Source organism: Panthera onca, chromosome E3, assembly GCF_046562875.1.
Source record: "Panthera onca isolate mPanOnc1 chromosome E3, mPanOnc1 haplotype 2, whole genome shotgun sequence".
Lineage (NCBI taxonomy): Eukaryota > Metazoa > Chordata > Mammalia > Carnivora > Felidae > Panthera > Panthera onca.
The window spans coordinates 9,937,659-10,218,105 of NC_138354.1; the positions used below are offsets into that span (position 1 = coordinate 9,937,659).

The window sequence follows — 280,447 nt, forward strand, 5'->3', positions numbered from 1 at the left end:
CCCTGCCTGGGAACCCCTGCCGGGGGTCCCTGGCTCCTTGCTTCCTCTCCGGGGGCAGCCCTGGGTGAGGGCAGGACCTGGGGAGACTGGGAGGCCCAAATCTTCAGTGGGTCCTGTTCTCTCTGGGGCCAAAAAAATTCGGGGGTGGGGGCTCAGCCTTCTGTTCTGCCCCTGCGGCCACACAGCAACTACGGCCATGGGGTTGGGGTTGGGGGCGGAAAGAAAACCCCAACACCCCGCTTTCCACCCCAGGCCCCAACTTCTCTGTATTTGTTTATTTACCTTGGAAAAGGCCCCACGGCCCAGGCAGGAAATGGGCCAATTCCAGGAGGCTCGGCCGGGCTGGGGAACAAGGAGCCACATTGTGCTCCGTGCCCGGCTGCTCCCCACCCTGGGCCTGCCGCGGGAGCCCAGAGAGGGGGATCTGCGTGGGGGCCCGGCAGGAAGGAGGCGTGGGGCTCCAAGCCAGCCGTCCATGAAAGGGCTTCTGTGCGGGGGCGGGATGGGGGCTGCCGTGTCCCCACCCCTCCTGGGAGCGGACGCAGCAAGGATGCGGGGCAGGGGGCGGCCCCTTGCTATGGCCTAGGGCCCTCCTGGCACCGACCCGCCAGGTCAGGCGAGACACCCAGGAGCCGCCTGGCCACGGCGCCCCCTCCCCTTCCCAAGCAGATGCCACCCCTCCGTGGTGGGGACGTCCTGCCCTTAGCCTCCCCTCCCTGGTCCCAATTCCTGCCAGGCAGCTGGCCCAACCTCAGGCCTCCCTGCGGAGAAGCCTGTAGGCTTCGGAGAGTCCTGTGGTCAGAGCCCTGCCCTGGCTGATGAGGGCCAAGCCGGTGTGGAGGTTGATGTCACCGTGGGGGCACTCGGGGAGGGCTGGCCCTTCCCCAGCTCTGGACTCTTCCCTACCAGCAGACTGTGTCCATGGGGGCTGATCGTTCATTCGTTCATTCACGTGGCTCCCTGTCTGTAGCCACACACTCCCTTCCTCCCTATTCGTGCAGCCCTGACAGGCCACAGCCACCTCCCCCAGGTCCCAGAGTGCCGGTCTGAGAATGGCACCCCATCTCTACGGTCTTCTGCAGAGGCTTCCCACTACTTTCTGGGTCAAGACACTCAGGGCCCTGCACACTCGGCCCCACCTGCCCTTAGGCCCCAGCACACCAATGATGGGATGTGGGGAGACAAGGGATGTGGGGGGACCTCCCCGTCTCAGCACTCAGTGGGGCTTTTGGATGAACATGTCCTTCAATCTGGAAGAGAGTCTGAGGGGGCTCAGAATTGGGATAAAGACCTGGGACAAGAAATGCATGCAGGAGTCACCTAGGACTGCCCCTCCCAGCTAAGTTACCACCCTCCACCCTGCCACTCAGGGCATGGCTCTGTGCCCCCACACCTGCAGGCCCTCACAGCCCCACATCACCCAGCATGTGTGTGTGTGTGTGTGTGTGTGTGTGTGTGTGTGTGTGTGTCTGTGTGTGTGTGTGCACGCGCGTGTACCCATCTGCACTAATCTCCGAATGGATCATCAGCCTTTCCGGCCGGGACTGGGTCTGTGTCCTCACTGTGTCCCCAGATGTGGGCCATAGCAGGTGCTCAGTAAATGTGTATGGGATGAAGGAAGCAGGAGAGGAAGGGAGGAACGAAGGAAGGAACAGACCTGAATATAAAGAGAGATAATCTGCTTCCAGATGGGTGGGCTCGATATTGTAAAAGCGTGAGTTTCCCCAAATTAATCTATAACTTCAATAAAGTAATCTCTAAATCCAATAGGACTACTTAAGGAAGTAGAAGACACAGTTCTTCTAGAAGAGAAAGTGAGCAAGAAGGAGCCAAGACGATGATCCAGAGGAAAAAAGACGAGGACCTGCCCTTCTAGCTATTAAAGCAAATGACACGTTCTCAATCATTCAAACCAACGAGTCCTACGCAGCCGATGCTGGGGGCACGGACGTGTGTCCCACACCGTTAGGAGCGGCTCTTCCTGTATGGACTCATCTGAACCTCAAGTTAATCTCCTTTCACAGCTCCTGTCATTTCCAGGTAAGGAAACTGAGGAAACACCCCACGCAGTGGGTACTATTACTCATCCAGTCCAGCTAGAATATTTTCATGCTGTGTGAAATGCTGAGCCACGGTTACTCAGGGGGCAGACTGAGCTTTGAAAGGGCCCAAGACCCATCCAGTGAAAAAAAGCTGCAGAATGGTACATACATCTTTGAAGGGGAACACAAGAAAACACCCGTTGTTCTGTATACACGTGCATGGAGGGAGGTGAGTGCATAGAAGTTTCCGGAAGGAAACAGAGTGAGACCCACCATCTCAACCCTGCAGGGGGGAGAGGGATGGGGACTTTTGGATTTCCCTTCATATACTTCTCGTGCCTCTTTCCTTCTTCCGTGGGAAAACCTAACACACAGAAACGTGCCCCAAATGTAGGTGTTCGCACTGAAACTTGTTATCAGATGAGCACCTGTGTGACGCCACCCGGCCAAGAGAGGGACACTCACTGCCAGTCCCAGAGCCCCTTCCTGCCCTTCCCAAACATAACCAACTCCCGGTCCCTGCATGACTGCCACATCTACTTACCAATTATGATGTCACCTGCTTTGCATTTCTGTAACGTTTATCAAAAATAGCAAACCGGGGCACCTGGGTGGCTCAGTCGGTTAAGCATCTGACTTCAGCTCAGGTCATGACCTTACGGTTCGTGGGTTCCCCCCGCATCAAGCTCTGTGCTGGCAGCTCAGAGCCTGGAGCCTGCCTCAGATTCTCCCTCTCTCTCTCTCTCTCTCTCTCTCTCTCTCTCTCTGCCCTCCCCGTCTCTGTCTCTCAAAAATGAATAAGTATTGAAAAAAAATTGTTTTAAATAGCAATCTAATTTACTTTCGCCTGTTTCCAGGCTTTGTCTAAACGAACAGTAGGTATTCTGCTGGCCCTGGCTTCTTTCAGCCTTACGATTTAAGATTCACCACGTTGGTGCACGTAGCTTGTATAAAGACGCTAGTCTCAGGACGCCTGGCTGGCTCAGTGAGAAGAGTGAGCGGCTCTTGATCTCAGGGTCGTGAGTTCAAGCCCCACATTGGCTGTAGAGATTACTTAAACAAACAAACAAAAATCATGCTAGTGTCACTCATGGGGCTCCACCCTCATGACCTGTCAGCTGCCAAAGACCCCACCTCGTTACGTTACCTGCACACAGAGGGTTGGATTTTGGCCCAGGAATTTGGGGGAACACAGACACTCAGTCTATAAGATGTACGTGCCATCTATAAGCAAGCCCCAAACTGGAGACGGCCCAGATGTCCGTCACCAGAACAAACTGTGTCACGTCCATACAGCGGAGCCCCACTCGGCAATAAGAGCAAACAAATCACAGAGACTCACAATGACACAGAGGAGTCGCATAGACACCACGCCGAGCGCAAGAAGCCAGACACAAAGAGCAAATACCGTAGGATCCCATTTATAAGACGGTCCAGAACAGGTGCAGCAGAGCTGAGACACAAGCAACAAGAACAGCAGAGCGTCTGGCTGGAAGGGGACATGAAGCAGCCCTTGGTGGGGGGGGGGGGGGGGGGGGGCCTGGGGGGCGGCGGGGAGGGGGGGGAGCGCACATGCTCTGTTTCTTGATCTGGGTGGTGGTCACAGGGCCGTGTTCACTTTGGGATTTTTTTGTTTTTTAATTTTTTTATTTTTGAGTGAGAGCACGCGAGCAGGGGAGAGGGGCAGAGGGAGAGAGAATCTTAAGCAGGCTCTGTGCTGAGTGTGGGGCTCGAGCCCACAACCCTGGGATAGTGACCTGACCTAAAATCAAGAGTCAGATGCTCAACCGACTGAGCCACCCAGGCGCCCCCATATTCACTTTGTTACTAATTGGTCAAGCTGAACACGCAAGACTTGTGCATCTGAACATAAATTATATCTCAGTTAAAAAAACACACAAAAAACAACTATATGCATGTATCACTTTAATTACAAAAGTATTGGGGCACCTGGCTGGCTTAGTTGGAGGAACATGTGACTCTTGATCTCGGGGTCATGAGTTCCAGCCCCATGCTGGATGTGGCGATTACTTAAAAATAAAAATCATTTAAAAAATTACAAAAGTGAGGTGCCTAGATGGCTCAGTCGGTTAAGAGTCTGACTCGTAATTTCAGCTCAGGTCATGATATCGTGGTTTGTGGGTTCGAGCCCTGTGTTAGGCTCTGCCCTGGCAGTGCAGAGTCTGCTTGGGATTCTCTCTCCCTCTATCTCTGCCCCTCCCATGCGCTCTCTTTCTCTCTCAAAATAAATAAATAAATTTTTAAAATGCTACCTTTTAAAAAAAATTACAAAAGTATTATAAGTAAACAAAAGCATCCCAATTTTACTCACCTGTAAGAATGTCTTTGAGTCTGGATAGACACACCTCCCACTGCCAACAGGGAACCTTCCAGAGAGGGGAAGAGAAGGCATGAAGAATGTGAATTTTCACTTTTTTAAAAAATGTTTTAATGTTTATTTTTGAGAGAAAGAGAGAGCATGAGCTGGGGAGGGACAGAGAGAGAGGGAGACACAGAATCCGAAGCAGGCTCCGGGCTCCGAGCTGTCAGCACAGAGCCCAATGTGGGGTTCGAACCCACGAACCATGAGATCATGACCTGAGCCGAAGTCGGACGCTTAACCAATGAGCCACCCAGGCGCCCCTGGATTTTCACTTTTTTTTTTTAAATTTTTTTTTAACGTTTATTTATTTTTGAGACAGAGAGAGACAGAGCATGAATGGGGGAGGGCCAGAGAGAGGGAGACACAGAATCCGAAGCAGGCTCCGGGCTCCGAGCTGTCAGCACAGAGCCCAATGTGGGGTTCGAACCCACGAACCATGAGATCATGACCTGAGCCGAAGTCGGACGCTTAACCAATGAGCCACCCAGGCGCCCCTGGATTTTCACTTTTTTTTTTTAAATTTTTTTTTAACGTTTATTTATTTTTGAGACAGAGAGAGACAGAGCATGAATGGGGGAGGGCCAGAGAGAGGGAGACACAGAATCTGAAACAGGCTCCAGGCTCCGAGATGTCAGCACAGAGACCGATGCGGGGCTTGAACCCACGGACCGCGAGATCATGACCTGAGCCAAAGTCGGCTGCCCAACCTACTGAGCCACCCAGGCGCCCCTGGATTTTCACTTTTTTTTTAAAGTTTATTTATTTGTAATCTCTACCCCCAAGATGGGGCTCAAACTCACGACCCCGAGATCAAGAGTCTCACGGTCTGCCAACTGAGCCAGCCAGGCACCCCATTTCACTTTCTATTGAGTAAACTCGAAAGTGTGCACAGAACATAATGCTAGTTTTTAAAATATGTGTGATTATAAATTATATATATTCTGTTTCTTTCTCTTTAAAAAGAATAATCAGAAAGCAATGGCGATGAAGAGTCCACAGTCAGCAGAGGGTTGTCCTGAGCCAAGATGTGGCCCAAGCCCAGGGAGGCGGCACAGATTAGCTAAGAGGACAGGTGCAGAGCACGGTTTGAACCCAGGCAGCTGAATCCAGAAACTGTGTCCTGAACCAGCCTGCGTGGGGCCTAGAGGCGTCAAAGATCCACGTGTGGTTTGCCCCAGGGGGGTGGGGATGCCTGCCGAAATGGTAGTACAGGCCACAGGAGAAGACGTATGGGAAGGGGGCTTCTGTCCTTCTCGTGGGATAACGCTCCCCTTGCCTCTCCCCAGAGCACACCCAGGAAGGACAAGCAACCGGCGAGGACCAGGGAGGGACCAAGATGGAGGGACATCCTCCCTGCCTGTGCCGCAGCTGGGAGAGACACAATGACGGGGCCATGGACGCGGGGACTCCCTGGTGGGATGACCTAAGGCAGAGAGGTAAGGCAGGGCATAGGCCAAGTGTCTGGCCCAAGGTCCAGCTGACCACTCAGCCTCAGTTTCCTCATCTGTAAAATGGGACAAATAAGGTCATGGGTATGAAAGGGCCTCACAGGACACAGGGAGTGGTTGGGACCATAATCTGAAAGAGTTGGAGCCTGGAAGGGGAGGCGGTCTGGGCTGTGAAGCAGTGGGAGGCCCTCCCTGGGCCGTACGGTGGGGGGGGCCTGGGGGCAGCGTCCACACCTTTTCCTCCACACGTCCGTCCCTGGCTGAGGGAGGCCACGGTCCGGAGTGGCTAAAGGTCATGCTTCTGCATCTGACAGGCCTTGTCAGGCTTCTGCCCTCACACCTTGAGAGGCCAGTGTGGCCTAGAGCCAGGCTCCTATGCTGGCTGCCCTGGAGGTGGGGGCTGGGGCGGGGCAGGAGGAAGGCTCCAGAACACGTTCAGGAGCTCAGGACCGTCCAGCCTGGAGCCTCCCCAGGCAGGGGCGGAGTAAGGAGGTGAGACCCTTGGTGGTCAGGGCCCACTTGCCCCACAGGCAGGTGACTTTCCCTGGGGAAGCCCCAGAGGCCAGCCCTGCAGACCGCAGCTTCAGAAGGGGGGTGGTCCCGGGCCCTGGAGCCAAGGGAGACCCGGGCTGGGGAGCACGAGGCCCGTCCGCTGCCGGGACAGCCTATGGGCCTGGACCCGAGGCCCCCGGCTGCACTGGGCAGGGCGGCAGAGGCGGCAGGGGCCGGGCTGGGGCCTCCTTCCTCCCTGCTCGGCAGCTGAGGTTATTTTTTTCCCCTCCGCTGCTGCTGAATTTCCCTTCAAGTTGGATAAATAAGCAGCAGGTTCCAACGTCAACGAAACAGGAGCTGGAGCTGCCGCACAAAAGCGGCTTTCAGTAGCCGCGGGCGCCTCCCGGCCGCCCTGGCCCCAGGGTGGCTGCAGTAGCCCCAGCAGGGCTTGGGGCTGGACACAGGACGAGGGGCTCCCCAGAGGAGGGGTGCCTCTTCCCGGCAGCAACCCCAGAGTCCCTGCGCTGAGAGGGCCTGCTTCCTGCTCATAGCTCTGCAACCCTCTGCCTCAAATACCTCTCCCCTTCCCTTGGCCTGGTGAGAGCACCTTCCTCTCCAACACTCACGCACTCGCACTCGTCACCTCTTTGGGTCCCTGCCTGCACCCGCCCCCTGCCGCAGAGCCCACGCTTGTCCTTTGCCCCCCATAGCATGCCCTCCCTTAAAATCTTCCCAGGCTCCCCGTTGCCCAACGGTAAATCCCAGATTTCCAGCCTCCACTACGGACCCTGGCAGGCTGCTGCCTTTTTCTCTCCAAAGCTTTTGCAAAGGCTGTGCCCTCTGTCTAGAACACCCTTCCCTCTCTTCTACCTGGCTCCCACTTAGCTTTGAGACCCAGCTCATGTATCACCTTCTGACACGCACCCTGGCGTCTCTCTAACCGCAGCAATCGGCTGACACCACAGTGGTGGCTCTCCCATCTACGACTCGGGCTGTCCCTGGGCCGCCAGAGAGCAGGCGGCCAGGCCAGCCCTGCCTGTGCTGTGTGAGCAAAGGCTCCCGGCGCAAAGGAGGTGCTCAGTTAACATTTGCTGCCAAAAGATGTGATTCCTACAAAATCACATTAACATTCCGCTCATGTAAACTAAATGCAAACCAAACTGCACTGACCGCAGTCCAGCACCTGGGAAGGGGAGAGAAGGTACAAGACAACTTTTGGGGGTGAAGAATATATTCACGATTATTATTTTTTAATCCTGGCACTATTGCTTGCCCTTAGGCCAGTAGTTTTAACTCTCCCTAAGCCCATGAAAACTAAAATAAGAGCCATCTCATAAGGTGTTAAGAGGACCAAATAAGATATAAATCAAGGGTGCCAAGCTGGCTCAGTTGGTAGAACATGCGACTCCTGATCATCTCCGGGTCCTGAGTTCGAGCCCCACATCGGGCACAGAGCTCACCAAAAAAAAAAAAAAAAAAAGGTAAATGAATACTTAAAATATGGTACTTTTTTTTTAAGTTTATTTACTTAGGGGTGCCTGGGTGGCTCAGTCGGTTAAGTGTCTGACTTTGGCTCAGGTCATGATCTCATGGTTTGTGAGTTCGAGCCCCGCGTCGGGCTCTCTGCTGTCAGCGCAGAGCCTGCTTGGGATCCTCTGTCCCCCTCTGTCACTGCCCCTCCCCTGCTCGCTCTCTCTCTCTCTCTCAAAAATAAATACACTTTTTTTTAAAAAGTGTACTTATTTATATTGAGAAAAGGAGAGTGGGGAGGGGCAGAGAGAGAGAGGGAGAGAGAGAATCCCAAGCAGGCTCTGACCACAGCCCAACGCAGGGCTTGATCCCATGAACCCTGAGATCATGACCTGAGCCAAAACCAAGAGTGGGATGCTCAACCAACTGAGCCCCCCGGGCGCCCCAGGACTTATTTTTAAGTTCGTTTCACACTATACTGGCCAGTTATTGTATCTAACAGTTATGTACCAGTTATTAACATTTTAATGTGCTAGTGCCTGGCAAGATAGTTGCATTTTAACCAGAAGATACTCATTATCTGCCTCGATTGTGGTGATGATTCCACAAGTATATCCATACGTCAAAAGTCATCAAATTGTACACTTTATTTTTTTTAAGATTTTATTTAAGTCATCTCTACACCCAAGGTGGGGCTCAAACTCACAACACCGAGATCAAGAGTTGCACACTCTACCGACTGAGCCAGCCAGATGCCCCAAAATTGTACACTTTAAATATGTGAATTGCACATCAATAATGTACCTCAATGATGCTGTAAAAAAAACTCATATACCCGTTGATCTAACAAGTTCTCAGACTCTATGCTATAAAAATAAAAGCACAAGTACATTCAGCATTTGACAAACATTTTCTATAAAGGGCCAAATAGTAACTATTTTCTGCTTTGTGGGCCATGTAGTCTCTATCACAACTCCCTCTGCTATCGTAGCTCAAAGACTGCAGATTCTGTGTCAACCAGTGAGCATGACTTTGTTCCAGTAAAACTTTATTCACAAAAACAGGCAGCGGGTCCAGATTTGGCCCGTGGACCACATTTTGCAGACCCTGAATATAGATACATATATTCATTTATCTGCATGGTAATAGAAATCATAACAGAAACCACCTAAATGTCTATCTAAAGGGGATTAGCTAAATAATTTATAATAATTCCACACAGTGACAGAGTGACAGTTAAGAAGAATGGGTTAAGGGCACCTGGGTGGCTCAGTCAGTTGAGTGTCTGACTTCAGCTCAGGTCATGATCTCACGGTCCGTGAGTTTGAGCCCCGAGTCGGGTCTGAGCCTGCTTCGGGATTCTGTGTCTCCTTCTCTCTCTGCCCCTCCCCGGCTCGTGCTCTGTTTCTCTCTCAAAAATAAAAATTTTAAAAAATTTAAAAAAAGAAGAAGAATGGGTAATGGGTTGGATCCTGTGTATCGACACAGGAAGACATTCGTGACAGATTATTTTCAAATAGTTTATTATGAGACTTTAAAATGAACAGAAAGTTGAACCAAGAATGTAGATTCCACCATCGACATTGTGCTATGCTTATATTAATCATCTATCCATCCATCTATCTGTATCCATGATAAATTTTTAGGTGAGGAAAATGAGGTGTAAAATGTAGAATATTCATTCCATTTCAGTAAAACAAAAGCTAAGAAAAGACTAAACTATGCATGTATGTGTTTGCAAAGTAAGAAAGTATCAGAAGAGGTGTCTGAACTTTTTAAAAAAAATTTTTAATGTTTATTTATTTTTGAGAGAGAGAGAGAGAGTACAAGCGGGGGCGGGGCAGAGAGAGAGGGAGACACAGAATCTAAAACAGGCTCCAGGCTCGGAGCTGTCAGCACAGAGCCTGACGTGGGGCTCAAACTCACCAACCGCAAGATCATGACCTAAGCCAAAGTCGGATGCTTATCCGACTGAGCCACCCAGGCACCCTGAGAAGTGCCTGAACTCTTAATGTTGGTTGTCTGAGGGCTGGGTTTGTAAAGAGAGGGGAAAGGATTACTTCTCTCCTCACCTCTAATGCTGATCAGTTGTGAAAACTGGAAATGCCCTAATAAGGAGTTTTTTAAATGCTTCTTTAGTAAGAATAGAACAGTCCAGGCCAGCCCTGGACACCCCCATAAAGGGAAATCGAGTCAGAACCAGGGTTCAGGGAGGTGGGCCCATTCCCTGAGCACCACCGAGCATGTCAGCTGGCCCTGCCCCGTGCACAGGCACGCGTGCACACACACACAAGCAACCAGGCCCCTGCATGTCCCTGTGCAAATGCACACACTTACCTCGCCCCTGCCTCCCCTGTCCCAGCACTGCCCACCTCTGCCTGCCCAGACTGTGGCATCACTCTGCACCTGCCCCTGCCCAGGAACAGGGGCATCGTTGTAGCTTGGCGGGCCCTCCCCAACCAGCGACAGCCCCCCTGAAGGGTGTCCTGGCACCTGGGCACCCGGAGAAGGTGTGGGATGGGCCTGCTTACTCCCACAAACACCTCTGTGCTCCAGGGCCCAATCAATACCCTTCCCCCGCCCTCAGGCTCCATTTGCATTCAGGCTCTTCCAGAAAGATCTCCGACCCCCTCCTCATTACAACATGCTTTTCATTCAACAAACTTTGATGGGAGCTTGTCCAGGCCAGGCACCCAAGACACCCAGGCTGGTGGGGAAGAGGGCACAGCTACAGGCACCAGGGCCATCCAGCAGGGTAGTGTCCTGGAGGAGGCAGGGTCAGAGCCAAGCTGGGGAAGGGCAGGGCAGCAAGTGTCCAGTGGGAGTGATATGTGGCCATAGTCAGGGAGACCGTGGGAAGAAGGGCCTCTGGGAGTGCAGGCGAGGGTGACAAAAGGGGCGTGGGGGACACAGGTGGGGAGGTGTCCCTTCCCACGTGTGCAGGACCCCCAGGAAGGAAGGCCTCTCCCGGGAGGAGCTGAGAGAGGGTTCCACTACCCCCTCGCCCCTGTCTCCGGCCCCTCTGCCCAGTGAAGCAGGAATGGGGGTGGGCACTGATGGTAATCCCCCTCCTCCCAGTCCATAGTCTCCCTTTCAGGGAGCCCTCGGGTATTGTTCTGCCTTTGTAAAGAGGGAGATCGAGTGACAAAGCCGGGTGGGTGGGCAGGCGGCCCAAGAGGCCTCTTCTCTCCAGGCAGCATCTGCATGGGGGAGGGGCCCTTCCACACCCCCACCTCTGGCTTCCCAGGAGCAGCTGTTGCCATGGTGAGAGTCCAGGCATCCCCCAGCTCCTGGGGCGCCCTCTCCCCCATTGCTACATAGGAAGGGCCCCCAGACTCCTCTCCGCCCTGCTGGGGGACAGGAGCACAAAAAACCTGGCTCCCAGGCCAGGGCTGGTGGTGGGAAAAGCCTGCACTGGCCTCAGCCTCCCCGCCCGGCTGCCAGCAGAGGGGCACCTCTGGAGCCCCCACCTCCTACACACACCCTGACGCGGGGCCCCCGCTATCATTCATGCACCTCTGCCTCCTGGAGGCCAGACACACAGAGAAATAAAATGTTCCCAAGGTCCTCGAGCAGCTGCTGGTATTAGGGTGGAGTGGGGATGGATGGAGGGCTAACTGTGAGTGCACAATGCGGGGACAAGGACCCTGGGCCCACAGAGCAGACCCTCCAGCCCCATCTAGGAGAGCTGGGCTGGGGGACTGCCCCTGCGAGGTGATGCTGGAGGCTGGTTGTGCCAAGCAGGGCAGGAGAGAAAAGGCCTCCTGGTCTGGGGAGATTGGAGGCATGATGGCAGGATGTGGCTTGGTGCTTCCATTGAGGGGGTGGGGAAGTGGGGGGGATACAGTGGGGGGGGGGGGGAAGTCATGGCAGGAAATGAAGAGGCGAGTTGGGTGGGGGCTGTGCCTGGAAGGGCTTCATCCCCAGGAGCATGGGCTTCACCCTGGGCAATGGGAAGCTGCTGCTGACATTTTGGGAAACTGTTATCCTTGACCAGGGGGTCAATGCCAGGTCCTTTTTTTGCAAGATACCCTACCTCCTTGGGAAGGTCGGGAGCTTGTAGCCGCACCCGTCGTGGCTCAGGTGGGCTGAGTGCACGCTATGCGCTGGCCACAAGGCTGTATGCCCCTCCACGGATGCCCAATCTCACGGGGCCACTCCGAGAGCATGAGGCTGGGTGCACACCCAATACAGAGCGCCCCCCACCTTTCCTTCTCCCTTCCCTGCAGGCAAGTCTCTACATGGTGTGAGTGCACCAGCCTGAGTCTCCACCACGTGCCACAAGGGGCAGGTGCCCTTCCTCTGCTGGTGACAGGCAGCCTCATGCCGTGGAAGAGCCTGAACGCCCACCCTGATCCTTCCGAGCTGTGTAATCCCAGCAAATTATCTGGGGTTTCCTGTGCCTCAATTCCTCGTCTGTAAAATGGTTACAGAAGTCCTTGCAAGACTGTTAGGAGGGTTAGAAAGGCCACTGTGTGAAGTGCCTGGCCCAGGGCCTGCTTCGTTCACGGGAGGTCCTGGGCCCCTCTCCCAGCCCCCCTGCAGGGCAGGTCTCTCCCTCAGCCTATCTCTCAGCACCCTGAGCAGCTGCTAGTGCGTCTGGACCTGTGGAGTCTGAGTTTTCCAGGTACGTCTAAGTCAAGGGGGTGGGGACAGACGGGGCAGGGCCTGGGGTGGGGGTGGGACCATAGTCTCTAAGTGAGTCCCAGACCAGAGCAGAGCCCTGTGGGTGGTCTGCTGGGTGGCATTTGTGTTTCCCTGCAGAGCTTCTCTGGGAGCCATGGTGGGAAGCTGGCAGGGCAGACACAGGTGCTCTGGGACTCCAAGTGGCCCCCAACAACCCCAGGCAGGGTGGGGCGGGGTAGGCCACTCAGGGGTCGCCATTCCAGATCTCACTCATTGTCACGGGCGGACTGAGCCACACCCGTAGGGGGTCACAGATACCGCACTGTGCACTGGTGAATCCATCTGTACCACGAGGACAGTCCTCCTCGCTCCCCGTGGTTGAGGAGCTGCCCATGGAAGCAGGGGGGTAACAGTCTCATGTCATCCTGATGGCTCTCAGGTTTAGGTGAGGAGGGTATGAGGTGGACTCCTAAGGTACCCGTGGGACGTTGCTGTGTATCGCCCCTCTGCTCTGCAGGCACAGGAAGGAGAACAGGGCTCTGCCGGGGACTGGCGGGTGGTGGGGAGTGAATCTTGGAAGTTCTCATCACTGGTGAAAAAAAATGTGTAACTGTGTACCATGCCAGATGGTGACCACTTGACATGGGGGCTGATTATTTCCCAATGTGCGCAAACAGCGAGTCATGCTGTGCATGTGAAACTAATATGAGGTTATGTGTCAATTATACTTTGATTTAAAAAGCCCAGAGTCCATGGAGCACCTCGGTGGCGCTCTGGGGGGTCTGTTGAGCCTCCAACTTCGGCTCAGGTCATGATCTTGCAGATCGTGAGTTCGAGCCCCACATCGGGCTTGCTGCTGTCAGCCACAGAGCCACTTTGGATCTTCTGTCCCCTTCTCTCTGCCCCTCCCCTGCTTGTCTTCTCCCAAAAATAAATTTTAAAAAATAATAAAAAGCCCAGTCTTTCAGCTCTAAGGGAAGCACTTTCTAAGGGTGTCCCAGAGGTGGCAAGGTGGCACCCGGGGGGGGGGGGGGGGGGGCGGAGCCTGTGTCCCCCAGGGGAGAGCAGCAACCTTATGAAACCAGTACGGGGGTGGGGAGAGCGCCTGGCTGGTGCAATTGGTAGAGCATATGAGTCTTGATCTCGGGGTTGTAAGTTCGGACCTTACTCATTTAAGATTACTTAAAAAAATTAATATCTTAAAAACAACAAGAAAACAAAACAAGAAAAATAAGTTCGGAGACAGTAACAAATGCAACACCTAATAGCTTCATACCCGTGGGTATGTCACTCCTCTGAGCCTCAGTTTCCCCACCTGGATTGAGGAGTAGAGACCAATGAAGTCAAGTGTGCAGCGTGACCCATAAGCAGCATGTGTGCTTGTTTTTACAGGATTATCTATCTGCCTGTTTTACAGAAAAGGAAACTGAGGCTGAGGGAGAAGAGCCCAAACTCACATACAACTGGTGAAGGCACAGGAAGCACTGGAATACAAGCCACTGGAATACAAGCCGGAGGCTTCCCAACGCGTGGAGGCCTCTAACAATGGTCTGCCGCCTGGGGTAAAGAGAAGCGACCCGGGGTGGAGGGCGGGGGAGTCTTCGATTGTCATGTCGCTGGGAGAGAGCGGGGAAAGCAAGGGAAGGGGAAGCACCGAGTGCGAGCGCGCGGGTCCAGGACGCACGTGCAGCCCATACCGCCGGAACTCGCCTATGCGGATGCCCCGGCGCGGCGGCGAGACGCGGCGCCTTTAAAGCCCGGTGGGGGGCGTGCCCAGCGCGCGGAGGGCCCGCCTCTGGGCGTGTCCGCCAGGCGCCCCGCCCCGAGGCTTGTAGCGGCGGCCCCGGGAGGCGGCGCCCGCTCTGGCTCCGCGGCCGCTCAAGTGGCAGCGGCTGTGGCGGCTCAGCGGGCTCGGTGCCTCCTCTCCCTCGGGCGGCTTCCCTGCGCGCTGCCGGGGCGCCCGGACGCACGAGGGCGGCTCGGCGATGGCCAGCGCCCTGCGACGTGGCGGGCGGGCACGGGGGCGCCGGACGGCGCGGCCCGAGTGAGCCGGGGCCGCCCTCCCGCCCTCGGCCGGGGCCGCCCGGGATGGCCGTGCCGCCGCTCCGCCGGGCGCTGCTGCTGTGGCAGCTGCTGGCGGCGGGCGGCGCGGCGCTGGAGATCGGCCGTTTCGATCCGGAGCGCGGGCGAGGGCCGGCGCCCTGCCAGGCGGTGGAGATCCCCATGTGCCGCGGCATCGGCTACAACCTGACCCGCATGCCCAACCTGCTGGGCCACACGTCGCAGGGTGAGGCGGCCGCCGAGCTGGCCGAGTTCGCGCCGCTCGTGCAGTACGGCTGCCACAGCCACCTGCGCTTCTTCCTGTGCTCGCTGTACGCGCCCATGTGCACGGACCAGGTCTCGACGCCCATCCCCGCCTGCCGGCCCATGTGCGAGCAGGCGCGCCTGCGCTGCGCGCCCATCATGGAGCAGTTCAACTTCGGCTGGCCGGACTCGCTGGACTGCGCCCGGCTGCCCACGCGCAACGACCCGCACGCGCTCTGCATGGAGGCGCCCGAGAACGCCACCGCCGGCCCTGCGGAGCCCCACAAGGGCCTGGGCATGCTGCCCGTGGCGCCCCGGCCCGCGAGGCCCCCCGGCGACCCCGCCTCTGGCCCGGGCGGCGGCGGCACCTGCGAGAACCCAGAGAAGTTCCAGTACGTGGAGAAGAGCCGCTCGTGCGCGCCGCGCTGCGGGCCGGGCGTCGAGGTGTTCTGGTCGCGGCGCGACAAGGACTTCGCGCTCGTCTGGATGGCCGTGTGGTCGGCGCTGTGCTTCTTCTCCACGGCCTTCACCGTGCTCACCTTCCTGCTGGAGCCCCACCGCTTCCAGTACCCTGAGCGCCCCATCATCTTCCTGTCCATGTGCTACAACGTCTACTCGCTGGCCTTCCTCATCCGCGCGGTGGCCGGCGCTCAGAGCGTGGCGTGCGACCAGGAGGCAGGAGCACTGTACGTGATCCAGGAGGGGCTGGAGAACACGGGCTGCACGCTCGTCTTCCTGCTGCTCTACTACTTCGGCATGGCCAGCTCGCTGTGGTGGGTGGTGCTGACACTCACCTGGTTCCTGGCAGCGGGCAAGAAGTGGGGCCACGAGGCCATCGAGGCCCATGGCAGCTACTTCCACATGGCGGCCTGGGGCCTGCCGGCCCTCAAGACCATCATTATCCTGACCTTGCGCAAGGTGGCGGGCGACGAGCTGACCGGGCTCTGCTACGTGGCCAGCATGGATGCGGCCGCCCTGACGGGCTTTGTGCTGGTTCCCCTCTCCTGCTACCTGGTGCTGGGCACCAGCTTCCTCCTGACTGGCTTCGTGGCCCTCTTCCACATCCGCAAGATCATGAAGACAGGCGGCACCAACACGGAGAAGCTGGAGAAGCTCATGGTCAAGATTGGGGTCTTCTCCATCCTCTACACGGTGCCTGCCACCTGCGTCATTGTGTGCTATGTCTATGAACGCCTCAACATGGACTTCTGGCGCCTTCGGGCCACAGAGCAGCCCTGCCTGGCAGCCGCCATGCCCGGGGGCCGGAGGGACTGCTCACTACAAGGGGGGTCGGTGCCCACCGTGGCTGTCTTTATGCTCAAGATCTTCATGTCGCTGGTGGTGGGCATCACCAGCGGGGTCTGGGTGTGGAGCTCCAAGACTTTCCAGACCTGGCAGAGCCTGTGCCACCGCAAGATGGCAGCTGGCCGGGCCCGGGCAAAGGCCTGCCGGGCTCCCGGGGGCTATGGCCGTGGCACCCATTGCCACTATAAGGCCCCCACCGTGGTCTTGCACATGACTAAGACGGACCCTTCTCTGGAGAACCCCACGCACCTCTAGGGACACAGGCCTGTGTGGGGCGGCTGTTGCCCCCTCCTGCCCCTCCCCCCCCCGGAGGAGACAGCTGACTAGCAGCTGCCCAGCTGTCAAGGTCAGGCAAGTGAGTGCGAGGGGCCGAGGACCAGGGCGTGGAGCCTCTCCTTCCACCCTCATTCACGGAGACCCAGTGAGGCTCACTCCCCTGTGGCCCAGTGGAGGGGGCGGGCCTGGCCAGGTCCCCACAGGGTCCTGGGGGAGCAGGTGGAGAGGAGGAGGGGCAGAAGGGGGCGTGGTCCAGCAGGGAGTTTATTTAATGATGTAATTTATTGTTGAGTTTCTCTGGAAGCTGTGACTGGAATAAACCCCCGTGTGGCACTGCTGAGTCCTCTGTGGGCTGGGAAGGGGGTAAGGTCAGAGAGTGAGGGTCCTGTAGGAGTCCCTCTGGTGGGGTGAGCTGGGTGGCTGCTGGCCTCATGGCCCCGGCCCCATTCTCTGCCTCCCTGCCGGTCAGGAGGACGTCCCTGTGGAGCAGCTGTCTTTGCAGGAGTCCCAGATTCTGTGTGTGTGCGTTGTCCCTTCTCACCAGTCTTTGCCCTTTGCCCGAGTCCTGGGTTCCCGCTTCCCAAAGTGTAACCAGGATGCCTGCCAGGATACTCAGGAATCCCCTGAGAGGACACCTCTGGCCCTGGGGACTCTAGACTGTTTGGTGGCCCTGGGAAAGACTGCTTTCTTCATTTGTATAGAAAACGAGGGCATCAGCCTATCTCCAAAGTTCCCTTGGGGGCTCAGGACCTGCTCCCGCTGTCTCCTATAGGCTGTCCTACTGTCCCTTCCCTGGGGCCTAAGGGCTAAGGCTGGAGTGACTGTCCTCATTGCCTTCCAAGATTGCTGGTGTGTCCACCTCTCTCCTTGGGCTCCTAGTCAGGACACCCCACGGCATCCCTTCATCTTACCAGGTGGAGTGGAGATGGGGCAGGACTGGCTGGTATAGGGGCATCTTGGTGGCACAGACACAGGGGATGGTGAAACCCTTGAGCAGCTCCGGAAGGGCTGCCGAAGGACTTGGGGTGCTGGGCACCGTGTGAGAAATGGGGCAGGTGCGGGGGCATATGCGTGGCTGCTCCAGGCCAGCTTACACACTCATATGCCCAGGGACAGGAAAAGGTACCTGTGTATCCGTGCGCCGGGCTTCGTCATCTCTGCCCACTGTAAGGAGTGTGTGGCTGTCCCAGAGACGCCCATCGGCTTGGGGCAGGAGGTCAGACCCCAGAGCCCCATCTTGGCCTCTGCTTTGGCCACTGTGACTCCAGCCAGGTGTATCGGTCATTGTCCTGGGTGCATGATACAGAGCCGGCATTCAGTGTCACTGCCAAGAGGCTCCAAGGGTCCAGCCTCACTTCAGAACCAAGGGGAGGCTCAAGGCCGACTGCTTCCTGTGAAGCAGGGCTGAGTGCCTAAACCCAGGGCCTCTCAGGCCAGAGCTCTTTGCCCTGCACCAGCCACCAAGCTCTGCGGGACAAGAAGGAAGCCAAATGGAGCCCCAACAGGCTGTGTCAGACTCCCATCAGGAGCTAAGAATTAAGGGCTGTCCCTCAGCACAAGCAGCAGCCCAGAGCCCCCAGGAGAACTCTGCCGCCTCGGCACCTTGGGCTTATGCATTTCATGCACGGGACGGCCCAGCCCATCCAAATCTTTCCTTCTCAGAGCACACAGGAGGCCCTCTTGCCTTCTCTACAGCAAAGCCAAGTGACCCTAACACCTTGTAACTCCCTAGGAGGGTCCTTGACTGACAGATTGTGCCTCCTGAATGTGACAGGGGCCCAGGTTGGAAGGGGAGACGGTGGCTGCGTGGATTGGGCTTGCAGGCCAGGTCTGCAGGGAGTGGCCCCAGTTCACCCCTGTCCCTTGCCAGTCAGCGGCCCTGGGAGAGATGATGCTTGACTAAGTCCCACCCAGCGGAAAAAATTTGGGCTCCCAGGACAACTGGGAGGGGGGTGATGGAGGGTTAAGGGGCTCTGCCAGCAGCCTCTCGGCACTTGGGGACACTGGAAGGTCCCAGACCCCGGGAGAGAAGGAAGGAATCGTTTATTAAAGACCTTTTACAGAAGTCCTCCATTAGATCCTTCTCTCCCCATTTTCCAGATGGGAAGTGTGGAGTGCTTGGCTGGCTCAAGGTCACACAGCCAGGTAGCGTGCAGCCTCCAGAGCCTTTGATTTCCACCGCGCCACGGATTCCACCTGGGTGGGCAAGGGATGGCGGGTGTTATAACCTAGGGTGGTTTTGTCCAGAGAAACACCCCCCCACCAGCCCCCAAAAGGAAATTCCAGAGCCCAAGGGAAGTGTCTCAGAAAGCAACACCTGCTGGCCAGTCACTGTGTGTCCCCGGCCCCTCCCTGCCAGCCTTGTGCGTGGGAGACCCAAGTTAAGGGAACTCCTTAGCCCTGACCTATTAGTTCCAAGGAAATGATTCAAAGTTCACAGGAATCGGTGGCAGTGATCTTGACCAAGGTCAGCCTGAGGAGAGGCCCCAGAGTGTCAGTGGCTGCTCACGGCCACACCCCGGAGGCAGAAACTCCAGGACTGCCCTGAGTGTGAAAAGGTCTGAAGGCTCCGGGCAGGGGCAGTGGTGGAAACTTCTCTTCCCACCCGGTTGGAGTTTCTCAATATCCTGCTAAGGAGGCCCTGGCTCCCGGCAATCCAGATACCACCTCACTGCCACACACCGCCCCCCCCCCCTTCCCCAGACACCGCAGCAAACCCCCCATCCCCTGGGGACACTGCCACCCCACACACACACCTGCAGCACCCTCCCCCATCCTCTGGGTACGGGGTCTGAGGAGAAAGCCCAGGCAGGACAGGGGAGAGGTCTCCGTTGATTCCCAGGAACAATGCCTCAGACCCGGTCCTCAGGAGGAAAAGTTCTCTTGTCCCCTCTTGCAGTAGTCAACGGAAGTTAGGCGGCTCCCCGAGGTCGCGCCCACAGCAGGGAGGATGGGCTGATGGTTTAACAGGACCAGGGTGCTGACCTCAAGAAGACGTGGCCCCCGGAACACCATCCTAGGGGAGCCTGAGAAGCCCACTGAGGAGAGGACATCACAGAAGTGGCCGAGCCCCCGAGTCCTGCTGTGACTGTGTAGGAAATGCACAGAGGCCCACAGCTCCCTTCCCCAGAGTGTGAGCACTCGTCAGACCGGAGCTGACCTTGGGGCAAACTGCTCACTCAAGCCAGGGGCCCGGCTCGGAGCTCACACTCCCCGAGCGTGGACTCCACAGAGCAACCCAGGGTTTTGGTTTCTCCTTTTTCTGCCCATTTTACCCAACGCTGCCCCAGGTTCAGGTGGTCAGGAGTCGGCAGTGTCCCTTCTTGGTCAAGGGGCTCACAGAGTGTGCTCTGCAAAATCTTTGAATTCCAGAAGCAGATTGCCACCTAGCAGTGACCTACTGAACCAACCACTCTGACTTGATAAAAACGCCCAGCATAAAAAATAAATGGAGACATAAATAAAATTGCTTACGTGGTAGAACTGATGAAGCAGAGTACAAGGGAATTCATATTTTCACTCTTTTTGCGTTATGTTTGAAATTTTCCTGGAAAAGAAGTGTTTTAAAATGTCTGGGATGCCTGGGTGGCTCAGTTGGTTGAGCGTCCGACTTCGGCTAAGGTCATGATCTCACAGCTTGTGAGTTAGAGCCCCGTGTCGGGCTCTGTGCTGACAGCTTGGAGCCTGCTTTGGAGTCTGTGTCTCCCTCTCTCTCTGCCCCTCCCCCGCTCATGCTCGGTCTCTGTCAAAAATAAATAAATATTAAAAAAAATTTTTTTTAATGTCAGCAATTACCCCTAAATTAATTCTTCCAGCCCCATACAAATTCCCAGCTAAGCCTTTAGAAATATTTGTCCCTAATTACTAGAAAAATGTTTTTAAAGTTTGTTTTGAGAGAGAGAGAGAGAGAGAGAGAGAGCGAGCGCACGCTGGGGCAGGGGGGCAGGGATGAGGGCAGAGACAGGGAGAGAGGGAGAATCCCAAGCAGGCTCCGCGCAGTCAGAACACAGAGCCTGATGCGGGGCTCGAAATCACAAAACCATGAGATCATGACCTGAGCCAAAATCAAGAGTCAGAAGCTTAACCAATTGAGCCACCCATGCGCCCCCCCCCCACCCCCCCCACCCCGCCCCGGCCGGAAATTTCCAATGACAATTTTGGGGGTTTCAAGAGACCAGGCCAGAAGCTTGAAAGTCACGCTCTGATTACTGGGCACCAGAAATCTCTCCAGGAAGCAAAGAAATGCAAATGGATGTGGCCTGTGGTTAAAAAGATGGTCAGAAGTCCTCTCAGCTCCGGGAAAGAGCCCTGGGGGCCAGGTGAGCCACTACCGCCCCCACAAACACAAAGAAAGATTCACCAGAACTGCTGCTTCTTTATAAACACAAGTACATAATGTTTATTTGAAATTCCAATTTATTACAAGTTTACCCTTGAACGGGGCCCTTCCTCCTTAAAGACAATTAAAAAAAAAAAAAACAACAACAAACAATTCAGGTGTCACTGAAGTGGGAACACAGGATTCTCACTGTTAACAAGAACAGACTGGCTCTAGGGTAAGAGGCAGGGGGAGGTGTTGGTGGCTGGGATCACGGAACTGTAGCGTCAGTGCTAACTCCGAACCTGTGGGAGAAGGGACAGTAAACCTATCCAGCAGCCACTGGAGCAAATCCCCCCCGGTCTCTGGGCAGGGTAGGCGGGGCGAGACAGGGAACACACCTTGAAATTCAGTATTAAGAGGCTTTATTCTCAAGTTCTAGGAGCTGCAATCCCCTTGGTGGACATGTTTTCCCTTAACTTAAATAGTTACAGAAGAGCTGAGGTGCTCACATTTGCTAAATTCAAAGCTGGTAGAAAAGAAAATTAAACCCTGTTTTGCATTTTATCAAAATCTGCCATAAAAGGGAAAGAAGACTAGGAAGTCCTGCCCAACCAGAGCCACTAACGCCAGACTCCTTGCGGAAGGGCCGGCAGAGCTCCTCCACACCCCCCCACTCCCACCCGACACGCAGCTGGCGGACCGGCAAGATTCAGCTTCGTGGGGACACGGTGGGGGGAGGCGGGAGGTGGCGGCTGTAGATGGAGGCGGCAGAATCGGCGGTCGGGGCAGGCAGAGGGACAGCCCTTCCCCCCCAGGTCCCACCACCTGCCCTGATGACCCTCCAGCCTGGCTTCTCTGAAGGAGAGAGGATGGGCTGAGGGAGGAGACGGGGCAAAGTAAAGCGAACACGTTATCATATAAACTGTACTGTACATGTGCCAAAGCAAGATGACAGAAATATCTTACAAGATGTTCTTTATACAATATCACTGCTGAAACAAGCAACTTTTAATAACTAGAAAAGTCAATTAAAAAAAATTAAACATTTAAATTCTTCCTGCTTTTCTTCTCCCCTAAGAGCTTGTCTGGTACGTGGGTGGGCTGGGCTCCAACACCCCTCTGGCCAGACCCATCGAAGTAAAGGTTATACGCATGATTATAAGCAGGACTCCAGTCTCTAAGTGAAGTGCCTTAGGTTTTTTGTGGGGTTTTTTTTAGTTTTTTTTTTTAAGTGTTTTTTTTTTTTTTTTTTTTTTTTTCCTGAGGGGGTGAGGTGGGGTGGGGTGGGAGCAGGGAGAGAGCGATCACAAAGAGGGGGAGGGGTTAGATTCAGGAATGGCTCCGGGACGTGTCCCTTTACTCTGCCAAGAGCAACTCAAAGGAGCACAAGTGTCTCATGATGCTGGTGAATACAGAACGTGGTGTGGCACTCACTGATAGCGTCACCTGAGGGAGGGGGAGCGAGACACAGAGGACGGGCTTGAAGAAACAAGACTGGGTGTAAATACAGATTAAAAAAAATCAACACCACCTCCCCAGTTGGCCTGATTACCCCCGATCCTTCTATGTAATGCAGTAACCCCTCCCCTAGAGACCAGAGGCTTGGCACTGTTGTGGTGGCCAAAGCGAGAGGGACCCCGGGAAAGAAGGTTAAAGGACGGGGGCTCACGACAAGGGCTGCACCCCCAGCCCCTCCCTGGACACTTTCAGGGCCAAGGCCCTCGTCTACCACCCGCCGTGTCTCTGGGCAGAGACCACCCAAGAGCAGGTTCTCCAAAGAGCTCTGCGTGCGGAGGGCCCTCTGGAGAGCTGGGAAGGGCGGCAGAAGCTCAGGATGACGGGCACTTCGGGACTCCCCGTGACTCCCTCCCTTCCACACTCCTGTCCGCCTTCCTCTCCCGCCCCCCGCTCACCCTCCCCAGCTCTCTCCATTCCCCCCACCTCAGCTCCCTTACCAGGGCCCTGCCTCTCTATTTCTTCTGCCTTCGTCCCCTGGACTGTCCGATGGGCTCTGACTCACTGTCCCCTTCATCTTCAGCAAGCCGATCGGGAAACTTCTTGCGTTTCCTGCGGACATATGGGTGGCCAGGAAGGTGTTTATGCAACAGAGCCACCAGACACTGTTCTGTCTTCACCATACAGTTTAGCACATGGCTGCCCCGGCAGTTGTAGAGCTCAGCATTGGTAAACACTTGCTTCATGTCAGTAAGAAACTCCTGCACAGAGCGGTAGCTCCCACAGGAACATTTGTTCTGCATTGTCTGGAAGTCCATGGGGTGGGTGATGACATCATAGTAATCCTCGGCCTCGTCTCTGGTCACGGGCTCCCTGTGGAAGAGAACCAAACGGAGATGTGAACGTGGCCTCGAGAACAGACACAAACCTTGTTATCAAACCACCGCTCCCAGAACGCCCGCCCCTGCGGAGATCGGCCAGCTGGCAGGCGGAGAAGAGGTGCGTCCACCTTGTACAAAGTGCTCTCCCTTACCAGTTTGGGAAGCTAACTCCTCCACCACTCACACATGTCCTAAACGAAGGGATCGGGGGTGGATCCCATGGCCTCCGCTCAGCACGCCCCGGGCCAGCTGCCTATCTGCACGCTCTGAGAACCCACAAGGTGGGTCCTGCTTCCCTGTGCTGGAGACACAAAGCCCACCTGAAAGGCCAGCTGAAGCGGTACTTCACGATCTTGTGGAGGATCTCTTCACACTTCTGCAACTCCAGGCTTTGCCTCCGGGAGCTCCGCTTGGTCTGGAGTACCTGGCACCAAAAAAGAGAGACATGTTATTACAGGTCCAAGAGAAGAGTGGACGGAACAGAAAATGTGTGTATCTGTTTTTAAAAAAAAAAAAAAAAAAAAAAAAGAAAGAAAAAAAAAGGAGTTCAACCATTTTCTTGGAGCAGAGATAGTCAACATCATCCGACATTCAAGTCAGGGAGTGCGCTCAGCCAGGGGGCAGGCGTCTTCCCATCAGCCCACTTGCCTCCTCCCGGCAAAGGGAGCAGCAGAGGGCAGGCAGCAGTTGCCGTATTACAGCCGTCCTGCTGGAGGTCAGCTAGAGAGGCCACTGTCACCAGGACGGCGGCCTGAGAGCAGATGGACCTGGGATTATGTGCACACCATGGAGGGGTATAAAACAGCAAGTGCGGAGAGCAGGACTGGTTACAGGGACCACTGGCGGCTAACTCTGGGGGGGTGGAGGGCCTGAGGGAAGAAAAGCGAGAGGCACGACTCCTTTCCTGGGCTCTCCTGCTGCAGGCATGTGGGAGCTAAGTGGCTGAGGAGGAAAGGGCGGGTGTCCCCTCCAGGGAGTTATCACTGCTGCGGCTCACAGTGGTCAGAGCCACGGGCTTGAAGAGTTAGTTAGAGTCGGGCCAGCAGAAGGATCTCACAATGCCCCCGAGCTCCCTAGAGGCTCGCTTTATGCCCCCAACCCCAATTTGCTCTGTCAGAATAAGTTAATTTTCAAGAGCCTCTTTATTGTTCTTGGAAGCTCAAGTAAAATCTGAAGTAAAACCACTAAAATTACATTGGTTGGGGGAGCAGAGGGGAGGGTAACACCCCTCCACGACAACTGTCGGCAAAAGACTCAAGAGTGAGTGAGGCTCCAACATTGCTGACATTCCCACAATGGAGACCCAGCCCCTCTGAGCCACTGGAGACACATGGATACTATTTTAAAATCCCTAACAAGTCACAGGCTGCCTATTAACTAGGGGAGACGATATCTGCAGGCTACAGCAGGGGAATGCCGGACATAGCTGCTCCCGGAGGGCCTGCTGCCTCCAGGCCCACCCATCTGCCACACGCAGCAGCCTGCAAAGTTGGGGAGGGGGGCGCCAGGGGGAGGCTTCCACCTGTTGCACACTGGCGGGGGGGGGGGGGGGGGGGGGAGGAGGGGAAGCGTTAGAGGGAAGGGGAGAAATCACTTACCAGCTCCTCCACCTCAGCGTCGTCCACAGGTGGTACCTTCGGCCGAGACTTCCTCGCAGGATGAGGCTTCTTGCCTGGCCGTCGTCCTGGCCTCGCTGCAGGAGGGATGACACCGTGCTTGCCCCGGACAGTCTTTCGAGGTCTCACTGAAATAGAAAACATGGATTTGGAGTCGAACAGCTGAGGAAGAAGGGAACACATCTATGGAATGGGAAGAGCACCCAGTCGAGCAAAGCAACGGCTCCCCGTGGTTGTAAGGAGCTCTTACAGTTTCTCTCTTGCCTTACCTAACAGGACACTTTAAAGGTAGAGAAGGAGATGAACGGATAGCTTTCATCAACTGCCAAAGACCTGCTAAGAGTCTCTTCGGCAGGCTCTCTTCAGAACGGCTCTCTCTGCCCCACTCACTGTTCACAGTCACTCCTGGGAACGAACGAGTCAGTGGTGAGCTGACTCACCCAGGAGGAGAGGCCGTCTGCTAACAGGTCTGCCCGGAATTCCCACAGCCCCAGCTCAGCCTGTCAACGTACGTCCTTACGTGGAGGGGGACTCTGAACGTAGAACACTTCCTAGTTCCCCAAGGAATCCTACATTCACCACAACCTTCTCAGAGAAAAGCAGATACCTATGCAAAGTCTCCCTCATCGAATCCAATTTCTGGCTTACCCTAGTCCAGCTTTCTCGCATTTCTGAAAACCACAGACAGTGGACCAGGCCACTTCCACACGAGCCCTTGCCCACAACCCCGAAAGGAACAATAAAGAATACAAAGACCCCCAAGATGACCTGTGTCTCAGGTTTACAACAGGTGGTCAATGTCAGACAAACCAACATTTCTCAATATGTCCTCCAGGAGCGATGCTCCATAAGGATTAGCTCAAAGCTTCTCCACTGAACACAGGGAGGTGACATGTGGACAGAGACGGGGGTATACACAGTCAGTGACACAAAGAATCAATAAACAGTGTTTTACATTCACTTCTGGACCCTGATAACCCTTCATAAGCTATTTTAAGGTATCTAAGCTCAAGACCAGGCTTGAAAGAGAGAATAAAAAACTGACACCAAGGATGAAACTCAAAATGCTAGACACAGCCACCAACCCGGGCCTCGAGCTGTACTAAGGAACACATCTTTGGTGGCCTAAAAGGTGCAGCAGACAAAGGGCTCAGAGGTATACTAATATTTCCTAGACCCTTTTGGCAGACAAGAACTTAGAAACCTGGAGAGAGAACAATTCCTTGGAAAGAGAAGATAACTCACAAGTGAAAGCATCCACTACTCCGAAAACAAAACCAAATGAGTACACTGTTACATTCAGAATCTATTCCCAGACAACCGTGCATCTGAACTGCACTCTCTAGCCAGCAGATGAAGTCTCTTCCTGTAAGGGACTACGTGTCTCCTTACCCTGGATAACTGGAAAATTATGCCTGGGGAATAAATTAAAAAAAAAAAAAAAACAACCCTATAGGAATGAGAGAAATTAATGGGTCTCAAATTAGAGCCCTGCAGGACTGGGAAGATGGGGGCAGGCGGGCACACCCAAACCTCTCAAGGTTTTAGAAGCACCACCGCCAGAAGACTGGTCACACCAAACACCTTCTCAGACTCTATACCAAGATGTGAATGTTCAGAGTGCTGTGATCTTGGGAACTGTATCATCTGTTCAAAAGCTCATCAAAATCTTGACTTGTGGTCTCTTTTCTACCAGCCTACAAGGAAGGGTATATACTCTGCAAAGGAGAAGGCTGTTGAAAGTCTAGACTGCAGGACTTTAGGCTTAATCATGAAAAGGACTCATGAAAAATGACCATCACAGAAGTGACAGAGTCAACGAAGTAAAGTATAAATGATGAGGCCTCCCCAACCCTGGCTCCTGCTGGCATCTAGTGAGAAACAGATCTGAACCTTCCAAACAACCACCCTAACCCACGAGAAAACAAGTCTTCTCTTTTTAAAACCAGCAAACCTATAGACCTGCATGCCACATAAATGAGAAAAATCACTGTAACCAGAAAAAAAATCACTTCTCTGACAGCAGCACTGCACCAGAGGCTAAAACAACCATTAAGAGATGACAATGGGCCTAGACCTTCCTTACCCATTGTCCCCACTGTCCCCATACACTGAGAGGTTTGAATCAGGAGACATGTCATCAACACACTTGGGGGCTCGAATTCCACTCAATCTTGGACCAATTGGACCTACCATAGGGCTGATCCAACCTCCCACTAGGAAAGTGGTTAAATGGCATCTTGAAAGCCCATTTGAAACCATGGCAGTGGAGTCACCCACCCCACAGCCACAACATGTGAGAGCAATGCTGGGTGGGGGTCTGCTGCCAACGCAGTCTTCCTAAGGCAGCCTGGAAAACTGTGAGGTCAACTATGAAGGCAAACTGAATACTTACATCGCAAACCAGCCACCTCATAATCTTCTTCCTCCTCCTCCTCCTCCTCTTCTTCCTCCTCTTCATTGCTCTCATCATCTTCACTGTCCTCAGAGGCAGACTCTTCAGTGTAATTCCTGTGGGGAGGGAAAAGCACGTAGGGAAGGACCGTGGTTCTAGGCCTGAGCGCCCGAGGAAGGATGAATTCCCACACCCCTGTAGCTTTCTCCTCTTCACCAACTAGGCAGGTTTGATGACAAGGCCAGGACACGGGAAGCAGAACGAAAGCCTAAGCTTCAACAGCATCTCTCCCCAACCAGGCCATAAATGCTTTGGATGAGACACCAACAGCACCAGAAATCAAGCCCAAAATACAACCCCACCTCTCCTCACATAAAACAACACAAAACCTGTTTCTTTTGTCTCAACAGAATCAGCCAGGTAACGTAACATTTCAGATATGAAAAGTTGCTCCCGACCTTGGGGCAGACTGAACGAACGAGCAGCCCGGACAGGTGTTACTCCACCTTGACGGCCCCCTTCCAGGAGTGGGACAGCTTACAGATGACCACGACATCAAAGCAATGCTAATCCCGGCTCTGAACAGCTGGTCTAAAGCCCCGCCATTTCAGAGGAGTGTGCCTTACTCGGCTCTCAGTGTGGCTGGAGCGGAGTGAGAAGTAACTGAGTAACGCCGTCACGTGGGGTCAGGATCAAACAGCTCTGCCCTCTCGGAGACCAAGCCAGAGCACCCAGAAGCTGCCCTTTCACAACCTCCAACTGCAATGTGGGAAACGGGATTAACGTGGCCAGTATGAAGGCATCTCCTCTTTACAAGGCCCCAGTGTTCGGCCTTGTGGGGGTCAGGGTGGTGAACAAAGCACCACCTCCACTCTCGGGGCAACAGCAATCTCCTGGAAGACAGTCACTTGTAAGCCTAACCACGGAGGCACGATGCACCAAAGACCGCGAGACTGGATGCTCATTTGGAACACAGAGGAGGAACAGCTAATTTTACGAATACAAAAACACTTCAAAAAAGTGAAATTTTAGGTAGGCCATAGGCAGTTCCCTCAGTACTGGGGAGAGGGAATATTCCCAGCTAGGAGGAACACGCAGAGGCAAGGCTACCCAATGAATAGTCTGTAACAAGCACACAAAATGGGAATAAGGGCTCATAAAAACAGACCGGGGAGGGGCCCCGCGTCAGGCTCTCAGCTGTCAGCACGGAGCCTGGAGCCTGGAGCCTGCTTTGGATTCTCTGCCTCCTTTTCCTCTCTCTGCCCCTCCCCTGGTCATGTTCTCTCTCTCGTTCTCAAAAATAAATAAATGTTAAAAAAAAAATTTTTTTAACACAGACTGGGGGCACCTAGAGCTCAGTCAGTTAAGTGTCCAACTATTGGGTTCAGCTCAAGTCATGATCTCACGGTTTCATGAGTTTCAGCCCTGCATTGGGCTCTGTGCTGACAGTGTGGAGCCTGCTTGGGATTCCCTCTCCCTTTCTCTCTCTGCCCCTGCCCTACTTGTGCTGTCTCTGTCTCTCTCAAAATAAATAAACAACAACAACAACAACGACGACGACAACAAAGACCAGCATTCTATAACAATCTCAAAAATTAGGCCCAGGAATTTGGACTGTATTTTCTAGAAGCAGTGGAAAAATTAAGGTTTTTAAACAGGAGAGTAACACGAACAGATAGATCTCTGCCTTATGTAAACTGTTCTGGTATCACCATAAAAGCTGGACGAATAAGAGGGGGAAAGATTGGAGGTAAGGAATTAAGAAGCCACTGGAGGAGCCCAGATGAGAGAGACAGGAGGGCCAAATGACAGCAGGGACCATGGAGAGTACACAGCAGATGACTGATTTTGTAAGACGTCTGGACACACAGATAATGTCTGGCAAATGAGCATGGAAATTGAGAGAGAGGACGACTTTCAAGTTGACAGCAAAGTTGTAATCGTGATCGGGCAGGAAAACAACAGGTATGCGTAAGGAAGGTCAGAAGTTTCGGGGTTTTTAGTGGTGGGTGGTTGCAGAAGTGATCGCAAATCAAGAAGTGGCCCAAGTGGAAGTAAAAGGCAAAAGGAGACATACTGCTAGGCAGGATCAAGAAGACACAGAACGTGTCTCACAATGAAGATGAGAAATGTCAACATTAAGCTAAAGTGAAATCAGAGTCCTTTGAGCTCTTACTGTAATACCTCAAATGATCAGGCTCCATACGCAAAAGATGAACTTACAGCTCCTTAGAATAATTCAGTTTGAATAACTAAAGCTTAATTATAAACCAGCCATTTCATCTGTTTTGAAAAGAAGAAATTCTCACCTGCCACGGGAGTTGCGCCTGGCAGTAGCAGGCTGGCAAGCGGGGCACTGCCACTCACCATCTGGCACCTCATAGAGGGCTGGCCTCAGACAAAACAGGTGGAAGGCTTTGTTACATTCATCACACAAGATCAGTTTGTCATCCTCACCTGCAAGGAGATAAACCTGTAGAGCACTGTCGGGAGCACAGCAATGGTTGGCAAGCTGTAACAAAGAGCCACTCACCCTCCATTAACGCCATAGGGGAGCCAAGAGTCTAGCAAACTGTTATCCCTTTTTAGAAAAAATGCAGTCATTTCTGAGAAGAAATGAAGCATAACTACACTACTGGTAATTTAACACTCAGGTCTTCTGACTTCTATCCCCAAATCCAACTCCATCTAGGAGAGGACAGTTAAAACATTTACAAAGTGACAGCAAATACCAAGTCCTAGCAGGAAATGTCACTGCTCCTCTCCCACTAAGAAACAAATCCCCCATGAAGTATTAACATTTCCTATCCATCCTCTTCCTCGATACCCTCCCCCACTCTTCCCAACTCCTATCTGATATCGTTCTCTTAAATCACTCGATTTCAAAATATATGAAATCAACCTGACATGGTCATTTCCCTCTAGAACGTTTATTCTAAAACAATGTTGAGAGCAACTGATGGGTTTTACACAGGATCTTTTCATCCTTGGGAAGGGAATTAAATCCTAACCTAGTTCACAAAATAACTTCAGCCACTGAGAAGGCAATCACTTGAGGGCTATTAGTCATTAAGTTCCTTTTACACGGGCTCTGAAAGCTAAAAGCATTAAAGAGTCCCAAACGCCTTGCTCTGTAGGACTGTGACGGTTGGCCCAAACCTGAGTATTCTTCCCAATGCACAAATACTGCCCTCTGCTGGTAGAATATCTTACTTCATGGATGACTAAAAACTCAGATTTAAAATTGTAGGTTAATTTTGTTCCCTGTAGAAAATTTAAAGATTGGCAAGATAAACCGCTCTTATATTCAAAACTGAGGAACAAAGGGTTTGCTCTGATTTGCTGTCATGTTACTTCAAAGGGCAGCATTTTACAGATCTCTAGAAAAAGGCAAATTCTGTTCCATTACACTTGAAAGTTGTGCACAGAAATCTTCAGGGGGGGAAATATCTTTGGAATGGAAGCCCCAGTCCCTATTACACTCAGACACACAACACTGATTTAAATATACCTTTCTTTCGACAAACTTTGCATCTAGCATTTTCTGCTGACATATCCCACTTGATACAGGCATCAAGCATCCCAAGTAGAACATGCATTCTGGAAAAAGTCTGAGCTTCACGGATTGCTGTCTTCCATTTCTCCAGAGCAGACGCAACCTAAACAGAGACCACATCAGGTCAGCGCCGCCACAGCGACCTCAAGGACATGACATGCAGACTGTTGGCGAAATGCTGCCGGAGAGCATGAACTGACGGCATCAGGAACAGGTGGAGGGGTGAGAGAAGGCTGGATACATTTATCTCCTACCCAGGAGATAGGAGGCTTTTCCAGTCTCACCCGTTTAGTTTATAGAAGAAATCAAGGCTCTGAAGAGTGGAAAAAACTTACCAAAGGTTACATAAAGAATTAAGGCAGGGGGTGGGGAGCGGGGGAGGGTGATCAGACACCTGTCTCTTCCAGTGAAATCCACTTAAAGATTGAGTGTCATTTAAAAGCACGAACACTTGTGTACACGCTAAGCGTGCAGTGACGTCATGGAGCTACCGCAACTCTGGTCAACAAGATGATCGGTTTCTGCGTTATGTGCCACAACCCCAGTTTACAGGGCCTGGAAATTATAGTAAATACTCTCCATGAAACATTCTACAACACTTAAAAAATATTTTAATTTTTTTTAAATGTTTATTCATTTTGGAGAGAGAGAGTGTGAGCAGAGGAGGGACAGAGAGGGAGACACAGAATCCGAAGCAGACTTCAGGTTCTGAGCTGTCAGCACAGAGCCCGATGCAGACCCAAACCCACAAACTGAGATCATGACCTGAGCCGAAGTCAGCCACGTAACCGACTGAGCCACCCAAGCGCCCCAACACTTAAAAATACTATGCACTGGGGGCGCCTGGGTGGCGCAGTCGGTTAAGCGTCCGACTTCAGCCAGGTCACGATCTCGCGGTCCGTGAGTTCGAGCCCCGCGTCGGGCTCTGGGCTGATGGCTCAGAGCCTGGAGCCTGTTTCCGATTCTGTGTCTCCCTCTCTCTGCCCCTCCCCCGTTCATGCTCTGTCTGTCTCTCTCTGTCCCAAAAATAAATAAAAAACGTTGAAAAAAAAAAAATTAAAAAAAAAAATACTATGCACTGATCTGAAGTATTCCTCTTGACTTTATCACCAACTTGTAAGTGAAAATTTCAGAGGCCCAGGGCTCAGACTCACTTCTTCCCGGGAGTTACTCTCAGCATAATAAGCACTGCCTCTTCCCATCTTCAGAAAATGCAAATTAATTCAGAATAAGCCAGGGAAAACAGTTAGGAAGGGGGAGGAGGGATTAAAACTCTCAACGACAGGGGCACCTGGGTGGCTCAGTCGGTTAAGTGTCCCAACTCTCGACTCGATTTCAGCTCAGGTCACGATCTAAGGTTCATGAGATTGGGCCTGCATTGGGCTCTGCGCTGACGGTGTGGAGCCTGCTTGGGATTCTTGCTCTCCCTCTCCTTCTGTCCCTCTCTCACTAGCACGCATGTGTGCCCTCTCTCAAAATAAATAAACTTAAAAAAAAATTCAATGATAAACACAACCCTCTCTCCTATAAAATATACATTCTAAGGAAAACCAGAAATGCCATTTTTGGATAATTCCTTTATTTGTATTACTGTTTCATTAATCAAAAGGTGTTTATATCTTCAAAACATTTCTTACCTCAATGATGAGGTAAGCATCTGCATGAACAAATGCCTCTAAAGGGATTATCATTCTCAGACAGTCAGAAAACACAGCAGCGATGGACGAGGGAAAGCTTGGGAGCTACACCGGAAGCTGAGAGATTAGGTCATCCTACTGTCATCCACCTTGTGGGGATCGTATTGCTTAACCCGGCCAACCTGGCCGTAACTGAACTCAAATTCAAGGAGCGATGCCTGCTGCTTTTACAACTTGGCTACCAGGCCTAGCTGACTAACAATACCACTGCTGCACATCTCTGCTCTACCCTAGGCAGAGGTCTATTTTAAGTAACATAGTCTTTATCTTATAGGAAAGGCTAGTTATCCTGGAAGCCCACAGGCTTTAAAATAGAGCTGCCAAGGGACAAAGACCGTTGAGCTACTTCTGAAGCTGTGGTGTGAGGTTTGAGAGTGGGGAACAAAGGCTGCCCTTTCTCTTTCTTATGGAAACAGAGAACCACAGAGAGCCCTGTGTGTATCAATTCATGAATAACAAGAATACGTAATATAAATACAACAAAAAGTCTATTTAAGGGGCAGCTAAAATTCTAGTAGAATCTGGCTCATTCCTTACTCCAACCTCCACTGCAGATAATTTCAACATCTGCCTTCAAAATACAGTACAATTTCCTTCCTTCCCTCCTCAGAGCTCCTCAGTAAAATGTGAAGTCCACAATCGCAGCTTGCCTCGCTGAGCTGTTCCCATGATGCCAGGGAGAGCTGACCTATGGTACACAGATTCTTGTAGCATGGTAACAACCCACATGCCTTCAATGGAATACAAATTTAAGAATTTTAGGTTCAGGGGCACCTGGGTGGCCCAGTCGGTTAAGCATCTGACTTTGGCTCAGGTCATGATCGTGCAGTTCCTGAGTTTGAGCCCCGCGTCATACTCGGTGCTGACAGCTCAGAGCCTGAAGCCTGCTTCAGATTCTGTCTTCCTCGCTCTCTGCCCCTCCCCCGCTCATGTTCGGTCTCTCTCTCAAAAATAAGTAAACATTAAAAAAAAAAAAAAAAAGATTCAGTCCTTAAAAAGAGTGCCCTAACAGACAGAAATGGCTCAAATGGGCTTTGCTGTCCTCTAGTGGACAGACGCACGGAGAGCATTCAAGAGTCCTATTAGCATATAGTACCCTCTCTGTTTTTTTTTTTTTTTTTTTTTTTTTACTATTTCCTATGAATTAAAGATTTGAGTACTCAATAGCACATCTGGCCTCATTAAAATAAAAAAAATTTTTTGGAAGATCCTGGAAATAGGCTTACTTAACCTCATTTTAATACAGACTTGAGACATAATTTATGTCAACAAGTTCACCTGTAAAGAAAACAATGGTTTTTCATGTATTTGCAGAGCTGTACAACTAGCGACATAATCTTAATTCTAGAACATTTGCAGCACCCCCGAAAGAACCCCTGCACCCACTAGTAGCCACTCCACATCCTCCACCCTAACCCACCACTTCCCCAGACCTAGGCAACCACTAATTCACTTTTGGTCTAGAGATTCTCTTATTCTGGACATTCTGTATACCTTTTGTGTGGCCTTTTGTGACTGACTTCTTTTACTGAGCATAATTTTTCTAGGTCCATCCACATCGTAGCATATAACAATACTTCATTCCATTTTAACTGCTGAATAATAACCACTGAATGGATAATTCACATTTTGTCTATCCATTCATCAGTTGAGGGACATCTGGGGTATTTCCATTTTGGGGCTATTATAAATAATACTGCTATGAACATATGTGCACATTTGTATAATCTTCATTTACTATTTTTGCCCGAAGTCTCATAGCAATTTGGGGCCAGGTCTCCTTCACATTTCTAGATCCCCAATCCCAGTGCTCTTGACATCATAGATACTGGATAATCACTAGCATCCTGTTAAACCCACTGAGTTATCCACTTAGACCAGCCTACATTCCAACCAACCTCTAATTTTGAGGGCAAAACATTAGGCATTCAAGATTTGAAAGACCATCCTGTTCTCCTGTCATTGTAAAAACTTCCAAACAGTCCAGCACATTAAAACAAAAACCCCACACCATATTCAACACACTGGGTTTTTTGTTTTGCTTTTAAAGACACTGTTTTCAAAACAGATATACAGTGGCAACAAAGTTTTGACATTCGACACTGGTGGTATCCAGGAAATCCTCTAGGTCTTACAATGCTGCTGGAGGCTAAACACATTATTCTGATGGAAAATTCAAATCTCTAGCATGTTTAAATAAAATTGGTCCCTAGGTAGAAGTGGATGTAACAGAATCAAGGGGAAGCCAGCTTACCTGCAAAGTTCCCATTAATCCTTTCACTAACAGTAAAAAGGCAATATCCTATCTTGGCTAGGATATGACAAGGTTTTCAACCATATTCTTCCACAAAAGAACATTTAAAATGGAAAAACAGATAATCAAGTTTAGGGACAAATACATCCAAAGTAAATAGCCTTAAAAGAACTCAGGATTTTGCCAATTTATACAACGGCTTTCCCACTTAATGCAAAAAAAAAAATTAAATAAACATTAAATATCTGAAATCATCAACTATTACGAAAAGGGATTCGAGAAACCATCTACTTTTATAAGTAAGGAAACTGAAGACTGATATTTTAAAGACTGATATTAGTTCAAGCAACCACCTAGTGCCAGCTGAAAAACCCTAGCCTGTGCTAAGTGGAAACCTTCAAAGCAAAGGGCAGTGGAAAATTTCAGAGCTGTGGCAAAGCTGACCTTTGGTCGGGAACTGCAGGCAGGGCATAATGCCATTTTAATGGAGAACATTGTTGAACTACTTAGTAGGCAACCTAATTGATTTTCCAAGAAACTCTTCCATGCTTTCCATTTGTGCACCATGTGTCTGGGCCCCAAGGTTAAACCAGCAAAACGCTCATATTTTCCTCCCCGATCAAGTTAAGAATGAAGTCTCATATGACAAGCTAAAAAGAGGTTACTTTGCTATGGGGAGGAATATTAAAAAAGAACTTTTGACAAGAATTCTATAGCTACTGCTGCGCAATGAGAAACTGTTACTGGCAAAGAAATGTCAAGGGAACATCACGTCAAGAAAGAGACTCTTCTGGATACAGTTAAAAATAAAGCCCATGCAGTACTCAGCAAGGCTAAAACTGAGGCCTAATGAGAAAAGACTTAGCAAAGGAGACTATTAACCATCTAACATCTTAGACTTCATCTAGAAGCTTACCTGAATGCCGTGCCACCATCAAAAGAGAACAGAGAAGTGGGAACGAAATCCCAGGAAGATACCAACATGTGTGGAGTATTTGAATCTAAGTCATGAATTAATAGTTAAACCTTTATTGGGGTGCCTGGGTGGCTCAGTCTGTTAAGCATCCGACTGCGGCTCAAGTCAAGATCTCACAGTTCATGGGTTTGAGCCCCGTGTCGGGCACTGTGCTGACAGCCTAGAGCCTGCTTCAGATTCTGTGTCTCCCTCCCTCTCTGCCCCTCCCCACTCGCGCGGTCTGTCTCTCTCTCTCTCTCAAAAATAAATAAAAACATTAAAAAAAAATAGTTAAACCTTTATCGGACTGAATCTTAGTTCTCTGCTCTGCTTACCTCCTTCCCAAAAGCATCCTTTTATCATGCTTCACCCTTGGCCTGAGGAAGAAATGGAGGGTAACTTGACAACAGTGTACAAATACCTGAGGAGCTTTAGAGAGTAAACTCATTCTGTGTTCTGTATCAATTTGGAGGGAAAACAAGGACCGGCTGGCCCGTGAGGAGAAAGCCAATGTCAGCTCAATCTAACGAAGCCTATGTGCCCTTCCACGACTGGATTAACTCCTACTTATTCTTCAAAACCCAGCTGACATGGCCTCTCCTCCTGCCCCGCTTTGCCCTAGGTACCCCTCACAGGCAGGCTGGCTCCCGAACTTTCTCATCAGCGCTCGGATGCCACCAAGACCATCCTTCCCATGCCAGCGGGACTCCTTGAGGGCAAGGACTTCTGGCTTCTACTCATCACCATGACCTCCAGACTTCCCACACGACTGGCACAAGGCAAGTCTTTACCAGATGTTTGTGAACAGAAGGAAATGAGGGAGTGGAGAAAAATCAAAAACAGGGAAAAGTGTTCTTCTATGGGATAATGCCTGGGACCACTCCCTTCATGTAGTGTTTTCAAATTCTTTTCTTCCTAAGTAATCTTAAGCAGAAATCTAATAGACAAAACAAAAAAATGGAGCTGATTATTCTAATAAAGAAAAACCAGAGACATTTCATCAGTAAGGAATTAAGATACTGAGAAAACAGTGTCACGTGGATCTACACGGACTGAAAGGAGACAGAGATTATGCTGAGGGGTGAAAAATCGCAGAACATGATGCAGAGGACTCCATTCTGTCCAACTGCCATAAAACTAGCTTCATATGTATACAGAAAACACACCAAAGTACTAAAGACTGATATCCTTGGGGAGCAACACCAGGACAGGAGTGGTTTCATGTTTCACGTACCTCTCACACTGGATTTACTTACAATGAGCATGTTACTTCTAAAACTTAAAAACCAAAAAAACTGGATATCCACATGCAAAAAACGGAGGTTAGACCCTTACTCTGCAAAAATTAACTCAATATGAATAAAAAATTCATTTAATTAATTTTTTTGAGAGAGAGAGAGAGCACGCGCGCACACACACCCGTGTGCACAAGCTAGGGAGGGGCAGAGAGAGGGGGAGAGACTCCACGCTGTCAGCACAGAGCCCAACGCGGGGCTCGAACCCATGAACCACGATATCATGACCTGAGCCGAAATCAAGAGTCAGGTGCTTAACTGACTGAGCCCCCCCAGGTGCACTTGGATCAAAGATTTAAGTGTAAGAGCTCAAACTCTAAAACCTGTAGAAGAAAACAGAGGGGAAGGACACTGGATTTGCGGACACTGGATTTGGCAATATTTCCTGGATGTGACACTAAAAGCAGAAGCAGCAAAAGAAACAACAGGTAAGGTGAATTTTGTCAAACTTTAAAACTTTCACACATCAATGGACATCACCAAGAGAAGTAAAAGGCAGCGCACAGGATGCGAGAATATATTAGCAAATCACACATGTGATAAAGGATTAATACCCAGAACATATAAAGAACCTACATAACTCAACAGTGAAAAATATACAACCCAATTAAAAAGCAGCCAAAGGACTCAAAGCAACATTTCCCCCAAGAAGACAGACAAAAGGCCAACAAAGACATTGCTCAACATCACTAATCATTAGGGGAATGCAAATCAAAACCACAAGAGATCACTTCACACCCATCAGGATGACTGCAACCAAAGAAACAGAAAATACCAAGTGTTGGCAAGAATGCAGAGAAATCAGAGCCCTTGTGCACTGCTGATGGGCATGTAAAATGGTGCAGCTTCTATGGAAAACACGACCGTTCTTGAAAAAATTAACCAGAATTACTATAATGATGCAGCAATTATACTTCTAGGTATACAGCCAAAAGAACTGAAAGTAAGAACTAACAGATAACTGTATACTGGTGTTTAAAGCAGCATTACTGGATGTGAGGGCCACCGGCTGCAATATCTGTCATGCCAGTTCTCCAGGATGGATCTGGCACATGTGGTGGGCTAGCTGAATGTATCCTTCCTCCCTCACTGTCCAGCCCTCCTGAACCTTCCCCCATAGAGCAGGACCATTCTTCAGTCAAGGGTATACAGTGGCACTCCCCTGCTAGAGGCTCCCAGCAAGCTCTCAAGGCCCACAGCAGCATCACCCACTAGAGCCAAAAGGTGGAAGTTACCCAAGTGTGCCTGGACGGATGAATATGGAATGTGGTATATACACAGAATGGACTATTACTCAGTCTTAAAAGGGAAATTCTGGCACATAATATAACACAGATGAGCTTTGAAGACGTTATGCTAAGTTAAATACACCAGTCGCAGAAGGACAAATAGCATGATTCCACTTCTATGTAACGGTGCTCAGACTAGTTGAATTCAGACACAGAAAGAAAGTGGTGGTTGTCAGGGATTGAGGGGAGAGTGAAATGGGTAGTTCAGTCTTTAAGGGGCAGAGTGTCAGCTTGCAAAGGTAAAAAGGTTCTGGAGATGGATAGGGGAGATGGCTACATAATACCGTAGGCACTCGACACACAACTGACAAAGAGCATAGAAACGGCTAAAATGACTAAGTGCTCATTACGAGTATTTTACCATTTTTGAAAACTTAAAAACTGCTACCACCTTTTAAAAAGAAATCAGCTCTGGCAAAAGGGGCTGGGGACACTCTGAGCCATTATCCAGCTCTGCTCCACAGACGAATCTGAAAACCACAAAATTTAGTGAAAGTGATAAAAATGGACCACTGGTGCAGGAACAGTGCTTACAGAAGGTAAAATCACAGGGTCAGACCATTTTGAAACCAGACCGCACTCTTCCACAGTCATGAAACTGCATCTTCATGAACAAAATACCTTTGCTTCCTCTGCCATTTTCTTCTCTTCATCCACCTCTTCTGTCTTTGCTGAATCTTCGCTTTGGAGTTTTCTTCTCTTTTGTTTGGGAGCCATGAAGCCTTGGAGAAACTTCTTTATGACACTGGCTTGTAGGGCAATCACACACTCACCAAAATCCTTCAGTTTCTCTAATGAGATCACCTACAGGAAATGATGGAAACACCAGAATGAATGAAAGGTCAAGATGGAAACACCAGAATGAATGAAAGGCCAAGATGCGAGGAGACTATCCTCAACTAAATTAAAATCAACCTGGGCCCCAAATGGGTCACATAGCATGAATTTACCTCGGTGCCTCAGTTCAGTGGGTGGTTTATACATTGAAAAGCAACTTATTACTTTCCATTTCCCTGGCAATGGGACCCACGGGATGCTGAAACTTGCTCCACTCAAGAAGTCATTCATTCACTCAGCAGCTGAGTACCTACTATGTACAAACTGCAGTCTCAAGGCAGAGAGAAAATGAGAAGGAAAATAAACATTACCTGACCCACCGGCTTACAAACTATACAAGCCAGGTAAATATGCTTTCCATACTTTTTCACCTAAGCCTCTCATTTATGTCCTGGATAAGGAAATCATTTTGATTCAAAGCATGCACTTAAGTGAACACTACCTTCTCAGTCACACAAAACATGTCAATTAGAGATAGCATTTTAGAACAACAAAGAAATAAAGATGAATGATGGCAACCCGATGTTAGCAAGGTGTGAGCCTGGGTCTGGCACAAAGCAGGCAATGGATAAATATATGCTAAATAAACAAAAAAGTATATGTTGATTTTGAAACTGGCAAAATCCTTTAGGGTGAAGAATTCTTTAAAAACATCATTAAGAACAACAAAGATGTTTAAATCCTTTTTCTCAGGAAATGTGCCACGCATTCATAACCAAATTACAGAGAAAAGGCTGGGGGTGCCTGGCTGGCTCAGTCAGTGGAGCAAAAGACTCTGGATTTTAGGATGGGGAGTGTGAGCCCCACAATGGGCATGGAGATTACTTTAAAAAATAAATAAATAAATAAATAAATAAATAAATAAATAAATAAATAAAGGAGAGAAAGCTGCATATATGTTTTACTAATTCTAATAGCAAAGACACAGAAATATGGAAGTCTGGCTGTAAGACATCTACCCTATCAACTCCTACCATTATTATGTACCCCAAAGTAATATAAAGACTGAGAACAATGGAATGTATTTGTAAATTAGGAAAAATGGGGAGAAAAGATGCAACTGCTCATAAAAAAATCACACAATACATGTTTAATGCATACGTATAATTTGAAAAGACCCACAAGTGTTATTACCTTTGGAGTTATATGGACTTTATCATTTAAAATCAGTAAAAAGCACTTTACAACAACTGATGGATAGTATTTTCCAATCTTCTCTCAGGCTGTGGTATCTAAACCTACCTCACGTGGAACATGAGGTCTCCTGAACTGGTTCATCCACAGCACGTGACAGTCTTTTGGAGCAGTAAATGACAAGACCGTAAATGGGCCTTGAAATGTATCCATTCACCAGCACCAGTGCTACCCAACATTAAGCAAACCCTTCTGAGCCAATCAGTGACAAGGATGGACAAATGGGAATACACAAACATGTTTCAGACCTTAAAGCATAGGCACCAATTACATGGGAATGTTAAATAACAGATACGTTAAGCAATGTTCCAGAACTGTGACTCCAAAACCAGTTTTCTATTCAACTTAATAGAAAAGAGATTTTTGGAGAGCTTGGCTCAGTTGGTGGAGTGTCTGACTCTTGATCTCGGGGTTGTGGATTCAAGACCCACAATGGGTGTAGAGATTAAAAATAACATCTTTAAAAAAAAAAAAAAAAAATAGAAAAACTCTTTTTGAACAAAGGATCTAAGTGTATGATGAGATTTTCCAGATATCAAAGGAAAAATACCACATGTACACAGAGAATTTTTGGTTCCACAGGTCTTTCAGGACAAACCCACATGTGATTTCCGGGGTCATCTGGGGAAGTCAAGAACATCAGGGCACAATTCCGAATTGAGTTTACATAAGTAACAGATTTCATTGGGTGTTTATGTTCTTACCCGAGCTTCAAATTCTGATGTTTCTTCCACATAACCAAGTCCCCCCTTTTGTAACCTTGTTGCAACTTCAATGAGATCACTACGAAGAAAGTTTAAAAGCTCCTGGTTGCCATCACAGGATTTTAGACCCAAATTTGGCTTCCGGGCCAGATGAATAGAATGAATAATGTCCTGGTACCTAGAAAAGTTGGAGTAGAGGGAAGGGGAAATAAAGGAACATTTCAAAACGGTCTATAAATTTCAACGATTTGAATGGCAGGTCTCATTTCTAGAAGACTTACTCAGACTGTTTTCATCTTTCCTGGGTGTTTCTTCAGACTCACGGTTTCTTGCACAAATTCTCAAATTTTTCTTACTCATTTTAAAAACACCTTTCTTTTATTCTGTATTTGATAATCCCAGTATCTGAAGTGGAGTGCTTTACCTGGCTCTCATTCACATTTCCTGGTCTGGTTTTGTTTTGACCTTTTTACCTTGAGTTTCTTGGATTTCTATCTGTGGAAATTCTTTGAGGCCTGGTTTGAAGCTTACTTCTCCACAAAGAATGTGCACTTGCTCATGTCAGCTGCCAGGAATTGCTACCAACCTGAGATAACTTTAAATCACCTGCCTGGAATTCCTTACAACATAGAAAAAAACATGAAACTGAGCAGAGACCCTACAGAAGGACCTTCAAGTTCACTCTCACACTACAGATTAACCTGCTGAAGTCCCAGCAGCAGACTCTCTTCTCTGTTGGCTTCTTACAACAAAATGAAAACTAAAGCTCAAGGTCATCTCCGTTGAGTTAGACTAAGTTTCCATTTCGTTCATTCCAAGCACTTTTAATATTATTTTCCTCTGAATACAACCTTCACTGTATCCCATGGGTTTTCTTACAAAGGACTTCCCTTTCCTTGCTTTCATTCTAGAATTCCCTTTTATTTTCTTCTTTGATACATTATCTAGGAATACATTTAATTTTCAGTTAAGATCCTTTGGTTATCTTTAAAGAATTTATTTCTAACTTTATCATAATCTGATCAGAGAATGTATCCTGAAATTACTTTTTAAAAAAATTTTTTAATGTTTATTTTTGAGACAGGGAGAGGGAGAGGGAGAGACAGAACATGAACGGGTAGGGGCACAGAGACGGAGACACAGAATCTGAAGCAGCCTCCAGGCTCTGAGCTGTGAGCACAGTGCCTGATGCCGGGCTTGAACTCACAAACTGTGAGATCATGACCTGAGCCAAAGTCAGACGCTTAACCAACTGAGCCACCCAGGCACCCCTTACATCTGTTGAGATTGCTTTTGTGGCTGAGTATATGATTATCTTTTATAAATGTTGACGGATATAACAAAAAAACTTCACTTCTGTTTCCAGTTGGCCTGGTATCTATCATTTTGTTTTTAAATTCCTTTTTTATTGAGATAATTGAGTGCACACTCTATATCCTCCATCACTTATTTTCTTGAAAAGAGCATATACATTTTTGTTTTATAAATTTGAACCTCAAATGGTTTGTGATACATTATCCTATCCTTATCCCCTTGGCCATCCCAAAGGAAACTCAAATAACCACCAACAAAAGAACAGATAAATTAGATTCACAAAGATTACACAAATTCACAGAATCATATATAGAAAGGAAAATGATGGGAGTTCAGTTATAAAAATCACGGATGGAACCTGAAACTAGTATATTGTATATCAACTATACTTCACTTAAACACAATGATTTTTTAGTATAAGAATGCTAACTAAAAAACATTAAATCTCAAAGACCACATATGCTTGATAGCCTTTAAAAAGTTCAAAATCAGCAAAACAAGATAGGTGAGATTTTTTTTTAATGTTCAACAGAAGAAAAAAGTTTAAGTTTTGTTTTTAATTCCAACTATCAAAAATACTTTACCCAAACAGAAGGAAAGTCACAGAACTATATTCCTTTGTGATTCTATGTATTGACATTTTTCCTTGTCTTTCTTAATTTGCCTGGTCATATCTACATTAAAACACCATGATTCAGAATGCAATTTTAATCTCCACATTAAGTAGGAGACTAAAACTAGTATACTGTACCCACCATCACTCACAAAAGTCTGGAGAACTTGCAACGTACTGAATGGTATTTTCCTTCTCTCTTCAACCAAACCTAAATTAAACCATGAAAGCGTGCACTTGATACTAAAGGCAGCCTTAAGCCAAAACTTTGCCCTGTCTTTGACAGGAACAATGGCTAGAGCAGGACGGACACTAGCAAATCCCAGATGTAGACAGTTTTTGTTTTGAGGGGCTTTTTAAGACAGAATTCACATTAACATTAAACTCACCATTTTAAAGCATACACTTCAGTGGCTTTTATGTTGTGGAACCACCAAAACTACCTAATTCCGAGACTTCCATCACCTCAGGAAGAAATCCCACACCTGTGAGCAGTCACTCCCAATTCTCCCCGTCCCCCACCCACTGGAAAGCACCTGTATATTTTCTGTCTCTGTGGAGTTGTCTATTCTGAAAGTCTTACACAAATGAATCCTAAAACATGTGTCTGTTTACCTAGCTTCTTTGACTCCACCGTTTCAGCCATGTCGTAGCATGTACCAGTACTTTCTTTTGTTGCTCAATTTACGGCGATGCTACATTTTGTTCATCTGTCAGCTGAAGGACATTTAGGTTGTTTGCATTTTGGGGCTATTTTCAATATTGACAGAATACTTCCGAATGCCAACTGATGTGGCACTGACCTTGCAAAGATGCCTAACCACAATGAGGACCTCAGCTCGCTGCACGGCACACACTAATCAACAAATAACCCTGCCACCCTGTACGTACGTTAAAGTTTAAAAGCAGACTTTTCCAAATAAGCAGGAGTCAAGAAAATACCAAGCAACAAGGACATTAAAGGGTTACAGACACTTTTAAAAAATGTATTTTAATAGCTTTTATGAATAAACAAAGATCCCCTAAGATATTTAAATGCTGAAGAGAAGCCGTGAGGAGCAAGATGAAAGTCCTTACCTCTTCTCCAGTCTCTCTTTAAGCTGACTTTCTCTTATTCCCTGAGGGTGAAGGCAGTTTAGCAACTCATCCAGTTCCTTCTGACTATCACATAAAAACCTGTAAGGAGCAAAACAGACCTAGTGACTCTGAAAAACAATCAAATACTAAGAAAGAGATCTACAGAGATCTAGGGTTGTTGGTGGGAGTTGGGAGAGAATTCCAAACTTGCTCACAAGTAGAATAATTTACTATTTCCATGAAGTGTAATGTTAAGTTTACCCTAGAATATTGAAGCCAAGGTTTCCTACTAAAATAGACAAATTTTATAAAGTTAATAAGCACAGTTGTCACACACCTTCAAAAGAGTAAACTTATGTACAAAACTAAAAGATAAAAGGTCATTAAACCAAAAGGTGGATCAGAGGTGGAACAGTTAATGCAATCACAAAGTGAAAGGGACCCTCTCAAAACCTAGCTCCCTGCCTGAAAGAGAACTGACACAAAAGATTATTACTATGTACACAATATTTTATTCTTTAGTTAATAAAGATGAAAATCCTAAATCTATTCCCAGAATTAAAAGCACTGCCAACGTAATGTAAGATCTATTATAGAACATACACAGTTACTTTATAAGGGGGAAATAAAATTCCAAAGCTTAGAAAAAATATATTATTATCAAAAAAAAAAAGTGTGCTTTTAAAGCAATGAGTTTACATATTCAAGAAATCAAAGTCATACAAAATGATCTTATTTAATAATCACTGGTATCACTATATTAAATATTTTCCTTCTTTTTCTTAATTTATTATCTTGGGAGAGAGTGTGAAGATGTGCACACAGGCGTGTGATCAGGGAAGGAGCAGAGAAGGAGGGAGAGAGAATCCCAAGCAGGCTCCACGCTGTCAGTGCGGAGCCTGACACAGGGCCCGATCTCACCAATCGAACTGTGAGATCATGACCTGACCCAAAATCAAGTCAGAAGCTCAACCGACTGAGCCACCTAGGTGTCCCTAAAATATTTTAACGTGAAAAAAGAAAAAATAGAGCAACCAGACAAATGCTCACATTACCATAGATTCTGTCCTTGTTTGGGTATGGTGGTCTCCACAGCAACTTCTGCTGATGGGCCAGGTTGTACGTTCATGCTTACGTTTTTGCCTAGGTTTGCTTTCTTACCTAAAAAAAATGAAAACATTTGGTTGAATATAGTAAATACCCAATTCCTACTTTCAAACCTCAGTGGGACACAGTGCCAAGGCCAACAACTAATAACACAGATGCTGCGTATTGAATATAGCCAATGTACAGCAGGTGCTAGTTTCTCTTAAACACCTTATGTACAGCACATCATGAGATAATTGCTCTCTATGCAGCTGAACAGCTGCACAGTCCAAGGTTCAGAGTGTGGCAACTTAGAATGGAATGGGAGCACTGAATAACTATCAAACAATTTACTTCTTGTACATCTGTAGTGAAGTAGAGACAACTGAAACATATAAAACCATAAACTTACCCCTGGAGGCTTCAAATGTCAAACATGATTAACTTTTTTGTAAACCAGCTCCTATCTACCATTAGGACATGAATACAGACAGATCTTAAGCCAAGGTGAAACCTGTACTAATACTCTCATGGCTCCTGTCCCTTGCTCCCATTCTGCCCTCTTTACCCTGCGGGCACTTTCCCTGCAATAGAACACATGACCCTGTAGTCTTGAGTCAAGTGACTCTGAAGTGACCTTGCCATGCCTGAATGAGGGAACATGAAGCAACAACATCCGCCAGGATGCGCTGGAAGTGAAGGGACTGATGTCCATCCTCTCTTGAGAGCTAGAACTACGGAAACCTGATTTCTAAAGACAGCCATTAAGCTTTTGAACATCATAAAATCAGTCTCTCCTCCTGCTGGAAACTCTCCCCCCAGATCTGAAGATCCGGACTTCACATTTACTGCTCTCACATACAACTGCCCTCATGTGGGTATTTACAAAGTTTACTAAAACTAGATCTTTCTACTAAGTACTACAATCTAACACTTAATACAATGCGCAATATGAAAATACCTGTGAAACTCTGAGCTATATATTAATTTCTTTAACAATTTTGAGTTTTAAGTTTGGGTTAAGAGTTTCTCTAAAATGAAGGAAAACTGCATTTTACAAAAATCTCTCCAAGAAATATAATGATCTAATATTTGAGAAGTAATTTGCATCAGGTCGTAGAAAGTAGAGCTAGAAGGAAGTTTGCAGATCATTTAACCCAGGGGTTCTCAATTGGGAGCCAGGCTGCCTCCCAGAAGCCATGTGGCAATGTCTAGGGACATATTTGGCTGTCACTATTGCATCTAGTCCACGGAGGCCAGGGATGCTGCTAAATATCCTACAATACACAGGAATGACCCCCAACTACAAAGAATTATCTCACCCAAAATGTCAGTAAGGTTGAGAAATCCTGACTTAACCTCACCATTTGGTTTCTTTCATTAAAAATTTTTTCTTTTAATTTCTTTCTTGAAATATTATACATATTATATATGTAAATGTTGTTATATATAATATATATTCAATATATACCTCAAGAAAAAAAGTGCTCCTCTGTATTTATTTTACAAACTGAATAGACCCGTGTAACTAGAACCCAGATCAAGAAAATGAACATCAGTATCCCTTTATGACCCTTTCTCCGTCACTTATTTTTAGTTATTTGCTGTTTCCCCTCACTAGAATTTTAGTTAAATGACATTCAGGACCTTATCTGTCTTGTTTGCTATCTTGTAGCAAAACATGAAAAGTTGGTTGGCACACACAAGATGCTCTATAAATACTGAATAAATAAGTTTTGGAAGATGTGTAACTGCCTTCTTAGCCCCTTCACCTCAATTCCAGCCATTAAGGTTCCTACAAAGAGACTTTTAAGGAACAAAGTTTGAAGACTACTTGTATAAAATCTAATACCCAAATATCCTAATATTCAAGCTCTTTTCACACTATACCTGGAACAAAATTGGTAATCATATGTTAGTTTCCTTCCTTCTTCCGTGCATTTCACATTCTCCCATCCCACTCAAATACATCTACCTAAGAAGACAATAAAGAATTCTTTCAAATGGAAAAAGTGACAGAGAAAATACAGTCCTTATTAATGACCCTACCCAAGCAAGGTAAAAGAACTGGTAGATATATACATACTTCGGGGACAGTAATCCTCATCAGGAGAGTCTGCACGGTCTTTGCGGTGATTGAATCGGTAGTCGATGCTGTCATGTACCCAGCCTTTTTCAATGAACAATCCTGGAACTTCATCTGAGAAGAGCCAGTACCTATAAATCACAACCATATATTAATAAGATAACGACAGATTATGAGCATGACTGTTAGTGGAGATGATCACACAATATCACTGAGAATTCAGATAGATACAAATGATAAAGTAAGGCACAGAATACCAACATTTTTGAAATTTGAGATTCACAGCTGTAATTTTTATAACTTCTAATATTTCTGTTTAGGTTCCACACAATGTACACATGCAAAATGTATCGCTATTTTTAATAAACTCTATTTGAATTACATTTCGCAAATCACAATAATTTAAGTTTCATATTTGTAGTATCTTCAAGAACAGGGTCATGTCTTACTTAACTTTGTAACTAGCATGTGGCACAGAAAATATTCAATAAATGTGTGAAGAGCAATTGTTTCTGACATCCATAAATAGGGAAGCCTGTCTATTCTTGGTACTTTAGGCAGTTTCATAACTAGGAACAATATAACAGCTCTAGAAGATAACAAAAATTAAGTTTAGTAACTTACCTGTTATGGTTTCGATCTGTACCAATAGGAGTCCTGCGCATGACCAGCTTTGCCTTGGCAATTCCTTCCTGGAAAGCCTTCTCGGCAGCTGCTTTGTGCTTTCGTATTCGTTCTTCTTCAGCTTCACGTTCTAGTTTCACTGTTACAGATAAAAAGAATCAACTAGATTTTTTCCCCTAATAAATTCCATCCTTACAAATTAAGTAGAATACAGAGTAGAAAGTATAAAGTCGATTTTCCATCAAACCTTATTAGTTTCCTTCTCCTGATTCTGATCTGTTATAAGAAATGATGTGCTATAAGGCTGGTTGCCCTATGTCCTTTGAATTCTCATGATACCGCAACCACCGACTCAATGCAAAATCTTTTCTCTTCAAAATCTAACTTCTTACTAATTTTAATAATCAAATTAGATTAATTCTATTAATAATTTAAAATGGAACATTAAAACAGTCCCTAAAGGGAATTAATTGATCCTCAAAATTATGAGAATGAATAAAACCAGAATAGTTATTTTGAAAACATATTTTGGTACTGAGGAAGCTGATTATTATTCAGCTTATTAGCCTTGGTGACAAGCAAAAAGAACTGAGAAATCAAGGGCGGGCAGGCAAGCACTTGTGGATAATAATCATCACTGCATACTGAATACCATTCGGGGGTTGGTTATTCAGCAAGTTACTACTGTTACAGATGAAAAAAAAGAAGTTTTACTCAATTTATTCCCGATCATTCATCCACCCAGAAATTTCTCTCAACAACAAAAGCAGCTCAGTAATCTTGTCTTTTTAGTTTTTCTATAACTGTCACAAATTTTGAAACAGTAAGTATACAGTGCTGCTATTTACAAGGCCAGAATTTGTAACACCGATCTTCTAATAATGACAGCCTCTACAGTATGATAAGAATCTGGAAAACACATCAATCTACAGGCATTACTTTAAACAAGACAAATCTCAGTTATTTAAAACCAACATGATACTTGTTACCTTTAACAAAGTTTGCTCTCCTAAATGGAACTATGTTTGCAACAAGGATTACAGTAAATATAAGTACAAAGGTAATGATAAAAACAGTAATGGCTTCATCACAATACAAGTTCTTTCTCCTATGGCCACAAATAAACAAAAAACTCAGGGCGAGTCATAAAAAGAAGACCAAATTTAGTTTCAGAGGCTATAGAACTGAAGGAGACACTGAAAGACCTGAATTCTAATTCAAGTACTGGCCTTGGCAAAATATTAACAGGCTTTGTCCCTTATTTCTCTACATCAATTAAGAGTGCCATAAATAAATAAATAAATAAATAAATAAATAAATAAATAAATAAATAAATAAATATCAACTGCCTTTCCTCTGTCCTGTGTTAAGATAAATATAACACACAGAAAGAAACACTTCAAAAACCCAAGAAGAGGGGCGCCAGGGTGGCGGTTTAAGCATCCGACTTTTTTTTTAATGCTTATTTTTGAGAGAGAGAGAGAGAGAGAGCGAGCGAGCACGTGAATGAGGGAGGGGCAGAGAGAGGGAGACACAGAATCTGAAGCAGGCTCCAGGCTCTGAGCTGTCAGCACAGAGCCTGACTTGGGGCTTGAAATCGTGGACCACGAGCTCATGACCTCAGCCAAAGTCGGGACACTTAACCTACTGAGCCACCCAGGCACCTCATGACTTTTGATTTTAGCTCAGATCATTATCTCATGGTTGGTGAGTTCTAGCCCAGCATTGGGCTCCATGCTGACAGTGCTGAGCCTGCTTGGGATTCTCCTTCCCTCTCTCTCTGCCCCTCCCTCAATTGCCCAGGCTCTACCTCTCTCAAAATAAATAAACTTAAAAAAAGAGGGGGGTGCATGGGTAGCTCAGTCAGTTAAGCATCCAACTTGAGCTCAGGTCATGATTTCATGGTTCATTAGTTCGAGCTCCATGTTGGGCTCTGTGCTGACAGCTCAGAGCCTGGAGCCTGGTTTAGATTCTGTGTCTCCCTCTTTCTCTGTCCCTCCCCTGTTCACACTCTGTCTCTCTCAAAAATTAACTAAAAATTTTTTTTTAACTTAAAAAACCATTAAAAAGAAAACTCAAGAAGAAATCATTACATTTCTGGTGAAACACAGCTAAAGTGTGATTACATATATATATGTGTGTATATATATACATATATATATATACACACATATACATATACATATATACACACACACACGTATACATACATGTATATAATAGTTATATATATACAATTATTACATATATAATATTACATACATATACACAATGACTATATATATAACTTTAAAACTGGAAAGTACACACATATAAATGCAATGTGTGTATCTATACATGTATATATATATACACATATATGTATGTGTGTATATATATGTAAAAACATTCCAGCGGCCTTACTTAGTATAAACTAAAACCTGTTTTTGGTTTTTTTTTTTTTAGGTTTTCTTTATTTACTTATTTTGACAGAGCACAAGCAGAGGAAAGGCAGAGAGAAAGGAAGAATCCCAAGCAGAATCTGTGCTGCCAGCACAGAGCCCAATGTGGGGCTCAAACTCACAAAATGTGAGATCATGACCTGAGCTGAAATCAAGAATCAGATGCTTAACCGACTGAGCCAGTCAGGAGCCCTTAAAATCTGTTTTAAAAGAAGTATTACATATACATGAAAGAACTACTGAAGTTATTTCTATGTATCTAATTCTTAGTATCCAACTTTGACAAATAAATGGTTTTTACCATCTTCGTTTCACAAGCTGGAAACTTTCCTAAGGTTGGTGATACTGTAACAGCGATCAAAATAGCTTAAAAATCAAAAAACCCCAATAAACATAGCAGGTTTACTGTGGGTAACAGCAACTATGAAACTTATTTTGTGTACATCATAAGACTGAGCAAATAAGTATACACTGATATTGATGGATACACTAAGGTTCTCATGATGTTATAAGAAGGGAGATACAAATACAGAATGAGGGATGGCAAACCGGAACCCTTGGGTGTCAAAATTTAGGAATAAATTTAACAAAGTACAAAAGGTATACTTTGAAAACTACAAAATATTTGTTGAAAGAAAGTAATGATCTAAATAAAGAAAGCATCTGATGTTCATGGATCAGAAGACAAAATATCATTAAGAGAGCAATACTCAAAACTGACCTATCTACAGGGACCTATCTACAGTCAGTTGAGCGTCAGGCTTCAGCTCAGGTCACGATCTCACAGTTCAGGAGTTTGTGTCCTGCACTGGGCTCGCTGCTGTCAGTGCAGAGTCTGCTTCAATCCTCTGCATGGCCCCCCCCCACCCCTGCTCCTTCCCTGCTTGTATTCTCTCAAAAATAAAACATTTTTAAAAATTTGTTTTTTTAACGTTTATTTATTTCTGAGAGAGAGACAGAGCATGAGTGGGGGAGGGGCAGAGAGAGAGGGAGACACAGAATCCGAAGCAGGCTCCAGGCTCTGAGCTGTCAGCACAGAGCCCGACGCGGGGCTCGAACTCACAAACCACGAGATCGTGACCTGACCCGAAGTCGGTCACTCAACCGACTGCGCCACCCAGGCACCCCAGAAAGAAAACATTTTTTAAAAAAAGGAACTGAGGGGTGCCTGGGTGGCTCAGTTGGTTGAGCGTCCGACTTCGGCTCAGGTCACGATCTCACAGTCCGTGAGTTCGAGCCCCGCGTCAGGCTCTGGGCTGATGGCTTGGAGCCTGGAGCCTGCTTCCGATTCTGTGTCTCCCTCTCTCTCTGCCCCTCCCCCGTTCATGCTCTGTCTCTCTCTGTCTCAAAAATAAATAAATGTTAAAAAAATTAAAAAAAAAAAAAAAAAAAAGGAACTGATAAGGGCGCCTGGGTGGCTCAGTTGGTTGAGCGACTTCAGCTCAGGTCATGATCTTGCGGTTTTTGAGTTCGAGCCCCGCATCGGGCTCTGTGCTGACAGCTCAGAGCCTGGAGCCTGCTTCCAATTCTGTGTCTCCTTCTCTCTCTGCCCCTCCCCCACTTGTGCTCTGTCCCTCTCTCAAAAATAAATGTAAAAAAAAATTTTTTTTAAAGGAACTGATCTATAGATTCAACACAATCTCTATCAGAATCCTAGCTTTCTTTGCAGAAAGTAACTGATTCTAAAACCACGGTGGAATAAGGGACCCAGAACATATAAAACGATCTTGAAAAAGAACAAATTAGAAAATTCACACTTCTCCAATTCCGAACTTATTACGAAGCAACAAGAATCTAGACAGAACTTATTACAAAGCAACAAGAATTTAGACACCGTGGTACTGGTGCTAAGGACAGACAGATCAATACAACAGAACTGAGAGTCCGGAAATAAAAACAACGTGTCTATAGTCAAATGATGTGGTTTTTTTTTAAGTTTATTCATTTATTTTGAGAGAGCACAAGCGAGAGCAAGAGTGAGGGAGGGCAGAGAGAATTAGAATCCCAAGCAGGCTCCACACTGTCAGCACAGAGCCAACCCGGAGCTTGAACTCACAAACAGTGAGATCATGAACTGAGCCAAAATCAAGAGTTGGATGCTGTAGCCAACTGAACCACCAAGGTGTTCCACAGTCAAATGATTTTTGACAAGGGTATCAAAATCATTCAGTGGGGAAAGAGCAGTCATTTGAATAAATGATATTACACCACATGCAAAAGAATAAGGTTGGGTCCCTACCCTCATACCATATACAAAAATTAACTCAGAATGAACCAAAGACCTAAATGTAAGAGTTAAAGACCTTGGATTTGGCAACAGATTCTTAGATATGACACTAAAACTAAGAACAACCAAAGAAAAAATAGATAAATTGGACTTTCAAACTTAAAATTTGGGCTTCAAAGGATACTATCAAGAAAGTAAAAAGACAACACAAAAGCTGGGTGAAAATATCTGCAGATCATAGATCTGATAAGGGATTTATATCTAGAAAATATAAAGATCTCATGGGCGCCTGGGTGGCGCAGTCGGTTAAGCGTCCGACTTCAGCCAGGTCACGATCTCGCGGTCCGTGAGTTCTAGCCCCGCGTCAAGGCTCTGGGCTGATGGCTCGGAGCCTGGAGCCTGTTTTTGATTCTTTGTCTTCCTCTCTCTCTGCCCCTCCCCCGTTCATGCTCTGTCTCTCTCTGTCCCAAAAAAATAAATAAAAAACGTTGAAAAAAAAAAAAATAAAAAAAAAAAAAAAAGATCTCTTACAATTTAATAATAAAAAGACAACCCAATTTGAAAACGGACAAAAGATTGGAATATTCCTGCAAAGAAACACAAATGACCAAGAGGCACATATGGAGATGCCTGATATCATTAGTCATCAAGGAAACGCATATCAAAACCACAGTGACATACTAATTCACAACCACTAGAATCAAGGAGTCATTTAATAACAAGTGTTGTTGATGCAGAAAAATTAGAATTCTCGTACACTACAGGTACATCTGTATGTAAAATTGTGCACCCACTTTGGAAAATGTCTAGCAGTTCCTCCAAATAGTTGAGGATAGCGAACATATGACCCAGCAATTCAATTCTGATATATACCTAAGAGAAACGACAACGTCCACACAAGAACTTATATACCAATGCTTATAGCAGTCTTCATAGTAGCCAAAAGGTGGAAACAAATCAAACATCCATCAACTAATGAATGGATAAACAAAATGTGGTATATCCAAACAACGGAGTATCATTCAGCCATAGAAGAAATGAAAACTGATAACTACCACAACATGGATGAACCCTGACAACATTATGCTGAGTGAAAGAAACCAGACATAAAAGACCATGCATTCATTATAGGATTTCATTTATATATGTCAGAAAAGGTAAGTCTGGATGGACAGGGTGATGATAGCTAAAGAGTATAGGGTTTCTTTCTGAGATGAGTATGTTCTAAAATTATGATGAAAGTTACACATATAAGGGGGAGGGGGTGCCAGGGTGGTTCAGTTGGTTAAGTGTCCGACTCTTGGTTTCAGCTCAGGTCATGATCTCAGTTTGTGAGTTTCAGCCCCACGTCGGGCTCTGTGCTGACAATGCAGAGACTGTTTGGGATTCTCTCTCTCCTCCTCTCTCTGACCCTCCCCTACTCGCACTCTCTCTCTCTCAAGATAAACTTTCAAGTTTATTAAAAAAACACTCAGGACGCCTGGGTGGCTCAGTCGGTTAAACATCCGACTCAGCTCAGGTCATGATCTCGTGGTTCAGGAGTTCGAGCCCCATGTCCGGCTGGTGCCTGCTTCAGATTCTGTGTCCCCTCTCTCTCTGCCCCTACCCCTCCCCTGCTGGCAATCTGTATCTTTCTCAAAAATAAAAGAAAACATTAATAAAAAAAATTTAACACATTAAAAAAAACAACTATGAGTTATTCACTTAATGGACAAGTTGTATGGTATGTGAACTATTTAATAAAGCTGTTTACAAAAATGTTCAAGTGTGCCTGGGTGGCTCAGTCGGCTTAGCATCTGACTTTGGCTCAGATCATGATTTCATGGTTCGTGAGTTCAAGCCCCACAATGGGCTCACTGCTGTTGGTGCAGAGCCTGCTTCAGTTCCTCTGTTTCCCTCCCCCCTCTACCCCACCCCTGCTCACAAGCATGGGTGCGCTCTCTCTCTCTCTCTCTCTCTCTCTCTCTCTCTCTCAAAATACTGAACATTAAAAAAAATGTTCAGGGGCGCCTGGGTGGCGCAGTCGGTTAAGCATCCGACTTCAGTCAGGTCACGATCTCGCGGTCCGTGAGTTCGAGCCCCGCGTCAGGCTCTGGGCTGATGGCTCGGAGCCTGGAGCCTGTTTCCGATTCTGTGTTTCCCTCTCTCTCTGCCCCTCCCCTGTTCATGCTCTGTCTCTCTCTGTCCCAAAAATAAATTAAAAACGTTGAAAAAAAAAAAAAAAAAAATTTAAAAAAAATGTTCAGGTTTGACAGAGTTATCAAAGTCCCAAATTTTTACATTCTTAAACCTTAACAAGGGAAAGATTAATACCTGAGTTGGCAACTGTGCTGAGGGCTTCAAAGACCCTGCCATTCAATTGTTGTAACAATCTTAACAAGCATGTTAAGGGAACTGAGGCATGAATAAGTAACTTGCCCAAAGGGAATACAGCTAAGTCAGAGGTAAGGTCTGAAACCAGGCCAGCGATTCCCAAGTTATAGGTTATTTCCACTATGGCCATTTGTGATTTTGGTCCTTTACTAAATCCAGAAGAGATGCCAATGTCACATTAATCTCAAACCATCCCTCACTGCAGAATGCCAGGATGAACACGCCTGCCAGAATATTGCCTAAGTGGGGTCTGGGTTACTGCATACAGAAATAACCGAACAACTGTGACAGAGAGAGACTGTACCCTGGCAATTTCCTTCCTTCTACTACCTTCTAAAGGGTTTCCCTTCTGCTCCCAACACAAGGCTTTCTTTACCTTTCATTTCTCTCTCCTGGATCTCCCGCTCCTTCTTGGCCTGGATGGCGAGCAGCCGCCTGCTCTTCACCGCGCTAATCATGTCTTCAGCTCCCACATCTACCTGGGGTTCAAACTTCACAACCTCTTTTTTCCTATCAGTTTTGCCCAGCCCATTCTCCTCTTTTCCATTTTCCTTGTTTCTGGCTTCCATTTCTTTCCTTTTCTGTTTCTCTGCTCTCTTCTTATCATTCTCCTCCTTCAGTACAGCAAGCCGCTCTTTCCACAACTCTGCAGACATCTGCTGTCTGGTTTCCATGTGGTCTTGCACCGAGTACGTCATGAGGATGCGGTGGCAGAGGGCCGTCAAGATCTGGAGCTTCTCTTCTGACGTCAGTTCAAAAAACTCCGAGGTCTCCAGCTTCTCTAGGAACTCATCTTGTACTTCATTATCCTCAAATGGTGCTGAATCTTTATTGTCGTCCGTGTCTGAGCCCTCGCTTTCTTCCTGAACGTCAGATTTGCGCAAGCAGAGCCGCACCAGCTCCGAGACAGAATGTAGGGTCAGAGGGATTTCTGACAGCTTCATTCCCAATTCACCATAGTCTTCTGCTATTTCATCTTGCAATAAGGTCTGTAAGAGGATGACCAACACTCTATTCAGATATAAAAAGCCACCTTTTTCTGCACTCAAGGCTTCCATGAGGGACACAGCAGTAATAGGATACTGAGCATCTGGTAAGAGGAGCCCGGAGTAACAGCTCAGGAACTCCACCACCATGGCCACGTCCCCAAACAGTGTGTTGGGCAGCCCTTCGGGGGTATCCACCAACCTAAACGCCGGAAGGCTTTTGCCAGTTAACTCTTGGTCCTCGTACCTCTTCTGCTTTTCTAGTTTCTCAAGCATTTCTTTCTCTCTCCTCTCCTTGGCTTTCTCCTTCAACTTTTCTTTCAGCTCCTCTCGTTTCTTTTTCAAATATTCTTTGCGCTGCTCTTCAGACATAGAGGCCCACCGCTTTTTATGTTCTAGAAGCTCAAAGCGTTTTTGAACAATACTTCGCAGCTCTTCTGGGAGACGAGCTCTATCTTCACTGGAGAGCAGACGAGCTGTTTTGGAGATAACACAGGACAGGGCACTCTTCTTGTCCTCCCTGTCTTTGTTTTCTTTGTAGTAGGCAATAAGGTGTAGGGCAGCAGGAGGCAGATGTTTATGGGGTTTACTAGAAGACCTGGGTGTACCCCCAGAATTCCGTGGGGCTCGGGTCATCTTCTGAGTGCCTTTGGCCATATCCAACAAAGTCATCTGCTTCATTTTGGTTTTAGGAGTCTTCAAGCCCTTTTTAGGAGATTTGGAATTACCTGTGGATTTCTGTCCATTAAGGATGCCTTTGCTTCTACCCTTCACTTTCAAAGGTTTGTCACTATGCTTCCCTGATTTCTTGGCAGGTGGGCCTTTCTTAGGAATGTGAAAGTTGGCGTGTAGCTTGTTGGGTGACATCATCTTCATCACTTCTTCCAGATGTTCTTCTGGAGACTTGGAATTCTTTGAGTTCTTCACTTTGAGTGGTGAGCCATTCAAGGATTTCTTCAAATGTACGTGACACCATAACTTGGGATTTAGTGGTGAGCTCAGAGAAGAGTTGTCTGTCTTGGATTTTTTTGAAGGCTTCCTATCTGGGGATCCAGTATTCTTCCTCTTAGTAGAAGGGTTGAGAGTCATGTACTAGAATTTAAGGACAGGAGCAAAATTAATTTTAAAAACTAATTTAAAGAAGCAACACTTAAGCATCATAAAGGCCCTCTTCCCTAGCTATCCAGGTAAAGATACATATTCATTTCTGTTCAAAGACACCATGTCCCTAAACAAAGACATGAATGTTAGTTGATGTTTTGGCCCTATCAATACAAAACTGATAGCCAGACTTAAAAATCTATACTCTTAAACATTTTTGCTATGTAGCTATATGTGTTCTGTTTATATATGGTGCTAGCAATTCTTAGATATTTTAATGACATCTGTGAGCCCTTTCCCCAGAAGCAACATGATAATTCTGCATTCTATTTCAGAATCCATCTGTGGATCCCAGACCGAGGATACCTGATTTAGATAATGGCAACATCTAAAGAGTCAATAAAGTATTACTCTGGATCTCTTATCCTTTAAACCTCTGTTCCCACTAGGAACATTCTATGCTTTTAAGTAGAAAAATTTAAGTATTTTTGTCTAAATGCAGAAGCAGATTTTCTTACTTACAATACCACAACAAAAATCACTGCTCATAAACAGGGAGCCCTCCCGCCCCTGGTTCCTCACACTCCACTCTGTCCTGTCGCCACACATCGAGAACTCATTCCCATGAATACATTACTACCTATAAGCCCTCTATATTCTCAACCTCGTACAATCCCCTCATGTCCTTCAAATTCACTCCCTCTAGTAGCCCAACTCTGCAATCCTTTAATCCCTGCCAGGACCTTAAATCCATTAGTTCTACCAAACTTTCTGCACACTCGCTTCCTTGTTCTTCTTACCCACATTAAATTCCGGTCAGTTGCTATAATCAATCTTGCACGAACCTCTGGTTCCCTGGCCTCTCTGCTCTACTACACCTACTTCCCCGGCCCATACATGTTCAGCTTACACAGGCATGGAATTAAAGATACAAACGCAGTGTGTGGTCTCACTTTAAATTCAGAACCAGGTACCTCAAATGCATCCTGAATACCACCCTTAATATATTCCTTATCGATTTAACATATTCCTTTAGTCCATTCACTTCCCTCTCCCCTGGACACATATCTATCTCCTATCTCCTCAAACCACCATATCCCCTTCACAGAGAATTAGTTAATAGGTTAGAACCCAGTCAACTTGTCATAATACCATGGTTTCTGTTTAACAGTGGATTTAAAAAAAAAAAAAAAAAAAAAAAAAAGCTGTGGATTTTCAAACTTTAAATTTTTTTTTTAACATTTATTCATTTTTGAGAGTGAGAGAGACCGAGCATGAGCGGGGGAGGGGCAGACAGAGAGGTAGACACAGAATCCGAAGCAGGCTCCAGGCTCTGAGCTGTCAGCACAGAGCCTGAGTGGGGCCCAAACTCACGAACCGTGAAATCATGACCTGAGCTGCAGTTGGACGCTTAACCGACTGAGCCACCCAGACGCCCTGATTTTCAAACTTTAAAGAATGTAATTACAAAGAAAAAAGCTTGGCAGCTAAACCGTAAACTAAATGAAATAATAACCAAGCAAAGTAAAAGAGCCACTTTCAAAAAAATTCTAGTGACTAGGAGAAAGATTAGAAAACCTTTAGAATATTTGATTTCTGTTACCAAAAAGCAACTAAGCACAGAGGGCACTCAGAGACCTGAGCCTAACTCAAAGTTTCTGAGTGGGAAGGACGAACTTGACAGAAGCTGCATATAGACAGCAGCCTGGAGGCAGCTGGTAAGACAGGCCCACAGGAGAGGAGACTGCAGGTGAGGAAGCAGCTAAACACTATGGAACATGAAATGATGAGCTCCTTTAAAAAGGCGAGAAGGAAGTGCTACGAGGAGTACACCCCAGAGATGATAGGAAAGAACACCCATGTTCTTGTCAGGAGTAAACAGGTACAGTAAAATTTAATAAGCTGTACTGCAACACCAGGTAAGATTTAAACATTATGGATCTAATCACCAGAGAAACAAACTCACAGAACCAAGGCAGCACAAGTAGGAGAAATATGGTCTGCAATGAATGAGTGGACTACACCTAACATCCTCCTTTTGATTAAGTCCCCAGCTTCAAGGATTTTATTTTTTTAAGTAATCTCTACACCCAACATGGGTTTAAACTCACAACCCCAAGATCAAAAGTCGCACACTCCACCAACTGAGCCAGCCAGGCGCCCCAAGTCTCCAACTTTTGCCTTTTACGGACAACAGGCAATTACAGATTATTGTTCCTCTAGCGGGCTGTTTTTGTTGCCTGACTAAAACTATAAGTTTTGTTCCCCAATTATCATCCTCCATATCAGCTGACAAAGAGGTTTCATAGTTTATAGAACATAAACAATATCTATCTGTAACTCAGGGGATATTTTCTCCAGAAGCAGAATTTCCCAGTCCTAGTTCCCCAGAACTAGATTTCAAAATGTTAACAAGAGTGAGCAAAGATCGCTTATGTGAGACTCCACTCTCCGCTTGGACAGTAATAGTACCAATACTCCAAAGACCACCCTACAAATCACAGACTAAGGCCCAAAACTACTCTGGCAGGAACTAAAGACAAATGTGTTAACTAAAGACAAGTTAACCATCCTCTTCAACCAGCCTTGGAAAATCTTCAGAGTACAGACATAACAGATGGATACTTTTTCTAATGCTCAGGATAACAGGCTATATTTAAAGTCATTCTAAAATGAAATTTATCACTAAAAAGGAGACTAGCGTGAGACTGTTTCATTTTTACCATTTCAAATAGGTATCATTTAATAGGGCCTATTATAATTTGGCCACTTCTTAATTTACTGATTAATTTTCTATTTAAAAAGTCACTCAAATGTTCATAAGGTTCTTTAAATTTCTTCTATTTAGAAGCATTATACTATGCAGAATTGATGTAAGAGCTGGGATGGCTTAGCCATGAGAGGGTCCAGCAACCCATTTATTTTTATTTATAAGGTGTGTTTTTTGGCCAAATCACACCATATAATTTTTTTTCTTAAAAATGAAAGAAATTAACTCACCCAACCCCCTCCCAACAGGCCGGCTCCCCGCGTGAGCAGTCCTTCAGTAACTGGATCATCTCAGCATAGGGCATGCTGGGCAGTCACAGCCACATGGGAGCCGGCATGGCTGGACTCAGGGGGATCTGAAAAAGTATAAAACCACTTATGTGCTAAGGGTCTCCCTATCCCCCATTCAGCATAAGTAATCTACCAGAATAGTGCACAGAGAGGGAGAAAAGAATGGACACCCAGAATAGCAGAATTACAGGTTTTAGGCAAGGCCCTTTCTAAGTGCTAAACAGGAACGCAATACTGATGAATGTCTCACAATGTGAAAGCCTTTAAGAAAAAGTGTATACAATTCTATACCTGCTCCCTGTCAAGTGAAACAAACCACCACCCCAAATAAGAAAATCTATTAAATAAGATAAAAATGAAGAAACTTTATTTATAGCAGCTCACTCTGATGCTAAATTTAACTTGATAGTAAGTGGCCAAGAGCCCTGCACTGGAAAACTCCAGCAATCTGTATTCTAACATTTACTTCTCTCTACATTCACCCCAGGAGCTGTGGTAGGAGTTTCAAGGTAACACTCACACAATGGGCTCGCCTCAATCTCTAGATGTCTTTATCAGGAAATGTGCAAAATAGGTTACCATAAAATAGTCTTAAGTACTTCTAAAGTTAACTTATTTTTAAAGTGCTTCTGCTCTAGTCTCTAACTCAAACAGAAAATTCCAAAGGCAAATTTAAAGAAAAACATCAAAACCCTGAACATTTACTTGAAACATTAATTAGGAGAGATAAGAAACATCTTTAAAAATATATAATGTCATTAAGTAATGAGACAAAATTAAATTACATCAGGTGCCTTTTGATATAATTCACTCTAAGAGGCACACAACATCAATTTTGTGGTATCTCCACCAAAAACCCATAACCTGAATGTAATTATATGGAAATAACCCTGAATTGAGAAGAAGCATCATATAAAAATAACTGGCCTGTATCCTTATAAAATGTCAAAAGTTTCTGAAAGACAAAGAAAAGCTGAGAGACTGCTCCAGATCAGAGGAGACCTCAGTCTCCTAACAAGTCACAAAACAAGGAAACATAATACATGATACTACACTGGAGCCTGTGAAAACAAAAACAAAATTTAGCTAAGAAGACAATATTGGGACAAATTTCAAAACATGTGTAAGAACTGCAGATAACAGTATTGTTTCAATGCTAATTTCCTGATTTTGATACCTGTACTATACTTATGTTAGAAAATAGCCTTGTCAGGGCACCTGGGTGGTTCAGTCAGTTAAAAGTCTAACTTCGGCTCAGGTCATGATCTCACAGTTGGTGAGTTTGAGCCCCGCATCGGGCTCCGTGCTGACAGCTCAGAGCCTGGAGCCTGCTTTGGATTCTGTGTCTCCCTCTCTCACTCTCTCTCCCCCTCCCTCCCCCTCCCTCAAATAAATAAATAAATAAATAGATAGATAGATAGATAGACAGATAGATAGATAAATAAATGTTAAAAAAAAAAAAAAAAAAGTAGCATTTAGCCATTATATATTGATCCAAAAGCTTCCCTACTATGGGGTACCTGGGTGGCTCAGTGAGTTAAGCATCCAACTTTGGCTCAGATCATGATCTTGCAGTTCAGGAGTTTGAGCCCCCCGTTGGGCTCTGTGCTGACAGCTCAAAGCCTGCAGCCTGCTTCGGACTCTGTGTCTCCCTCTGTCTCTCTCTGCCCCTGCCCCTCCGGCTTGTGCTCTCCCTCGCTCTCAAAAATAAATATATAAACATTAAATTTTTTTTCTTAAACCAAAGCCTCCCTACTAGGATATACCAATCTAAAATAAGAGTAACAAACACTAGAGCTGCAATGTTATTACCAAAGGGCAATGAGCCAAGATAGCGGATTTCATCTTAGATGACTGGGATCACACAAATAAATGCCTTATAAATCACTCTCCCAAGTCATTATCCCTAAACTCAACTGTCCACTGCACTTTTTTTCAATGAATGGTACTTCTTAAAGAGATGACTTCACAAGCCACACACCTATTATACCTATACTAAATATCACAGAACATAAAATGAGTAAGATAGCTCTTCTATTCAGGTTTTATGTTCTAGAGTTTGTAGGACCACAAACACACTCTCATTATCACAATAGGCCCTATTCGGCTCACACTCCAAAATTCCATATCCCTAAATAACTTTTTCCTCTTTCCCACCTAAGCTCTCCCTGCTGGTCCTTTCCTCAAACTACTGCTCAGAACTTGCTTCCTCTCTCCAGGTCTCCTCTCTCTCCACAGTAGCTACATTCAGCAGCCTGGGAGAATATCAAGTTCTACAAAATCCAAAGAGAAGGCAAAGAGAGAAAAACAATTTTTTCAAGCTATTGACTTTGGAATAGGCAGATCATAGATCTGATCAACGTGAATCCTCAAGGCATTATTTAAAATCTCCTTTAGATGAAGAAAGAAAATCCAAAGCATTGTTTTATGGTCTACTTATCTATGTCTTTACTGTATTCTGTCCTGGCTGAGATGCTATAAGTTCCTTAAGAAAACTACAAATAGGAAAAACACAACTTATATGCAAAACTCAGGAGACAAAATCAGCGGCAGGTCAAATCGTACAGGGAGATAAGAATTACTGTGTAGAATGGTATTGTACAGGAGTCTCAATTTCTCTAAGCATAATCACTGACTTCAGGCAGCACTTTGTTCTAAACAAGCTTACAATTCCTAACCTCAATCTTAATTATAGCCAGGTTCTATTAAGTTAGTATCTTAAGACCTCATTAGAAAATTTGAGAATAGGTGATTTATTCATACACTCCTGGAATTCTAGTCTCTGGCTCCTACAGAAAGTGAGTTAAGCATCCACAGAAAGTGTGGATCGGCTTTTTTGTTCTTATTAGCCCAAAAGACCTTTTACCCATAAATAATACTTAGTCTTTCTTCTTCTTCGTTTTAAGTCTTTCTTTCATGTCATTCACATACTTAAACTAAACTAAAATACATAAAAGACAGCTGTTAAGATTTAACAAGAGGAAAATATTTAAGGACTCAAATGACCCAAGGGTCTAAAAACTCATTCAGAGATGATTTTATACAGGATTTTCATACAGTAATGACAGTAATCTTATGTTATAGCCACTGAAAGCCTTATCAGAATTCCAAAACTCTATAGCAATGAAATGACAAAGAATTAAAACTTCCCCTCAGTAAATAAAAAACTTTAGTACTGATCTAGAAAAAGCCAATTGGGGCGCCTGGGTGGCTCAGTCGGTTGAGCGTCCGACTTCAGCTCAGGTCATGATCTCGCGGTCTGTGAGTTCGAGCCCCGCGTCGGGCTCTGTGCTGACAGCTCAGAGCCTGGAGCCTGTTTCAGACTCTGTCTCCCTCTCTCTCTGACCCTCCCCCATTCATGCTCTGTCTCTCCCTGTCTCAAAAATAAATAAACGTTAAAAAAAAAAAAAATTTAGAAAAAGCCAATTAATTAATTTCTAATTTTCCTTTTTATGCAAATAATAAAAATTTAAAGAGCATAGGAAGAAAATGCTTGATCATGCCGGTCTGGAATAAGAAAACATGCTAAATATTAAACTATGGTTGGAGAAATAAAATTATTTCTCAATATAATTTTGTCAGCAAAATCAGTCTAAAATAATTGAAGTAATTTAATTGTATGCCTCAAGATGTGCTTCATTTTTCAAAATTGAAAGGAAGGGGAAAAATCTGTTTTAAATGGATCAGTAGCCCTCTGCCAGTCCTATCCTGGCCCAAAGACAAAGGTGAAATATCAGTATGCAAATCAGTGAAGTTGCCAACAAAAGACATATATACTCTCAAAACTTACATTAAAAAAAAATCTTATTGGAGGGGCACCTGGGTGGCTCAGTAGGTTTGAGCATCCAACTTCGGCTCAGGCCATGATCTCATAACTTGTGAGTTTGAGCCTCACATCGGGCTCTCTGCTGTCAGCATAGAGCCTTTTTCAGATCCTCTACCCCCTCTCTCTCTCCCCTGCTTGCATGCACATGCACATTCTCTCTCAAAAATAAACAAACATTAAAAAAAAAATCTTATTGGAGAAACCCTGAGATAGAAAAGACAATCAGAAATCTGAGGCCAAGGTCTTGGCTTTTGTCATTTTAGTTTCTGTTGGTTTTAATCAGACTAGCCTCAGTTCCTGCAACTGGAAAATAAGATTATGTGTATGTGTATGTAGGTATGTATGTGTGTATATGTATATAAAATACACATACACCCGACACAACATTATAAGAATTGTTTGGAAGATCAAACGAGTTGATTAAAGAAAACAAAAAACAAACAAAAAAAAACATTTTCAAGAGGGAAATGCTAGGTTTTCTACTAATCTGCCATACAAACCAATACCCATTCCAAGTCTTTTTCAAGGCTGCTGATGTGTTTATCTTATCTGATATACAAAATCAGTTTTCATTCTTAGGAATTAATTTGTAAAAAATTGTTTCCTATTTATATCATACCTCATTCCAAGAAGAATCTGAGGCAAAAAACCGTGTGTGTGTCTGTGTGTCTGTGTTTTAATCAACCATAGTAAAAAATAAATCAATCTAGGAGAGATTTTCAATATCAACCCCACATCATCATCTACATAAAACAGATGGATGTCAAAATTTCTGAATCCATTATCTGATGTTAAGAGCTCAAAATCTAATCTAACTGGAGCCACTGAAGAAAACGAACTCGTTTAAGGGTTCTACCTTGCTCTTCAAAAATTAATAGTGACCTTACCTTGTATGGATCAAGTAAAAAGTCACTGAACTTGCTAGGCAGGGAATATTTCTTCACCAATTCGTCTTCTACCACCCATGGTGCATTTTCACCAGTACCAGCCCGTAATGCGTTATGCCGTATAAAGTATCGAAGTATCTCCTTATTTGGTGGGCGTTCTGTACGAATCAAGCTGTCTGCTGGCACATTACTGATGATCTAGGTTAACAAATATAAATAACTTACCACTGGGGTTAAAAGCAATTAACCACTGAGAACAAAGATTTATGTTCTTTCCAGAAAAATCATAATTCCCTCTATAAAACAGGGCTATAAACTAGATGAAAGAAAAATAATTTTCAGAGACAGAATGTTAAACACATCCCTAGGCAATTTATCTGTATGTATCAAAGACCTAAAAATGTGCATACCCACTGAACCAGCAATTCCTCTTGTTAAGAATTTAGAAATAAACAGACTGTCAACTGCTAATAAAAGGAAGGGGGGGAAAAAGGGGAAAACTACATAAAGGTACATCAGTAAGGGATTCATTTTTTAAATTAGAATACATCCATACAATGAATGAATGCAACCATTATATGCATATAATATATACATGCATATAATTATGTATATTACATATAATATACACAACCATAGGGGGAAAATGTTAATCAGGACAAATTTATCAGAATCGTCTAAGGTGCAGATTCTTGGCCCCCAAACTTACTGAATGAGAAGAATCTCTGGCAGTAGAGGCTGGGAATCTAGATTTTTTTAATAAAACCCCCTGATGACTATCATACACACTACAATCTGAAAATACTGTTTTGGAAAAAAATTTAATGACATCACAGACGTTTACCATATAGTAAATGAAAAAAGCAAGTTACAAAATAGTATGTATAGAATCCTCTCTTCTTTCCCCCTAAAATTTTATTTTTAGGTAATCTCTATACCCAACATGTGACTCAAACTCATAACCCCAAGATCAAGTATCATACTTTACCAACTGAGCCAGCGAATGCCCCGACTCCTATTTTCAAAAGTCACTTAAAAGCTGGGGCACCTGGGTGGCTCAGGTCCTGATCCCAGGGTTGTGGGATGGAGCCCCGTGTTGGGCTCTGTGCTGAGCATGGAGGCTGTTCAAGATTCTCTTTCTCTCTCCCTCTGCCCCTCACCCCTACTCAATGTTCTAAAAAAAACAAACAAGCTAACCACCACTAACCACATCTATATTCACCAAATATCATCTCTGAGCACAGGATTAGAAATACCTTTTATCCTTATTTGTATATTCTATCTTCCTCTATTTACTACACGTAAACAAAGCAATTTACATTCTTCACACTCATCAGTAAGAATACAAACGATAATCAGGGAAGTGGATGAGACTCCCTAGTAATAATATTTTAATTAGCAACCCTGCTGAAGGTGAAGAAACTTAGTGAAAAACTGTATTTAACATCCAATATTCAAATATAAAGAAATCCTAACAATTTAACAATGCCTTCACATCAACTATAAAACAAATGGAGTCAAAGTGCTGGGGGCGATTAGATGACTCAGTCAGAAGAGCATTCGACTCTTATCTCAGGGTTGTAAGTTCAAGCCCCACTTGGGTATAGAAATTACTTAAAATTAAAATCTTCAAAAAAAAAAAAAAAGAGTCAAAATAGAATAAGACTTGTCAACTTTTTGAGGTGGGAAAAAAAATCCAACACGCTGAAGAGCCAAAAGAACTGGGTTATACTCCTTCCCACGCTCATTTACTAAATTAGGAACCTTGACAGAATTCTTCAACTTCTCAGGCCCTAGCTGTTTCTTCTATAAACAGTTGAACAGGAAGACAAATGCGCAGTTATCTTCCATATCCAGCAGCCCATCTTGTCTCTTTCTAAATACAAGATTTTACACATACAGGTATACAAGTACCTGAAACTAATATGCCATATTTCATGGATTCTAAGACACTATCAATGAAAAAACACAGTGTTTTATATGCCACTAAGAAAACAATTCTTGCCAATTCATTTAAGCAATGTCCTGACTCTGGACATATTAAAAACATTCAAACCTTAGAATCAATAAAACTTAGCACTAAGTTATTTTAAGGGTATTTACTGTTTTAGATTATTAGCTTCACAGATACCTTGTAAAAGTGCTGATGAGAACTGACTTGGTTTCTGAGTTTATTACAAATTGCTTTATTTTTAACTGGGAAGAGCTATTTCCTGGAGAAAGTCCGTAACTGCTGCAAACCGATTCTTATTTTTCAAATTGAGTTTGAAACTCAAATGCAAATTATTCTTAGACCCTAATAATTCTTATTAAAAGAAAACAGTATGCTATCTCCTAGGGGAAAAAAATACAATTTAACTTAAGGTCATAATTACAAAGACTACAAAAGCCTAGAATTTACCGTAGAAACACATTCATTCACATTTTTCTGTAGCACATTTTCTCCAAGAAAACTGGCCCTATGGTATTTTCTGAAATAGCATTTTTGACATTTAAGAGGTTTAATATAAAGTGCCAACTAACCTTATCTTCATTTTGTAATTTCACATCATATTTGTGAGGCAGAAATTTTGGCGGAGCCCATTTCCTTTCTCCTTTTTTTAACGAAGTAGGGAGTTTTCGTGGAGATCTACGTGCTCTGTCATCTAGTCAAATCAATAGAAAATTAGTGAAAAAAATACGTCTTTAACTTTATCCATTCATTTATTAATAATCTTATTGAACACCTACTCTGCACCAGGCACTGAGTGATGAGACACAAAGATGAATCATAAAGTCCTTACCTCAAGCAGATCAAGTCTGTGAGAGTCTACAAAACTTACAATATAGGGGCGCCTGGGTGGCTCAGTCGGTTAAATGTCCGACTTTGACTCAGGTCATGATCTTGCGGTCCGTGAGTTCAAGCCCCGCGTCAGGTTCTGTGCTGACAGCTCAGAGCCTGGAGCCTGTTTCACATTCTGTGTCTCCCTCTCTCTGACCCTCCCCCATTCATGCTCTGTCTCCCTCTGTCTCGAAAATAAATAAACATTAAAAAAAAAATTTTTTTTTAAATAAAACTTACAATATAATGTGGCAAAATACTGTAACAGAGATTGGGACAAAAAAAGTACTATGAGAACAGAGAGGAGCAACTCTAACTTGGTCTGGAAGACAGGCAAAGGAGAGGCCTAGAACGACTAGAACTTGTTCAGAGACTATAAGCCGTAAAATGAGTGAATATGATCTAGGCTATAGTAAAAACATCAGACTAAAGATATGTAGGAGCCAAATTATAAATAACACTGTACACCTTTTTAAAAAATTTTTTAAATGTTTATTTTTGAAAGAGGGAAAGTGTGAGCGGGGGAAGGACAGAGAGAGGGAGACAGGATCTGAAGCAGGTTCTGCGCTGACAGCAAAGAGCCCAATGTGGGGCCCAAACTCATAAACTGTGAGATCATTACCTGAACTGAAGTTGAACACTTAACCCACTGAGTCACCCAGGTACCCCCATTAATTTTTTTTTTTTTTTTAAGTAGGCTCCATGTCCAATGTCCAGCGTAGGGCTTGAACTCGAGACCCTAAGATCAAGAGTCACATGCTCTACCAACTGAGCCAGCAGCCAGGAGCCCTAACACTGTATACCCTTTAGAGACTAGAATTTGTCTCATGGGCACTAGGGAAACAAAGGATTTCTTGTCTAACTAACTAGATATAAATTTTGAAAGATTACTAGTCTGAAAAAAACTGAGAAAGAAAATAACACTTTTGGAAGTTAGAAAATGAGTAAAATGGCAAGGTGAGACTGAAGAATGGGGAAATCACAAGATGCAATACTAAACACCTGAATTAATGTAACTGGAATGGAGACTAAAAGAGTCAAGAGGTATTTAGAATACAAGACTTGGTAACCACCTAGATGGGGAAATGCTAACGGCTTCCAAGTTTTCTGCCTTAGGGACCAAGGAGACGACAGTGTCATTAACTGAGTAAAAGAATGCTGAAAGACTAGCAGGATTCTTGTTGACATGCCTTGGGAAGACAACATAAGCAAGACGATTAATTCAGCTTTACAGGTGTTAAATTTGAACTGCTTGGGACATGCATGTGAAGACTAGATCTAAAGTTTAGGAGTTAAACTGATGTGGTCCTGGAAATCGTCAGCCTTTATACAGATTAAGAATTTAAACTGTGGACGGAATGAAATGTAACAGTACACTTCTGCAAAAAAATAAAAAGGCAGCAAGGGTGCCTGGGTGGCTCAGTAGGTCAAGTGACCAACTCTTATTTTCGGCTCAGGTCACTATCTCATGGTTCATGAGTTTGAGCCCCATATTGGGCTCCTCACTGATAGCACAGAACCTGCTTGGGATTCTCTCTCCCATTCTCTCTCTCGGTCCATTTCCCAATCACATGCGTACACTCTCTCTCTCAAAATAAATAAATAAACTTTAAAAAAAAAAAAAAAGGCAGCAGGCAGCTCTTCCTGCCCACAGGCTTTATCCCCGTACTTTAATAAAATCACCTTTTTGCACCAAAAAAAAAGGGGGGGGGGGAAGCAGAAAATTCCTATGAAAAATAATTTAATGAGAAAAGGAGGTTTAAAAAAAAAAAAAACAGGAAAGTAGGGGTTCTTGGCTGGTTCAGTTGGAAAAGTATGTGACTCTTGATCTCAGGGTCATGAGTTCAAGTCCCATATTGGGTGCAGAAATTACTAAAAATAAAAATAAAACAGAAAAGTAGTTGGGAAACCTAAGAGACTATAGTACTAAATAAGCTGAAAGATATGAGAGTGACCAACAGTGTTAAATGGAACAGAAAAGTAAAAAAAACAAAGAAGAAATCAGTGAATTTTGCAATTAGGGGGTCACCTATAACCTTATTAGGAACAGTTTTAGGAATAAAGAGGCAGAAGTCACACTTATACATGACAGCGTAAGGAATAAACTCATGGTCAGAAAGCAGAGACAACATTCTCAAGAATCTTACCTTGAATGAATTAAGACAGAAACAGAACAACAGGATCAAGGGAGGATAGTTTTTGTTTTTAGAAAATGGGACTTTATTTATAAGTTAAGAATGATTAGAAAAAGGGTTTAAAACATTCTATAGTAGAGTAATAAGTTTACCTATTCCTTGAAAAACTAGGAGGGAATGGAATTCAAAGAACAAGTATCTTGGCCAATTGGAAAGAAAGACCACTCCCTTCTAAGATGGAGGAAGAATACAGAAATTGCTACCAGAGAGGTTAGGAACACAAAGCTGGTAAGTTCCTGCCCTAATACATTATTTCCGCCCCCCACAAAGTAAAAGGCAAGGTCACATGATGAGAACATATTTTTCATACTGGAATTTGCCTATCATATTTCTATGAAAATTCTAATCAATTTTTCCCTGAAGACATTCAGAGTACACCGTAACATTCTTTAGCTCACCTACGACGCGTAACAATATACTAGAAATGACATTATATCCCAATAATTAAAACCTGAACTAAGGCACAGGCTCTAAAAAATAGCCAAAGCCTAAAACCAGCAGTTCCTGGTACATGATGCTTAAGGTATAAAACTAACAACTATAACACATCATTGGTAAGCCAATGATTTGATTCTATAATAAAAGAAGTGTTAGAAGACCTAACAGCCAACACTTAACCAAAACACTTATCCTCCTCAAATCTTAGGATCTGTGAAAAACACACATATTATAAACCTCCAGTATCAAAAAGGAGAAAAACTGAAAAACACAGACATTAGCATTCATAGTACACAGTGGAAAACAAAACTAAAGTATCAACAACTGCGGGGGAGGGGGACAGCTACACAACAATCTTAGAAGCTGCCTTGGGAGTAGGTAAGGACATCCCTCTAAAACCATCTGCACATATCCAAAACATCTGGAGACACAAAACAGAAGGCAGACGGTGGAACATTCTAATGCAACATTCTAACTCGAACTTTATGACAGTTAAATAATGAAGTAAAATTACTGGATCCTCTAACAGTCACAGAGAGGGGATCAGTATACACAAACCCTCTTGAGTAATCCTATTTTTGGAAAAAGAAGGGATCCAAATAAATTCCTTATTTACACAAATTAAAAAAAAAAAAAAAAAAGAAGAAGGACTCAGAGACTAAAAGTCTCCCCGGTGAACAACATCTCTGTTTCTCAACTTTCAACACATCATGGTTAAGGTCTCCAGGCCCCCAAAATTTACTTTTAGAGTTTCACAATTCTGGCAATTCCTATCTGAGAGGGACCTGAATTTATGCAGATAAAATGAAATCTCTTAAAAGCACCGCAATGGCTTACAAAATGAAAAAAGAAAAAAAAAAAGAGCGGGACCCTTGGGTGGCTCAGTCGGTTAAGTGTCTGACTTCAGCTCAGATCATGATCTCACGGTTCAAGAGTTTGAGCCCGTCAGGCTCTGCACTGACAGCTCAGAGCCTGGAACCTGCTTCTGATTCTGTACCTCCCTCTCTCTCTGCCCCTCCCCTGCTTGTGCGCATGGGCTCTCTCTCCCTCTCAAAAATAAACCAATATACAAGAAAGAGAGAAAGAGAGAGAGGGAGGGAGGGAAAGAGAGAGAGAGAGCGAAAGAAAGAAAAAGAAAGAAAGAAAAGAAAAGAAAAGAAAAGAAAAGAAAAGAAAAGAAAAGAAAAGGATGGATTCGAATTAGCTCCTCCTATTCCAATCGCCCCCCTTCCACGCATCCTTACGGATGTCCAACTTGGAGAAAAGGAAAGCAAACTCTTTCCCATCCTGAGTAGGCAGGTATGTGCACACAGATTTCTAAGCAGCCAGAGGTAAGACTTCTCCCTGGTCTTAACTGTGTGGGGAGATTTAAATCTTGATTCCCTTAGTGGATATTTTAATTGTTTTCTGAATCATAAATGAACAAAAACGTATCTATTTATCTATAAAACTTAATTACAAATTTAATTGTTAGAACTCAAAAGATTTATGGAGGATAAAATAAACAGAGTAGCATAACTCACTAAGGAAAGCTAGCATCATACATACTAATACTCTCTCTCCTTCCTTCATCCTCTTTTACAATTGGCTCCTTCTTCTGATGATCCTGAGCAATTTGGCTAGAATTCTCTTTGTCACTTGAGGGAGAATCACAGGCACCGTCTGATTTCTTCTCAGTGGCCTCTTCATCCACTTTCTCCAAAGGATGAATCTTCACAATCCTCACCTTGAGCATTTTTTCCTTCCCAACCTATAAAGGAGACAAGAGAGAATCAAAGATAATAAAGAACCAAGAACCTAAAGATGTTTAGAATATATTATCCAATATATATCCCACTTCACCTGACAAAAAAAATCCACTGAAAAAGTAGCCAAGTTGTGATTTTTTTTCCCAACTTTGTTTCTCAGACTTCTAAACGGCAATAGGATACCTTAAAAAATAAAATGATCACAATCTAGTTCATAATTCATGTACTGATGTACTAAGGCTAAAAGGCCATCACTACACTAACCTGACATATGTGTAAACACAGTTCAAGAACTTCCATTTTGTTAAAAAATCAACTATGTAGGGGTGCCTGGCTCGCTCAGTCAGAATAGCATGCAACTCTTGATCCTGAGGTTGTAAGTTCCAACTCCACGTTGGGTGTAGAGACTACTTAAAAATAATATCTTTGATAAATATATAACTATACATACGAATATCCAATTATTTTAGAATCATCTGTTGAAAAGACTATCTTTTCTTCACTTAATCATCTAACTCTATCAAAAATGAGCAGCGTGTGTATGCATGGATGGACGTATAGGAGTCTATTTCTGGATGCTATTGTGTCCCAATGAATCTATTAGTCTATCTTTACAACAATTTCATATCACCTTAATACTTGAAAATAAGGCTCAAAATCAGACAGTATTATACCTCTAACTTGGTTGTTCTTTGTCAAAGTTCTTTGCATTTTCACATGAATTTTACAATCAGCTTGACAGTTCCTATAAAAAAGCTTCTGGGATTTTTTAAAATAATTTTTTAATTTGAGTATAGTTGAAAAGCTGCTAGGATTTTATAGCATTTGTGGTGTATCTACACATCACTTTGCGAAGAACTGCCATTTTAACAATACTGAGTTTTCTGACCCATGAAGACAATATCTCTCTCCATCATTTAAGATCTTGTTTAATTTCTCTCAGAAACATTTTATAATTTTTAGTGTCTAGGTCCTGTATGCCTCTTGTCAGATTTACTCCTAGAGCATAGCATATTTTTGATGTTATCATAAATGGTACTGATCTTTCTAAATTTCAATTTCCAATTGCATGTTGCTAACATTGGTTTTCGTATTATTTACCCTATATCCTGCTACCCTGCTAAACTCACTTGTTAGTTCTAAGAGGTTTTATGGGAGATTCCAGATTTTCTACATGGACAATCATGCTGTCTACACATAAAGATAACTATACTTCTTCCTTTACAATTTAGATGCCCTTTATTTCCTTTTCTTGACATACAACTAGCTAGAACCTCAAATACAATGTTAAATGGAGTGGGAGAGCAAGCATTCAGTCTTTTACCATTAGGTATAATGCTAGCTGGTGACTAATCTGTAAATATCCTTTATCAGGTTGAAGAAATTTTTTTTTTTTTTTTTTTTTTTAGGTTGAAGAAATTTCTATTTGCAGTTTGCTATAAGTTTTTATTAGGAACTAATGTCAGACTTTGTTGAATGCTTTCTTTGTGTAAACTGGAGATGACCATATAGTTTTTCTTGGTTGTTCTTAATTGAATTATAAATTTAAAAGAGCCCAAATGTCCATCAGCAGATGAATGGATAAAGATATGGTACATAAATATATACAATGGAGTACTACTCAGCAATCAAAAAGAACGAAATCTTGCCATTTATGACAATGTGGATGGAACCAGAGGGTATTATGCTAAGCAAAATTAGAGAAAGACAAGTATCGTATGACTTCACTCATATGAGGAATTTAAGATACGAAACAGATGAACATAAGGGGAAGGGAAGCAAAAATAACATAAAAAACAGGGAGGGGGACAAAACACAAAAGACTCTTAAATATAAAGAACAGAGGGTTACTAGAAGGATTGTGGGAGGAAGGTGGACTAAATGGGTAAGGGGCATTAAGGAATCTACTCCTGAAATCATTGTTGCACTACGTGCTAACAAATTTGGATGTAAATTTACAAATATATTTTAAAAAAGAATTATACATAAATTTATAACAACTTTGCATTTGGAGGATTAACCCCACTGGGTAATGATGAATTATCCTTCTCCTAAGGAAGTGTTGCATTTCATTTGCTAAAATTTTGATTAGAAAATTTTCCATCTATGGGTACCTGGGTGGCTCAGTCAGTTGAGCTTCTAACTCTTGATTTTGCCTCAGGTCATGATCCCAGGGTTGCGTGATCGAGCCCTGAGCTGGGTTCTGTGCTGAACGTGGAACCTGCTTGGGATTTTCTCTCTCCTTCTCTCTCTCTCTCCCCTCTGCCCCTCTCCCCTGATTGTGGTCTCTCTCTTGCTCTCTAAAAATAAAAACAATAAAAATAGGAGTGCCTGGGTGATTCAGCCAGTTAAGCATCCAACTTCAGCTCAGGTCATGATCTCACAGTTCATGGGTGGGAGCCCCACGTCAGCCTCTGTGCTGACAGCTCAGAACCTGGAGTCTGCTTCAGATTCTGTGTCTCCCTCTTCTCTCTCTGCCCCATCCCCACTTGCACTCTGTCTCTCTCAAAAATAAACATTAAAAAAATTTTTTTTTAATAAAAATAAAGAAATTTTGCATCTATGTTCACACAGGAGTTTTGTGAACACAGAAATTTTTTTTGCCTTAGTCCATAGTTTTTTTTTATAATGTGTTTATATGGTCTTAGTATTGGGGTAATACTGACCTCATACAATAATGTGCAAAGAATTCTCTCCTCCCTCCGCTCTTCTATTTTCTGGAAACGTCCGGATAGAATTGGTGCTATTTCTTCCTTAAATGTTTGGTAGAACTCACCAATGAAGACATTTGGGCCTGGAGTTTTGCCAGATAATTTTAACTACAAACTCATTTTCTTTAATAGATATAGGACTGTTAAGGTTTTTATTTCTTGCTGAATGCATTTTGATAGTATCTTTCAAGGAATTTGTCCATTTAAGTTGTCAAATTTATTGGCATAAAGATGCTCCTAACATTCTCTTATAATCCTGTCAATATATGTAGACTGTAGTGACATCATCTAATTCCTCATATTGGTTAATTTGTATCCTCTCTTTTTTTCCTGAGAGTTTGGCTAGAGGTTTATCAATTTCACTGATCTTTTCAAATTACCAGCTTTTGGTTGCACGACTTTCCTGTTTTCTATTTTACTGATTTTCACTTTGATCTAAACTTATTAAATCTTTTCTTCTTGTTTTCTTTGAATTTGAAAGCTCTTCTTTTTCTTAATTTCTTAAGGTAGAAGTCAATAATTTGAGAACTTTCTATTTTGTTTGTTTAAAGTTGCTTGGTTGTTTAGTGCTATACATTTCTCCTAAGCCCTACCATAAGCAACATCTCACAAATTCTAATATATTGTGTTTTCATTTTTTTTTTTAATGTTTATTTATTTTGAGAGAGAGAGAGACGCACATCCAAGCAGGGAGCGGGAGGGAGAGTGGGAGAGGGGAAGAGAGAGAGAGAGAATTTCCCAAGCATGCTTGATCTCAGGAACCGTGAGATCATCACCTGAGTCAAATGCTTAACCAACTGAGTCACCCAGATGCCTTCATTCACATTCAGTTCAAAACATTTTCTAATTTCCCTTTTGATTTTCCCTTAACTCTGAGTAAGTTAAAGGTATGTTATTTAGTTTCCAATTATTTGTAATTTCCAATTATTTGCAGTTTCCAGACAACTATTATTGATTTCTAATGTAATTCCATTTTCATCACAGTATATTCTCTGTAGGACTTGAATCCTTTTCAATTTATTTTATGGCCCAGAGTATGATCCACCTTGGTAAACTATACATTTGAGAGGAATGTCTCTTCTGTAGTTATCAGGTAGAGTATTTTATAAATGGTAATTAAGTCACATTGGTTGATAATGCTAACTCAAGTTTTCCATATTCTTGCTGACTTTCTGTCTCCATTTTCTATCAGTTACTGAGAAGAGAGGTGTTGAAAACTCCAACCATAACTATGATATCTATTTCTTCTTACAGCTCTATCCATTTGTTTCATATATCTTGAAAAACTCATTAGTAAATGCATAAACATTAAGGGCTGCTGTGTCTTCTTAAAAAAACTGACCCCTCTCATTATGAAATATTTCTTAACTAAAATTCAAATTAAAAAAAAAAAAATGTAGGGGCGCCTGGGTGGCTCAGTCTGTTAAGTGTTCAACTTCAGCTCAGGTCATGATCTTGCAGTTAGTTCTTGAGTTCAAGCCCCGCATCGGGCTCTGTGCTGACAGCTCAGAGCCTGGAGCCTGCTTCAGATTCTGTGTCTCCCTCTCTCTCTGCCCACCCTTGCTCACACACTCTCTCTCTCCCAAAAAAAACACTTAAAAAAAAAAAAAAAAAAAAAAAATTTTTTTTTTTAAATTTTACCTATGGTAATACTTTTTGCCCTGAAATCTACTTTGTCTTATATTTACATAGCCATTCCAGATTTCTTTCCTTTTTTGAGAGAGAGAAAGAACACACACAAGCAGGGAAGGAGGGGCAGAGGGAGAGGTAGAAAGAATCTCAAACAGGCTCCAAGCCCAACACAGAGCTCCACACCGGGCTCAATCTCAATCTCACAATTGCGAGATCATGACCTGAGCCAAAATCAAGAGTTGGGTGCTCAACCTACTGAGCCCCCCAGGCACCTTGACATTCCAGAATTCTTTTTTTTTTTTAAGTTTATGTATTTACTCTGAGAGAGAGTTGGGGGAAGGGGAAGAGACAGAGGGAGAGAGGGAAAATCCCAGGCAGGTTCCACACTCTCAGTGCAGAGCCCAATGCAGCGCTTGGACTCACAAACCATGAGATCATGACCTGAGCTGAAGTCAGCTTAAGTGACTGAGCCACCCAGGCGACCCCAGATTTCTTTTAATGTTAAGATGATATCTCTTTCTCCATCTTTTTACCATTATCCTATATGCATCGTATAGGCAGCATATAATTGCATCTTGCTTTTTTATCCAATCTGGCAATTTCTATCTTTTAACTTAAATGTTTAGATCATTTATATTAAATAATTACAAATACCACTAGGTACAGTTGCTTTCTATTCAGCATCACGAAAACTAAAAAAATTGTGCTCTTTAAAAGACACTGTTAAGAGAATCAAAACACAAGCCTCAACGGGCGACTGGGTGGCTCAGTAGGTTGAGTGTCTGACTTTTGGGTCAGGTCATGATCTCATGGTCCATGAGTTTGAGGCCCATGTCACGCTCTGTGCTGACAGCTCAGAGCCTGGAGCCTGCTTCGAGTTCTGTGTCCTCCTCTCTCTCTGCCCCTCCCCTGCTTGCACTCTCTCTCTCTCTCAAAAAAATAAACATTAAAAAACAAAAAACATGAAACACAAGCCCTAGTGGGGAGCAAATAAAGAACTTGTATCCAGATCTAATAAAGAACTTGTATCCAGAATAAAAAAGTCTCAAAACTCAAAAACAAGAAAACAATCCAATTTAAAAATGGACAAAGATTTTTTTTTTTATTTTTTTTTAATGTTTATTTATTTTTGAGACAGAGAGAGACGGAGCATGAATGGGAGAGGGTCAGAGAGAGAGGGAGACACAGAATCTGAAGCAGGCTCCAGGCTCTGAGCTGTCAGCACAGAGCCCGACGCGGGGCTCGAACTCACGGACCGTGAGATCATGACCTGAGCCGAAGTCAGACGCTTAACCGACTGAGCCACGCAGGCGCCCCAAAATGGACAAACATCTGAACAGACACTTCATCAAAAGAAATATATATAAAAGGATAGCAACAAAAATATGAGAAGATCTTCGACATTAGTTATTAAAATGATATTCAGGGACACCTAAGTGGCTCAGTCAGTTAAGCATCCAACTCTTGATTTTACCTCAGGTCAGGATCTCAGTTTTGTGAATTCAAGCCCTGTATTGGGTGCAAAGCCTGCTTGGAATTCTCTGCCTCCCTCTCTCTCTGCTCCTCCTCACTCCCACTCTCTCTCTCTCTCTCTCGCTCTCAAAAGTAAAATAAACATTTAAAAACACCAACAAAAAAAGGTATCTAAGAAAAAAATCCTTGGTCAAAAGGTATGTGCACATTCAATTGTCTTCAATAATGTTGAAGTGTTTATCAAAATAGTTCCACATTCTTGTCAAAACTTGGCATTATTTTTACTTTTTCTTATTTACTAATCTGATATGTATAAAATGGTCCTGCTATACTTTTTACTTGATTTCTTGGATCACTATGTTTTCATACGTTTTATGGGCATACAGATCTCCCCAATTTTAATTTCTCTCTCCCCCTTTGTCAAACTTTTCCTCTTTCACCTTCCAGATGTGTACAGCATATTTTCCTCGTGCCACTCCAAATCTGTCTCCATTCTGGTCTACCTTGCTCTGGGCTTATACAGGCTGATCTTTGTGGCCTACATCAAAGGGCTCCCTTGTCCTCTAGATTTTGGTGAGTTCAACCCATGGGAAACAAGAGCAGAAAATCAGATAGTGGAAGAAAAGTGATGTCGGGGTATTTACTCCCATCTCCCTGTGAAATGGGTCACACCTTACCACTGAAATACTCTTCTCTTCCACAACTACATTACTCTCTTCTTGTTCCAGTACCCACTCCCTCCTGTTTCTTACAATTTTCTTACAATGCTTATATAAGCATTTTCTCACTCTGAATACAGTCGTAAGTTCACAACCAAGAGGCACCAAAGCTAAGGACAAAACCAATACACTGAGAAGCCCAAAGCAGAAAGGCAGAAAGATACAAAGCATAGGTCCTTGACAATATTTCCCAACCTCTACGCCACATCTGGTGTCACCCACCTCGAAGACTTACATGAGATAACCAAATGTTTTCACTGCCTAAACCAATGCTATACTACTCAATGCTATCCACAGAGTATCATCATCATACCCTAGAGCTTGCATACTTTTAGGGCCTATCCTAGACCTTCTGAACCAAACTATCAGGGGATGGCACCCAAGAATGTATATTCAGAAGTCCTTTAAGTGATTCTATTTAGGCTAAAGCTTGAGAAGTACTGGCACTGTTAGTTAACTACTTCATTACATACAGACGAAATCACTCTTAACTGAAACATCAATATCAACAAGTTTTGTTTTGTATTTAATTTTCTTTTTTGAGTGATCTCTATACTCAATGTGGGGCCTGAACTCACAACCCCGGAGATCGAGAGTCACATGCTCCACCGACTGAGCCAGCCAAGCGCCTCTGAACATGCTATTTAAATATCTGAGTGAGTGAATGAGTGAGGAAGGGAGAGAGGGAAGGAAGAAAACAAAAGAGAGAAGGAAAGAAAGAAAGAAAGAAAGAAAGAAAGAAAGAAAGGTAGATAGATAGATAGATATTTGAGCCTATTTACTACTTCAACATTTCTGTGCATATTCTGCAAGACACTATGGTAAAGCAACCAGCCTAGTGTCCACTATAGATATTTAACAAATGTTAGTTCCCTTACTCCTGAATCTTACTTTAAGCTTTCAAAGGATTATACAGGGATTGCTTTAGTTTTAGGTTGTTATCACTTTAGTAATAGTTATCCTTGTGCTATCTGGGCTACAAAATTAAAAAACAAATATAGCAGGGGTGCCTGGGTGGCTCAGTCAGTTAAGCATCCGACTTAGGCTCAGGTCATGATCTCACAGTTCATGAGTTAGAGCCCCTCATCAGGCTCTGTGCAGTCAGCAAAGAGCCTGGAGACTGCTTCAGATTGTCTCTCCCTCTCTCTCTGCCCCTCCCATGCTCCTGCTCGGTCTCTCTCTCTCAAATAAAAACAAAAAAATTTAAAAAAACAAAAACAACAACAACAACAAAAAACAAATTTAGCAGAGAAAGAAAAAAGTCAACTTGCTCACTATTGTAGTGAAATGACATTCTTTGCTTTTGGTACCACAGATTTGGATTAAACATCTGAAAGTCTTTGAAACAAAGTATGAAAAAATTACACAACCAAAAAAAGTCAAGATAGCAGTTATCAAAAAGGGCTAAAACAAGGAAAACAAGGATGCAGCAGTACACAGTGTAACAATTTTTGTAATATTAACATAATGTTAAATATTCCCAACAATGATTATGGTTCTAAAATTTGACCCTTATAATATCTGACACTAAGCAAAGCAAACTTCAAATATAACACAATTTTGCACACAGAAATGTACTCTATAATCTATACTAGAAGCTCTAATCCTGACATATGGTTATGGAGTCAAATTGTACCAAAAAAGGGGGGAGCAGGTACTTACCTCAAAATCACACTCTTCTCCCACAGCATATTTGGTCATGATCTCCAACCAAGCAGTATCTACTAACTTCTCTAGAGAGGCTGTGTTATGGTGAACCATTTCCAGAACAAGTTTCTCGTACCAGGCAGGGAACTCTTCCTTCAAACTAAACAAACACATTATTAGTTACCAAGAAAATGCAGAAAAACCTATCTAGAGAATTAATTCAAATTCATTCAAACATTTCTTTAGCAAAGCTAAGTGAGGCACTGGGGAACACAAAGATTAAAAACCATGTGGCACACAGGACAAATAAGGAACTGGTAAAGAACTCTGTCAGATGGACCCATCCAGGTTAATTTTCTCTTCTGGAAAATAAGAGTAACAGGCACATCATCAGTAAGGCTGAACATTTTCCCATTTGTTTTTATAGTAGACTTCCTTTTTCAGGTATGAATTATTTATTCATACCCTTTGCCCATTTTTTGTTAGAAGACTAACTTGAGTCTATTTGTGTTACACCTTCATCAAGAAAATGCTTCCCTATGCATTCATTCAGTTAGTACCCACAATGCCTCAGGAGGGGTGTAGAATTTTGATTTTATGAGTAAGGAAAATAAATCAGGAAGGACTGGAACCATGACTTGAACTCCAAAGCTCTTGCAAAAGTGAAACAATTAAGTGCTACTTTCTACTTATTAAACTCACGAACATGCCCAGTATAAGCAAGGAAAGAGTGCAATGTGCATTCATGCACAGCTGACAGCCTAGGTTTCTACTCTTTTGGAAAGCAGTTTGACAATTATCAAAAGTGTCAACTTGGGGCGCCTGGGTGGCTCAGTCGGTTAAGCGTCCAACTTCAGCTTCATGATCTCACACTCCATGGGTTCGAGCCCCGCATCAGGACCTGTGCTAACAGCTCAGAGCCCGGAGCCTGCTTCAGATTCTGTGTCTCCCTCTCCCTCTGCCCCTCCCCTGCTCATGCTCTGTCTCTCTCACTCTCAAAAATGAATAAATGTTAAAAAAAAATTTTTTTTAAGTGTCAACATGTACACAAAGATGGTCATTGCTGGATTCTTCATGATAGCAGAAAATGGGAAGCAATCTAAATGGAAACTCATTAAGATCTCCAGTTCTGGGAGCGCCTGGGTGACTCAGTCGGTTGGGCGTCTGACTTTGGCTCAGGTCATGATCTCACAGTCCGTGAGTTCGAGCCCCGCGTCGGGCTCTGTGCTGACAGCTCAGAGCCTGGAGCCTGCTTCAGATTCTGTGTCTCCCTCTCTCTCTGACCCTCCCCCATTCATGCTCTGTCTCTCTCTGTCTCAAAAATAAATAAACATTAAAAAAAAAAAAATTTAAGATCTCCAGTTCTGGCCAGATCAATTAATATTTGTGTTGCAAGGCAAGGAAGGACCAGGCATGAGAACATTCATACACATCCAAGTATTAGGCTTACTATCATCATATTCCCACTCTGTTCATAACTAAAAATGTTCCTCCAACTGACTGCTAGATTTAAAATCTCTTACCATACTGCCTTAAAATTTACCTGAGTTATATCTGCTTTTCCCCAGTCCCAATCAATAAGCTTCTAGTCTCCCTGCCTTTGTTAAGGCTTTTACCTTTGTCCTCTCCCCACCATCCTCCCTCCCAGCTTAATCATCCTCCAAAGATGTCCTCAGACTTCCTTAACTCCATGAGGCCTTTCCTGGCCCCTATAAATGCTTAATAATAAGCCTCCCAGTCACCAAGCTTTTTAAAACTTCATTGTCCACAGCTACTTCTGGGGAGTGAGGATGGACGATGATGTTCAGATTCTTTTACTAACTCTGTAGTGTTTACATACTTAAACAAGTATGCATTACTTTTATAAACCAAAAAAAAAAAAAAAAAAAAAGATTTCTTCTTGAATAAAAATTGTATAATCATACTTTTTCAGTAATCCCTCTCATCATTCTCTATATTCTGTTCACTATCAAATCACATAAAACATTCCCCCATCTGTGTTCTTTAGAACTTCACTCTGCTGTAATGGCTTCTAAGATCAAGTAAGTTTGAGATCCACAAGGTTAAACCAAGCTACAGTTTCTTTACTGGAGGTCTTCTGAAAATCTTAAATACCCTAAGTATTATGACTTTTCAAGAAGTTTGTAGCAGTTTTCCAAAGTTATGGCCCAAAACCCTCTTTTCAGGAAGGATTACAGACTCCAACTCATTATTTCTATTCCCAATAATGCCATCACTCTCTACCTGAATACTATCCTAGCAAGCCCACATCAACTTCCCACCTGCTTTTCCTTCTTGAACTCTTCCTACACAGTTCCCAGATTAATCTCAAAGCCTAAACATCAATCACCAAATCCATCCCATGTTTCTCTCCTGTTCAAAAATTACTGCTGTCCTCCTATTGTTCACAGAATTAAATATGAATAGCTCATCTTGTCTTCCATAATCTGGTACAAACTATATTTCAAGTGTTACCTTCCTCATAGAGCCACATGAAGTTTTCCCTAACAATTCCAGGTTAGTCTCTACCCTCTAAATTCCCACTGCCTCTTTGTGTGGAGAAAAGCAATTTATTTATATTTTGAAACTGAATTCTCTTATTACTCCTAACAGTTTTTCATGGATTCTCTTTGGATTTTTCCCAAAGAGTAACAATAACTGATTTCCTCTTCAGTACTCTTCATACTCTTTGTTGTAGGTTAATGGTTACTATCTTTTATTTACATATAATTTTCACACACACAACTTTTTGTCTCAAAAAGATACCCAGAGAAGGCAACATTATCTCTATTTGCAAAAAGCAAACAGTAAGTGCTCATATAGTGCAGAGGATAGTGTCTCAGCACTGTAATCAATTCAAGAATAAGTCAAATATGAGACCTGCCCTCAAGAAGTCCACAAGCTAGGAAGGGGAAAAAGATACTTTCAAACAGAGACGGAGGCAAACCATAAGACACTCTTGAATACAGAGAATAAACTGCGGGTTAATGAGGGGCACAGGGGCAGGAAAAATGGTAATGGCACTGAGGAGGGCACTTGTGGGATGAACACCGGATGTACGTGATGAATCATGGGAATCTACTCACAAAGCCAAGAGCACACTGTACACACTGTATGTTGGCTAACTTGACAATAAATTGTATTTAAAAAATAATAATAAATAAATAAAAAGATTTTCTTCTTAAAGTCCACAAGCTACTGTAGGGGTCAGCAAAAGCCCAAGGGCCAAATTCAGCCGACCACCGGTTTTTGTAAATAAAATTTTCTTTTATTTACAGCCATTCACATTCATTTACATTTTACCTATAGCTGTTTTCACTGTACAATGTCACAGACAAATAACTGAGACAGAGACCCTAAAATATTTACTAAGTGACACTTTACAGATAAAGTTGCACAACTCCTGGTCTAGTACACTAAACAAGACACATATGTAATTAACACTAATCCAGGGTGTTAATCCAGGGTGCCTGAGTGACTCAGTCAGCAAAGCATCCAACTTTGGCTCAGGTCATAATCTCACGGTTTGTGGGTTCAAACCCCGCATCAGGGTCTGTGCGGACACCTCGGAGACTGGAGCCTGCTTTGGATTCTGTGTCTCCCTCTCTCTCTGCCCCTCCCCCTCTCGCACTCAGTCTCTCTCTCTCTCTCAAAAATAAATAAACATTAAAAAACAAATTTTTTTTTAGGGGGGCCTGGGTGGCTCAGTTAGTTAAGCAGCTGCATGACTCGGCTCAGGTCACGATCTCACTCACAGCTCTTGGGTTCGAGACTCGCATTGGGCTCTCTGCTGTCAGCACAGAGCCCACTTCAGATAGATCCTTGGTCTCCCTCTCTCTCTCAAAAATAAATAAACATTTAAAAACAATTTCTTTTAAAGTAATAACACTAACCCAAAATGGAACAATGTAAGACTCAACTAATTATTAGTCAGTGATGGAGCCACTACTAGAACTAGGTCTTAACTGCACCTAGTGTCATTACACCAGCAAAAAAGCAGAACAGTATTAGATTACTAAACTGTATGCTCTCTGCTTATCTGCTACCAACAGAAGTCAATGAAAAGTCCACAGAAAGTTTCTATTCCCAATTCCCAAAAGAGTTCTGTTTTATGATCACCCCTAGTTTCCATGTATCTTTTGCAAGCTCCTACTGCCCAAATTCTGAGTGTTTTCTGAGAGAATACCCATATGAGTAGGCACTTTCAACATACACAAGTGTTTTTTAAGTTTATGTATTTATTTTGAGAGAGAGAGAGAAGAGAGAGCAGGGGCAGGGCAGAGAGAGAGGGAAATAGAATCCAGAGTAGGCTCTGTACTGTCAGTGCAGAGCCCAATGCAGGGCTTGAACTCCCGAACCATGAAATCATGACCTGAACCAAAATCAGGAGTTGGATGCTTAACCGACTGACCCACTCAGGCACCCCAAACTGTGAATTTTTTTTTTGATAGCCGCTGTAAAGACTGTCCTAAATTTCAAATGACCACAAAATAAAGAAAATTTTCTAATTTGCTGCCTCTGTATTACTTCCAAATTGTGTCAGCTTCCTTTGCTTAGAACATTTCCAGGATATTTACAAGGTAAAACTATAGAGCAAGAACACTTAAAAGCCTGGTAAATACCCTAAATAAGTGTACATACAACGATATATTCCATGTACTTTGTTACCAGCAAAATGCCACTAGGCAAAGGGACTCAGATACCAATACATTATACTAATGTATTCTAACGTATGCCCATAAATTTAAATACAAATATTGCTTTACTGTTAACATTCCCTCTTTCCCAATAATTTGAAGATGGTGCTAGAAGGGCAATGCTTCTATTACTTACAGTTCAGCAACTTCCTGTTCCTCCTCCCAGGCTTCCTTGTGTGTTAGCTGACTGCTTCCGGTACTCTTACAGGTCCAAATGCGCTCACTGTACCTTTCCAGGCGGGCCTCATACTCTCTGTTAGCAGTCGCTCAGGAAAATAATAATCAAGCAACTGAGAAAACTCATCCACATCCACAGATTACTTACACAGAAAAAAGTCTATAATATGGCAACCTTTCTATATTGTACAGCTTAAGGTAAAATTGAAATCACAGTTTTCAAGTGGCAAATTCAAACAAAATTATTAAAGCCAAAGTATGATTCAAATGGTTTGTCATGTTTTTGTTTTACAAATAAAATATTACTATTTTAGTACAAATGTGATTTATTCAATTCACCTGTTTCAGATTCCCACAGCACTAAAAATTTGTAAGACAAAGTAAAGGTAAATTAAACACAGGTTGTAAGGAATAAGAATGCAAGGTACGTGGAATTGTTACCTAACTTAGATGGTCAGCAAGTTTAAGAATCTTCCATAGAAAGAGGAGAGGACTACCCCAGTCTCACAGGCAATTTGAATAGCCCTGTATACCAGCTAATGATCCACTTACTATAAGCTTCCAGCCTACTTTGGAAACACCTGTTGAGTTTAAAAAATAAATTCCATAAAGCCCTAAAAATAATTTGGATATCATATTTATCCAGCCTTTATGTCGCCTCCAATAATACTACACTCACAAGTCATTTACCAGACATTGTTCGGTCTTTGTAAGGCAGATGGAGGAAGAAAACATCCTACAAGTTAGTGCCATATAAATGGTAACTTTCCACATCGTCCCAACTGGAATTCACTATCAGCCAGACACATTCAAATTCAAATGACAAGTTAACTCATTTATTTTATGCACAGCAACAGATGCTACCCAAAAAAATAAACTGACACCACAACGAGAGAATTAGCTGCCGATCTCTGTACTTTCCAAGTGACACTTTTTATAGTAGTTGAAAGAAAAGTATTTAAGCAGCTCCCTCTGTAATACTACCTCACAACTCAACAAGTAATTCGTTTTAAATATACAGAGATTCTTTGAAATCAGTGCAAAGATAGATGACAGGGACAAATGCATAGATAACCCAAAATAGTAGTTTTAGCCAATAGTATGAGCACCTTCCCTTACTGTAGCATTCTCTGGATCTGCCAAAACCAAAACAGTTTAAGTCTATTTTCCTCACCAGAGAGGTGATACTAATATTTAAATGATTAAACAAAATAGAGTACCAGTAAAAACCAGGAGTCAAGCTTCCATATAAAGCTATATAAATTCAATCTCACTGAAAATTTATAAAAATTTATAGAGAAAAAAGGAAATAGCATGACTTCCAAAGTGACATTATCATAACTAATCAATAAGATAAATTATTATGTTTCTGTCTGTTTGCACGGGGAGGGGGGAGGTGAATCAGGACAGGAAGAATCAGGGGCGCCAGAGTGACTCAGTCAGTTAAGCGTCTTGATTTCGGCTCAGTTGATTTCGGTTCTCACGGTTGATGAGTTTGAACCCCACATCGAGCTCTGCATGGACTGCGGAGGCTGCTTGGGAGTCTGCCTCCCTCTCTCTCAAAATAAATAAAAATTAAATTAAAAAAAAAGAATCAGAAAGTGGATTTATTAAAGCATTTAAAGAGCTTGATAACATTCTAATACGTTATTTAGTTATACTGAAGAAATTCACTGTGTAATCAGAGAGAATGTGAGATAAAACAAATAGATCTTAAAGATTATTAAGTTTCTGTTATTAGCTGTTATTTTTAAAAGTAGGAGTCATGTGCCCGGTGATTCTCCTTTGATCTAGACCTATGCAGCCAACAACATACAACTCGGGTATATCACCTAGATGCTCAAATCCAACTTTTTCTAAACTCTTCTTTTTACCCCCTTCCCTTCCCTCCCCTCCTAAACTTGCTCCTTAGCAATTATTCCCAATCTCTCTTAATGGCCCTTGTGTCCAAGTCAGAAATGAGGGAAGCATACTCAGCTCTTCAGTCCCTAATTGCAACCACTTAGGTTTTTCTCAGTTCAGTCCTTCCTCTTCCACAACAGAGCCATTATTTAAATTTAGCCTCTGATCCTCCCTTCCCACCTAGCCATAACAGTTTTAAACATTTTAATTGACCTCACCGGTAATCCTCCTCAGGTCCTTTGTGCTTCTCACCCAAACATCCTTTTACTCAATCTTATTTGTTTTTAAACCCAGTTCTACAGTTTACTTTAAAATCTCATTTGCCCTCAGGCCCCTGAAATGCAAATACGTTCGCACTGGGAAGTAATCCTCTGGCTCCCACATTACTGAAAATCACTCAAGATTTTGTTGAGCTTTACTTAGTGGTTTTTATTCTTTCTTTCGTTTGTTTTTTTTTTTTTTTTTTTTTAAGTTTATTTTTGAGAGAGAGACACAGAGCACGAGCAGGAGAGGGGCAGAGATAGAAGGAGACACAAAAACCGAAGCAGGCTCCAGGCTCCGAGCTGTCAGCACAGAGCCCAATGCGGGGCTCAAACCCACCAACCAACCTTAAGATCACGACCTGAGACGAAGTCGGTCGCTTAACCGACTGAGCCACCCAGGTACTCCTATTCTTTTAAGAAGAAAAAAAGGGGGAAACTTTTTTTCTCAAATGATACATATTTAAATATTAAATTTTTTTGCTGATTATAGTTTTTCAAACAATACAAGACCCTTCTACCTGGATACATGGCTTTCCCACCATCCTTTGAAAATCACTATCAACATAACATTCTCATTCGCGGTGGCAGTATCAATGCCCGTAACTTCAATTACTATCTACATGCTAATAATTTCTAGCACCCAAACTAAACTTCCTATCTTCACCCCCCATTCCCAGTCAAAACAAAAAGAAAAAAAACACCAGATCCTCTTCCAGCGTTCTCTATTATCAGAGAATGACCAACTAACCAAGTGATAACCAAAATACAATCCTTGATTCCTCCCCAATCAATTACCAAATCCTGTCAAATCTACCAAATTTATTTCTGTAATCTATTGTACTTCTCAAGGGCTAGTACATTTGTTCAGATCACCATTACCTATTGCCTCGTTTATTTAGTAACTGCCTCACTAGTCTCAAGGCTACAGATTCTCAACACTGCAGCCACAGTGAGCTTTCAACCTAAAAGCCTGCTTCCATCCTGATTGAATTTTTCAAAGTTTATTTACTTTAAGAGAGAGAGAGAGAAAGAGGGAGGGGGCAGAGAGAGGGAAAGAATTTCAAGCAGTGCAGAGCCTGATGCAGGACCTGATCCCATGAATCATCACGACCTGACACAAATCGAGTCAAAAGACAAGAGTCAAAAGATGCTCAACCAACTGAACCACCCAAGCGCCTCCTGCTCCAATTTTTGAACAGCCTCCAATATATTTAAGGCAGAATCCAAACTCCTCAGCCTATCTCCCAAGGACTTATATGGTCCAGCCCCTTTGTGTATCTCACCACTAAGCAACTCTATCTCAATTCCCATTTCTTCACTCTAGCTATATAAAACTTCTTTCCATTAAAATTTAAGAATCTCCAAGTTCACAAACTCTTCTCTTCTTGATCTAACTACCCTAATCATACTTTAGATATGAACTTAAAAGTGACTTTCCCCTGAAACATTCCCTGAACCCTGAAACATAGGAGACTGTATTATTTACAAATATTCACCTCCCTTCCATAAAAGGATTCTACATCTCCACCCTCTGCCCTGTGGCTTGCAATGCCTCCTATGAAGAGTAATGCCCATTCCCTCTCCACTGATGTTAGCCTCGGTCACATGCCTTGTTTTGACCAACAGATGAAAAACATGACAGATGCCACTTCCAAGAAACTCAAAAAGCCACCATAGCATCCTCCAGATCTTTCTGCCACCAGAGGGGAGCCTGGGTGGCTCAGTCGGTTGAGTACCCAACTCTTGATTCTCAGCTCACGTCATGATCCCAGGGTTGTGGAACTGAGCCATGTGCATCAGGATCTGCACTGAACAAGGAGCCTGCTTGAGTTTCTCTCTCTCTGGGGGTGCCTGGGTGGCTCAGTCGGTTAAGCTGGAAAACATTTAATTACTTGTGGCTCACATTATATTTCTATTGGACAGCACTGTCTACCTAAGATTCACATCTAGGAATGCATGCCCTCTGACAATACATGAAAAATTTAACTAGTAATCTACGATTCATTCCGAAAATCAAAAACTTAAAGTCCTACAACCCAACATTGGATATTTTTAAGTTTATGTAACTCTGCTCTGGTTGTTACTTTGTCTTATGTTAAGAGAAAGAGAAAAAAATTAAAAAGAAGAGAAAAAAGCCCATTAGAAGGATACTGAGTCAGCTGCCTCTAAATCCTATTTCAGATTTTAGGTTACCAAAATAAGTCACTTACTCTCAAATAACTACTCAGAGCAAATGCCAATTGAGGTTTTTATGTTCCAGCCACTGTTGCACATATAATTGCAGACAAAATGTCAAAGCAATTCTCCAAAGGTTGTGTAAGTTATAAGTGACAAGATATTCTCAAATCCTATATATCTCATTATGCATCTACTTTTTCATGAGTTCAAGAGCTACCTCCTCACAATATGCTGCTTCATTGTTCTCTTTAGCCTTCTTTCAATAAAAGTACTTGATAGCCTGAAAGGAAGTGGCCCAGCAAAGTATGGAGGTTAAATAAGCATAACTATAACCCTAAGAGTTCTAAGTGAAATGACAAAGCACCAGCTCCAGATTTGCTTTTTATCCTATTTTCTGTCTCTGGAACAGTCTGTCATCAAGTTAAAAACAATTCTAATCTAGTTTAACTTCTCACTCTTAAGAAATTAAATTATAAAAACCAACCTAAGAAATCATTATTCCAACTGTCCAATAAAATCCTGGCTTGCAACTACAATTTAACTCCAGCTCTTACAACTTGGCTGTAGTCACTCTTGCCTAGAGCCTGATTAACTATGTTCTAATAGCCCCTCCTCATTATGCCATCTAAGAGCTCTCATAGGGGCGTCTGGGTGACTCAGTCGGCTAAGCTTCTGACTTCAAGGGCTCAGGCCACGATCTCACAATTCGTGGGGCTCATAGGTTCTAGCCCCCCCGACAGACTCTGTGCTGACAGCCCAGAGCCTGTCTCCCTCTCTCTGCCCCTCCCCCATCACGCTGCCTCTTTGTCTCTCAAAAATAAGTAAACATTAAGAAAAGAAAAAAATAAAATAAAAGCTCTCATATATTGATATTACAAGGTTATGAAGTAGATGTTCCCAAGCTTTACAAAGCAGGACAGTAAAGCAATACGACAAACATATTACCCTCAGCAGGCTGCTTGTAGCTTCAGTTTCTCCTTAAAACCCATCTGGACTTACTCACTGTATTATCCTATTGCCAGATAATAACATCAAGAACTGATTCTGATAATCTTTCCAAGGAAGATCTAGTGTATTGCCTTAGTATTAACCTAGGAAGTAACGTCCCATAGATTCAAACCTATAATACAAAAAACGTAATCATCAATATATAAAACCTAGTCATTAAACGTGTGCATCATTCACAACTACCACTGGAAGTTTAATGAAGAGGTACAATAAAGCCTTCAAGAACATACCATCACTTAAAGCTTTAAGTCAATAAAATGTTATACTGATTTGCTATTGCATATACATGCAATCGAAAGGCAGGTATTAGGAGAAAATTAAAGATCAAATCCTATTAAAAACATAATTGTAAATATTAAGAACTGGAAACAGTATACTTTAAATGCAGCTGTTAACCAACCACATACCTGTTCTCTATGAAATCACTAAGAGCCTAATAAAGAAATAGACCAACCTGCCAACCACACAGCACAATTGTTTAAAACCATCCTCAAAGAGCTTCCACTTGTAGAAATTCCCATGCAAGCAATTTCTCCCTCAATATGCAATGCAATGTAAGGACTCCTTTGTTAAAGGGGTTGGTTCTACATACTGGTATAGGAAATACTTAAAATGAAGAATTTTTAAAAATACCTAACATATAAAAGGTGCAGGTTTCAATTTTCAATTGTTCTCATTAAGAGAAATTCCTCATATATATCATTACATTTCACCTATTTCTGTAAACGATATGAAAAAGCCTGTACTGCCAATTCTAAAAAATTAGCTCTCTTTTAGCCATTTTTCACATGGCTCAACACCTATCACTGACTTGGAACTTGTCTCTATTGAGTGTGTCTTATGCTACACTCCAAGCAGACAGAAAAATAAACATCTGGTAATACTAGTGTGTGAGTATCCACCAACTGCTCAAAAAATGGTATTTGAATAACATTTGAAAAGGATATGGCAGATCCCCACAATAATTTTTTTTAACCCCACTGATGGGGCTAAATATTTTTTTTACAAAGTAGGACACCTTTAGAATAATGATGGATTTAGCGGTTGGAGTACTTCTCCAAAGCTTCCCAAAAGTCCTTACAAGACAAGAAAAAGAACCAGATTATCATGGAACCCCTCCCTAAAATGCACCTTATCTCATACCACTGACAGAGGTTGACTAACATGAAAAACCAAGCATTCCACCTTCTTTCCTGGATTTGCTTACAAGGATAAGGTAGAAAGGCACTGCATTCTCCTCCTAACTCTCATCATTTCAGAGTGTTTGACCTTTAACAAGTCCACCAACCCTCTGGGTTCACTTGGCAAATGAGGCTAGAGAATCCAACCATCCCCAAGATCCATTTCAGCCACAAGATGCTCTAGCTTTATTTCTCCAACAGCTTTCCTACAGCACAGGCTCACTTTCCAGGCCCCTTTGTATGTAAACACCCTACATCCACAAACTGCACTGGAACAAGAAACAGGCTATCCTGTAGAAGATCATATTATATCAAAGAGAGGATCAAAATGAAGTGAAATCAAATGATATCATCGCTCACATGGACACTTCCTCCCATACAGAAGCAAGCAAGCAAGCAAACAGAAACGAAGAAATCAAATCCTTCCAAAGGAAAAGAGCCGATAAAACTCAATATATTTAGCCTCCACTGCTGAAGAAAGCATTGGAGAAAGCAAGCAAGCAAACAGAAACTAAGAAATCAAGTCCTTCCAAAAGGAAAGGCTGATGAAACTCAATGTATTTAGCCTTCACTCCTAAAGAAAGCGTTGATTCCGAAATCTACTTCTTTTTTACACTTGTGCTTCCAAAAGGACTCATCCGGCATCCATAAAAAAAAGTAAATAAGAAGACTTCAAGCTTACACAAGAAACCTTAAACGATGATTAGAAAGGAGGATGCGTCTTATTTAAAACATCAGCCTCCTGTTCCTAAAATACAACATAAAACCGTTAAGTAGGTCTTGGTATTTTTTCTATGTTCATTTAAAGGCAGATACCGATCTCCTCCTAAATCGTCAACATTTCAAACCTGTGCATGCCGGGGAAGGCAGGCATCATCTCCTCCAAGATAACTTTTTCTTCCCCTTCCCCGGTCTGGAATTCGTTCCGGGGTATGTGCCTCACGATCCTGTCAGCTCACGACCAGCCTAAAGTCCACTCGGGAGGAGAAAAACCCAAGTGCCCCCGCGGAGATGGGGGGAAAAAACGCACACAAAAAATCTTGCACAAGCCGCATCACGAGGCCGCATGGGTACAATTTCAAAGACTTCAAGAGGAAGGTTTAATTTAAAAAGGAAAAGCAGCCAAGGACCCCCACCTCCCGTTCGTACTTAGGGCCTAATGCCACCCGGGGGAAAGGGGGGCCGCTCCTCGAAAACGAGGCCCGGGGACAAAGTGCGGAGCCGGGAAAGGATGGAGGGCACGGGGCCCCGGGCCGGCCCGCGCCCCCGCCCGCCCGCCCGCCCTCCCACCCCGCGGAACGGCGGGCTCGAGCTCCCCGCCCGGGGGTGCAGGCCCGCCGGCGCCGGGCGCGCTGACAGCTGCCACAGGGGCGGGCTGCGCGGCCCGCCGGGCCCGGCGAGCCCCCGGCCCACCCCGCCCCACCCCGCGGGCGGCCTGGCGGCCAGGCTGGAAAGGATACTCCCGGGTGCGGAAAGCCTCCTGAGTGTGCGCGATGGTGAAGAGCGGCTCTTCGCCGGGAAGCGGCTTCACCAGCGGGAAGGGCTTGCGGCCCAGGAGCGGCGCCATCGCGGCGGCGGCGGCGGCGGCCCGGAAGGCGGCGGCTCCTCGGCGAGCCCGCGGCGCAACACTAGGCCCCGCGGCCCGGAGCGAGCGCCTGGCTCCCGGGGGTGGGGTGGGGGAGGGGAGGGGTGAGAGGGCGGCGCGAACTCGGCTCCCTCAGTGCTGGCGCGGCCGCGCGAGGGCCATGCAACGGGACGCAGGGACACGGAACTCCCACGCACACCGCTGCGCCGCCCGGCGGCCTCCGGCCCAACCTTCGCTACGGGTCCCCGCGTTCGGCAGTCACGACTCCTCCTCAGCTGCACCGGAGGAAATTATTGAAAAATGGCGGGAGATTCCCCTCCTCCCCCCCGCCCGGTCAGCGCACACACTAACTTGCTCCCCTGTGGCGCCGGTGGCGAATGCTCCAATAGGCGGAGAGCCGATCAGCGCTCACGGTCTACTGGCTCACGGGAGCTGCCGCTCTGCGCTTGGGTCCCGCCCCCTTTCCGGGCCGCGTAGTTGGGTTGCAGCGCACCAGAGGGCAGTATGAAGGGGTGAAAGGTCACGTTATGTAAGCTCTGGTGACAGGCCTGCGGGCCTCCAGCGGCGGAGTTGAAAATGGGGGTCAGCGGGGGACCGAAAGGCCTGGAATTCAAAGAGGTCAGACCAGAGAAGCCCCTTAACATATACAGACACTGCGCCATCTGTCACCGACGGCGACACCGACATCCGGGCACCACTGTCCGTGTGGTGCGCCGGAGGGGGAGGGGGAGCGCGCGGCCAGGGGCTTTGTCTTTCCACCGTGCTCCGCCCCCTCCTTAAAGGCGCCGCGTTCGGCCACGCCCGGGGAGGCGCGGGTGGGGCGGAAAGAGAGGAGGGGTTGGCGGGAATAAGCCCCAAGATCCTACCCAAGCGAAGGTTCTCCTGAAGAACAGCTTGAGCCCCCAGTCTTGCTCACCCCAAAGTTAACTTCTGGAAGAGAGTGTGGTGGAGATGTGGATACTAGTATGATGCTTGTTTTTAGGGGCTTGGCGGAAAGGATCATACAGGAGCTTCTTTGGAAAAATATACTAAAAGACATACCTAGTAAAGATACATCCATTAATTCTAATAGTCTTTCGCAGCACCTCCAAAGTTGAGGGCTCTGGACTGGGAGCTTCAGAGGAAAAACAAAAAATAAGACCGAGACTGTTCTGAGAAAACAGGAGGCACGAATAATGCCAGTTCGGTGAAGAGTGCTGTCCGAAGTGCACAGTCCCAAGACAGCAGTAACTGCCTGGAGAGTGAGGCCATTTGAGCTGCTTCCCCGAGCACATTACACCCACATAGTCCAAACCATGTCCTATCCAGGACAAGCCGAAACACTCACGGATAATTCTCTCCCTAATTAAATTGTCCCCTTCCGTTCAAAGATCTTCACTGGCCTCAGAACATACCTCCCCAGCCTGTTCTTCAACAGGGCGGAGAAAGCGGTGGTGCGTGGCAGTGTCAGACCCTTTTCGTCTCATCTTGAGGTGAGAAGTCTCCCCCCAGGGAAGGGTAAGTACCAGGTCAGTCGCCATCCCAATGGAGCCTCCTCTGGTCACCTAGCAGAGATAGGACTGCATCCTCCTTCGGTAGCTATTTCTTCTAAAAGCATTATGAGCAACCTCGGAGGACAGGACATTTGAGTCGATTGTGAAAAGAGTGGCATTTCACTAAGCAGAGAAATGAGGGACGAACATTCTAGGCAGAAGGAGCCGCAGAGCCTTCTTGATAGATTCAGGACAGCACACCTTAAAACGTAGGGATTTTGAGGTGGAAAGTATCAACAGATGAGGGTGGCAATGGAAGCGATCATCCGGGCCACAGCGTGTGATGGCTAGAGTGACGTAGTTATTTGTGGCAGGGATACCAAGGGACCCAAATGTAACAAAATCAAGGGAGACAGGTGGACAGATTTGAGAGGCACAGACGAGGTGACTAATGGGACGGACATTTGCAGGACTAGATCCTCTGTAGCAGACTACACACAGGATAAGGACTCCAACAACATTAAGAGACAAATTTTGGAAAAATTGATTATTTCAAAATAGTGTCTAACTGCCCATGAGAGTGGGGACCATCATCATTTCAGCGCTTGGGGCCACTGTAAGCTGAATCCAGCCCTGGTGTTGGTAAAGCAGAGATCTAAAATGGGAGAATCAGCGGGGACCTGGGTGGCTCAGTGGGTCAAGTGTCCGACTTCGGCTCAGGTCATGGTCTTGCAGTTTGCGAGTTCGAGCCCCAAGTCGGGCTCTGTGCTGACAGCTCGGAGCCCTCTTGGGATTCTCTCTCACACTCGTTCTGCCCCAGCCCTGCTTGTGCCCACTCTCTCAAATTAAATAAATAAACTTAAAAAAAAAAATAGCAAACTTTAATGTGACTCTTGCTTGGTTGGTGTCCTCCACTTCTGTGGGTCAAATTTACAAATGATAAAGTTGATTAACATGAGATTTTACCATCTTGTCCTGAAGATGTTGAGGAAAAATATAGGGGGCGCCTGGCTGGCTCAGTCAGTGGAGTATGTGACTCTTGATCTCGGGATCATGAGTTCAAGCCCCATTTTGCATAAAGCTTACTCAAAAGAATAATAATAAATTTTAAAATTTTTTAAAGAAAGAAAAAAAATGGAAGAGACTGTTAATGTAACTATCAGTTTCCTGCTCTAATATTTTCATTGACTCTTGTTGCAGTCAAACTCTTTTTTTTTTTTTTAATTTTTATTTTTAACATGTATTTATTTTCGAGAGAGAGAGAGAGAGATTGTGGGCTGGGGAGGGGCAGAGAGAAGCGGAGACACAGAATCTGAAGCAGGCTCCAGGCTCTGAACTGTCAGCACAGAGCCTGATGCAGGGCTCAAACTCACAAGCCTCTTGAGATCATGACCTGAGCCTCTCAACCAACTGAGCCATCCAGGTGCCTCCTCAGTCCTCAGACTCTTAACCCAGCAAGCCCCTACTGGACTACTTCCTCCTAATTCCCAGAACTCATTAGCTTTATTCCTACCCACTGCTGGAAATGGACTTTTTTCTCCTCTGTGCATTTCAACCCAATACTTCCTTCCTAATGCCTTTTCCCAATTGTTCCAGCCCACATCCGCTTTTACTATACTCTCAAGGTTTTTTTTACCATAATTTTAGCAAAATTCATTGTTCAGTGTGTTTTCTTTCCTAACATTTGAATAAACAAGTTAATCCAAAAAGGAAGAGATTAAAATGTGTAGCTTCCAGGGATCTGCACCAAAGCTTCCATTGCTCCAAGTCGGCTATGGCTGCTTAGTCGCAGGAATAAGACTGTCCAAGGAAGTGTAGCCATTTCCCTACATGGATCTCCACTGGGTAGTTTTAGGACATGAGCTCAGTCAGCAAGATCTGTTTCTGTGGTCTGTATCATGTGGAGCTATGCCCTGCCACGTAGTCCTCGTTCATTGATGCAGGCACAGACCTTTGCTTAGACAGTTCCGGCTCCTGCCTGGGCTTTTCCTCCCTGTCCTGCTGGTTCCTTAAACTCAAAACATCCCAGAGCCACAATCTTACCGTCTTCCTTCCCTCCATCATCTGCTTTATCAGAATGGTTTTCATTTTTATTAACGGCCCACCTTCCTCACCACCTCGCGGGCTCAGGTTTGACCTCTCTTGAGCTCCACGGGCATAGGATCAACCAGACAATGTCAGTTCTTGAACTGTCCTTTTCCTGCCATCCCCACAGCATCCTATTTCAGGCCTCTATTATTTCTGGCCAAAACTACTACTATAATGCCTTTCTTCTTTTGAAATGTTTTAGGGGTGCCTCTCAATTGGTAGAGCATGCTACTCTCAATCTTAGGGTTGTGAATTCAAGCCCCACGTTGGGCATGGAACCTACTTACAAGTAAAAGTTTTAAACTCCATTAAAATTATGTCTTTTTTTATGGTAAAATGAACATAGTTCCCCAAAAGAAACATTTAAATGTACTTTAAAAAACAACAACAGGGGCGCCTAAGTGACTCAGTCAGGTAAGGTCCGACTTTAGCTCGGGTCATGCTCTCACAGTTCGTGAGTTCAAGGCCCACCTTGGGCTCTGTGCTGACAGCTCAGAGCCTAGAGCCTGCTTCAAATTCTGTGTCTCCCTCTCTCTGCCCCTCCCCCGCTCGTATACTGTCTCTCTTCTCTCTGTATCAAAAATAATAAACATTAAAAAATAAAAATAAAAAAACAACAGCAATAAAAAACATCAACAAACAGTTCTACAAAAATCAGCCCTAGAGCACTTTCCCCATCCACTTCCTGTTCCCTCAAGCACTCATTTTCAAATTGTTAAACTGTGTTAAATTGGTAAAAGGAAACTTCATTGTTTTTTATGTTTTATTTTTGAGAGAGAGAGAGCAAGAGAGAGTGTGAATGGGGGAGGGGCAGAGAGAGAGGAAGACACAATCCAAAGCGGGCTCCAGGATCTGAGCCGCCAGCACAGAGCCTGACCCAAGGCTCAAACTCCTGAACCACAAGATCATGGCCTGAGCCGAAGCCTGAGGCTTAACCAACTGAGCCACCCAGGCAACCCCCGGATTCCATTTTAATGAAGTTTCCTAGGGGCACCTAAATGTTTCAGTCAGTTAAGCGGAGGACTTCCGGCTCAGGTCATGATCTCACAGCTTGTGGTTCGAGCTCCACATGGGACTCTCAGCTGCCAGCTCAGAGCCTGGAGCCTGCCTCCGATTCTGTGTCTCCCTCGCTCTCTGCTCCTCCCCTAATCACACACTCTCTCTCAAAAATAAACATTCAAAAAAAAAAAAAATCTATGGAAGAAATTTCCAATTTCTTTTTTTTAAGTTTATTTATTTTTGAGAGAGAGACAGATTTCGAAATAACATATATGTTGCTATGTTTGTTTCTCAGTTTTAATGTTAGCTGTTGTCATTCTTCAATGGAAGATGAGGTCTCACCTCCCCCACAAATACCACACACATTCAATCATATTCCCCAAATAATTATTGCAATTGGTTAAATCCACATTCAGTGTAGAACTTATGATTATTATTCATAGATGATCCACATGGTGAACTGATTACATTTTTCTTTTGTTTTCACTGGTTTGCATCAGTCTATTTCCACTTCCTTTTCTAAGTACCTATCACTACTCTATCACTACTCTATCCCTCAACTGACACAACTCTAAGTCTCCTCTCAATACATGCAAACCTAGCAAGTCTTCCTATTTGTCCCCTGCCTCTTTCCTTTCCTAGGCATTTTGAACACAACCTCACTCCCCTGCTCTGGGCTTTCAATGGCTGGCTCCCTAAAGTCAACAAAGTAAAATCAAGCTGTTTAGTCTGGCCTTCCAGGCCCTCCACAATCTGTCCTCAGTCTTTTTCCTACTTCCCTCGAACCCCTTACTCTAGTAAACTAGGTTTATCTAGGTTTCTAAATACCATTCCCCACTAAAAGGATCCAGGGCTCCTGGGAAAAAGGAATGGGGCTAGCAAAGTTCAAGGTGAGTCAGGAACAACTTGTGCCTAAAAGTAAAGAAGTGCTCAAATAGAGATGGGGACATGTCAAAAGGACTCGGGAGCCAGCATGAAGGGATTCTAACTGACTAAATCTGGGACAATTTGAACAACAACAACAAAAAATGACAGCAACAGATTGTGGCACATTGAATGTAAGGGGAAACCATGAGCCATAGTAATATTCAGAGAGAAGATCGCTTCTAGGCCTTTTGGCTAAGATCAAGTGCAGAGAAAGGAGGGAGGGAGGGAGGGAAGGAAGGAAGGAAGGAAGGAAGGAATGGAGGGAGGAAGGGAGAAAGAGAGGAAAGAAAAGAAAGGGAGAAAGAAGAAAGAATAAGGAAAAGGAAGGAAGGAAGAAAGAAAAAGAAAAGAGGAAGGGCAATGTGCTATTTACAGAAGGCTGCCAGTGATTGAATGTGAAAAGAATGTTAGATTTAGAAAACTCACCATTTTGCAGACTCTAGTGAAGTAACTTGATTCAGAAATGGACCATCAATGGATACTAAAATCACTGGTCTAAGTGAATGGTCTAAGATTATCACCTGCCCCCCCGACCTACAAATTACTTATGTAAAAGTGCCCTGAAAATGGAAAGATCTGGCAGACACCTTAGCCAAGTGATCGATCTCAGCATTACCAATAATGAGACAAAAGAATGTTTCTCTTGATTCAAGGCAGTGAAAAATACATATCAACTCTGTAGCATTCTAACCAAAAACATTCCCCCTGAAATCCTTAGAAAATAGAAAAACCCAGTTTGTGGGACATTCTATGAATAACTGCCTAGACCCTTCAAAAATAACAATGACACAAGATACACCTATCCACCCACCTCCAACTTCTAAAAGGAAACTAAAGAGACATGAGAACTGTGTGTGCAGTGTGTGACCCTAGAGTTAGATCCTGGATCTGGGGACAGGGGCTAAAGAGAACTACTACCGTTATTGGAACAGTTGGGGCAATTTAAATATGTTCATATTAAATACTATTATTGTATCATTGTTAAGTTTCTTGGGTATGATCATGATACTCTGGTCATGTTGAGGAATGTCCTTGTTCTTGGGACATACAAGCTGAAGTATTCATGGCTAAAGTGCCAGAATGACAGCAACCGATTTCAAGTAATTCACCTTACACCCCCCACCCCCCAAAAAAATAAAGAAAAAAAATGGCAATGTGGCAAATGTTAGTAATTGGTGAATCTAAGTGAAGGGTACACATAGTTTATTGAACTATTTCTTTCAGCTCTCTGTAGCTTTGAAAAGTCTCAAAGAGCTGGAGAAAATAGAAACTCAATTCCCTGGTTACTGCTACCCATTAACCCCGTGCTTCACTGCCACCATTTGTCCGCATTAACCTGCCCACAAGTAGTCTTTCCTCATAAGCAGAGAAAAATGTCAAGGCCCAGCCCCGAATGCCACCTCTCCAAAAGCTTTCTGTGATCTCAAAGCCTCAAAGTTTTTCTCTGGACCCTGACAGTACTCTGCCTTCTCCACCCACCGTGGCACAGGTTGCTGCCTACCTTCTCCACCTCACCAGACTGGAAGCTCCTGCAAGGCAGAGACCTGTCTACCAATTGTAATTTATATAGAGAGAACCCAGAATGTGCTTTCAATATTTGTAAAATAAACGCCATTTTCCAAGATGACAAATACCTTAGGCATGTGGAAATCTGCTCCCAGGTGCTCAGCTTTTCCATGCTCCAAATTCTCTTGTGCAGAACCCATCAAGCTCTATTGATCTTTCTTTGGGCTTATTCATATTCAATGAATTTAGTTAGTGAGCTATCTATTTTTAAGAATTCAAGTGTGGGTTCCAGCAGTCCGCAAACTGTCATTGGCTCCACAGGGGAACGGGGGGGGGGGGGGGGGGGGGGCCCAGGCAAAAAAAAAAAAAAAAGAATTCAAGTGTGGGGGCACCTGGGTGGCTTAGTTGATTGAATGTACGACTCTGGGTTTCAGCTCAGGTCATGATCTCACAGTTTGTGAGATCGAGCCCTGCACCAGATTCTGCTCTGACAGCGTGGAACCTGCCTAGGATTCTTTCCCTCTCTCGCTGCCCCTCCCCTGCTTGCGTACTCTCTTAACTCTAAATAAACATTAAAAAAAAAAAAAGTTTTTTGGGGCTCCTGGGTGGCTTAGTCGGTTAAGCATCTGACTTCGTTCGGCTCAGGTCATGATCTTGCAGTTCGTGAGGTCAAGCCCTGCATCAGGCTCTGTGCTGACAGCTCAGAGCCTGGAACCTGCCTCAGATTCTGTGTCTCTCTCTCTCTCTCTCTCTTTGCCCCTCCCCCACTCACACTCTGTTTCTCTCTCAAAAATAAAGATTAAAAAAAAAAAGTATTCAGTATTTCAGTAAGTTTTCATTAAAAAAAAACTTGCAAAAAGTCAATGTAAAATTGGAAAAAAAAAAGTTTTCGAGTGTGCATATATACATTGGGCCTAATAATACCCAGAAGCATTTTTTGAGTTATTTGTGAGTAACTTGTGGTCATTGCTTGATGTTTCCTCTTCTCTTTTTCTTCTCCAACCCTTACCCCATCAACATTCTGGGACGGTGGTGGAGACTGCTAGCCTGATACCTTAGAGTATCAGTGAAGTGGTGCTAAGGTGATGTCAACAGAAGAGAATGGTTTCCATCTCACCTTTTCCATTATCCCACATGTTCCTTCGTGGACTCCACTCCACACCTGCTACAGTATGCTCTAGAAGGTTCTATGCAAAGGTCTATTCCCTAGCCAGGCTGTCTCCTGAGGGATAGGATTCCTGGCTTCCTGTGTTCCCAGTTCTAGCACTCGGTCACAGAGTAACTGAAAATGCCAACTGCTATCTCCTATTAGTTTTCTCTCCTGCTTTCCTCGTGTGCCACTTGATTTCAGTAATTGTCATTTACAGAAATGATTTGGTTCTTTTTCAAATCTTATTGGTCATTTTTTATGATCTCAGTACACTTTTAATAACTTCCTTTGTTTAAACACATTAAACTATACCTTAAAAAAAATTTTATGTTTATTTTTGAGAGAGAGAGAGATGCAAAGTATGAACGGGGGAGGGTAGAGAGAGGGAGATACAGAATCCAAAGCAGGCGCCAGGCTCTGAGCTGTCAGCACAGAGCCCGATGTGGGGCTCGAACTCACAAACCACGAAATCGTGACCTAAGCAGAAGTCAGACGCTTAACCAACTGAGCCACCCAGGTGCCCCTAGAATATACTTCTCTTATGTACCACTTACAATTCCCTCTCTGTGACATTCATTTGACAACTTAATAGTACATATTTCTTATGTACCCAGTTTACTTTTAAGTAAACTGTACCCTCAACAAGGGGTTCAAATTCACAATCCCAACATCAAGAGTTGCATGCTCTCTCAACTGAGCCCAGTTGGGAAAAAGAGAAAAAAGAGAGTAGGGATGACAAAACAGGGCAGCAAAACTTGGGATGCTGGTCTCATCCATGATACCTGGAAGCCCCTGAGAGAGATCAGACGAATTACTTTACGGAATACTGAAATGAAAATTCTTGAACATACAGAATATAGAATTCTTTTCCACTGTGACATGACTTTATTGGTTTCCTTAGGAATCAGGAGCACAAAAAGGAACTGGACGGAAAGCACATTGTGACTGCCAGAGCCTTGGGGGAGTGGCAAACACGGAGCACCTGCTAAACGGGTCCAAGGTCATGAAAAGTTTTGGAGAAAGCTAGCAATGGCCACACAGTGTTATGAATGTACTTATTACCACTAAGCGGTACCCTTTTAAATGGTTAAAATGGTAAATTTGATGTTATATGCACTTTACCATAATCTAAAAAAGTAAAAATGAAAGAAAAAAACCACTCATGAATGCCTCCTAAAGACCTGGAGCCATGGCAAACATACACTGGTTGCATTCAGCGTGCAGAGGGACGGAAGTGTAAATCAGACTACGTGACAACTTCAAGAGGGATCTCCAAATCGTTTCTATCAGAAAGCTCCTCTGTGGGAGTAATAAGACAATTCGCAGGCACTCAGCCACCACCCCACTAGGCCCTGCCCCCACAACCTCCAAGAAAGAAGCACTCAAATACCAACAAGACGTATTTCAAATAGTTTAATTTTAAAAATATTCTATTCAGTGCTAAAATATGTCTTCACTCACTGTTGCCCATTTCCATTTTCTTAAACTTTTTTGAACAAAAAATAAAATCACAAAGTTCAATTAAACATGCAGATTTCAAAGAAGAGGGAACTTTCTAGAAAGTCTGAGCTGAAGGAGTACTGTGGGGGATGGGTACTGTTGGCAGAACCTCAAATCCTTGCTGGGGCAGAGTCTGTGGCAAGAGGCAGGGGATGTTGGAATGAAACATACAGGTGAGACCAGGGAAAGCTGTGTGTGTATGTGTGTATGTGTGTCTGCGTGTCTGCGTGTGTCTGCGTGTGTGTTGGGGAAAGGGGGTGGTTGCAGCAGGGGACAAAGGACTGTCAGCAGCTGGAGAGCCCATGAGAGGCAGGATAACCTCAGGAATGGGCAGAAGTGTCAGGACAGAAATCTCTACAGACTTTTCCGCCCTCGTGCGCAGCCTTCCCTTCCCTCCAAAGTCTCTACCAGGCCTTCTCCAACAGCAGCTTACAGGCCCCTAGCCTGATAGGAAAGTCCATGAATCTACAGTCTCCATTCAAGTTCAAGTAACCCTGGGCACTCTCTTCTCTAGAGGGTGCCTTCCACATCTCCTTCCACATCCTCCTGTAGAAGGGCCAGCGGCTCAGTCCAGAGGTTCTGGAGCAGAGACTGCTACCTGGAGGTGACAGATGAACCTTGGGATGGCTGACGCCCCAGCCTACTTGGGGTGCAAAAAGAACAGGAGCGCTCCTCTTCTCAGGAGCAAGCAAACACAGGTGCCAGGGACGGGAAGATGATGCTATCACCCCAAGTCCTATGTCACCCTTCCAGCCCAGAAGGCTCCTATGTGCAAGCTCTGGAGCCCAGTGCTTGCCCTTACCCCAGCAACAAAGCACGGCCAGAACCAGAATGCAATAAATAGAGGCAGGGGGCCAGGAGGCGAAGGGCGCCAGGATGGTGCTAGCTTTCTGATGCTGTCTGCGGCACTGCGGGTTGGTCCACACAGAAGCGTTTCAGGGGTGGGGCACCTGAGTCTTCCTCTTCCTCAGCAATCTAGGAGCAGTCAGAGCATAAAATTATAGGACCATCCCTCTGTACCAGAACCTCCCCATCCACCCTAATTACAGCCCAGAAGCCCACCCCCAACCTTCTTGCCGATAAACAAACCTCTTCCCCTACCTTATAACCTGGAGACACCAGCTTCCCTTGCTGCCTCCCCACCCTGGTCATAGCACATCTGATGCTGTCAGCTCCAATTCGCATCAACAGAGTCCGGACTTGTTTTTAGAAATGGGGAAACCCAAAGTGGCTCCTTACCTGTGTCTCTAGTGGAACTGGTTCTTCCTTCGTGAGGGTGGGAGGTTCATCAGCAACTTCTGAGGCGGGCAGGGAGGGCTCTGAAAAAGCAGCAAGGTCAGTAAAACTGCAGGGCCTCCTGAGACAGGAGACTCCTGTGGAATCTCCCTCAAGCTGGGGGAGCTTCCCTAAGAGCTATGTGGAGACACCTTGGGGAAGAGCAACACTGGCCAGAGAATCAATATATGTCATCAGAAGAAATTTACAGGGTATAATGCAAAGAGCATAATCTCTGAAGTCAGAAGGAATGAAATTGGAGACATCCGGTTCCACCAGTTGCTAGCTATGTGATCTCAGACAAGCAGTTTACCCTTTCTAGGATTCTACTTTGTCATCTGTACATGGTAGAGATGACAGCTGCTATCTCATAGGAAAATTATACCAAGTATCAAACATGAAAAGTGCCTTACACAGAGCCTGGCACTCAATTGTGTTGCTTGTTTTCTTCTTTCATTCTGTGAGAGGGGAAAACACAACCCTTCCCCAAAACGGCTCAAACATTGACAAATGGCTCAAGGCTGCCAGGTCCATCTTCTCTAACCTCTTCCTCTAACGAACAGAAACATCAAGAGCACAGGCCCTTCCAAGATGCTCATCCTGGGCCAACTGCGACTCACCCTCGAGGATCTCCTGGCCCAGAGTAGGGGGCTGGGAGTCATCTGTGCGGAAGTCAGAGGTGTGTGCTGGGCTCAGGGACTCACTCTGCTGGGGGCTGGGGCTTGAGTTGGTGCTGCTGTCCACCTTGAGTTGATAGACGTCAGACACAGAACTCTGGTTGCTGTTTTCATCTGAAAACCAAACATGACAAAGGCAACAGCTGAGAGTAGTCATTTTTCTTGAGAGTAACGGTACAAGAGCCAAGAGCCTGGTGTCTCCTTAGACAGCCACGGGCACGACCAAACACAATGATCGCTGCTGCAGATGCCCCCGGAACCGAAGGCAAACAAACAAAGGTAGGGCAAATTATCCACAGTCTAGTAAGAGAGTTCATTTAAACATTTTCTGTTTCACAACATACAGTCTCAGTGCCAGATGCAGCCAAAATCTTTAAGTTCACGCAACATTTACATTTCAGGAAGGTCAGGGTATACTTAGTAATCCCTTCTTTCTTACTCACCAAGTATAGTTTGGACCGGGTATTTTCTCACTGTCCAGTGGAAAGGAGTGACGTAGCTGTGCCTCTCAACCTTCCTCACAACACGAGAGGTGTAGAAAATGCTAAAATCTGCCTGGCATTCTCGGCTATCTCAAGGAGCGTGGTGCTATCTAGAGGCGGTCACTCGGGCCCTTCAGTGGCCCAGGCTCCACTTGGCCACCTCAAGGACCAAGAAATTCTCATCTGGCATAGTCTGTCTGAAGGCTTAAAGTCACCACCTAAGTTAAAAACTAAGGAGTTAAAAGCTCCTTCCTTTCCCTCCCCTCCAGCAGCTGGTCACCAAATCTGGTCCGGCCTACCGCTCTGACATCCGTGGTGTTCATTCCTTCCTCTCCTGCCACCTTAGTTCAGGCCTCCTTGTCTCTGGCTTGGCCTCCTGCAACAGGCACCTGACTGCCCTTCCCTCAGTCTCCTGTACTCCAGCCCACACGTCACACCGTTGCCAGAGAGATCCCTCTAAATCCTTCAGCGGTTCTCTGCTGCACAAAGGATACAATTCAAACTCCAGGGCTACCCTGGGCAGGCACAGATAGCCCTATCACAACTTACAAAATCTTTTCTGACCTACAGGCTTACTGACGACTGTTCCTCCACACAGCAGGCTTCCACACTGCGGCCTCGGCTCCAGCGAAGCGGACTAACCTAAGGCCTGCTTCAAGCACAGGTGTCCGGTATGACCTGCTCTTTCTGGTCTTCCTGGAAGGTCCCGATACATGCCACCAATCGGCTCGAGCACCGCTTCCTCCGTGTCCCAGGTTCCTCTGGGTGACCACCCTATTATGCTCCTGTTGTACCCTGTGCACACCTACGTTTACTATTTTACACACCAATTTCCACTGTGCTCTGTGCAAGCAGGCTCGGGGGCTTACTTGTCCTGTCCTTGGATCTCCAGTGCAGTACCCGGTACCTGGCACACAGTAGGAGTTCAGCAAATGTTCACTGAATGAAAGGGATGCGATGTAGGCCAGATTGAGGAAACGGAGCCTCGGATGTCTCCCAGAGCTTTGTGATTATTGGCCACCCCACACATAACTAGAAAACTGTTCCCTCGTATTCTCCTTCCCCCACCATGCTCACTGACCTCGGGTGGCTGGGGGAGATGGGGAGAGGATCCCTGCACACTCCCAGCCTCGTTCCAAGCCCTTTCTAGTCTTTACTCCTACAAAGACCACGATCTTCTATGCTAAAACGGAAGCAACATTCTATTGTAAAAAGAATAAAGCTCTGTCACTTTTGAGCTTAGGCAAACACCTCTTCTCGGAGTATCGGCTTCCTTCAATAGGGATGATGATAACCGCTTACTTTAGGTCACAGGCCGAGGGGAAGAACAAAAATGAGAAGCTCAGTGCTTCTGAACAGCAGCCACCACACAGGTGTGAAGGCAGTACTGGGACCACAGTGCTGACACAGGCGGGACACTTACTGCAGGCTGGTTCCAGAGGCGGAACTTTTGCTGACAGTGGATGGGAGAGGCCCTGGCTTTGGGTGGCCTGGTCTAAGGCCATACATACAGTCTAAAGAAAAGAGCTTCTCATCCAGAGAACCAGAACCTGACACGAAGCCTGCCACTTACTAGTTATGTACCTCGAGATATGGAACTTCATCTCTCTGAGCCTCGGTTTCCCTACATGGAAAATGAAGCTGCTATCATCTACTTTGCAGGGTTGCTGTGAGGCTTAAATTAAAAGACTTGATGTAAAGTGCCAGCAAGATACCAACAAAACAGCAGGCACTGAAGTGACACGCAAAGCTATTCTTCTCATTATTAATGGGTTCATCTAAGTGCTGCTTTTCCTGCAAGGAAGACATACGGATGCAACTCACCCTGGAATTCAAGAAGGAGAGAGGAATTGGCTGAAGCATCAGAGGGAAAGCCATTAGGTTCCCGGGCTGCTGAACTGTTCGATTTTGACTTTTCTTTCTAGAAAAGGAAAAAAAGAGGAATATGACACAGCCAAGTGGGAGACCCACAGAGAGGGAGAAGGGTGCTAGTAAGACACCACAGAGGTCTGGATTACGACTGAACAGGAATAATGACAACAGTTTGAGAATCCAGGACCCAAGGAATCACAGAATCCTGGACAAGGTGTCCCCAAGTCTCAGTGTCTCTATGCTATAAAACGGACCCTTCCAGCACTAATATGACTCAAAAGTGAGAAACAGATACGTAGGCTTCCACTAGAGCTCCCTGCAGTTCTCTTCTGCTTCCTGCCCTGAGCGAATGCTCTATCCAACTTGTTCCCTGTGTGGATGGACAGGAAATACAGAGTACTGATTTGAGAAGGATTCTTGTTTGCGTAGCACAGCAGGAAAAAGTGAAAGAATGGACAAAGAAAGGAGTCGCTTTATATGTAATGCAAGCAGTGACGGGACAAAGGGGCCCCTCTAGTACGATTCCTGACAATCAACCCATCCACTCAAAATGATCACCCCATGTCTACCTCTGCCTAGAACATCATTTCCTTCGAGCAGGATGCAGGTTACACACATGGGTGACCACAGTGCGGAGGTAAGCACCAGCTTGCAACACAGGAGCCCACAGGAAAGGAAATAATCCATGCGAACATTTGCAAGTGAGAGCAGCCAAAGTTTAAATCTGGGTAATCTCAAATTTACTAATTTATACTTTTTATACAAGTCTATTTATTGCACATGCATTTAATATTTGGTAACAGCTCTCAATCCTCTCTCTGCAACGAGTCAACTGTACACACTCGTGCACGTCTTTCCCTTCATTCTTTCCACATGCAGACATAATTTTAAGGCAATTACACTTTACATTTCACCACATGAACTACAGAAACACAAATTTTACTAGCTGCATTATATTCCATAAACCGTAATTCACTTAATCGCTTCTTACCTATTGGTAATTTTTTATAAATGTTTATTTTGAGAGAGAGAGAGAGAGAGAGAGAGAATGAATCCCAAGCAGGCTCCACACTGTCAGCATGGAACACGACTCAGGGCTTGATCTCGCGAGCTGCAAAATCATGACCTGAGCTGAAATCAGGAGTCAAAATGCTTAACTGACTGAGCCACCCAGCTACCCCTCACCTATTGGCCATTTAGCTTTAACTTATTTCGGGTTGTTTTGTTTTGTGTTTTTTTTTCGGTTTGTGTTTATTTAATGCCACTAGGAATAAAGCCACAATGCTCAACTTTCACTTCTTCTCTGGGTCATTTTATTTTGATAAATTCACACACAAAATATTCCTTCTAGATCAAAAAGTATAAACATATGATGTTTCTTGAAATACACTGTACCTCATGACTCTCTAAAAGGATCATAGCAATGTATTTGGTACAGATGCCAACATCTGGCTTCATCATTTTTTCCTGATCTCTCATTTGTTTTAATTTTAACGATTCTGTGTTCTGTAAGATACGTATTCAGTTTGAAAATTCTGAAAATACAGAAAAAGGAAATCACCTGTACAGCCAACCTATCTATATATTTGTATGAAGACGGATCATGATATAATATTGCAACCTATTTCCCTCCCCCAATTATCTGTATTAAAAACATTTTCCAGGGCACATGGCTGGCTCGGTCAGTGGAGCGTGCGACTCTTGCTCTTGACGTTCTAAGTTTGAGCCCCATGCTGAATGGAGAGAGGACTTAAAAATAAAATCGTTAAGGGGCGCCTGGGTGGCTCAGTCAGTTAAGGGTCCAACTTCTGCTCAAGTCATGATCTCACGGTTTGTGGGTCTGAGTCCCGCATTGGGCTCTGTGCTGACAGCTCAGAGCCTGGAGCCTGCTTCAGATTCTGTGTCTCCCTCTCTCTCTGCCCCTCCCCCACTCACGTGCCCGCCCTCCCCCCAAAAAATAAAAACATCCAAAAAAATTTTTTTAATCTTTAAAAAATGTTTTCCCCTGTCACTTGAATACTCTTCTAGAACATCTTTTATAATGGTTACAAAGCTTTACAAGAGAACAGGTGCATGATAACTTAACGAATTCTCCACAATACAGTCTATTTTGTTTGCAATTCTTAAACACTCTGAACCATATTATAATGCTCAATGATGTAGATGTACCTTGTACACATCATGATTATCTCCTGAAAATAAGTTCCTAGAGATAAAACTTCTAGATCAAAGGGATAAACATTTTGAAAACGATCCCCCCTCCACTATACTGAGGTATAACTGACAACTAAACTGGTAAGGTATTTACAGTGCACACTGGGGACATGCCAGGCCATACACTGTGGAAGCGCTCCCGCCATCACTGAAAACTTTTCAATGTACATGTGAGAGCAGCCTAACCTGGGTAAAGTTTGTACCAATCTACTCTCGTCAATGGTGTCTCACTCCCTTGGATCCTTCCCACTTTCTCTTCACCAATTTGATCATCGTCTCCTATTTTGCCTAATGTAGCAGATATATACTAGTACCTTAGAAGATGGCACACCACTGTGAACCACTGGAGGACAGATAAACTGATGGACCTCAGCAAACACTGCGAGAAGCCCTTGGGAGACACAAAGGGAACCAGGTCCTAGGCAGGGAGAATGTGTTGTTGTTTTATTTTTTTTTTTTAATTTTTTTTTTTAACGTTTATTTATTTTTGAGAGAGAGAGAGACAGAGCATGAACGGGGGAGGGTCAGAGAGAGGGAGACACAGAATCTGAAACAGGCTCCAGGCTCTGAGCGGTCAGCACAGAGCCCGACGCGGGGCTCGAACTCACGGACCGCGAGATCGTGACCTGAGCTGAAGTCGGACGCCCAACCGACCGAGCCACCCAGGCGCCCCGTGTTGTTGTTGTTTTAAATGTTTATTAATCAATTCATCTATTTAGAGAGAGAGAGCCTAACAGACTAAGACACTCAGGTGCCCCTGGCAGGAGGAATCTGAATTAGGAAATATGTGAGAAATGCATTGGGGCAGGGAAGGGCTTTCTACCAGTGCACCCCCCTCTCCACATACCCAAGAGATTTAATTGTCTGACCTTCGACCCTTAGTGGGTAATGGCACCACTAGAGCCAGGGCTGGATGAAAAATAAAGGGTGGCTCCAGAGCTCCCCTAACTTTCACCCAGCAGCTCTCTGGGGCTGGCAATGACAAGGAAGGCTGGCGGCTCCCAGATAAAGTGGCATCTGGAAGACTGGTACCAGGGACTTCCCTGGGAGGCAGGGGAAGAGGGACAGGGGATAAGGGAAAGGCTGAATCCCAAGGCTCACACAATGGCCTAAATTCACTCAGAGGAAGGAAAACCAGAGCCTGGGCTTACATCCTCCCTCAGTTACACACTTCTAGCCATGGCAGCTCAGAGTCCCCTGGGAATAAAAACTGAGTGCACAGAAGAAACTAACCAGACTCGAGAGGAAACAAGCACCAGGAAAGACAAGAAACAGAACAAGCTATACCGGAAGAAGGACACTAACAGGACACGAGAATTTCAATAAAACACTGTAGGTCTCCTCAGAAAGAAGAGGATACTGGAAAGTTGTTCTGAAGAACCACCAACTTGAGGAAATTTGGTGTGAATGATGTAATTGTAATAACAGGACAAACATACAAAAAATAAGCAAGGATACAGAAAATTTGGGTAACATAATAAATACTTGTTTATTGTTTAATTTCGTACCTAGAGAGTATATTTGTTTTAATCACAAGTGAATGGTCCAAAAATCAATCACGTACTAGACCAGATAAAAAAAAGTCCCGATAATCCCAAAGAACGAATATCCTACCAATTCAATAAAATCAGAACACCACTTTTAAAAAGACAGCTAAAAAATAATCCCACACAGGGGCACCTGTGTGGCTCAGTCGGTTGAGCGTCCGACTTTGGCTCAGGTCATGATCTCACAGTTGGTGAGTTTGAGCCCCGTGTCGGGCTCTGTGCTGATGGCTCAAAGCCTGGGGCCTACTTTGGATTCTGTGTCTCCCTCTCTCTCTGCTCTTCCCCCACTCATGTTCTGTCTCTCTCTCCTTCAGAAATAAATAAACATTAAAAAAAATTCTTTTTTAAATCTCACATCTAGAAATTAAAAATCATCGTATTAAACTTTGGATTAGGGCGCCTGGGTGGCTCAGTCAGTTAAGGGTCCAACTTCGGTTCACGTTGCGATCTCATGGTTTGTGAGTTTGAGCCCCACTTCAGGCTCTGTGCTGACAGCTCAGAACCTGGAGCGTGCTTCGGATTCTGTGTCTCCCTCTCTCTCTCTGCCCCTCTGCTGCTTGTGCTCTCCCTCAAAAATAAATAACCATTAAAAAAATAATCAAAATAAAACAAACAAACTTTGGGTTAAAAAGGGAAACTAAAGAGGAATTTATAAAAAACTTAAAACAATTACACTATCGATGACATTTTGATATGCATATATGTCAAAATTTGGGAGACAACTAATGTGAAAAAAAAATTTGTTTTCAGTAATCTCTATGCCCAAGGCGGGGCTCAAACTCACAAGATCAAGAGTCGCATGCTCCACCGACTGAACCAGCTAGACATCCCTAAAGTGAAATGTATTTTTTTAAAAGAAAACAAAGCTGGAAAAAAAGTGCTAAGTTTAATACAAGGAGCTAGAAAAAGTACAACAGAGTAAACCCAATAAAACATAAAAGGAAAGAACAATGGCAACAACTAACGAAATAGAGAACAAAGCAAACAAAAGGTGAACAAAAATTACGAGATTTTTTTGATAAAGATTTTAGGAGAGACAATAAACTCGATCATATTATGGAAATATGAATATTATGAATAACTACATACCAATACATTTGAAAACTCTGATCAGTGTTCTTCAGCAGGGGTGTTGCTGGCATTTGAACAGGGCCAATTAATTCTTTATTATACAAGACTGAGTCATGAACTGCCAAAAGGTTAGCATTACTGGCCAACGGGGAAGTGCCCTGCCTCATTTCTACACACTTCTGGGGAAATGAAGAAAGGCGGAGGACCTAACACTGCACTCTCCTAAAGAACCAATTTCTGGGAAATACATAAAATGCAAAATAAATGCCAAAAAAAGAGAAAATCTAAATACACCAATCACCATTAAAGCCACCATAACAATCATCCCTCAACCAAAAGCCCAGAAAGTACTAAAAGTGAGTTCTACCAAACTTAATTTTGTTCTAGAAATCAAAAGAGAGGGGCAATTGCCTCATTTGTTTTAGGAGGCTAATGTAATCTTAATGCCATAACAAGGTAAGGATAATATATTAAAAGAAAATTATAGGCCAATTTCACTTATGACCCAGATGCAAGTACCTCAAATGAAGTATCTTAAATGTGAATTAAACACCAGGTTATATGTGGGGAAGCATATCCAAGTAGAATTTCTCTTAGGCATGTAAGAATGTAAAAGGGTCAACATCAGAAATTTTATTAATTCATCATACTAATACATTAAAGATTAGAGGAGGCAAATCACATGAACATTTCAGTAAACTCAGGAAAAGCAGCTGGATCAAGTCTAACATCTATTCATAATTTTTAATAAATCTTAGAAAGCTAAAAAGAGAAGGGAATATTTATTTTATTATTATTATCATTAATATTTCAGAGGTAGCACACACTAGCACGAGAGAGGGGCTGAGAGAGAGGGAGAGAGAGAATCCCAAGTAGATTCCATGCTCAGCGCTGAGCCCGATGTGGGCTTGATCCCGTGACCCTGGGACCATGACCTGAGCCGAAATCAAGAGTGGGATGCTCAACCAACTGAGCCATCCAGGCACCCTGGGAAGTTTTATTTTGATAAAGGCTATCTTCCCAATAAACCTACAGCAAGAGAGAAAACTCGCCCTACTTAATATTAATAAATACTAAAAACTGATGGTAAATAAAAATCATTCCAGTGCAGGAGATAAAATTACAACAAAACAGAATGGAGAGCTGAAAAACAGATCTAGATATGAATATGGCACACAACACAGATGACATCCCAAGTCAGCGGAGAAAGAATAGATTGTTTAGTAAACAGTATTAGGTGAAAAAGCTCTCTGTATGAAGGAAAATTAAAATTAGATCCAGATCTCCATCATTAAAAAACAACAATAGCCAAAAACCTAACAGGACCAACTCTTGATTTTGGCTCAGGTCACGATCTAACAGTTCATGAGTCTGAGCTCTGTGTCAGGCTGTGCACTGACAGTGCGGAGCCTGCTTGTGATTCTCTCTCTCCCTCTCTCTCTCTGCCCCTCCCTGGCTCACACTGTCTCTATCTCTCTCAAAATAAATAAAGAAACCTAAGAAAAAACCCAAAACCTAACAGAAGATGGAGATGTTCTTTATGACCATGCAGTGGAGAATAATTTTCAAACAAGATTCAAAAAGCAAAACCCGTATGAAAAAATTTGTTTGACACAAAATTAAAGGACATTATTGACAAAGTTCTCAGACAGGTGACATGTCAGACAGATGCCTGCAATGTACAAAAGTGACCAGAGTTTTCTGTAGCTACGGTATCAATGAATCCATGCAAATCAGAAAAGACAGGAAACCCAATACAAAAAATGCAAAAGAAATCAGAGAAGAGGTATTTAAATGGATAAAAGGAAGTATGAATGGAAACCTGAAGAGAGACAATTATCAACCTCCTGACTAATCAGAGAAATGCAAAATAAACAAAGAGCTTGAAGACTGGCAGGACTGGTTATATCCAATGCCATGAAGTTGTGGCAGTGTGAGCCCCCGGGTACCCCTGGGGAAGTGTACTAACTACGCTGGTGCAGCCCTTCTCGAGAGAGATTGGGCAGCAGTCAGTAAAAACAATTCGTGTGCACGCCCCGGGACAGCAATCCCACTCCTGGGCATCTGATCCACGAGTCCTCCAGAAGAATGGGACGGTTTAGGGGATGTCATCTGTGCTACCAAAAAGCTAGAGCTTTTGGTAGAAAGTACAGACACAGACCCATTATTTGGACACTTGAAATACGACAAAGGTGGCTCTACAGAGCAGGAGGAAAAGGACAATCTTTTCAATAACTGGTGCTGGGACAAATGCACATCCACGTGGAAAAAAAATGACATCAGGCCCTTACTTCAAAATACACAGAAATCAGTGCCAGGTGTGTTATAAATGGGAACTGAATAATGAACTTTTAGAAGACTACACGGAGATGATCTTTGTGGCCTCAAAGAAGGAAAAGGTAATTATTTAAAAAAAGATTAATTAATTCGCCTACATTAAAATTCAAAACTTTCAGGGGCCTGGCTGGCTCAGTCAGGATAGCATGTGACTCTTCATCTCAGGGTCGTGAGTTCAAGCCCCACCGTGGGTGTAGAGATTACTTAAACATAACACCTTTAAAAAAAAATTTTTTTTTAAAGTTATGTACTCAAGGCAGCCTAAAGAGAGTGCAAAGACAAGCCATGGAATGGAAAAAGGTATGAAAAGTATACAATCGATGAAGGCTTTGTGTCCAGAATATAGAAAATTCCTGTAAGTCACAAGGAAAAAAACAATCAAAGAGACTTAAAGAGCCACTTTCTGAAACAGGAAATCCAAAAGGTTCAGTCCTAAACATTAAAAACATGTTCAAACTCATTAGTTATTACATAAGTAGTCACCAAACTAAAATCACAACTTATCTTTACATATAAGTAACAATACCAACTGTTGAGGATTTGGTGCAATGAGAACTCTATTCCTGGTGGGAATGTAAATTGGTACAACCACTCTGAGAAACAGTTTAGCATTAGCTACTCTAGGTCAACATACGTACACTCTAAGACCCAGCAATTCCACTCATAAGAATATCTCCTAGGAAAACCCATGCACAGGCTGACCCATATACTGAATAAGAATGTTCACAGGAGCATTGTTTCTATTACCCCAAATGGGGAACAACCCAAAAAGCCATCTACAGGAGGATCAGAGAGGTAAATCAGGGCACGAGGCCTATAATAAAATTCCAAACAGTAATGAAAAGGGACAAATGGCTCCAAAGATAACATGGGTGAATGTTACCAACCTAACGCCGAGCACAAAAAGCAAGACACAGGAAAACAGACACTTCATGATGCTGTTTATATAAACTTAAAAATGTTTACAAAGGACTAGAGAAGTGGTAAGAAAAGCAAAAGTAGGAAAGAGAGGGGCGCCTGGGTGGCTCAGTCGGTTAAGTGCCGGACTTCCCCTCAGGTCATGATCTCACGGTTCGTGGGTTCGAGCCCCGCGTCGGGCTCTGTGCTGGCAGCTCAGAGCCTGGAGCCTGCTTCAGATTCTGTGTCTCCCTCTCTCTCTGCCCCTCCCCCGCTCGCCCTCTGTCTCTCTGTCTCTCAAAAGTAAATAAACATTAAAAAAAAAAATTTAAAAAAAAAAATTAAAAAAAAAAAAAGTAGGAAAGAGAATTCTAGCGGGGGAGGGGACACCATCAAGAGTCAAACACAGGCCTCTGGGGAAGTTGGCAATGCTCTGTTTGTTGACCTGGGTTGTTTTTACAAGGGTACTAGTTTTATGTTTTTTCATTATACTGACCGTACATTTATGTTTTATATACTGTCTGTATGTGTTTGATATTTGAGCTTTTTAAAAACAATTAGAGAAGAAAAGTTGGAGACAATCTACATGTTTGTCACTTAGGGAAAGTAGATAAATGTGGTCATTGCATATAAGAAAATACAATGCAAGATTCGAAGTTAATAATTCTATTCACGGCTACAGAAAGCACAGTGCTCTATAAATTTTAAAATATGAACATGATACAATGCTGTGTATTTTTCAAGAATACACAGCTATGCACATAAACCCATGGAAGAGGAATTTAAAAAGTATATATATATATTTAAAACACATATAATGTACTATAACGGACAGCTATTTGGCTAAGAGCAAGAGTCAGCAAACTTCTTACAAGGCCATGTAAGAAATATTTAGACTTTGCAGGTTTTTAGGTCTTATGGCAATTACTCAACTCTGCCATTTGAACTCAAAAGCGGCCACAGACAATAAGGAAATCAACAGGCATGGCTGTGTACTAATTAAACCATACTATCACAGGGAGCAGGCTGAGGGTGTGGTTCATCGAGCCTTGAAAAAGAGGAATGGGTTAAGGAAAGGAAATAAAAGGGGGTAAAGAAAGAGAGACTTTCCATGGATCAACCACAGAGGGTGCCCCTGATGTACTTGCAGCTCAATTCTGGGGAAATAAATTCCTTTATAATTAAGAGACAATCAAGGAAAGAAAGGAAGGAAGTAAATGGTACCTTTTTGTTGTTTTGATTTTCTTCCACACTTACCTCCTTGCTGTCTGTTACAGGAACCCATTTAAATATCCTAAGGGATGTGTCACCCACAGTCACCCACTTTTTCTCCCTGAAAGAAAGACACTTCTTAAAACCGATAAATAATGAAACAGATTTTCTGTTCATAATGTGATTTTATACTTCTCAGCAACTTACTCCTTCAATCTTTTACAAATAACTTTTTTTAATGTTTATTTAATTTTGAGGGGGGGGTGGATCTGAAGCAGGCTCCACGCTGACAGCAGAGAGCATGACAAAGAGCTCAAACTCACCAACCGGGATGTCAGGACCTCAGCCCAAGTCAGACGCTTAACTGACTGAACCACCCAGATGCCCTCCCACCAATTTTTAAATTTATTTTAGTAACCTCTGCACCCAACATGCACTCAAACTCATGACCCTGACATCAAGAGTCACATGCTCTTCCAACTGAGCCAGCCAGGCACCCCACATTCCTTCGATCTTAAATGCCTTCCAAACTTCCTCTCCATCAAATTATACTTTACCTTTTGATGCAAAATCAACCCTTCCAAAAAGACGTCTCTGTCAAATTCCTTTGGGTCCAAACCCTCTACTTGCCTTTCCTCGTGTGCAGTGTACCAAAGCCCTTCTTACCTCACTGACTACACCAAGTACTGGCACATTTTCACACTCTGGTATCTACCTGGCATTACTTCTTTATTTTCCAAAAATGAATTCAATTCCACTGATGTTTACAAAGCCCTATTATACAAGACCCTGCAGAAGACAAAGGATGTGTTAAGATACGGTCCTGACCTCGGGAGCACAAAGAAATAACAAGTCAAGTAAGGAAATCAGTGTAACACATGAAGGTGATAAGGAAGTTGAGAAGGCTGCAAGACGGTTGAGATGAGGACATCACCTGGCAAGGGGAACTCCTAGGACCCCTGTGGAACTCTAGGTTGAAACACGATTCTGTTTCAAAATAATCTCAGGAACAGGACAGGATGCTTCCAAGTCTTACACTGGTTTCTGAAAGAGGTGAAGACTAAGCCACAAAAAGACTGCTTTAAGGTTTTATCTTACAAAGGAAGTTACTTAAAAAAGGAGCAGTTTTTCCCCCATTCTTGAATAAGGACGAGATTATGGACAAGCAGAGTTGGGGAGCCTGAAGTATGACTTCTGAAAATTTCAAGTCCAAATGTGAGGTTACAAAAAAAGCAAAAAAAGTAACTGTTGTGCCTGCTGATATTGAGAATGCTGTTCAGCAAATAGAAAGAAGAATGAACTACATACTTAAGACACTGAAATTAATTCCTATACAGAGCACTCCACTTTCTCATTTATTCAATAAATATTTGCTACACATGACCCTGTGCTAAACCCTGGGCACACAGGGAGCAAGATATACGGTCCCTAGCCTCACAGAGCCTCCATTTCAATTGGAAACAGATACCAAACAACTCATTTCACAGTCGCTTAATCATTAGGTTTAACCACATCAAATTTCCACTTGTGTTAAGTTGAAAAGTCAAATATAGGAAATATCTTACAATTCAACCTAATACAATTGAGGAAAGTACTATGAAAGGGACCTGATTTAGACTGGGGATTTTGAAAGGTGTCCCTTGAGAAAGCAATTAAAAAAAAATTTTTTTTTAAATGTTTATTTATTTTTGAAAGAGAGAGACAGAGTGTGAGTTGGGGAGGGGCAGAGAGAGGGGGAGACACAGAATCCAAAGAGGGCTCTAGGCTCTGAGCTGTCAGCACAGAGCCTGACAAGGGGCTTGAACCCATGAGCCATGAGATCATGACCTGAGCCAAAGTCAGATGCTTAACTGACTGAGCCACCCAGGTGCCCCGAGAAAGCAATTTTTGAGCAGATCTAGTAGTTAACTAGGCAAGGAGGAAGAGAGGGTAGAGAAGGATGCCTGGCAGGACATGGCTCCAGCTGAAAGATGGCCATCAACCCCCCCAGGAAAAGAGGGCAGTTTGAACCAGGTGGGTAAGGTAGGAAGGATCATCTTTGATCTTTGGTCTTTAACCTAAGAGCAAGAAGGGTTCACTGAAGCGTTGTTTCTTAAGCGGGGGAGTGCTATGATAATATTTACACTGGAAAGAAAGTGAAATCACTCTGACTGCAACGTGATGAATGGACTGAGTAATGAGGAAGAATTGAAGCAAGGAGACCATAGAAGCTAAGAGTTCCAGGTGAGAGGATGGTCATCTGGCCTAAACTGCAGGTAGGAACAGAAACAGCCAGAAGACAAAGATGTGCCGATTCTTAGGTTTCACCAAAAAACCCCAGGATTAGATTTGGAGGGGAAAAGAAATCATTGTTTAACTAGTATGTATGAGTCCCAACTACAATAAAGACTTTACATATAAAGAGATAAGGAACTTAAACTTGAGTAGAAATGAATAAACACGCAAAAGAAAAAAAAATTCCAAGGTAACAACGCCTCTAAAAGGGGGTGGAGGACGAAGGGCTGGAAGTCTCCCGCTGAGGGAGTTAACCCCTACTTGGGCTTTAAAACTATTACTAGCTGTCAGCTAGAGAAAAGGGCTCATGAACTTGGTGCAACAGTTGTCTGTTAAAGTTTAATGTGAAAATACATCAAAGTTCCTAATACAAAATAGGCGGTTTGGGGTGCTTGAGTGCTCGGTTGAGCCACCGACTGTTGATTTCGGATCAGATCATGATCCCCCTGTCTGGCTCTGCGCTGAGTGTGGAGACTGCTTGGGATTCTGTCTACCCCTCTGTCCTTCTCCCCCACTCGCTAGCTCTCTCTAAAAAAAACAAAACAAAACAAAAAAAAAAACAAAATAGGCGGTCAACCGGCCCTGCAATGAACATTACACCAGCCGTTTCCAAATGAGGGTGGGGTCTCAACTGCTTAACCAACAGCTGGCAGCACCAAGGAAAAAACGCCTACCCAGTTGGCTGCGTGTGGACCGGTATCAGGAGAAAGAGAGGGAGTTTGATTCCGATGACCACGCCTGTTCTCGTGACAGGTAGGTTCAGCGTGAGCTCTCACCAAACTTACAGCGAGTTACTACGCAGAGCGCTCGGTCTGGCCGGCGGGGACCCCCCAGGGATTGTTAGAGATATTATTTGGGGCAGTTAAGAACGCAAAAGGCTCCTGAAGCAGGCGGGCGCAGGGACAGAACCGCGGAGCCCGGCGTCCAAAAGAGGTCCCGCGGCCCCAGCGCGGCCGGAAGTCGGCAGACCCTCTGGGAGACGCGCGACCCTTGGGCAGGTGGGCGGGCCTCGCGAGCCGGGCGACCCGCTGATTGGTGGCAGCCGCGCGCCCTCTGACCTCACGCCGACGCGAGCTGCACCCTCCTCCCGCCTTCTCCCGCTCCCCCCCTCCCCCCAAGCGCCTGCCGGTCGGCTCCCACCCTGCCAGCTGGTACCGCGCTCCTCTGGGCCAGGGCCGGCGACTACCACCGGCACTCTCTGCCCCAGCCCCTCACCATTTCCGCACTTTCTCGATGGCCGCCATCACCTTCTTGATGTCGTCCTTGGCCCGACTGCGGGTCTCGGCCCGGACCGACCGGCCCGACATGGCGGCAGCGGGAGCGGCGGGGGCTGGGGCACTGCTCCCAAGACACGGGGAATCGCGCGCCTCACGCGCCGCCGCCCGCCCGCCGCAGCAGCGTCACGGCGGCAGTCTCCCCCTCCGTGCGCGCGTGCGCGAGGAAGCGCGCGCACCCACCCGCCTCTTGGGGCTCAAGGCCTCAGCGCGCCTGCGCGCCCCGCCCCGGGCGTCCCTCCCTAGGCGCCCCGGGAGTCCCCTCGGCCCCCACGCAGGCCGGGATGCGCGGCGGCCAGGCGGCACGTGCTGTTGGCAAGGCGAGGTGCGAGGCGCAACCGGTGGGGTCCCTGGCTGTCAAGTGGTTTGGATGTAGGCACCTTTGTCCTCTGGCCCGGGTTGCTGCCATTACCTATGCTTTATGCACTTGACCCTGACGGGTGCGGGGTCCTGTTACCTCTCCAGTGCCCTCGCTTTCCAGTTATACTGCGGTGCTCTAACCACAGAATTTCACACCTTTCTTCAGGATGCCTTCTGACTTTTGCACACACCTGTTCCCTACTTGGAAGTTTCTCATTGCTTTACCTGATTAACTACTTACTCGTTTAACCTCCAGCTCAAACTCAGGGAAACCTTCCCCGATATTCTCGGGTTTCACCTAGCATGCCACATCACTGCCTTATTTAATTCTGCAATCATTAACTGAATGGTGCCTGCCTTGTACAGGGCTCTGTGCTCAATGCAGAGAACGAAAATCTGGGGTTTTGCCTTCAGAGCTTCCAGTTTAGAAAAACCCGTAGACCGGAAAGCAGTCATTTCAAATGTCATTTTATAAATGATAGGCTTAAGGAAGTTCAAGATGCTATAACAGCCCTAATCTACAGGAAGGGTGTCTAGAGGCTTCTGGGAAAATATAACCTTGAAGCTGACCTCTGGAAATAGGGTACATGCAATTGCTCCGAGGCCTGTGTCCACAGACATTGTAGAACATGTTCAATAAGTTCGGGTGAATGTTTAGTTTTGAGTATAGCTCCCTTGCTCTCCCTACCCCACCCCCCAACAGGCATTTATTGATGCCTGCAGTATTAATGGGAGGGTCCTATAGTAGCTGCCTCAGGAGACATGAAGGAAGCAGGTGACCGTTTGAGTTGATTGGTTGGTAGTGGCTACTTCTCTCACCGCTAAAGAAACTTCCTTCTGTGTGCCCCAGAGAAATGCCTCGCTAACTCTGAACTTGACACAGCCTGACTATGTTCAGCCTTTCATGATCAACTAACATCATGGCTTGATAAGCATATGCTGTCTTGCTAATGAGAAGCCCACGAATAACGGCTGCCTGACTGAGGAGTGGAAGAGCTGAAGCAGCATGTGAAGGGAAGGGATGATTCTAGAACTAGTGGAATGAAAGGTGGCACATCTGTTTCTCAAGCCCAAATGATCCAAAATAATTCAATCTAAGTGCTGCCTGAGCACCTGTTATATGCCCTATGGCATATAGGACACTGTGATGCCAAGATGAGTAAGACACACTCGCTGCCCTTGAGGTGAGGATAAGGAAAGCGGTAAGAACATAAAACGAGGCAGAGCATGGCAAGTGCCGTGGAAGAGGACAGCTCCCTAGAATTCTCCAATCCCGTTCGGAGGTCCCCCTGGTCTAAACACACAGCTCAACTCCTGACAGTCATGTCTAACTCCTCTCTCACCCTTGTCCAAGTCCTGGCCAGTCTTCCAGCTGACGTTTCTCACCTATTGCTTCTCTCCACTCCAAGGCTGCTACTCCCTCTAGCAGCTCTAGCCTTCTGTGCCCCTCTCTCCTCCAGCCCCCCCTGCCAGTCCGCCACCTTCCTCAGGCCATCCCCTGCTCCGAAGACCCAGTGAGCTCCCTTTTCCTGCCCACATTTGTGCACCTAGCCCTACATTCCCCCACCTCATCTCCACTGGGACTCTTCCTGCATAAGAGGATGATTAAAGTGAGTACCTACCAACTACTCCCCACAGGCCACACAAATGCCCTCTGTTGACATCCTTTTCTAAAAAAAAAAAAAAAAAATCACACATTGACATTTTTTAGGTGCAAGCCCTGTGCCAGCTGCTGAGGAGGATGCAGAGATGAGTCAGCCCAGACCTCTGCCTTGGGCAACTTGCATTCAAGACAGTGACTTCCTCTCTCAGAGTAAAAGCCACTACGGTGGCCTGCAATGCCCCATCTGTCCCCAGGCCTCCTCTCACTAACTCTCTGACTTCCTCTCCTATAATTCTACCCTTTGCTGTCTCTGCTCCAACGACACTGGCCTTCTTTGCTCATCTGAAAACATCCAGCAAAGTTCCTGCCTCAGGGCCTTTGCACTGCAGGTCCCTTTACCTGAAACACCCATACCATATATATTTCATGGCTCATTCTCCCACATCCTTCAGTTCTTTACTCAAATGTTATCTTCTCCATGCAGCCTTTCTTAGCCACCTGTGGAAGAATGCAGTATCCATTCCCCTGGCACACTCTGTATCCCCCTTCCACAATTGGTTTTTCTCCAGAGCATGCATCACCACCTGAAACACTATTTTACTTGTCTATCTTGCTTATTATCTATCCTTCCTTTCAGTAGTTCTGTGAAGGTAGCAACATGGTCTGTTTTGTTATGTTCACTGATTACCCCTAGTAGCATCTAAAACAAGAGACTGAGGGCACTTGGCTGACTCAGTCGGTACGGCATGCGAGTCTTGATCTTGGGGTCATGAGTTCGAGCCCCATGTTGGGTGTAGAGATTACTTAAAAATAAAATCTTTTTTAAAAAAAAGAATAAAATAAAATGAAACAGAGCCTGGGACTCAGTAGGTGCTCATTACATATTTGTTGAATGAATACCCCACCTCAATGCATCCTCTTCCATGAAGCCTTCCCCAGGTCACTCTGAGTAGGAGGAAGGATGCCTCCCTTCCCTGAATCCCCGCAGGACCCTGAATACAGTCTGCATTACACTCAGCAGCAGGGACTTCCAGGACAGGCAAGAGAAGCCACCCTGAGGACCACAGGACACTGGGTGTACGTCATCCCTCATATGTTCCCAAAGATCCTATGCTTAACCACAATTTGAAGTTCTTGTTCATTTGGTCTTTATTTACTTTTTAAACATTTATTCATTTTTGAGAGAGATGGAGCAAGAGAAAGAGAGAGAGCAGGGGAGGGGCAGAGAGAGAGAGGCAGACACAGCATCTGAAGCAGGCTCCAGGCTCTGAGCTGTCAGCACAGTCTGACACGGGACTCGAACTCATGAACTGTGAGATCATGACCTGAACCGAAGTCAGATGCTTAGCTGACTGAGCCACCCAGGTGCCCCTCATTTGCTCTTTATTATCTGCTATCCCCTGGAGCATCAGCCCTGTGAGGGTGGGGACCCCATGCTCAAGTCCACCATTACATCCCTAATGCCTAGCACGACACTTATGACAGGAGATGTACTTACTAAAGAGTGATGGAGAATGAATGAATGAATGAATGAATGAATGAATGAATGAATGCCATTCTTTCCCAGCAGACTCTCTTCAGGGCCCACCATCCACCATGTCCTCCCTCTCTGCCCTGTCCACGTGACCTGTAGAGCACCCCACTTTCCCTGTCAGAGTGACATAGCCCCACCGCAGCACTCAGGCTCCCTCAACCAGCACACGTACCTACGGCCCAGCACACTCGCGACGACTGTGGCTCTTCTAAAATCCTTTCTGTGGCTCCCCATTGCCTCAGTGCAAACTTACACTGTGGCATTACTCAGGCCCCCCGATATGACCTTGGTCACAGGGAAACAAGAATGCTAGGAGAGAGAAGCTGGGGCCAGAATCCCAGCTCAGCCACACACTTGTGTCATGGCTTTGCCATAGTCACCTAACCACTCTGAATCCCAGTTTCGTCCGAGTTTTTGTTTTACTTTTCTGTGAAGTGAGTTCGCTAACGACGGCTCTGTACCTCACAGGGTTGTACTGAGGATCTGGTGAGGTGGGAGAGTGGATGAACTTGGGAAAGTACAAAGTGCCTTGCAGGCAGAGATGCTTTTCAGTTTCCAGTGCCACTGCTCTGCCTGTACTTAGTTCCAGCTAAACAAGACGTGTTCCCCGTTCCCTGCACAGACGTCGCACATTCCCAGCTCTGTGCGATGACTCACACCGCCTCTCCCCTGAGCAAGGTCGCTCTCTCTCTCTCTCTGAACCTGCTTACCGCCCTCCTTTTGAAATGCCCACCTCTCAAGACTCACCTCCTCCACTGTGGTCCTCGAAGCATGTAATCCCACCCTTTCTCGGACCCCGAGGGCACTGGGTTCACCTCTGTCGGCCCCCTCCTTTTATTTTACCTTCTGGAAAGCTGAGATCCTCACCAGGCTGCTTCAGTGGAGGACAGGGCCCGAGGAACCTGGTGATGCCCATGGTTCCAGCCTAGAACCCTGAGTGCCCATCTCCCATGCTGGTATCTGCGAGAACCTGTTTGAAGACAGGCCTCGAGGAGGAAGAGCCTGAACTATGCTGGAGTTCTTCTCCCTTCCCTCCATCTTGGGTTGTGTTAAAAGCCCTGTTGAGAGAGAAGACAGAGGACCAGGATCAGGGTGGTCTTTCTGTGAAAGGCACTTTGCAGCTGTACTCCCCTACAAGGCCACAGAGGCCCAAGAACCAGTCCTGAGGCATAAGGGAAACCTAGGAGTGCTTGTGAAGGACTCCCCATGCCTTTGTAAGCTGGGACAGTGAACTGGAATTCCTTGAGAGGTTGTATGGGCTAAAAATGGAAGGTTCAAGAAGGACTTTAAAATATTCACAGGCGGTGGGTCCCTCATGCATTGCTAACGAGCAGTGCCAGGAAGTGAGAAACAAGAGTACAGCCAGCAGTGAGGAGCTTCGCACCGTGGGAGCGCTCTCCTTTCTCTCTCCCGGCCATCCTGGTGGCGGCTCTTGGTTGGGGCCGGCCGCACCTAAGGCAGGAAGACGGTGGCTGCAAAGGAGATGAAAAAGTCACTGGAGTCAATCAGCTCTAGGCTCCAGCTCGTTATGGAAAGTGGAATGTACTTGCCAGGGTACGAGCTGACCGAAAATGATCAGGCATGGCGAAGTGGAACTGGTCACCCTCGCCAACAACTGCCCAGCCTTGAGGAAACCTGAAAAAGAACACTGTGCCACGTTGGCCAAAACGACGGCGGCAACAATGCTGAGTTGGGCACGGCTTGTGGGAAATACGGGAGCTTGCACGCTGGCTATCACTGATCCAGGTGATTCTGACATCATTAGAAGCATGCCAGAAGGGACTGGTGAAAAGCCAATCACACAAAATTTCTCTTTAATAAAACCGGCCAGGGCGCCTGGGTGGCTCAGTGGTTACGCGCCTGACTCTTGGTTTCGGCTCAGGTCACGACCTGGCGGTTTGTGGGCTTGAGCCCCACGTCGGGCTCTGCGTCGACACTGCAGAGCCTGCTTGGGATTTTCTCTCGCCCTCTCTGCCCCTTCCCTGCTTGTGTGTATGCATGTGAGCTCTCTCTCTCTCTCTCAAAATAAACAGATACTAAAAAAAAAAAAAACAAAAAACTGGCCAGAGCCCATTAAAAAAAAAAAAAAAAAACAGAAAAGAAAAAAGAATACAGCCAGTGAGGGCTAGACAGAGGCAGAGAGGGTCCAGTGCTGCCCCCAACTGTGATGACTACTCCTCCCCTCCCCCCTCTCAAGAAACTTGTTAAAATGCAGATCCCTGGACCCTGTCCCCAAGGTTTTAATCTCCGTAGTTCTGTGATACAGCTTGGGTACATGTATTTTATTCTCATTATATTTATCTTAATATATAACACATCCACCTGCTGGAAAATTAAAAGGTTACAATGATGTTAGTAATTTTGAAGCTGGGTGATGGGTACGTGGGGTTCGTGATCCTGTTCTCCCTCCTTTCATTATACTCTGAAACTGTCTATAATAAAACATTTTTGTAAACATATGCAGTGAAGTTCAAAGGTTAAAACAATAAAGCAAGCCCCTCCCTTCCTACAGTCACCTTGTGGTCACCCTGTTCCTCACTGCCTCACCTTCCAGAGACAGTCTACACCCATGGTCTCAACCTGGATGCACCTGGGAAGTTTCAACATGTATTGAAGCCTACTCTCCACACACACACACCCCAGTCCCCACCCCCCCTCCAGAGATACTGATTTGAGAGTCTGCAGCCTGGACATCGGGGCTTGTTTGGTAAGCTTTCCAGATCCCTCTAAAGTATGGCCAAGATTGAGAGCTACTGGTCCACACAGTTATGAACACACATACAAAAATACATATTCCTTTGTTTTTCCACACAAATTATAGCACACTCTATGCATTATATTCTACTTTGATTTGATTTTACCTAATATACCATTGTATTTGTTTTCTGTTGCAGTGGTGGCAAATGACAACAAACTTCCTGGCTTAAATAGCGTAAGTGTATTGTCTTTTCTTTTTCCCCCATGATAAGTGTATTCGTTAATCCCCATCATCTACTTCACCCATCCCCTACCAACCTCCCTTCTGGTAACCAGCAGTTTGTCCCCCCATAGTTAAGAACCTGTTTCTTGGTTTGTCTCTCTTTTCCCTTTGTTCACTTGCTTTCCTAAATTCCACCTGTGAGTAAAATCATTTGGTATTTGTCTTTCTCTGACGGAGTTATTTTGCTTAACATTATACTCTAGCTCCATCCATGTCATTACAAATGGCAAGACTTCTTTCTTTTTTATAGCTGAATAATATTCCATTATATATATGATATATATCATATATATATATGTATGATATATATATGTACGTGTATGATATATATACATATACATATATAGCATCTTCTTTATTCATTCGTCAATCAGTGGACACTTGGGCTTCTTCCATATCTTGGCTATATGTAAATAATGATGCTATAAACATCAAGGTGCATGTGTCCCTTTGAATTAGTGTTTTTGTATTGTTTGGGTAAATACCCAGTTGTGTGATTACTGGATCACAGGGTAGTTCTATTTTTCATTTTTTGAGGAACATCTGTATTATTTTCCAGAATGGCTGCACCAGTTTCTATTCCCACCAATAATGTGCAAGAGTTCCTTTTTCTCCACATCCTTGCCAACACCTGTTGTTTCTTGTGTTGTTGATTTTGGCCATTCTGACAGGTGTGAGGTGACATCTCATTGTAGTTTTGACTTACATTTCCCTGATGATGAGTGATGTTGGCCATCTGTATGTCTTCTTTGGAGAAATGTCTGCTCACGTCTCCTGCCTATTTTAAAATTGGATTACTTGGTTCTTTATGCATTTTGGATACTAACCCTTTATCAGATGTGTCATTTGCAAATATTTTCTCCCATTCAGTAGGTTGTCTTTTAGTTTTGTTGTTTCCTTTGTTGTGCAGAAGCTTCTTATTTTGATGTAGTCCCAATAGTTTATTTTTGCTTTTATTTCCTTTGCCTAAGGAGACATACCTAGAAAAATGTTGCTGTAGCTTATGTCAGAGAGATCACAGCCTGTGCTCTCTTCAAGGATTTTTTTTTTTTTTTTGAAAATTGTTTAAAGTTTATTGATTTGTTGTGTGAGAGACACAGCGGGGGCTGGGGGGCAGAGAGGGAGAGAATCCCAAGCAGGCTCCACCCTGTCAGCACAGAACCTGACATGGGGCTCGAACCCATGAATCGTGAGATCATGACCCAAGCCTAAATCAAGAGTCTGATGCTTAACCAACTGAGCCATCCAGGCATGCCTCTCTTCAAGGATTTTTATAGTTTCAGGTTTCAATCCATTTTGAGTTTACTTTTGTTTGATTTTTTAAATGTTTATTTATTATTTTGAGAGACAGAGAGAGACAGAGTATGAGCAGGGGAGGGGCAGAGAGAGAGGAAGACACAGAATCTGAAGCAGGCTCCAGGCTCTGAGCTGTCAGCACAGAGCCTAACGAAGGGCTGGAACTCACAAACTGTGAGATCATGACCTGAGCCGAAGTCAGAGACTTACCTGACTGAGCCACCCAGGTGCCCCAATTCTGAGTTTATTTTTGGTGTAAGAAAGTGGTCCAATTTCATTCTTTTTCATGTAGCTGTCTAGTTTTTCCAACACTATTTGTTGAAGAGATTGTCTTTTTCCCACTGCATATTCTTGACTCTTTTGTTGAAGATTAATTGACCATATAATTGTGGGTTTGTTTCTGGACTTTCTATCTTGTTCCATTGATCTATGTGTCCATTTCTGTGCCAACACCATACTGTTTTCATTGCTGCAGCTTTGTAGTATAACTTGAAATTTGGAATTGTGATACCTCCAGCTTCGTTTCTTTTTCAAGATTGTTTGGCTATTTGGAGTCTCTTGTGGTACCATACAAATTGTACGATTATTCTAGTTCTGTGAAAAATGCTGTCGGTATTTTGATAGGAATTACATTAAATCTGTAGATTTCTTTAAAAAAAATTTTAATGTTTATTTATATTTGAGAGAGAGAGAGAGAGTGTGTGAGCTGGGGAAGGGCAGAGAGAGTGGGAGACACAGAATCCAAAGCAGGCTCCAGGCTCTGAGCTGTCAGCACAGAGACCAACGCAGGGCTCAAATTTGTGAACTGTGAGATCATGATCTGAGCCAAAGTCAGACACTTAAAGGAGTGAGCCATCCAGGCACCCCTAAATCTGTACAATTCTTTAGGTAGATGTACATTTTAACAATATTTGTTCTTCCAATACATGAGTATGGAATATCTTTCCATTTTTTAAATGTTTATTTATTTTTGAGAGAAAGAGAGAGCAGGGGAGGGGCAGAGAGAGAAGGAGACACAGAATTTGAAGCAGGCTTCTGGCTCTGAGCTGTCAGCATAGCTGACAACGCCTGGTCTGAACCCATGAACAGCAAGATCATGACCTGAGCCAAAGTCGGACACTTAACTAACTGAGTCACCCAGGTGCCCCTATCTTTCCATTTTTGTGTGTGTGTTATCTTCAATTTCTTTCATCAGTGTTTTATAATTTTCAGAATACAGGTCTTTAACCTTCTTGGTTAAGTTTATTTCTATGTGTGTGATTATTTTCAGTGCAATTGTAAATGGGATTGCTTTCTTAATTTCCCTTTCTATTGCTTTATTATTAGTGTATAGAAATGCAATGGAATTCTGTACACTGATTTTGTATCCTGTGACCTTACTGAATTCATTTATCCGTTCTAATAGTTGTTTTTTTTTTTTTTTTTTTTTTTTTTTGGAGTCAAGTTTTCTACATATAGTATCATATCATCTGCAAACAGTGAAGTTTTGCTTCTTCCTTGCCCATTTGGATGCTTTTTATTTCTTTTTCTTGTCTGATTGCTGTGGCTAGGACTTCCAGTACTATGTTGAATGAAAGTGGTGAGAGTGGACACCCCTGTCTTATTCCTGATCTTAGGGGGATAGCTCTCAGGTTTTCACCATTGAGTATGATGTCCTCTGTGGGTTTTTCATATGTGGCCTTTATTATGTTGAGGTGTTCCCTTTATTTTTTTTTTTTAACGTTTATTTATTTTTGAGACAGAGAGAGACAGAGCATGAACGGGGGAGGGTCAGAGAGAGGGAGACACAGAATCTGAAACAGGCTCCAGGCTCTGAGCAGTCAGCACAGAGCCCGACGCGGGGCTCGAACTCATGGACCGCGAGATCGTGACCTGAGCTGAAGTCGGCCGCTCAACCGACTGAGCCACCCAGGCGCCCCGAGGTATGTTCCCTTTAGACCTGCTTTGCTGAAGGCTTTTGTCATAAATGGATGTTATACTTTGTCAAATGCTTTTTCTGCATATATTTAAATTATCATATGGTGTCTATCCTTTCTCTTGTTGTGATGTATCACATTGGTTGATTTGCAAATATTGAACTACCCTTGCACTCTGGGAATAAATCCCACTTAATCATGGTGAATGATTTTTTTTTTTTAATGTATTGTTCAATTTGGTTTGCTAACGTTTTGTTGAGGATTTTTGCATCTATACCCATCAGAAATATTGGCCTACTGTTTTCTTTTCCTTTTTTGTAGTGTGTTTATCTGGTTTTGGTATGAGGGTAGTGTAGGCATCCCAGAATAACTTTGGAAGCTCTCCTTTTCCATTTTTTGGAATACTTTGAGAAGAATAGGTATTAACTCTTTAAATGTTTGGTAGAATTCACCTGGGAAGCCACCTGGTCTTGGACTTTTATTTGTTGGGAATTTTTTGATTAGTGATTCAATTTCATTGCAGGTAATTGGTCTGTTCAAATTTTCTATTTCTTCCTCGTTCAATTTCGGTAGGTTATATGTTTCTAGAAATTTATCCATTTCTTCCAGGTGGTCCAATTTTCCGGTATAATTTTTCATAATATTCTCTTATGATCCTTTGTATTTCTATGGTCTCAGTTGTTATTTCTCCTCTTTCATTTCTGATTTTGTTTCTTTGAGTCCTCTCTCTCTCTTGCTTCCCTTTTTGTATTTGTTTTTCTTTTTCTTTTCTTTTCTTTTTTTTTTTTTTTTGATGAGTCTGGCTAAAGGTTTACAATTTTGTTGATCTTTTCAAAGAACCAGCTCCTAGTTTCATTGATCTGTTCTGGTGTTGTTTTTTTTTTTTTTAATTTCTAATTATTTTATTTCTGCTATAATCTTTATTATAATTTCCTTCCTTCTACTGGTTTTGGGTTTTTTTCTTCTTCTTCTTTTTATAGCTCCTTTAAGTGTAATGTTAGGTTGGTATTTTTCTTGCTTCTTGAGGCAGACCTGTATTGCTATAAACGTCCCTCCTAGAATAGCTTTTGATGCATCCCAAAGATTTTTGGATGTTTTCAATTTCATTTGTCTCCATGTATTTTTTTAAATTTCCTCTTTTTTTTTTTTTTTGTTTGACCCATTTATTGTTTAGTAGCAATTATTTAACCTCCATATATTTATGCTCTTTCCAGATTGTTTCTTGCAGTTGATTTCTGGTTTCATAGCATTGTGGTCAGGAAAAATTCATGGAATTACTTTGATCTTGAATTTGTTGAGACTTGTTTTGTGGCGTCATATGTTACCTATTCTGGAGAATGTTTCACGTGCACTTGAAAAGAATGTATATTTTGCTGTTTTAGGATGGAATGTTCTGAATATATCCATTAAATCCATCTGGTCCAATGTGTCATTCAAAGCCACTGTTTCTGTTTGGATGATTTGTCTATTGAGATAAGTGGGTTGTGAAAGTCCCACAAGTGTATTGTCTTGTAGAATCAGAAGTCTCACATGGATCTCACTAGCCTAAGATTAAAGTACATTCCTTCCTACAGGCTCTGAAGGAGAATCTGTTTCCTTTCTTTTTCCAGCTTCTAGAAGCTGCCCACTTTTCTTGGTTCATGGCTCTTTCCTCCATCTTCAAAACCCAGCAGTATCAGGTTGAGTCCTTCCCTTGCTGCTGTCTCTCTGATTTTCCCTTCTGCCTTGCTCTTCCACTTTTAAAGATGTTGTATCCCTGTGTTACATTGAGCCCACCCAGATAATCCAGGATAATCTCCCTATTTTAAAGCCAGTTGATTAGCAATCTGTAATTCCACCTGCTACTTTAATTCCCCTTTGGCATGTGTCCCTACAAAATTCTTATGCTAAAGTCCTCCACCTCCCCACTCTCCTGATGGTGTTGGGAGGTAGGGCCTTTGGGAGGTGATTAGGTCCTAAGAGTAGACCCCTCACGAATGATATTTGTGACCCTATAAAAGAGAACTCAGGGGCACCTGGGTGGCTCAGTCAGTTAAGTGTCCAACTCATGATTTCATGGTTCATGAGACTGAACCCCACATCGGGCTCCACGCTGACCATGCGGAGCCTGCACGGGATTCTCTCTCTCCCTCTCTTTCTGCCCCTCCCTCTCTCTCTCTCAAAATAAATAAATAAACTTTTTTAAAAAAGGACCTCAGAGAGCTCCTTTGCTCACTTTCTGCCATGTGAGGATACAAGATGATGGTCATTTATAAAACAGCAGGCATGTTCTCAGCAGACATCAAATCTGCCAGCACCTTGATCATGCTTAGCCATCCCATCCTCCAGAACTATAAGAAATAAATTTCTGTTGTTTTAGCCACCTAGCTTATGGTGCTTTGTTATAGCAGCCCAAACTAAGACAGCATGTAACCTAGCAAATTCACAGGTTCCAGGGAATAGGATGTGGGCATCTCTGAGGAGGCCATTATTCTACCACAGCATAGAGATTCGTCCATATCAGAGGCAAATGTACTTTTTAAAAGGTGATCGTATGTATAGCCCAGTTTGGAAGTCAAAGTGGGGCCCAGTTCAGAAAGAACATGCAAGGTTGAGTAGTGAGCTCTAACCTGTTTGTGTATGTATGTATGTATGTATGTATGTATATACTATATACACACACAATAGATATAGATATAGATATATAGATATATAAGTATAGATTTTGTATAAAATCTGTTTGTTTATTTTTATTTAAATATTCTCCTTACCTTAAAAATAAGCAAACAAAAATACTCTTTGGGATTTTAACCTAGGCATGTACAGCCAGGCCTGCCTTTTCCCTACAGCCACAGGAATGAAACATCTTGTGTACTTCACACACAGCCCGTAGAAGTCTCAGCAACTAAGTCTGGAAGGAATGAAAGAAGAAAAAAAGAGGGAAGGAGCTCTCCTTACCACCCTCCTGATCCTGGGTCTGCCCGGTTTTCCACCTGCCTCTCCGAGTGGGCCTGTTCTGTTTTCTTCTCCAGCCTCTGTTGTGACTTCCACTCACCTGTAGAGATAGGACACACCCTCAGGCAGGGCAGTGGCATAAGGAATAATGGAGGTATTTCTGGAGCCACAAAGAAACCCTAAATATTATAACAAAAGTTGCCCCTATTGCTCTAATCACTTAGAAAATTACAAGGGCATGGGAGCTGTGAGCCACGAGCCATGATTGAAGACCGAAATATGTATCTCTTATTACGAATCGTATCACAGGAGTAACTGAAGAGATATTCTGGTTGCTCTGTCTTTTAATAATAACGTAGTGTGAAAATAAATAAAGGAAACATCATTAAAAATGGAGCCGGGGCGGGGGGTGCCTAGGTGGCTCAGTTCAGTTGGGCGTCCAACTTCGGCTCAAGTCATGATCTCACAGTTCGTGGGTTCGAGCCCCACATCAGGCTCTGTGCTGACAGCTCAGAGCCTGGAGCCTGCTTGAGATTCTGTGTCTCCCTCTCTTTCTGCCTCTCTCCCACTTGCTCTATCTCTCTCTCTCAAAAATAAATAAAAACATGAAAAAAAAAAAGGGAGGAAGTTTACTTTACATAGCCCAGCAGGAAGGCAGCTCTCTTTGCCCAGCCCAGCCGATGTACTCAGCCAATGAGAAGCTGTCACTACCCTAAACTCTTGTAAACAGCCCCTCTCAACTTTTTCTTTCCTCCATAAATGTAAGGCCCTCTTCATTCTGTACTAAGTGTACTAATCAGGACAGGCTAGCTGTTGTAACAAACAACCCCGCACATTCCATGCCTTTAACACAACATAAATTTATTTCTTTTTCGTGGTCACAGTACAATGCTGGGGTCAGGGAGAATCTGCTCCACAGAGTCGTTCAGGGGCCCAGTTTCCCTCCATCTACTGACTCATCCATCTACATCCTCGGCAGTCTCCACTGAATCCTCTGCTCCCATGGAGCAGAAAAGGGAAGCGAGAACACGGAGAACCACAGGAGGGTTTCTAGAGACAGTCCCAGACTCAACAGATCACTCTGCACACATTCTAGGACTCATCACACGGCATCACCTAATTGCAAGAGAGGCTGGGAATTGCCTAACCTTGTATCCAAGAGAAAGAGAAGGATGTGGCAATCTCTGCCATAGTGGGCAAACTTGGGGTGTGGCACATCAAGAAATTCACCTTTGCCCTGGGCTTCAGATCACAAAAGGCTTATGAGGTATGCAGGGCAGAGGCCACGTTGTTAGGGTGAACTACGCACTCAGGGACCAGAGACCAGTCATCGTCACCTGTCATCAACATCTCTTTCACTTCGGGTTTGTTGTGATGGTCGCTGTTTTCCCTGCCTCTGGGCTCCCAAAACCACTGAAACATGCCTGGACCATCAAATCCACTGGCTACATGGGGACAGTTTGTGTACATGTCTATGTCCCTACCTAAAAATTGTTTTGCAACCTGTAAATGCCAAGGCAGAGGACTTGGCATTCATTTAAGATCTGCTAAATTAGCTGGATCTGAAAGACATGATAGAAGATGAGAAGGGGGACCTTTTAGTGGACAGAGGGAAAAGCGATCATGCTGTCCAGCAAGCAGCAAGGAATGGGTTGCTGAATCCTGCAACATCACGGCGGCCTCTGGATGTTTTGTCACTGATGCGGAATGAGCCCCCCCAGCCTTGCTCCCATCAGCTGATCCCCCAGAATCAGTAGGAGATGATGGTTCTGGGTTCCAGGGATTCCAGAAAGTCTTAAGAGCAGGGGAGCAAGCAGGTATGAGGGGTCTGGTGGATTGCAGCTACCCCCACCCCACCCTTACTGCATGGGGGTGAAGGCTTCTTGGTAGCTAGTAGCTTGTGCCTTGAGTTCAAATTGTCTGCACGTGATGGAGGTGAACTGAAGTCCTGGTAGATGCTTAGGGTGGCTATAGCCTCCAAACCCCAGGGTTTGACCTTCTGGTGCTAGAGCTTTAGTGATCTCCTCACTCGGGAGTCATTAGTCCCTGGAAGAATCACACTCCAGTGTGTGAACTCACAAGATGTCATCCCAGCAAGTAATGGAATGCTTTCCATTGGCAACACAGTTGCATGGTGGATGGGGTAAGCGGAGGCCATAGTGAGCTCATTAACTGTTGAGCAATAAGTCTATGTGTTCATCGTGTTGGCCAACAAATATGAAGTGCCAACTGTGTGCTCACTTGCATGGGTATGCTAAGAATAGAAAGAGGTGCAAGACAGACTCCTGAAACTATAAAGTCCCCGTCCTCAAGGAACTTGCCTCTGGATGGCAAGATCAGAGACAGTGTGGGGTAACATTAAGAACAAGCTTGAACCCTACACTCCGTCCCGGGGTTGAATTCTTACTTGCCATTTAACCTCAACAAACCTCAGTTTTTCCATCTGCAACATGGGGATAATTGCTACCTCACAAGAGCTTCTCTGAAATGAATGAGAAAATGTCATGAGAGTTTACTGTGAATACTTTCAATGTATCACATGATGGCCTTACTGGTTTTGGAAAAGAAATGCACACTCGTAGAAAACAGACCACACGGAACCAAAACTTTATGCACCTTTTTCCAAGACCTTACTCTCTGAAACATGACTTTGCTGGAGCAGCTGTAATTATGAAAACACATCCATGCAGCGGACACTACTCAAAGCTTCAAGTATCACAAAAAGTTCAGCAAAGCAGCTGGTTTCCTCGATGCTCCCGAGGCACTGGTTGCAGGCAGTGGGAAGGCCCCACAGCCCCCGGGAGAGTGGTCAGGATGAGGGTGGGGCTGGGGCCAGGGAGAGGGAGCGAGGAGTCCCTGGGATGTGACAGCCAGCCATCCCATGGATGGATGAGAACTCCGCCTTAACCTCTCCCTGTATTATGTGCTGTAAAAACCTACAAGACACGTCTGTTCCTGACCCTCCCAGGTTCTTGGGAGTTTAAAGGATGTGCCCCAAATCACAGGCTGGTTAAAGGCTTCGGGATCCGTGGGTCCTGCTGGAAAGGCCACTTCTGAAGGGAGGTGTCCAGAACGAGCACCCAGGTGGGCACTCAGGGATCTTGAGGCGCTGGGGCAATTGGGGAAGGTTCCAGGGAGGTCGAAGATCTTTTATTCAACTGACTGGCTCTCCCTTGGGCCCAGAGCACAGATAAATAACAACACGATGTGGGGCAGGGATGAAGGAATGTGAAGGTTTGTGAAAACAATGAGGAGCCATTCAAGTTAGTCTGAGGTAATGAGAGGAAAGCAGTTTCCAAAGACAAACTCCTGAGCCAGCTAAGGTGATGGCCCGTGTGGTCAGCTGGAGGATTTCTGGTGCCAAGCAACGGAAGGATAGCCGGAGAGGGCCCCTGGATGACCACTGGGCACAAGCGAGAGAACACTCACCTGTAGGGACAGGACACACCCTGGGCAAGGCAGTCCTGTATGAAGAACATTCCAAATGAAGGCAGGATAGCACAGTGCAGTGCTTCCCAAACTTTGGTATCCGAATCACCTGGGAGCTAATAAAGAACGCAGAGGCCCAGGCCTGGTGAAGCAGGATAGGACCCGGGCCTTTGTTGTTATATCCCAGCCTCCGGTGATTCTGACACCTGCCGCAGCTTGAGAACTTTTCAGAACATGAGCTCTGGACCCAGACTCCGTGGGTTTGAATCCCAGCTCGGCCATGTGTTTCCTCAGCGACTCTGGCAATGCTATAGATTCACCGTTTGTGATCTGGAACTTCTAACAGTACCTATCTCAGAACTGCTGGGAGGGAGGAATGAGTTGTTAGCAGCACAGCCACTGGAATGGTGTCTGGACCATAAGACGTACTGTGGGAATGGTAGTCACTATTCTCCAACCTGTGTCATCTGTGGCAGAAAGCTGCCATTAGAGAGGAAAATTAAAGGAATTGCAGGGTAAGAGAGGATATTCAGTACATTTAACTGAGATTTTTACAAAAACAGAAAACCCTACTCAGCTAGCATATGTGACCAGCCAGTGAGCAGCTTGAGACGTCTGAGTGAGAAGCTGAGCGCCCAGGTTGCCATGACAGCAGCCAACAACAGGAGGAGGAAAAGCTCTCTCGGTTTGTTAGAGAAAGCTGGGGTGCTCAGCTCCCCACATGGCTTCCTTCCCGTTGGCTCGATCCTGGGACGTGATGGAGGAATGATCGAGGTGGAAGAGGCTCCCACACGGGTACCCCGCCTGCAGCTGCTCTCTGGGATACTTGGAAGAACTTAAAGGGGAGACTGGAGAGCCAGTCATCAGCCCACAGGTACCTGTTAAGAAAATATACAGGGTTGCTTCCACATATCCAGAACTTCTAGAAGTACTCTGAGACATACTCGGCTGAACCCCCTGGGAACACACAATAAACCCATCTCCTTTCTGATGGGTTAAGGAGAGCTTAGGTGGGTGAACTTGAAACCGTAGGCAAAAAACCAAGCGTGGGTAACAGCGTCAGGTGTGGGCAAAGAGGATGCCTTCTGGGGAACCTGTCGTGGCCTCCTCCTGCCGTGCCCCTGCCCACGGGGCACAGGTTTGTGGGGCCAGGGAAACGTAGACACCCAGAGCTTGTGTCCTCACTTCACGCATCAGACGACAGTTGAGGTTAGACCTTAGACCTTGGAATCCCTGTCCAAAGTGACCCAAGCCCGCTTCTGATGCCTACAGGAGCCTCTCTCCAGGTCCATTTTCACAAAGGCAGTGCTGCCCCATGGCGCACACCCTAGGGCCCAAGTCCTGGGTGGCCAAGGGACGGTGGTTTGCAGCGACAGGGCGCTTGGGAGGCATGTGCTGGGGTTCCCTCGCAATGTGGCAAAGAACCAGGTGGGAAGAGGAGAGGCCTGGACCACTGGATGGCCAGCTGTGACACCACACTGTGGCAGAGACTGGACTCTGAGAACTCCAAATTCAAACTTGGCCTTTCAGTATGTTATGTCAAGGTAGGAGGGTGGAACAGATTTGGGCTCAGCTTGATTTACAACTTTTAAACATTAAGACCTGGCATGTGGTTCTCCATTTGCATTCTTGCCTCTGATTTCACAAATGTTGGGGGTGGGGGGGTGCGCCTGATGACTAAAGACACGTACTTTAGTACCAGATAGGCCGAAACTGAAACATCTCTGAGTGTGCCATTTATTATGTGCCTCGGGCAATTTACTTCAACACTCTAATAATACTGATGTTAAGGCTCTTTCGGTTCCAGGGAGTATCCCAATTCAAATGGACTTGTAAGTAAGGGATTTGTTGGTTCCTACAACTGACAAGTCCAGTAGTAGAAACCTCAGGTGTGTCTGGATCCGGCAGTCTCATCAGCAACCTCAGCACATGGTCTCCACATCTTTGGCCCTGCTTTCCTGTGCTAGCTTCCTTCTTGGGCAGGACTACGCACATGGTCATAAGCTTACATCCTACTTACGAAGCAATCCCTGCAGAAAATGAAAGGTATCACTTTTCCAAAGATCTGGCAAAATCCAGGGATCTGATGATTGGTTATATGCCCACCATAGAGAGTCTGTGTCTATCCCCTACAAATCATGTGGATTAAGAGTCAGGGAAGTCGTTTTCACCAAATAAAAACTAAGATGCGGTTACCAGGAGAATAACTGCGGCAAAAACGAGTGGTTTGATGGGGGAATAAATGCTTAGCGCTCAACGTGAGCCACTACTGATGTGATGGGGAAAAGGCAAATAGACTCAAAACTAGGTATGCATACAGAACGGAAAGCAAGTGGAAACCGTGTTCGTTTTCCAACTGCCCCGAATTCTGGAATGAGTTGGCAGCTTGAAGAAATGAAGCCTTGGAAATGCACTCACAATCTCAGAAGACACACTACGGTCGTATGTATGAATCACGCTTTCGGTTGCTGTGGCTGATTCTGCAAACACCAACCCGTGCCCATCAGTGCGCCTCAGCCTCAAAACTTGGGTATGACACCAAGCCTTGTTCGCCAAGAAGACTGTTACTGGAATTGTGTAGAGAAGCACATGAATCCCCAAATTATTAAGTTTCTAGGTACGCGGCCAATTTGGGGCAACGTTCAGTCTCTCTAACGCTGAGATAACCTACTATCACTGAGGACTCATCACGACAGTGTCTGCTTTCTACTCGCCTCCTGTCATCTCCAGCTACAGAACAATCTTAAATATTGAGGATCCTTCTTACCCTGATAGAAATTGACCAAGACTATTCATAGATCTCTAAATGTGGACTTTTGTGGTTTACACTTTTTTTCTATTTTTGATGACTGATAAAAATAGGCTATATACATTTTAAAGATTTCCCCAGTTTTTTATTTTGAAAAATTGCAAACCCACAGAAGTTCAAATAGTACTACTAAAATATTAACACCGCCTTCACACACACACACACACATTTTTGATCAAACAAAACCACGGCGGCCTCTGCTCTATGTTAATATCCAGATACCTTCTCCATGCTTACGAGAGAAGCAGCCTCATGTTTAGTGAGAGGAGCAGTGTCCTCAGGAAGCCTCAGTGTTCTTTTTTGTAGGACTTCACTGATCTCATTAGAAACTCACAGCCCTGCAAGGCCCTTTGCACAGGATTTATTCCCATTTTACAGATGAGGAAACAAACTCAGACAGGCCAAGTGATCTATCTGCTCAAGGGTTGTCAGTAAGTGACCCAGACGAACCTGGAACCAAAGACTTCTGACTTCAGTAACTCAACATATTCGGGTCACTTCTCTCCTGGATATACAGTGAGAGTAAAGCCGGAGCCAAACAGATATGCAAAGAAGTGTTTTAGCTTCATTCTTCTGACCGTCTGAAAGCAAATATTCACCAGGACCCATGTGCACAGCATTATCAATCAGAAGTCTTATCAGGAGCATAAAACTGCAATGGAAATTGAGAGCAGAAGGGTGCACACAGAGGGTACAGAAATATCTGTTAACTGCCCCCAATTCGACTTCAATATTTACCGAGCGCTTACTCTGTTCCCGGTATTGTGCTTGGGATACCGAGCAAACAAGGTAGACAAAGATTCTGCCCTTGTGGAGCTCACATTCCCGTGGGCTAATGAACAATCCAGAAGCTGCCAATGAGAGATTGGTGGGCTGCATCTGGCCCACATTAGTGTTTTGTCTGGTCCACAGTGTTTCATTTTTGTCTTTTTATAATAAGTCGCCAACTTCTAGCTTCTCTGAAACAGGCAACTTCTGTGGGATTCCCGAATAAGAAGTAACAGCCCCCCCGCCGCCAGGACACGTGTCTTCTGGAGATCACTTCAGTTCCCAGGATCTCCCACTGTCTTACACCCAGGCAACTGTGGCCCAATTCATGCATTTGCGTTTCCTACTCGACATCCTAAAGCATTTAAGCTGAAACCCCTGAAGCAAACAAATATTCAAAGGAGATCATTTCGGATCAGATAAAGTCATACAAAAGAAATAAAATGAGCTAACGTGACAGGAGTGACAGGATTGGTGGAAAGGGCTACTTCAGACTGGGTGGCCAGGGAGGGTCTCTCCGAAGTGTAACTGAAACAGAGAACTGCGTTACCAACAGGAAAAATGCTTCGAAGCAGAGGAACAGCACGGGCACAGGTTCCACTTGGGGCAGGAAATAACTTGGCCTGGTCAAATAACAGCAGCAAGTTTGGGGTGGTTGGGAGAGGGGTAAGAGGTTCACAGAGGAAGGAAGAAGCCAGATTACACAGGACCTTAAAGGCCATGATGAGAATCTTGGATTTTATTCCAGGTGCGATAGGAAGCCTTTGGAAGGCTTTTGCTTGGGAACAATGTGATCTGGTTTACACTTTCAAAGATCACTGTGGGATGCAGGGAAGTGATGTAAACGAGGCAAGAGAAGAAGCAGGGAGACCAACGAGAAGGCTGGATTATCGTAGTCCAGTAGGTGCCAGTGGCTAGGACCAGGATGGTTAACAGAAAAGATGGAGAAAAGCAGATTCAGGACATAATCTGGAGTAGAACCAAAAGAATTTTCTGATGGAGTGGATGGCAATAGTGCCAGTGGGCCGGAAGGATTAACAAAAAAGGGAGTAACAAGAGAGAACTCCAAGGTTGTGCCTTGTTCAAAGGGATGTCTAGGGGAGGCCCCCATCGCAGGGACCGAGGGCAAGACAGGGATTTCGGATGGATAAATTTTGCCAAGACGCAAGTCGTCCTAGAGCCTCATTTCCCTTCTCCCACACCCAAGCATTCTCAAATCCAAGCAGCTGAACTTGTAAATGCCTCACCTCTTACCAACTCTATCCCTTCAACTTCAGACCCACCGCCTCCGTCTGGATCCAATTCTGTCTCTTGCCGGGACTTTCCCAACAGCCTTCTACAGCTATGAATGAACTAGCAAAAAGCACTTACTCCCCACGCGTACCTCTCTCCCACTTAGCCATCCTTGACGGCAGAGATGACGCCCTATTCGTATTCATCCCCGGTGCTAGTGCTGTGCTGGGCCCACAGTGGGCACTCAAATATTTGATGAACTGAAAAGAGGTCTCCTCAGATAGAATACAACCTCCTTGCAGAGAGGAGTCCTATCTTGGAATTCTAGCATTCCTCTACACAACTTAAAGAACCAGCTGCCAAATGTATAATCAAGTTCCAGAAACTTCGCCTTCCCAAGGGACGGGTTTCTTTCTTTTTCATTTAGTTTCAAAGTACTGAGTCCCATATTTACCTGGTAGTTAAGAAACGAGATTGGCCAACAGACAACGTATATTATTACTCTTTTCCACTTTTCTTCCAAATCTAGGGACTTTATATGTGCATACGTTAACAACATCTTTGTAAGGAGGCCAAGAGAGAGGATTATTCTCCATTTTACAAGAAAAAAAACTGAGGCACCAAATGAAATCCCTAAATTCCTTTTTGATGGAATTCGGAGCTTCACCTGGATTAAGACTGGTCCTTCCCTGACACAATCCCACAGTTCTGTAATTGGAGGGTATCCCAGGCTCCCACCCCTGCAAAACTGCTGGTTAGTACTCAGGGGTTCCCTAGGTTTTGCCTCCACAACTGCAAACTCCTTTGGGTACCAGGGTGTGTTGCCCCAAGGTCAAAGGCCATGTCCTCTCTCTCCAACTGTCCATTTCCCTCAGCACCTGGTGAAGACAGATTCCATTCCTTCGGCCCAGGAGAAAGAGAAGCACCTTGGTCATTAGACCGGGAAGTCAAGTAAGGCCAGGAGTCACAACCAGCAAGAAGAGAGAGATCAAAATAGGCAAGAAGAGTTTCAATGGGGGAAAGGAGAGAGGAGCCACCACTGAAAATCCAAATACTCCTTTCAAGAGGCTTCCAGCTGAGGAGTATCTGGGAGGAGGAAGTGGCAGCCGCGGCGCAGGCCAGATCCTTCCTGCCACACCCGCCCAGAGTCATTTCTTCAAGGCACCCAGGCTTCTCAGAGCCTCCTGGGCCTGGGTCAGCTGCTGCTGCAGCCTCTGGCGGGTGCTCTCGTTGGAGGCCCGCTTCAGGAGGCCCTGCATTTCTTCTACCACCGCCCGATGGCCAGGGGTGTTATGGAAAAGCCGCACTGCCCGGTCCCCACAGGAGGCCAGAAGCCGGCCAGTGATGTCAAAGGACAAGTCAGTGATACACTCCCCATGGACCTGCTCAAAGCACTCCTCCTTCTCACCCCGCCGGGTGTTGTAGAGATGAATACTGCTGCCACTGGCCAAGGCCAAGACCTGGGCGTCAGGGGAGAGAGCCAGGCGGCACGGCATGGTGCTCGCCTCTTCAAAGCAGCCTGTCCTCAGCAAGTAGGGATCCTGCTGCTTCTTGTACTCCACATCTGTGTCCCACAGTTTCCACGTCCCGTCCTTGGAGACCGAGGCCATCCTGCAGCATGGAAAATCACGGCTCGAGCCCCAGTGCACTCTGGAGGGGAGGGCACTGGGACAGCATTAGGGGCTCCAGCTAGGAAGCCAAGTGCACGGCTAGGTCTACTTCCTGCTGAGGGCCGGGCACTCTACCCACTTCAGAGCTGCTGCAGAGATAGGCAAAAAAAAGGCCCTGGTTGCCAACAGGGGCTGGGAGCCGCTGGTAAGACATCAGAGAGGATTCACTCACCTGCGGGAGTCATTGGAGAAAGCGAAGAAGTGGACGGCGGCCGAGTGACCCTTCAGTTCAAAGGCTCGCACAACCTCCTGGAAGTCCCCTTTTTTCCCAAAGCAGACTTCCCAAACTTTGACATCCGGGGTGAAGCCACACGAGGCCACAAACCTGTCACACAACCAGATTCCTTTACAACTTCATCTCGAGGGCATTTCATTTCTGCCAACCTGCTAAACCTCATTCCCGAGAAAGTTCATCATCTTCTACCTCAATAACACCGTGCTTTTAAAAATATGACCTCGGTCCATCCTCATGGCCAGGCTAGAAGATACATGGTACCCCCACTGCGCATGATTCCATCCGGTCTGCTCCTTCCACTATCTGAAGCGGGCTCTCTGCTCTGTTCCTGGCCATGCCTTCTGCCCATCCCAGAGGCCAAGTCCCTCCCTCCTCACCTGCTACAAGGGGATATAGCAGCATGGGTATTGTTCATCTGGTTAGTGTTGATGGTAGACAGCACATGACCTTTCAGATTCCAGATGAGGATAGTTGTGTCACTGGAAGCAGTCATGATGAACTTCCCTGAGAGGGCAGGAGGGTGACATGAGCCAAGGTCAAGGCCCTGACCACATGTCATCCTCTACGCAGACACTTACGAAGGTCTCGCTGTCCCAAGTATCCATGCTCCCCTCCTGGACCAAGGGTCACCACAGACTAGGATTTTGCTGAACGCTGTGGGTCTTACCTGCCTCCCCTGGGGACCTGCTGTGGCTCCCAGGACTCCAGGGGAACCCAGAGCCAGAGTCCCTTTGTCAAAAGTAGGGCTGAGCATAACTCTCAGGCAGCATTAACTCATTCGGCCAATAACTGGGGCTGTTCCCTCTAGTCTTAGGTAAGCTCCGTCCTCTGCAAGCCTCTTACCTGTGTCGGCAATGCCGATGTTGATGACGGATGCCTTGTGCTTTTTGGGGAAGTCCTCTGGGGTGGCCGTGAAGGTATAGCCTCCATCCTCTCGCTTGGTCATCTTGAAGACACGAAGGGTGTCTCCGTTGGCCAGCCAGACGATGAAGGCTCTAGAGACAAGTAGCAGACAAGGCACTCACTTGTTTGGACACGGAGGCCTGTGTGTGCCAGTTCCTATGCTAGGCTCTGAGGAAAATCATGGGCCTTCCTTCGTACCCCAGTCCGGCCCTGCAACTTAACCCCTTGGCTCAAAACCTCTTACTACTCCTCAGAAGGTAGGCCTCTCCCAGCTTTGGCTCTTTCAGTTTCTCTCTAGGGTTTGGAAAACCACGACAGCTCCCAAGACGAATCTGGAGCCAGGCTTTGGTACTTCCCAAGTAGGAACACACCTTCCCCTCTCTGCTTCCTTGCTGCGTAAAATGCACAGACCTCCAGGGAGCCCCGGGCGGTGCTCAAGCTGTCCAGTTCTCTTTCTGCCACCCCCAGGGAGACCCAGGGTCCCCCCTCACCATCCCAAGTCAGGTATGGGAAGGACAGAAGCCTGGGCTTCTGCAGGCACAGCTGAAGCTCCATCCTGTCGCACCTGCAGTCAGGGCTGAAGCGCACCAGGGTGGCGTGGTCCAGCTCCACGTTGGCTCTCATGCTGCGGTGCTCCCGCTGCAGGAAGTCCTTGGTGCTCCAGATGCGGACGGTGCGATCATCTGCACAGGTGGCCAGGTACTTGCCATTGCTGCTAAAGTCCATGCAAGATATGTTCCCACTGTGGCTCTAAGGGAAGGGTTGCAGGAAGTATGAACAGGGACCCCTTGGGTAGACGGAGTCTGTTGCCTGGATTAACAGCAAGCTGCTGATGGGGTAAAATGAGAGGGGACAGGATGGGGCAGCCCCCACTGATTTTGGTCAGAGGCAGCAGGGTCTGTCATGTGCACAGAACACTAAAAAGGAGAAGTCTGTGGGGGGGTGAGTCTTTGTATATGTGTGCTGAGCATGGGTACCCATGTACCTTCAGTGCTGCAGCCAGGAGGCGGTGAGTAAAGTTGTGTTGTTGTGGCTTCTCCTTGCGAACTCGCTGATGCTGTTTCTGCTTCTTGGATCTCAAGGACTTGTCAAGTGGAAGTCCATTTGCCTTCTGGCCTGTGAGGAAGGGCCGTGTCATCTATCCATCCGCTCACTAAGCATTTCTGACCGCCTATAATTGGCCAGGAATCGAGGGAGCATCAAGAGATGACCAGATAGGCCCCGGGCTCGAGGAGAGAGAGTGATGGGAGTAAAAACAGGGCTTTGGAATCAGACTGGGTTTGGATTGTAGCTCTACCACGAGGGCTCTTGAGGAGACTGCTTGCTGTCAGTCCACATAGCACCTCAATGCAAGTTAGAAAAGGAGCCCTCTCTGCAAGAACAGCTCAGTGGGTACACAGCACAGCCAACAAGGGGCAGATCCTTGGCCACACATCCCTAGGTAGGAAATAATGTGCACAACCAAACCTGGTGGTCCTGGGCTTGGGCAAGTTATTTAATTGCTCTGGGCTTTGGTTTCCTTAAAGAGAAGTTGTGAGAATTGGACAATATACACAAAAAAGAGAAGCAGAGTACCCAAGACGAGTATTAAAGGCTCAGAGGACTCCCAGAAGGAACTCAAGGATGAGAGGTAGTCAGTACCTGTTGAGGGAGTACCTGTCCTGTGCCAGAAATGGTGCCAGTCACTTTTGTATAAAATAGCTAATTTAGGGGCAGCTGGGTGGCACAGTCGGTTGAGCACTCAACTCTTGAGATGAGCTCAGGTCATATGATCTTGCCGTTTGTGAGTTCGAGCCCGCAGAGGCCCCGCGTCTGGGTCCGAGACGACAGTGGGGAGCCTGCTTAGGATTCTTTCTCTCTGCTCTTCCCCTGCTGGAGCGCTCTCTCTCTCAAAATAAACTTAAAAAAAAAAAAAATAGCTAATCTAATTGAGAATCAGATCAGTTGCAAAGTGGGCATGTGTTAGATTACTGCAGATGCTCCTTAATTCGTACAGAAAAAAAAAAAAAACTCCCGAGGCTCCTATACAGAGACCACCACGACCCGCCCTCTCCAGCCTTGTCCCGCAAGCGTCCTCCTCCTCCCCCCCCCCCCCCCCGAAGGGCATACCAAATGCCGTTTCAGAACTCCTTGCCTTCATGCATGTAACCTTTGCCAGCAGTACTCTTCCTCCCTCCTTGGCCAAACTCTTACCGTGTATCCTTCAAGACCCCACACCACGTGTTTCCTACTCTCAGCGAAGATTTTCTTGACCCCTCCCCACCGAAAAAGCAGGGCTGACCACTCCCACCCTTGGGTTTCCTGGTGCTAGGACTGACCTCTTCTGTGACACCTATTACAGTGTATTTTTCACTTACATTTTCGGATGTTCTTCTCTTACGCGGCAGTGTACTTCCTAAAGGAAAAGTCCCGACACCTACTGCGATAGTATGTATATACTTCAATAAACGTTGCTCATGTCGGGGAATGAGTCGGAGTACTTACAAATGGTGCCCGTCTACCCTCACCCTTCCCTATTTTCCTAGAATAACGAACAAGCAGCGCGCTCGAGAGAGTTTACGGGGGCTCTCACGGCAACCCCGGGGAGACGCTGGGGCTCGGCGGGACAGCGCCTCATCCTCGGCCACCGAGAAAGTGGCAGCGCCGGACCGACGCTGTAACTAGTCCTCCCGAAGGGGCGCGACCAGCCCGGCGAGCCGGCACCTCGTCTCGAGAAGCGAAACTCATTTAACAAAAGGAGAAACTGAGGCCCACGGGGTCCCCCCCCCCAAACCGCAGGTCGGACCAGTGGGAGGCCAGGATCATGGTCCTCGTGGGTCGCCCCCACCCGCCCCTGCCCCACTAACCGGCGGATCGGCTGCTCGTCTCCTCCTCCGCGCGCAGCCACCCCCGCGCTACCGCCGCCGTCGCCATCAAGGCCAGCAGTCCGAGCAACAGCGACAGGCCCATCAGCTCCGGCAACTGCAGCAGCTCCATGACTGCACTGCCGCTGCCACCTCAGCCTCTAACTACGCGGGCGCCTGCACGCCTCCGCGGGACCGCGCACGCACACAGCACGGGGCCTGGTCGTTGGCGCGTCCCTAGGGGCGGGGTCTGGCCGTTGGGCACCTTGCGGGGCGGGGCTTGACCTGCAGAGCGTCCAAAAGGGCGGGACCTGGCTGACGGAGTGTCTCGCGGGCGGGGCTTGACCGTTGGTGCGACTCGCGGGGCGGGGCTGGACCCGTAGCGCGTCCAGAGGGGCGGGGCCTGGCTGCCGATGCGTCTCGCGGGCGGGGCTTAACCGTTGGTGCGTCTCGCGGGGCGGGGCCTGACTGTTGGAGTGACCCGCTGTGCAGGGCCCACCCTTGGATCGGGCCGAGGGGCGGGGCCTGGCCCTTGTGGGGTCCGGTTTTTGAGGTTGTGCTGTCCCCCAAGCTGGGGGGCGAATTCTGCAGGCTCTGCTGAGTCCTCTCCTTGAGTAATTTACTGATAATTGTTTATTAAAGGCGTTATTCCAGCCATCACCACAGTGGATCCTTTCAAGGAGCCAAGGCAGGAATTATTACTCCCATTTAACAGGTCTTAACATCAGAGGAAATTTAGATGGGCTTTTGGTATTAATGGAGGAGAGAAAGGGTAGCCCTAGAATTGAAGCATGGAATAATAGCCTCAGCAGAGAGCTGGGAAGGGATGCTCTGGGAAGGCAAGGGCATGAGCAAAAAAAGTAAGTAGTAGATAAGAATGGAAAGATCTGGAGAGCCTTGAGAGCCAGCTGAATCCAACCAGCAGAAAGGAGCCTCGGGGCGCCTGGGTGGCTCAGTCGGTTGAGCACCGGCTTCAGCTCAGGGCACAATCTCACGGTCCATGAGTTCGAGCCCCGCGTCGGGCTCTGTGCTGACAGCTCAGAGCCTGGAGCCTGTTTCGGATTCTGTGTCTCCCTCTCTCTCTGACCCTCCCCCATTCATGCTTTGTCTCTCTCTGTCTCAAAAATAAATAAACGTTAAAAAAAAAAAAAAAAAAAAGAAAGGAGCCTCTGCTGGTTATTTCAGGGCGAGTTAGGGCGAAACTGGTGTCTCTTGAAATTCTCTGGGAAGATCAGTTGTGTGCCAAAACCAAAGACAGAAGGAAAATCAGGAGGTGTTTGCAAGGATCCAAGAAGGAGATAATAAGGGCCTGGACTTAGGTGGGCTGGGAAGTGGAAAGGAACTTGAAAAGATTTTTAACAAGATATTTGTATTTTGAGATTATAGATTCACAAGGAGTTGGAAAAAACGGAACAGGAAGTTTCCACGAACGTTCACCCAGTTTCCCCCAATGGTAACATCTTACATAACTATAGTGTGATATCAAAACCAGGAAATTGGCCTGGATACAATCTACAAAGTTCATTCAGCTCTAACCAAAAAGGAGATATTCTGAAAGACTAATTGATAGTATTTTAATTAGACCTGCTTGGACAGAAAGGAAATGTTCCCAGAACAGGGAGCAGGGCTCCGTGGGTCTCCCAGCCCTATAACCCAGAGTAAGTACCAGGGTCAGGGATTCCAGATGCAAAGCTTCCATGCCCAACAGGGAACCTCTCCTGAAGTGCAGGCTCTCAGGCCTTTAGAAGGACCCTCTAAGGAGAGAGGATGCTCTAGAGACTAGAGGACAGACAGATACACCCATAACCTCGGTTGAGGACATAGATCCAGTCAGAGAGCAAACAGAGGGTGGCCTCATTTCCTTCCCTTTTGTCCTTGGAGGTGTGTGTGTGGGGGGGATTGGCATGGACTCAGCTGTGGGCAGTGGTGGAAGCAGGGGGAGGGGAGGGGTCCAGAACATCCTGGGGCTTTTCCTCTTTAATTTGCTACTGAGAACTGTAGCACCAGCCATGAACCACTTTCTCCATCACCTAGAGACAAAGCTGTACTTTTTTTTTCCTTTAGGTTATTTACTTTTTTATTTAAGCAGTCTCTACACCCAACATGGGGCTCAAACTCATGACCCTCGAGATCAAGAATTGCATGCTCCACTGACTTAGCCAGCCAGGTGCTCCGACAAAGCTGTACTTTTAGAAGAACTTCCTTTACTCACCTGGGTGGCTTAGAACTTCGGCTCGGGTCATGACCTCACGGTTCGTGAGTTCAAACCCCACATCGGGCTGGCTGCTGTCCACGTGGACCCCGCTTTGGATCCTCTGTCCCCCTCTCTGCCCCTCTCTGCTTGTGTGTGCTCTCTTTCTCTCTCTCTATCCCTCAAAATTAGTAAACATTTTTTAAAAAAGTTCCTTCACCAAGCATTTTGCATGTGACATTGATTGATCCGGGAGCTTTGCATTTCATTTAATCTCACATTCCCATCCCACAGATTAGGAAACTGATGCTCTAGGAGGTGCTCATTAGGTGACTTTCCAGGGATCACACAGGGGAAGAGTGACATGGGAACCCATGCAGATCTGTGACTCCAATCTGTTGATGTGGGGGAAAAGGAGAAGAAAGAGTAGGATTCTGTGTACAGCTCGGTCAAGGCTACAAGATTCTTTCACATCAAGAATTTGGTTGATTTTTATAGTGGCCTTTAAGGCAAGTGATGCTATGAAATTAAGCAAATGGAAAGAAAAAAACAACAACAACTAGGCTCAGATCAAGTGATTTACCCAAGGTCAACAAGGAAGCAAGAGAAAGAGCTCATTGGGGTGGGTAGTAAACTGAGATGGGCTACACGCATACTCCTCCCACCTTGCCACTCGCCACGCCACTCGCCACTCGGTGGGTGGTGATCTGGCCTGGCTCTTACCTCTGGTGTCACAGGGCTCAGCTGGAAGCCAAAGTCAACTTGTGGAAGGACAACCAATGACACAAAGCAGGATTTGGGAAGGCTGGGCAGGTCAGGGAGGGAGCTGTACCGATGAGTTTGGAGGGGCAGTGAGACTTGGCTATACCTTTGGCGGGGTGGGCATTCAGACAGGGGAGGCGGAAGGGAGTGGCTCTGGCAGCCCATCTGGGTGAGTGTTGCTGATGGCACCAGAGGAATGTGAAGGGAGGGAGGCTGTGGAGAGAAATGAGGCCAGAGAGGTAGCAAGGCCCGTTCACAAAGCACCTTGACCATGGGCCCAGAAACCTGGCCTCATCAGAGGGCAGCGGGAGTGAAGGAAGTAGTGGAAATACAACTTCACAATCTGCAACTGAAGACCCACCTTGTATTGATTGGAGGCCTTCCTACCTGGCCTCTGTGTTAGGCAAAACAATAAATTTCTTCCTTTGTTTAAGTAGCAGTTCTTGGAGTATGGACCCTGGACCAGCACCATTAGACATGCAGATTCTTAGACCCCATCCCAGACCTGCAGACTCAGAAACTCTGAACCACCCATTTAACTAGCTTGAGTTCCAGGCATATGTTATTTGCAGCTCGAAGCCTCGATTACAGTCGTTCTTGCATATTGGAATCACCTTAAAAAAATGCTAGTGTCTAAACTTCCACCCTGAGGGCTTCTGATTGAATTGGTCTGGACTGGACCCGGCTGTGAAGATTTTTTAAAGCCCTTCCAAGCTATTCAAATGCACGCTTAAGCTCGAGAAGTAGCTCCCAGGGATCCAGCGGGCCAGTACAAGACTGTGTAGGAGGGGATGCTCTGTTGGACCAGGGTGGCGGCTGTGGGGATGGAGGTCAACTGGCCAGCCCTTGGTAACGGATGGCTGTTTTCAGCTTGGACAAATGTCTGGGTGGTGGCACCATTCCTGGGGATGGGGAACACGAAAAGGACCATGTTTGAGATGGAAGACTGTGGGCTGCAGTCTCAGAAATGATGAATTCTGTTCCTTGAAGCTAAAGGGAGCTGTGAAACATTCAGAGGGAGGGGGCAGGGTGGCAGTTGGATATGTGCTTGAGTAGCTCCAGGGGCAGAGCAGGACAGATGCAGAATAGTGGGTCCTCGGCAGAGAAGGCAAAGGGAATGGTATTACCTAACGCTTGCCACCAAATGAGAAGTGGGCCAGGAAGGAACTGGCCAGGAGGAAGAGCCTCCCACAGCAGGCACTGGGAAGGCACTGTCAGGCAGGTGGGAGAGCCTGGAGAGAATTCAAGAGTCACAGGGAAAAAGGGGTTCAAGAATGAGGTCCAGGGGCCCAGGGGTGGTGGGGGAGTATTGAGGGAAAAAGAGCACTGCAAAGTGGTTGTTGGATTTGGCAACAAGGGAGTCCTGTGACCTCAGTGAGCGTGAGTCAGTGCAGGGGTGAGGCTGGGGTGGAAGCTGGCAGAAGGAGACCAAAGACAGGGGGTGAGTGGGAGGGGAGGAGAGAGGGAGAGCAAGTGTAGATAACTTTCTCAAAGGAAAGTGGCATCTATTGGGGGGACACAGGGTCAAAAGGATGTCTTACAGGGACCTTCCTGGAAGGGTGTGGGCGGTGAAAACAGAGCACACTGCTAGGATTTTACCTCTCAGCCACTTCAAACCTTTGTCTGTGGCAACAAATAGCACTCAATGCCTGGGTGCATGTGGTACCTGCACAGTAAAGAGAGGTGGCTAGGGGCGCCTGGGTGGCTGAGTCGGACTGAGTGTCAGACTTTGGCTCAGGTCTGTGGGTTTGTGGGTTTGATCCCGGCATCGGGCTCTCTGCTGTCAGTGCGGAGCCTGCTTTGAATCCTCTGTCCCCATCTCTTTCTCAAAAATAAACACTAAAAAATAATTACGGGCGCCTAGGTGGCTCAGTCAGTTAAGCATCTGACTTCCGCTCTGGTCATGATTTTGCGGTCCGTGGGTTTAAGCCCCGTGTCAGGCTCTGTGCTGAGAGCTCAGAGCCTGGAGCCTGCTTCAGATTCTGTGTCTCCCTGTCTCTCTGCCCCTCCCCGACTCACACTCTGTCTCTCTCTGTCTCTCAAAAATGAATAAATGTTAAAAAAATTTTTTTTAAAAAGAGAGATGGCTAAAAGCAGAGACTAGGGTCAGAAGGTGTGAGTGGGCATCTCACTAACCATACAATGTCGGGCTAGTTAACCTCTCTGTGCCTCAATTTTTCATCTGTAAAATGGGGGTGCTAATAGTAACTATTATGATAACTCTTACGTAGTGTTACATGTGCCAGTCACTGCTGTAAGTGCTTTGTATATATTTACTTTGAGATCCTCACAGCTGGCCCATAGAGGTAGGTGTTAATATGTAATAAGTGAGTTAATATATATAAAATGCTTAAAATAGTAGTTGGCACGTAGTAAATGCTAGAGGAGTGTGCAGTTAGTATTGTCATCGCTATTATGATTCCACATAAATGAGGGAAAGTCAAAGGCCACAGAAGACCGTCTGCTGTTTATATCCTGCAAGCATCTGCAGAAGTTGAGATGTGAGAAGATTCAGACTCCCCCACCTTGAATCAGCTTCATGAGGAGAGGGATCCAGTGGTGAACAGAATCCCAGCACCAAGACCATCATCTAGGCCACAGTGGGCCCTCAGAAAGGATCTGTTAAATGGCTCAATAGAAGAATCAATGAAATATGGGGACCATTCACCCCAACTCCCCATCTAAAGTATCAGTTCCTTCTAAGACATCCCAACCAAGTGTGTGTCTGCCCTCTATTTGCACATCACTACCCCCAGGGGCAACACATTCTCCTTCTGGATGGCTCCCTGTGATTTCCACTCATGGGCTCGGCTCTGCCCTCTTCCAACTTGGAAGGTGGTAAGCCTTTCTGAACCTTCTCCTGGCCATGGAGCGAGGATTTCCAGGATGAGTGTCTGTCATCTCTGACCTGGATGACAGCAACAGCCTAAAACTGGCCTCCTTGCTCCTGCCCTTGCCCCATGGTGGCCTCTTCCTGACTCCGCACCCAGAGAGATCCTGTGAAGACCTTATACCTGATCTTGTCAAACCTCTACTCCAAACCCTCCAGTGGCTTCCAGCTCAGAGGAAAAGCTAAGGTCCTTTGAAGGCCACCTCCCATTGCCAATTGGCTCTGTCTATCCGTCCCAGTGAGACACACTGACAGTCCCCAACAGTTTTTGTTTTTATTGGTTGAAAATTCTTTACAAAATCCACACACACGCATCCACATGCACACAAGATGCCTCCCCTGGTCTGGCCACCTCCTGCCCTGCTGTCTCCTGGGATCAGACCTTCCTGGCCTCACCCAGGTTTGCCACCCTGCAGCACCCTACCCCCCACTGGGCTACCAGTGGAGAAGCAGAGAATGGGACGCTCCGTTTCTGTCTCTCTGATCAGAAACAGAGGCCTGTGCCCTATTTGGGGGCGGGGGGGGGTACAGGGAGGGATGGTGGGGAAACAGGATCATCCCCCTTGCTCCTACGAGCTCCCTGAGTTGTCAGCTTAGGCCCCAAGTATCACAGTTGCTAAGGCCTTGGGATCATCTTCTGGTTGAAGCTTCTCCATCCCCATTTTTCAGACTGGAAAGTGAAGGTCCCAAGAGAGAGTATGAATCCTCCAGGTCACGGTGTTAGTCTCTGGTGGGGCAGGGAATGGAACGCCGTTCTTCCTGGCTTCCAGGAGGTGGAAGAGATTTGGGCCCTGCTAGACCCTCAGGAAAGGGGACAGCCAGGGCAAGGGGCAGGAGGGGAGTGCCCAGAAGTTGTCCCTGGAGCCCAGGCCCAAGGAAAGCAGCCCCTGGGCAGCTGAGTAAGTGGCAGTGTCTGGCCAGCACTATAAAGGTTTGCCAAGGGTGCCCTCTGTGACTGCCCGTGTGGCTTGCTCAGGTATACAGCCTGGATCTGTGAGGATACTGGTAGACGTGCTCAGCTGGCGGAGAGAGTTCAAGACAGCTGGGGAAAGAGAGTGAGAGAGTGAGAGAGAGAGAGAGAGAGAGAAAGGGAAAGATACCTCCTGGGTCAGGGCCTACCCTTGGATGTTGAGGACAAAGGGATAGCGGGGAGATAGTAGGTGGCAAGACTGTCAGCCCCTCGTAGGACCTATGTCTGCAGGTGTCCTGGTAGCCAGTGGACTATCCAGGGTACATAGTGGGATGGCCCAAACTCTAGGCTATTTTGAAGTCAGGCTGGACCTACAGTCTGAGCAGGTGGAACCCTCTGCCCGGAGGCCTGGACATTCTGGTGGGCAGGCAGGTGGCTCACGTACTTGGCCGGAGAGCAGGCAGGGAGCAGTACTGGTCCAGCCAAGCCAGTGAGGTCTGACGGAGGCTCTGCAAGCTTGCTGTGGACACCATCCCATTGAAGGACTCGAACAGAGGCCGAATGAGGATGCTGAACTGGGCCCAGGTCAAGGATCAGGCCTGCTGTCCACCCAGTACCCTCACCCAGCTCACGTGTAGCTCTGACATCTGGGCCAAACAAGGGGAAGGGCCTGGCCACTGTGGCACCTTGAACCTCGAGGCCTCCCGCTATAGCTACCATCCAATTCTGCCCGGCTCCTCTATGCCCTTCCTCTAGCTGGACTATCCCCCCTCCCTGGGCTTCCTGCCCAGGCTCAGCCAAGAACTTGACCAGGTAAGGGAGAGATTCCATGTCTTCTTTAGGACCGACCCCACTCACATCACCCAGACTTTAGGCTCTTCCAAACTGCCCTTGGAACATTCTGTGGGCGGGGCTGTGTTCCCCTCACCCGGGGGCTCCTCCCTCGGTTGCCCTCTGCTCCCAGCTAATCACTGGACACTCCTGCTGGCCAAGATGCCAAGGGCCTGGAAAGAGGGAGCGGAACCAGGGCCCCTTCCCCTGGGAGCAGCTCTGGGACCCTGCCTGGCCTGTGGCGCTGAGCCTGCAGTCAGGCGCAGCTTGGTCCGGCTGCGGCGCTCACCCTACCGCTGGCCAAGTAAGGATACCACCCAGAACTTCCAGTTGTGCAGTGTCCGGGTGCGGACATAGTCGTTGAACATGTCTCGCATCTGGTCGAAACGCTGGTGCGTGATGGGCACCCCGGTAGCAGGCAGCTGCTGCTGGCACAGGCTGGGGTGTACATGGGGCTGGTCAGGGCTTGGGAGTCCTGCCCCTTTCCCCCCACGGCGCACGCGTGCGCACGCGCATGCGCACCCCCCCACCTACACCTACTTAATGGCAGCGTTGAGCTCCTCGATCTGGTCCCGTAGCTGCTGGGCCTCCTCCTGCATGGCCGCCCGCTCCTGCTGCAGCATGGCGATGTACTCGGCCGTCTTCTGCAGTGTGGTTGCTTTGCTCACCTGCAGGCATCCCCAGTGTGGCTCAGGTGCTGGAGGTGGCCCCACTCTGGGGCCCACTGAGGAGGAAACTGGGTGTCTGGGGGGCCCTGGGGCTTGGTCCTGGGCAGGGGGTCTACGAAGGAGCCCTGTGGTTCCGGGGGTGCGGGCCCGGGCTGGAGGCTCACCTTGAGGCTGGGCTGGGCGCTGAGTGTGCTCACCAGCCCGTGCAGGGTGTCAAACCCCAGCTTGATATTGAAGCGCCTCTTCTGCTCTGCAGAGATGTGTGTGATGCGCCGGTTCTCAGTCTTGGGGAGGCAGACAGGGGGGTGAGCCTAGGAAGGAGCATGGAAGGGCCTGGGGGTAGCAAACAGTTCTTGGGGTGAGGGAATGGTGCCACCTTGTTGTTGTCTGGACGACCCCGGCTTAGGATGGGTTGAGGGGGAGAGACGCAGACACTCAGGGTCCCCGGGCCTGGAATGGAGTTGAGTTCCCCAGACAGCCTCCGCTCACCACCTGTGGCCGGGAAAGACAGACCCCCAGACAGACCGACACAGGGGAGAGGGGTCCCATTGCCCCTTCCCTCTCATCCTGGCCTCAGATGTGGGCCCCCCTTCTTCCTTCCCCTTTCTCCATCCCCTAGGGACCCCCCTCCCGGATCCCTGCAAGCCCTCTTTACCGCTGTGTGCTGGGGGCGAGAGCCGCTCCGCTTTGGGGACAATGAGGGGCCTGGGAGGTGCCAGTGTGGTTGGGCCTGGAGGGGGCCGGGGTGGTGTGGGGGCCGGGGTCGGGGGTAGGAAGGTGCAGGGGAATTCAGGGGCCGTCTCCTGCAGGGGTGGAGAAGGGCAGAGAGTTGGGGTGAAGCCCTGGGCTCACCCTCACCTCCCAGTGCCCGCCATCTTACCGGGGACCCTGAGGGCCGGAGGAGGGTGCTGGATACGAGTGGTGGTTCCAGGGCTTGCTCAGGCTTGGCTGTGCACAGGCAGAACTGTGAGGGACACTGGGGCCAGCCCCAGCCCCGTCATCTCCCAAGACCCCATCCCTCCCCTCCAGATAGCTCACTCCCCTTTTGGGTTTGGGGCCCATGTCCCTAATTCCTCGCCACCTCCCCCACAGCTGAGCCCACCCGTTACCACTTCACCCTCTCCTCCCACAGGCTCCCCACTTCCCCTCTGAGGACAGTGCTCTTCCCATCTTACCTGCTGTGAGCAGCTGTGTGAGGCAGGGGTTGTTGCCCCCCGCTGGGGTAGTGGGGTTGGCGGTGGCAGGGGCCAAGGTTGGGGGGCTGGGCTTCTCCCCTCTAGGGGATGGGGCGGGGGGCTTGCCTCTGGACCTCATGCCTTGGGGCACTGTGAAGTGAGGCCCAAATTGGGGCTCCAGATACCCTGAGGGTAGAAGGTCTATGGGGAAGGGAGCAGGGGCAGGGCCTGGACCAGGCTGGGGGGTAGGTGGGAAGGCAGTGGGAGCCGGCAGTGGGGACACTCCTGGGGCAGGAGGGACAGTAGAGAAGGGGAATCTAGGAGAGAAGAGAGGCTCTTCCTGCAGCAAAGCAGGGGGAGGAGCCATGGGAGGGAAGGCGGGTGGGGGACAGGGCTCTAGACCAGGCCCCTTGGGAAGGGCAGGGTATTGGAAGAGGGGTGGGGGTGCTGGCGGGGGTGGGAGCTTGGGCTTGGGGTCTTCAGGAAGGAGGAAATCAGAGTTCAGGAAGGCACTGGAGTCCAGGGTGCCAGGGCAGCTGCTCCGAGCCTGGTTGGGGGACAGAGAGAGAGCAGGGGAGAAAGCTGGCCTTTGCAGCCACCCAGGCAGGCTCTTGCCCTGGCTGAGGTCTGGACTGGGCACTGGGAGAGAGAGGAGAAATGATCCCTGTTGTCCCCCCCACCTACACACACCAAAGGAAATTGTAACCTAATGAGGGGAGGGAGTGGAACACACTTAGGCACACATTAGGTGTAAGAAAGAGCATCAGTCTTCCTGCCCATCTTTTCATTCACCAAATAATGATTCCATCCTACCACCAATCCATTCATTCTCCATTCCCCTATTTGGCCTCTCACCTGTGAGCTAACTCATCTATCTCTCCACCGACCTGTGAGGTATAAACCCATTCACCAATCCATCCAACCCATTCATCCACCAACCCATCCAGACATAATCCATCCACCTATCCACCATCTGTTCATTGACCAGCCACTTATCCAGCCACCACCCTATTCATCTACAAATCCGTCCACCAGCACATGCATCCAACCAACCACTCGCTTACCCATGTAAGCATCCACCCCCCTCTACAACCCGTGTATCCATTCACCAACACACCCATCCATCCACACATTCACTCATTCACTTAGTGGCTCAACCATTGGGCAACCATTGACCCTATGCTTCTTGAACTGTGGTAGGTATGGAAGATGCGGCGGTGAGCAAGGCCTAGCTCTTCCAGTAAGGAGCTCACGGTCTGGTTGAGGAGAGAGACCTCTCAGCAATGAACTACAATAGTGCCGGAACAGTCTGATGACAGAGGGACCTGGCAGCAGAGAGGCAACCACCGAATTGAGCCTGTGAGTTCCGTCTCCCAAATGGCAGGTTCACCGTTTCCTAAATGCTCACACTGAGCTTTCTGTCTCCGTGTGTGCTCTCCTCCCATCTGGCTTGCCCTTTACTGGCCTCTTCTGGCCAAACCCAACACATTCACTAAGCCCAGACCCTCGCCTCCTCCAGGAAGCCTTCCCCAAGCACCCCAGTCCTTCGTGGTACCCTGCTCCTTGCTCCCCTGCCCTCAGCCTCCCTCCCAGAACCACTTGGTCCACCTCTGCTTCACAACGGTTTCCTCCTCAGCTGAACTGCGCCCACTCAGAGGGCAGAGATGGGGTCTGTCTCCCCCCTCCAGTCCCTCTCAGTCGACCAAGCGTAGGAATGGGCACCCAGGAAGTGCCCTGAGTATCTCCTGGACATGGGCAGGTGAGCGAGGCACGGCTGAATGGCGTGGGGTGGGAGCTCACCTGCAGGCGGTTATTCCCTGAGAGGTGGGTCATGCCTGACGAGGCAGGGGGCACCTCTGAGCCCAGGATCGAACTGCCGAAGAAAGGGTCAGCCATGGTGCCAAAACTGGGGGGCTCCGGGAAGTGTGAGGGCGTGGGTGTCTGTGGGGGGCGGTAGCTGGTGAAGAAATCTGCAATTCAACATACAGGGTGGTGGCAGTTAAGGATAGGGCCAGGCGTGGCTGGAGGCAGTGGGAGGAGAGTGGGCCTCGTGCCCTGTCCCCAAGCTGGGCTGGCCTGGCTGGCGGTGAGGTGGGGGGAGGCGGGGGAGGGGGGGCTTCCACAGGAGATTGTGAAATTGAGAGAGTTTCTGTCTCACTCAGGGGAAGCAGCAACAGAGGTTCGGTTGGGATGGGCCTGCGTGGAGGACAGCAGAGGCCGTGTGGGGGCGTGAGCAGGACCCCCGGGGAAACAGCCCTCCCACCGAGCCCCACACTCGGCTCATGAGGCCCCCTTCCCTGTCCCAGGCCTGGGCACTCCCCTCTTCTGCTCCTGTTACCAGCCCTGCTGGGGCCAGAGAAAGGGGAGGGGTAATAGAGAGTGCCCTGAAGGGACAGGGGTGGGGTGCAAAGGGGCAGAGGTCCGGGATAGGGAAGAGCCCCAGGGTGATAGGAGTTCAAGGGGTGAGATAGAGGTGAGAGGGGTCAGGAGGTCAGTGGGTCTGCGAAGTTGGCTTGTGGGAAGGTCAAGTGGGGCCTCAAAAGCAGAGCCCGGGAGTGGGGTGGAAGGGCTAAGGGGGTCATAGCAGGGGTCAGAGGGTGGGCTCAGAGCGGGGGCAGGAGTTGGGGGGGGCACTGGAAAGCCTGGAAGAGCTGGCGGGAAGGGTCAGCCAGATTGTCTGAGGTGCGGGTTGTGTAAGCCCCAGGCTATTCTGGTTTTGGGAAGCAGCTGCCTGCGGCCTGACCACATCCCGGGCCTGGGCGCCGCCCGCCCACCCGCTCCCTTCCGGGCACCTTTCTCTGACCCTGACCAGTCTTTGGCCTGCAGCAGCTCCTAAGACCTCCTGGTCTTGTCCCACCCAGCTCCGCTGGCCTTGGATGGGCCCTGGCTCCCCCGGCAGGGGAGCTGGTCAGGCCTCCTCCCAAGAGAAGGAGACTCAGGAGTGGGACAGATAAGACCATGCCAAATCTGGAGCCTGCTGTGTGTTGAACTTGTATGTGCATCTTTTTTTTTTTTTTTTATCTTTTCCTTCTTTTTTTTAAAGTTTTTAAAACTTATTTTGAGAGAGACAAAGATAGAATGAGTGGGGGAGGGGCAGAGAGAGAGGGTGAGAGAGAGAATCCCAAGCAGGCTCTGTGCTGCCAGCACAGAGCCCGACGCAGGGCTCGAACTCACGAAACCGTGAGATCATGACCCGACCCGAAACCAAGAGTCGGACGCTTAACCAACTGAGCCACCCAGGTGCCCCTAAACTTGTCTGCACGTCTTACGTGACTCTGGTGCCCACCTGTCACTGGAAGGCTGGCTCTACATGTAGCATCTATCTGTCTCCCTGTGTGTGTGTGTGTGTGTGTGTGTGTGTGGCTCTGTCTGAGCCTGTGTGCCTGCCTTGATGTGAGGTGCTCGGCATGTGCATGTCTGCTCTGTGCCTGGTGTGGGTGTGTCTTTCCTTGGCCACCTGATCAGAAAGGATCTTTTTGTCCTACTGTCTCCGTTTAACCAAGGGACTGAGTGGCAGAGAGTGAGTGGTCACCGATCCTCTATCCCCCAGCCCCCACGGACTGTGGGTCTCACCACTAGGCCCCCTGAGGTCCAGGCTCTAGAACTAGCCACATACTGGGCCTGCTTCCTGCTCACTGCTGCTGCCTGCCCCCCGGTGCTCAGAAGGGTTCATGCAGTAAGGAGCCCAGCTCGCCACTGAGTCACCACCAACCCCAGCCATAGTTTACCCTCAGTTGCCCCTCTCCGCTTCCTAGCCCTGACCAGCCACCCACGGACCCCTAGTCTCCCCCATCCCAAGCTTCTACCCCCACCATCGATGTGCATCCCCTCCCTGAGACCCTCTCCTGCTCCAAGCCCCCTCCCCTTCCTTGAGCACTCCTCACCAAGCCCCCTCCCTCCATAGAGTTCCGGCTTCTTCACTGGGATTCCTCTCAAGCGAAGAGCTCTTGGGGGACAATCAAAGCACCAGCCCCGGTGTCCCTGGTGGTCCCTACCCTCCCTGTAATGGAGCACGAGAGGGGGCCACACTAACCACCTCCTCTGCATGACCCACACCCCCTATCGTAGGTTGCCCATGCTCACCCCCACCCAGGCAGCCACCCTGGGTTGAGAGAAGCGGCTTCTCAGCCCCAGTTTTGGCCCTGGAGCCCCGGGTCCAGGAAGTTTCCTACCTGTGGCAGGGGTGCGTGTGCCCAGACAGGACCGCTGCCCTCCCAGGCTGGTCTGCTCTCAGGGCACTGCCATCAACACTTCTGCCCCCACAGCCCCCACCCTGTCCAGGGCTGAGGCAGGGGTGGGGGTGGTTCCTCATTCCCTAGTTCCCTCCCCACCTCTTGACTGACAGGCCCAGGACCCTGTGAAAAAGGAGTGGAGGGGTCATTGCCACTAAACCTGTATCCCAGAACCCCCCTTTCTCGCCCTGGAGCCTTGGCTAAGGCAAGCCAAGTCTCTATGGCTACCTGACCCCTAGCATGGCTCCAGAATCCCCTAAATGTTTGATTATCGGGGACAGTCTCCAAGATATAGCTAAGTAAAAGAAATGATGTAGGAAGAGTGTGTTGTGAAAACAAAAAGAGACATTTGTCCACAGCTGCTATACAGACATGGGTATCTCTGGGAGGACACAAAAACCAGTGACCGAGTGGCCCTGGGGTCAGGAGAGGGAGGCACAGAAACATGTTACTTAAAAAGTGCTTGGGGTGCCTGGGTGGCTCACTCAGTTAAGCGTCTGACTTCTGCTCAGGTCATGGTCTCACAGTTCATGGGTTCGAGCCCCACATCGGGCTCACTGTTGACAGCACAGAGCCTGCTTCAGATCCTCTCTCTCCCTCTCTCTCTGCCCCTCTTCATGTGCTCATTTCTCTCTCTCTCAAAAACAAGTAAACATTAAAAAAATTTTTTTAAGTGCTTTACAAGATACAATTCCTGGGATTTTCTTTTTCTTTTTCTTTTTTTTTTAAGTTGATTTATTTTGAGAGAGAAAGAGAGTACAAGCAGGGTAGAGGCAGAGAGAGAGGGAGAGAGAGAATCCCAAGCAGATTCTGAACTGTCAGTACAGAGCCTGATGAGGGGCTTGAACCCACAAACCACAGGATCATGACCTGAGCCGAAACCAAGAGTCAATGCTCAACCGACTGAGCCACCAAGGTGCCCCAATAAATAGTTTTTAAAGGGAATTAAATAAATAATAAACAGACCCAAACAAATGAAAGTCCCTTTCTCTCCTGAGAGTCCCAGCATCCATTGCTTCCTGGGAGCCCAAAGAGCCTAGAGCCTGAAGCTTCAGTGCCCCTGAGCCTTGACCCCTGCTCAGTATCCAGTCTGGCCCTGCTCTCACCTGAGGCCAAGTCATTTGCATCCCAAGTCCTGACAAAGGGAGACCAGGAAGATCCCTCAGAAATCACTCAGATCATCCACCCTCCCACAGGGGCCTGAGGTCTGGTGGTCATGCTGGGACTTTCCTCACACTGACCCAGCCACGGGCCCCGCCTCCCCCTTCCCCCAGGACAGGGCGCTGCTTCACCTGAGATCTCCATGAAGTCATCCAGGCTGGGCTGCAGGGGTGTCAGGTCCGGCTGGATCATGTCAGCATTGCCCACATAAGCTGGAGGGGGCAGTGGTGACGTCAGGAGCGGCAGGCCGGGTGGACTGGGGGCCACCCACCCCTGGCCACCCTCCCTTGGCTGCCCGGGTTTTCACAGGCCTCCCTTTGCAGGTGCAGGCCCTTACCGTCCTCAGGGCGCAGCTGCAGGGGCGTGGAGCTGGGCTGAGTCATGGTGAAGAGCGTGTCGGAGATGTCGGACAAAAAGCAGTCCAGGTCCAGAAGCTGCCGCCCGCCAGGCTCCTCCTCTGGGCCCCCGAGCAGCACGGGCACCACGCTGGAGAAGAGCTGCTCGCACCATCGCTCCGGTGGTTGCCAACCCCCTTCCACCTAGGGAGACAGAACCTTCAGCAGCCACGAGAGAGGGACACGGGGGTCTCCCGCTGCCCTTGGCCCTTTCATATGGCCCCCGCCTGGGGGATGAAGTGGTCAGTACATGGCCCTCCTCACCTCTCTCTCTGGAGGACCCAGTTTGCCTACTGGAAGGCTTATGGTCACCCCATTGGCCTTTAACAACTGTCCCCACGAGCTAGAGCTGGATGGCCTGCTGAACAGATAATGGGCCTCTTCCTGTCCCCTCTACTTTTTCTGCCTGGAACCTCAGTTCTTAGGGACTTCCGTTCCCCCATGCCTCCCACCACCTCGCTCAAGGACTTCCCACCCTTCAGGAGGAGAAGGGCTCAATCAACCAGAGGACGGCGGCCACGCCCACTGCCCCCATCGGGTCCCGCCCTCATCTCCTAGAGGGAAGCTGTCAATTCTCTGGGTCCAGGGAGCACCCACCTGCTTTGGGGTCAGGAGATCCCCTTCCCTGCTGCACTTACGGAGCTGCAGGAACACACAGAGGTGGACAATGGATCCCTTGTCCCTCTTCCATCACTTCCCGCCAAGGCCTCCCCTACTCACAAGCTCCCCCAGATGAAAGGGATGCCGGTTTCCCCTCTGGAGCTCCTCCGCGCTGGGAGGTAAGGAGGCTGCGAGGGGACCCTCGGCCACACGGTGGCGCTGTCAGCCCGGGTCTTAAGGGGAGGCAGGGTCGAGGGGCGTCTCGCCCCGGGCTCTTTCAAGAGAGGCAGTGGTCAGCAACCCCCCCGGGGCCCCCCCACTGACCCGCTTCTTGTAGTAGATGCGCCACTTGTGGTACTCGCGCATCACCACCTCGATGCGCCGCTTCCAGTAATTGCCCTCTAGGACCACGGCCTGGAGAGGGCCCGGGAGGGGGCTCAGTGAGACGGGCAGCACGGACCCCACCCCTCACCCGATCCCCATCGGCGCCAGCCCCTCCCGCCCGGCGCTAGGAGGCACCGGGCTTGGTAGGGAAGCAGGCAGGCGGGAGGTCCTGCGTCTCAGCTACCTCTGGTTTTCGGTGCTCATCAGCCTCAGGCCCCTGCAGGGGGGTCACGAAGCCACACACGGGGCTCTTCCTCCGCTCCACATCTGAGAGAAGGGGGCCAGGTCAGGAGGGTACCCAGCTCCATCACTTCCCACTCCAAGGGGACTGGGACTCAAGTGCCACGCTAGGAAATCCTGCTTAGACTAAGTACCACCTCCTCCAGAAGTCTTTCTGCCTGCTCCAGCCCTCCCAGAGCTCCCTCTTCTATGGGAACCCCGTAAAAGGAACCTCCCGCACCTCCTCTGCCCCCCTTGGCAGCCCAGCAGGTGTGCAGGCAATGGTTGCTGAATGGGATTGTGTGATCACGGGAAATGAGCTGCCCCAACATCAGACCCTCAGACTAGCAGGCCAGGGCCTGGAGCCCTTGGTCCCCTGCCTCGGGCACTGCCCAAGCTGATGCCAGATAACCACCCCTTGTCCCTTCAGGCCACCTAGCTGAGCCCTTTTGCCACCTCCTCCACTCCCTTCCCTATCTCCAGTCCTGGTCTCTCCCCAGGTTCCTCCTTTTGGGCCCATAAACATATTCCAAGCTCCCCTGTTCCTGCCAAACTTTCCCTTCCTTTGCTTCCCCAACAAGCTAATCTTCTTCCCTTTCACCCCTTTGTTTTGCTCCTTGTTCTGGAAGATTTGCCACCACTACCTGCACTCCATGCCTCCTGGTCTCCTCTTCACTTCCTGTAACTCAGTACCTGCCCCCAGTGTTCTGTCAAGGCCCTTGTCTGCCCCCCCCCCCCCCCGCCCCACCAAGGCCCATCCCTCTGGGCCTCAGTGGTGGAGCACCCCCTCCTCCCTCGACAAGGGAACCTTCCCTTGGTTCTCCTGTTCCCCTGACCATTTTCACTGGTCCTTCTTCGAGGCCCGCCCCCCAACCTCTCTCATCCTGCCTCTTTCCAGGCTTATTTTCCAGCTGCCCACAGAATCTCCATCAGGATGTACCAAATTAAAAGTAAAACAAACAAAAAAAAAGGATGTCCCAAAACTTGAAACATCCCTCCCAAGCCTGTGCCTCTGGACGGTCACTGCTGCCTCCCAGTCACAGAAACTCCCCACTAGCCCCAGCATTCCTATCTAAGTCACTCTGGAGGATGTGTGGCATTTCTTCCACTGTCCCCTCCCCTCCATATTCAATGCCACCCCGGTCTGATGTCATTTCTCACCCGGACCTCCCTGACTCCAGCCTCACCCTCTCCAGCCCATCTTCCTGTCATGGCCTGGAAATGCAGAAACCCTCCATGGTTCCCTAGACCTCCAGGATAAAGTCCACACCTCTTACCTTGGCTTCCAAACCCTCCATGACTGGCCTGTCGGCTTCATCCCCCTTTTCACCTCTTTCATAGGCCCCACCTTGAAGCCAAACGGCTTTTCCCCACCACAGCTCACCTTGTGGTGTTATTCTACACCACCCTTCCCTTCCCTCCTCTGCCTCACCCACACCTGCCCACCCATCAGGATTGCCCAGGGCCACCCCTCTTCCAGGAAGCTTCCCTCCTCTGAAACCCCATGGTCTTATCTGCCTCGCTCTCCACTTGGCCTTGGCCATTTCTCTGCATGCTGGCCTCCCTGCTGGGAGTAAAAGCAGGAGCTGTTGCCCTTTAGACTGAAATCCCTGAATCTGGAGCAGAGCTTGGCACACAGTAGGGCTTCCAAACCTTGGGCTCCCCAAGCAGTGACTTTTTCCGCCTTAGCGCTCAGCAAACTTCCTCTCAGACAATTGACAGACAAGGGGGACCACCCGAACGTGACACTTATTGGGACCTTCAGCATCATTTACAAAGTTCTGTCCTAAAGGACATTCTCCCAAATGATCCCCATGAGAATGGGAGAGGGAGTTTGTCCTGGTACCTGAACGTGGCTGGGAAGACAAAGGGATGGGCCCTCGGGTGTAGGGACTCCCTGGGGTTAGAGCAAGGAGGGTCTCAGAGAGTGGCTGTCCTGGCTTCCCAGATGAGGAGATGGGCACTAGGAAAGAATAAGTTTGTCCAGGGTCCCCAGAGGGTCAGGTCTGAGCAGGCCTGGCTGGGCTTTTCCTTCCCCACCTTGGGGACCCTGTGCTCCAGACAGAAGGGCAGTGACCATGTGGCTCCTGGATCTGGGGTAGGCTTTATTCAACACCAATAAGTTCACCCATTCGGGCAACCACCTGGCCCCTTGCACCTAAGCTGTGACAGATACTGGGACAAGGAATCGGTGGATAAATCGGGGCGCTCAAGCTTAGTTGGAGAGATAAGGAAAGCACACACAGAACACAAGCTAAAGCAAGGTGGGGAGCCTCCCATGAGACGTGCACAGTGCCCTGGGTGCTCAGAGGACACCAGGATTTGAGGGTGTGAGAAAGGAGGGGATCTTGGAGGCCAGGAGCCTGCAGAGGGGTGGCAGGTTCGAGGGGATGAGCCAGGCAGTCCTCCAGCTGTCCCCACCCCTCTCCCTTTCCTGAAGCCCACCTTCAAACCCTCAGTGCTCAGGGAGAAGGCGCGTGCTGACATTTGTTACATGCCTGCCGCGTGTTGTTACTATCGTCACAAAAATATCATCACCTTCAGGGGCCCTTGTGTGTGTCAGGCCCTGTGCTGAGATATGAATGATCTCCCTGAAGACTCACAGCAAACCTCAGAGCGGGACCTACTGTTATTCCCACTCTGCAGATGAGTGAGCTCCAGCTAAGGAGGCTAGGGACTCTCCCAAGGTCACACAGCTGGGGCATCCTAGAACTTGACTCAACCCACCTCTGTCTGACACAGAACGTGGGGTGCTTCCAGCAACTTGTGCAATAGCTGGAGACCAGGGTCTGCCTGTCTGGGTGAGGGCCCTGGGTGGCATCAGAAATGTCTTCTGCAGAGAGAAGGATCTGCATCCCATCCAGCTTCGTGGGGAAGGGTGGAGAGCGCAGAGGTGTGTGGAGGGGTGGGCAGTGACTCCCTCTGGCCTGTCAGCTTCCTGGTCTGAGTAGGGCCCATCCTATGTGTTGTCAGTTGAGGACTGGAAGCCAGCCAGCTCGGAGCAGTAGAAGGAGCACTGGGTTCAGAGTAGGAGAGCCCTGGACTTCTAGCTAATCACAGTTCTGCTTCTTTTATGCTCCATGACCCTGAACAGGTTACTGGCCTTCTGGGCCTTACTTGCTCATCCATAAAATGGGAGTGATAATATCTATCTGCCAAGGTTGCTAGGAAGCCTCAAGTAAGATGGTTTAGGGAGCACTGGGCACATAGATAAATAGAAACCAGAAAACCCTCCCTCTCTCTGCTTGGATGGAATCCAATGGAGCCAGGACAGAGAATACTGAGTATGGTCCCTCCTGGGCTGTGTGTTCCCAGCTCAGGGAAGCCTTTGATCAAGCGGGACTTGGTTGATCTGGACAAGGTCCCAACCCAGGGCCAACTGGTCTGAGGCTGCTCAGCCTCTGCTGCTGGGCCGTGGTGGGTGGGTGGGTCTCATATCCCCAAATGAATGACCGTGACCTCCTCAAGGGCATCTCAGATTCAACCATCATTTATTTAGCATCAGTTCTGTGCCAGGCCCATTCATACTTGTTATCACCATGCCAACCAGGAAAAGTAGGACTATTGGTCTTATTTTATAGATAAGGAAACAGATTCAGAGAGGTTAGTCACACGGCCTGCAGTCACACAGCCGGCAAGGGCAGAGACTGGGGAGGAAAGCAGCTCTGGGTAACTCCCAAGTCCGAAGCCCCCTCCACTGTACCACATGGCCTCTCTGGCCCCTTGTCCCCAGTCTCCATGGGGGCACCTGATGGGGGTTCAGTGAGGACTTTAGTGAAAGGCTGGTGGAGACCCAGGCAGGATCCTTAGCTTCCCCATTCCCAGTGTGATGCCATTGGCCTAGCCAGCATCTAGCACCTCTTTCCACCCTGGCATCTGGAGCACTGACTATGCTGACGGAATGCAGAAAGGGTCTTGAACTGCCCTCCAAATCTCTGACAACCTTAGGATTCCAAGGGGTGACCTCCGCTGTGCCTAGCATCCCAGGGCAGAGTACCCTTTGGGACACGTTCCCCGAGACTCTGGGGGTCAGATGCTGGTGCTGGCCCTAAGGGGGTTTCCTGGGCACCTCCCACATGCAGCCCCCCTTGCTGGCGAGGCCCATGGTGCCCACTCACACTGGATATACCAGGCCCTCCAGATGGCGTTGTTGAGACGGATCTTGTCCCGGCAAAGCAGCTTGAGGCCTTTGAAGTTCTTCCACTTGGGAGACACCAGCTTGCCACTGTCAGAGGGAGAGGGCTGGGTCAGGGGGTTGGACAAGGGGCAGCTCAGGGAGGCCTCCTGCAGGGCTGGCTCCCCACTCTTCCCATGCGCTGGTTACTCATCCATGCTGGGCGAGCTGAGGACTCCCCTGCAACCCCACAAATCCTGCCCCTCACTCTGCCTGAAATCCCTACCCTGAGAGTCAGGCCTTTAAAAAACCCTCCCAGGTCCCTGCTCCAGGCTGAGCTGCTCATTAACCTACCACCAGAACTAAAACCAGGCTGAAACCTGTTTGTCAGCTCCTTCCTCAGAACAATAATACCACGGCCTCATGGGCATCCTTTTCTTAGGCTGGCTAGGGAGGGTTCTCAGAGTCATTTCTTACAGAGGGAAACTGAGTGCCTGGGAGGGAAAGGGACATGCCTAAGGTCACATGGTGGAGACTGATGCAGGCCCTGTGGCCTTTTCTCCACCAGTCTCACTGGCCCTCTTTGGCCTCCTCCGGGGATGGGTAAGGTGTGCCTGGGTGAGGAGAGAATCTCTTCACTACCGGTGGCTTCCAAGCAGCCAGCTGTTGCCTTTTCCTGGCCCTTCTGGCGTCTGCCCACTCCAGAATCCCAGGATGGCAATCTGGACTGAGCTGGATGGGGTGCACCCCTTCTTAGGGGCGTGTGCAAAACAACAGCCATCAGGCCCCAAAGGAAGGCAGCTGGGATGGTGGAGTGGTGGGCAGTGGGGAGGCAGCACCCTTACCCCAGCCCTCACCCTGACCCTAATCCTAGCAGTCAATGAAATCCACTCTCGCAATGACTCTCCAGGTCAAGATGTGCTAGGCACAGGCCAGTCTGCTACCGCTAAGGATCTGACCTAGGAGGTCAAGATGCTCAGAGTCTAGACCCCCACTGATCCCTCCCTCCTCCCTCCCTCCTCGTGGTCCACAAGCCAGGGCTGTATACGAGTCCCCTCTGGCCCATCTCCTCCAACCCTTGCTCACATGGAAGGCTGAGGCCTGGGGGACACCAGGCCTGCCTTCTCCCAAGGCTTCTCCCTCATCGTGGGGGTGATGGGTGGGTGGGTGGCAATCTGACTCCTACAGCCCCTGAAGCGCATGGGTCACCAGGTCTCTTCTCCTCTCTGGTCTCCAAGCTCCTGTGTTTGTTTTGGGGTATGGAGTGGAAAGAGCTGCCACCCCAGGGTACCACAGGCCTCATTACCCAAATAGAGTACATAGCCCATGCCTGCTGGCTGGCCCTCTCCCTCCTAAGTTAGATAAACACCATCTGTCTCGAAGGGAGACTTGGGTGGGGTGCACTGATACCTCCTGGGCCAGCTTCTTTGGCACCTGGGGGGACTCCTGAGTTTGTTGCTACTGCCTGTATCCCAGCAACCTCCCCACCCACTCTGATCACTCAGTGTCCCACGCCCAGCCTGCCTCCCCTCCCTCCCTGTCCTTGCCGAGGTTCTGGGGTTTGTGGCCAGGAAGGGCTCAGGGAGATGAGATAGTGACAACATACAAGCCCAGAAGGAAAGGATTTGGTCTGTGCTGGGCTTGTTGGCTGGGAGGGGAGGAGAGGGGCTCAGCCCAGAGGAAAAAGCCCATGACCAGGGCTCAAAGGCTTCTTCTGACCAATAGAAAATCTGGGAATCTCAGGGATGGGTGGGAGAAAACCTAGAACTCTTAGTTCAGCACCGCCCCCCCTTCATGAGTCCAAGCTCCCTTATAGGAACTCCCTGAGAGTCTCTCTGACAGGGTCCTGCCTCGGGTCTACATGCCCGGGGCCATTCTTTCCACAGCTAGCCAGCTCTGGCCACAAACAAGTGTTTTCTTGGAACTTCCACACCCTGTCTCCCTGGGGCTTCCACCCACAGAAACACGGAATATGCATCTCCTCTTAGGAGAGAAGTCCTCCCTCTGCCCACAATGCCCTGCTGAGGATGAAAGCTGGCCAGGCACCCACAGGCTGTCCTCTGGGCCAAGCACCTGGGGACCCCTTGCCTTGCTGTCCCTTGCCATCCAGTCACTCTCTCGGGGCATCCTGGCTTCTCTAGTCCACTCCTCTCCGGGGGACCCCTATAATTAGGGGTATTCAAGGGCTAAAACACTGTCCCAGTTTGAGCCTCAGATTTTTTTCTCTACCAAACAGGGGAAGCCAAAGGCTCCTGTAGTACTGAGTCACCTCCATCCATGGCTCTTAGGCCCCCACAGAGACTAAATATGCTGGGTATTTAGGGGAAAAGAACAGCCCTCTCCTCCCCAGCTGCCCTGGGTCACATCAGATTCTAGTCCAGCCTCTTAGTGGGAGCAGTTTTTGGAGTGTGCTCTGCTCCTGACCTTGCCCCCTCCCCTGAACCTCCTCTTTTGGTCACCCATGGTCTGTGGGGTGTAGTATGAAGGAGGAAGCTGAAGTTGGGAGCAGGTAAGAAACGTGGGGGGTCGGGGGGGGGGGGGCTGGGAGAACCTGGGGGGTGCCCACATCCGGTGTACCAGGACCTTAGATGCTCTGTCCCAGTCTGTCCCGTGATGTCCCAGGAGGCGGGGGAAGGGAAGAAAGGGACGGGAATTTGAACTTTCCACATCGGTCCGGCGCCCTGGACGATCAGGTTGCAACATGACCTGGGCCCGGGGCCAGAGCATATGGGCCAAGGTTACACCGCCTGCAGCCAATGGGGTCGTGGCTGGGCTGCCGCGATTGGGGGTGGGCAACACCCCCGCAATCCCCACCCCAGCTCCGGCTCCAGATCAGAGAGCTTCAAGGGCCGTTCTGTATCCCGCGGTTCTCAGAAGGGGAGGAGGCGCCCTGAGGAAGAGGAATATTTGCACAGAGAAAAGATCAAGGCTGGCCGATCCCCCTTTCACCTCTACAGTTTTCGGTTGATAATTTATCCTGGCCCCTCAGCTCCTGGGAACTTTGCTCCAGGGCACCGGGCCAGACCTCGGGTTCGCGCCCTCTCCAGGGACGCAGGCAGGCGTGGAAGCCCGGGCCAGGCGCGGTCCGCGAGCTCCTCGACGCGCATAGCAGGGGTCCCAGGCAGCGTTAGGCGCTCAGCCTCGCGCTGCGACCCGGGTAGGCGAACCCAGGCCTCCCGGGGAACCAGCAGCACCCCCTGCCGGGCGCCCGCTGGGAAACTCTGCCAGCTGGGCCCGCCGGAGCACCCTTCTCCCGCCACCCTCGACCTAACAGGTCAAGAACAAGTGTCCCGGCAATTGGGAAGTACAGGGTGGACAAGAGATTGGGTTTCAAAAGTGTTGGCTATGAATCGGGACAATCATGGGCGTGAGGAGTTTCGCCAGGGTGCAGGAATGGAGTGGGTCTGGGCCCGGGTACTGGGGAGGGAGCGGAGGGCCGAGGTGGTCTGGTGGAGTGGCCCCCAGAGTGGAGGGTGGGAATGGCTTAGGGTCCTGGGAGCTCGAGGGATGCCCTGGAATTTCTTTGGGGGCAGAGGAGTCAGGATGGGGAGAGGGGCCTTGGTGGGTCGAGGTGGAGGTCGAGGTGGAGGACAGGACGTCCGCAACCTGGGGAGGGAGTGAAAGTGGTGAGCCATGGGAATCTGGAGGCAGGGCCGGGGCCAGCCTGCCCCGGAGGCAGGCTCGGGGTTGGGGGAGAAGGGTGTCCAGGATGTGGTCGGACTCTCCGAGAGCAGCCAGGGACCAAAGTTTGGGGCCGGGTGGGGTGTCCGGGGCCCCAGCGCGTGGTGCCGCCACGGAGGGCCGAGGCTGCCGGGCCCCGGAGCCGCCCTCACCTGTAGGCCAGGCTCATGCACTCGAAGAGGCGGGTGAGTGTGGGGTCGATGCTGCGCGGCCCGAAGTCGGCGGGCCCCATGGGCCCCTCCTGGTCGCGCCGCCGGGTCAGCGAGTCGCTGTGCGGCGACGACACCATGAAGTGACCGCTGTGGATGACCTGCGAGCGGAGCAGCCCGCCCGCGCTGCGCCGGTTACTCGGGTCCTCCGAATCTGTGTCTGAGTCCGAGTCTTGGCTGGGGACGACCCGCGGGCAGGACAAACCGGCGGCCAGACCCGCCAACGCCCGGGCCATGGCTTTCGTCGCAGCCGCCTCGCCCGGGCTCCGTGGAGCAGCTGGCGCGGCCAGTGTGGCCAGATTGGCCTCATTAACATAACCCCGCCCCTCCGTAGCCATAGGTCGTTCCAGGGGGCGGGGCCTTGGGGACAGCGCGCGGGAGCAGGCGGGACTGGGTTTAAATTAGCATAATCAATATGCACGCTAAAAATAAATAAATTAGCATGATCAATATGCTAAGCGAGAGCGCGGGTGGAGCTACTGCGGGTCTGGAGTTTGGAAGAGGAAGAGGTCCCTATTTCCCCTCCTGCCCCTCCTTATGCGGTTCCCCTATGTCACCCAAAAGGGGTCTCAAGAAGAGTTGACGAGTAGAGCACCAGGTTGGCTCAATCGGTTGAACAACCTACTCTTGATCTCCGCTCAGCTCATGATCTTGGCTTGGGTCAAGATCTCATGGTTCAGGGAGTTCAAGCCCCAGGTCGGGCTCTGCACTGACAGTGCGGAGCCTGCTCGGAATTCTCTCTCCCTCTCTCTGCCTGCTCCTACCCCGCTCGTGTTTGTGCGCGCACTCTCTCTCTCAAGAAAGAAAGAAAAAGAAAGAAAGAAAAAAGTTTGACTGCTAATCATTCACACCTGAGCCAGAAAGTGCCTCAGTGCCTGGGATTCCTTGCTTCCAGTGCCCTCCTGTGAAGTCCCTCAGCTAACTACACCCCTTCCTCCCTGCCCTCTCTGGTGTCCAGGCTCCCATTCACCCTCTCTCAGCCCTGCACACAGCTGGAAGCACGCGCCTGTCAGAGTCTTGTGTGGCCTGGCCCACAGGAAGGTCCCAGCACCCCCCAGTTGCCATTATGATCATCACTACACCTGCACAGAGGCCCCGAGGTTTACATGAGTGTGAATCCATGAGTGGTGACAGGTGATGACTGGCAAGGTGGAGCCTTGGTCACCTTCCCCTGGACATCCCCCAGGCAAGCCATCTGCTCTGGAGCTTTGGGTCCTCCCTCTCACTGGCCCTGGGGTCCAGCTCACGTTCCTGTTTCTGAAGTCTCTCCTGTCACCCTGAGAACTGGGCTGTTTGGTCTAGAGCACTCACACTGTCACCTAGCTGGCATCTTTAACAATCCTCAGAGGTGGGATTCTTGCCCCACTTCAGGGCATGTCACCAGCGTCCACAGGAGTGGAAACACCCAAATATCTACACAGGGCCCGAAACGGAACCTGGTCTAGAATTCCAGACTTCCCATCCAGGGTTATCTCTGGTGGGGGAGGGGAGGGCTAGAGGCCAAAGCTAACCTCCCTTGATTTTGTGGACAGTGTGGCCTATGTGTAGTCACAGGAGAGAAAGCGGGGCCTGGAAGCTTGGAGAAGGTTCTCTCAGAGTGTTTTCTTCCCTCCCCTGGTAGGGTCACACAGCTCCCGAAATCAAATGGCAGTGCCTCGAGGGCCCCTGTGATCACCTGAGATGCTGAAATGATTGCCCAAGGCTGCTCACAGTCCCGTCTCTCCACCCACCCACCCCATGTCCCTTGGCCAGGTACCCTCTGTCCCTGCCAAACAGTCACTTCTCAGTCCCTGGTGCCCCAAGTGCTGCTCTCTGCAGGGGTGCATTCTCTCTGCTCATCTGATGGCCAAATTCTGGGGCCTCAGGTACCCACCTCAGCCTGCCTCCTCGGGAGAGAGAGCCATTCCTAAGTGGTCCTTTTGGGATCCTTGGCACGGAGACCGACAGGGTCACTACCTATTCTTTATGTGCCTGTCTGGCTCTGCCCCTGGCCTATGGGCCCTGAGATAGGACTGTTCCTCGGGTGTCTGAACCCCCACACTGAGCATGCAGGGGCTTGGGAATGCTTGGAGAAGGGCATGACACTAAGAGGACATGGCGGCCACTTTGGGGAGCAGGGGTGGGAAGCAGGGCCACTTCTCTGTTGGAGCCTCCTAGTTTCAAGGACCCCGCTTTAGGCAGAGGTCTGAATTGATCCTTGCTGCTAATTCCATGAACGCCCCTGGGCAAATCTCTGTCTTACTGGGGCTCTGTCTCAGTCTCTCGCTCTGTCTCTGTCAACTCAGGAAGTGGAATTCAGAGCTTTCTTAGGATTCTGTAACTGTTAACACCTTGGGTTCTAAGTCTGTCCTATCAGCATCCCACCTCACCCCACCACGCTCCCGCTCCCGCTGGCCTCCTGTCCCCAGGAGAAAATCTCAGAATGGCCTCCTGTGGTTCGAGAGACTTTCTCATGAGTTGAGACTCAGTAGGGTGAATTATCTGTCTCACCCCATTACCCTCTCTTTCCCCAGCCATCAGCTGGCTCTCTGCACCCTGTTCTTGCCCTCCTCGGGGCCTGATAATACCTTTGGAGGGCTAAGGACTGAAAAAGACAATCCCTCTCTGTGTAATTCAAAACAGAACAACAGTACATTGTACAATAAACACAAGGAAGTTCATAAGTTCCAATTTCTTCCACGAGGACATCTTCAATTGGAAAAAAAAATCCATTACTAAATTTTTTTTTCAAAAAAAAAAAAAAAAAAGAAAGAAAGAAAAAGAAAAAAGAAAACGTTTCAATACTCCAAGCTTGCTGAGGCCTGGAATGCATGCTTCATCTGCCTTGTCCAGCCTCCCCCAATCATCATTCCTAACCATACTGAAGTAGGTAATATTACCTCCATTTTACAGTTGAAGAAACAGGTCAGGGAGTGAGACACTTGCTCAAGGTCCTGCCGTGAGAAAGGGCAGAGCCAGGTCTGACTCTGAAGTCCAGCCTCCTTCACTTATGAGGCTGCCACTTGTCTCCTCTTAAATATGATTCTAGCCACGGTCAACTGGAGAAGTCAAACCAGCTGGTGGCATGGGGGCCCTGGCATGCCTGGGCTTCGGCACAGCTGGTTCAGGGTGCCCTTGCCCGGATGACAGTGCAGGCTTGTGCGAGCTGGCCTGGGCTCACCCTTCTCCTCTCTTTCCCATCTGGCCCCCGTTACCCACAGCCCCGGGCTTACAGCCTCTCTCTACAGCCAAGTCTCGTTCACAGGCCACGGAGGTGCAGGACCGGGTGTGAAACCCTGGCTGTCCCTGCCGTCCTGCTTGACATCACACCCGCCCTGTGTCCCAGCCTTCGCTCTCAGAATCCCCTCCTTTCCCTCCTCGTCTGGAAAGCTCACCCAAACTAGAAGTGCCGCCTCCACCTCCAACATCTCCCCGGAGTTCCCACAACCCTTGTTCCAATACAACTTTTAACTGCGTTCTGCTCTGCGTTCCCAGTGAGGGGTGCACATCCCTCCGTATCCCACTAGATGGCGAACTGCCTGAAAGCGAGAATCCCATCCTCTCCATAGACCATTTTTCTCCAAGTGCGAACGGGGCAGATGGGTTTTTGTTGAATGAATTGAGTTTATACTGTATCTGTCCACGACGTGTGTTCTATCTGCCCATCCATCTACACACACACGCACAGACACACACAGATGACACTTACTAAGTGTGTATTATGTGCCTATCCTAGTGTTAGTATTTCACTTTTGCGAAAGTTAAAAAATACAGAGGGGCCCTTGGGTGGCTCCGTCAGCATCTGATTCTCGGCTTCCGCTCAGGTCACGATCTCACGGTTTCGAGCCCCGTGTCTGGCTCTGCACTGGCAGTGTGGAGCCTGCTTGGGATTCTCTCCCCCTCTCTCTCTGCCCCTCCCCTGCTGGCGCTGTCTCGATCTCTCTCAAAATAAATAAGCTTAAAAAAATACAGAAATGCAAAGATTTGGCCCTTGTAATATCCATAGCGATGGAAAGTAGATTAGCAGCTGCTGGGGGTTGGGAATAGTTGGGTGTGGACAATTAGAATAACTACTAATGGGTATTGGGTTTCACCTTGGGGATGGTGAAAATGTTCTAGAATGAGATAGTTGGGGATAGTTGTGCAGCTTTGTGAATATGCTGAATGACACTGAAAAAGGGTGAATTTTATAGTAAGTGTATTCTATCTCAGTAAAATCAGGCACTTTTGTATATCGTTCCATTTCCTGGTAGTCCTCTCCACTGTGCACGTGTGTGGATGTGTTACATTTTACCGAGGGGAAACTGAGGCTCTGGGAGGTGATTCAGAGTACTGTTGTGAGAGTGAACCATAAATGGCTTTTGTTGGTGGCGCCTAACCTAGCCCGTCTGTAGAATGTTCATGACCACTCCGTGATTTTCAACTCATCTTGTAGACAAAGGAACAGGCTTTGCCGAAGGTCAAAAGGTACAAGGAGAGCTGAGATTCACACGCAGGCAATCTGATGCCAGCCTGCCCCCAAGAACCTACATTCTCCAATTAGAAGGACGAGCGATCGCTCAGGAGGACGTGGTACCAGCAGAATTTCATCCGTGCCGCTGCCAGGGTAACTTGGCCCAATCACTTCAGAAAACTATTTGTCAGTACCTACTAGGGCTGAACATCCACCCCCCTTATAACCCAGCAATTCCACAGAAACGGGTGTGTATGTGCAACAAATACATATACATGACTATTCACTCAGCATTATTCCTATAATGCAGCCAGGCGCTGCCTCCTCACACTACAGAATATTAACACAGTAACGGGAATGAACACCGTATGACCAAATGCAACCATATGGGTACATCTCACCGGCAATATGGTGAACAAAAGAAGCCTGACACAGGAGGGTATGTGCTGTAAGACTTCATTTATATAAGGCTCCAAAACAAGCTAATCTGTGGTTTTGGAGTCAGGGTAGTGTTTAGCTTTGAGGTGAGAGAAGGGATCAAGAAGGGGCTTCCTGGAGTGCTGCTAACATTTTGTCTCAGTATCTGGGTTCAGGTTACGTGGGTGCATTTGCTGGAAATACTCATCAAGCTGGATACTTACGATGTGTGTACTCTAACATAGGTATGTTAGATTTAAAAGGTTTTTTTTTTTTTTTTAACGTTTATTTTGAGAGAGAAGTGGGGAAGGGGCAGAAAGAGAGAGAGGGAGGCACAGAATCCGAAGCAGGCTCCAGGCTCTGAGCTGTCAACACAGAGCCCAATAGGGGGCTGGAACTCATGGACCACGGGGTCATGACCTGAGCCGAAGTCGGACACTTAACTGACTGAGCCACCCAGGCACTCTGATTTAAAAGTTTTTGAAAAGAGAGCCACCTGAGCGGCTCAGTCAATAGGGTGCCCAACTTCGGCTTAGGTCATGATCTCAAGGTTCATCAGTTCAAGCCCCACATTGGGCTTGCTGCTGTCAGCGCAGACCCTGCTTCAGATCTACTGTCTCCCTCTCTATCTACCCCTCCCTCTCCCCTGCTCACGTTCTCTCTCTCTCTTTCAAAAATTGATATTAAAAAAAAGCTTTTGAAAAGAGAAACCAAGTTTGCGCGCGCACACACACACACACACACACACACAATCAGCCACTCCACCCCGAGTCACCTTGGATGCTCTTACCTGAAGCCTCCCTCAGCTGGAGGTGAATTGGGCATTTAGGTGGGGGGAGGAGGGAGGTGGCACATCAGGCCAGAAGAGGATTTGGGGGCATCATTGAGTGAGTTGAAGAAGCAGGGGATGCAGGAGTGGACAAGAATGAGAAAGAGGAGTCTTAGCTGTGTCTCTAACTGGCAGCAAAACGGGAAGACAGTTTCCCCTGTTGGAGTCTCAGTTTCTGCATCTGTGAAATGGGGGACCAAATCATGAAGGAAAAGTCGATAAATGTGACTACATTAAAGGGAGCAAGTTGGACCAGATTAGTTTTCACATCAGAAGCACCCAAGTGTTCTACCAAAAAATATAGGTCTCAACCCAAAGGGAGTGAAAAAAGTCACTTCCCTTTGCAAGAAGCACGTCTCACGTTTCTAGACTTTCTGCTTCTATATTTATATTTAGGGATACAAGTGTATTGTTTATACATTTTTAAATTATGAAAATACCAAATAAAAATAAATTCTATGTCGACTGCCCCTGGTCCCACTGAGGAGCCCTGCTCTTTGTGCTCTGAGATTGTGAGAAGGGAGGAGGAAAGGCAGAGGAGGAAGAACAACAGAGTAGGGATGGAGTGAGCACCCAGCTACTTCCCCTCATCTATTCAACTGTATCTATCTGCACATCTAGTCATTTACCTATCCATCCATGCATCCATCCATCCATGCATCCATCCATCCATGCAACCATCCATGCAACCATCCATGCAACCATCCATCCATCCATCCATCCATCCATCCATCCATCCATCCCAATCTGCCCACTTATCTGTCCATTCGTTACCTCTCAACCCATCCATTCATCTCTTCTTGCATCCATCTATTTATCCATTCATATCTTCCCAATCTGTCCATCTGTCCATTTTCCTTCCATTTATACATCTACCTAACCTTCCATCTCTTCATCCCTTTCTCCACCCAAATACCCCTTCAGCTGCCCATCCAGCACATGTATTAACTGCCTCCTTGTATCAGGCCCTTAGTTAAGCCCAGGGTAGTGGGGCGTGGAGAGGGCAGAGATTTGAACCCAAGGCTGACACCATGTCTGGCAGTTTGCAATAGGTTCCTGCCCCAGGCTGGGCTGCGCTGGGGTGTGGGGTGTGGAGAGCCCAGGAGAGGAAAACAAGCAACTGGAGAAAGACCAGCAGACACGGTGGGAGCTAGGATCCAGAGCTTGTCCCAGACTGAGGAAGGACAGGAAAAGGAGGAGAGTGGCTTGGAAGGTCAGCCTGGGCTTTCCCAGATGGTCCTAGAAAAACCAGCCCAGGCCCCTGGGATCTGGGGGAACATGCAGTGAGGCTAGTTTCAGGCCCAGCCCACTTCAATCCCTCTCCGTCTTCTTCCCTCCTCTTCTTCTGTGCCCCCTTTCTTCCCATCATCCAACTTCCCAAGGCCAGGGACTTGGTCCATCCATCTGTAATTCCAAAGCCTGCCCAAAGTTTAGCCAACAAAACCACCAGTCTCTACCTGGCCATTGGCAGGAACCACAGAACTTTTAGAATCTTCTATTGTCCCTTGAGGAACCTAGATGAACAGGGCTTATGATTACTTGTCATCTGTGAGCGAACAGGCTCAGAGAAGTTAACTTACTTGCTTGAGGTCACAGAACAAGTAATTTAAGGCTCTAATTCCTCACCTGTACTTTTTTACTAGCATGGTTAAAATAGTAGTGAGGAGAGGGGATCCGTTTCCATAGGGCCCTGGGGTGCAGCCCATGGTGAGGCTGGGGGTGTGGGTAGGTGGTGTGCAGGGATAGCTGGGAAGGAAGAAAACAGTGGCATCACCAGTGGGGTTATCTGTCTGGAAACTTCCCCTTCTCCAACACTTTGGCTGCTTCGTGGGCAGTCTTAAAACCCCATTCCAGGCCAGGAAGAGGCAGAAATGATGTGCGTGGGGCAAAACATCTTTTCTCTACTCTGCTGTAAACAGGTAACATGGGATTATATTTTTGGATGACCATTTGGCAAAATCTGTTACACCAAAAACATTTATACTCTTTGGCTCATCAAGTTCAACTACAGAAATCTATAAAAACATCTATAAACATCTATAAAACATCTATAAAAATGTTTCCCTGGGGCACCTGGCTGGCTCAGTTGGTGGAGCTTGTGACTCTTGAGGTTGTGAATTCAGGCCCCACGTTACTTAAAATAAAGATTACTTAAAAATAAAACCTTTAAAAAAATAAAAATAAAACTTTAAAAATCAAAGTAAAAATTGGGGCTCCTGGATGGCTCAGTCAGTTAAGCGTCCAACTTTGGCTCAGGTCATGATCTCATGGTTTGTGAGTTCGAGCCCCACATCAGGCTGTCTGCTGTCAGCACAGAGCCCTCTTTGGATCCTCTGACCCCCTCTCTCTGCCCCTCCCCGTCTGGTGCTCTCTCTCTCTGTCTCTCAAAAATAAACATTTGAAAAAATAAAAATAAAAGTGTGTCCCTAATGTACAAAGATGTACAAGGATGTTCCTCACAGCACTGTTTATAATTCTGACAAACAGGAGAATGGTTGAATAAATTTTGACAGATCTCTATAGTGGAAAACCATGTAGCTGTTAACAACTTTGTCTATAAAATGGGGATAAACAGAGTACCCACCTCTCACAGTTTTTATGAGGATTAAGTGAATCAATACCTTCAAAGTGCTCAGTTGGTAAAGATGTGCTATCATTATCATAAGTATAGAAATAGTAAAAGGTAGCTAAGGTGCAATGCTGATGTTAGAAGAAAGTTGCAAAAACAATGTGTGAAGTGTGATCTCACTCAAGTAGAAATAAATAATGGTGAACATTCATATATGGAAAGAGGAGAAAAGTCTGGACACACAGCCAACAAACTATGGCATTATGATGGTCTTTATGGGATATGGGAAACAGACATTCATTCACTTGTAAATTTCCATAAATGCTAAAATTGTATAAGGCCTGTATATCACTTTTGAAACCAGAAAAAAAATCCTTCAGTAAAGAAAATAAGAGGAGATAGGGCAGTAGATGATGGCTGCTTTCTTCTTGAGGACCCCAAAGTCCACAGATCAAAGATGTCCAAACAAAGGAAAGGGTCCCTGATTGGCTGACGGGAACCTGGGGAAGGGAAAGGTTCAGCCTTCTACCCCATCTTGTCTGAACGCTCCTTCTCAATCCACAGAGCCCAAGGGCGCCATGGGGGACATTTTCTCTTTAGGGCACAGAGCCCAGTAGGTTGGCTCATCAGGTACCTGTGAGTCATCTCAGGCAAACCATTCACCCTCTCTGGGATTCGGCTGCCCTCCCTGTGGCACGGGAAGCAGTGTAGCCTGTAGGTGGGTTGTGACCAGCCAGGGTGGAGAATGTGCTATACGGTAGTGCAGTGTCACAGCAGTGGAGGGATGGGGGGTCAGCCAGGAGATGAGGTTTTGCCAAGAAGGGCCATCCTACCAAGAGTCTGTCAGTTTGCAAAAATGTCACTGGCCACCATTTACCAGTAGACAGTTTTTACTCGTGACACCTCTGACACCAAATGCATGATGTCTTTTCCAACACCACTTCTCCAATTCCCTGACACTGGCTGAGAGTCCTACAATTCAGTTCCCTTCTGACACTATCTCCCGGGAGTTAGCATCCAACCCCACAAGTTAAGGGGTCAGTCCCGTTAAGACCGTCTCCATTTCAGACACCAACCACAAGTCTGGGTTAACACTTGTACTTCTGACCGACCAGCTATAAATCAGGGGAATCTCAGCACGCCTTGTTCAGGTTTTTCCAATTTGCTAGAAAGGCTCACAGAACTCAGGAAAGCACTTTGCTTACATTTTACCATTTTATCATAAAGGATACAACCCAGGAAAGCCAAATGTGGAAGACAGGCACGGGGCAAGGTATGGAGGGCGGGGGGCACATGGGGTTTCCATGCCCTCTCCAGGTGCACCACCCTCCCAGCACCTGGATGTGTTCACCAACCCCTTCGTTGAGGAGTTTTTAATGGAAATTCATTAGGCAGGCATGATTTTGGTTATTGGCAAGTGAACTCAGTCTTCAGCCCCATTCCCCTCCTGAGAGATGGGGGGGGTGGGGCTGAAAGTTCCAACTCTCTCATCCCACCTTGATCTCCCTGGTGACCAACTTCCATCCTGAAACTATTAGGGGCCACCAGCCACCAGGCATCTCATTAGCATGCAAAAGACACTCATAGCTCTGGAGATTCCAAGGGTTTTAGGAGCTGTGTGCCAGAAACACAGGAGAAGGACTAAACATACACTGCTCAGGACTCACATCTGCTACTTGGAAGTTTGGCACATGCAAATTGGAATAAGATGTAGAAATCAGCAAGGGCAACGGGCTCATGTGACTTGGAGGGGCTCCTTTGGAGCAGCGGCTTGCGTCAGGCTACCCGGTGCATGTCACATTAGTGACCGAGCCAGGTCTCCTGCCTCCCAGCTCCGACCCCTCCACACTGAACTTCTGGAGTTCCAGAAGAAGTAGAACAGGTAACACTGTGTTAGTCTACCCATTCTACAGATGAGAAAACAGAGGGCTGGAGAGCAGGTGCGCCTTGCAGTACAGTCTCCTTCTTTGTACCTGTGGCATTTCTGGCCACCCCAGTGTGCCAGGGTGGGTCTGTGCCTGGTTGTTCAGAGTCAGCTCCAAGAGAGTAGAATGGGGAGTGCCTTGGAGGGGAGGGGATTATCATCAAGGCTGGAGCCCCCCTGGTCCCACAGACCCCTCAGCATCCAGGTCAGATGATGCCCCTGCCATCCAGGGCTCCCTGGCACAGAGGCATGGGGGCAGGGTGTGGACTGTGGTGCTCAAATTTGCCCCTGTGTGTGACCCTGGGCTCCTCTCTGAGGGTGCTCCATACAAGGAAAGAGTGGTGTCATGGGCTTTGAGCACTGGTTTCTCACTTTAAAATGGGTGTGAAGGGGGTGCCTGGGTAGCTCAGTTGGTTAAGTGTCCGACTCTTGATCTTGGCTTAGGTAAAGATCTTATAGGTTCATGAGTTTGAGCCCTACATAGGACTCTGCCCTGATAGCACAGAGCTTGCTTGGGATTCTCTCTCCCTTTCTCTCTGCCCCTCCTCCACTCACGCTCTCTGTCTCTCGATCTCAAAAACAAGTAAATAAACATTTAAAATGGGTGTGGGAAATTGATGTTAAATTCACCTTACGGGGTTGTTGGCAGAATCAAATGAAATATGTAAGAGCCAGTGGTAGGCACACGAGTGTGGATTTCCTTTCTCCTTCCCTCTTTTCCTCTCCCACCCCTGTCCTTCCTTTTTTCTTTCCTTCCTAACCAATACCTCTGAGTACGGTGTTAGAGAAAGAACCAGATGCTATGAGACGGGCCATGGGGGGACAGCCTCCACCAGGGGACTTGAGGATGGAAAACGACTTCTCAAATCAGCCGTGGGAAGGGACAGTCAGGTCTGCCCTGCCCAGAATCCCCGGGCTTCCCACTGCTAAGGAGCTCAGGGAGTCACATGGGCCCCATGAGGGCGTCGGGTCCCTGGACTGACACAGAAAGGGGTCCTAGGGAGGCATACCTCTCATCCAGAGTCACGTGGCTGATGGGGCTGTGTGGGACAAGAGCTGACGTGACTCCCAGAGCTACCCAGCACTAGGGAGACCTGGGGATTCTGGTCAGGATGGAGCAGACTGTCACAGGCCGGCTTACATGCCAGCCAGCCTGCCCCCACATCTCGGGGCCAGCTGGAGGGATGCGTCACCTATTTATCAGTGCCAGACCCTGCCCTGGGAATGTTTGGTTTCCTCCTGCCCTGTTGGGGACCCCCTACACAAGATCAGCTTAGCCCACCTCTAAGAGAAAAGGCAAATGTGAGCTGCCTTGCTCCTGAAGCTCAAGGGCAGGAAAGTCCAGCGGGGAGGTGGGGAGCGGGGTGCAGACCATGTGGACACCCACGAGCATCCACGAGTACACCCCCCGATGTGTGCTGCTCTCCGGATGCAACACACACGCTTGCCCACAGCTGCTCTCGACGGTGTCAGCATCAGTGTCAACGGATGCACAGGGTGAGGCCCAGAAGGTGACAGGGGACGAGGCAGAGGTAACAGTGGGAGCAGAAATCAGGGCTTTGGAATCAGGGTGGCTTGTTTTGAAGCCCAGCCCCGTCATTTCCAGGCTGTGTGACCTTGAGCTGGTGCTTTGACTTCTGTTTCCTCATCTATAAAGTGGGCACGATATCCTTTCCCTCTCAGGTTATCGGGAAGAAGGAAACAGTGACAGAAAATCCCTGCACGGTGCCTGGCACGTAGTAGGTGTCCAGCAAATTTCAGTCCCTCCTTCCCCCTTCCAAGCGACCCTAGGCCTGAGGGAGCCCCCCTTTCCTTCCTTCCCTGCCTCACATCTGAGCCCAAACCCCTTTGTCAGCCCTGAACAGGGAGTGAGAATTGTGCTGATGAAGGCCTCTCTCAGCCCAGTCTCCACCTGCCTTTGCCCCTCACAGAGCCAGCAGCAGAGTCAAGGGCAGCCTCAGAGGGAGGCTCCAGGTATGGCTTCTGCCCAAAGGGAAGAAGTGGGCTCTGGGCAGGTGTAGTCCACAGGAGCCTCAAGAGCACAGCCCCTCTCCCTCCGTCCCACCCTGCAGTTCCTCAAAGCCCATTGCGCCTTCTACCTCAGTTTACAAACATCACCTCCACCAGTGCTACTCACACACAGGCCGGACGATTTCGTTGACAACATTCCAAGAACCCAGGTGTGTCCCTGGCCCTGGCCCCCTCACCTGGGCCCAGGTTGAGTCCTGATCCCACCCTGAGCCCTGAGCGCGATTCCAAACTGAGCCCTGGCCTGGGGTAGATCGTGTCCTTCCTGGGTGCACCCAGAAGGATGGCCCTCTCAAGAGAGGGAGGATCCTGGTTGCCACAGCACAGAGCTCCTCAGCGGGAATCTTCCCCCTCCTCCAGGAGCTAGCCCTGCCCTGGGGCTAAGGAGCTGAGCCTTCCTGCCCATGTTCCCAGGCCTGAGATCCCCAGGCCCCAGTTGTCCTCCCCCTGGATCTGCCGGTCTGGGCAGGAGATGGGCAGGCCACGTGCAGAGAACAGAAGGAAACTCACCTGGACAAGATGGAGGCCTGGGCCAGGTCCCTGGCCCCACCCAACACCTGATCCAGCTGACCCTGGGACATCATCCTCTTTGTGAAGGACCACAAGGACCTTGCTTGGAGTGGGCCTCCCTGTCCTCCAAAGCATCCCGGTGTCCCATTTAATCCTATCCCTATCTCCCCTCCAGCGTCCCAGGAACAAGCCTCCCCATGTCACAGAGGGAGAGCCAGGCCCAGAGAAAGGAAGTAATGGACCCAACGTCACACAGCCAGACACAGACAAGAACTCAAAGCTCCTAAACCCAACCCAGGCCTGACCCTGGCTTCTTTGCCCACCAGGGTGACCTCAGGAGACACGGAGGTGGGGGTAGGGTGGCTGGGAGGCCGAAGGGAGCCCTGGCCTTCCTGGGCCAGACCAGGAGGAGTGCCCTTTGCCATTTCCCTAGCCCCTACCTGTTGGCTAGAAGTCTGGTGGCCATGAATCCATGTGGCTTCCCTGCCCCACGGTAACATCTGGCTTCTCCCTGCCCAGCCGGGGGGGAGCTCTGAGTCCTTGCTGCTGTGATCCCACCTGGAACCGGCTTCTCTCCTGGCACCCACACCTGTCTTGGGCAGAGGGTGTAACAGAGAAGGCCCTCCCTCCTGCTTCCCTGGCCCCACAGTCACCTCTATGAAGAGTCCCCAGAGCACCGTTCAATCCTTCCCCAGCTGGTGGGAGCCCAGGAGGCTGTGGGAACCCGTGTGCACTTCACCCTCTGCTCCTGGAAGAACAGGCAGGATGAATTCTCAGATTCTTGATCCTAAGCCCTCTCTGGGGTCTGAGCTTGCCTCCTTCTCCTGGCAGCTGAGCCAGGGCAAGTACACAAGAGTATTGACCCCACCAGCCCAGCAGAGCTGAACCGGTGGCCCTCCCCCATTGAACAGGTGCGGGGACTGAGGTCCAGCCTAGGGGAGGATCTGACTCCCCTTGGGCTATGCACCTGCACCCACCTGATCTCCTCCACACCCCTCACCTGGATTCCGAGCGATCTGCGGGTAGGGTGGGCCACGCCCGCAGGGTCTCCTCCTCCGGCGGCGTCTGGGGAGCGGGAGCCTTAGGGGCGCACGCAGGATGCTCCTGAGCCGCCGCCGACAGCAGCCGCCGCGTCTTCTCTGCGCCGGCGGCAGAGGGCTCTGTGCGCTACGCCCTGCGCCCGGCTTTTAGCAGCGGGTGTGGACGCGGGCACTGCTCGGCCCCCGCCCGTTCGGGGTGTCCTTTGCCCCTTGTTCCGGTGCCTCCTTCTCTCCTTAGCACGTGGGTGGCAGCCGCTCACCCGTCTGGCGGCCTGTGGCACAGCCGTGGGCCTGGGCCACGGGCCCAGGCGCCTGTCAATCCCCGTCTGAGACCGACTCGTGCCCTCTCACCTTTAACCCCCCTCTCCCGGAGGGCTTGGTGCCAGGCTCCCAAACCGCTGGCTGGGTTTGAGAAGGAGGAGCCACAGGTATGGGACCATGGCCCAGGTGGACAGAGGCAGAGCCTGGGACGCTGCAGTCACCTCCCTGAGCCCCAGCCCCTCTGGGAACCTCATCCTGGCTCCTGAATTCCCTGTCTCTGTTGAGCTCCCATCTGGCTCACCGAACCCCCTTCATTCCCGCCCCTGGTTCTACCGGCCTTATCCTGAGTCCACTGGCCTTCTAAGCCCACTCACCCACTTCCTCACCTGGACCTCACCAAGCCCCCCCACCCCTTCCCTGGGCTCTCTTCTCCTCCCCTCCTCCCTGAGCAGCCTGCCCCCTTCTCTCATTCTCTCTCTCTCTCTCTCTCTCTCTCTCTCTCTCTCACACACACACACACACACACACACACACACACATACCCCTCCACCCTCACGGAGCCCTTGGCCCTTCCAGAACGCCTATCCCCTCCTGACCTCTCTCTCCTCCCTGTGCCTGTTTCCTCCTGTGTAAGATAGGAAGCAGGGCAAGGGGATGGCGATGGTCCTGGGCCTTCACATCACAGAAAGGTAGAAGAAAGAAGTTCCTTGAAGGAATCCAATCCTGGAAGGCTTCCTGAAGGAGGAAGATGTTCATGGTTAGTTTGAAGCTAAGAAAGAGAGGAGATGATTTCGACAGCTTCTGTTGAGTGGCTACTCTCCTTTAATGGAAGCTGGGGAGGCATGGGTGGGGTGGGGGGGTGTCCTTATTTAAGAAAGTCTCCTGAAGATCAACAGAAAGTATCTCCCTCTTCATATGAAAATTCTCTAGAACGAGGGCAGGGTTTCATTTCAACTCAACAAATCATTACCATTTCTGGCTAATGTTCGCCAAGCATTGACTACTTACCAGGGTCCCGCCTACACCTCTTAAGGCCTTTATGTGGGTTAACTCATTGAATCCCTTCAATGGCCAGATGGGGTGGGTGTCTTCTCCCGGTTTTACAGATGAGGGAACAGAGGTGCAAGGAGGTTCAGATCAGTGGTAGGTGGCAGAACTGGAGTCTGAGCCCAGGTGCCCCGACTCTGCACCTGCTGTGTAATAAATAGATCCTTTGCTGGAAAGAGGACATGAATGTTGTTCCGGCTCTCAGGGGACCCCTAAGGCTAACAGGTGGGGAATAGATGGGTCTTTAATAACAGGTCAAGTTGGCATGAGGAAGGAATGCTGGGAAGGAAAGGCTGATTCCGCCTTTGGAGGAGGGGGTGTGTTCTAGGTCAAGAAGGACGGGTCAGTTCTTCTACAGCTTTAGGAGAAGGCGTGTGGGGGGTGGGGGTGGGGGAAGGCATCCATGGTGGAGGGACACCTTGGCCAAAAGCAGGAGAGATGTGGAAATGCAGCATAAGGTTGGGGAATTGTCAGGCATCTGGCTCGACTGGAAAAGGGTCTCTGGGTCGAGTACGAGATTGGGGAAAAGAAAGAGGGAGAGAATCATGGAGGAACACAGATGTCACACAAAGAAATGAAGACCAGCTGAGAGAGAGCAGGGAGCCATGGAAGGATGGTGAGCAAAGGCAGAAGGTGGGGGGGCTTTACTGGGGCTGCAGCTAGAGGGAAGCACTGGGAGGGGGAGGAGACTGGAGGCTTCGTGGGGGTGGGTGACTTAGCCCGGGGGTGGCAGGCCTGCCTGAGCTGGGCCCGAACATGTGACCGACCAGGGGAGGTGGATGGCAGACTCACCAGACTGAAGGGACAGGTTGTCACCGTGATTTCTGGGTGTGCTTCTCCAGAGGGCTTGGGCTCTCCTTCAACTCTGGATCCAGCCCCCCGAGCAGGACCTGAAACAAAAGAGCATGTTTGTAAGGGTCATCAGAATTGCACCAAGAAGATCTGGGAACAGCTGCAAGATTTCCTGGTTTGAGCCTCGCTGGCCGGCAGGATGCCGACCCCCTAAACCAAATAAGGGTGTGCAGTGGAGACTGACCGGGCAGAATGGGAAGATACTGCTTTGAAAGGTCGCCAGGGGGTGACGTCCACTAGGCTGTTGTCTTCAGGATGGCAGGTCATGTCTGCGCCTCCCATGAGGCAGACGGGGATCTCTGAGGACGCTGCCTGTCTCTTCAGCCTGTATTGCTGCCTCCTGTGGGCCTTATCCTGAGCCGGTGGGAGCATCATCAAAATGCAGGAGGGCATCCTGTGCAGCCCTAAGAAGAGATGGCTGAAGTCAGAGCCTTCACTTTCTTTCTTTTCTCTCTTTTAATGTTCATTTATTTATTTAAAAAAATTTTAATGTTTAACTTTTGAGAGAGAGGGAGAGACAGAGCGTGAACAGGGGAGGGGCAGAGAGACAGGGAGACACAGAATCCGAAACAGGCTCCGGTCTCGGAGCAGTCAGCACAGAGCCCGACGCGGGGCTCAAACTCACAGACCGTGAGATCATGACCTGAGCCGAAGTCGGACGCTTAACTGACTGAGCCACCCAGGCGCCCCTGGGGTTTTCTTAAAAGGTTAAATGGGTGCCTCCTATCTGACCCGGCCACATCACTCCTAGGTATTTAGATAAGAGAAATAAAGGAATAGGTCCATACACAGACTTGTACACAAATGTTCATAGCAGCTTTGCTTGTAAAAGTCTCACACTGGAAACAGCCCACATGTCCATCAACAGATGGATAAACAAATTATGATATATCCACATGGTGAAATACCATCCTGCAATAAGAAGGAACAAACTCTAACAGATAAATGCAACAGAGTGGATGAATATCAAAATAGCTATTATGAGTGAAAGAAGCCACACACCAAAAAAAAAAAAAAAAAAAATAGCATACACCATACGATTCCATTTATATAAAATTCTGGAAAATGGAGACTAATCAGTAGTGCCAGGGATCTGGTCACTAACCAGATCAGGGGTTATCTGGCTGAAGGGTAGGGGAGAGGCTGGAGGGAGAAATCACAGAAGAGCATAAATGATCTTTTAGGGGGGTTGGATATGTTCATTGCCGTGGTTTCTTTTAAGTTTATTTTTGAGAGAGAGGGACCACAAACGGGGGAGAGGGGTAGAGAGAAAGAGAAAGAGAATCTCAAGCAGGGTCCATGTTCAGTGCAGAGCCTGACTCAGGGCTCAATCCCACAGCCATGGGATCATGACCTGAGCTGAAATCAAGAGTTGGACGCTCAATCGACTGAGCCACCCAGGCGCCCCCATTGCTTTGATTTTGAGGATAGTTTCACAAGCCAAAGCTCATCAAATTGTACACTTTAAAATACGTGCAGCTTGGGGTGCCTGGGTGGCTGAGTTGGTTAAGCGTCCAACTTTGGGTCAGGTCATGATCTTGCATTTCTGGAGTTCAAGCTCTGCATTGGGCTCCTCTCTGACAGTGTGGAGCCTGCTTGGGATTCTCTCTCTCCCTCTCTCTGCTCTTCCCTAGCTTGCTCTCTCTCTCTCTCTCTCTCTCTCAGATAAATAAACTTTAAAAAATATGTGCAGCTTATTTTGCAGAAGTTACACCTCAGTAAAGTTATTTTTTTCACGTTTATTTATTTTTGAGAGAGAGACAGAATGTGAGCAGGGGAGGGGCAGAGAGAGAGGCAGACACAGAATCCGAGGCAGGCTCCGGGCTCCGAGCCGTCAGCACAGAGCCTGACTCGGGGCTCAAACTCCCAAACCTCGAGATCATGACCTGAGCTGAAGTTGGGCACTTAACTGACTGAGCCACCCAGGAGCCCCAGGAGCCCCAGTCTTCATGATCTTCAGTTGGGAAATGGTTTCGTCAATATGATGTCAAAGCTCAAGTAGCAGAAGAAAAAAATAGATAAATTGGACTTCATCAAAATAAAAACTCTCGTGCCTGTTGGCAGGAAATAAGCGCCCAGTGGTGTTGGGCAGGTGGACCCCGGGTGAAGGCTTCCCACGGGGGACACAGGAAGAAATAAATGCCCCTGCCTTCCTCAAAAATAATAAAATAAAAAAAAAATAAAAACTTTTGTGCTTCAAAGGACACCATCAAGAGTGTGAAAAGACAACCTACAGAATGAGAGAAAAGTGCAAACTGTATATCTGATGAAAGACTACTTTCCAGACTATATAAAGAACTCTTACAACTGCAAAATAAAAAGGCAAATACCCAAGTAAAAAATTAGCGAAGGATCTGAAGAGACATTTCTCTAATGAAGACATAAAAGTGACCAATAGTGGGGTGCCTGGCTGGTTTAGTCAGAAGAGCACAATGACCCTTGAACTCAGGGTTGTGAGTTTAAGTCCCATGTTGGGGGTAGAAATTACTTAAATAAAGAAATAAGCTTTTTTATTTTATTTTATTAAAAATTTTCTTAATGTTTATTTTTGAGAGAGAGCGAGAGGATGAGGGGCAGAGAGAGAGAGAGGGAGACACAAATCCAAAGCAGGCTCTAGGCTCTGAGGTGTCAGCACAGAGCTGGACACGGGACTCGAACCCATGAACATGAGATCACCATCTGAGCTGAAGCCAGACGCTTAACCGACTGAGCCACCCGGGCGTCCCAAGAAATAAACTTTTTTTAAAAATGTCCAACAGTACATGAAAAGATGCTCAACATTATTAGCCATCAGAGAAATGCAAATCAAAATCGTGAGATTCCACTTTACATCCACTAGGATATTTATTTATTTGTTTGTTTATTTATTTATAAGTAGGCTTCATGCCCAGCGCGGAGCCCCACACGGGGCCTGAACTCAGGACTCTGAGATCAAGACCTGAGTTGAGACCAAGAGTTGGAGGCTGAACCCACTGAGCCACCCAGATGCCCCAGAAGAGTTGTGACAAGAAAGGTGGATAATAACAGTATTGGTGAAGACATCAGACCCTGCCTACATCGTTAGTGCAAGTGTAGGGAGGTGCAGCTGCTTTGGGAAATGGTCTGGCCTTCCCTCAGAAAGGTTAGACACGAAGTTATCATGTACCCACTCATTGGTCCATAACCCAGAGGAAAAAAAAAACCCAGGTCACAAAAACACTCGTGCGAATGTTCGCAGCAGCATTGTTCATAAGAGCCCAAAAGTGAAAACAACCCAATGTTCATCGACTGATGGAGAAACAAGTTAAACACCACATGTACGGTGGAATATTATTCAGCCTTAAAAGGGATGAAAATCCTGTCACATGCTACAACATGGATGCATCTTGGAGAGATTCCGCTCAGTGAAATCAACTAGTCACGAAAGGACAAATACTGTCTGATTCCACTTGTACGAGGTTCCGAGAGTAGTCAGATTCATGGAGACAGAAAATAGAATAGTAGGTAGGTATCAGGATCCGACCTAAGGGGGAAATAGTATTCAATGGATATACAGTTTCAGTTTGGGAAGATCAACACATTCTGGAGATGGATGGTTGTGATGGTCCCTGAGCAGCGTGAATGTGTTTAGTGTCACAAAGTGTGTACCTAAAAATGATTAAAATGGGGGGTGCCTGGATGGCTCATTCGGTGGAGCGTAGGACTTCAGCTCAGCTCATGACCTCATGATCTCATGGTTCATGGGTTCGAGCCCCGCATCGGGCTCGCTGTTGTCAGCACAGAGCCCGCTTAGGATCCTCTGTCCTTCTCTCCGTCTCTGCCCTTCCCCCGCTTGTGCTCTCTGTCTCAAAAATAAAAAAAGAAAACATTAAAAAGAAAAAAGAAAACATGATGTGAAATGAAAGAAGTCAGCCACAAAACACCCCATCTTACAGGATTCCATTAGTATGAAATGCCCGGAATTGGCAAATCTATAGAATAAGTAGATTAGTGATTGCCTCATGCTGGGGCTGGTGGTGAGGCCAGGATTGGGGCAGGAATGGGGAGTGACTGCTAATGGGTACAGAGTTTCTTTTTGCAGTGTTGGAAATGTTGTAAAATTGTACCGAAGGTTGCACAACCCTGAATGTACCCCAAAGCACTGAATTGTAGAATTTAAATTGTTGAATTATATTGCATATGAATTATATCTCAATAGAGCTTTTTTTTTTAAGGGGTAGCGATTGGATTTTTGGAGAATAATGAATTTATTTTTTTTAATGTTTACTTATCTTTAAGAGAAAGAGAGAGCTTTCTTTACTACTTTTCTACTTTAAGGGAAAGCAGAGAGAGAGGGGGACAGAGGATCTAAAGCAGGCTCTGTCCTGACAGCAGAGAGCCTGATACGGGGCTCGAACTCATGAACCATGAGACTGTGACCTGAGCCGAAGTTGGACGCTTAACCAACAGAGCCCCCCAGGCGCGCCTGGCGAATAATGAATTTAAAAATTGAACCAGGGAGAAGATGAAGGGTCCCATTTGTAGGGTCAGCCCCTGGACGTCCTGGGCAGATAGTAGGTGCTCCATAAATTAAAACCAAGGGAGCATTTCCAGAAAGAGAAACACATGTCAGGCTTCATGCAAGACACTTACATCAAGTCACACCCTTCAACTACCCATTTTACAGATACTATAATTGAGGCTCAAGGAATTAAGGAATTTACTCTTGGTCACACAGGAAGTAGCAGAACTCAGAAAGGGATCCAGGTCTGTCTGACTCCAAAGGTAAAGTCTAAAAATAGACCTTAAAAATTATTAATTTTATATCAAAGTTTTCAGACTTACTAAAAATATAAAGAATAACACTGTGCATACCTGTGTACCACGACCAGCTTAAGAAATCAAACGATCAGGGTGCCTGGGTGGCTCAGTCGGTTAAGCGTCCAACTTGAGCTCAGGTCATGATCTCACGGTTTGTGGGTTCGAGCCCCGCATTGGGCTCTCTGGTGTCAGCACAGAGCCCACTTCAGGTCCTCTGCTCCACTCTCTCTGCCCCTCCCCTCCTTGTTCTCTCTCTCTCTTTCAATTAAAAAAGAAAGAAAGAGGGGCGCCTGGGTGGCTCAGTTGGTTAAGCGGCCGACTTCGGCTCAGGTCGTGATCTCACGGTCCATGAGTTTGAGCCCCACGTCAGGCTCTGTGCTGACAGCTCGGAGCCTGGAGCCTGTTTTAGATTCTGTGTCTCCCTCTCTCTGACCCTCCCCTGTTCATGCTCTGTCTCTCCCTGTCTCAAAAATAAATAAAAAACGTTAAAAAAAATTAAAAAAAAAGAAAGAAAGAAAGAAGAAAGAAAGAAAGAAATTGAACTACCTATCAATGCCATTGAACTTCCCTTGGTCCCTCCCTGACTGCAACCTTTTTCTGCCAGACAGCCATGCTCCAGAATTTGGTATTTATTGTTCCCATGCTTTTCCTTTGTATATATCTCCAAGCATTATGAAGTTTAATTCTGTTTGTTTCTTTTCTTTAAATTTTTTAAAATGTTTGTTCATTGTTGAGAGACAGAGAATGAGTGGGGGAGGGGCAGACACACACACACACACACACACACACACACACACACACACACAGAATCCAAAGCAGGCTCCAGGCTCCGAGCTGTCGGCACAGAGCCCGACACGGGGCTCGAGCCCACGAACGGTGAGATCATGACGTGAGCCGAAGTCGGACGCTTAACCGACTGAGCCACCCAGTCGCCCCATACTTTCGCCTGTTTCTAAACTTTGTGTAAACAGCATTACACTTGATGAACCCTCCCCAGGTTGCCTTTTCTCAATTAGTGCTGTTTGTGGGATTCACCCAAAGGGTCGTGTGCACTATGATTTGCTCCTGTATTTGGTGTCTAGGGCAAAGGGGTGCGTGTACAAAGGCTCACCAGTTCCTTTGCCGTTCTTCTGGGGTTGGACGTTTGGGTTGTTTCCAGTTTTCCGTTCTTACAAGTTAGGGCCACTGTGAACATTCCCGTTCCCCAAATTCCTAGGAGTTTGCTTTAGTTTCCTTTTGCAGCTACAACAAATTACCTAATTAGTGCCTCGAAACAACACGATATTATCTTACGGTTCTGGACTCACGAGTCCAAAATGGGTTTCACTGGGCTGAAGTCAAGGTGTCAGCTGGGTCATGCTCCCTCCAGAGTCTGGAGGGGAAGATGCATTTCATTTCCTTTTCCAGCTTCTAGAGGCTTTCATTCTGTATCTCGTGGCTTCTTCCTTCGTCTTCAAAACCAGTGACGCAGTGTCTTCAGATGCCTGACTCTGGCCCTCTGTTTCCGTTACCAGCTCCTCTAATTCTTACCCCCCACCCCCGCCTCCCCTTTATAAGGACCTTTGTGATTACATTGGCCCACCCCCGTCTCAAGATCCTTAATTTAATCACATCTGCAAAGTCCCTTTTGCCTTGTGAGATAACATATTCAGTTTCTAGGGTTTAGGCTGTGGACATCTTTGGGGGGCACTATGCTGTCCAACATGGCAGGGACGTGCTACGGGGATCTTTGAATGGCGAGCTTGCCAGAATGCTCTTGGAGCCAATAATTCTCTCTCCCGCTGGCAGGACACGAGCATTCCTGTTGCTTCCCATCCTCACCAACGCTTGATGTTATCTGACGTTTTAATTGTTGTCGCCCAATGGCTATGGAATGTCTGGGGTCTGACTGCAATGTGGTCAAGAAAGAGATGGTGGTCGGGGCGCCTGGGTGGCGCAGTCGGTTAAGCGTCCGACTTCAGCCAGGTCACGATCTCGCGGTCCGTGAGTTCGAGCCCCGCGTCAGGCTCTGGGCTGATGGCTCGGAGCCTGGAGCCTGTTTCGGATTCTGTGTCTCCCTCTCTCTCTGCCCCTCCCCCGTTCATGCTCTGTCTCTCTCTGTCCCAAAAATAAATAAAAAACGTTGAAAAAAAATTAAAAAAAAAAAAAAAAAAAGAGATGGTGGTCAATGGTGGTGAATGTGAAAAAGAACAGCCCTGGCGGTAATTACGAAGGTGGTCGATGACCTTGGCTCAGACCAGTGACTTCCAAGTGGTGAGAGGGGGGTGAGGTCAGACTGAGTCGAGGAACTAGGAGGGTGAGGAAATGGACGCAGGGAATGAAGTATGGAGGGGACGTCTTAGTCTGCTTGGGCTGCCAAAATAAAGTGTCACAGACCAAGTGGCTTCAACAATAGACTTTTATTTCTCGTAATTCTGGAGTCTGGGTAGTCCAAGATCAAAGTAAGTACCACAGATCGGGCTTCCGGGGAGAGCCCTCTTCCTGGCTTGCAGAAGGCCACCTTCCCGCTGGGTCCTCACATGGTGGACAGAGAAAGAACTCTAGTCTCTCCTCCCCTTCTTGTAAAGACACTAATTCCATCATGGGGACCCCAAGCTCATGTCCTAGTCTAAACCTAATCATCCCCAGAAGCCCCCCTCCAAATACCATCACACTGGGGGTTAGGGCTTTGACATATGAATTTTAGGGCGGGGCGGGGGGACACGAATATTCAGTCTATCATAAGTTACTTCAAAATATTGGGGGCGATGGGGCGCCTGGGTGGCAGGGTCGGTTGAGCGTCTGACTTCAGCTCGGGTCATGATCCATGAGTTCGAGCCCTGCATCGGGCTTTGTACTGACAACTCAGAGCCTGGAGCCTGCTTTGGATTTTGTGTCTCCCTCTCTCTCTGTCTTTCCTCCACTTGCACTCTGTCTCTATCTCTCTTAAATAAATAAATAAATAAATAAATAAATGTTTAAAAAAAAAGAGAGAGACAGAGAGAACAAAATATTGGGGGTGGTAGTGAAAGTAAGGTGCCAGTCTAAAGACAGAGATTAAAGATGTAGGAGACAGAGACAGAAAGAGAGACATAACTACTCGATTGGATCAGGGCATCTGAGAGGAGGCAGGTGAAGGTGAGACCCATAGCAAAGGTACCTGGGTTGGCTTTGGAACCAGAGGGACTGCTCTTCCCAGAGGCAGGAGGGAAGGAAGGGCTGCCTGCGGAGCCGATGCAGAGAAAGCCCAAAGAGGTGAGGCAGAAAGTGGCGGAAGCTTCTCCAGGTGACAGGCAGCAGAGTTACCTCCCCTCTCCCCCCCTTCCCCTGCCGAGAGAGGTAGGAGTAGGTATGAGGGTCCGAGGAGTGTGGGGAGGGTTTACGGGAGGCAGGAGGCGCTGCTGCTGTGGGGCATTCAACAGAGGGACTGGTGAACAAAGGGGGGTGGGCAAGAAAGGGTGGGGAATGGAGCGGGGTGGGTGTCTCCCATCAGCTCTTACCAGCGCCTCCCAGAGTGCAGAGGTCCTGCAGCCCGGAGTAGGAGGGCCCAAAGGAGGGCCAGCTAGGGGGGTATCTAGGAGAACCACGGAAGCTTAATGGAAATGGTGGGTCCTGAGGAGGCAGGCCAGAACCAGGGAGATCATAGCCAGGAAACTGGCAGGTGTAGAGGTGCTCCTGATAATGGCCAGGACCAGGATGGAGGGACAGCAGGGATGGGACAGTGGGAGCGCAGAAGAGAGGGGCACGCGTCCCAGGCTGGGGAGGCAGAGAGGGCTTCCTGGAGGTGGTGGTGTTCCAGCTGAGTCTTGAAGGGGAAAACCAAATTCAGTTATCATTAAAGTGTGGAAGAAATATTGTCGTCGTGGTCTGTCAATAAGCCTGTCCCGCCCAGCTCCATCAGTTTTCAATCTGCTTCTCAGATATCTCTACCATGTAGAGATATGTGCTCTGGCTGGATTGGGAGAGTCCTTGGCTTATGGGCTTCCCTTTGGTTTCATTATTTTCCCTATGAAAATAGGGAGCTTCAGAACTCCTATTCATCCCTCAAAACCCTGCTCAAACATCACCTCTTCTGGTGTCCTCTCCTTCCTCCCCACCCCCCACCACTGTGAGGTTTTCTGATTGTCCTGGTCCCACCTCTGTGCTTTCTTAGTGTGATGAGGTGGAATAAGCTTGTTCATTGCTGTTTTATTTTTTTTAATGTTCATTTATTTATTTATTTAGAGGGAGGGAGAGAGAGAGAGAGAGAGAGAGAGAGGGAGAGAGGAAGAATCCCAAGCAGGCTCTGTGCCATCAGCATAGAGCTCTAAGCGGGGCTCAAACCCATGAACCGTGAGATCATGACCTGAGTCAAAATCAAGAGGACGCTTAACCAACTGAGCCACCCTGGCGCCCCTGCGGTTTGGTTTTAGACAAGTGACTTACTCTCTGTTTTCTGACAATGGCACTGGCCAAACCTATTCCTGAAGATAAGGTCCATGACATCCTCTGGCATCACATGGGAATCACAAAGGAAGACATCGTGTGGTTGATACCTGCCGTTAAAGGAAGCTGAGAATGTGACTCTGCCTTAATCCGTGAGCTCTCTGAGGGCAGAGACCAGGCCCTCACAGAGCTTAGCCCAGTGCCCAGCACAGAGAGGCACCATGTGCTCTGTGCATACTATACTGCACAGACAGGAAGAGAGGAGAATGTCTATCATTTACCTGTAATGTGACTTTGGGGAGATTACATCATCTGTGTGCATCTGTTTCCTCATCTCTAATATAACCATCACTCACATTAGGTATTCACTTCCTACAGATAAGACACTCAGCATTCACTAGCTCTAATCTTCACGTGGTGTATCGTCACCCCATTTTACAGAAGAGAAAACTGAGTCTTGGGGAGGTAAAGGACTTGCCCAAGTTAGCAACAGGGCAGAAGCTCCTGGCGCCCAGCCAAACTCAGCAAATTGTTGTGAGGATCCAAGGGAGAGATGTGAAATAGCCCCGCAAACTGTAAACGTCTGGGGTGGGAGAGTCCGCGCCAGGGGGAGGGGTGGATTGGGGGGGCGTGGTGAATGCCGGCCGGAGCAGGGGTGCGGGGAGAGAAAAGCCTCGGGTACTCGCCTGGCGGCAGGAGGATGGGTTTGCCGGGAGATCGCGGGTGCGGGAGGCGAGGCTCTGCCCCGGCAGCCAGGGGTGCGGCCCGCCCCCTCCCGCCCCCTCCCGCCCCCCCCCCAGCCCCAGCGCCGCGGCCCCTTTAAGAGCGGGCGGGGCGCCCTCTGGCGGCTGAGCGGCGCGCCCGGCCGGAGCCAGAGCCGGATCCCGGAGCCGGAGCGGAGCGGAGCGGAGCGGAGCCGGGGCGGAGCGGGCCGAGCGGGCCGAGCCAGCAGCCGAGCTGGGGGCGCGGGCGGGCGGCATGTACCGGGCCCGGGCGGCGCGGGCGGGGCCGGAGCCCGGCAGCCCGGGGCGCTTTGGGATCCTCAGCACCGGGCAGCTCCGGGACCTGCTTCAGGATGAGCCCAAGCTGGACCGGATCGTGCGGCTCAGCAGGAAGGTAGCGCGGGGGGCGCGGGCGGGGGGCGCGGGGGACGGGCCGCGGCCTGCCGGACCTACCGACCGACCAAAGGGCCGCGCGGGCCGGGCCGCGGGGCCGCGGGAACCTGGCACGTCCGAGTGGGCCGCGCGGAGTCGCCCCCGGGGGAGGGGGCGCCCGGAGCCGGCCTGGGGCGGGTGGGGCGCCGGAGACCCAGGGAGGCACCCGTGCACCCCCGGGATGGCCGCGAGGCGTGTCCTCCAGCGGATGCTCCGGGGAGGTGTGTTCCGGGGACGGGGGGCGGCTGTGTTGTGGGGGGCCCTGTCTCGCACACCCACGTTCAGTAGGGCCAAAAAGGGGAGGCGCCTTCTAGAGGGAGAACTAGGGGCCTGTTTGACACCTGGGGGGACCTCTGGGAGGGCGTCCGCATTCTAGGGGTGCAAGAGGGGGCTTTGTGTCTTCCGCTGGGGAGGGGTACTGGAAGCTGAGGCGTGTATTCCATAGGCCACCATAAGAGAAAGTTGTATATTTCACAGGAGATAGGCCCGGGCTGCTTGTCTGTGGGGGGCAGAAAGGGAAAGTGTATGTTGGAGGGAGGCAGACAGGAGGGGCATGTGCATCCTATAGGGGACAGATGGAGGGTAGTGCGTTCTCCAGGGGCAGGGAGGGGGGCTTGGCCCTCCGAGAAACAGAAGGAAAAAGCATCCTCCAGAGCCAGGAGAGAAAGGGGGTCTGCTTTCTGCAAGAGAAGGAAAGCTGGGAGCAGGTGCTGGGGATCAGGGAGGAAAAGGGGGTGTGTATTCCTTGGGGTGTGGGGATTCCACTGGAGGGCAGAAGGAGGGGTGCGAAGGAAAGAGAGGGTGGCTTGAGGGGGGAATCATGCAGGGACAGGGCCAAGACATCCCTCTGGAGAGTAAGAGCAGGGGGGAGTGTTTTCGGCACAAACACCTGAGGAGGAAGCAGACAAAGGCCTGGAATAAGAGGAAAGCTGCCCATGCATGGAAAATGGGACAGAGGAGGGCGGGGGACTCCTTAGGGACCTGAGCAGACATATTAATTGAAAAATTAAAAATTAACTAACATTTGTGGAGGCGGTCATCGTTTTCCTCACTTGGTCTCACAACAACCCCACAAGGTAGATGTTTTTAGCCTACTTTGTGTGAGAGGAAACTGAGGCCCAGAGAGGGACCTCAAGGCAAAGCTCCGTCCAGGCCTCTCCCAGTCCCTCCACCTGTTAGTCCGCCATCCTGAAGGCTGAGGCGCCTCCGGCTTGGCCCTTGGGCCCTGTTCCCCCCGGGGGTGGCAGGAGGTGGACGTGGGCAGATTCCCTGAGCGGGCCTCTTGGTTCTTCTGTGCCGGCAGTTCCAGGGCCTGCAGCTGGAGCGCGAGGCATGCCTGGCCTCCAACCACGCGCTAGCCAAGGAGAACCTGGCATTGCGGCCCCGCCTGGAGATGGGCCGGGCTGCCCTCGCCATCAAGTACCAGGAGCTTCGAGAGGTGGCCGAGAGCTGTGCGGACAAGCTGCAGCGACTGGGTGAGGGACATCTGGGAGAACTGGCTGTGGCGGGGGGGCAGCTGGCCATCCCCAAGGCTGGTTGGCCTTGGGGAGGTGCTAGGCTCTGAAGGGCAGGACGTGGGCAGACCTCTTCCCTGGGCGAGGCTTAGGGGTCCTCCTCCTGGAAGACTGAGTTGGGGAAGTGAGCAGTAAGTGAGTAGAACTGGGGGCCCTGAGTAGGGGAAGGAAAGTGGCCTGGGGTGCTCCAGGGAACACAGCCCCTGCTTCCTCTTTTGCACTAGGACGGGGACAGAACCCTGGGAGGGGGGGAGGTTCACAGACTGATCCCATGGGCAGTGCACAGATAAGGACAGTGAGGCTCCAGCGAGAGGCATAGAGTCACACACAGGGTCAGTGAGTGTCAGGATCGGGCCCTGGGGCTCTGGCCTGTCTGTCCTAGGCCATGGGTCCCGAAGGCAGGAGCTATTTACTGTGGTCCCTCTGTGGCCTTCAGAGGAGAGCATGCATCGCTGGAGCCCCCACTGCGCATTGGGCTGGCTGCAGGCAGAGCTGGAAGAAGCTGAGCAGGAAGCTGAGGTGAGGGGAGGGGCCGCTGCACCTGGGGACAGGGCGGGAGACCCAAACTATCATCACCCCCCCCCCTTCATTCTTACATGGTAGGGTTGAGAGCCCCTCCTCCAGGAAGCCCACCTGGAGTGCCTGGCCCCGAGGAGAGCCCCGCTACACTGCTGTCCGCATTGGACGGCAAGGCTCATTCTCCCCACCTGTGACTGTCTCAGTGTAGGACAGTGTAGACTGGGTCCCCCGAGTCGCTGGGACAGACTTCTCCAAGCTTGCCGGGTTGGGAGCGCAGTGCCGAGTTGAAGGAGGTAGGGGAGGAGGGGCCTTGGCCCTGGACTTGAGATGAGAGACACCTAAGTTTAAGTGTGTCCCCATCTCTGATTCTGCCTCCTCTTCCGCCCAGTAGGTCTGGTGACAGTGAGGAAACCAAGGCTTGAGAGTAGAGGACATGTGTCCGCTGTCCCTCAGCTAGCCCCAGGCAGGCCCAGGCCACAACTCGGGCGCTCTCCCAGCTGCGGGGTGGTGGCCCCTGGGAGAGACTCGGGGAGGGAGGGAGGGAGGGCGGTCTCGGGGCGGGGGGGGGGGGGGGGGGTGCGCTTCTCACACGGGCCCGGCCCTCCCACCCCAGGAGCAGATGGAGCAGCTGCTGCTGGGGGAGCAGAGCCTGGAGGCCTTCCTGCCCGCCTTCCAGCGCGGCCGCGCCCTGGCCCACCTGCGGCGGACCCAGGCGGAGAAGCTGCAGGAGCTGCTGCGGCGCCGGGAGCGGTCTGCCCAGCCAGCGCCCACCGCTGCCGCGGACCCCCCCAGACCCTTCCCCGCCGCGGCCGTCCCGCCCACCGGGGCCGCCCGGGGGCCGCCGGCAGTGCCCCGGAGCCTGCCCCCCTTGGACTCCCGCCCCGTGCCCCCCCTGAAGGGCTCCCCCGGATGCCCCCTGGGCCCGGCCCCTCTGCTGAGCCCTCGGCCCTCGCAGCCGGAGCCCCCCCACCGGTAGGATCCGGCGTACGGCCCCCCGGTGGGGGGCCCAGAGAAACTTGATCCGTGGCTCCTCCTCCTCCCCCACTGCCTGGGTGGGGGGAGGGGCAGGCCCCTCCCCCTGGCCTCAGGCAGTCCCCGGCCCTGGAGGCTGAGCTGGGGAGGAGGGTCACCTGGAAGTTGCCCAGAGAGCGGGCCGGAGGTGGGGTGGGCAGGGTGTCTCTGGCGCTGAGGAAACTCTGCCTTTTTTTCTTCCCCGGCTGGGGCCTCCCGGGTAACGGGCCAGCCCCAGTGAAAGGACTTTCTGCCTGGGCGCCTGGAAAGGTGCCTGCTTCCCCCCCCACCCCCCCCCACCCCGGGGACCCTGCCCAGGGGGGCCGAAGCACCCTACCACTCCACTGGGCTGGCACAACGGGCGCGGGAGCGCCTTCCATCGCGTCCTGCTCCTACCTTTCCCCAGTTCTGGGGCCCACAGCCCAGGAGCCAGGTGGTCAGACCCCAGCTGCGGGGCCGGGGACACCATGGCCCTGGGGCTACTCTGTGCCCCACTCATGCTCCGGTCGCTGGGGCAAGGTAGGCCAGGGGCTCCTGACCTGCACAGATGAGAGTGGGCCATCCCCAGGAAAGACCATTCTGTATTTTTCTGTCCCCGTCTCCTTAGAATGGAACCTTTTTGAGGGCAGGTCCTTGTCTTTGTATGTTCTGTCCCCAGCCCCACCTCCCAGGGGCCGTCAATAAATGTGATGATGAGGATGACGATGCTGCCCGACTCGTCTCTGCTCCCTCAACCAGCCACTCTGCCTCTGCCGTTGCAGCCTCCACACCGGAGTTCCTGTGCTTCCTCCTCTTGAGATGCCCTCCCTTCCTTTCTGCCTGTCCAAAAAGCCTAGCTCCTTCAGGTCCAGCACTGCTGCTGCCTCTTCCGTGAAGCCTCCTCTGATTACTGACTGGGAGTCTTTCCTAACTCTTAACTTCGCAGCACTTCTGGCCAGAAGCACACTCTGCTCCACCTCTGTTCTCCCAACCGCCTCACCTGTATGCACCTTCTTCTCCTGGGCTGCCTGTAAGCCCAGTCAGGATGGTGCCTGCTCCTGCTCTGGCCTGCCAGATGACCACCTCCGCTGAGGAATGGAGGGCTTCTCTAAGGCTGAAGGTATTGGTCTTCAGCCAGGGTGAATACTAGGTGACCAGCTTGGCTGATGAGTGTGGGACAAGGAGTTAGGAGAGCAGAAACAGGCTGTGGATCAGCTTAGGTCAAGTCTAACAAGTCTAATGAGATGAAGTTTGGCAGGGAGGCATGGAAGGTCCTGCAAACAAGAGGGGGCAGAGTGCTGTAGAAGCGAGTGTGATCTTGGTCCATGTTAATAGGGATAGAACTGTCTAGAAAGAGTAAAGTATTGGGTTGGCTCTGCTTTTCACCGAAGTTTTACACTGTAAGAGGGACCGACCCACCAAACTACCGCCTTTGGTCTCCTTAGAATGCCCCTAGTGTGTATGATGAGAAAGAGGATTGGGACTAAATCCCATGATGAGTAGTTGAGGGATCTGGCTACAAGTGAGACAGTTAGCCTCTGAATCTCCAAGGGCTAGAGATGTAGAGCTGGAGGTCAGAGTCAAGACCAATGGTGGAAACCACAGGAAGAATGAGGACCAACCACAAAGATGTGTGAGCAGTACCCCAGTGACTGCTTGATGGGAGTTTTAGAGATGTAAGCAATGGCTGGAGGGACTGGCTCATTTGAGCCTTCCAGAGCCCTTCAAGTGCAGGCAGGCAGAGGTATCCCTGCCAGGGGCCCAGCCAAAGCACACACAGATAGTGCCCACTTGAGAAGCTCTACCCCACACTGGCCTTGGTTCCCCTACTGTCCTTGCTGCCAGCACTTGAACTGCTGGGGGCTGAGGAACACTGGAACCACCAGGTACCTGCCTGAGATGACAGAAGACTGAACAACTTTGGAAGACCTGCCACATTCTCAGCACAGCCTAGGGCAAGGTGGGCCCCCCTTGTCTTGGCTTTCCATTCCTGGTCCATCTTCCAGGGTTGTTCATTTGCAACCAAAAGGAGAAAAGGAGCTAAGATTGGGCATGCCTGAATCCTCCTCCACTATTGTGAGTTGGGGAGAAGCCTCTAGAAGGCACGGGCTAATGTCCGCAGCCTAGTAGCTCAGCCTCCCCTCCCCAGGGCTGGTAAGTAGAAACAGGAATGACCCAAGGGAGGATCTGAGAGGGGAAGAGTGTTAACAAGGGAACTAGATGATGTCTTTCAAAAGTCTTACACACCCCTTGCCTCCCTCAAAGGGTTCAAACTCAGTTTTAGAAGGGGTACGGCACGAGGTTCTTTGGTGTTCAGCTTCAGCACAAAAGACTTGAGGCAGGCGGGTACAGATACTGACAGAGTAGAGTGGGCTCAGTCCTGGGCCATGGTAAAGTCTTAGAGTTGGATGGTTAATAAACTTCATTAAGCCCCCTGGTTGAAAGTACATGGAATGTTCTGGAAGGCTCTGGAAGGTTCCAGGTGGTCTGGGCACTCTCTGCTGCCAGACAACTTTTGGAACTTTCTGTTGTGGGGTTCCAGGCACCCAGGGAATGTTCCTGGCTGCTGCACTCCTCTTTGAGAGAGTACGAACTTGAGAATCTAAATCAAGGGGCCCATGAGAAAGGTCTCACCTATTACAGACCACCAGTGCTTTCACAAACCAAAAAGAAAAAATTGTCCAAAGAACAAAACTTTTATCTCTTTTTGATAAAAACAGTTTCCAGGGGTACCTGGGCGGCTCAGTCGGTTAAGTGTCTGATACTTGACTTTGGCTCAGGTCACGATCTGATGGTTCATGAATTCGAGCCCTGTGCGGAACCCGCCTGAAGTTTTCTCTCTCTTCTCTCAAAATAAACTTAAACACACACACACACACACACACACACACACACACACACACACAACACAAGAGTTCCCACCATTTAAGAAAGCCTGTTATGTGCATATCCTTGTTTGGGAATCACTAGCTTTTGAGTATTTTCCTAAGCTTCCCTCCTTCTCAAATATAAAACATAATACCATTTTTTGAGCCAATCAAGGCTTACTGAACTGAGCAGGCCTGAACCAGAGTGGGCTCAAATCTTTACCACTGAATTGTGGTGTGGTCACTGCAAAGCCACGGCTAAGAACTTGCCCCTGACCTCTAAGTCTAGAGAGAATCAAATGGTTTTTAAGAGACCAAGTTGGGCTCGCTGCTGGTTTATCCCAACTTATATACAAGGATTTTATACAAAAGATTGAATGCGAGTGCAGGAATTGATGTTACTGTACCAAAGGACCTCTGGCTTTGTCTAGGACCTTGGCCATTGCTGTGGACTTCTCAAAAGATCCTTCTTGTCCCACAATGAAAATAAGGTTTACACTCTGCCTCCCCGCTTAAGTGTGAGCTCTCAAAACAACATATGATGTAGCTCAGGGATCTGCAAACTCAAATGTCTGCCAGGGCTAGGAAGGTCACAGAGGTGCAAAGCAGTCCATTTCCACAAAGAAATACAGCCTCCCTCATTTTTTTTTTTTCTCCATCTCGGCAGACATGGAATATAGACACTTCTCTATTATGAGCAAAATGTCCAAGTGTGTGGATCAAGGCCTTTTACATTTCCTGTCTGCTGGTGGGAACACAGTGAAATGGGGGGCTATGTCCTGTCTCAAAGGCAAATGTTACAGTTTCTCCCACGTGGTAGTACACTCGAGTATGTGTGTGAGGGCAATGGCAGCACGTTTTCTCATTTTTTTGAGACAAGTCAGAATTCTAGATTTGTATACAGCCTCCCAAGATTTGAAAGTTGGCTAAAGTTTTCTTAAGACACTGTGCCAACCACAGCCAAACACTGTGTGCAGGTTGACTATGTGGCCTGTGACCCACAAATCTCAGCCTCTCCTTGGTCCTCCTGAAACAGGCTTTCTTTTGTTTAGTAGCAGCCCCCTCCCAGGACTGAGGGTGTGAACACTGAAGGGGCCAAAGCAGGATGGAAAGGCAAACACACCTCAAGTCTGGTCAGAGGACTCCAGGTTTGGACAGGCTTAAGAGATGGTGGTGAGATGGCTAGATCGTGAGTGACGCTATGACCTCACAGCAAATGGTGAAGATGAGTTCTCTGCACCTGCTTCTTGGGCACAACAGCACCGAGTATTCTCGGTATTTTCAAGTTCAGAGGACCAGACTCAGGTCACTCTCATCCTCAGAGGGACCCTCAACTGCTTTGCACAAACCCTATGGCCACCGAGGCCACAAGCTGGGCCTGAGAACCAAGGCACTGAGCACAGGTAAGGCGGGCCTTCTCCTATGATCTTGATCATAGGCAGGTGACAGTGTGTGACCTTGTCACCAGCTGAGGAACTGAGAGGAGGGAAAGACCAGGATGGAGCGCACTTATCTAGTGCACTGAATTCGAGACAGTGGACTGAAGTAACACCACCACTTACCAGCTGTCCTGTTTCAGCCTTTCTTCCTGGGATCTGGTGACCTTCCAGGAAGGTCTGAGATACACACCCCTTCCCCATCCCCACTGTCATTTCCCCAAAAGGGAGTATGATGCCCGCCCACTTGGGTTCCATCCTTGGCACCTCAGCTTTTGGCTATAAGGACTATATATACGTGTATAAAAGTGACCAGAGAGGCCACACACCGGCCTAAGGTAGGCTCTTCTTCCTCATCTTGGCTCATGCTGGGATCACTATAGAAGGCAAGGTGTGCCGAGTGAACGAAATGCCAGAACTTCAGAGGGGAAGCAAGGAATCCTGCTCCCTCAGCACTGGGGTCTCAGATCATTTCACCCGGCAATAAACAAAACGCGACAAAGGGAAAAGTTTGGCTCAGGAGAAACGAAGTCCTGATCTAGTCCAAAGACGGTATACAACATACAGTTGCCTCCACAACCTCTGACTCCTGGCTTGTCGGCCGGGTCTCCCCATTTAGGCCTTGTGTGTGCTGCTCACTCAGCTTGATACTGTACTCGCAACCCCATCCCCACCCCAGGGAACATAGCCCAAGGCAGGCTGGGCTGTTCTGGTCCACCTCCCGTCCTAGGTCCAAACCTTCAAGGGAGTTTTGTTTCAGTTTGTGATCAAAAGGAGAAAAGGAGAAAAGTTGAGCATGTCTGAGCCTTCTTATTATTATCTGAGCCTTCTTCCATTATTAGGAATTGGGGAGCAGCCCCTAGAAGGCAGGGGATAATGTCCACGGCCTGGTTCAGTCTCTCCTCTCCAGAGCAGGTAAGAAACTGAGAAAAGAACGACCCATGACGATCCTCAGGCGTGGGGGATAGGTGGGAAGGGGTCTGAGGGTCCTTCAAAAATCCTCCTACACATCTCCCCTTCCACAAAGAGCCCAAACTCCATTTTAGGGAGAGTACAGAGTAGGAACTTAAGAGTTCAGCTTGGGGCTAAGAAAAACCTGAGGTAGGCAAGAAGGCACTGTTTAGTGTGAGTCTGGTCCTACGCCTAAGGAGAGGCTTACAGTTGGATGATTAACAAACTTTATTGACTACCCTGCTCAGAGCTGCATGGAATGTTCCAGAAGTTTCACAGGGTCTGCCCCTTCCTCCAGTCTTCTGGAACTTTCTATCCTTCTCCATGTTCCGGAGCCCCAGGGAATGTTCACCGAGAGAAAACAAACTTGAGGTCTACGTTAAGGAGCCCATGAGAAAGGGCCCAGCAGTTTACAGACCACGAGTGCTTTTATAAACCAACCCAAAAGAACCCCAATTCTTTTTGATAGAAACTTTGATAGAACCTTGCCCCACATAATGCCAACAGCTTGGCTGAGAATCACTAGTTTCTGTGCATTTTACTAAGCTTAACACTACTTGTTGTTTGGATTTCAAAAAGAACTTGTTTTCCAAATATGAAACATAATAACATTAAATGTTCTTTTCAAAAGTACACACACCCCTCCCCCCAAACCAAGGCTAGCTGAGCTCACCAAGCCTGAATCCAAGCAGGCTCAAATCCTTACCACTGAATTGTACAGTCACTGCAGCCCCTGACCTCCAAGGCTGGAGGGAATCAAATGGTCTCCAAGACACCAGTTTGAACTAGCTGTGGGCTTATCCTAATTACAAGGATTTCACATGAAAGACTGAATGCAGGATTTCTTCCTCATATACCCAAGCACCTCTGGCTTTGCTTAGAACTTACGCTCACTTCTGTCCTCACCCTTGTGGTAGATCTCTCTTGTAAAGGCTTCCCTAGCTCACAGCTTTACACTTAGGCCCCATGCATTAATGCTCAAGCACCTAAAATCTTACAGCCAATACATGTACCACGCGCAGGGACTCAGAGTTGACAGCCTGATTTCTACAGCTCTTGCCAAGTGATGACCAACTGCTTAGAAAGAGAGGAGCGCCTGGGTGGCTCAGTGGGTTAACTGTCCGACTCCTGACTTTGGCTAAGATCATGATTTCACAGTCCTGGGATGGAGCCCCACATCGGGCTCCGGGCTGAACATGGAGCCTGCTTAAGATTTTCTCTCCCTCTCTCTCTGCCCCTCTCCTGGGCTCACACATGTGCTCTTAAAATAAATATTAAAAAACAAAACAAAACAAAGAGAGAGAGAGAGAGAGAGAGAAAGCCTCAGCCAGCTCTGAATAAAGAAATTTGTTTCCACCACAAGCCTCTTGTCCCTTGTACTACCGTATACCCTAAACTCAAGCAGCCAGGTTTCAAGGACTTGGCTTGTGGGGCTAAACAAGAGGACAGGCCACATTCAAGCGACTCAGCGTCCCAGCTGGCCGCTCTATCTCTGGGAGGGGATGGGCTGCACAGTTAGCAATGGGGCTGGCTGGCAAAGGAATGACCAAGAGACAGGCATACTGACTGTCCCAAGGATAAACCTAACTCTATCACATCATGTTTTAATCAATGAGCCCATTAGAACTGTAGATAATAAAGTGTGACAGGCCTCAAGAGAGCAAATGATTTGTTCCTCTGCTGTCATGCCCACAGAGTAATTTCTCCAAGGTCATACACATTAGATAAGTGTGGGCACAGGAACACTCAATTCCTTATGCTCCATGACCTTGCTCTCCCACTCCCACATGCCATCCACAGAAAAGGGAGTGGGGTCTGGGGCTGATCATACAAGAATGGCAAGGTTTCCAAAGATCACAGTCTTACGTCAGGTCTCACCTGTGGCTGGGGAACTCACAGAAAGACAAGGTTCGTACAACCCCACAATTTTTCTTTTGGCAGCCAACAATTGGTCACATTGCACGGTTCAAGGTTACACAGGAGCCCCACGGTACAAGCGCGGGGCAGGAGCAGACAATTCTTGCTCAGAGCTTTACAATAAAGCCCGAGCAAGTGTTCCAGAAGCTGACATCAGGAAGGCAACCTCTGGAAGCAGGCACCCAAGGGACTCCAGAAAACCCTTCACTCTCGGGCTTTTGGGACTCTTCTTCTTGGGGCCTCTTTCTTGGGCATCGAGAAGCCTTCTTTTCTGGACCGTAGGGGAGGGAAGCGTACGTGGACGGCTAAGCTGGGCGGGCGGGGAACAGGAAGGGGAGAGCAGTTTCTCCGGACCCCCGCAGAGGTAGACTATGGAAGGCAAAGGGTTCAAGAACACCGGAAAGGCCATTTTCTCGGGGCTGGCGGGGGGCTGCTCCCTTTCTTCCTCTCTCCTTTTAAAAACGAAAGCCCATGATGATGAAGACCGTGAGGAGAAGGAAGACAAAGGTCGCGTCTCGGGTGTCGTCCCAATGGAAGCCCTTCTTGGCCCGGTCCTCCTGCTGTTTGCGTAGGGCCTCTCGCCGGGCCCTGAGGCGCCGTTCACGCTCCAGCTGTTCTCCGTAGTGAGCTTGGTAGAAGGCGTCAAAGTCGAACATGGTGCGGTTGGCGCCGGCGGTGGCCCGACCGCGGCCGTGGGCCTGAGACGCAGGGGGCGGGGGGCGGGGCGAGCCGGTGTCGCGGACCGGCGCCTTGGGGGGCCGCACGCCAGGTCCGCGCAGGTCCTCGTCGCTGAGCAGGCCGCGGTCATACTTGCGACGCAGGGTGGCACTGCCCAGCACCACGTAGGCCTGGGAGATGCGCGTGAAGCGCTCGGCAGCCTCGGCGCTCCCTGAGTTGCGGTCCGGGTGGTAGAGGAAGCTCTGCCGGTAGTAGGCCGCCTTGATTTGCGCCTGCGTGGCTGTGGTGGGCACGCCGAGCAGTTCATAGAGCGCCGTGCGCGAGTACGGGCCGTCGCCCTGGGAATAAGTCCTCCCTTCTAGGCCCAGGCCGGAACCCGGGCTCTGTGGAGCGCCCCGGGCCAGCCACAACCCCCACAGCAACCGCCGTGGCCACCCCAGATCGCGCTTGGTTGCCATCTTGAACGGGCCATGCGGGCGGTGCGAGACTAACTGGCCAATGGGAAGCGCGCGTTGTTCGCAGCGCGTCGGCCCTCTAGCCAATCGGGTAAAAAGGGAGGCGGGGAGAAAGGTGGAGCATGCGTGTTTTTGGGCGGGAGCGGGGCCGAAGGCATAAAAGCCGGGTTCCCGGAACACTAGCGGGAGTCTCGCGGCTGAGGCGTGGGGATGGCGTTCCGCGGGAAGAGACCGGAGCACGGCGGGCCCCCGGAGCTGGTGAGGCTTGCGGCTCTCGCACGTCCTTCTCTCCTCCATTTAAGGCCCTCGCGTCTTGATTCCTTCTATTCTACTCTTGTCTTTTTCTTTCCCGCAGTTTTACGACAAGAATGAAGCCCGGAAATACGTGCGCAAGTAAGGGGAGCCTAGATGTTGCGCGGCGTCGGGGTTCGGGGGCCGGCAAGTTACCCTGATAGCTGGCGCTACTTGGAAAGCACGCAAGAGTTTGGGGTGTTGGGGAAGGAAGGGACCCGGATCGATCCTATTTTTTACGGTGGGAAAGGCAACTTTTGAGTAAATCTCGGAACCCTCTGGGCCTCGGTGAACTTAGCATTAAAATGGAGGTGAATCATGCGTACTTTCTCCAGGGGGTTCTCAAACTTTCATGTGACAGCTTGTTTGAAGCATGCGGTAAAATCGGCAGGGGCGGTGGATACGTGTAGGGGGTCAGTGCTATTGAGGGGGAGGAAGTAGTATTCCCAGAATGCTGTGTGCCCCTGTTTGCATTATCATTAAGGTCTTATGACAAGTGTTGGTGTAGTATCTGAATTTCAGGGGGGCAGTTAACTTGTGTTAAGCATAGAGTCATTTAACAGGTGAAGGCTAGAACAGGGACTTCCAAGCCTGCTCTCTCTGATACCACTATTCTAGAGATAACTGTTCTCCACTTTTCCATTCAAATTAGAGTCCAAGACCAAGGCCAGCAGAAATCTCTGATCCGGTTGTCATTATGTAGCAACATAAGCTTTTTTCCCAGCTGCAGAATTCAGTGCGATTCTTCCTCTTGATCTTGGGAAAGGCAGAGAACGCCAAAGATTGGTTTTGTTAAGAGGCAGTATTCTCTTTTGAAGTCATGTTTGGTCTGAGTGAGTTACTGTGAAGAAAATGTTAACGTTTTACCTCTTTTATGTTGACGATGTGTTGAAATGCTATTTGGAGCACATCGGGTTAAGATATATTACCAGGATTATTGGGTTGGGTAAACTATTACAATTAATTTTGGTATTTCATTTTAATTACGGCACTAAGAAAGTCCCACGTGGCTTGCATTATATTTCTCATGGGTAGCAACTGCTATGGATTTTTGTTGTACCTTGTTGAGCTTTATACAGGAGAGTAACTATGGTGGGTAATTTTTCCAGAAAACGTGTTTTTAAGTAATAAACATATCAGAACCATATGGAGTTGAAAATAGGCAATAGTTAGTCATTAGCTAAGCGATTTATTCCCTTCACATCAGTTTTGCAGCCGGCAAAGTTGTAATTTGTGTCGCAAAATAACTTGTTGCTGTAGTACGTGGACTTTGGGGTCGCTTTTAAATAGGTGTAGTTGGGTATGGTGACTGGGACAGTACCTCAGGGTGATTGTGCCTTGTTCTCTTTCTCTTCTTTTGCTCTGAGCAATGTTTTAGCCCAGAACTCTTTTATCACTTGTGTTTTCTTCCTTCCCAGCTCACGGATGATTGATGTCCAGACCAAGATGGCTGGGCGCGCATTGGAGCTCCTTTATCTGCCCGAGGGTCAGCCCTGTTACCTGTTGGATATTGGGTGAGATCCTGGGGCCTAGTTCAGCTTGTCCAGGTGGAGGAGTGTCTTTCCTGCTCACGCTATTGAGTTCCTGTTTTTATCGTGTCTTCCAGATGTGGTTCTGGGCTGAGTGGAGATTATCTCTCGGATGAGGGGCACTATTGGGTGGGCATCGACATCAGCCCTGCCATGCTGGGTAAGTATGTGCTACTTAGCATTGGAGCAGACTACGCTTCATGAGTACTGAGCAGCTACGCGTCGTCTGTTTTCCTGACGTATTATCGTCCAATGTAGATGCGGCCTTGGACAGAGACACCGAGGGAGACTTGCTTCTGGGGGACATGGGCCAGGGCATTCCCTTCAAACCAGGCACCTTTGATGGTTGTATCAGGTAAGAGTCTTCAGTTCCTGCTTTTAGGCCTGCAGGTCAGTGCTTCCTAAACTGGTTGTGCAGAGTTACACAGGAGACTTAGAAATACACATCCCTGGTTAGAGCAGTTTTTATATTACGCATTTTTTATATTTTGAAACGGTCTACTCCTTTGATCGTCTTGCGCTGCCAGGTTCAGGTACCACTGGTATAGATTATAGATTCTCTGTGCTTTGTTGGAGGGTGGTGGAGAGGTGGCTTCTGACACCTCTAGGAGCCATCTTGTGGGCCCCAGCAGCCATCTCGTTTCCTTCTTTTTGACTAACTGTAATGGAGAGTGGTCCGGGATTTGCCAGTTTCTTCAGTGGCTTAGTCCTTTTTGGGTTGTCTGGGTTAAGTTTTGAGCCTTTACGTAGTACTTCGATAACAGATCTTAGAACGTTGAAGTGACTGTTAGAAACATGAAGTTGTTCTTTGTGTCCTGTGGTAAATTGTTGATTATTTGGTGTATTCTCTGTTCTCTTTGTCGATGGGGTGGAGGGTAGGGGATAGGGGAAGAAGTCAGCTTTAATCCTGTGATTGTGGGTTGAGCATTAGGGATCTGGGTAAGCAGTAAAAATGTAGATTTGAAGATTTTCTTCTAGGGTAAGGGATTAGTTTACATCTGGGAACAAGAGTGGGGGAAATCATTTCAAGGAAAGCAATTGCTTTTTAGTAACGGTTGAGTGAAATTGTTCTAAGCTGCAGCAAACCAAAGGCCAGTGATACTGTCTGTATGTTTTAGGAGTAAGTAGTCACTTTTTATTTGTTTTTGAGAGAGTATGGCAAACTTACTATTTTTTTTTTTTTTTTTTTTTTTAGCATTTGTTATATGTAAGACATGGTACAAGGTGCTGCGAGGTTTGTGGAAATACAACACAGTCCTTTTAATTTTTTTTTATCATTTGTTTTTGAGACAGAGAGACAGAGTGCAAGTGGGGGAGGGGCAGAAAGAGAGGGAGACACAGAATCCGAAACAGGCTCCAGGCTCTGAGCCGTCAGCACAGAGCCCGATGCGGGGCTCGAACCCACGAACTGTGAGATCATGACCTGAGCTGAAGTCGGATGCTTAACCGACTGAGCCACCCAGGCGCCCCCCTTTCTTTTAATTTTTAACTCTTCGTGGTGTGTCAGGTTCTATAAGACAGGGGCCATACAGCTAAACATGAAGTTGAGTGTGGGGTGGGACCAGAGTTGTGGGACCCACCAGAGCGGTGAAGAAAAGCTAGAGAGCACGGGGAAGCCTTGAGGAGGAGGAGGGGCTGGGGTTGTGCCTTGAAGGCTCAGAGAAACTTGGATAGTCCTGGGACTGGGGATGGGGCTCTGAGGGAAGGAACAGTGTGAACAAAGGCACAGAAGTGCCCAGGGAAAGGAACCTGATAGATTGTGGGGAAGACCAGAGGTGTTTTTTTAAGTTTGTTTATTGAGAGAGAGAGCATGCATGCAGGTGCATGCAAGGAAAGGAGGGACAGAGAGAGGGAGAAAGAGAATCCCACGTAGGCTCCTCCAAGCTGTCAGCACAGAGCCCGACTCAGGGGCCGATCTCAAGAGTTGGACACTTAACCTACTGAGCCACCCAGGCACCTCAAGAATGAGAGCTTTTTAAATTCCGTGCTGAGAAGTTTGAGCTTTATTCAGTAATTGATGGGAAGCTAGGGAGTAACCAGATCAGAGCTGTATTTTGGGAAGATGATTGAGAGGAGAGGAGAGGGGCATCTGGGTGGCTTGGTTGGTTGAGGGGCCGACTCTTGATTTCGGCTTAGGTCGTGATACCAGGGTTGTGGGGCTAACCCCCGTGTCGGGCTCTGTGCTGAGCATTGAGCCTACTTAAGATTCGTTCTCTCTCTCTCTCTCTCTCTCTCTCTCTCTGTCACTCTCTCTGCCCCTATTGCCCTGCTAGCTTGCATGTGCTCCCCCACTCCTTCAAATTAAAAAAAAAAAAGGAAAAGAAAGGAGAGATTAGTTAGGTTGTTGAAGCAAGCTGGAGGTGCTGATGAGTGCTGACCAGGAGAGTGGTAGAGGAAGGTAAAACCTGGGAGAGGCAGTTGGGCAGACAAGTGGGGTTTGGGCTTCCATTCATGTGTGTACACAGCAGTGAAGGGGGAAACACCTGAGTGGAGTACATAATAGTTGCTTGAGGGTTTTAAATCTGGGGATGGTGAAGACACCTAACAGGTACAGTTGAAGGAACCGATTGAAGAGGAGAATAAGTGAATGAGTGCCTTTGTGTACATACTATAAAGGGGTTTTCCCTTGATTAGAGGAAGGGAATGAAGGGGTAGGTGGCAGAGAGCCTTGACACACTGAGGAATTTTAAATTTGAGCTGCATGGAGAAACAAGGTTGAGAAAATACTGGTTTAGATTGGCTACAAGGAAGCTAATGCCAACCTTCTCTCTACTCCCCTCCATCCGGTATTATAGAATGGTGACCTGGAGTGGATCTGCACAGGCCCAGAAAGAGAGTTATAGGCAGGAGGGTTTCACCTGGGGCTCAAGGATTGTGTGTGGTGTTAGAGTCTTGAAGAGGCTGGAGAGAGCAGTGCATGTTGGTACTTGTCCTGACTGGGGTCCTTTCCTTTCTCAGCATTTCTGCTGTCCAGTGGCTCTGTAATGCAAATAAGAAGTCTGACATCCCTGCCAAGCGCCTATACTGCTTTTTTTCTTCTCTTTACTCTGTGCTGGTGAGTATGAGATCGTCTCCCAGTCTGGGCTGGCCGCTTCTCCCTTCTATAGGCAGTAACGGAGTAGGAAGTTTCCCAGGGGAAAGCCATTCAAATGGTACTGCATGGGGTGGCAGGACCTTATCATGGTTCTCCTGTCTTGGCCTAAAGAGAGAGCTTGGTGGTCTGACGCTCCCTAATGAAATGGCAGAAGATGGTGGTGTCTGAGACTGATCACAGTTCCTGTGTCTGGCTGCACTAAATTTTAATCGGAAGTTGGTGTAGGGGCACGGACTCCACGGAGTGAGGACAGAGACCTCATGTCCAGGGCACGCAGAGTGCTTACATCCTGTGACTCCCACCCTCCCTCTCCCCTACTGCTGATGCTCAGATGGGGTGCAGAAGGGTTATTTATCACAGACAGAGCCTTCAGTAGCTTTTTATTTTTGTAACTGATGGTGTTGATTTCAGTTGTTTAATAGGATCAATTGATAGTTTGAGATTTTAAGTCCTAAAAATGAGTTCTTTTCCTTTTTGGAGCAGGCCAGGTATATCTTGGTTCTTCTTAATCACCTCACTTCATCCCTGGTTTTCCTAGAATGGGTTGTTTCTTGTGGATGGCTGGCTGTCCTTGTGTGTTACGTGGTTTCTGTTGCACACACACACACTGGGGTTAATCTGAGGTTCTGACGGCCTTTGTGTTTGCCTTTCTGTGGAAATGGTTTTCCCTTCTATGTTCAGCCAGCTCCCTGTTACAGTCAGGACTCTGCCCAAGTGCTCCTCAGAGAGAGGCCTTCCTTGAGCCAAAAATAAACCCAATAGTCTCCTGTCACTTACCATTCCTTTGTCCTGATTTGGTTTTCTTCTTGGCACTAAGTCACCACCATGTATCAGCTGCCTTTCTCACCGCAGCGGGCCTCCAGGAGTTCAGGCGCTCTCTCTTTTGTTCACGGCTACATCCCCAGCCCTGAGAACAGGGTCACGTGCACAGTGGGATTTCAGATATTTAGTGCACGAGGAAGAGAGAAGTGTTGGGCCCTGAGCCCATGGTATGTTTGTAGGAGAGTGATGTTTCTGTGGCTTATAGGTCCGTGGAGCCCGGGCTGTCCTGCAGCTGTATCCTGAGAACTCTGAGCAGGTGAGCGCCTTGGCTACTGGAGGTGCAGGGGAGGGGGAGAGACCCAGAACAGGTAAGCTGTCCTGTGCCTCCCTCACCTGCCCTCTTGCTGTTGGGAGGTGACGGGACAAGGAGATTGTTGCTGACTGGTGGGAAAAGTAGGGAGTGAGTACCTGAGGGAGAGGTTTCTGCGGGGTAGGATAGGACCTGTGTGTTCTCTCGGCTGATCTGTGGTGTTACAGTTACGAGGATGTGTCTGATTGCTGTAACCAAATGAATGGCAGTGGGGGGAGGATTTGATAGGATGGCAACAGCTGTCTGTTCTGTGGCCGGTTGTCACGCCATGGGGATGAGGAGATACAGGTGCAGACCCTGATAGGCCAGTGGTGAGCTGTCCCCGGCCCCTAACTTGAAGGAGTTTGTTTCCTGAATGGTGGCCTTTCATTCCTGAGATGGGAGCAGGGAGACGGGTCCCTGGGCTAGAAAAGTGAGAACCAGGGGAGTTGCTGCTCCAGCCTGCACTTTCCTGTGTATACGCCTTTTGGGGACTCAGAATTGGGAACAGTTTGATGAAGACCTTCAGCTCTCCTGGGTAGGGTCCGCCCTGGGGGGCAGACTGGCTTCTCGAAAGGAGTGGAGTGGAAGCTGTGTGCTCCCCCAGTCTCCCTGCCTGACTCGCTGCCGTTTTCTTCTCAGTTGGAGCTGATCACGATCCAGGCCACCAAGGCTGGCTTCACTGGTGGCGTGGTGGTGGATTTCCCCAACAGCGCCAAGGCAAAGAAGTGAGTGCTGGGGGCTAGTGCACTGTCCGCGTTGAGCAGAGAGGGCGTTGGGGTGATGAGTGGGCCAGAGGAGTGCTCGGCTGGGTCACCGGGGCTTACACGTTCTGCACCTGTTCATGGGAAGGAGTGTGGAGACTTGTACCTGTGCGTGGCTTTATGAGCCCAGCCCTCACTCTGTACTTTTCTGGTTTCAGGTTCTACCTCTGTTTGTTTTCTGGGCCTTCGACCTTTCTGCCAAAGGTGAGGGATCCAGAGTTTGCAGGCTCGTGTCCTTTAGATTCCCTTCTTGTGGGGCTGGGCCTGGTACCTGTTGGGAGGACTCAGGCCTGGGTGGCCTGACCTTCTGGGGTGGGGCAGGTGGGTTGAGAGATCTCCAGGTTGACTTGACCTAAGAGCACGCTGGTCCCCGCAGGCCCTGACCGAAACTACCGATGAAGAGGAGGCCACGGAGTCTGCGTTCACGAGTGAGAGGTGAGCAGTTGTCACCCCTGCCTGGAGTGCGGGGGCTTGCTTCTGCCGGGGTCGTCCTACGTGGCTCTCTGCTTGCACCAGGTCTCTTAGGTTCAAGCGTGGCAGTGACACCAGGGTGGTAACAGTGGGGAACCCTGTGGGCCTGTGCCCGCTCCTGCCTCAGGCTGGGCAGCAGGGGCCCTTCTGGATGTCTGTGGACAGCCACGCCACCATCTTTCCTTCCTCTCTCTGCCTTCCCTATTGCCAGGACTGCCGGGTTGTCTCCTCCCTCCCCGAGGCTGCCTCTGCCACCTGCATCCTGGCCTCTGTCCCCTCTTGGCTCTCTCTCCCTCCCCGCTCCTGTGTCCTCACGTTTACTCTCCTGGGTCATTCCCTCAGTTTGCAGAGACCCTGTTTCTTCTGTCTCCTCCCGAAGCGCCCTCACTCCCCCCGCCGCGCCCCCTCGTGCATGGGCTTCCCTCTCGGTCACGTCTCACATGTGCCGCTTGCTCCACCACACCATTCTGTCACTCGTCTCTGCTCCCCCCTCCGTCTCCTCACGGATTGCTTTTCTCAAGGCCACGCCAGCCTCTGTCTTGCCAAATCTGTGGCTGCTTCTCAGTCCGCTTTCTCTCTTGTCTTCCTCTTAACCTGCCTGTTCTTGGGCACTGGCAACAGCCAGCCACTCCCTCGATGCTTTTCCCGGTTCGGCCTCCTGCCTGCCATCCTGGTTTTGTCCTCAGCTTGCTGGCTCCTCTTTCTCCGAGCACTCTGGGGCCCAGCCCGGACCCTTTCTCTCTCTGCCGCCTTAATCACCAACTCTAGGTTCGTTGCTTTGGGTTTATGCCTATGGTCTCAACCCCACCTCCATTTTCCTAACTGCCTCCTAAGTATCCATACCTAGGCTTCCCACAAGTATTGGGAACAAAACCCAGCTCTTGTTTTTCACACCAAGACTGCCTTCCTCTGTCCTTCCCCGCACAGTCATTCTTGTCTTTCTTACCTCACATCTGACCAGTCCTCTGTGTTTGTCCGGGTGACAGCCGGTCCCCTCCCCTGGTCTGAACCCCCACCGTCCTTGCCTGGAGTGTGGAAGCTGCGGCACTGGCCTCTCTCCACTTTGCCTCTTTGAATTTATTTTCTGCACAGCAGCAAGGTGAATTCTTTCTTTTTCCTTTAATTTTTGAGAAAGGGAAATCACACGTTGCCCTTTATCTGTTCCAGTATCCTTGGTGAGTTCTCCTTACCCTTTATTTTCCGTACCACCTTTCACTGTTCTGAATCCTGTGTGTTTGTTTGCTTGCTGGTTCTGTGTCTCCCCAGCCAGAAGGAGGACTTGGGCTCTGCTGGTGTGTCCCTGATCCCAGAGTAGGGGCTTATTATTAGTGAAAGGTTTCCAGTGCTCGCTGACTGGATAATTGATGGTAAGGCAGTGAAGGAGGTTATTTCTTAGTTCTGGTTGATGTGAGTGAGAAGTCTGAAGACTTTTAAGACATTTAAGGGGAAAAATGCACAGAGAACTGGTCAGGAAGGCCACGGGTGGTGAAGATCACAAGTGTATTCCTTGTGTCCACTACAGAGTGGAGCCCCCTGACCTCCCCACGGTCATCTCTGTTAGCTTCCTCAGCCCGTGTTCCCCATGGGGATTTGCAGGCCGGGGGCGGGGGGGGGGGGGTGCTCTCCTAGATGTTTTCTGCTCTAAGGCACCCACCACTTGCTCCCAGCAAGTGGCGCCCTCTTCCACCTCACGGAGGATGTGCACGTGGTTCAGCCCCCTCCATCCACCATAGAATCCCTCTTGTCCTCACACTGGGGTCTACAGACGACGTGTAACTGTAAACTTAGGTAAGCGTCCGTTTCTCGGCTGTTCAGCAAGGGGATAATGCCAGCACCCGGGCAGCGTGTGGAGGAGCAGAGCGCGTGTGTGTGGGCAGACCCGGCACAGTGCCCGGCACAGCCTGTCTCCCTGGCTCTGTGGGCACTCGCTCTGTGAGTCCTCGGCTCGGGGGGTGGGGAGGGGGCAGGGGGCGGCAGGGGGCTGTTGTCCTTTGGGAGGATGATCTGGCCTTGTCGTGTTCTTGTCGTTTTGTCTAATCATTCTTGTTAGTCTCTCTGACTCTCTCTGATGACTCGGTCCACCTGTGGCATTTGCCACTACTGCCCAACTTCCTTCTTGGCACCTTTGGTCTGGGGCCCTTGCTCACTGCCCCCACCTGCTGCTCTTATCTGCCCCCATGACTCTTTCTCATCATTACTTGTATGGCTCCCAGCTTGCCACCCAGCTTGTCCTTCCTTACAGACCCTTGATCATTAGTCCTGTACTTCCAGCCCCCTGTTGTCAGCTGCCTCCTGCTTTGCACTTGGTGCCTCAGACTCCTGCCCCCCTGGTTGTGGGCATTCTTAATGTTTCTTTCATGCACCGCTGCCTGTACGTGCTGAAGTGTCTAGATCACATTGTCTCACTTCTTTGTTGTGAAACCTCATTGGCCGCCCACTGCTTACTGATGGGAGAGCACACTCCTTGCCTGTATCCACACCTCCGTGAACTGGCCCAGCCAAGTGAGATTCTGAGATTTTTTTCTTTTTAAAATTTTTTCATGTGTTTTTACTCAGTTTTGAGAGAAAGCGTGAACAATGGAGGGGCACAAAGAGGGGGGAACAGAGGATCCAAAGCAGGCTCTGCACTGACAGCAGCCAGCCTAATGTGGGGCTCAAACTCACAAACCGCAAGATGATGACCTGAGCTGAAGTCAGACACTGAAGCGACTGAGCCACCCAGGCGCCCTTAACTTTCTATTTTAGAGGAAGGGAGAGAGTGTGTGAGCAGGGGAGAGGGGCAGAGGGGGGAGAGAGATTCTTAAGCAGGATTCATGCTGAGTTCAGAGCCTGACACGGAGCTTGATCCCACGAACCACGAGATCATGACTTGAACCAAAATCAAGTCAGATGCTCAACCGACCAAGCCCCTGAGTTTTTTTCGTTTTTAATGATTCCGACTTTTATTGTTAGGTCAGAACAGATGAGAAGTAGCTGCAAACAGGGTCTGTGCTGGAATCCGGCCTGCACTGGCCCTCATGCAAGGAGGGAACTTGTGCTTTGGACCCTCAGGATCTCACTTGGACCCCTCCCCTTCTCTCGCCTGGCACACGGGACTCTTGTTCCCTAATTCTCCCTCGGTCCTTTCAGTGCCGCACCCTTGCGTGGTTCTTCTGGTCTTGCTGCCGCCCCACCTTCGGCTTGCAGAAATGCCCGCTTATCTCAGCAGCCTTCTTGTTTTTCGCAGACTCTGCTTTTCCTTTCCGTGTCATTCCCTCAGTAGCTGCTGGGTCTCTGCACTCGCTTTGCCTGGTGTGGCTGGTCCCTGCCCTGGCCCAGTCGTGGGCTCTTCAAGGGCAAGCCTGGTTCGTATCTGCCGTAGGACATCCATGGGTTCGGCGCTCAGGTGCTCGGGAAATGGTTGTTACTCAAATGGCGAGCGGCCCTCCGTGGCAGGAATTATGCTGGAAATCGTTTGAGCCCAGCTGCCAGGTGGGGATGTGGTTTAGGGACAAAAGGCTTCTCCCTGTTCCCAGGGCCTCTCTCCCATGGGGCTGTGAGGGGGTCCCTTTTCTCCTCAGCCAGGGCTGGAGGCCAACATCAGTGCTTGAGGATCCTTGTCGCGGCTGCCGTGAGCTGACAGCCTTGTTTTCCTGCCTCAGACATCTGTCGTTGCTGGGAACCCCCACGTGGTCTATGCCAGGCACGCCGACCCCGCAGCCGGACTAGGGTCCGAAGTCGGCAGCGCTGGGCATCGGGCCTCTGGCTGTCCTTGGCAGTGCCAGGCTCTCAAGGGCTGACCCCGGCCCGTGTTGCCCTAAAAGTAGCTCGGCCCCCTGCCTGCCCGACAGGCAGCACCTAACAAGGGAACACACCTAAACAGGTGGTCGCTGCCACAAAGATGCCCGTGAGGGAGTGGGGCTTCTCACCTCCCGCTCTTCTACCAGATAACTGCTTTGGCCCCAGGGGATATCACTGGGGGAGGAGAGGTGTCCAGAAGCAGGGACTTCTGTGGCAGGGGCATCGGAGGCCGCCTGCCCCGGGGAGGACCGCTATTTTTCCCTGCGTGGACTAGCTTGAGTGCCACGTGAGTTCCACCCGTGCCCTGAGAGCTGTGTTTCCCGCATAGGATCCAGCGCAGGATGGCGAGGCGCGGGGTGGTGAGGAAGAGCCGTGAGTGGGTGCTGGAGAAGAAGGAGCGCCGCAGGCGGCAGGGCAAGTGAGTGCCTGGGCTGGGGACAGGCTGGGGATGGGGGGAGGGGGCGGTCTGTGGCCACCAAGGGGTAGTCTGCACTCGAAAGGGTCCCTGAGGTAGGTCCTTTGTTCTTTTTACTGAGACCGCCCCCTTGTCTCCTTGCCACAGGGAGGTCAGACCCGACACCCAGTACACCGGCCGCAAGCGCAAGCCCCGCTTCTAAGCCGTTGGCTCCATGTAACCGGGCAGCTCGGGTCTGCACAGTTGCAAGCGGGCAGTTTTCTCTGTCGAAGTGCCTACTTGCATCCGCTGACAAAACATGGTTTTAGAAATGTTTTCAAGTTCTAACCGTTTTTCTTTACTAACAAAAGTTCTAAAAGCATCTTATTTTGTTCTAAAAGCAATAAACCACTTTCTGTGGAACTGTGGCTCTGGCATTTTCTAGCTCTGGGATCCTGAACAAATCTCGAGTTTCTCCGAGTACTTGATTCCCCTGATCCAAAAGAGGCTCGAAGAACTTGAGTGTATGAAAAGCACCCTATTTTAACCTACAAGGAACACAGGTAGATTGAATTTTGGTCTGTTTATCCCAGCACTAGGCAAATTTGGGAAAAATGGGTGGGGTCAAAGTATCCGTGGGACCCACTGTTCTGAGGCCACCGCCCAGCCTATGGTTGTCCCCCAGTCTGAAGGCGGCATCCAGCCAGGGCCTGGGCTGACCTTTGGCCCTGAGCTACACCAACTGCTGATTGGCCCGCACTTGGTTGCCTTTGGGTGTGTCTCCTGCCCGATTACTAGTGGTCAGGAGAGCAGGCAAGCCTGCCCTGGGATGCGGGGGAGGGGGGGGGACTGTAGCAGCAGGCTAAGCAAATGGGGATCCAGGGCTCACTTGTGGCTACTGGGAAAGTGGAAGGAAGGGTAGATCTGAGCCCTCAGCACAGAAGGGGCGGGGCATCAGGCTTTAAGCAGGAGTAGAAACGTTCAGGCTGGGGTGGAGGGGCCAGAGGATCTGGAGGTTGAAGGCCGAGGTGGGAGGCGGGATCCTCTGCCTCTGAACCCCTTCTTCCGGTTAGTGCTGGGCACATTTACCCCCAAGTTCTAAGGCTGTGACCTCATGACAGTAAGAAACCTAGGGCAGAGACACGGTACAGATACAAATGTTTATTCTACATAAAAATTTCACAAAAGGGGCAGCTGGTTGTACCAAGACCTTTGGTGAAGGGGTGGAGGAAGGGAAGTTGCTGTTAAAGAAGGCAGCACGGACAGTGGTCACAGTCACTGGGCAGGAGCAGAGCTGAGGGAAGGCGGGGCACGGATGCGGCCCCATCCCCTACTGCATGCACTCGCATGCACACTCCCTGCCTGTCAACGAGGAAGAGGGGGGCTTGGGTGGGGGCACGTTTCTGACTTGAGAAGCCCCGAGATGGGGAGGAGGGAGGTACTCCTCCCTGGCTGGCTGCTGAATACTGCATCCTAGACACCAGACACCCACGTGGCACATCACCGGGGAACAGCAAGGGCAGGACGCGATTGCAGGCCTGGAGGGACACCTGACTTCCCAGAGCACGAGAGAGCAGGAACCACGGTCCCAAACATGCAACACAATGGCTTGAGGACCTGACTGAGGCCTGCCGGGGAGAGTGGCTGGCCCAGGGTGCAGGCTTCAGCTTATGGCAGAGAACTGACGGGCCCGATCTGCCTCCCTGGCTGGAAGGGTGGCTGGAAACCAGGCACCGGACAGTCTCTTGTGGAATGTTACCTGGGGTCAGGCACAGCCCAAAGGGGTTGCCCCTGGGGTTGCAGGATTGCGGGAAGGGAGGATGAGGCAGCCGAGACCTGCTGGACTCTGCCCCTAGGCAGGGGAGGGAGCCTGGTCTCGACACAGCCAGAAGCCACCTGACCACAGCACCCTGAGCCTCCCTGGCAGTGATCAGCTGTTAGAGGCTTAGAGCTGGGCTGTCTCTCAGGGCCACCCCTCCCCTAACCTGAAAAGCAGCACCATGTGGCCAGCTGGTCCCCACCCCTCAGGGGGCTCGGCTTAGGGGGACAGCTGGAGAGGACAGAGGTCAGGGCAGATGGGCCAGTCAGGAGGAGGCAAGGTTGGGGTCCAGAGCGAGCCTCGGTCCCAGGAGAGGGCAGACCCCAGGCTGGAGTGGAATTCGTGAAGGCAGGGGAAAGGGGGGGGGGGGGGTGGGGATATGGCTACCCTGGGTGGCGCTACCTGGGAAGGGTGAGGCGGCCTGGGCCAGGGCCTGAGTCTGTGCCTTGCTGACCTACCCCACCCCACTGGCTGTTTCCCAGCCCGGCTCCCCACTGGCTCCCCGTACAGACACACACACGGTCACAGAGATCATGCACACGACGGCTCGGGGCGGGGTGGGGACGGAGGGCCCTGCGGCAGAGAAAGGAGCAGTACGGGGCGGGGAGGAAGGGGCTCCGAGCCAGAAGGCAGCAGCAGCCATGGGGCCTCCTGAGGGCAGACCGTCCCGAGCAGGGTGGCGGGTGGGGTGGTTTCTATCCGAAGATGCCTCCGAAGGTGGAGGCGATGACGATGCCCAGGACCACGCAGCAGATGATGATCATGATCTTCTTCTGCACCGGAGAGGCACAAAGGAGCAGCCTCAGACGAGGGAGGGAGGCCAAGGGCTTGGGTCAGAGCTCTGAGGGGGGTGGCGACGAGGGCTGGGGAAGGTGCAGCCCAGAGGCGGTGACACCAAGAGCTGAAGGCCTCAGGGTGGGGGCTCTGCTCAGCTCCGAGTTGGGGGCAAGCGGTCAAGGCAGAGTGGGGAGGGACCTATGGTGGTCCCGGGGCCCTCACGGGAGGGGGCGGGGAGGCTACTGACCCGGCGTGCTTTGCTCTGGTACTTGACGGCCTTCTTGGTGTCAGACACCGCTCTCTCCACGTAGTCCACCGAATGTTCCACGTTGTACTCAATCCTGTCAATCATCTCCCCCTGCAGGGCCAGGGCGCTCAAGCTCCAGCAGGGCCCCCCTCAGGGCAGGACTTTGGGGCGGCACCCTGAAGTCAGAGAAAGGAAAGGGGGGGTGTGAGGATGGGGTACAGCCTCTTACCTGTGCCCCTCGGGCCGGGCACCCCGGGGCAGCTCCCTCCTCTCCCTGCAGAGCAGTCATCCTGGGGGAGGGAACCGGCCATGCGGTCTCAGCCAAGGGTGTGGGGGCCATGCAGAGGGCGCGGAGCTGGGGCCTGGAACGCGGCGGAGGGAGGCCGGGGCGGGAGCAGGCGGTCTGGACAGTGTCCCACTCCGCCCTCCGCAGGCACAGTGGTTCTATCCAGCTCTGTCTTCAGTCTTCAACATTCAAGACCCCCGCCCCCTCCCATAGCCCTTCTGGGCCCCGTAATCCGGTCCCACGCAGCCCCCTGGAGACCACAGCGCTGCCTGAGACCCCCCGGCAGCAGCTTTGTGACACACGACTGCTCTCTCCGAGTCCGCTGCTCCCACTGGCGTCCATACAGCTACGGTCTCTCAGCCACCGGTGGCAGCAGCCTCCTCGTGGCCTCCCTGCTTCCTAACTCTGCCCACACTATGCCCACACTGAAGACCCTCCATCTAGAAGAGAATCCAGGCATCCAGCACCACCTTCTGCCTCCTCCCCGCCGTCCCTGAGCTCCAACTGCACGGCCTCCTCCTCCGAGAGCCCGGCTCTTGCCAGTCTCAGGACAGTTCTGCTGCTGGTCCCTCTGCCTGGGCCACCTCTTCACTGTGACCCCGGGAAGTCTTCAGAGCTCAAATGCCACCTCCACAGAGAAGTCTTCCCCGACCACCCCGTCCAAAGTGGCCACCTCAGGGACTCTATTACCGTTACTCCAGGCGTGGCCCTCAGACTGGCGGCATCGGCATCGCCCTTGAAACTGTTAGAAATGCAAATTCCGGGGCGCCTGGGTGGCTCAGTCGTTAGAGCGGCCGACCCTTGATTTCGGCTCAGGTCACGATCTCCCAGTGAGATCGAGCCCCATGTCGGGCTCTGTGCCGACAGCATGGAGCCTGCTCGGGATTCTCTCTCTCCCTCTCAAAATTAACTTGAAAAAAAAAAAGCAAACTTACAGGCTCCCACCTTGACCTACCATCTCTGGGAACGGGAACCAGGAAACTTACAAGCCCTCCAAGTGATTCTCGGGCACTTTCAAGTTGGAGAATCACCGCTCATTCACACTGCCTCCTAACATCTGAGCACCTGGCACAACTGGAGAACATTCCATCTGTCATATGCTTATGCTGCCCTTTCACCCAACAGACATCAGCTCCGGGAAGCAGGCCCTCAGCTGTCCTGGTCACTGCTATACTTCCAGTTCCTTGAAAAGCGGCCGTCCGCTGTGCCCATGTGACAAACAGCTGATGAATAAGATGGGATAAGGCTGGGTAGAGGGCCATGCAGGGCCTGGGGTCCTGGAGGGCCAAGCAGAGCCATGCAGCACTGGGTCCCGGTAGCACAGCCATGCAGAGGACAGGGTCCTTTAGGTGGGCACGGCCCTGGAGGCAGTTTCAACAGCAGGCGGTTAGTTACCTGGAGACTCGGTCCCTCCCGGGCAGGGCAGCGTGTCAGGCAGAAAGGGTCGGGGTTAGTGCGGCCCTGGGTGCTGCTGTGGGCTGGGGGGCGGAGGGCAGTGGGGCCCTTGGTACTCACCTGGCTCTCCACAAGCATGGCCATGTCCATGAACATGTCGTGCAGCTCACGGATGCTGTTCTCCAGCTTGATGATCTCACTGTGCCGCGTCTCGATCTCGCTCAGAGCCTGCTTTGAGATGCTGGAGTCCATGATGATCTAGGGGGTGGGAGCAGTGCGCTGGGACCCAGGGGCCTGCTGAAGGGGGCAGGGATGGGGACCGGGGCCAGGACAGCAGGCCAAGGGCAAAGGCAGCTGGGATGGGCAGTGGCTCCCTCCTCAGCCACAGCATCCTCCCACTTCCTGCTTGGTTCTTACTAGCCGTTACCTGACTTCTCTGAGATGGATTTCTCCTCCTCAATACGGGGCTAATAACACTCCCCGCCTGTGCCTGCCACACGGTAACTAAGTGGTAGTTCTTGTCACCAGTCTTGTACGGCCCAAGTTGACTGTCCCAAGGACCCAGGCCTTGAACTGCTTTTCTCTCTTCCCCTCTCCTTCTGTTCTGCCTCCCAGAGAGGGTAACTGCCTCTCCCTTCTCTCCTCCTGGAACCCACGTCCCCAAGCCGCCTTCCACCCCCTGTGGGCCACCTCCTTCAGAAAGCCCCCCTGCTCAAGCTTCACCTGAATGGAGAGACGGCCAAGGGCACCGTGTTCCCCAGGAAAGGAAAAAGGCCCAGAGGATAGTGGAAGGCACCCCTGGCTGGCAAATGGACAGGAGAAGCAAGGAAGCAGACCTAACTGGGAGGACCCGGGAGACATGGGTCTTAATTCTACCTCCGCCACTAACGTTCATGTGGCCTCAGCCTGGTCCCTTTTCCTCTCTGGGACTCCGCCTTCTCCGAGGCCTAAAAGGTGGCTGTGTCCAAATACTGCCCTGTCCCAGCACACTGGGGGCCCGGTGGGAGGGGTGTGGTGCACACTCACCCCGGAGGCAAAGATGGCCGGGTTTCCGCTCTCCAGCATGTCCTCCAGCTCCTCACTGGTCGTGGTCCGGCCAGCTGCGAGGAGGGGTCACACCGAGTCCTGCACACCCCGCAGATCGGCGGCCCTGGCCCCGGCCCCGCCCCCAAGCCCCGGCCCCGCCCCGCCAGCTCACTGATCTCCAGCTGCCTCTGGATGCGGCCCTTGCAGCGCTCGCGGTAGTCGGACTGCGTGGCGTTGTACTCGGACATGACCTCCACGAACTTGCGGGACAGCGTGGAGTGCTGGGGATCCGAGGTGGGGGTGCAGGTGTCAGGCCCGGCCCCACCGAACACCAGAGCCTCAAGCGCCCGCCTGCCCACCCTGAGGCCTGCCTGCGGCACCTGTGTCTTTCGGATCCTCAGGTCTGCGGATGAGCGGTTGAGGCCTTCCTCCTGCTCGATGCTCTGCTCAATGCCTGGGGGAACGAATGGCTGCCGAGCCATAGCCTGTCTCCCTTGCCACTGCCCATCCCCCTGACCCACATGCCCAGGATCTGGCTCAGGACCTCCTCCCCTAGAGAGGATCTCCTGTGGTCTGTAAGTGGGGTCACATGGGACGCAGAGGAGGAGGGAGCACGGGACTGATGGGGGTGGGGGGCAACAAGGGCCCATTCGCATGACGCACGCTTCAGCGTGTGTATACATGCGGCCCATCTGTGAGGCCTCAAGTGCACGCCACGCTATGGGTGTGAATGCCCACTATGCGCTAGGCCTGGTGGCTCAGGCCCACCCTGCCTCCTGTGCGCCCAGCAAGGGGCCATGCCCAGAGTGGGGAGGGCCTGGTGGCCACAACCTGCAGAGCACACTGCCCCCGGTCCTGTGCATTTGTGGGGTGGGCACATCTGTGGCGCTGGCCACTCCCTGAACCCTCTTTAGCTGCAGTGGGGGACAATGCTCAGAGGGGAGCACTCCCTCAGTGAAGCCTCGGGCCCCTGCGTCCCCAGGCCCAGCCCAGAGCCTGGCACAAACAAGCCTTGCCAGGCAGCAGTTGAGGGAATGGGCGCATGATGGCACCCTCATAAAGGAAAGCAAGGCCCAATGTACCCTTCAGAGTTAGTGAACCCCCACGGCTACACACAGGAAGCGGGTCCAGAGGGCCCCTCCACCTCCCAGGCAAGGCCTGGAGCCCAGACTCACTCTTTAACTTGGAGCGAACTTTGTTCGCTGTCTTCTTGATGTCAGACATGAGCTCCTCCAGTTCCTCCTTCGTCTCTGGGGAGGCAGAAGGGGTACAGGGTAGACACCCGGGGTTCCCCTGCCGCCCGCCGTTCAGGCGCAGCCTCTGGCCCAGGGGGCCCAGCGGGGGGCTCTGGGCAGAGCCTGGGTCCTGGGTCTTCCCCCTTTCCCCCCCGGCTAAGGCTCGGCCTGCCCCTCCGATCCTGGGCGGGGGCCACACCAGCTATCGCCTAGCTCCCTCTGTGCTGCCTTCCGAGGAGCCTCCCTTCCTCCTTTGCTGGCTCTCCCACCCCCTGCAGATAACAGATGGGTCTAAATTTAAGGCAGAAATAATTGTGGAGCAGCTGGCAATGCTGGAGTTGGCGCCGGGGGACATTTACTTGATGCCTGCCTGAGTCGAAGGTGGGGGGAGCGGGCTCACCTAGCGCTACCTGGTAGCTCTGGCGCAGGGGGGGAGCATCCAGCCAAGGGGGTGACAGAGCCAGGGGCCGGAGAGGCCGAAGCAAGCACCTTGGGTGGGGTAGACCTTGTTCTGCTAGAGCCCCCCTTCCCAGGTGCTGAGCCCGGCGGGCAGGCGGGGGCGTGAGGCACCTGGCCTGGATGGGAGCTGGCGGAGAAGCGCCTCAAAGAGGTGGGCCTCGGCCCACAGTTGGCCGTGAAGCAGCAGGTGGCTGGGCCTAAGAGGGGGAAGTTGGGGGAAGGCCGTGACCTAGTGTTTCTCGGGACCACCTCTCTAAAGCTGGGAGAGGCCATGGGGGTACTCAGCTTGCTCAACCCCCAGCGAGGGGCTGGCCGGCCAAGGGGGGCCAGGGGGCTGCTCTCCCGTGGGGTGATGCAGCAACGGCTCCGGACAGCGCCCCAGCCTCAGGGCGACCCCAGGGCTCTACTTCCTGGAGAAACCAGGACTGAGCCTTTCTTATCCACCGTCTGTTTTCCTCTGGGGCCGGGGCCTCTCCTGTAAGGGGTTGGGAGGGGCTTAGAGCGGTTGATGGGGGGGTGCCTACCAAGTGGATCATGAGGTGGGGGGCTTCGAGGAGCGGAGGAGGGCGCCTCGTTCGTTCAAACAAAGGGAACTTAGTTACCAGCTGCTCTGACGTCTCAGCCGCTTTTGCTCAGACCCAAAATAGCCCGGCCCGGATGGCCGCGCCCAGGGGAGACCGAGCAAGCCTCGGCCTGGGCGAGCCCCCCCCCCCCCACCCCGCCACTGCCATCTTTCCCAGTCACTCCTTGTTAACGGCGCCCTCTGCCCTAGAAGGAGTCCCCTCCCCATGAGGAATGGCCCGTGAGCCCACATCAGTGACCGCTGGCTGGTCCTGACTGCTCAGCTCACGGGGCCAATCCTAGCGGGTCGCTACCGACTGTGGGACTCGGGGAGACCTCGTGTGGAAGGTGGCACAGGGGAGCCAAGAGAAACGGACTGGCATCTCCGTTGCCCCACACTCTCCCCGTCTTCCAGCGGGTGACAGGCCAATGCCCCAGCTCTTGCAAGTACTCTGTTCTCACAGGCAGCCCCCTCTCTCATCAGGAGGGGCCCACACGGGGGCACACGCGGACTCAGACACACATGCGCACTGAAACCCACCATGTCACAGCTGCCTTCCCAGACAAACCGCTGGGGAGAGGGCCAATGCATGACGGCCACACCGAATGTGTGCCCTGCCCCGGGTGACCCCTCTCTCCTTCCCACCCATTCCCAGCACAGTCTCCTGGCTCCCAGCGGACTCATTTTGCTTCCCAAGGGCCTGGCACTGGTCTCACGTTCAAGCACTCTTTGGGGGCTGTGGAGAGAGGTCTTCTGGGCGCTTGAGGACACCAGTGGAACCAGGGCTGAGGGCCTATGGATGGAGACGCACTGCTGTCGAGGACACAGAAACCCAGCCCTGAGCACTTCGCCTGGCCCACCCAGGGATGGGAGCCTCCCCTTTGCATTCTTGGGGCCCCGTGGGCTGGTGCCTCCCAAAAGGGCTGGAGAGGTGAGGGAGGAGATGAGCAGACAGAAGCTGTGTGCATATATGCACAGTCAACTGTCCAGGTCGCGGGCCGGGACCCCAGCCCTGTCGCGGACTCCCTGGGGCCGAGGGGAAGGAATCTGGGGCCCGCATGCCGCCAGCCCCACACAGGGCAGTGCAGCGATCAGCACCTCCCCAGCAACTGTGACGGCAGGGTCAGGAGGACCTGTCTGGGGACAGAGCGGAATGCAGACACACAGAGGCTCCTTGTGCAGAGGGAGAAAGGTGACTTCCTGGAATCCTGATAATGCCCAGCCCCGGGGTACCAGTGGCTGCCAGCTCTTTCCGGAAGCTCCTCCCGCTCGGCCGGCTTGCCCTCCCACGGCGCTGAGCCTCGGCACTGCCATCTGCTCCCCCAGGAGGCTCGGGAAGGGGAGGGGCTGGGCGGGGAGGCTTCCTTTGGAGCCGGGCAGCACCCGCCTACCCAGCTTACCTGGAGAGGGTGGGGCTGGCGCCCGATGCCACCCAGGCCCCAGGATGGCCGCCCCACTCCGCACAAGTCCGTGTGGGACCCGGGCGCTGAACCCCGCCCCACGCCTGGGCCAACTGTGTTTCCCGAAGCTTTCCACAGGGGCCCTCCCCGTCCCGGCCACGCCAAGGTACCCCTCTGCCGACCAACGGTGAGGGTGCTGGGGTTCCGGGAGCCCCTCCCGGGCAGCAGCGCCTTCCTGGAGGCCCCAAACCCGCCCCTCAGTCCTCCACACTCACTCTCGTCAGGGTTGGGGGAGGCCAGGATGGCACTGTGCTTCCGCTTCACCTCCTCCACGTTCTCCGAGATCTTGTCAATGAAGCCACGGATCTCCTCCACCTGCGCACCAAGGCCAGGCAGGCAGGGGGAGATCCAGGGAGGGGGCTCGTGGGCCCGGGGCTGGCCCAGACTGGGGCTGGCGGTCAGGTTCAGGGAGAGGCTGGACCAGGCTTCGGGAGGTGGGGCAGGGGGGAGGGGGGCAATGGGGGCAGGGGCTCCAACTATCCTTCTAGAACGGGATGGGGAGGAGTGGGCGAGTCCAATCCTAAACTCTGCTCCCCTCTGAGCTTCAGTCTATTCTCCCTCAGAATGGGTCTGTTATTTGGTGTAAGGGCCCTGGGCCTGGCTCAGAGGACGGATGTGGGCCCCCCACCCCGCCCCGAGCTCTGCCTTGGAGGTCTGCCCAAGGAGGTGGGGTGTGCCGGCTCCCACCTGTTCAAAGAACTCATCCATGAAGCCATCTCGGTCCACGGTGACAGTGACATCGTCATCATCATCGCTGTCCTTGGCCTGCGCAGGGGTGTGGACACATGAGCGGACCTGTGGTGGGCCCACTGGGGCCCGCTGGACCTGGGGCCACAAACTGCCCCGCATCTATACTCAGCAGCTCAGTTCCAGGGCCCTGACCACTGCCCTCCGTCACCTTGGCAGGGACGAGGTCCGGCTGTGCCCTCGGCTCCCGGCCACAGTGAGACCTGGAGGACCCCGGGGGACCCAGCATAAGGAGAGAGGCCTGGCCTGTCGAATTGGTGACCGGACCGGGTCTCCACCTCTAGGCCAGGGATGCCTTCCTTTACCCAGCTGCCTGCCCCTTCCCCACAGGACTGGGGTCCTCCCAGTATGCCCCTCACCCTAGGGGACAGCTGGGAAGGCTGGGTCCCCTGGCCAGTGGCCCCAACTCACAGACCTGGCCTGAGACAGGCTGCCTGGAAGCCGTTCTTCTCTCCTTTCTGGGCCTGAAGGTTTTAATTAAGATGGGGCCCAAAGTTCCCAAGTTCCCTTTCTTAGGGGCACCCAGGAAGGGGAGGCCCATGTGCCAACAACACCTGCCTCTAAAAAGGTAGGATGACTCAGAAAGAGGCCGTCCCACAGCCCCTCAGGCAGGCCTGAGAGACACTGCCTGCACGGGGCTCTGTGAACTCTGTTCTCTCCTTGTCATTCTTTTTTTCCTTTTAATTAAAAAAAAAATTTTTTTTTTTTAATGTTTATTTATTTTTGAGAGAGAGGGAGAGTGCCAGCGGAGGAGGGACAGAGAGAAAGGGAGATAGAGGGTCCAAAGTGGGCTCCACACTGATAGCAGAGAGACTGGCACGGAGCTCGAACCCATGAACTGTGAGATCGTGACCTGAGCTGAAGTTAGACACTTAACCGACTGAGCCACCCAGGCGCCCCTCTTCTTGTCATTCTTGACATCAGACCTCGATCCTCTTTCCCTCCAGGCTCAGAGGTGGGCCTGGCAAGACCAGTCATGTCACTTGGCTCAGGGCCTGCCCTAGGCCCCAGCTACAGGTGCAGCCACACCCCACCACCCTGAGAGCAGCCGTATAAAAGCCCCCCACCCTGGGGGGGGGGGGTGGGGTAATTACACCTCTGACTTCCCAGTGCACTGGCCGTGCTCATTACTGTCCGCCTTAGGCACCTGCAGTCGCCAGGGGCAGCCCACTCTGTTGGCAAGGGCAAGTCCGTCTCCACAGCCAAAGCCAGGATACCCAGGGCAGGACCGGCCTCGCCCTGGACTGGGGATCTCAGGCTTGGTCACATCTCATATCTTAGCACCCCACAGGGCAGGCATGAGCTGGCTCAGCACTGGCGTTCACCTCAATCTCTCTTACATCAGGGTCAGAGCCAAGGATAGGGGCAGTGAGGGAGGTCGAGGGTCAGTGAAGCTGAGGGATCCAGAGGGCTGGGCCCAGCTAGCCTGCTGGGGAGGGACCCAGGTTCTGCACCCAGCAGGGGCTGACTGAGGGACGTGCCCTCTGGGTCTGTCTGCTCCTGTTTGCAGTGGGGACAGCGATGCCTGGCCGCAGGGACAGAGGGCAGAGAAAAGGTGGGAAAGCACAGCATGTTCTATAAAGGGCTGTGCCCCTGGGGCTCTCGGGGTCCTACTGCCCCACCGGAGTGGGACCAACCAGGAGACAGGGTTGGTTGGGAGCTTCCTGGAGGCGTCTCTGACAGGCCCCTCTCATCAAGAGATCACACCTCCTCCCCCAGCAGCTAAAATAATTCCTCGCTCCCACAAGTGTCTGTGGCTGCTACCAGGTGGCCCCCTCCCCCCAACCGAGCCCACCTATAGACAAAGAAAATCTAGGAGCCATTTCTACACTTTTGGGCCTTGCCAGGCCCGGGAGCTAAGCTGAAAGAGCACTCCCTAGGGAAACTGAGGCAGAGTGCAGTCTGGAGGAGCCCAGGTCCCCCTTCAGGGCAGGCTGCCAGCTTGGGAGGTGGCCCTAGGAGTGCCTGCCATTCAGCACCCTGCCCTGTCTTTTTGGTGTCTAGAGAGGGACAAGGGTGGACAGGAAAGGACTGAGGAGAATTTTCCAGCTCCCCTCCCAGAAAGAGTAATGACTGGCGGGGGCCAAAGACAAGGGCATCAGAGTTTCCAAGGATGAGAGTCGCTGCCAGAGACCCCTGGGATCTGGGCTGATGGCTCTCCCCGGGCCTCAGCTTGCCCATCTGTAAAATGAGGATGTATCTTCTCCATGCATCCAGGAGCTTTGACCTGCTCCCTCCACAGCCTCCCCAGAAGACTGAAGAAGTTTCTCCAGCACAGGGTTGGCAGGAAAGATGCCCACGCTCTCCTCCAGGCCCTGTGTCAATGAGGGCAGAGCTGAGGAAGGGGATACCTGGGGCCAGGGCCTGGTGGGGGCCCCCAGGTTGGGGTCTGTCCTGAAGGTGGCGTTCAGATTAGCCCCAAAGCTGGTTGGAGGGTTTAGGGCCTGACTTCACAGCCTTGGTCACACCAGTGGTGGCTCCAAGCAAAACCCTGAGGGGATTCTCCATGGGGACCCCTTCCCTACCAAGTCTCAGCACTTCTTCCTCTCGGGACTTTTCGCCCACCACCCTGCATCACCTCACTGCTGCAGCCTAAAACTGGACCCAGCACGCCCCACCTATAACCATTTCCCTGCTTCGATGACCCACCCAACTGTCTTCCCTTTCCCCATGCAATTCCCTCTGCCTGGAATGCCGGTTCCATGAAGCTGCCATTCATTCCCCTCATCCTTGGATGCTGCCTCCTTCCAGAAGCCTTCCCCAGCTCCCCAGGGTCACTATCTTGTTCCTCTGCTTCCCCCTGCACTATTCCCTTCTCTACTGGAACCACAACCACAGACTCTCAGGCCCTGAGGGACCTGAAAAATCACCTTGGCCTCGGCTTCCAGACTCAGCTTGCACACCTCCTGTGATGGTGAGCTTACTACCTTTCCTGGGCAGCTCTGCCCATCTTGGGCTGCCCCAATTGTCCCTTTCCTGTACAGTTTGGCCCTAGGCCATAAGGAACCTGTTGGTGCCCTCTCCTTGGGCTGGACTTGCCAGAGATCTAAAGACAGCATCAGCATCTTCTCTGGGTTTTTCTACTCATGTTGGCTATTCCCTTCCCCTCAGATCCTTCCTAGGGCCCGAAGTTGCAGTCCTTGCCCCAGACTTACTTGGTTCAGCCTCTATCTTCTCCTGCAGTACATGATACAGACTGAATTTGCTGCTGATTGTGGTCTGAATGGTACCAAAGAGCTGACCCATCCCCTCCCTCTTTTTATGTGGTCTACCTCTGTTAATGCAACCAGAAATCAGTACGATATATGATATATGATTGTATCAGTGATCATATAGCACTTCCTGCCCAGGAAAACCCCAAGCCCTTCCCCACCACTGTCTACTTGGTTGGATTTTAGGCTCAAGTGAAGGACTTTTTTTTCTGTTTCATTTCTTCATTTGTTCAGATCCTTATTCTACTCTGTGAGAATCTGACGGCTCATGATTTTGCTGCCCCCCCCCCCCGCAACCTCATCCACATCTAGGCCGGTGCCCTGTGGCACCTTTCTAGAGACATCCTCCAGGTTAACTGAGACTGAGGTCAGGTCTCATGGGACACTGAGTAAATGACAAGCCCCAAACCCAGACACGCTCCTGACCCAAAAGGAAGTAGGAAGTAGGCTGGTGTGCTATCTCCTAGTGTCCGGGGATGGTCAGGGCAGACATCACCTACAGGCACACAGGGGCCACCCAGATAGTTTTAAATCATGAGGGCCCCAGCTCCCTTAGAAATCTGCCAGCCTTCTGCGAGTGACAGTCACGGCTCCAGAAAGAGGGCTGGACTAGACTGGAGACTTGAGGGTCCCCAGTGGCAGTTGGAGGCGGCAGTTAGAGCCTGGAGTGGTCACAAGCTGGAAGCTGCAAACATCTTTAGAAAAAACCCACCCAGGCATCCTGTGATGTACCCTACCTGCCATCTGGCCCAAACAAGGTTCCACCTCTTTCTCCTGAGCCCCATTCCTGAGGACCCTCAAATCAGAAACCGGGGTACATTCACATTCTTCCTTTTCTTCTCACATCCAACCAATATTTTACTTGTCATGATGTTTTTTTGTTCATCCCTCCACGGTTCTCAACCCTGTTCCAGGACCATAATTCCTTGGGGGCTTAAAAAACCCCCACCAGCTTCCAGGACTCTATCCTAGAGAGATTGAATTGGACTTTCAGGGGGTGGGGCTGGGGAGGCTGTTTTTAAAAAGCTCCCCCCACCCCAGGGGTTGAGAACCACTGGTCTGGTCTTACTCCTCTCCATAGGCTCTGGCCCAAGCAATCAGGAATGAAAGCCGCACTTGGGAGAAGCCCCCAACCTTCTAGTGGAGGCCAGACAGCCCTGGTGGTCTCTCCTGGCAGAGGCTCCAGAATTCCAGGATACCTTCCTGGAAACAAAAGTGATTCTTCCAAGAGCCTCGGAGGCCAGGCAGCCTCCAGGCCTGTCCCCAGGGATGGAGAGTGGGAGGCCAGCCAGCAGGGCTGATTCATTCCTCCTGAGCAGGAGTTGCTGTTGTCTGCCTCGAGGACTATATGCCCCCCCTCCTTTTTAATGACGAATCAAAGTCAATACCACCAGAGCGGACAGACCCAGAGCTGAGTCAGGGGTATGCGAGGCCAAGCTGCATCCCCAGTAAAGAAGGGCTCCCCGCATCTGATCCCTTCCCCCTCTCTGCATCCTGTGTGTGCCCTTCACCAGATCCCTGCCCCTTAGCAGGCCCCCAGGGCAGCTCCAGGAGGCAGCCTCAGCCCCAGGAGATGAGCTGGCCTCTGTCCGGCACCCTCCAACACATGGTGTGACCCTAGATAACACCCTGGCCCCTTCCAGACCTCAGCTTTCCAATCTGTGAAAGGGGAGGTTGGACTAGACAGTCCCTGGAGGTCATTCCGGCTGCACCCCAGATGAAAATGTGCCCAAATTCGCTGCACCCCAAGGAGGTCAGAGGAGGGAAGGAGGCCTACTCTTACATCCCCATTTCTTCCACTCTGCAAGGCGGATCCCACTCGCTCCACTGTATGGGTGAAATGGGCACAGAGAGGTTAAGGCAAGAACCTGCCTGGTGTTGCCTAGGGCACCCTGTCTCTTCCCGGCAATGAGAGAGAAAAGGGAAGCTGGGGGACAGAGGGGCCCACGGGGTTTTCCCTTCCGGGCCTGCCCCTGCTGCTCCAGTGAGCAGGCGTCAGACCACCTACCACTCTCGGTTGGGCATTCCAACCTCTCTGCCTTTACTCATGCGGGTCTCTCCTTTTGGACCACCTTCCCTCCCCCCATCTAAATCCAACTCCTCTTTCTGGGCCACCCCAAGTTCTCTTCTCCCAGGGTCTGGCTGCCCCAACACTCCCTCCTCTCCATCCTCTGGCTTCCGCAGCAGGCCTCCTGTGTCGCACACGACTCAGGACAAAGATAAACACCGTCCTGGGCTCGGGGAGGGGTAGGTCTGAGAACTTCTGGTTCTCAGAAAGAAAACCAGAGAGGCCTCTGAATTGGGGGAAGGAGGCAGCTGCGTGCCAGATGCGGCTGCCCAGGGACACTTTGCCCCAAGTCTCTCTGGCTGTGTGCCCCTGGGCTAGTCTTTGCCCCTCTTAGGCCCTTGGGTTGCCCTTTTGATCTCTGAGGGCCCCCAATGATCCCTTCGGTCTGTCTGCACAACTAGAGAATCAGCCTTATGAGTGATGGGAGAGGCTGGAGGGCTGGGCCTGGCCTGCAGAGCGCTGAGGAAATGCACCAGCTCCTTCCCCAAGTGTGACTTTTATAAATAAGCTCCCTTTGCCTTCCTTCCAAATGTGGTGGCGTTGGGTGGGGAAGGAGGAGGGGGGAGAAGGGAGGGAGGGTTGGTGGTGGTGCAAGTCACTGTCCCGAGCACCACCTTTGTCCAGCCCAGCCAGTACCGGCCTCTTGGGTCCTGGGGATTCTAATCTGAAAATTCTGGCTCCTGGGGTTCAAGGTCTCCCCGAAATACGGAGGCGACTCAGGAGACCTGTGACTACCCCTTGCCCTGAGAAACTGGGTTCTAGGTGTCTCATCTCCGCTATATAGCGGGGAACTCGAGGCCCGGAGGGGGACTTGTGGGAAACGATAGCCCCCCACAGACTACCTGTTCCACCCCACACAGTGTGGGCTCCTGGAGGTTGCAAGAGATGCCCAATGGGCAGGGCCACCCAGCAGTGGATACAGCAAACCTCCATGGGTTCTGACTGCCTGAGGGGTGGGGTCTAGAGAGGAAGCCCCCCTCAATTCACAGGGAAGCCAGGCCTCACCCTCTAGGGGACCACGCTGGCTAGTGTTTAGGTGTATGTGGGGGTGGGGGGTGGGGGGTGGGGGTGAGGGGTCACAAAGACACACACCGGAGCCAAACACCTGGGTTCAACCTCCCTACAACCCTAGCTCTCCTGGTGGTTCCCCGCCCAGCCAGGCCTAAGTCTATCTTTGGGACTAGGCAAAGCCCCTTTCTACCATCGCTTTTGCACACTACCAGACTTGCCATTGCTCTCTTGTGCCTCAGTTTCCCCTTTATCAGAGGGGATGAAGGCTGATGAGCCACAGATCCTGTCACATGGAAAGGACTGCGTTTCCCTGACCACTTGGTTCCCACATATACTCTCATCTGACCCACCAGGCACCCAAACATCAGCAAATGCACCACGTGGACATACATCGCCAAGATAACATTCTTTCTGACTCAACGTAGCACAGGAAGCTTGAGGGCAACCGCAAGGGCTGGCGGGGGAAGTGTTTAGACATCATATATGACATGAGGGACCATCTTCTTCCTTTGAAACCTCGTGGGGTTTACCCTAGGGGCCGGGCACTTGGCCAGGAATAAAAGGTCTGATGGGAGGGTGGGGCCAGTAGCCAGAGCCAGGGGGAGATAGAGGCAGGGTGGTACAGGTCGCAGCTCCGCGCTGCCCAGGACACAAGACTGGTATAATGGGGGAGACGGGGCACAAATGCGGGGAGCCTCTGGACAGAGAGGTCAGGCCATGAGATCAAAAGCCCAAAGCACACTTGAAACTTTCCCTATGAGAGGACCTATGTCTCTGGCTCCAGGTAGGGCAGCAGAGGGAGGGCTCTGAGGGGCCACCGAGCTAGTGCCCCCCCCCCCCAGATGAGTGGTACGGGAAGGGCACCTGCCAGCCAGCAGGGTGGTCAACTAGGGGATCAGACAAGGGTCAGCCTGGTCTAGAGTCCTCATGTCCCCCTCCCCACAGGCAGGCTTCACTTCCTTCACTGCTCCCGCGGGGCCCCCAGGCTTGCCACCTCTAAGGGCAAAGGTGAGAATACCCTGGTAAACGTCAGCGGCCACCCGAGGCTGGGGAGGGGGGTGCATGAGAAACAGGCGGCAGGGCTCTGGGTCAGGGCTGAGAAAGGGTGGGCTCTGGTCAGAACCTTTGCGGATCCTCTTACTCCCCACGAACCCCGCCCCGGGAGCCACACCCCGGGGGCCCCGAGACACAGGTGGAAAAATAGATAGGTTCAGGTTGGAACCAGACCACGAACCCCGGGAAGGGTCTGAAAACACCACCAGGGTCGGGGTTGCTCGGGGGCTAGGAAGGTGGACCAGAGGATGGGGGGCGAATCTGACCCCTCTGGGACCTGGGCGGGCAGCAGACCCCGAGCGTGACCGGGATGGGGAGCCACAGGTGATGGGAGCTACAGGTGACGGGGGCGGCCCGCGGGACAGCGCCCGCCCGAAGAGCCCAGCCCCACCCGGCGGCCCGGTTTCCGCAGCGCCCCGCAGCTGGGCTCTGAGCAGGGGACCGCCCCCGGCCCCTTCCCGCTGCGGTCCCGCCGTCTGTCTCTACCAGTGCGGGGGACAGGAGGGTCGGTGATGAGGCACAGTGTGGGGACAGAGACGGGACCTGCTCCGCGCGGGCTACGGGAGAGGTCAGCCCTCTGTCCCGCCACCGGTATCCGATAATAGCCCTCCGACCCCTCAAAACAAGGGGACGCCGAAAAGTTTATCCAGGATCCCGGGCTCCGGCCGCCAGCCCGCGGGCCCACGGCGCCGAGCTCACGCGAGCCCGTGACCCCGAGTGGGTCCGAGGGGCGGGACCCGGAGGGGGGTCGCGGTCCTCGGCTCCGCACCGCTCCTTCCCGCCGGGTCGAGGACGCAGGGGCTGTCGCCGGGTGGCCGCCGAGGCCGGGCGGGGAGCGGGCGGCGCGCCGGGCGCGGGCGGCGAGCGGCGACGCGCTGGGGCCGGACTCACCGTGCGGAGCTCCTGGGTTCGGTCCTTCATGCTCCCGGGAGTGGCAGCGGCGCCGGCTGCAGCCGTGTGAGCCCCGCATGCGCGGCGGCCGCCCCGCGGCTGCGCAGCGCCAGCCCGGCCCCGCCCCGGCCCCCGGGACCCCGGCCCAGCCCCCAGCCCGGCCCCGCCCAGCCGCCGGCCCACGCCCAGCGCAGTGGGGTCGAAACCCTGGGACTTCTTGCGCCTGTGTTCCCCACCCCGCGTGATCCCTGCCTGGGATGGGGCTCCAGAGCCCCTGCTCCCTCCTCTACCCCAACCCTCTCGGCGCTCAGCCGCTCAGCAGCCCAGCCGTCGTTCTGGACCCTGGATCTTTACCCCCAGAGCTCCTCACCTCCCTGGGGATTTGCTGGAGGTTGGAACCCCCTCGATTTTATGGCCTTGGAACTTCTAGCACTCCCCTCCGAAAACCTCCTCCACCAAAAGCCTCCTCCAGAGTTCCAGCCTCTGAGCCCCTACCCTTCCCACTTTCCCCCAACACTTCATCCAGACTCAGGCTCTGGCCCCTCTTTCCCTGGGATTTCTCAGTTCATTGGTCTGATGCAGGGTGACCACTTCTTTTCCTTTAGTTTCCGCTCCCAGCAGGACGCAGGAACCCTTCTGTCTTTGGGGAAAGGAAATCTAAGTTAAAGCCTGCTCCCCCCCCCCCCCCCGAGATTCTATTTCCTATATACAAGGCGGGGGGGGGGGGGGCGGCATTTAAGCCTGGAGCCCGGCTCACTCTGACACTAATGGAAAGATCTTAGCTGTATGTAGAGGGGTAGTGGATGGGGGCTAGTCAGTAGCAGATGCTCCTTTTCTGGTCCTTGCCAGCATCTTGTTGAGACAGCAGCCATATAACACCCTCCCTCCAGCTGTCCCCTCTGTGCCCTGGCCCAGACCTTCTTGACCTCAAGCCAAACACTCCCTCTTCCTTTCCCCAGGGCTGCCAAGGTGTTGCTCTGGAGCTGGGCCAGCCCCCTGCTGCCCTGTGTGTCTGGTCCTGGCGCTTCTCCCAGACCGTGGGCACAGGTTAGCTGGCTGGCAGACAGGCTACAGACACTGTTCCAGCCATCTCTCCTTCCCTGGAAATCTGGCCCAAGACTAGCTTAGACGCAGCCTGGCATGAGAGGCGGCCACACCCTTCCCAGTTGTCCAGACCTCAGCCTTGGGCGCCCCACAGAGCAAGCATTGGTGGTGCCCCCCCCCCCATTCAACAGGACTCACCTGCTACAGGCACTTGCCCAGGGTTACAGGGAACCAGGGGCAGCGAAGGCACTACCTGGCTCCTGGTCCAGAGTGCTTTCCTGTGTGCTGGGTGAACCGGTGGACTGGGTCGTGGGTGCACCCCCAGAGCCCAGTGTCTGGCCGTGTGGAGAGAGGGCAGGAGGGGGAGACACAGCTTATGTCCTCAGAGAGCCCCAGTGTCACGCTAAGCATCACTTACTGAGGTGCATTTTAAACGGCAGCAGGAAAGGGGCACCTGGGTGGCTCAGTCGGTTAAGCATCGGACTTCGGCTCAGGTCACGATCTCACGGTTTGTGAGTTCGAGCTCCACGTCAAGCTCTGTGCTGACAGTTCAGAGCGTGGAGCCTACTTCAAATTCTGTGTCTCCCTCTCTCTGTCTTCCCCTCCCCTGCTTGCGCTCTGTCTCTCTCTCTCTTAAAAAGAAATAAACATTAAAAAAAAAATCAAATGGCAGCATGAAAAATGAATAAAGAATGGATGTGTGCCCTTCACCTTAAACTCTGCCTTTCGGATATCAGTCTTACGCTCATTTAATCGTTGATTCATTTATCAAACATTACCCAGGATGCCATGCTCCAGCCACTGCTTTGCACTTAAGATGTAATGTAGTGGGAGAGACAGACAATGGTTTCAGTATGTGAGGGACCCAGGGTGGCTTCCCAGAGGCAGTGACATTGGAGCTGGGTGTTGGAGGAGTAGGATTGTTGCAGGGAGAGGTGCAGGCATTCAGGACAGAAGGAGTGTGTCCAGAGACACTGGGGTGAGGCTGGGGAGTGTTTGGAGAACGCGAGGAGCCTGCTTTGGCTCTCAGGTGAGAGGGTGTGCATGAGTAAGAGGTGAGGCCAGTGAGGGAGGCCTTGAATGTTGAACTTTATTGTGCAGACAAGAGAGAGGCGATCAAGGGTCTGACTTTCACTCCGTTAATCAAAATTAACTGAACATCTACTATGGACTGACTGTGCTAGATCTTGGAGACATGGCAGAAAACAAAACAGACAAAATCCTTGCCCTCAGGCAGTCCTTGTCTAGGAAAGGAAAGAGATGAGAAACAAGCCAGTAACATCCATGGTGGCGATAATGTACCGCGGAGAAGACAAAATAGGGAAGTAGGGGGAGGGGGTGCTGGGTTTGAGGTGAGTTTCCAATTTTATCGATCGATCCATGTATTTCTTTATTTTTAATGTTTATTTATTTTGAGAGGGAGAGAGAGAGAGAGAGAGCAGGGCAGGGGCAGAGAGAGAGGAAGAGAGAATCCCAAGCAGGCTCCATGCTGTCAGTGCCGAGGCCGACACGTGGCTCAGTTCCGCAAACCGTGAGACCATGACCTGAGCTGAAACCAAGGGTCAAACGCTTAATGGACTGAGGCACCCAGGGACCCCTATTTTATTTATTTTATTTTTATGTAACCTCCATACCCAACGTGGGGCTCAAACTCACAACCCTGAGATCAAGAGTTGCACACTCCGCCAACTGAGCCGGCCAGGCACTCTCGGTTTCCAATTTTAAATTTGATGGTCAAGGACGGCCTTGCGGAGAAGGTGGCATTTGAGAAAATATCTGAAGGAGGGGCGGGAGTGAGCCATATAGGTCTCTGGGGGAAGAGCATTCTGGGAAGAGGGTCCAGTGTAATGACCATGAGCACGGAGCATGCCCAGCATGTCAGAGAAATAGTAAGGAGGTGTGGATGCCTGGAGGAAGATCTCAGAGGAGGAGAAGTCAGAGAAGTCAAGAGGAGGAGGCTTGTAAGTGACCACTTCCTGTGGCTTTTACTCTGACCCGGACGGGAGCCACAGGAGCAGATAAGGGACATGAGGAGAGCCACGATCCGTCTCTGGCTTTAACAGAATTGCTCCGTTTGCTGGGTGGAAAATACCCATCTTCCTCGACTTAGTGTAGTAACGTCACAATAAACCCGTTGTAAATCAAAAATACTGTAAGTGGAAAAATGCATGTAATATACCTAACCTACCGAACATCATAGCTTAGCCTGGCCGACCTTAAACGCGCTCAGAACACTTACACGAGCCGGCAGTTGGGCAAATCTAACGCGAAGCCTATTTTATAATAAAGTGTTGACTGTGTCAGGGGATCTACTGAATGCTGTACAGACAGTGAGAAGCAGAATAGCTGTCTGGGCACAGGAAGGTTGTCTGTGCATAAGTTGTTCACCCTCCTGATTGCGTGGCTGGCGGGGTGCCGTGGCTGCCAGGACCCAGCATCACGAGAGAGGATCGCGCCTCAAATCGCCAGCCTGGGAAAAGATCCAAATTCGAAATCTGAAGTATGGTTTCCACTGAACGCATATCACTTTCACACCATCGGAGAGTCGAAAAATCATAAACTGAACCATCCTAAGTCTGTGCCTGTAGACTGTGAAGGGGTTTGGAGAGGAAGCAGGGACGTCATTTAGGAAGTGATCGCAGTCATGTAGGTGGCTGGGCCAAAGGTATCCGGGTGACGGGGGTGACAAGTGGTCTTATTCTGCATATATTTTAAGGGTAGAGCCTATGGAGAGAGAGAGAGGGATCCAGGATGACTGGAGTCAAGGTTTTTGACCCGAACACCTGGAAAGATGGTGTGACCTCTTTTTTTTAAATTTATTTTATTTTTTTTTAAATTTTTTTAACGTTTATTTATTTTTGAGACAGAGAGAGACACAGCATGAACCGGGGAGGGGCAGAGAGAGAGGGAGACACAGAATCGGAAGCAGGCTCCAGGCTCTGAGCCATCAGCCCAGAGCCCGACGCGGGGCTCGAACTCACGGACCGTGAGATCGTGACCCGGGCTGAAGTCAGACGCTTAACCGACTAAGCCACCCAGGCACCCCTGGTGTGACCTCTTGTAAAGGTGGGGAAAGAAATGGAGGAGGGGTAGGTTGGGGGCGGGGCTAAATCAGGAGTTGGGGTTTGGATCTGTTAATTTTGAGTTGCCCATTGGACACCCCCACGAGGAGGACAAATGGGCCACTGCCCACGTGATCCGGATTTCCTGGGAGAAGTCCGAGCTGAGAGCGTTCTTGACGCATGGGCAGAGCTTGTAGGAGCATGGAAGACGGCTGGAAGTGGTGTCTAGGAGAGACCTTGACCGTCTGAACAACAGCAGGGCCTGTTGGCCTGGAGAGGAGTCAAAGGCATTCAAGAGACTTATTTTTTTTTTAATGTTTATTTATTTTTGAGAGAGAGGAGGAGAGCGCAAGTGGGGGAGGGGCAGAGAGAGAGGGAGACAGAGGATCCGAAGCAAGCTCCGCACTGACAGCAGAGAGCCCAATGTGGGGCTCGAACCCACAAATTGTGAGATCATAACCTGAGCTGAAGTCAGAAACTTAACCGACTGAGCCACCCAGGGGCCCCAAGAGAGTTATTTCTTTTAAGTTTTTAAAGTTTTGTTTGTTTGTTTGTTTTTTTAGAGAGAGAGGGTGCTTGCACGCGAGCGCAGGAAGGGGCAGAGAGAGAAGGAGAGAGAGAATCCCAAGCAGGCTTTGCGATGACAGCACAGAGTCAGACTCGGGGCTCGATCCCATGACCTGAGCTGAAATTAACAGTCGGACGCTCAACCAACTGAGCCACCCAGGCGCCCCTTCAAGAGACTTATTTCATGTAACTATACTTTATTTCAATTATGAAAAGAATGTATTTTTTGTAAAACACTAAAACAATCAGGGGCACCTGGCTGGCTCAGTCGGTAGAGCATGTGACTCTTGATCTCGGGGTTGTGAGTTCGAGCCCCACGCTGGATGTAGAGATTGCTTTAAAAAATAAAATATTTTTTTAAAAAACATTAAAACCATGAGAGGTATTATGAACGAGAAGCAACAGGTGCTGATGACTGAGCTCGTGCAGATGAGAGCAGAACTGGCTCCTGGAGGAGGAGCGGATCCAGGGGGCGAGGTGGGGTGGGGGTTCAGACCAGACATGTGTAAGCATTTGAGGTGCCCACTCCAACATCCGGGGACACATGCAGATAGTCGATGAAGAGTCCATGTGGAACACCAGCTGGAGACTAAGGAGGCAGGAGTCGGCTGGCTTGGGGTGGAGATGTGGGACACAGTCCAGGGAGGGTGTGCCTCCGTGTGTCTGTGCGTGTCTGTGGAATAAGAAACAGGAGCTGAATTTGGAACTGGAATGTTCCCTGACAGGTGAGGGATGGGCAGAGACAGGGGAGCCAGAAACATGGCAGGGGCTAAAATAGAAACTGCTGCACAAGATGCCATGGGTCCCCAGAGCAGCCAACTCCCTGGGGTCAGGGACAACTTCCCAGACGTGGGGCATTTGAATTGGGGCTTAACAGGATGAGTAGGAGGTGGTCAGGTGGAGAATGGGGGAGAGGCATTCTGGGCCAAGGACAGGGATAGTGAGAGCAGGGCTTATTCCCCGTGGGAACCAGGCAGTCCCCATAACACATCACTCCCACCCCATTCCTTAATGTGGATGGATAATCGATGGGCATTCAGTCCAGACCAACGCGTGCAAAGCCCTTTTCCACTTTAGCCAAAGAAGCATCCCTGTGGCATTCTGCACCCTACTTGTTCAGGGCAGTGAGTTTCTCTATTGCCCTTGGGGGAAGAATCCTGATACCCCGATATAGATTTCTATTTTCTTTGTAGTCCACCCCTGTGTCACCTGTTGGAGGCCACCTTCCCTTGATGAAGTCACGATGCCCACTGGGCACGCTCCACTCAGAACTTTGCACTTCGCTTAGTTCCCCAGGCCTGGGACACTCTCCTCCTTTTTTCCTTCCTCCTCCCCATGCACCTGGCCCTTGACTTTCACTCTTTCCCTCCTAGATATCACCTTCTCTAAGAATTTGTCCTGACTGCCCAGGAATGAGGGCTGGGCTCCTGTGTGGTCCCCCAAAGACCTGTATTTATCCTGATCGTAGCACTTATTGCCCTGTGTGTGGCTATGGTCTGTGTCAGGTGTCTGTTCCTTCATTAGATGGGGACATATAAGGGGAAGGAACCAGTTCACATTCTTGTGGACTCCTGGAGGCTGGCACCAAAAGTGTGTTTGTGGAATGAGTGATACATGTTTGCACGCTTGAATGAGCGGTGTTCCTATAAAGGAGCACCGAGGGAAAGGCTGGGCATTTGGGGGTTCCCCAAACCCCTGGGGGCAGTTTGGAGTTTCCATCCCACAGGCTGGGCAGGGTGGGGTTGGGCCCCTTGCCCACCAGATCCCTGTGATTGGGAACTGCTGCCACCTGCTGGGCAAGGCTGGTGCTGCTTTACTGCCACCATCGCGGCTTGAGCACCTGTGTGCCCAGGTTGGGGTGATGACAGTCACCACCTGTCCTCCAGAAGCTCTCGGGCTGGTGGGAGAGACACTTTGAAAGTGACAAGACAATAATGTGGAAGTGCAGGGGCTGGAGGGGGATGAGGAGGCCGCTGGTGTAGAATTCAGAAGCAGAACCGTCCCTGGGGCAGAGCCCATGACAGGTGCAGAGCAGGAAGGGGCAGCTGACCTGGAGGGAGCATAGGGAACGTGTTGTTGTTGTTGTTGTTGTTGTTGTTGTTTTGTTGTTGATGTTCTCCCTTTGTTGCTTTTCTTTCGCTTAATGGCAGACTTACTCTCTCTCTTTTCCTGGGAAATCTGGCCCTGGCCCTGGCCCATTACGGTGCAAGCATTGGCCATTGTTCAAGGTACCTTATTCAACCTTTACTGTGACCCTATCAGAGAGGTCCTCCATTTATTCCATTTTGCAGATGAGGACGATGAGGCTCAGGGAGGTAAGCCCAAACAAGATCACAAAGTTTGGGTGATATGGCTTGTCAGCCCTTTAGATACCAGCTGTTTTGACCATACAGCCCAGCCCCCCTGGCCAGCTGGCAGTCTCCTTCCCATTTCCATCCTCCAGCACCCCAGCCCACCGTCGACCATTTTCCAGCTCAGCCCCAAGCCCTGAGCTCAGCCCTCCTGGGGAAGCAGGCAGGGGAGGAGGGAGATTGGGTGATGGGCAGCTGGGGAATGGGTCCCACTGCTCAGCGTGTGATTTGAGGTAGGGCTTTGCGATGGGATTCATTATATGCCTGAATATAAGGTTGTTCCCTCCTTTTCCCAAAGAGAATATTTAAAAGAACTTTGGCCCAATATTCTAGTTTAAACATTTAGGGGATGCATATGAAATAAATGACTTCCTGGTTATACTTAGCAAAAATATTTAAAGTGTAACTATCTTAAAATCACATATTTAAAAAAAATTTTTTTTAAAGTTTACGTATTTATTTTGAGAGAGAGAGAGCATGAGCGAAGGAGGGGCAGAAGGAGAGGGAGAGAGAGAATCCCAAGCAACCTCCACACTGTCATCACAGAGCCCAATGGGGGCTCCATCCCATAAACGGTGAGATCACGACCTGAGTTGTAATCAAGAATCAGATGCTCAACTGACTGAGCCACCCAAGCACCCCCAAATCACACATATATTTTTTAAGGATTATGCTTTTTTTTTCATTTTTATTTATTTGAGAGAGAGAGAGAGTATGTGTGAGTGGGGAGAGGGGCTCGCTATGTATGAGCCTGACGTGGGGCTCCGTCTCATGACCCTGGAATCCTGACCTGAGCTGAAATCAAGAGTCAGATACTCAACCGACTGAGCCACACAGGTGCCCCTTAAATCACGTATTTTTAAGAATAACTTAAATGGGGCTGGGGCAGGGAGGTACTTTGAGATTATGACACATCCTTTCCTTTACCCCACTTTCAGCCATTGGGTTCGGCACCCACCGATGTTTCTTGCCCGAGTTAGTTATTACTACAATGATCTGCAAATGGTGATTTTCTTTTCTTTTCCTTTCTTTTCTTTTCTTTTTCTTTTCTTCCTTCCTTTCTCTCTCTCTCTCTCTCTCTCTCTCTTTCTTTCTTTCTTTCTAAGATTTCTTGGGGCGCTTGGGTGGCTCAGTCGGTTAAGCGTCATACTTCGGCTCAGGTCATGATCTTGTGGTTCATGGCGTCGGGCTCCGTGCTGACAGCTGCTTCAGATTCTGATCTCCCTCTCTCTCTGCCCCTCCCTCACCCATGCTGTCTCTGTCTCTCTCAAAATGAATAAACTTTAAAAAGAAAAAGTTTACCCTTAGACCTAAATTCCAGGCCACAGGCATAGGCTCATCCTAGCTTCCATATTTTACCTCCTTTCTCCAATTGTCTTCAATACACTTCAAAATCTGGCCAGTGTCCCTGTGTGCAGCTAATCCCCCTAAACAACTGGGCTTCCCTGGACTTGGATGCTCTTCTCCTGTGGGCTTGGCTCCTGTGGGGCTACCTCCCCAACCCTCAACTCCAATGCCATTCTCGTGCATGGCTCCTGGCTGCCCCTGGGCTACCAAAAGCGTCTAAGAGCTTTATAGTTACTCCTTTATTCATTCATTCCACAAATACTTACTGGGCACCTACTATGTTCTAGGCATGTTTCCAGGGGGTGGACATAAAATAGGAAGACAGACAAAACTCCCTGACCTCACGGAGCTCACATTCTAGTGAAGGCAGACGGACAATAAGCAGGTGAATGGGTACACCGCATGGTAAGGAGCGCTGTGGAGAAAAAGAAAAGCAGGGCAAGAGAACAAGAAGGCCCCGGAAACTGCTATTTTAATTTTTTTATTCACTTATTTTTTTAACGTTTATTTATTTTTGAGAGAGACGGCGTGTACACGCGAGCAGGGGAGGGGCAGAGAGAGAGGGAGAGACATAATCCGGAACAGGCTCCATCCACACTGACAGCACAGAGCCTGACACGGGGCTTCGCTGCACGAACTGTGAGATGATGGCCTGAGCCGAAATTGAGAGTGAGACACTTAACCCCCTGAGCCACCCAGGCCCCCTGCAAATTGCTGTTTTCTATTATCCTGTGCTACCATAAGGAGATCTCAAATATTAACCTATCACTCGGATGAAAAAACCACCCTCACAATTTGGAATAATGTTTGCAGCAAGTGTCATTCGTGCATTCAAAAAGCTCTGTATTTCCAAGCACAAGTGAGGATGATAGGTTCGAGAAAACCGTGTTAGGGAACTCAGAGGAGATGCTCAGGATGGACACGTGATGTGACAGAGAGACGCAGAGAGGCAAGCGAAGAGTTTGAATCAATGTTCACAAACCACAAGAGTGGGAAAATGATCGTTGTGGACTAAAGTTATTCTTGATTTTTTTTTAATGTTTATTTTTGAGAGAGAGACAGAGCACAAGCAGGGAAGGAGCGGAGAGAGAGAGGGAGACACAGAATCTGAAGCAGGCTCCAGGCTCTGAGCTGTCGGCACAGAGCCCGACGTGGGGCTGGAACTCCTGAACCGTGAGATCATGACCTGAGCCAAAGTGGGACGCTTAACCCACTAAGCCACCCAGGCACCCCAAGAAATCTTAAAAAAAAAAAAAAAAGGAAGAAAAGAAAATCACCATTTGCAGATCATTGTAGTAATAATTAATTCGGGCAAGAAACATCGGTGGGTGCCGAACCCAATGGCTGAAAGTGGGGTAAAGGAAAGGATGTGTCATAATCTCAAACTACCTCCCTGCCCCAGTGCTTATTAATCATGGTCAAGTGATCATCATTGATCCCACCAATCATGGTTCCAAATGATATTGGATTCATGAAAACACAGCATCCTTTCTGTGATATCTCTGCCCCATAATGATAACAGTGGTCTAATCATAAGGAAGGCACGGACAAACCCGTATTGAGGGACAGTCTATAAAATAACTTCTCTGAAATCTTCAAAATGTCAAGGCCATGACATTCAAAGAAAGGCTGCAAATCGTTTTAGACCGAGGGTGACCAGAGAGATGTGACGACTAGGTACAATGTTTGATACCCTATTAGATTTTTTTTTTTTTTACCCTAAAAGGATTTTTTTTTTTTTTTTTTTTTGGACACTGAAGGGCAGTTTTGAAATTGTTTCCAAATAAAAAGTTAAAAGAAATGCCTTTCTTCTGGTTGACTCCTGCCGGCCTGCAGGATTCATTTTGAAGAAGCTTCTGCAGAACTTCCTGTGACCTCCTTTGTGCTCCCACTGTTCCTGGACCCCCTGACACTCTTTTCTGATTATATCTATGCTTCATCTCTGCTGGCCTTGGAGGTTCCTGAGACCAGGTCTCTGGGTCCTGTCCGGATCATGGCACACAGACCAACCTCTCAAAACACACTGAACCAATCTCCTCAACAAAAAGGGTGTATTTGGGAGTACATCTGAACCCCACTTCTCCACCTGGGACTCAACCAAAGAAATTGTTGGTCTGGCTGTTGGAGGTGCACCTGACTCAGTCGCACTCATGAACAACCAGGAATCATGTCTGCAGGGGGGTTCCTGGAGGAAATACATTTAATTTTTTAAAATTAATTAAAGTTTGTTTATTTTGAGAGAGAGAGCACGTGCGTGCTTGAGCGGGAGGGAGAGGAAGTGATGTGGGGCTTGAACCCATGAACTGAGATCCTGACCTGAGCCGAAATCAAAAGGCTGACGCTTAACCGGCTGAGCCACCCAGGTGCCCCCTGGAGAAAATATTTATTATGCAGGACAGAGTTGAGGATCTAATCCCCTAGACATGACCTTGCTGAAGAGGCTTCTCAATGGGGAACACTCTCTCTCACGTTTGATGTCACTTGTGTGCTCGATGAGGGCACGGAGGGAGGCGGGGGCTGCCTGGATAACTCCAGCACAGCGGACCCCACCGCACTCTGGGATTAGAATGTTGGGAATATACCAGAGGAACAGCGAGCAATATTATTGCCAGGAAGTATGGACATCCAAAGATGTTAGGACCCTGCCAGGAATGGTTAAACATTTTTCCTCCTGTTTTCTGCGGAGCTAAGATGGGTTATAGGTGGTTATAGATGCCATTCAAAGGATCAAGATGCCAACCTTTCAGGATGGGGGCCTGGGGTACCTGTGCCTGTCAGCATTGAAGCCGTCCTGGCTGTCTGTCCCTCAGACGTGGTTTGAGCGCCCCCTTGGGGTGAGGGACATGTGTGACTGCGGGAAGGGGCCGAGGAAGGTCTGGGCCTGGTGGGAGGGTTCCAGGATCCAGGCGGGGAGGCCAGGGCCTGCCAGCAGGGGGCGGGGCCTGACTGGGAGTGCCTAGCCCGGAAGGGAGGGCAAAGGGCCATGTTGTCCGCGTGCCCCACCCCACTGACAAGAGTCCCAGTTACCAGGCCACCCTCTCTGTCTGGGGCCCTAGAGGGGTAAGTGTCCTTCTGAACCCACCTTGTCTCTTTCCTATGCAATGGGTGAGAACTTCTTTCTTCCTTGAGGGTCCAAACACCCTGTCCCCTGTTTAGCCCTGTGCCAGACAGAGGCCACACCTGCCACCCCCTCAGCGTGGCACGGTCCCCCTGCTCGACTTTCAGAGGTCCATGAGATGGGTACTGGGGGGCGGGAACGAAACTTTCCAGACCCCTCACCTCCTGACACTGGCATCAGAGCCCAGGCAAGGGCAGAAGGGTCCAGGGTGGGACACCTCATCCAGACAAGCTCCAGATCCCTGCTCCCTTCTCTGTCACTCTACAACAGAGCCCAGAATCGTGAGTCGCTGTAGCACTGGGGGACACCCAGACAGAGCCTTCGCTGGACCAAGTCCTCCAGGAGCGGGATGAAGCCATTGCCAAGTGAGAGGCAGATGCTTGCGGCGGGGAGGGGGGGGGGGGCAGTGTGTGGCTCGCCCTCAGGGCTCTGTCCTGCTAGAGGAGAGGGTGTGAGAAGTCAGGCATTCCTGGAAGGAAAGCCACATACATACTCGCCTCCTCACAGGCAGGGGCTGTGGCCACACTTGCCCACCCTCAGGGCCCAGAAGCAGATCTGTAGGGTTCAAGCTCAAGCTGTTCTCCCTGCCGCCTGCAGGAAGCAGGCAGTGGAGGCTGAGCTGGACACCTGCAAAGCCAAGTTGCGAGCTGTGGAGGCCCAGCTGCTGGAGGTCCTGGAGGAGAAACTGAGGCTGAGGCAGGAGGTGGAAGCCTGGGAGGTAGGGTGGGAATGCCAGCCGGGCCTGGGAGGCATGGGGAACAGGCACAGGGTCGGCCCTGAACCTGCTCTCCTGCCCCCCAGGAGGACATGCGGCTACTGGTGAGACAGCAGGTCGAGAGTCAGCTGCAGAGAGAGTCCAGGGGCCCTCAGGGAGCCCCGGTGACCCCCAGAACTGCCAGGGCTCCCTGGGTCCGATTCCTCCTGGGTCAGTGGGGACGCTGGCGGTGACAGAGCTCAGCCCGGGGGCTTGGGAGCAGTGTCTTTATTCATTAAAACTTGAGGTCTGACCCTTTGCACCCTCATGCTCTCTCAGTGCCTGAGTCCTTTTGTGCGGAAACATGGAACAGGCTGCAGGGCCTTGAAGCCTGGGGCTTCCTGCCTCGTCTTGCCAGCAACTCTTAGGCTAGGAAGCCTCGGATGGCAGCCATGAAGTCCTGCGGGCAGTCAGCATGGATCCAGTGGCCAGCATTGGGCACAGTCTGCATCTGGGCTTGAGGGAAGAGCCGCCTGATCTCAGAATGGTGGCTGGGACTGTCCGTCGAAGAGGAGGCCACCCAGATGGGGGGGAGAGAGAAGTGGAGGCAAAGCAGGGAGGAGAGAGCTACATGAACACACATGCCAGTGCTATTTGTGAACTCTCAGGCACCCCCCTGCCCGCACCGAAGCCCTCCCCAAGGCAGGATCCCCAGGCTGGGGCCTGGGTAAGTGGGGCATGCCCCTCCCGCCACCCAGTCTGGCTTACTGCACATATTGAGAGTTTCCACCCAGGAGGAAGAGGGTTGGCCCAGGGTAAGATTCTTGTCGTGGTGGGAAAGCCAAGATCTTGTCCACGTGCTGGGCCAATGCTTCCAAGTTCACCCTCCAGACGAAGCGCCCATCCACCTCCACCAGGTTGGTGAGCAGGAACTGACGCACGGCCGGGTCCTGTAGGGGTCCAGTAGTTGGGTGTGGGGGGCGGGGGAACCTCCGTGTGAGGCCTGGGGCTGCCACTCTTCCCTGGACAGGTCCCAGCCCACAACACCAGCCGGGACATGGGTACATTACTTGGATAACAGTGCTGAGCTGCTGATCGGCCAGTTTTCGGGCAGAGGAGCGGGACATGTCATCTGGGACGTCTACAGCCCTCATGGCTGCCATGTAGGATGGGAAGTCTGAGTTGGATGTGGTCTCCACTGGGCTGATGTCCACAGCAATCAGGCGTTCCACCAGCTCTGGCTGGGTGAAAGAACCAAACTTGGGACCAGCCTTAGGGCAGACACAGTGGGTCTCAGGCATAGTTGCCAGATCCTGAATTTGGCCGTCCAAGGCTCAGTTGAGTCCCAGGTCGCCTGCTGGGCGCTCATGGTCTACATTGGATGGGAAGAAGCCCTGTATAGGGACAGCTCACCCTCTGGAGTGCCAGCAGCATGGCTGTCCTGCCTCCCATGCTGTGGCCAACGAGGACACAGGGCACTAGGCCCAGCTGGGTCAGGAGATCCTGCACGTCTTGGCTCATGGCCTCATAGCTCATGTCTGGGCTGTGGGGGCTGTCACCATGGTTCCGAGCATCCACTGTTAGCACCTGCGGAGCGGAGTGAGGGTGGGAAGAGCTGGCATCCACATTCAGGGCATAGAGAAGGCACGGCATTCCTGAAGGCTGAGGGGGGGTGGGGGCGGGTAGGGAGCCTGGGGAAAGATATCGAAGTGGAAAACAGGTGGAGCACAGAAGGATGGGCTGCTGTAAAAGGTGGTAAGCCCCATCAACCCTGGTGAACAAACAGGGCTGGTCCCCTTACCAGGGAGGTGTTGGCACTTAGGCACTGGACAGCGAGCCTAGCTTGAAGATCTATTAACACGAATGAAGGACTGGATGGATGCAGGCACGACGGAATGAATGGGTCCACATAGGGCCACGGTGTGCCATGTGGCCTGCATCCTTAGAAGGTCAACCTCTTCATTTCTGCTTAGAGAGACCGGCCACTCCTCGCCGGTGTCCAGTAGTGAGGGCGGAAAAGCGGGGCCCGCCTTGGCCATCTCCTTAGCCCCGCCCAGCCAGGTCCCACCTCCCGGGGACCCCGCCTCTCCCGGAAGCTCACCCTCCGGCCAGTCTGCTGGGCCAGGGCCTTAGCGATGGAGTTGAAGTTGGTTTTGGAGCCGAAGAGCCCGTGCAGAAACACGAGGGCCGGGCGGGCCTCCTCTCCGTCCAGAAGTCTGTAGGAAAGCAGCACCGACCTGGAGGGAGGAGCAAGGATGGAGGAGGGGTCTAAGCTGGCTCGGGAAGGGGTTTAGGGGAGCGGCCTGGGGGGCGGGGGTAAACGGAGGAGGCGGAGCCGAACTGAACGAGGAGGAGCGGTGGACGGCCACCCACATGGCGCCCTTGACTGACCTCCTCTCGGTGCCGCTTCGGCCACTGCTGCTGGGTGCGAGGGGCACCCTGGGGGCGCTGAGACTGGAGGGGCCGAGCCCCCTAAGGGGGAGCCTCCAGGCGCGGGCCCAGCGGAGCATGCCCGGGAACAGCTACCAGGCGCGCAGCTCTTCCTATCCCCTGGCTCCGCCTCCCGCCTTCGCTCAGAGCCCTGCCCAGTTCCGACTGCAGCTCCGCCTTCCATCCCGCCCACTACCGCGGAGTTCCCCGCCCCCTTTTTCGTTTCCTTACGTAATCCCAGAGTACCGTCTGTTCCCGCAGCTCCTCCTCTTGCGTCATTACGTAATCCCCTCAGCCACCGCGCCGGCGGGCGAGAGAGCTGCCCTCGCCACGCCCCGGGCGGAGCCACCGTATGCCTTGGTCACGCCCCTGGAGAAGCACCGCCCAACGCCCTCCCGCCCCAGGCGCCGAGTCCTCGCGGAGAGTCACGGTCCTGTGGCGTGGGAGTCCAAACCCCGCCATTTGGAATGTCCTGGATTTGGGGCGGGAGTCCTGGGCGGCCGCGGGACGGGTCCTTGGCAAGCCGAGGAGCCCCTGCCTTTGGCCGGCGCGCGCCCCACACCTGGCCTGCTCCTCTGCCCTCACGCCCCGCCTTGGGTGGGTGCCGTGCTTTCTGTGCCGCAGGCGGGCGCGGAGAGGCGCCAAAAGTGGCTCCCGTCGTCGAGGCGCCGGCTTGGAGGCGTAGTGCTCCACAGCTGGGGGCCCAGGCAGGCCGGGTGGTGCACCTCTTTCCCATCCCGAAGTCCTGGACTCTAGAAAGAGCTAGGGGAAACTCTAGAGAGCTCATCTCCATCCACCCTCCATGCCCACCCTTTAGAGATGGGGAAACTGGGGCAAATGGCTTGTACAAGACGCAGAACCAGAACCGCCGTCTGGTCTGCCATTCTATCTATCTATCTGCCATTCTTGATGCGAATCAAGGTGGGAAGCCAGGTGTTTGTACTGGAGGGTATTTGCTTCGTGGAGCTGAAATGGGTCAGACCTCACGCCTCTTTACCAGCAGAGAAATAAACGATTCTCCCACCCTTGAACTCAGCACATCCCGCACATTAAAAAGCCTCCCTTTGGAAGCCTGACTGGCTGCCATCTTCTCTCCCCAGTCTGGGGCAGTGGTGGCAGTGGTGCTATGGTCTCAGGTCTCAGCCCGCTGCTCCTTTTACAGCATTCTTCTGCTCAGAAACCTTTAGGGACTCCCCACCCTTAAACTTGAGAGTTGAAACAGCATCCCTAGCGTCCCCCAGTCTGATCCTACCTGCTTTTCCACCCATGCTTCCTATTCTCTTACTCCCCAATCAGAGATCTACATTGCACACCTTCCTTTTGGTCTTTATCCCGAAGACTCCCTCTGCTGAGATGGGTGGCTGCCTTCTAGATAGCTAGTGGCCCAAGTCCTGTACAACTGTAAATGTCCAGGATAGCTGCCACCTCCTCAAAAGCCTTCCCAGATTTCCCTGGCTGACACTAATCTCTTCTATCCTATGTTCTCAAAGCATTTGTCAGTCTACCATATGGTATTCTAGAACTGGCTTTCTCTGTGTCCCCATAGGCTGGGAGTTCTGGAGGACCGGAGTCCTGTGTTGTTTATCTGGTGCAAAGTGCAATTGTAATCATTTTACCGAATGATCGTGAAGAGATTCAGGGCACTAGCTGAGGCTTAGGTGAAGGTTCACCTGGTGGCTGGGTCAGTGCCCCTTCCAGAGATGATATCTGGTCCAGCCAGGACTCTCACTCTTTAGGGCAGGCCTGATGGGAGTCAGGACCAGTAGGAGCATCTTTTTTTTCTTTTTTAATTTTTGAAAAGTCTTTACTTTTTTTGAGAGAGACACAGAGTGCGAGTGGGGCAGAGAGAGAGGGAGACACAGAATCTGAAGCAGGTCCCAGGCTCTGAGCTGTCCCCACAGAGCCTGATGCAGAGCTCGAACCCATGAATGGTGAGATAATGACCGGAGCTGAAATCTGATGCTTAACCGACTGAGCCATCCAGGCTCCCCTGGTAGGATGCATCTTAACTCTAAGATGTAATAAATCCCTTGCCCCATAAAATGGCCTTCACCTTGAGTCAGCTTGGGGACTGGCAGTTGTTTTGTTCTAATGAAAGAAGGGCTTTAAGGTCACTGGGGACGCTAAACACACCAGGTGGTGTGGTGATTTGTTACCAGCATAGTCATTAGGGGAGTGATGAGGACATCTGAGCCCAGAATGGGAGCCGATCCAAGGCATGGGAGGGGTCCTCAGAGGAGACATCAAGCAGGGTGTTTTTCTAGAATTGGCGGATGAAGAGGCTGGGGGTTGACATCGTGATGGTGATTCAGAAGGGTAGTATTTCAAAAGTGGTTTCAAACCACCCCCCACAGCTGCTCCAGCCTACAGTGTAGCCAGGTAACCTGAGCCTGGCCCACAACCCTTGACCATCTGCCCAGAGCCCTGGGTCTATGGCAGAAGCAGTCCGGAGACATTCCTGAGACCTGGGCCCAGGCCCCATCACGTGGCTGGTTAGGGCCTGGAGGCAAGCGGAAAAACCAGTTGGCTTGAGGTTTCCACTGGAACACTCTAGAGAAAGTGGTGGGGCCGCGAGAGAGGGGTTGTCACCACCTGGGAAGGACTCTGGTGATGGAGTGTTGGGAAGGGGTCAACTTGGGGGCCGCCCACCCCTCCGCAGCTTGATAGGAACCGGCCAGATCCTAACTGGTTTGTTGGTGAGGGTGTCCCTCTTGGGGGGAGTGCCAGCTGTTGGAGGGGAGGCCTTCCGGAGCCCCTGAGACGCTGCGGTCACGCGGGGGGAGAGGGGTGCAGAATGAGACCGCACTGGGAGTCTTTACTCCCAGCGTCCCTTCCCAGCCGTCTGCAAGTCCCGGGGTAGTGGGAGGGTGTTGTCATCCTCATTTTACTGCCGGGAACATAGAGACGCGGGAGGGGAATGACCCAGCTCCAGTCACTCAGCACGTGCGTGGCCCAGCCCGAATTCCTTCCCGGGAATGTGACTCCTAGTGCAGTGCTCCGGGTATCTAGCCACCTCCCTTCTGGCTGGGAAGCCGGGGCCCGAAGGGGTGCGGCCTGCGGCTTGCAGGCACCCGGCGCCCCCGGGGCGGCGGCGCTGAAGGGGTTAAGGCGGGGAGGCGGCGGGTGTCCCAGTCACCGCACCTGGCTCAGTATCGGTCACGTGGCCAGGGTTTCACCTGCCCCGCTGAGCAGGGACAATCGGGCCGCTTGTTTCCAGGTTGGTCGCCATGGCGACAGCAGCGCGCCTGGGGAGGTCAGCGGGGCAAATTCTTGCCTGCCGGCCGGGTGGGGCGAAGGTGTCGGTTGTGCTGGGGCGGCGCTCCCGGAGGACCCCTTGAGGTTTCCCGAGGGGCTGGCCTAGGGGTGGGGGGAGCGGGAGCCGGCCACTAGGTGACTCCCTGCCCAGCTTCCTCCTGGTCTGGCCCAGCTCTGTATTCTCAGATTTTGATCTTGCGTTCTTTAAAAACAGGATCTTGTTTAATACTCAAAGCAGCCTTTCCCACAGGAGCCTGGTAATCCCGGTGCCTCCCCTAGACTTACCAAGCCCTTCGAGAACATTCACTTTTTCCTTCCTTCCTTCAATAATAACAGATACTTTGGAGCCTCTACTATGGGCTTTTCTAGACACAGACAGACACCTTTCCAGACACAGCCATGAGCAAAACAGCAAACTCAGGGGCTGCTCACCAGTGGATGGAGCAGAGTGTTTATTTCCTTCAGACCAGGCTGGGAAGGCCCCTCGGGCCACGGATAGAAGGTGGGGACTGCTCAGGATCATCCTGTAGCTCTGGTGTCCGAACACCCCTGGGGGCCCTCTCTGCCACTTCCGGGCCCCTCCTGCACCCTGTCCCCTCTGAGCTTCCCGCCAGGCCCACAGACCTTCATGCCTGCTTTCATCTACTCTCTTCTCCCTTCCAGAAACACCCACGGGTCCTGCTAACTGCAATCTTATCAACTTTTCTCCTACTTCCAGACTCATTTGCACACTGTACCCCTAGTAACACTCTCATCACAAGCACAAAGTGAGGAGGGTGAGGAGTAGAGGGGGCAGAGGGGGTCTATGTATTGTTTTTACCCAACAGCCTCCACTCCCCTGGAGAAACACCAGCCTGCAGGATACACTCCATCCTCCTCTGCCTGCGTTTCAGAGCCTTTATTTATTGAGCACCTACTATATGCTGGGCACTGGGGTTGCAAGGATGAGCCCGGATCCGCTCACAGCCTGACAGTCTTGGGGGGGGGGAGACACTAATGGATGTGTCATCGCACACCCAGTAAATATTCAATGGAAGAAACATAAAATCCAAGAATCCAGCTGGCCCTGGGGTGAGGTAGGGTGGCTCTGTAGAAGCGAGGCTTGAATGGAGGTCTAAAGGATGAGTAGGAGGGGGGCTGGGCAAAGTGCTTACGGTGGAGGTGGGAACATTCTGTGCCATGGGAGAGCCATCCCCCTCCCAAGGCAGACTCTTAGGAATCATTCCAGATGCCTCCTTCTTCCTTACCTCCCCCACCCCCACCCCATCCCTCACCAAGTTCCTACTGATTTTAATCTTCCGAATGGCTCTGATATCCACCCTCTCCTGTCCAACACCTCGACCCCATCTCTCCCCCTGGGGTGGCCAACTCCCCAGTGGACTTGTTGTCCATTTTGGCCTTTCTAGTCATTTCCCCGCATGGTGGACAGCATGATTTTTTCCAAACATATAATGTATTTCTGTGTTAATCTAGTTGGTTCTTTCCTATGTTTTCCTGCTTTTCTGTGCTTATTGCCCCTGGGGATGCATATGGCTGACCCAAGAGGAGAAAAGCTGGTTTGTGTGTTTCAAAAGCTGAAGCCCTTCGGGGAAGGGAATTTCTCAGCAGAGATAAGAGCTTGGCCCAGAATGGGAGGGGGACCTGCCACCTGCTTCTTGGCAGGCCCTCCAGAGCAGAAACAGCTCATGGGTCTACTAGGCAGGCAGCTTGTAACATTTTCCCCGGTCCCAAGCCCAAAGCAGACACAGTACAGGGCGCAGGACCGAAGGGGCCATTCAATCAGTTGACGATGTCTCAGCAGTCATCACTGTTGCATGAAGGCTCAATACTGTCCAACCTGTCCCTCTCTCAGCAACTCCCCCCAAGCAGATTTGGCCCTGCTGAATATCCTGGAATTGTGGCCCAGCCTCAGGAGGATTGAAGTTCAACTTGTCTCCTACGGCCTTGGGAGAACGGGGAGCATCACAGAAACAGTGTCATCGCGTGTTGAAGTTTGTAGACTGACTTTCATAATTGCGAAAATGTCATGCACATCCTTCCACGATTGACTTTCTTTTTAAATCAATAGTCCAATAATTCATTCGACAAATATTTACTGAGCATGTGCTAATGCCAGTTATGATTTTTAAAGCTAGGGGTATGGCAATTACATGGCCCTATTCCTCAAGGAACACAAAAAACCAAAACCCCAAATTCTCTGCTTTTCTACTGTTTGGTGGGGGAGACCAGCTGTACATAAACAAAGAAATAAATATGAAGTATAAATTGTGTTAAGTTCAGTGAGCAGGATACTGTGTTCATTGGTAATTGGATTGAACAATATTAAATAGAGTGGTAAGGAAAGGCCTCCAGTAAGGTGAAATCTGAAGGATAAGAAGGAGGGAGTCATATGAACACCAGGGGTAAAAGTGGTCTAGGCAGAGGTAGTAGTGTATGCAAAGGCCCTGAGGTGCACAGAGGAAGCAAGAAGAGAAAGGCATATATGATGTGGCCTGGGGTTGGTCCAAGCAGGGGCCTGGGAGGGGATTTGGTCTTTATTCTAAGAAAAATGAGAGCCAGTGAAGGGTTTAAGGAGGGAGAGACATGATTTACATTTTTCTAATGTTTATATATTTATTTTGAGAGAGAGAAAGAGAGAGCATGTACAGGGGAAAAGCATAGAGGGAGAGAGAGAATCCCAAGCAGGCTCCACGCCATCAACGCAGTGCCCAATGTGGGGCTCGATCCCATGAACCCTGAGATCATGACCTGAACCGAAATCAAGAGGCGGGTGCTTAACTGACTGAGCCACCCAGGTGCCCTGACATGATTTACATTTTTATAGGACTGTTTGGCTGCACAGGGGAGCGTAGAAGGACAGACCAGAGGGCACACGGAGGAGAGGAAGGAAAATCAGCTCGGACACTACTGTGGTTGTCCAGTTAGGACATGATGCCAACTTCCGGCTGGGAGGTTGCCCTGGAGGTAGAGAGAGGTAGAGCTGAGATATGTTTTGGAGTTAGAATCAGTGGGGTTTGATGAAGCATTGGATGGGTAGAGAGGAAGACGGTGGTGAGGGAAAGGAAGGAGTCAAGGACAACTCCCAGGTTTCTGGGCTGACCGCATGGGTGGGTGGTTGTGCCATTTACTGAGATGGACAAGGCTGGAGAGGAACATTTTTTCCAGTCTACACGGTACTCGTAGGGAGGGACAATCTAGAGTTCTACTTGAGCCATGTTAAGTTTGAGATGCCCTTGAGATATCATAACACTTAACATTTATGGAGCACTTAACATTTGCCAAACACTGTTCTAAGTGCTTTATGTCCATTAAGTCATTTCGTCCATTAATGGCTGTATTATTTATTGATCCCTCTCTAGAGCTGAGAGCATTGAGCCACAGAGAGGTTAATTAACTGCCCACCATCACAAAGCTTGCAAGCTGCAGGACCAGGATCCAGGGTTCTGAGGAGGAGGGAGCAATCACCCAGGTCAAAAGTTGCTGAGAGTGAGTAAGCTCCGGATAGAAAGAAAAGTGACCGTTGGCCATAGCAACCTGGAGGCCACCAGGGACCTTGCCGGGAGCAGCTTGGAGTGGCGAAGGGAAGGGGCAGAGAGGAGAGGCTGGTTGGCATGTGGGAGGGGAGGAGGCAGAATCAGGGGTGAGCAGGGAAATGGGGTGGTCTTTGTTTGCAGATGTGAAGTCAAGGAAACTTCTCTTTTTGCAAGAGAAAGAAGGTATTTCTGAGGGATATGTTTCTTTTTCTTTTTTTAATGTTTATTTATTGTTTTGAGAGAGAGAAAGCATGAGCAGGGGAGGGGCAGAGAGAGAGGGGGATAGAGAATCCGAAGTGGGCTCTTTGCTGACAGCAGACAGCCTGATATGGGGCTTGAACCTACAAACTGTGAGACCATGATCTGAACCGAAGTCGGATGCTTAACTGACTAAGCCACCCAGGCATCCCTGTTTGTTTTTTAAACATAAACCGCCATATCATTTACACATGTTAAGAAGTAATAATCCCCTGGGGTACCTGGCTGGATCAGTGGGAAGAGCATGTGACTCTTGATCTCGAGGTCACGTGTTCAAGTCCCACGTTGGGTGGAGAAATGACTTAAATAAATAAATAAATAAACTTAAAAAAAAAAAGTAATAATTCCTTAATATTATCAATTATCTTACTCAATGTTCCAATTTCAAATTGTCTCATAAATACCATCAACTTTAATAGTTTGAATCAGCAATCAATGAGTGGCCACAGCTAGGATTGGTTGCTAGATCTTTTTAGGTCTCTTTTGATCTATAGATTCCTCGACATCTCAAGTTTTTCCCTTGATTTCTTTTTGGGGGGAAGGTCAATGAAAAACCCAGTTGTCATTTTGCAGACTATGTGTTCCGTGTTACTTTGTTCCACTTACTTACCGTGTAAATTAATACTGAATCTAGGAAATTGATCAGATTCAGATTGTATTTATTTGTTTATTTTTCTGCAACACTACTTTATGAGAGACATTGTACTTGATTAAGAAAAAAATTTTTTAATGTTTATTTTTGAGAGAGAGAGAGAGCAACAGGGAGAGAGCAGAAACAGAGGGAGATAACAGAATCCAAAGCAGGCTCCATGCTCTGAGCTGTCAGCACAGAGCCTGATGCAGGGCTCGAACTCATGAGCCATGAGATCATGACCTGAGCCGAAATCAGATGCTTAACCGACTGAGCCACCCAGGCGCCGTCCCCCCCACCCCCCCACCCCCCTTTTTAAGGACAGCCAAGTTGTACTGGTTAGGACATCTTTGGCTGGAAACCCCAGGTCAAACTTGCCTTAAGCAATAAGAAAAGTTGTGTCCCCCACAGCCAGAGATCTAAGGAGGGTGAGGGCCCAGAGAACAGGCAGTTATAACCGGGTAGAAAATATTTCCAGGGCTGCAAGTTCCTCCTCTTCAGAGGGATGCCCTCATCAAAATCATCCCCAGGCTCATTCTCTGCAGGCGTCAATTTGGCGATAGAATTCCAGATCCCATCACCTAACAAGACAACATCCAAGTAAAGACAGAGTGCTCTCTTTCTTAGAAATGTAGAAGCCTATCCCTTCTGCCTCCCAAAAAGGGACTTTTTCCCTCCTGTCTCACTGGCTGGAACTGTTTACATACTGTAAACCCGTCACCACAGGGGAGTGAAAGAGATCAACCACCGTGATTAGCTTAGTCTAATCGAGAATCATCCCTCCAGCTGAGGGTCTGTTCCACTCATGCGTTGCTCCTGAAATGAATAGCCCATATCCTTGCACACTGTGAGTATTTCAGAACAAAGTTACCTAGAAGTAGCATTTCTGGGTCTCAGAGTATCTTTATATTTATAAAGGATTTTATTATTACTACTATTGTTATTGCTATTATTATTTTATATAGAAATGGCCAAATTGCCTTTAACTTGTTTTTAAATGTTTATTTATTTTTGAGCGAGAGAGATACAGAGTGCGAGCAGAGGAGGGACAGAGAGAAAGGGAGACACAGAATCCAAAGCAGACTCTGGGCTCTGAGCTGTCAGCACAGAGCCCCACGCGGGGCTGGAACCCAGGAATGGTGAGATCATGACCTGAGCCAAAGTTGGATGCTTGACTGACTGAGCCACCCAGCTGCCCCTCAAATTGCCCTTTAAAACGGTGGTATCGATATATCCTCCCCCAGCAGGGGAGAGGGCAAAGGCGAGACATGGCATGCAACCTGGGCTCTAGCGTACCAGACTGCCCGGGGTTCAAAGCCCAGATCCCCTGTGTGAATTCTGGGCAAATAGTACAACGCTTCTATGCCTCAGTTTTCCTGTCTGTAAAAATGGGGGTGATGATGATGATACCACTTGATATCACTTGGTAACCCTTGTGCTTAAAAGCTGTTAGCTGTTATTTTCTCTCAGGTGGAATATCCTCAAAGTGCTGATTATTGTCTCCAATTCCTGTCTGGTCTTCTCTGTACCGCTTGGAGTCTGACTTTTCCAGACTGGGTCATTCTTGTCTTCTGAGGGTGAGAGAGAGAGATGCGGAGCTATTTGGTTTTCCCAGGTTACTGGTTTGCTACAGTTCCCTTTGCTTCTTCAGGCTTGGGGGTGGAATGGCTCCCCACCGTTGTTAGTTTCTTCATACCTCAATGTCTTTTACTGAGTCCCCTAGCTCCATTCATGCCTCTCTGTATATAATCCCGCCAGTAGAATCTCTTCCAAATCCAGCGTGCTGTCTGCTGCCTTCCAGGCCCCCCCCGATACGATTGGTTTTTAAAGTTTGCCAATCTCGGGGCACCTGGGTGGCTCAGTCGGCTAGGTGGCTGATTCATGATTTCAGCTCAGGTCATGATCTCATGGTTTGTGAGTTCGAGCCCTGCTCCACACTGATGGTGCAGAGCCTGTTTGGGATTCTCTCTCTCTGTCTCTTCTACCCCTCCCACACACTCTGTCTCTCAAAATAAATAAATTAAAAAAAAAAAGTTTGCCAATCTGAAAAGGCAGGGAAAAAACCTTGTTTAATTTAGAGAATTTAGAGAAAGATTGTTTAATAGGGAAGTTATGCATCGTTTCATACATTTATTAGCATAAGAGTTCTTTTTGTAATTGCTTTTTCCCTTTGCCAACTATTCTATTGGCTTATCGTACTCTCTTTTATTGATTTGCAGGAACTCTTTTTATATTAGGTATATTAACCATTTTTCTGTTGTGTATGATACAAATATTTTTTTGTTTCTTCGGGTTGAAATTTATTTTTCCTCTCTATACAAAATCTTAAACTTGTGGTAAAAAATACATAATATAAACGTTACCGTCTTAACCCATTTTTAAGGGTACAGTTCCATAGTGGTAAATGTATTTACACTGTTGTGAAATATATAGCCAGAACTATTTCATGTTATAAATCTGAAACTTTATACTCCTTAAACAATAACTCCTATCTCCCCCTGCTCCCCTTGTCCTAGCTTTCGGTAATCACCACTCTGCTATCTGTTTTTATGAATCTGACTGTTCTAGATGCCTCATATAAGTAAATGACACAGCGTTTGGTTTTTTGTGACTGGGTTATTTCACTTAGCAGAATGTCCTCAAGATCCATCCGTGTTGTAGCAGGTGTCAGAATTTCTCTCCTTTTTTAAGGCTAAATCACATTCCATTGTATGGAGAAGGCCACATCTTGCTACCCATAGATGGACATTTGCTTTGCTGCCACGCCTTGGCTCTTGTGACTAGTGATAGCAACAGGAGTATGCAAATATGACTTTGAGACCCTGCTTTCAATCCTTTTAGGTATATACCCAGAAGTGGAATTGTTTGATCACATGGCAGTTCTATTTTTAATTTTTTTGAGGAGCCGCTATATTGTTTTCCACAGCAGCTCTACCAGTTGACGTTCCCACCAACAGTGCACAAGGCCTCCAACTTCTTCACATCTTCAACAACAGTTGTTTTTTCCTTCCTTCCCTCCTTCCTTCCTTCCCTCCTTCCTTCCTTCCTTCCTTCCCTCCTTCCTTCCCTCCTTCCTTCCTTCCTTCCCTCCTTCCTTCCCTCCTTCCTTCCTTCCTTCCCTCCTTCCTTCCCTCCTTCCTTCCTTCCTTCCTTCCCTCCCTCCCTCCTTCCTTCCTTCCTTCCCTCCTTCCTTCCTTCCTTCCTTCCTTCCTTCCTTCCTTCCTTCCCTCCTTCCCTCCTTCCCTCCTTCCCTCCTTCCCTCCCTCCTTCCCTCCTTCACTCCTTCCTTCCCTCCTTCCCTCCTTCCCTCCTTCCTTCCCTCCTTCACTCCTTCCTTCCTTCCTTCCTTCCTTCCTTCCTCTCTTTCTTTCTTTCTTTCTTTCTTTCTTTCTTTCTTTCTTTTTCTCCATAGTAGCCATCTTAATGGGGGTGAGGTGGTATCGAATTGTGGCTTCGATTTGCATTTCCCTAATGATTAGTGATGTTGAGCATCTTTTCATATGTGCTTATCGGCCATTCATATATCTTCTTTGCTTTGGAGAGACATCTATGCAAATCCTTTGCCTGTTTTTGAATTGGTGTTAAATTTTAGAAATTGTCTGTATATTTTTGATATTAATTCCCTACCAGATATATGATTTGCAAGTATTTTCTCCCATTCTGTGGGTTGCCTTTTCACTCTGTCTGTAAGTGTCCTTTGATGCACAAAGTTTTAAATTTTCTTTTTTTTAATGTTTGTTTATTCAGTTTTGAGAGAGAGAGAGAGCATGTGCATGCAGGGAGGGGCAGAGAGAGGGAGAGAGAGCAGAGCCCATCAATGCAGAGCCTGATGCAGAGCTTTAACTCACAAATCGTGAGATCATGACCTAAGCCGAAACCAAGTGTCAGACACGCAATTGACTAAGTCACCTAGGTGCCTCTTAAATTTTCACCAGGTCCAATTTGTCTATTTTTTCCCCTTTTGTTGTCTGTGCCTTTGGTGTTATAACCAAGATACTGGTGACAAGTCCAATGCTGTGGAGCTTTTGCGGTATGTTTTCTTCTTAGAGTTTTATAGGCTCAGCTCGTATGTGTAGGTCTTTGATCTATTTTGAGTTAATTCTTGTCTGTGTAAAGGTTTAGCTTCATCTTCTGCATGTGAATATCCAGTTTTCCCAGCACCATTTGTGGAAGAGACTACTCTGTCTCCAGTAAGTTCTCTTGGCACCCTTATTGAAATCAGGAGCCTGGACGGCTCAGTCAGAGGAGCCTGCAACTCTTGATCTCGGGGAGTCGTGAGTTCGAGCCCCACATTGCATGTAGGAATTAGTTAAAATAAATAAAGAAAATAAAGAAAATCTGGAGCGCCTGGGTGGCTCAGTCGATTAAGCCATGATAAGTTGAATCATGCTAAAAGGAGACCGTATTACTCTGCTCCAAAGTGTCTTCAACTAGAAATGGTCAATGAGGCGAGAAATGGTTGAGAAGACAATGCATTTTGGGTTTTTTTAGGTGTCCTTTGCTGGGAGTATAGTTCTGAAACATTTGTTCGTGTTGTTTTGTTTAGGCTTATGTTCTTACCAGATGACAATAGATGCCGTGGGATTGTTTAAAAGGGGGAAGTGATTTGGGTACAGAGTGACAAATGCCATGGTGTCCTCCTGGATGGACAGGACTCTGTGGGAATAGGCTGGCTGTCAGGGAAGCTTCCTTCAGCTAAGACGTGAAATGACCTGTAAACTTGCCAACAGGGGTGAGGTGAGAGTGGGGAAGCTGGACAGAACAGAGAACAACTTGTGGTGAGAGGCTTGGGGCCTGGAGAGGGCAGGGCTTATGAAGAAATGAAGGAAATCCAGAGGCGATGGGCCTTGGTGGTTGGGGTGGGGAGGACGTGAGCCAATATGGAGGCAATCATGGCGCATGGGTCTGGGTGGGATCCTGAGAGCCATAGGGAGTAGGGGACTGGAAGGATTTTAAGTAAGTGAGTGATATGGTCAGATTGAACTATCACCTGGCTATTCTGAGGGGAGTGGCTTGGACAGGGGCATAGCCGGGTTGGGGAGGGAGCCTGGAGGCAGGTGACCCTCTTGGGGCTGTTACTGAAAGATGGTGGTGGCCTGGTTAGAGTCATGGCAGCAAGTGGGGAAGAAGACAGGTGGACACATCTAGAAATAGTGACGAGGTTGACAGGCCAGGGGCTGGCATTGGCAGGAGGGCCATCAGCTGGTGAGCCTTGGTGGCCTCATTTTGTGATGCCTACCCTGCGGGGTTCTTTGGGGGTCAAGTAGATCAGGGACGGTATCACCTCTTTCACAGATGAGTGAGAGGTGGCGAGCGCCATGCCCAAGGTCCGTCAGCGAGCACAAGAGCCCGCACTCTTGCTCCCTTAACCTGCTTTGCAGAACATACTTGTCTTGGCACAGATGACCTTGAATGGAGCCCTGGTAGGGGAGGGAGAAGGAAGGTACTGTCTGTTCTTCCAGGCCTGCCGTAGACCTTGAGGGAGCCACAATAAATGCTGTGTTTGTTTGATAAAGCACTTGGCTTTTGGTCCGGGCAGGAGGAAGAGCTGGAACAGGTGTGGCAAGCCCTGGGCAGCCTGAGGCACAACGGTGGGAGGTGGAATGGGACAGAGCCTGGCAGGGGGTGTCCGGGGCTGTGGATTTTGAAGAAACCGAGGACTTTCTCATGGCCCAGCCCTTGCCCTCATGTTCCCAGGCTCCTGCCTGGCTGAATAACCCACAACATTGGTACCAGTTCGCGTTAATTGAGGTCCTTTTGCGTGCCAAGCATTGTGCCAGGCGGAAAAGCACGCAGTCATGCCTTCCTTCTGCAAATGGGTGCTGGCCTCCGCTGGGTGCTGCAGATGGACAGAAGCTGGGGGCAGTGCCCCTGAGCTTGGGGGATGACCTTGTGGTGGGAAGTCTGATGAGAAAAACCAACATGGGGCGACTTGGTGGCTCAGTGGGTTAAGTGTCTGACTTCAGCTCAGGTCACGATCTCAGAGTTCTTGGGTTCGAGCCCCGCATCGGACTCTGTGCTGACAGCTCAGAGCCTGGAGCCTGCTTTCGATTCTGCGTCTTCCTGTCTCTCTCTGCCACCCCTCTGCTCACACTCTGTCTCTCAAAAATGAATATATGTTTAAAAAAAAAAAAAAAAAAGGTGGGGCACCCAGGTGGCTCAGCCGGTTGTCGCAGGTCATGATCTCCCAGTTCATGAGTTCGAGCCCCGCGTCGGGCTCTGTGCTGACAGCTCAGAGCCTGGAGCCTGCTTCGGATTCTGTGTCTCCCTCTGTCTCTGCCCCATGCCCACTCATGTTCTGTCTCTCTCTGTCTTAAAAATAAATAAAACATTTAAAAAATATATATATATATATATATATATAAAGCGTACGACTTTGGCTCAGGTCATGAACTCATGGTTCGTGAGTTCAAGCCCCACATTGAACTCTCTGCTGTCAGCACAGAGCCTGCTTGGGATCCTCTGTCTCCCTGTCTCTGCCCCTCCCCCACTCGTGCTCGCTCTCTCAAACATAAATAAAGATTTAAAAAAAAAGAGAGAGAGAAAGAAACAAAACAACATAGTGCTGTGATGGGGTGAGAATAGGCTGAACGGAAACCCAGAAGATGACTCAGCTAATCCTCGACATCGCCTGGTGCCATTATCATACCCATTTTGCGGATGAGGAAGCCGAGGCTCAGAGGAGTGAACTTCCCGGCTTACCCTGTCGGTTTGGTTCTAATTTTCTTCTGCAAGGGGTGATAAGGATAAAAACGGGGAAAGGGGCACCTGGGTGCCTCAGTTAAGTGTCCAACTTCGCTCAGGTCATGATCTCGCGGTTCACGAGTTCGAGCCCCGTGTTCGTCTCTGTGCTGACAGCTCAGAAGCCTGGAGCCTGCTTTAGATTCTGTGTTCCCTCTTTCTCTGCCCCTCCCCTGCTTGCACTCTCTCTCTCTCTCTCTCTCAAAAATAAATAAAAACATTAAAAAAAGGATAAAAACAGGGATGGAAAATACAAGTTAGAGGGGCCCTCATGGACCACCTGGTTCAACCCCCTGGTTGAAATGGTGGAGAAACCGAGACCCAGAAGGGGAAGGGAAGTGCTCAGAGGCACACGGAGAAAAGATCTAGAAACTCTACTCTCTCTCAGTCCAGGGTGTTCTTCACATCAAATGCCTGTCTCTCCTCCAGCCTGCTGAAGTTTTCCTGGATCCTTCCCGTGAGACTCCCCTCAGCCTGTGGTCTGCATGCCCGTGTATAGACCCTAAACTCTAAAAGCATAACAGCAGGTAGAGTTAGGACAGGCCCTGGAGCTTGGCAAGTGTGTGTGTGCGCGAGTGCGCGCGTGCGGGTCAGGGAGGAGCGTTGGATGGGATAGGAGACCTCACTGCCCCCAGGGGGCCCCGGGGAGCCCAGGCTTGGGAAGAGACCAGGGAGCCAGGGGAGGAGCTGAGGGCCTCCCACCCAAGGGGCTGTCTCCCTTCTCTGTCACATCCTTCTGGCTCAGGGGCACTGGGGGTGGGCTGCAGGGCAGGCTGGCTCCAGCCCTGGGCTGCATCTCTGCCCTAGGGTGGCCCGGGAGGCGCTGTGCTCAGGCTGCCTTCTGGAAGCTGGTGGTAAATGAATAACCTTGTTCTTACCTGCAGGGCCCTCTGGGACAAAGGAGCCACTCAGGTGCCCCTCGGTTCTGACTTGGCCCAACCTGGCATCCATGGCCAGAGACTGTGGAGGTTCAAGCGCAAATGCAACCCCCTTGGCCCGTCTGCCCCCTTACTCCTTCATCAATTCCATCCCAGCCAGGCCCAGAGAAATTTCTCCTTAGTTCTCTCCCTCTCACCTCCTGTTGCTAAGCTTCCTCCCTCCTGACCCTTCCCCGTTGAGCCCCTCCCCTTCACTGAGCTCCCTCCTTCTCTTTGGGCCCCCTCCCCTCACGGAGGCCCCCCTACTCTGCCCTCCCCCTTTCCTGAGCTCACTTCCGGTCCAGCTCTCCCTCCAGCCTCTCCCCTTCATTCCTCCCTCACCTTTACTCCCCCTCAGGCTAGAAGAGTGGTTTCCCCAAAGCACCCCCAACCCCAACCCCTTGAACTTTCCTGGAATCTTATAGAGAATGACCTAAAGCCAGGGTGTCCCTACTATTCATCGTAACCTCCTTCCTCTTCCTTGGGTCATAAAGGGTGGCTACATGTCGGTATTCCCTAACTGGATAATTTGGGGGGAGCTGGGGTGGGGGGAGTAGCCTGCTGAAAAACCCGGCGGCCACTAGGACCTTCTGCTGAAGCTTTGCTGCAGGTGGAGAAGTCTGAGATACAATAACTGGGAAATCATTCTCTTCCATCCCATATCCTGTCCCTTGATCCTTGCTCCCTGTCAACTTGCTAACTTGGCCTAGACTCCCTTTATAAGCAAAGGTCTTGGGCCCATGGTCCAGATGTTCTGATTTTACTTCTCAACTCCCACTGGCTTTTCCGCCTGCTGCGTCTGCCCGCCCGCCTCCTGCCGAGGCCACCAGGAACCACCTTGCTGCCTTGAACCCCACGGCTACTCCTCGGGCCTCATCTTGCCTGACCACTTTTGCAACCTCAGTCACCCTGGTTTCAGGTGCCATCTGTATGCTAACAACAGCCGGCGTTGGCCACTCCCGAGTCTCAGTTCTTTACATATGCCCTGCCGCTTCCTGGACGTCTCTGCCTGGAGGCCCAACAGGCTTGCCAAACTCTGTGCATTCAAAACTGAAACCATCATCTTTCCCCAGAAACCTGGTTTCGCATTTTGGTAAATGGCATCCGCCAGCCATCCCAGCAATGACCTAGGGCAGAAGATTGGGGTTATCCTAATGTTTCCATCTCCCTCACCCTACCTATCGAGATGCTTCTCAAGCCCTCATCTTGCTTCCTTCCAGCCCCTGTCAGGCCCTGCTCCTGACCCCACTGTCCCTGCCTTCTTTCTGGCCACACCATCTCCAAGAGGATGGCTGTGGACCCTCTTCGATGGTGTCCCCACCTTCTTCTCCCTCCTGGAATCCCACTTCCCCAGGGGCTCCTGGAGATGGTATTTTGGAGCATAAATCTGACCAGGCGTGTCCTTCCATGACTCCCAAAACACCAGAGTTAAGGTCCAGAGTCTGTAATTCTGCATCTGAGACTCCATGGCTTGGCCTCCTCCTGGGCCCTGGCTGGGCCTCACCACATTCCCCTCACACTTTGCTGTGTGGCCAGCCCTGGGGGGGATCTCTCTTTCCTGGTCCCAGGCACAGGCGCCCTTTCCTACTACCTGAACCTCCTGCGCCTTCTCCCGGACACAAGGCCTTCCAAGCCTGTTTAAACTCAAGCCCTACAGCCTCGCCAGAGGATCATGCATCCTGACCCTTGGGGGTCCCTAGGAAGAAAATGAGGCCCCTTCCTCCTCGCCCCTCCAGGTGAGAAACTGCCGCCCAGCTTTACTTTTGACGCTGTTTTACCAAAACAATAGGGCTTTTTGTTCCCCCCTTCCAAATATGAAATCATAGCACTGAATGTGCTCTTTCACACGGAGAGGGAAGATTAGATGTGCAGCCGCACAGGGGAGGACGATTCTCCAAGCACAAACCCAGAAGGCAAAGACTAGGGAGGAGGGCCCGGGGCCACGCTTCTCCCCGCCACCCCACCCCCCCCCCCCCTTCCTCTGTCCATGCAGCAGGCTGGAAGTGCTCATGCCTCTCTAGGTTGGCCCTTCAATGTCTGAATCCCCAGTGCGTAGGCCAAATGGCCACCTAGGGCGCACCCAGTTCGGTTTCGAACCACACTTTCTTGGTTACCCCACCTCTGCCTTCTCTAAGCTTCATAGCAGGAGAGCAGAACCCAGCCAAGGCCAACCCTTGCGGGGCGGGTGTTGGGTAGGGAGGTGGAGGCCTGTCGGCGCTCGCTCAGAAAGTAGGCGCCCGTAACTGCAAAAACGAAAGGCTTTTATTGAAAAATATCAACTGGCCCTTTCCAAGACTGCCGGTCCCTGCCCAACGCGGGCTTTGGGACCGAGGCCCGACGGGGCGGGCAAGTAGCGGCGGCCACCCGGCCCCGCTCTCCGGAGGGGCTGAGGTTTCACTGTCCGTGTGGGCTGGTCCCCCGCGCGCCGTGGGGCCGGGGAGCGGGGTGTGCTGCCCAGGAAGGGGCCGCGGGGTTGGTCCCTCCCGGTCCAGTGTGAGAGCTCCTGGCACCTGGGGGGAGGGGGGGGCTGGTCTCCGAGGAGAGGCCGCACGCGGCACCGGTGGGCGCTCTCGCCCGTGGGGTGGTGGGGTCTCCCCGCGGCCGCCCCTCAGACGTAGTCCTTGCGGTCGTAGGCTGTGCTAGTGCCCGGGCCGGCGGAGCGGGGCGCGGAGTAGACGATCTTGGCGGGCGCGTACTTCTTCTCGCGCGGCGGGCAGGAGCAGCAGAGCAGCGCGCCCCCCAGCAGCTGCAGCGCCGCGGCCGCCCAGCCCACGTACAGGCCCGCGCCCATCTCACGCTTCTGCGCCTCCGGCACCAGGGGGTTGTAGAAGTCCCGGATGATGGTGTTGGCCGACCAGGACACCGGCACCAGCGTGAGCAAGGCGGCCAGCAGGAAGAGCACTCCCGCCACGATGGTGATCTTGGCCTTGGCCGTGTCGTCCTGCACGCAGTTGGTGCACTGGGCGCCCACCAGCGCCACGAGGAGCCCGAAGGCGGCCAGCAGGATGGCGACGACGATGAGGGCGCGGGCCGCCTGCAGGTCCTGCGGCAGCGCCAGCAGCGAGTCGTATACCTTGCACTGCATCTGGCCGGTGCTCTGCACCACGCAGTTCATCCACAGGCCCTCCCAGGTGATCTGCGCCGTGATGATGCTGCTGCCGATGAAGGCCGTCACGCGCCACATGGGCAGCGCGCAGCACACGATGGTGCTCAGCCAGCCCATCACGGCCAGCGAGGTGCCCGTGATCTCCAGGCCCATGGACATGGCTGCCGCGCCAAGGCCGGCTCTGCCGGGCGGCTCAGGGTGCGGGAAGACGACGGGCCGTGGCCGCCGGGCCTGGGTGGGAGCTGCCGCGCGCAGACGGAGGGATGCCTCGACGGACGCGCGGACGGCTTGGACGCACGGACGGACGGCGCGCGCTAACGGCTCCGCTCAGCCCGCTCGCCCCTAAGCAGCGTCTGCACCTGCCTGTGGCTTTGTGGGCGGGCGGCGGCGACTGGGCTGGCCCTGGACTGGGGCCGGTGAGTCTTAGATCCGTGCCCAGCGCTCCGGCGGGGGTGGGAGGGGCGGAGCCGCGGGTCCCCGGGCCTGGAGACTGTGACGTGGCCCCTCTTCCCACCTTCACCAAGCGCTCTGGGAGGAAGGACTCGCCGGGGAGTGGCGCACCTCGCGGGGTGGGGGGTGGGGGGGGGGTGCCAAGAGTGGGCGGGGCCGGGGCCTGCGACCCCGCCCCTCGCTCTTCATCGCCCAGTTCCCAAGCTAATTCTCCGGGGCTGGCAGGGGTTGCGGTGCAAATCACAATCTGCTCGACACTCCCCGACCTCCCCACATTTTCGGTGCCGTTCGCACAGGCGTCGTCGGGAAGGGGTCTCTGCCAGCTGGCCGGGATCCATGGGGCCTGGAAGGGCCCAGTGGGCGTGGCCGGGGCTGTTTTCCGGAGTGGGCGGCTGCTCCGGGAGCCGCACACCTGCTCCTAGGTCCCTCTGGCCTCTGAGGCTCCGCTGGCACACAATCCGGGCTTGATCCAGGCCCTGGAGGTCTGCGCTCAGAAGCCAGAAATCCGCCACTCCTCACCAGAGACACCGAGAAGATGCCCCAAACCAGCGCCGAACTCAAATTCACTTCCCAGCCCCACTGCTCCTCCCTTAGCTCCTGGATCCTGGTAGCAGAGTTGCTCTCCCCTCCCAGAAGTCCCTCCTCCTCATTGATTCCCCTCCTCCTGCGCAGCCTTGTGCTTCCTCCCTCTGGGCCCACCTTCATGAAATCGTAGTGAAAGGTTTGATCCTGGCAGAAGTGGGGAGTCAGAGGTGTTACTTACGATGCCTTCCCTCCTATTAACCTTAAAAGTAAAGCCGCCAGTTATCTTACCAGCAAAACATGGGTTTATTGGGAAATAGAGAATTGCAATCCAGGACAAGCAAGCTGCAGCAAAACCATAAGCAAGTCCAACAAAGGGGAGGATCATTATTTTATGGAGAAGGAGGAGGAAGTTGGGAGGGATTGCAAGAGTTCAGGATAATGCTGGTTTTCTCACTGGTTGAGTTGCAGGGGTGGTGAATTTCTTACAGAAGATGCTATGTACCATTTTCGCCGTGGGGGTCTGTAATTGATTATTCTGTCCTGTTGAGATTCTTCTGCTGGAGGCTGTAATTGACCATTCTTCCTGTAATTGACATGGAGTGCCAGCCTCCCCTTCTAGCTCCCCAGTTCTGCTTCACTAATTTTCACATTTCCTTCTTTTGATCAAGATCTTTCCTTGAAAGCATCGCTGATCAAGAATTAGGTATTTTGCGTATAGTGGTTTTTGTCCCTGAGTCCCTGGAAGGACCTTTTCTGGTTGTCACGCCCCACTTTGGAAGGAAAGTGCATAGCAGTTGGAAACCACTTAAGGCCAGGTTGGCATAGCAAGGAGGGTTAGGAGGGAGAGCTCTCAGGCATTTCCCATCTCAGGTCTGTATCTTCTCAAGGTTATCAGCGTTGGAGGTCATCTTGAAGAATGGAGCCAGTATAATCTTATTGGGTACATTTTTTTAAAATGAAAGATTGATAGGCAACAAGTACAGAATCAAAAGTAACGTGACAATTCCAACCTGTATGTTGGTTCTAAATCAGGACCTTAGGTCTGAAGGTAGCCAGCTGAAAATGTTTATTGGCACTTATTCCAACTTAGGGAAGAAAAGTTTCTGGCTATGAAGGCAGACCTGGACTGACATATGCCTCCTGGAAGTCCCTGCCTAAAGCAACCATGAAAGCAGAATGGTAAACACTGCCAGAGCACACGAGAGGAAGGAATCAAGTGCATTGGGAAGATCCGATGCAAAGCAGCAACACTTCAAAGACTTAAAAACACATATATTGTTATCTTGGGCGCCTGGCTGGCTTGGTCAGTGGAGCGTGAGACTCTTGATCTCAGGGTTGTTAGTTCAAGCCCCATGCTGGGTGTAGAGATTACTTAAAAATAAAATCTTTTTAAAAAGAGAGGAAGGGGCACCTGGGCGGCTCAGTCAGTTAAGTATCCGACTCTTGGTTTCAGCTCGGTCGTGAGCTCACCGTTCATGGGTTTGAGCCCCCATTGGGCTCTACCCTGATGGTGCAGAGCCTGCTTGGGATTCTGTCTCTCTTCCTCTCTCTCTTCCCCTCCCTCTCTCAAAAATAAATAAAAACTAAAAAAAAAAAAAAAAAAAAGAGAAATAAATAAATAGTTATCTCAAATGGACTGGTTTGAAAACAAATGTTATCAAATAATAGTCTGTAAAGTTGTAAGTTCAGAGACCATGGATGTGTATAAGAATCCAATGTCAGTTAATAGTTGGTTTTTATTTTTACTTATTTATTTTTAAAAGTTTATTTTTTCGTCTTAAAATTTTTTTTTCTTGTGATGAGAACTTTTTTTTTTTTTAATGTTTTATTGATTTTTGAGAGAGATGCAGAGTGTGAGCAGGGGAGGGGCAGAGGGAGAGGGAAACACAGAATCAGAAGCAGGATCCAGGCTCTGAGCTGTCAGCACAGACCCCGATGCGGGGCTCGATCTCACGAACCACGAGATCGTGACCTGAGTGGAAATCAAGAGTCGGACGCTTAACCAGCTGAGCCACCCAGGTGCCCCAGCATGATCATTTTTAATAGAAGCCATTAGGCCTTTACACTATTGAAATATATCTCCTTTTATCCGCTGTGGGTCGAAGGAGGCAGAGGCCAAGTGTTTTGGATGTCCTGCGACTACCTCATAGGGGGAGAGTAGAGTTGCTAAGGGGGTGGGTCTGAGTTTCAGAGGACCAACAGCAATGCTTTAGGTCAAGGTGTTTGGAGGGTTTCTACAAATTTTTCCCTTTGAGTCTTAATAGTCCATTAGTACTTGTTGAAGCACCCAACCGGCAAAATGGATTCCCTGATCACCGTGAAGTTTGAGAGGGGCTCCCCAGGTCATGATAATCTTTTTCTTTTTTAAAGATTTTATTTTTAAGTAATCTCTTTTCCCCAATGTGGGGCTCAAACTTACAGCCCCAAGATCAAGACTCACATGCTCTACCGACTGAGCCAGCCAGGCGCCCTGTGATCATCTTTTCTAACAGAGGAAGCATTGGCCTGTCTACACAACAAAACTTTGGTCCAGTGAGAAAGCATATGAACCATAACTAAAACATATTTGTCCGTGAGATGGGGAAGCTGTATGAAATCCATTTATATGAACAGGTTTCCCTGGATTATACTTTGGACACGTGGGGCAAGTGAGAGAGGCACTTTCTGTGGCCCTTATGAACTTTTCACCACAAATGTTCATTCACGAATGCTATCGTTTTGTCAGTAGACCAGTGGTTTAATGCGTGTACGGTTGTAAGCACTGGGAATTTTAGAATTTCTAGTAGGGCCGATTATTATTTGGTCCCGACCAGAGTTCTCTCTCTTCTTGAGGAACCTGCAATGATACATTTCCAAAGCTGTTTTTCCCTCTCTGGGGCCAATTGTTAGGTATCTCTTGTTGATGTCTCCAAAATTATCATTTGAGAAACCATCGCTTTAGACTATAACAGGGGTTTGGCTATTGGACTCCTTGAGAGCAGCATTTCCATTTTGATGATGGAAATATCATCAGGGTGGATTACTTTGGTCCTCAAGAAGTCGAGCCTGGAGTGCCCAGGAACGTTAAGAGTCAGAGCAGCTGGCCAAAGTGTGGCATTTAATCAATTTTGGACATAGGAGTCATCCTTAATATTATTCCCATTGGAGATAAGAACATCTCATTGTTTCCACAATATTCCAAAGTCATGAGCTACCTCAAAGGCATATCAAGGATCAGTATAAATGTTTGAGGTTTTACCCACGGGTAAAGTACAAGCCTGAGTAAGAGCATATAACTCAGCCTATAACTCTCTGACATTGGGCTGAAGTAGCCAGAGATAAAGGTACTGCCTTAATGACTTCAAGGGAGTGGGAAAAGCATACCCAGGACAGTATTTACCATTTTCATTCTATAAATAAGAACCATCACTATGGGCACTTGTGTGCCTCAGTCGGTTAAGTGTCTGATTTCAGCTCAGGTCATGATCTCACAGTTCGTGAGCTCAAGCCCCCGAGTCAGGCTCTGGGCTGACAGCTCGGAGCCTGGAGCTGGCTTCAGATCATGTGTCTCCCTCTCTCTCTGCCCCTCCCCCGCTGGCCCTCTGTCTCTCTTTCTCAAAAGTAAAATAAAACATTAAAAAAAAATAAGTAAGAACTAGAAATAAACCATGAAAAATCTGCATCTGTTAGAGGAGTCTTGTAAATTGTCAGTGGGTGTCAAAAGGTTATCTGTTAGCAGTAAGCAGTCAAGAGGGGTTTCATCTGCGTCCATTTGTAAGCCCGTATTCCAAGATCAGATGCCCTAAGTATCTAACCTAAACGCGACCAGACTGTAGTTTTTCTTTGAAGACTTTATGTCCCTTTAAGGACAAAAGTCTTAACAGATGGATGCTGTCTTCCTGTGAAGAGGTTTGAGGAAGGGGGCAGAGAAGCAAACCATCTATGTATTTTGGCCAAATACAGCCCGCAGAAAACGTTCTGTTTTTCACATCAGCTTTTAAGGTAGGAAGTACTCTCTGTGAAATCCTGGGGCGTTACTGTCCAGCTGTTATTTCCATTCTTCCAAGTGAAGGCAAAAAGTTACTGGCTGTCCTTATCAACTGGAATACTAGAGATATACCACATAGATCAATTACCGTGAAAAATACGCTCTCAGTGGGAGTGGATGTTGGAAATAACACACTGGAGTTAGGAATACCAGGTGCTGAGGGATAACTGTCATTTACTGCTCAGAGGTCCTGGACAAATCTTCATCCTTGGCCCTTGGGTTTTCTCATGGGTATAATTGGGGCCTTACAGGGACTTGTGCAGGGATTCATGAAGCCTTGAGCCTTGTAATCGTCTGTTATGGGCTTGATGCCTCGAAGCTCCTCTTTAGTTCTACGGCATTGATTAATTATGGGAAGAGGTTTTCAGGGATCTATTTGAATCTTGGTGGGAGGTGCATTGTGGATTCTGCTAATATCAGTTGAGGATCTTGCCCATAAAGAAGAGAATACCTGATCTGATAGGAATAAATGATCTGTGTCCCCAAGTCTCAACTATGGTGCCATCAGAGACAAAGCACAGAAAATATGCCGAAGGGCCATTTATTTCTCCTGTTTGGCTCTTCTGTCAAATTCTGGAATTATTTCTCCCTTTTAGGAGAAACAAATTCTGGCACAGTACTACTTTTCTAAGAAATCGCGGCTCAGCAAATGAATAGGGGCAGAGGAAGTAAGGAGAAAAGGGTGCCTGTCTCTCAAAGGTCATGGACAAGAGGGAGTAGGTTCAGAGACAGGAACCTGTTGGGGTTGATTAGAAATTTCTATTATTTGAACCCCTACTATTCTAGGACTTTGAGATAAGGGTTGCTTTACAGCAGACAGGTTGAGCAGTGAGAATTAGCTTCGGTGTCAATGAAGACAGAAACAGGTTCATCCCTGGCCCCTTGGAGTTTCTGGGAGCCCCGACCCTGGGAACTGCTGGGACATTAAAAACACTGACCAGAGGGCTGAAGGCAGCTGGAGTGCTTAAGTTAAAAAAAATTTTTCTTAATGTTTATTTATTTTTGAGAGAGACAGAGACAGAATGCAAGTGGGTTAGGGTCAGAGAGAGAGAGGGAGACACAGAATCGGAAGCAGGCTCCAGGCTCCGAGCTGTCAGCACAGAGCCTGACGCAGGGCTCGAACTCACGAGCCGTGAAATCATGACCTGAGCCGAAGTCCGACGCTCAACTGACTGAGCCACCCAGGCGCCCCTGGAGTGCTTAAGTTTGTAACAATCTTAAAAAAATTTTTTTTAGATGACCTGGCTCTTTGCAATAATAGCAGAATTGAAAAGGTTATTAGTTTTGTTTACGGGCCTTCATTTGTCGGAGTTGAAAATTGAGAATTTTAGTGGTCTTTCTTTTAAAGATGTGAGCGAGTCAGTTTGCCACGCTAACTAAATCTATAGTGGTCACTTTTCCGTTCCATCCTGGTCCTTTTAACTGAAAGAATAAGATACTGGTTCAGGCCATTAATAAACAAACATAAAGTTAAATGCTACCCAAGTGGACTTAAAGGGAGACCAGAATATTCTTTTTTTTTTTTTTTTTTTTTCTGTAGGACTAATACCTTTAAAAAAGTGTTGCTCGCCGGGGATTTCCAGTGAGTGTTCTAGCATCTTGCCAAAAGTTAGGGGCTTGTCTCTCTAAATCCCCTTTCAGGATGTTACTTTTCAGTTCATTTTATCCAGTGGCTAGGCTGGTCCTCAGCAACAAGCATGCAGACTGATAAAAATCTCAGAAACCAGGTTGGTAGGTTTGAATAACTATGTTAGATTATTCAGCAAGTTGCCAGGGGGTCCTCAGTCACTTTGGGACTTTATTTATGTCTGTCTGTCTGTCTGTATGTATGTATGTATATTAAAAAACTTTTTTAATGTTTATTTTTGAGAGAGACAGAGCACGAGCCGGGGAGAGGCAGCCAGACAGGGAGACACAGAATCTGAAGCAGGCTCCAGGCTCTGAGCCGTCAGCACAGAGCCCGACGGGGGGCTCGAACCCACAAACTGAGAGATCGTGACCTGAGCCAAAGTCGGACACTTAAGTGACTGAGCCCCCCAGGTGCTCCGGGAAACTCTTTTAACTTTGGCTCCTAATCCATCGATTGAAACAAAAAAAAAAACAACACACCAAAAAAACCCATCAAGAACCAAGACCTTACATCAGATCCCAAATAAAGCCTGGAGAGCTCGAACACAAAGCATAGGGCTTGAAATTCAGGAGAACAGGTGTCCTCAAACTCCACGATCAGCGAGAAAGCAGTGAGCTGGGCTCTGTGGGTATTGGCACCTGTCTGCTTATCAGCCCCAGAGTGGTTGGGGGTCTACTCTGGATCCCACCTCTGATCACCGAGAAAGGCTGACCTTAAACATAAAACTGTTTGGGGCACCCGGGTGGCTCAGTTGGTTAAGTGTCCGACTTCGGCTCAGGTCACGATCTCACGGTTTGTGGGTTCTGGCCCCACCTTGGGCTCTGGGCTGACAACTCGGAGCCTGGAGCTTGCTTCAGATTCTGTGTCTCCCACCCTCTCTCTCTGCCCCTCCTCCCTTTGTGCTCTGTTTCTCTCTCTTTCAAAAATTAATTAAAAAAAAAAAAAAACATTAAAAAGAACCCATAGAACTGCCCAGTATTTCAGCAGCAAAAATGGCTTTCTTTGGGAATAGTAGAGAACTCATAATCCACAACAAGCACACTAGGGCAAAACCAACCACAGGCAAGTCCAACAAATCAGGGGAGCATTATTTTATGGAGAAGAAGGAGGAAGTTGGGAGGGCTTGTTTTGAACAGAAGTCCATTGGAGAGAAGCAGGAGTTCAGGGTGATGAGGGTTTCTCATTGGCTGAGTTTCAGGGGTGGTCAGATTCCTTATAGAAGATGCAAGATGTTCTGTACGTCCTTCCCTGTTGGGCCGGTAATGGACAGTGCTTCCTGTAATTGACACGGAGCTGTAAGGCTTGCCCCACCCCCAGCCTCTCCTTCTAGCATCCCTGGTCCACTTTAGGGAGGCTTCCCTTTATTAATGTTCTCGGGCTATTCCTGACCCTGCTTGGAGCCTTTCTGGCATTGGCCTTGGTGGTTCTGCCTGGGCTGCCCATCATTCGGTCTCACCTCTCGCCCCAGCAGTTGGATTTCCTGCAGCCACTCACCCCACCACGTCCTATCTCCTTTGCATACTTCATACCCTCCTTAGCGTTAAACACCCTCCGTCGTACTTGAGTTTTCTAATTTATTTTTCACTCTTCCTTTCTCTTCTCCAGTATGTCAGCTCCACTGGGACATCCAGAATGTCCTCAAACGGGCGAGGGTTTCTGCCGGTTTTATTTGCTGCGAGGGAGCTTTGTAATCTAGTAGGAACCAGGGGCACCTCCAGGTGAGATGAGAGGCGTCACGGAGCCGGCCCTGAGCGTTTTTCTGGCTTGCCCCATGTCTGTCAAACCACACGCATGCAGCCTCTTCCCTAAGTGCCCAGGCCCTGGGGTGATAGGAGAGTAAGGTAAACAGGGCCAGAGGGCCATGAAAACCAGGGTCCCTGCTTCTTTCAGGGGCAAAGGTCTTGGGCTGGGCCTGTTGGGGCTGGGCTGGGCAGGGCTGGGAGTGCCCGGCCAGAGGGCCCAGCTGGTGCTGGGTGGGGGCTGCCTTAGAGGAACTTCGTAAGCCTGGGTCCACCTCACTGGACTGCTGGCTGCCCTCAGTTTCCTGTTTAGTGAGGGTGGCTTTGGGCCAGAAGAGAAACAGAAGCCTCAGGCAGTGTGGCTGGGCGTAGGGGGGCCAAGCTCAGGTGCTCTGGGCCAGAGAACGGGTCCCTGGCTGGTGGTGCCTGGGTGGGGTGCTGTGTGCTCTGTCTCTTGCCAGCTGCGAGGCCGAGGAAAGTCGTATCATCTCTTACCTTACTTAGTTTCCTCTTCTGTTAAATGAGGGAAACGACGTCTACATGACCCACCTCACAGGGCGGGGATGAGAATGGACGCAGTGGGAGTGCAAATTAGAAAACAACCCAGGCGGGCCATGCAAACGTGCAGGGAATGTGGAGGGAGTGTGGGGTATAGCTGGACAGACCTAAAGGTGAGCCCGGCTGCCCCTCCCCAGCCGTGTGAACTTGAGCAGGTACTTTTTCCTCCTTGAGCCTCAAGATCCTCACCTATGAGGAAGGGTTTGTTCTGAGATGCTTGGGTTGGCGGCGGGGGGGGGGTGGGGGGGTGGGGGGAACGGGGGAACAGGGTGGGGTGTGTGTGTGACGGACAAGGAGAGGTGCCTTGCTCCTGAGGCTGAGGGATAGGGACGTCCTGGGCAGGGCCGCGCAGAGATGAGGTATCAGGGACAGAAAGCTTTGTGCCCTGGGGCCAAACTTCAGGGACTCTGCAAATAAGACTTTGGCTCTGGGCAAACAGCTCCAATCAGCTTTGTGCTTAATATCTACCACGGTTCTTACAACCCAATAATAAAAAGACAAATAACCCAATTTAGAAAATGGTCACGGGATCCGAACATTCAGAATAGACAAAGAAGACACACGAATGGCCGAGAAGCATATGAAGAGATGCTCCAGGCCATTAGTCGTTAGGCAGATGCAAGTCAAAG

General features: G+C 49.3%; 11 protein-coding genes, 3 long non-coding RNA genes, 1 other non-coding gene and 1 pseudogene across 29 annotated transcripts; 7 read left to right on the forward strand and 9 right to left on the reverse strand.

The window, feature by feature from the left end:
- Positions 1–11,521: 11,521 nt before the first annotated feature.
- On the forward strand, positions 11,522–19,558 carry FZD9 (frizzled class receptor 9). Its single transcript, XM_060649210.3, has one exon. The coding sequence runs from the start codon at positions 14,550–14,552 to the stop codon at positions 16,323–16,325; it is 1,776 nt and encodes a 591-aa protein (XP_060505193.1). The 5' UTR covers positions 11,522–14,549; the 3' UTR covers positions 16,326–19,558.
- Positions 19,559–20,718: 1,160 nt separating this feature from the next.
- Positions 20,719–93,170, reverse strand: BAZ1B (bromodomain adjacent to zinc finger domain 1B). Of its 2 annotated transcripts, XM_078439744.2 has the most exons (20): positions 92,747–93,170; positions 84,714–84,830; positions 79,896–80,040; positions 71,499–71,700; positions 67,020–67,141; positions 64,497–64,694; positions 55,013–56,714; positions 47,596–47,734; positions 46,972–47,102; positions 44,855–44,960; positions 43,800–43,898; positions 40,796–40,973; positions 38,682–38,864; positions 30,526–30,673; positions 29,324–29,471; positions 27,015–27,130; positions 24,602–24,747; positions 23,324–23,427; positions 22,623–22,995; positions 20,719–22,113 (listed from the first exon to the last, which is right to left on the reverse strand). In XM_078439744.2, the coding sequence occupies exons 1-19, from the start codon at positions 92,851–92,853 to the stop codon at positions 22,638–22,640; spliced, it is 4,449 nt and encodes a 1,482-aa protein (XP_078295870.2). In that variant the 5' UTR covers positions 92,854–93,170; the 3' UTR covers positions 20,719–22,113; positions 22,623–22,637. The 2 variants fall into 2 exon arrangements, with proteins under 2 accessions (XP_078295870.2, XP_078295869.2); XM_078439743.2 differs by having other exon boundaries at positions 20,719–22,995; positions 92,747–93,169.
- Positions 93,171–93,322: 152 nt separating this feature from the next.
- Positions 93,323–102,679, forward strand: LOC132689449 (uncharacterized). Of its 2 annotated transcripts, none has more exons than XR_009615015.3 (2): positions 93,323–94,368; positions 101,915–102,679. It is a non-coding gene; the product is annotated as an uncharacterized LOC132689449 (long non-coding RNA). The 2 variants fall into 2 exon arrangements; XR_009615016.3 differs by having other exon boundaries at positions 93,323–94,343.
- Positions 102,412–119,815, reverse strand: BCL7B (BAF chromatin remodeling complex subunit BCL7B). 2 transcript variants are annotated; one of them, XM_060649209.3, is made up of 6 exons: positions 119,587–119,815; positions 116,143–116,218; positions 106,772–106,868; positions 104,409–104,579; positions 103,753–103,832; positions 102,412–103,488 (listed from the first exon to the last, which is right to left on the reverse strand). In XM_060649209.3, the coding sequence occupies exons 1-6, from the start codon at positions 119,676–119,678 to the stop codon at positions 103,396–103,398; spliced, it is 609 nt and encodes a 202-aa protein (XP_060505192.1). In that variant the 5' UTR covers positions 119,679–119,815; the 3' UTR covers positions 102,412–103,395. The 2 variants fall into 2 exon arrangements, with proteins under 2 accessions (XP_060505192.1, XP_078295871.1); XM_078439745.2 differs by having other exon boundaries at positions 116,143–116,235; positions 119,587–119,805.
- Positions 119,816–122,739: 2,924 nt separating this feature from the next.
- LOC145713255 (uncharacterized) lies at positions 122,740–132,417 on the reverse strand. The gene is made up of 2 exons (XR_014136297.1): positions 132,272–132,417; positions 122,740–124,200 (listed from the first exon to the last, which is right to left on the reverse strand). It is a non-coding gene; the product is annotated as an uncharacterized LOC145713255 (long non-coding RNA).
- LOC132688790 (large ribosomal subunit protein eL30 pseudogene) lies at positions 124,349–125,146 on the forward strand (annotated as a pseudogene).
- A 3,955-nt stretch (positions 132,418–136,372) lies between the features above and the next one.
- Positions 136,373–146,419, reverse strand: TBL2 (transducin beta like 2). 3 transcript variants are annotated; one of them, XM_078439875.2, is made up of 8 exons: positions 146,162–146,419; positions 144,301–144,431; positions 143,881–144,065; positions 143,256–143,407; positions 142,790–142,916; positions 142,350–142,502; positions 141,916–142,118; positions 136,373–136,575 (listed from the first exon to the last, which is right to left on the reverse strand). In XM_078439875.2, exons 1-8 carry the CDS (start codon positions 146,289–146,291, stop codon positions 136,388–136,390), a joined length of 1,269 nt encoding a protein of 422 aa, XP_078296001.1. In that variant the 5' UTR covers positions 146,292–146,419; the 3' UTR covers positions 136,373–136,387. The 3 variants fall into 3 exon arrangements, with proteins under 3 accessions (XP_078296001.1, XP_078296002.1, XP_060505190.1); XM_078439876.2 differs by lacking the exon at positions 136,373–136,575 and adding an exon at positions 137,412–137,727; XM_060649207.3 differs by lacking the exon at positions 136,373–136,575 and having other exon boundaries at positions 138,570–142,118.
- A 5,842-nt stretch (positions 146,420–152,261) lies between these two features.
- MLXIPL (MLX interacting protein like) lies at positions 152,262–183,850 on the reverse strand. 6 transcript variants are annotated; one of them, XM_060649202.3, is made up of 17 exons: positions 183,730–183,850; positions 166,695–166,801; positions 162,542–162,624; positions 162,298–162,387; positions 161,971–162,015; positions 161,316–161,517; positions 161,110–161,190; positions 157,386–157,555; positions 155,586–156,132; positions 155,291–155,358; positions 155,066–155,213; positions 154,787–154,902; positions 154,575–154,694; positions 154,283–154,410; positions 154,057–154,180; positions 153,357–153,486; positions 152,262–153,043 (listed from the first exon to the last, which is right to left on the reverse strand). In XM_060649202.3, the coding sequence occupies exons 1-17, from the start codon at positions 183,753–183,755 to the stop codon at positions 152,925–152,927; spliced, it is 2,304 nt and encodes a 767-aa protein (XP_060505185.1). In that variant the 5' UTR covers positions 183,756–183,850; the 3' UTR covers positions 152,262–152,924. The 6 variants fall into 6 exon arrangements, with proteins under 6 accessions (XP_060505185.1, XP_060505181.1, XP_060505182.1 ...); XM_060649198.3 differs by lacking the exon at positions 183,730–183,850 and adding an exon at positions 170,524–170,862; XM_060649199.3 differs by lacking the exon at positions 183,730–183,850 and adding an exon at positions 170,524–170,856 and having other exon boundaries at positions 154,787–154,860.
- A 12,686-nt stretch (positions 183,851–196,536) lies between these two features.
- VPS37D (VPS37D subunit of ESCRT-I) lies at positions 196,537–200,667 on the forward strand. Of its 2 annotated transcripts, XM_060649192.3 has the most exons (4): positions 196,543–196,788; positions 198,130–198,301; positions 198,777–198,859; positions 199,473–200,593. In XM_060649192.3, the coding sequence occupies exons 1-4, from the start codon at positions 196,651–196,653 to the stop codon at positions 199,833–199,835; spliced, it is 756 nt and encodes a 251-aa protein (XP_060505175.1). In that variant the 5' UTR covers positions 196,543–196,650; the 3' UTR covers positions 199,836–200,593. The 2 variants fall into 2 exon arrangements, with proteins under 2 accessions (XP_060505176.1, XP_060505175.1); XM_060649193.3 differs by lacking the exon at positions 198,777–198,859 and having other exon boundaries at positions 196,537–196,788; positions 199,473–200,667.
- Positions 200,668–205,313: 4,646 nt separating this feature from the next.
- DNAJC30 (DnaJ heat shock protein family (Hsp40) member C30) lies at positions 205,314–208,242 on the reverse strand. The gene has a single exon (XM_060649197.3). It carries the CDS (start codon positions 208,154–208,156, stop codon positions 207,476–207,478), a length of 681 nt encoding a protein of 226 aa, XP_060505180.1. The 5' UTR covers positions 208,157–208,242; the 3' UTR covers positions 205,314–207,475.
- A 40-nt stretch (positions 208,243–208,282) lies between these two features.
- BUD23 (BUD23 rRNA methyltransferase and ribosome maturation factor) lies at positions 208,283–220,010 on the forward strand. 3 transcript variants are annotated; one of them, XM_060649190.2, is made up of 12 exons: positions 208,283–208,411; positions 208,509–208,546; positions 209,863–209,958; positions 210,051–210,133; positions 210,232–210,328; positions 212,932–213,028; positions 214,095–214,145; positions 214,821–214,906; positions 215,101–215,146; positions 215,319–215,377; positions 218,775–218,884; positions 219,522–219,612. In XM_060649190.2, exons 1-11 carry the CDS (start codon positions 208,364–208,366, stop codon positions 218,869–218,871), a joined length of 798 nt encoding a protein of 265 aa, XP_060505173.1. In that variant the 5' UTR covers positions 208,283–208,363; the 3' UTR covers positions 218,872–218,884; positions 219,522–219,612. The 3 variants fall into 3 exon arrangements, with proteins under 3 accessions (XP_060505173.1, XP_060505174.1, XP_060505172.1); XM_060649191.3 differs by lacking the exon at positions 219,522–219,612 and adding an exon at positions 218,974–219,514; XM_060649189.2 differs by lacking the exon at positions 218,775–218,884 and adding an exon at positions 219,756–220,010 and having other exon boundaries at positions 208,285–208,411; positions 219,522–219,611.
- Positions 218,929–219,060, forward strand: LOC132689837 (small Cajal body-specific RNA 20). Its single transcript, XR_009615182.1, has one exon.
- A 723-nt stretch (positions 220,011–220,733) lies between the features above and the next one.
- On the reverse strand, positions 220,734–237,962 carry STX1A (syntaxin 1A). Of its 2 annotated transcripts, XM_060649196.3 has the most exons (10): positions 237,836–237,962; positions 229,541–229,618; positions 229,069–229,168; positions 226,313–226,387; positions 225,518–225,591; positions 225,310–225,418; positions 225,138–225,211; positions 224,232–224,369; positions 222,431–222,541; positions 220,734–222,179 (listed from the first exon to the last, which is right to left on the reverse strand). In XM_060649196.3, the coding sequence occupies exons 1-10, from the start codon at positions 237,863–237,865 to the stop codon at positions 222,102–222,104; spliced, it is 867 nt and encodes a 288-aa protein (XP_060505179.1). In that variant the 5' UTR covers positions 237,866–237,962; the 3' UTR covers positions 220,734–222,101. The 2 variants fall into 2 exon arrangements, with proteins under 2 accessions (XP_060505179.1, XP_060505177.1); XM_060649194.3 differs by lacking the exon at positions 220,734–222,179 and having other exon boundaries at positions 222,498–222,606.
- An 11,204-nt stretch (positions 237,963–249,166) lies between these two features.
- On the forward strand, positions 249,167–250,346 carry LOC132689438 (uncharacterized). Its single transcript, XR_009615011.1, has 4 exons — positions 249,167–249,266; positions 249,595–249,689; positions 249,922–250,042; positions 250,126–250,346. It is a non-coding gene; the product is annotated as an uncharacterized LOC132689438 (long non-coding RNA).
- Positions 250,292–252,619, reverse strand: ABHD11 (abhydrolase domain containing 11). The gene is made up of 6 exons (XM_060649188.3): positions 252,410–252,619; positions 252,120–252,255; positions 251,432–251,605; positions 251,089–251,259; positions 250,787–250,968; positions 250,292–250,575 (listed from the first exon to the last, which is right to left on the reverse strand). Exons 1-6 carry the CDS (start codon positions 252,526–252,528, stop codon positions 250,443–250,445), a joined length of 915 nt encoding a protein of 304 aa, XP_060505171.1. The 5' UTR covers positions 252,529–252,619; the 3' UTR covers positions 250,292–250,442.
- Positions 252,620–270,023: 17,404 nt separating this feature from the next.
- Positions 270,024–271,415, reverse strand: CLDN3 (claudin 3). The gene has a single exon (XM_060629054.3). The coding sequence runs from the start codon at positions 271,046–271,048 to the stop codon at positions 270,392–270,394; it is 657 nt and encodes a 218-aa protein (XP_060485037.2). The 5' UTR covers positions 271,049–271,415; the 3' UTR covers positions 270,024–270,391.
- Positions 271,416–280,447: the final 9,032 nt, after the last annotated feature.

Bases quoted from the DNA above. Each gene is read 5' to 3' on its own strand.
- VPS37D (XM_060649192.3), top strand. From the start codon at position 196,651: ATGTACCGGGCCCGGGCGGCGCGGGCGGGGCCGGAGCCCGGCAGCCCG. The intron at 196,789-198,129 runs GTAGCGCGGGGG...CTGTGCCGGCAG, and splicing joins TCGTGCGGCTCAGCAGGAAG to TTCCAGGGCCTGCAGCTGGA. The intron at 198,860-199,472 runs GTGAGGGGAGGG...CTCCCACCCCAG, and splicing joins AAGCTGAGCAGGAAGCTGAG to GAGCAGATGGAGCAGCTGCT.
- ABHD11 (XM_060649188.3), bottom strand. From the start codon at position 252,528: ATGCTCCGCTGGGCCCGCGCCTGGAGGCTCCCCCTTAGGGGGCTCGGC. The intron at 251,606-252,119 runs GTGAGCTTCCGG...TCCGCTCCGCAG, and splicing joins CCCAGCAGACTGGCCGGAGG to GTGCTAACAGTGGATGCTCG. The intron at 250,576-250,786 runs GTAAGCCAGACT...TTCGACGGACAG, and splicing joins GGAAACTCTCAATATGTGCA to TCCCAGCCACCATTCTGAGA.
- BUD23 (XM_060649189.2), top strand. From the start codon at position 208,364: ATGGCGTTCCGCGGGAAGAGACCGGAGCACGGCGGGCCCCCGGAGCTG. The intron at 213,029-214,094 runs GTGAGTATGAGA...TGTGGCTTATAG, and splicing joins CTTCTCTTTACTCTGTGCTG to GTCCGTGGAGCCCGGGCTGT. The intron at 219,612-219,755 runs GTGAGTGCCTGG...TCCTTGCCACAG, and splicing joins CGCCGCAGGCGGCAGGGCAA to GGAGGTCAGACCCGACACCC.
- BAZ1B (XM_078439744.2), bottom strand. From the start codon at position 92,853: ATGGCGCCGCTCCTGGGCCGCAAGCCCTTCCCGCTGGTGAAGCCGCTT. The intron at 84,831-92,746 runs GTATCCTTTCCA...GACTGCTAACAG, and splicing joins GAGGCTTTCCGCACCCGGGA to AGAGTATGAGGCCCGCCTGG. The intron at 24,748-27,014 runs GTAAGTATTCAG...TTTCTATTTCAG, and splicing joins TGAGGTGGCTGGTTTGCGAT to TGAGACCTCGAAAGACTGTC.
- DNAJC30 (XM_060649197.3), bottom strand. From the start codon at position 208,156: ATGGCAACCAAGCGCGATCTGGGGTGGCCACGGCGGTTGCTGTGGGGG.
- FZD9 (XM_060649210.3), top strand. From the start codon at position 14,550: ATGGCCGTGCCGCCGCTCCGCCGGGCGCTGCTGCTGTGGCAGCTGCTG.
- CLDN3 (XM_060629054.3), bottom strand. From the start codon at position 271,048: ATGTCCATGGGCCTGGAGATCACGGGCACCTCGCTGGCCGTGATGGGC.
- STX1A (XM_060649196.3), bottom strand. From the start codon at position 237,865: ATGAAGGACCGAACCCAGGAGCTCCGCACG. The intron at 229,169-229,540 runs GTGGGAGCCGGC...CTTGGTGCGCAG, and splicing joins TGGATGAGTTCTTTGAACAG to GTGGAGGAGATCCGTGGCTT. The intron at 226,388-229,068 runs GTGAGTGTGGAG...CTGCCTCCCCAG, and splicing joins CTCCCCCAACCCTGACGAGA to AGACGAAGGAGGAACTGGAG.
- MLXIPL (XM_060649198.3), bottom strand. From the start codon at position 170,816: ATGGCCCGGGCGTTGGCGGGTCTGGCCGCCGGTTTGTCCTGCCCGCGG. The intron at 166,802-170,523 runs GTGAGGGCGGCT...TCCCTCTGACAG, and splicing joins TGCATGAGCCTGGCCTACAG to TGGCAAGCTGGTGTCTCCCA. The intron at 153,487-154,056 runs GTATCCTTACTT...ACCTGGGCCCAG, and splicing joins ACAACTGGAAGTTCTGGGTG to TTCAGCATCCTCATTCGGCC.
- TBL2 (XM_060649207.3), bottom strand. From the start codon at position 146,291: ATGGAGCTGCTGCAGTTGCCGGAGCTGATGGGCCTGTCGCTGTTGCTC. The intron at 144,432-146,161 runs GTTAGTGGGGCA...CCTTCCTCACAG, and splicing joins GACGAGCAGCCGATCCGCCG to GCCAGAAGGCAAATGGACTT. The intron at 144,066-144,300 runs GTACATGGGTAC...CCCTTCCCTTAG, and splicing joins TCCTGGCTGCAGCACTGAAG to AGCCACAGTGGGAACATATC.
- BCL7B (XM_060649209.3), bottom strand. From the start codon at position 119,678: ATGTCGGGCCGGTCGGTCCGGGCCGAGACCCGCAGTCGGGCCAAGGAC. The intron at 104,580-106,771 runs GTGAGTTGCATC...TTTGGTTTTCAG, and splicing joins TCTCCTTCTTGAATTCCAGG to ATGAAAACAGCAACCAGAGT. The intron at 103,833-104,408 runs GTGAGTCGCAGT...CTGCTTTTTCAG, and splicing joins GGGCCAGGAGATCCTCGAGG to AGCCCTCCCTGCCCGCCTCA.